Raw genomic sequence first — 288,358 nt, forward strand, 5'->3', positions numbered from 1 at the left:
TTCTGAAAAAATAGTTGGTTTTCATTTAAAAGTATTCAGTCTGTCAAATAAATCTAGTATAAGATAGATTGTTGTACAGTATTCTGAAAAATATGTTTTAAACTAAATGTTATTTCATTTATAATAATTTGAAAATTATTTGATGATACTTCTTTCCCTTCCCCAATTCACCTTTTAGTTCCAATATTCAATGAATTTGCAAGGCATAATCATAGCTAATTATTCTAAGAATAATTGTTTTATTTCTTTTTAGTGAGACAAAAATCATAAAACATTGCCCTAAACCCCTAATACAGGAAAATAGCCTAAATATTTCAGATAAAATTTGTATCTATTTAAATAAGTTTTTGTATGTATACATTGGAAGTTTCATTTGGTTGGTTCTAAGTAGTGTTTCAATTTCTACCTTGATAAATCCACCTCAAGATTCTTTCTGTCCCTTTTTCTATTAAATACATCGTCACCAGAATCTAAATTTTCTGAATCAACCCACCAAAGTTATACTCATAAAAACTGTACTGAAGTCAGAGCTTCCAGGATCCAAGTCTAACTTGGAGAGAGGTTTATCCAGAGTGGCTAGATGCATCATAACTAAAAGAGAACTTGGGTAATAATCAAGGAGGGAATCAAGAGCCTAGCCAAGAACCTGCCAAGGCTGACCTAAAGGGGCAAAGCAAAAGGAAAATGTGAAGTGAGGTCAAAGGCAAGAGGAAGAGAAGGACAAGAAATTCTAGAAGAGCAGGAGGTAAACCCTCCATACGGGACAGGGCAAACCAGTGAAGAAGGGAGAATGAGGATGGGAATGATGAAAAGATGCTGAAGTTCCCATTTCAGCGGAGCCAGATGGCTAAATGTGGCACAAAAGAACCAGTCATGCAGAGCCAAATAGGTCCAAACAAATAACACTGAAAGAAAGAAAGTCAGGTGGAGGTTAATAAAGGTTCACATGAAACTTTAGAAATAAAATATTGCTGCTGATTCTCAATGCAGAATAAAGGTAAAATAAGGACATTTTTAAAATAATAAGAAGAGTTTACCACTCACAGACATTCTTCAAAGGAATTCTGAAGGCAAAAGGAATTGATTCCAAATGAAAAGATACAGGAAGGAATAAAAAAAAAAGAGCATAAAAATGATATGTTGGTTAACCTAAATGATTATTGACTATATAAGAGAATAATGACAATGGTAGGGTTAAGCTCAAACTCAAAAAGCACAGGATGCAGGGAACAGGATAGAACCTAAGGAACTCTCAAGAAGGATGGCAAAGGGAGATCTCAAGATAATAGCTATCCTGGCCGAAACCGGTTTGGCTCAGTGGAAAGAGCATCGGCCTGCGGACTGAAGGGTCCCGGGTTCGATTCCGGTCAAGGCCATGTACCTTGGTTGCAGGCACATCTCCAGTGGGAGGTGTGCAGGAGACAGCTGATCGATGTTTCTAGCTCTCTATCCCTCTCCCTTCCTCTCTGTAAAATATCAATAAAATATATTTTTTTTAAAAAAGATAATAGTTATCCTGGAAGGAGAAAGCAATTAGATTTGGACAATGTGACTCAAGTACAGGCCCATGATGAGGACTTTACAATCATCCCTCTTTATGAGTGGAGAATGCGTAGGTGAGCCAATCCATACTTTTATGTGTACTTGGCCTGTCTTGACTACCTGCTGAGTAAATTACTGCTCTCCACTCCATGCCCTGAAACCTAAATCAGCTGAGAATATTCAGTTCACCCCACAGAAGGGTTCTGCTTTGACCTACTTCTGAGACTTGGATGTAAGCCCTAGAAGGTTATAGCAGCAATCAGCTTAGAGCAAAAATTAAAGAGCAAGTCATTCCCATATCACTTTTCTGCTAGACATCTAGAACTAGTCCACAGCACAGTCCGCTTGCTGGCCCAACTCCAGTATGTCAGCCCAAAGTTTCCCAAGATTCACTTATGATTTTGCCCCAAGACTTCTCCAGGTGAGGGGTCTTATAAACTTTCGGGGAAGCTGAAGCTGAATTGTGACTATACACTTCTGTTCATTATCTTCTCCTAGAAGCCTCTATCACACTGTGGCAGTATTACCTTTCTCTAGCTATGTTTGTGCTTATACAGAGTTTTCCAAAACGAAGCAATGTATTGTGTTGGGATATCACTGGTACATGTATAAAGAAAAATAAGAGAATGTTCAAAACTATGCAGGATTAATGGTTACCTTTTGGAGGCAGAAAAAAATGTATTGGTGCGGGGATCACAAAGGTGTTTAAGGTACTGGCAATATTTTTTTTTAATATTTTTATTTCTTATCCTGGGTGGTGAATAGTCAAGTGTTTATCTTAGCATAAATCTTTAAATCGTTCCTATAAATTCTATACACGATGAAAAATAAAAGAAGAAAAGTGACTTAGTTGTTGTACACCTCCATTTCCCTCTCAGCAATCCAAACTAACAATACTCAGTATTTTCTTGTCCTTCTCTAGAATTCTGCTACCACCATGGTCCTACACAGCACCACCTCTTGCCTGGAATATTAAATAGTGGCCTGATTTGTCTCTCTGCTAGTACTCCTGTCTTCCTATATTGTGTTTTTCACACAAAAGCCAGACTGATCCTTTTAAAGCCTAAGTTGGATCTTGTCACTGCTCTGTTCAAAGCCTCCAAGGTTCCCACCAAACTCATAAGAAAACTGGGAGCTCTTGCCATGGGCTGCAAGGCCTTCAATAACCTGGCCTCTTCCCTCTGCTTTAACCTGCTGGTTCACCTCTTCCATCTCTAGTCATACTGGCCTCCCTGTTGCTCCTTGACTCCACCTGGCACACTCCTCCCTCAAAGGCTTGCATTTTCATCTCAAGGTATCCATCGAGCTCACTTTGCACTTTATTCAGGTTTCAGATCAATGACTTCTTATCAGAAAAATCTTCTCTAATCATATATTCTGTTTAAATATTCTCCCCTTGACCCACTTTATTTTTCTTCTTAGAACTTAAAAGACAGACGAATATATTTGCTTACTTCTTTATTACCTTTCCCCTTTAACTAGATCGTAAACTTTATATACCAGAAACTTTGTCACTTTTGTTCATTGTTGAATGATCCCTGGCAACATAGTAGGAATCCTTTTAATATTTGTTGAACAAATGAAGGGTAATCCTTTATTAATCTATCTTTAATCTCAGCCAAATTCCTCAACAAGTCCTAAGTTTACTGGGCTTTTTTGTCCACTAAGGCTCTTACAAATGAACCCTGGAGGTATAATGATAGAATGTCAAATAAGTTACTTGGGCAAAAATTGTGAGTTCATAAAAACAAGGGAATAGAAAGACACTGGTGAACTTTGAAAAGCCCAATTCTGTATTATGTGCTTAAGAATAAAAATAAGCAGAGTATAAAAATATAATTGGAGAAAATAAATACAATTATGGGCCATGCATGAAATGCCTGACTTACTGTAGTTTAAATCCACACCTCTAAAGAAGAGGACATTTACAGAATAGGAAAAGACACACTGTCAGCTATACCAAACCAATAACTATATTTAAATGACTATAAAAATGAACAGAGAGAAGGGTAGGGAAAGGTATTTGAGATCTAAATAATTACAAGTTTTAATTGAAATCATGGACTATTGGAAACAAATAAAATGAATTTTAAGAAAAAGATTCAGTCACATTGGGAAAGAAAATCAAAGTTAATGCAACTTCAAATGTATTGCTACATCAGAGTTCAACAAGGTTGCAGGATACAAGATCAATATAAAATAACTAGAGGCCCGGTGCATGAAATTTGTGCACTTGGGGCGGGGCGGGGGGGGCGTCCCTCAGCCGGGCCTGTGCCCTCTCACAGTCCGGAAGCCTTAGGAGGATGTCCAACTGTTGCAGAGGCAGGAGAGGCTCCCGTCACTGCCGCTGCACTCACCAGCCATGAGCCTAGATCAGGGCTTCTGGCTGAGTGGCGCTCCCCCTGTGGGAGTGCACTGACCACCAGGGGGCAGCTCATGCATTGAGCATCTGCCCCCTAGTGTTAAGTGTGCATCATAGCCACCATTCGTTCTGCCCTTCAGTCAACTTGCATATTAGCCTGTTATTATATAGGACTAGAGTCCGGTGCACGAAATTCGTGCATGGGGGTGTGTGTCCCTCAGCCCAGCCTGCACCCTCTCCAATCTGGGACCCCCTCAATGTCCGACTGCCCGTTTAGGCCCGATCCAGGTAGGATCGGGCCTAAACGGGCAGTTGGACATCCCTCTCACAATCCAGGACTGCTGGTTCCCAACTGCTCACCTGCCTGCCTTCCTGATGGCCCCTAACCACTTCTGCCTGCCAGCCTGATCACCCTCTAACCCAGCCGTGGGCAAACTACGGCCCGCGGGCCAGATCCGGCTGTTCTATCCGGTTCTCTTGGTCTCCCCTCCGCTCCTTTACTTTGAATTTATATTAGTTCACACAAACACTCCATCCATGCTTTTGTTCCGGCCCTCCGGTCCAGTTTAAGAACCCATTGTGGCCCTCGAGTCAAAAAGTTTGCCCACCCCTGCTCTAACCACTCCCCTGCCAGCCTGATTGATGCCTAACTGCTCTCCTGCCAGCCTGATTGCCTCTAACTGTCCTCCCCTGAATGTCTGGTCACCCCTAACTGCCCTCCCCTGCAGGCCTGGTCACCCCTAACTGCCCTCCCCTGCAGGCTTGGTCCCCCCAAATTGCTCTCCCCTGCAGGCCTGGGTCCCCCTCCAACTGCCCTTCCCTGCAGGCCCGGTCACCCCCAACTTCCCTCCCCTGCTAGCCTGATCACCCACAATTACCCTCCCTTGCAGGCCTGGTCCCTCCCAACTGCCCTCCCCTGCTGGCCATCTTGTGTCCACATGGGGGCATCCATCTTTGACCACATGGGGGCAGCCATCTTGTGTGTTGGAGTGATGATCAATTGCATATTACTCTTTTATTATATAGGATAGAGGCCTGATGCATGGGTGGGGGCCGGCTGGTTTGCTCTGAAGGGTGTCCCAGATCAGGGTGGGGGTTCCCTTGGGGTGTGGGGCGGCCTGGGAGAGGGGCCTGTGGTGGTTTGCAGGCCAGCCACACTCCCTGGCGACCCAAGCAGAGGCTCTGGTATCTGGGATTTATTTATCTTCTATAATTGAAACTTTGTAGCCTTGAGCGAAGGCCAGGGTGGGCGGGAAGCTTGGCTTCCTACATTGCCGGGGAAACCCAAGCCTCCTGCTGGCTCCAGCTTCATGGTCGGCCGCCATCTTGGTTGGGTTAATTTGCATACTCGCTCCTGATTGGCTGGTGGGCATGGCTTGGTGTAGCAGAGTGATGATTAATTAGTATGTTTCTTTTTTATTAGTGTAGATTGTATTTCTATACACTTATAATAAACAATCCAAAAATAAAATTAAGAAAATCATGTCATTTACAAAGGCATTGGAAAGAGTAAAATACTTAGGAATAAATTTAACAAAAGAAGTACAAGACCTACACATTGAAAAATACAAACATTATTGAAAAAATTAAAGAATAGCTATGTAAATGGAAATACATCACATGTTCATGGATTGGAAGATTTAATATTGTTAAGATAACAATACTCCCCCATACAAGAGGAATCCAAAGAGGACCACACCAAGACACATCATAATTAAAATGCCAAGGACAAAAGACAAAGAGAGAATATTGAAAGCAGCAAGAGAAAAACGGTTAGTTACCTACAAGGGAGTACCCATATGACTGTCAGCTGATTTCTCAACAGAAACTATGCAGGCCAGAAGGGAGTGGCAAGAAATATTCAAAGTGATGAACAGCAAGAACCTACAACCAAGATTACTCTACCCAGTAAAGCTATCATTCAGAGTTGAAGGTCAGATAAAGAGCTTCACAGACAAGAAAAAGCTAAAGGAGTTCATCACCACCAAACCAGGATTACATGAAATGCTGAAGGGTATTCTTTAAGAAGAGGAAGAAGAAGAAAAGGGTAAAGATAAAAATTATGAACAACAAAATGACATCAAATACATACCTACCAACAAGTGAATCTAAAAATCAAGTGAATAAAAAATCTGAAGAACAGAATGGACTGGTAAATATAATAGAATCAGGGACATAGAAAGGGAGTGGACTGACAATTCTCAGGGGGGAGGGGGTGTGAGGGGTGCGGGAAGAGACTGGACAAAAAGCTTACACCTATGGATGAAGACAGTGGCGGGGGATAAGGGCATGGGGTCGGGTGGGGAATCAGGTGGAGGGGAGCTATGGGGGGAAAAAAAGAGGAACACCTGTAATAATCTGAACAATAAAGATCTATTTTTAAAAAAGATAACAATACTCCTCAAATTAATCTATAGATTCAACACAGTCTTTAAATCCCAGTTGCCTTTTTTGCAGAAACTAACAGGCTAATCCCAGAATTCATATGAAAATTCAAGAAACTCATAATAGTCAAAACAATCTTGAAAAAGTGTAATAAGTTGGAGAACTTCCATTTCCCAATTTCAAAGTTACAGTACTTGCCATAGAGGTAGAGTAATGAAGACAGTGTGGAACTGGCATAGGATAGATATACAGATCAATGGAACAGAATAGAGAGTCCAGAAATAAACCTATACATTTATGATCAATAGATTTTGACAAGGGTGCCAGATTGTTCAATGGGAGAAACAATAGGCTTTTCAACAAATGGTGCTGGGAAAACTGGATATCCACATTCAAAAAATGAAGTTTGAACCTATCTCACACCATACATAAAAATTCACTCAAAGTGGATCAAAGATCAACACATATGAAAGGATTTAGGGGTAAAAGGGCATGAGGCCTCCAAATTACTAAGTAATGGTCAGAAAACAGTCAATAATGTGTGTGTGTGTTTGTGTGTGTGTGTGTGTGTGTGTGTGTGTGTGTGTGTGTGTGTATGGAAGAGAGAGAAAGAGATAGAGAATAACAAACAAATGGGATAAAATGTTAAAAACATCAGTGAATTTGGTTAACAATTACTTGGAAGTTCCTTGTACCTTGTCTGCAACCAACCCTTAAGTAAGCTTGAAGTTATGTAAATATAAAAATAAAGTTTTGAGCTGTAGCCAGCTTGCTCAGTGGCTAGAGCATTGGTCCATAGACTGAAGGGTCCTGGGTTTGACTCTGATCAGCGGCACCTGTGTTGCAGATTTGATCCCCAGCCCAGATTGGGGCCCGTGTGGGAGGCAACCAATCGATGTGTCTCTCTCACATGGATGTTTGTCTCTGTCTATCCCCTTCTCTTCCACTCTCTAAAAAAAAAAAAAAAAAAAAAAAAATAGAAAAAATATCCTCGAGTGAGGATTAACAACAACAACAAAAAAGCTTTGATAGAAAACTTTTTTAAAAATGAATCAAAGACTTAAATGTAAGAGTTAAAACTATCAAATTCTTAGAAGAAAATATGGGACTAAATCTTCATGATTTTGCAGTAAGTAATAATTTCCTAGATATGACACCAAAAGCATAAACAACCAAAGGAAAAAATAGACAAACTGGACTTCATAAAAATTAAAATATTTTTACATCAAAGAACTCTATCAAAAAGTAAAATGATAAATCACAAGATGGGAGAAAATATTTACAAATCATATATCTGAAATATAGCTTCCAAAATATATAAAAAATTATTATAACTCAGCAATAAAAGATAATTAACCCAATTAATAAATGAGCAAAAGATTTGAGTAGACATTTCTACAAAGAATTTATATAAATGACTAATAGGAACATGAAAAGATGCCCAATATCTTTAGCTACTAGGAAAATGCAAATCAAAACCACAATGAGATACCACTTTATAACCACTAGATCAAGCATGTCAAACTCAAAGGCTAACATGGGCCAAATAAATGAGGCATGTGGCCCATGGGCCGTGAGTTTGACATGCTTGCACTATATGGTTATAATAAAAAAGATATATGATAACGTGTGTTGAGAATGTGGAAAAATTGGACATTCATTCACTACTGGTGGGAATGAATAATGGTACGGCTACTTCAGAAAACAATTTGGCAGTCCCTCAAAAAGTTAAACATAGAGTTACCATATGACCTAGGCATATATACACAAGAGAACTGAAAACATATGTTCACACATAAACTTATACATGAATGTTTATAACAGCATTATTTATCATAGCCAAAAAGTGTAAACAACACAAATGTCCATCAACTGATGAAAGGTTAAACCAAATACGATATATCTATACCGTCATAAAAAGGAATGAAATACTGATATATCCTATAACATTGACGAACCTTTAAAGAAGCCAGTCACAAAAGGCCACAGATCATATAACTCCATTTATATAAAATGTCCATAACAGGCAAATCCTTGGTGACAGAAAGTAGATTAGTGGTTGTTTGGGCTGGGAAGGAAGAGATGTAGGAAATAACTACTAATGGTTATGGGATTTCTTTTCAGGATAATGAAAATGTCGTATAATTAGATAGTGATGATGGTTGTACAACCTTCTGAATATACTACAAACCACTGAATTGTGCACCTTAAGGGGATGAATTTCATGATAGGCAATTTAAATCTCAATTTTAAAACTTCCCTGAATCTGGGAAGTAACAATTTGTATAAAATGAACTATATTCTGGGGTACAGTCTGCTGAGTTACATGCAGAGTGAGGGTAAAAGGAAAGAGTAAAGGCGGAAGTATAGTGCTAGGAAAATGAACAAAATCAAATTTTTTTTTCCTTCAGGCAGAAATATCTAAGCACTAGGCACCCTTGACAAGGAGGTTAGTGACTATTTCCAGAACTGATGCAGACTGTGAAAAATGAAGTGCCTAGTACTTAGGTATGTCATTCGTGCTTTTAAGACAAGAACTAGAGCAAGGTGTTTCAAGTCCTAAATCACACTTTTTTATTAAGCAAACAAAAGTCACGGGAGAGTTATATTTAATGTAAAATCTATGTGCTCTGACATTTTCCCCGGTTCCAGTTAGCGTGGTCTTTGGGGCAGAGAGAAAAGAGCATGCCACCAAAAAAGAAAAAGTTAAAAATGACTTTATATTTGAAAAATCCCTACTTTGATTTTAAAAAATAAACTTCCAATAGTTTTATACTTTCACAATAGAGAAAATACAAGTATATTTCATGATAGTAGTTATTTCCAGAGAGCAAGGGAGAGAGAAGCAATGGGGGAGGGGAGGAAGGAGGAAGGGGACTCTAACATTATGGTTTTATAAAGACAAAGAGCTAAAGCAAAGTATTTACATTTGTTTAATTTTAGTGATAGATATAGCACCCGTTATTTTAGTTTGGGAACTATTTAATATGTTTGAAATGTTTCAAAATTTTAAAACTATTTTTAAATTATTTGATCATTAAAATATTATCTATTTGTCACTATAATATTTTCTCAACATGAACACATTTTATGCTTTATTTTATTTTTTAAAAATTTCTGCTTGTAGTTAATAAGCGTTGCTGTCAGCTGGTCGAAAGTTCTTAAAAATACTTCCAATTAGTCATGAAATGTTTATTCAGGACCTACCATGGCACCATGTGCCCAGAGCTAGGAAAAGATGCTCATGCGACAAAGATACGAGACACAGTCTCTGTCCTGAAAGAGCTCTGTCGTCGTGAGTAATTCAGGCCACTGAATGGATAATCTCAATACAATTCAGTAAGTGCTATGAGAGCTATATACAGAGTATGGACTCAGAAAAGGGAGTGGGGGGTGGGAAATCAGTCTCACGCACTCCCCAATTCTCCCTGAGGAGTTAGCAAACACTGGATACATTAACCCTGGGAGGAAGGGAAGGAGAAGACAACAAGACAGTGTTTATTTTATCTAGCCTAGTGACACCATCAAGAGTAGGACACAAAACCATAATTTTTCCCTCTGTAGTTTTTAAAACTTTAATTTTATACAGTTATTTTAATCAAATGTATCTAGCTGATGATGACATCTCTGCATACTTGTACTAGGGAAAGCTTTATCACTAACATTTATTGTTTACTGCATGGAAGTCATTGGGCATGGATTACTTTATTTAATCTTCATAATGTCTCTGAGAGATAGGTGCTGTTATTATCCCCATTTGACAGGTGAGAAGACTGAGCTGTAGAGTAACTAGAAAATTTGTCCAAGTTTTCATTTTCAGTTAAATAAGCGCTTAACCATCTGTTCATGCTATATCAATGTCAGTTATATAAGGGGAACATAAAACACGCATTGAACCCTCATTAGCACAGAGAATATTTTTATCATGATATTTGAAATTCCATCCAATTTTTAAGATAAAAAAAGGCCCTTGAAATTATTTGGTTTATTAGATCTTAATAACAGAATACTTGTGTGTTTCATCTTGAACTCTGCAATGTGTTTGAAGGGAAACCGATCTAATAGCGTCTGTCTTCCATGATCGAACAATTGCATTGGGTTCTGGTCAGTGAAGATGGTCTGCCCAAGACTCAGCAGGATGGTGATTGATGTTAAGAAAGAGCCCTTATTAAGACCTACTGGCTGCTTTATAAAGAGAACTCACCACATCCTATTCCTCAGTGGTGTTTGGACTCGAAGGACATAGTGGCATTGACAATCGGCAGAGTGTTAGAAGAAAAAAAAAAGAAAGAAAGAAAAGGCATGTATCATTTAATAGAGATCAGCTGCTGAAGAGACACTTATCAGAATGCCTTTGTTCCCCAGGCAGGGCGACTTTGCCACAGACTCACCAAACAAGAGCACAAGCCGCGTTGCACAGGTGAAAAACACCTCAGAAACTGCCCCGGAGCCCTGGAGGCGGGGGAGATAGAGCAGAGGATGATTGTCCCAACGGCTCTTCAACATTGTGCCATGCCTGACTCCTGGGACAGCAGGGGCTGCAGCTTTAGTGCTGCCAAGAGACACAGAACTGTTTCAAGGATGCCTGCAAAAAAGGCCGCAGTGCTGCATTTTCATTCTTTTAATGGGTTTTAGCTCAGGTCTGGGCTAAGTGGGCTCCTGTGTCTCACAGTGACCCAGCCACCTGACAGGCCGCACGCCCACGGGGACCTTCTCCATCCCATTCAGTGTGAGAACAAATTTGGTTGATTCTCCTTCAGAGAGATCTTGGCAATCACACAGCAGGTTGTGCCTCCCACACAAAAGCGGTTCCTTGTACTCCAGTGACCTTTGCTTTGACCCCTTGCTTCCACCTCTACTTGCCTTCCTCAGACACTGTGTTACATGTGACATTGCTTTGTGGGCTCACGAGACCTCTTCCATGCTTCATTTTTTGACCAAGGCTATGGGTCACAATCATAACAGTGACGGCCCTTAAAGCGATCAGGCCGATGCTCAGGGGCCATCCAACTCCCGTGCATGACGCAGGAATTCTCATTGGGTGTCCTGGCTTTGAAGCTTCCTTCATGTCTTCTTTTCCCATTCTTATGAACACACATTAAACAGAAGGCTAATTTTGCTAGAGTTTCAGAAAACGACACTCAAATGGTAAATTTCCTAAACAAACTGACCTATTTATTCATAGAGAGAACTCTGGAATGATGAAAAGCCTAACAGCACATTACATGAAAAGGCATATAACATTATAAGTTAAAAATTGAACTAATATTTAGTTTGAATTCTCTACTTAAAATTCTGAAACCTACCAGGGATAACTAAAGTCGGAATTTTAGGTTCTTTGTTTGTATGGTAAGGCCACAATTCAGAAAATTATGCTTTGTGTGTCCCACAATCTCAGAGAAAATGGGGCCCCCAAATTTGAGGGTTTTTTAAAGACAGCTCTTCTGGATGGCTCAGGATTCCATGTGTTTGTGATATACCCAGAATGAAGGACTAAATCAATCCTGATGAAACTTTGAAAGATGCCACCAAGTCTAAATGTTTCAAAGCCAACACTTTGACTGCTAAATCATTCCCTCTGTTTTAAAGGAGTGATTATTTGACTGGCAACGGGAGGGAGAGAATGCTTCACCAGTCATGCATATGGGCACATCACCTCCATGATTGCATATGAAAAAGGATGGAATCCAGGGAAAACCTCCTGATTCATTCAGACACACAAATCATCCAAAGAAGGAGGTTGGCCCATTTTCTCTTGAACTCTAGTAGGAAATTTCCCATGCCATAATTGTATTTGTTATAGTGCAATGATCAAAGTCAATAAATTCTTCCATCTATTCCCATTCAGGGAAACCATATGGCCTTACTAGAAGTCACATAGCTTGTCATATACATGATCAAATACCCATGGGGGAAAGGAACACTGGGGAGAGCAAAAGCATTTAAAAGAAGAGACTAAAAATATGAACTCCAAGAGACACGTGGATATATTTCTACTTCTGTAAGATCTAAAGTGGTAGGTCTATATGGAAAACATACTGGGATATGATCTTGAAAGAAAAAGAGGACTGATTCCCAAAAACAATAGGTGATTTCGCTCGGCAGCTGTGCACATAGAACCAGCTAGGTCGTCATCACAAGTTAGGGGTTCTGGGAAGCAGATAAGTAGCTTTTTCATCTCATGGCACACATAAACTAATTACAAAATTCTGCTGCACACCAAAAAATATATTATGTTTTTCCCAGTCTGACAAACAAACAGGTATCATTTTCATTCATTCACACCAGACAGCTAATGTTTTGCTGGCTGCTGTCATTTTTTAAATTTGACAATCTAAGGGAAAAGAGGTCAGTGACCCTGACTAAATAGTCCAGTATTGCAGTGTTTTGTTTGTTTTTTAATCCTCAGCCGAGTGTATTTTTCCATTGATTTTTTTTTTTTTTTGAAAGTGGAAGACAGAGGGGAAGACAGAGAAAAATATCAATGTGAGAGAAACATCGATTGGTTGCCTCCTGCACGTGCCCCGACCAGGGGAGGAGCCTGCAACCAAGGCAGGTGCCTTTCACTGGAATCAAACCCAGGACCCTTGGGTACGCAGGCCAATGCTCTATCCACTGAGCCAAGCCAGCTAGGACAGGTATTGCATGTTTTAAAATGTTTTGTGGCACACCAATTGAAAACAGCTGAATTAGAGTAATTCATTCAGTAGAAGAATATGCATCCAGTAAGAAAAAAATAATAAGATAAATCTACCTATTTCAATGTCTAAGGTTTTTTTTAAGTCATAGAATATGAGTCCCCTATGTAGAAGGTAAGGAAGGAGGGAAGGAATGAGGGCAGAAAGAAAGGAGGGAAGGAAAAGAAAAGAAAAAGAAAAACTTTAAATGTTTATTTATAACTAACAATAGAAATAACATAGAAAATTTCTGGAAATTTACATGAGAAACTGTTCTTAGTAATATGCCCCAAGAATTGGGAATTTGAAGGAGAAATTATACTTTTCATTTTATACTCTTGCCTTGTTTGATTTATTTCTTTTAAATAAGCATGTAAAATAAAATTTTTAAAAGCTAACATAAAACATCATGTACAGCTCAAATTATTTCTTTTTTCTAATCAACCTTTAAGAACAATAAAATTCACTGACTATATGTGAACAATTCAATGAGTTATGACAAATGTATATACATGGTCATGTAAACACCATCATAATCATGGTAGAATATTTCCATCACCTTTAAAATTTGCTCCCACCCCTATCCTGACCCAAGCATGTCAAACTCAAAGGCTAACACAGGCCAAATAAACAAGTCATGTGGCCCGCAGGCCGAGAGTTTGACATGCTCGTTGTAACCCTATCCCTGGATCCCGGAAACCACTGATCTGCTTTGTATCACTAGTTTGCTTTTCCTAGAATGTCATATCATGTAATCATATAAAGTGAAATCTTGTGTATGGATTTTTTCACTTTGCATAATGCTTTTATGATTCATCTATGTTGTTGTATGTATCAGTAGTTTGTTCCTTTATAAGGCTGAGTAATATTCTAATGTGAGGGTATACCTCCACTTGTTAATCCATTCACCAAATGATAGACATCTGGGTTCATTCCAATTGACTATTATAAATAAAGCTGCTCTGAGCATGCAAATATAAGTCTTTCTGTGGGCATGTTTTAATTTTTCTTCAATAAGTTCCTAGGAGACAAATTATTATAAAATGTGTTAATTTTCATTGTTTTTTTCCCTCTGTTTTTTCTTTTTCATTAATTTTTGCTCTAAACTTTATTAGTTCCTTCCTCTGTTTACTTTTTATTTTTATCTTCTTTTTCTAGTTTCTTAAGGAGGAGAATTAAATCATGGATTTCAGAACTTCCTGTGTCTCTAGTAGAAATTAATGCTTTAAATTTCCATCTAAGCATTGATTTCACTATATCCCAATATTTTGATGTGCTGTTTTTATTTTAATTTGGTTCAAAATAATTTCTAATTTTCTTTGTAACATTTTCTTTGGCCCATTTTTTAAAAACGTTGCTTATTTACTTTCAAATATTTGATGATTTTTCAAACAGATATCTCTTCATTACTAATTTCTCATTTAAAGTCCAGTGTCATTAGAGAATATGCTGTATATAATTTCAAACAATTTAATTTTATTGGGATTTGGCCCAAAATATGGTCAACTTTGGTGAATATTCCATGTGTACTTGGAAGGAATATTTATTCTGCTGTTGTTGAGTGAATTGTTCTGTAAATGTGAATTAGGTCACTTTGGCTGATAGTATTGTTTAGTCTCCTTTCCTCACTGATTTTTCTGTCTACTGATTCCATCAATGAGGAGTACTATAATTGTGGGCTTGTCTAGTTCATTTCTATCAGATTCATTTCATATATATGTTGAAGTTCTCTAATTACATGGATTAATATTTAGGCTTGCTAAGTCCTCTTAATGCATTTACTACTTCATCATTATAAAATGTCCCTTTTTATTCTCAGTATATTCCTTATTCTGTAATTTACTTTGATATTAATGTAGCAATTCCAGCTTTCCTTTGATAAGTGTTTGCATAAGACATCTTTTTATATCCTTTTATTGTTATCTGTGTATTTATGCTAAAGTGGGTTTCTTATAGATGACATATAAGTTGTCATACTTTTTTAATCCAATATGATTATGTTGGACTTATAATTGGAATAGTTACACCTACACTGCATAATATGGTAGCCACAAGACACATGTGGCTATTGAGCACTTGAAATATGGCTACTATAAATGGAGATTGTTTTAAGTGCAAAATACAATATTTTGAAGACTTAGTTTTATATAAAAACAAAATAAAAATATCTCAATAATATTATTTGATTACATATTGAAGTGATGTTAGTTTAGATATTTGGGGTTAAATAAAACCCCTTAGTGAGTCATTTGTTTTTTGCTGGGGGGCCTCCATAACTTCAGCCACCCTATTAATGCTCTTCCTCTGAAATCATGAACTCAACATCCCAGTCTCTGACCACAACTCTCTATCCTTCCAGTTCCCTATTTTCATGACTCAATCTGTCTGTTCCTTTTCTAATCTTGTGCCCGATCCCTCCCTCCGCTGCTCCTCCCAATCTGTTAGCCTCTTTCTGGCTTTATTTTCTTTCCAATCCAGCCTAGATTCAATAATCATTCATGTCGTCATTAGGTTCCTCCTTTTTAATGATTCTTTCCATTTCCAAGAGTTCTGACTCCTCATCCTGGAGGTCAAATTTTTAAAATGTAGTAAGTTCTCATTTAATGTCATCAATAAGTTTTGCAACTTTAAGCAAAACAACGTAGTATAACAACATCAATTTTACCATAGGCTAATTGATATAAAGAAGAGTTAAGTTTCTACAGCATCTTAGCAACATTATAATAAAACAACATTATTCAAGGATGTTCTGTATTTCTTTGTCTATAAAATGAAGAGTTGGATAATATAATCTAAGTAGGATAATCATGGCCCAACCACATTGCTTTTTAGGGTAAATGGGGGAGCTATTCATCATTACACCAGGTTACCAGGACAGTCCCAATGAAATTGGGCATGTGACCATCTCTCTCTACAGCTTCCTCCAGCTCTAGAATGTAATGATTATATTATACATATTAAAACCAGAAAATAAATCTCAAGGTTTTTTTTCTAGAGTCATCAGCTTACAGCTTACAATATATTGTTTAGTGAACACAGCAAAATATTTGGGAAAAAATAGAGATAAGAAATCAAAGACATAGAGGTGAGGGCTGTGGAGTGTGAAGATGTCTAAGAAAAGATCCACAAGAAAGCATTTCCTTCCAAATCTCAGGCTCATCAGACAGTTGCTCTCAAGGAAAGGCCCTGCTTTTTCTAATAAGCATGTGGAACTGAACCCACAGAATAATCTACCCATTGGGTATAAATGAAAAATCTAATGCCTTCTTGCCTACTTGTCTCTTCTCTTCCATTTTCAGTTTTCAGTTTCAAACTCTACAGAAGCTGATGCTCTTCCCTGTGTGCTGCCTGCTATCCCACAACAAAAAGACTCTTCCGACTGAATAGGCATGGTCGCCATGGTAGCTGAGGGTCATAAACTCCTGAGCGGTGGGTCTTGGCACAATTCCATGCATTATCTGCATCCTGGTGCAAATCAGTCCCTTTATCTAATTAGTAGCCTTACAAATAGCCACCTGCCCCAGAGCTTAACCATTAAAGATGCAATATTACTGAATAGCTTGAGACAAGGGATGAGGATAACAGAAAGCTGAAAGCTGATCTTAGTGAGGCCCCTCTCTGCTGACTGCAGACACCTGCAAGCCCTGGCCACCCACATAGCAGGAGTTCAAAAGGAGACTGAGAACAAATCATTTCTGTATTCTTTTCATGGCTCACCTTGACAGTCTCCTTATCCACTGGCCTCCCAGAGGCTGGGCCTGCTGACCTCTGCCTACCGGATTTTCTCGACCATTCCTGCTCAGGTGCCCAGCTGTTTCCTGCCTCAGAGTTCCCTAACTGAAACACCCAACCCTGTCTCCATCTCTAGAACTTGATCACTTGTCCTGGCCTGCTGTAACCCTGGTCTGGATACTTCTAAACTATCTCCTGGTTCACTTGAAAGACTGAATCCTTTCTAACTTGTTTAAATGCTAAACCTTTCCTGTGCTAATATATATTCCAGACTCCAAATATTCGGATGTTAGTCAGATTCATCTCTTTTCTTCCAATAAATCATTCTGAGGACAACAACAAAAAATATTTTTATTCAATAGTCGCTATACTGAGGCAAATATCTCCCTACATTCATTTTATATATAATGATGAATCTAAACCTTTAAGAAGTTAAAACAATGCATTCCTAAAGTGTACAATGTAGTGAATCTGCCTTTTGCATCCTAGGCTGGATTTCAGAAATGATATCAAGTGCTGGGGATGGATGGGGATAGGTGAATAACGGAGGAGTACAGCTACAATATTACAGTTGATGCTGTGGTGCCACTTTTTGAGTGTTTCTATCTGTTATTAAAGCCAAAGAGGACTCTAATGCATTATGTCCACCATGAGCTTCTAGAATTAAAACAGACTGAAAACTCACCCAGTATTCTCCTTCATTCTGTGAAATATAGTTTTCCATGTGTGCTGGGCAAGTACATATCTTACTGTAATTTTATTGTGATGTAATGATTTCGATTTTTTGTTTTTATTATTGTACTATGTGTTTATGAAACTATATATCCAATAGAAACCTGTTATACTAGGAAATAATTATCCTTCCTATGCTGAAAATGGTCAAGATGAAAACTACATTTAAAAACTAAGAGGTAGAAAATTTTGACTAAGTCTTTTCATCTATGCTTTTGTGATTTCTTTTGTGTGACTATCAGATCAGTCACTCCAGTTTGAAAAGGTATCAAGCAACAGGGCTCCCCATACTTCCTTGGACATGCTATTCCAGAGGCTAGCAGATTTGACTGATACAAGCTTATTGATATTCAGATATAGTCTCTTTTCTTGAAGTGTCCATTGTTCTTATTTATTAATTTACATTTTAAATAAAATATCTTCATGGTTTCTGAAAAGAAGTCAGTGTTTTGAATCTGTGCAAGCAAAAATGAAGCCAGGCTGACATTCCCTCCCTGCTCAGGCCAGGAACAACCAGATTAAATGCTGTGCTCTGAACCAAAGCTGAAAGGCTATTTTTTAGGTTTCTTTTGAGAATAAAAATAAAAACAAAACTACAAACTCACAAACAAGAGCTATCTTTGTGAAAATTCCCACTTTTCTTCTCCAACCTTCTTAGGTAAGGGTGGCCAACCAATTACCACTGTATTCAACAAAGATTGAAATATTCAGTGTGCATTTATCTCTTTGGCCATTTTTAATTATTCTTACCGGATGTTCAATCGTAATCTTATTAAACAACGGTGTTGGGTACTTAAGGAGGTAATGTCTTCCTGGTACATAACTTCCTATTTTAATCTCTGATATCTCTCCAGACTTTAAACTCAAGGAAAGCAGGGACCATTCATTTCTTAATCACCACTCCATTCCTGTGAATGGGTGTTTATAACAAGGAGAAAGTATGAGATGACCTCTTTGTTGTTTAGGAAGTATGAAGAAGAGTAGTTAAAATCCTACGGCTTTAAAGACTTACAAGGTAGTATTTATATTCCCAGTAATCTCTTAATAATATAAATCATGTTATCATCAATTAACGAGGGAAAACTGTGTTTGGGCTTTTTTAAAAAATGGGAAAGATATGTTTGTTGAACCTGTGACTCTAAAAATTAAAAAAAAAAAAATCCCAAACAACCATTACATTGAAAGGATGCCCAATTTGAAACTTGTTTAGTTATTCAAAGGAAGTTGTGTAAGCCTAAAATTCATTGTTCAGAAATACCTGACATAATCTGCAATTTCTCACTTACATGGTCTTTAAGATATAGCCTTTGACTTAAAGATAACCTCCCCAACTTGGCAAATTTATTATTATAATTAATAAATAATCATTTTTCCCTCATCCTCCTCTGCAAATCCCACAGAGGACACAGTAGAGAGGGCAGGAATCCAAGGGAGGTCTGTGGTTTGGAAATGGCCCAAGACAAACCGAATTTTTCTGAATATATATTAAACTGTCAGAAAAGAGCACCCTGACCCAGAGTTTGAACAAAGGGAAAATCCCATAGCCCCCTGAAGTCACTGGTTCTGTGAGTTGTTTTAGGGAGAGGGCAGACAACCAGGGATTATTCACATGATTAAAAGGTGTCCATCCAAGCCCTGAGAAAACTGCCTCATGAGCAGACGACTGGAATTACTTCCTCTTCTCCATCCCTGATTAAGTGTGCACTCCCCTGAGCAGCTCAGCTCTGAGAACACTGGCGGGACCTGTAAATACCCACATCTCCTCTAAGGCTTGCAATATAAGGTCCTGCCCTCATCCCAGAGGAAGGTCCCAGGAAACTAACTTTGAAGATCTGGGATTGCAAGATGGTTGGAACCTGAAGGTAAGCAATTGGCCACAATTCTTGCTGAAGCATCTCATTACGGAGACATCCTAAGTAGTGGTGGGAGAATCCCTGGCAGAAGCATGGGAACAGGGAAGATACAGACAAAAACAGCTTTGTGCTAAAGACCGTCCCAGTTCCTGTTATTCTGAGGTGAATAATGGGGGAAAATAGAAGGTAAATGAAAAAATCTACCCTCACATATTTATTAAGCTCTTAAAGAATAATTCCATGGTGACTATATTGATTCATGTATTTATATCCCTAGGAACATGAATGCTAAGATGGTATTATTGACACATAAAATAAAGAACAGACAAGAGCATAGAGTTAAACAACTTCAATCACCAGGGTTCTAGTGTCTGCTTAACTAGCTGTGTGAATATGAGCAATTTAATTAACTTCTGTAGGAACAATTTCTCCCTCTTCTAAATGAGGCAGATGCCCAAGTTTCTACGATTACTTCTGGCTTTACAATTAAGTGGCTATCTGTCCCTCATAATGAATTTCTATGAATGCTATATGTAAGCCAAATAGAAAACATATGCTGTAGGATATTCAATAATAATAACAAGAGAGTCATGAGGGATGGGAGTCAGCAAGAATTTGCTGCTCTTTTCCAGTCATCCTGGAGAAATTTATGAAAGAATGGAATATTTTAATGTGTAAGACTGTCTGCTGAGTTAAAGGGTACAGGCTTCCTAGACATGTGTTATAGCCAAGGAAATAAAACTTAAGGATTGAGTATAAGCATTAAGAAATAAACAAATAAAGGCAGCAGGAGTGGTGAAAATGGACAGAAATAAACTCATTAGAAGCAAAGAGCTAAAGAGCTTTGAATAGAATGTGAGGATCCAGGCATGTTTCAGAAAATATGTCACGGCCAAAACAAAGGACAGAACAGATGACTCAAGACCACCATGATGGATATACAGAGATATGCAGTGATGGTCAATGGTGGTAGCCAGGAATCCATTAGGATAAGGAGAGTAGTAATAATAGCTGCTATTATTGAGCACTCACTAAGTGTTAGAACTCTTTGTTAGGAAATTTATAAATACCTGTCTAATTTCTAGAACTCTCTCCAAGGAATTTTTTTATATCCATCATACAGATAAGTAAAAAGTGACTTGCCAAGGGCACACCCAGGTCCACCTGTGCTATTTTGAATTCACCATAACTGTTTGCCCATGAACAGGAAAGCCCCTAATCTAGGGATTTCAGCAATCAAAATTATTAAGAAAAGTGACCAGAAGTAACCATTTATAGATCAAAAGCAACTATTTCTCCTTGAGCAAAGGGAATGTGTCTTCTTTATCTACTTGTTCCCTGCACTTAAGCTCTTAAAGAATAGCCCAGGGTCTGGTACCATCCTATCTAATAAAAGAGTAATATGCAAATTGACCATCACTCCAATACACAAGATAGCCGCCCCCATGTGGACACAAGATGGCCACCACAAGATGGCTGGCAGGGGAGGGCAGTTGTGGGTGATCAGGCCAGCAGGGGAGGGCAGTTAGGAGGGAGTAGGCCTGCAAGGGAGGGCAGTTGGGTGCGATCAGGCCTGCAGGGGAGGGCAGTTAGGGGTGACCAGGCCAGCAGGGGAGGACAGTTGGGGGGACCAGGACTGCAGGGGAGGGCAGTTGGGGGCAACCAGGCCAGTAGGGGAGGAGAGTTGGGGGGGGGGACCCAGGCCTGCAGTGGAGGACAGTTTGGGGGGACCAGGACTGCAGGGGAGATAAGTTAGGAGTGACCAGGCCAGCAGGGGAGCAGTTAGACGTCAATCAGGCTGGCAGGGGAGTGGTTAGGGGGTGATCAGGCTGGCAGGCTGAAGTGGTTAGGGGCAATCAGGCAAGCAGGCAGGCAAGCGGTTGGGAGCCAGCATTCCTGGATTGTGAGAGGGATACCAAATTGGAGAGGGTACAGGTTGGGCTGAGGGACATCCCCCCCCCCATGCACAAATTTCATGCACCAGGCCTCTAGTCCTATCTATAATAATATAAGTGTAATATGCTAATTAGACCAAACAGTGAATTAAAAACATCTTTATTGTTCTTTCTGCTAAACTCAGGATAGAAGAGCTATGTTGAACACAGATGGATAGAATAGGGACTACTTAGTTTATCTTCTACAGCTCAACCATTCAGATGTTGAGCAAAGGGAAACCAACACAGAAGCATAAGGAACCATGGAGGTCATTTAAAAAGAAACATGATTTCCCTATTTATGCTATGTTGGTGTTGCTTGCACATGAATTTTCAGTCTCAGACTTTTTTCACTCCTGTGTTGACAGAAAGATTCTATCACACTAGCAAAAAAGCTCAAGTTTTCCAGGAGGTCTGTTTATCATCATCATCATCATCATCATCATTGTTGCAACACACAAACATTATATACCCATTTTAAGTCTTCATGGTGTCAGGATCACCACTGTCACTCTCCAGGCTTACTCTTCCTTTGTATATCATTGTTTTGAATATGTCTTTAAGATGAAATGAAAACAGCACATCTACTTTCATATACAGTGATTCACCTTTCCTTGGTCAACTGAAGGATAATATCTTCTACAACCAAATAGCTAAATAACATTAAGTTGCTTCAAGATACTTTCAGTCTCTTTTTATAAATACCCTGATCTATAGAAGTTTCTTATCTTTCCCTGAATGTCTCTCTTTTTAAGTGTGGCCTTCTAATCTGAACATAGTTTTTCAAAATATAGTGCAATCTAATATAAAACCTGTACAATTTATCTTTATTAGAAAAGAGGTTGGTTATAGTTTACTATTTTATGGGCCATTTTAATCTTTTTTTGAAAAATTATTTATTCAGAAAATTGTACAGATTTTATATTAGACTGTCTTATCTAATGTAATTTTTTATATCTATACTAGTGACCCAGTGCATGTATTTGTGCACATTGAAAGGAAATTAATTAGAAGGTGGCCGACAGGGCGGGACTGGGCAGGACTGGGCAAGATGGCCGGACATGCCCTGGAGCCAACCTCCCGCGGTCCCTCCCCAGCCTGCTGCACCTGGGGTGGCACTGTGGCTCAAAGGGCATCTGTGGAGTAAGCAGGGTCCCTCCGGCAGGTGGGGTCCCTCGGCCTGGCCTGCAGGGATCAGGCCGAAACCGGCTCTCTAACATCCCCCAAGGGGTCCCAGAATGCGAGAGGGCACTCTGCAAAGTTGCTGTCATACAGGCTGTGGAACGAAAAACAAGTGTGCAGTAAACCAGATTCAGGGCCCAACAGTGCCCCAGCAACAACATAACCCACAACTGAAGGTGAAATCGTGCAGCCCTATGAGGAATTGGGCTCCCTCCTCTCTGGTTTTGGGGTGCATCATCCAAGAACTGCTGCTGCCAAGTCACTGCAGCTTAGCAGCTCCTGCATTGAGTATCTGCCCCCTGGTGGTCAGTGCACATCATAGCAACTGGTTGGATGGTCGGGCACTTAAGATATTAGCCTTTTATATATATAGATACAAATTGGAAAAGGAAAAAAATCATGGTAAAGTTTTGTGCACCCCTATAACAGCTTTGTTCTCTGTTAGAACACTGGCTGGTGAGGCTGTCATCTTATTCATCCTTAAACTCTTGTTCAATTAATTTCCTGAATGTATCCTCTACCATGACCACACTGTCACCAACCTCTGCCATTCCCTATCCAACCAATACTCCTTTTTACCAATGTACATGTTTGCTTCCCCCTCTGATACCAAGTTTTGAAAGGATGGAAAAATTATTTCTTTCCTAACTCTGTACTCTTAATTAAAATGTCTCCCCTTTTCCCCTTGTTCTCATCCACTTACCACATCTCCAGCTCACCTCTGACCCCCACACCTCCCCAGTCATTTCATCACTAACTTGGCCTGAGTTAGAGGAATGATTCATGGAATCATAAAACCTAGGGTGGAAGAGACCTTAAAGGTCAGTTAATTCAACCACCCAACTAAGTGGAAAAACCAGCTCTTATTTTTATTCTTTCTTCCATGACTTCCCAAACTTGATTGCAAACATAAAAACACTGTCTCTAGTTGTTGTGAAAGTTCCTGTTTTGAATATCTTCTCTTCAAGATAGCTTAACACATTGCGGATGGATCACAAGAATTCTTGCTTCACATTACACAGTGTTTTACAAAGTATCATACTTTAAAAATATATTAGCTTGTAAGAACATGTAATAAATAACTTCAAATGCAATGGGATTTAATTTTAAAGCATGCCTTTAACATTTATGTAAAATGTTTTTTGTACTCGTTCAATAGAAACTTATCTGGCCACTAGATAAAGCTAGCAATAAAACTACTGGTCCGCAATGTGTTAAGTAGGTAGAGTCCTGTCAACGGTAGACAATGGATAACAGATGAAAAGAACTTATAATCCTCTGAGTATAGAGTTGGTTACTCTATCAAAAAGTGTTTAAAGGTGAGCATATTTATTTTACTTAATCCATTTATTCCATGGGACAACTAAATATTGCTTCCAAGAATAAACAATTCTTCAAAAAAAGATATTAAAATGGTCCATAAAAATAGTAAAATATAACCAACCTCATTTCTAATAGGATAAATAAATGTTTATTAAAATTAAAGTAAGATAATATTTCTCATTTATCGCCTGGCAAATATTTAAAACAGGCCCTCTCATACATTAGTGGTTGGTGTACACAAAACCTTTATGAACAGCGTTTTGTAATAGCTAACAAAACTACATATGCGTCTACCTTACGACTCATCAATCCCACTTCTAGGAAATTACCCTAAAAATATACTTCCAAAAATATGAAAATATATCTATACAATATTACTCAGATTATTTATTATAGTATTGTTTATAATTTTTAAATATTATAAACAACCTAAATGTCCATGTATAGGAGATCAGTTGAGTAAACTATGGTGTAGCCACACAATGGAGTACTATGCAGCTGTAAGAAAGAATAAGATAATGAACCAATAAGTGCTTTTGAGAATATATTGCTAAATTTTAAAAGAAAGGCATATCTATAGTAAGTTATTTTTGTGTAAGAAAGAAGAGAAATTTAGAAAATATACATGTATCTACTCATTTGTGCATAAAGAAACACGGGCAGGATAAAATAGAAACTAATGAGACTGGTGAAGAGAATAAAAGGAATAGTGGGAAATTACACCACTTTTTATACAATTCCAACTTGTGGAACCATGTGAATCCTTCATGTGCTCAAGACAGCAAGAGTGGCTGGTGAGGCTGGACTAGAAATTGGAATAAAAACAGAAATAAACAAATGAACCTGAGGATAAGGTCATTGATTTTAGAGAGAGAGGGAGGGAGAGAGAGACATCATACACACCCAGACCAGGAATCAAACCCACAACCATTTGGTGTATGGCATGACACTCCAACCAACTCAGCCACCTGGCCAGGGCTCAAATAACTTTTAAGTGAAATAGTTGCACTATATACCTTCAGGGTAAAGACAAATAGGAGTGTTAATTATTGAAGTCCACTCAGTAGGGTTTTTTTCTCATAGACATATAGGTTCACGATTCTGAAACTACTTTCTGTATGTTCTAGGATTAAGTAAATACATAAATATACTCTGGTTAGTGAAAGCCAGATTTCTCACTGACAAAGAAGAGTTCCAACTGTGGAAAGGAGGAAGGTCTAAGTGATCCCTGTGCCTTTCCCAGTTCTGTCTGCTGAAAGGCCTAGAAGCAATGACACCTTTCTCCACTTACAAAACAAAACAATTTGTGGCAGGGACAATACAACTTGAGTTTGAAATACCTTTTTGGTGCAGAAAAGAAGGAAGTTCTCAAAGCATGATGGGGAGATACAGATGTAGGACAAAGAAGCCAGCTTGAAGGCCTTTCTACTAGGCAAATCTTGGAAATTTGATCATCAAAATAATATGATAATAACTTATTATAACACTTAGAAAAAATATAAGAATTTATGAGTCTGTAGTGATATACATATGTACATACAACATACATGTATAGATACATGCATATGAAGAGAAAGCTCTTCCTTACAGCACAAAGCCAACTAATAAATATAAAAGAAATGATGAACTTAGAAAGTCATCATTCAGCAACCGTCATTGAAATAATTGATTCAGGCAAGAATCATTAAGGAATGCTAAATTAGTATATATGAATTTGATGAGTAACAGGATATCTACACAGTCTCAAAGTTTCTCCCATATTGATTACAGTGAAAAAAAATAGTGGAGAAATCTGGCAGATACCACCTTAACCAAATGATCAAACATCAACAGTAATGGTATATATCCATACCCATGCCTCCTTGTATGATGGACTGAGAAGGACACAGCATCCCTCCTGTGGAATTTCTGACAAAAATGTATAACCCAAATCTAATCATAAGGAAACATCAGACAAGTTTAAATTGAGGAGCATTCTATAACTAGCAATACATTTCAAAAATGCCAGAGTCAGAAAATACACAGTAAGACTGAAAAGAATGTTTCAGGTTAAAGGAGACTAAACTGAAAGTAATGTGAGAGATTGGGAGGTTTTACATGTTGCTGTTGTTTTTGTTTGTTTTCTATACAGAGAATTACCTATACAATTTGAAAAATCCATCTGTGTATTTGAAGAGTTATGTCTCAATGTCAATTTTCTGATTTTAATGATTACACTTGATTATATTAAAGAATGTCCTTGATTTTAGTATATGCACTCAAAATATTTAGGAGTAAGTGGCATCACATCAATTTTTATCTTTTTGAGAATCTAGGTGAAGGGTATATGGGAATCTTTTGAATTTCTGCAACTTCCCTGTCAGCCTATCTGTCAAAATAAAAACACATAAAAAAATTCTTATCTTCATGTCATTACTTACTGGGCATGTATAATGTGCTATGTACTCTACTGCATTTTGTGTTCCATTCTATGGGGTCTTCCACCCACTCACCCTGGTTTAAAAAAAAATGGAAAGTTCAGGTGGAGTAGGCAGCCTTTTGATTCTTCTAACTCTCAGATGTAAAAAGCAGACATATTTCCATTTTTGCTAAACATTTACCAAATCCATCCTTCACACACAACAGCAGTTGTTATAGGTACATATGCTGCTCTCATTATGTCATCCAGCAAAGGTGGCTGCAAGAATATGATGTGGGACATTTGGGCCAATTCCAACCCTTTCCTATAAATCTGTTCTAAAGCAGAAACACTTAGACACCTATATAGTTAGTTGGTCCAAAGAAGACTGGGAAATACTAAAATAGGTACATTTGTACTTTTTTAAAGTATCTATGTATTTGAAGGTGAGCTTGTGCGCACTATAATTGAGTGGTTGTTCAAATGTGTGTGATTCATTCATTCATTTATTCAGAGGGCCTTTTGAAAAACTAGTAGTACTCTCCAAGTTTTATGGAAAATTTTATAGATTTCAAAGCTAAAGGAAATGGTTCTCTTTGGAATAGTATTTTCAAGAAAGAACAATATGGAAGTCCTGGGGGTTACGGGGTGGGAGCAGGGCAGAGAGTGTCAATGGGGAAAAGGGGGACCTCTGTAATACTTTCTACAATAAAGATAAATTTTAAAAATATAAAATAAAATAAAAAGAAAGAACAATATGGTAAGTGCTGTAATTGAATTATAGTCTAAATACTATAGAAACACGAAGGAGAGCACAACTAACTCCACACCAGTTGATGTTGAATCACAGAAGCAAGAGTCAGAAAGCCATAAAGACGCCTACGCTACTTGCTGTTGCCAGACTGACATCCTAAAAATGTCTGTGGTATTCCTAACCAGTGAGCACGAGGAGGGAGGCGGGACATAATGTCAGCCCTATATCTTGGCACTGACACAGAGGTAGGGTGGGGAAAGGCAGGGCCCTGAGGACAGGAGAGGGTTGACCAGAGCAGCTGAACTCCTAGCCTTTTGCCTCCAACCATTCAGAGTGCTTGCACTTTATTTCTTTAAAATAGAGACTTGCTAGATAACAATATTTCATTTGATAAAAAGATACTAGTGCTAAAAAATGGAAATGATCATGAATTTTAGCATATGATTTCTCATATTGATATGAGGGCAGGGGGTGGGGGAAGGACCGAGGGGGGAGGTTCCAACTGGAATATAATTCTCTCAATACGTGACATCTAGGTACAGGAAAAGATTGTTCAAAGAGGCTGTGCTAACAATGGTTGGTTTATGCAAAAGGATAATTATTGCTGAGTATTCATAACAGTGAAACACTGATACAACTTCAACCTCCAGGGATTGATTAGACAAGTGCTACACTGAGCCAGCAATATTATAAAGGGATTTTTTTAAAGGAGGTAGATTTATATGTGCTCATATATAAGACTATTCCAGATATATTGCCAAGTATACATATAATTTTACTAGCAGACTGGTGCATAAATTCGTGTACCAGTGGGGTCCCTCAGCCTGGCCTGCAGGATCAGGCCAAAACCAGCTCTCCAACTTCCCCCAAGGGGTCCCAAATTGCAAGAGGGCACAGGCCAGGCCGAGGGACCCCACTGGTGCATGATTGGGGCTGGGGAGGGACGCAGGAGGTTGGCCAGCGGGAGAGGGACTGGGGGAGGGCTGCAGGGCATGTTCAGCCTGTCTCGCTCAGTCCCGATTGGCCAGACCCCAGCAGCAAGCTAACTTACCAGTCGGAGCATCTGCCCCCTGGTGGTCAGTGTATGTCATAGCAAGCGGTTGAGCAGCCTTAGCATATCATTAGCATATTACACTTTGATTGGTTGAACGGCCAGCCAGCTGACTGGACACTTAGCATATTAGACTTTTATTATATAGGATTAGCATTACAATGTTAATGAAGTATGAATCTCTCTCTCTCTCTTTTTTTTTTTTTTTGTTGTTGTTGTTGTTAATCCTCATCTGAGGATATTTTTCCATTGATTTTTAGGGAGAGTGGAGGAGAGAGGGAAAGACAGAGAGAAATATCGATGTGAAAGAAATACTTAGATTGGTTGCCTCCTATATGAGCCCCAACCAGAACCAAGGCCCAGGCCAGGAGGAGCCTGCAACCAAGGTACGTGCCCTTGACCAGAATTGAACCTGGGACCCTTTGGTCTCCAGGCCAATGCTCTATCCACTGAGCCAAACTGGCTAAGGCTGAAGCATGAATCTTTTATTTTTAAATATATTTTATTGATTTTTTTTTTTACAGAGAGAAAGGGAGAGACATAGAGAGTTAGAAACATCAATCAGCCGCCTCCTGCACACCCCCTACTGGGGATGTGCCCACAACCAAGATACATGCCCTTGACTGGAATCAAACCTGGGACTCTTCAGTCCACAGGCTGACGCTCTATCCACTGAGCCAAACGGGTTAGGGCTGAAGCATGAATCTTGATTTACAAACTCAAATATGCAAGAAATGTAACTTTTTTTAAAAAATAAATTTATTTTCTGTTTTAAACTTATTTTTAGGTGGTAATAAAAATCCAATTCCTGATGTTGTGTTTGAGTTCCAGGAAGGCCTATCTAGGGCCAGGATGTGGATGAAAAGACCTCTCATCCTTGGTATTATCCTCTATCAGTACTTCTGTCCTAGGATCCACTCTCACCGTCTTGTTACCCATCTTAAGATCATGCAAGTCATTTCTGCATCCTCCCTTCCATGCCCGTCCCAAGAGGCATTCCATTCTTGCTAGGCTATAGGAAATTCTGAGAGACTAACATCCAGTTGGACACACCCCAATGGCATTCCTTCTGTTTCAGGGGCCTCGCCACACCTGCCTGATAGTCTACCAGGAAAGCAGGCACAATCCCTCTACCTTCCAATTCCCTAAACCTTTCTTGAGTCCCATCTCTCCTCTGCCAAGTTCACCTGAACTGGAGAGACAGGACAAAGGACCTTCTTTCTTGGGAACCATCAGTGAAGGATGCCTCAGTTGTGTGGTTTGAACACTACACAGAGATACTTGTTTGGACATGAGAAGGGCTGAAATCTAAAAAGCTGAGACTTCAGCCCCGTGCCGGATAAAGGAGGAGCCTTTGTCTTTGCCAAAGGTGTTGTCAGCTCTCTAAACCGGAGTCCCTAGAAAGGATCTACTCATCAAGGCACCTTACTGTAAATCATTCACCAAAATGTGGCCTTTTTCTAAATTTCAGAGAGAAGCAGCATAAGCTGTCCAAGGTCCTTTCTTCCTCTCTGAGCCTCTCTCTTCTCCCAAGAATTGAAATCTTTTTTTATCTAGTCCTCCAAGCTCTAAGGCATCTTCTGACCTGTCATATATTCTTCCAAATCTCTTTATTCCCACAAGGGCTAGAAACTCTAAAATTTGACACTCTAACGCTATTGACTTCCTTTTTAATGCATTCAGCTGGGTCATCTTTTCCCTGAGGCAATGAATGCAGAATGTGCTAGCTGATGGGATGGGTGAAAGGCCAGGACCACCAGGAAATACAGTGGGGACCAAAAATAACTCAGTTAATATTTCAAAATGTCATTTTCCCATTGTGTGTGCATGGAAGAGCTCTGGAAGGCCACGCACTTGTCTAAACTGTTAGCAATAACCCCCCAAAGGAGTGAAATTTGCAGATGAGACTTCTATTTTTTGCTATATAAAACTCCACATTGAAAATGTTTTTACACAGAGCTTGTATGACTTTTGCAAATTTTTTGAAAGACTATCTTTTTTTAAAACTGGAAGAAATTGCTCCAGTGAACTTTCAGCAGTGCTATTCCGAATAACTTGCTTGTTCTCCCTTCTCGTGAGTATTTGGGGGGAAACCTCTCTATGGTAGAGTTCAATTACTTTTTAAGGTTTTGCTCATTGTTTAAATGACAGGAGTTGTGAAAATGGCAGCACTAACTAGTGGAAATAATATGGATTTAAATGTACATAACTTGCATTAATGTGACTGGATAATATGGATTTAATTGTACATAACTTGCATTAATGTGTTTACTCTTCCACAGATGTTCCCATACTGGAATGCTGATTTCCCACTTCCTTTTGCAGATAAAGAAGGACCAACACTTAACAGATAATAACAGTAAATCCCAGAGGGTGGCCCAAAGGAGTAGAGAGCCTGTAAAAGCTGGGATGAAAGCTCCAGTTCTCTGGATCCCAGTCCAGTGTTCTTTCTATTACAGAACACACTGTCTCAGTTTGGTTTACTTCTCTGCCTTAGTGAATGTGGATAGAATGGTGAACACAGGTGGATTTGAGTGAATGAATTTAAGCTTCAAGGGCCTCATTTGCACAGGCCTTCTCCAAGGCCCTCAGAGGGCTACAGCATGGGGTGCGCATGGGCACATGTAATACTTTTTTTACAGTAATTGATTAAGGCCTCTGTCTCTTTCACTCCAGATTTCCCTCATACTAAGTAGCATTGGGTGGCCATGTGCCTTTTGAGGATATGAGTAAGGAGTGGTCGAAGAAGTTGGGAATACATATAGTGTCCGTACGTTGTCACATACGGTAGTCCCCCCTTATCCACAGAGCATATGTTCCAAGACCCCCAGTGAGTACCTGAAGCTGTGGGTAGTACCAAGGCCTATATAAACTATGCTTTTTCCTGTACATACACAACTATGATAAAGTTTAATTTACACACCATGCACAGTATGATGAACAACAATAACTAATAACAAAATAGAACAATTATAATAATATACTATAATAAAAATTATGTGAATGTATTCTCTTAAAATACTTTGTACTGTACTCACCTTTCTTCTTATGATGATATCTATAATAATAAAAGGGTAATATGCTAATTAGACCGGACGTCTTCCGGATGTCATTCCAGATGTCCTTCCTGACTAAGCCAGGGCAGGAAGGAATCCGGCCCGGGTCCCAGGTGCCTGCTGGCGGCCGGAGGAGGGAAGCCCGGGTCCCAGAAGCCCGAGTCCCGGGTGCCAGAGGGAAGCCGGTGCTGGCAGCCGGGGGAAAGAAGGCCTACTCTTGTACGAATTTTCGTGCATCAGGCCTCTAGTGAGATAATAAAAGCCTTGTTCAGTAGAGAATTCAGCTTTTCACTTAAATGAAGCACTTTACAGCTTCTCTTTGGCATATCTGAATTGCCAGCATCACTACTCTTGTGCTTTGGGGCCATTATTAAGTGCTATTTGAACACATGCCCTGTGAAACCAAGACAGTTGGTTTGGATAATCAAGGTGACTGCTACATGACCAGTGAGCAGAAGCAGGAGGAGCATGTACAGTGTGCAGATGCCAAACAAAGGCATGATTCCTGTCTCAGTTGGGCTAGAGCAAATGTTGCAAGAGTTCATCACACTACTCAGATTGGCACACAGTTTACAACTTAAGAATTGTTTGTTGGCAGTGCCCTCTGTGGTCCCAGATCTGTCTCTTGCTTCAACAGTGTTTGGACAGAACAGACCCAGGGACGCCCCTTCTTCCAGCCTCCAGCCACTCTCCTGCATCTGATCCAGTCACCACCTTCAGAACCACCTCTGAGACCAGCCAACACACCTTTTTGGCTTTTTTCTACCTTAACTACTTATTGACAAACAACCATGAGCTCCCAAATGCGTCAGAATTATTCCACCGAGGTGGAGGCTGCGGTCAACCGCCTGGCCAGCCTGCATTTGCAGACCTCCCACACCCACCTCTCTCTGGGCTTCTATTTTGACCTTGACAATGTGACTCTGGTGGGTGTGGGCCACTTCCTCCATGAGTTGGTGGAGAAGAAGCTGAGGGCACCGAGCATCTTAAAGATGCAAAACCAGCGCGGCGGCCGCATTCTCTTCCAGGACGAGCTGAAGCCTCCCCAAGAGGAGTGGGCAAAACTCAGGGCACCATGGGAGCCGCCTGGCCTTGGGGAAGAACCTGACCCAGGCCCTGGTGGAGCTGCAGGCTCTGGGTTCCACCTCAGCTCTGGGACTTCCGGGAGAACCACTTCCAGGGAGAGGAGGTGAAACTCATCAAGAAGATGGGTGACACCTGACTCACCTCCGCAGGCTGCCGGCCCCCAGGCTGGGTTGGGCAAGTATCTCTTCGAAAGGCTCACCCTATGCACAACTAGGAGCCTGTGGAGCCCAGAGGCCTTTGAGAGACCCCTCTGCATCCCCCTGGTGTCTGGGCTTTACCTGAGCTTCTCCCTGAAAACACTAGCCATTCCTTTAACCACCCTGAAGCCCTCTCCCATGCATTGGACCAAATGAAACAATAAAGCTTTTTGCAGAAAAAAAAAAAAAAAAGAATTGTTTGTTGCTGAAATCTTCCATATAATATTTTCAGACAGCAACTGCCCTTCGGGTAACTGAAACCATGGAAAGCAGAACTGTGAGTAAGAGGGACTATCACATTTATATGGTTCACATTTACTTCCGTGAAAATTATTGCTGCTATCCCAGTGTAGTATAGATTGCAAAAATCCAATTACTGCCTACTGTCTCAGTTCTCTTAGTCTGCACGAAAGTGCAGGGCCAGAGGTTGATTCCTCTGTGGCTTGGTTCTGACAGCATGTGGGGATGCAGAGAGGAGGTTGAAATGTATGGAGCCAGGAGCTAATCTGTAGAAAATTCTTTCAATCATCAAGTGCGTAAAATTTTAACAGAGGATTTGGTTCTCATCAAGATCTAATCAAAACAGATGTTTTCTCCTGTCAGGAATATATTATAGAATGCAGTACCACATACAATTATAAAAGCTCCAGACTCTTCAGTTTATAGTCATTGTGTGAAACAGAATTTATCAGGATGGTTAGGTTTGAAGGGAACAAACCCATAACTACTAGACATACAGAGCAGGTCTATATCAGTTCAACACCATAGTAAGAGGTTTTCCCAATTTGACAACAGCTGTAAAAATTTACATGACACCACTAATAATGATGGTGCTAAACTTTTCTAAACTACCAATATTTTTTAAAATATTCAATCAATGCTAGAGTAATTATCTTTCTATTCTGTCTACAGAACATAAAATTTATTTGTGGAAAGAAGCAATCAAAGAGTATATAGCCAAAATAATGTTAATTTTTAAGTATTTTAAAGATGTAGCAGACAATTAATTTAAAAATTACTCCTTCTAGATCTTTTTGGTATTTGAGGCTTTGTGAGCTTTTATAAATGTGTACTTTGTGAGATCTTTTTGTACCTTATTTTGTATTCTTATTTTAAAAGAGGGCCCCTCAAACTGCATAAGCTTCAGGAAGCCATTAAACCCAGATTCACCCCTGACAATGAGTATAGTTTTAGATTTTCTTGTGATGCTTGCTTCTAGCAGATTCATTAATTCCTGCATTTTACCAAATCCCCATCCCACTTTCCCCTACTTCTTTGCTCCCTTATCCTTGAAGGTAACATACACAGAAGCCTTCACAAGATCCCTAGTCAGAATTAATAATTTTTCCACAAGCCCCCCCCCGCCCCCCGCCCCCCCCGCCAATTTCCACAGTTGCATACTTATCAGAGTCTGCCCTGGATTAATTTACGTACCAAGTATGTATTGAGCACTAGTTATATGCAGGTTCTCGGTACCTTCTATGTTCCTGTACTTTTGAAGGCCCTTCAGCCATGCCCTTCCAAAGGGACTGAGGGTCTTTGAGGCCAAGGGGGCATGCTCATCCAGAGCCCTGGTCTCCTTCCCTGGGGAACATTCTAGATACCTGGGACTCCAGAATTCCTTGCTTAAATCCATACTGAGTCTGCTTCTTTGTGGGCCTTTTCCTCTCGCCTTCCTCCAGAGGGCTGATTTGCCTCTGGTGTGCTCCCTCCTAGGGAGAAGAAGAAGCTGTTACTGCAGTGGGAGAGAGAGGTTTACAGGGTTTGGATATAAAGGTTGGAGTGTCCACATACATGCATGTGACCCCACAAAGGTAGGAGCTGGAGTGGGGAAAGAAAGGAGCAGACTAGTGGCTCCATGTGTATTCAGGTCTGAACCCTACAAGTGTCAGTTATGGGCCTGTTAAGACTATAGATGAATATCTATGTCTTGTTTTTATTCCAGATGTTTCCAAAAGTTTCTCTTTGTAATTTTTTTTATGACATTGCCAGGACAAAAGAAATGCCTAACAGTTACTCTTATTACATAATTAGGTCCAAACAACTTAGTAGTAATTCACATGGTGTGTGACAGATGTCACATTGTTTCCCTCAAAAAATGCAAAATATCCTGCAGCTACACTGTGAGTTTGCCACGGGAACCTGGTTTTATCCATTAGATTCTGAAAAAGATCATGGCAAATTGCATTTTCAAAAGATGACCACATTTCTAGTCTCATGTGCTTTTCTAAAAACTTACCACTCCCTCAATGAGACATGAAATCTAATTCTCCTCCCCTTGAATTTGGAGGGACTGTTGACTCACTTGTAATCAATAGAATGCAGCATCAATGACACTGCATGACTTTCCAGGCTAGGTCATAAAAGGTGCTATAGCTTCTACCTTGTTAGCGGGAACACTTACTCTGAGCTGCCACATAAGATTCCAACTGCCCTGAGGCCACCATATTATAAGGAAGCCCAAACCAACCCACTTAAGGAGATCACAGGGATAGGCCCTGATGCTACCTGGAGGAGGATAGAGTCTTTAGCTCCTTGAGCTCCATGCTTTCCCAGCTCCATCCACTATCTGAGTGCAACCATAGGGAACACTCCATGCTGTAACCACCCAATCGGAGCCCATTCTGAATTCCTGATCACAGAACCTGTGATTATAATAAAACGACTACTGTTATTTTAAGCCAATAGTTTTAAAAGTGATTTCTTGGGCAGCAATAGTAACTGGAAAACTTTTTCTTTTAGCTTCTTGACAGTTAGCATAGTATTTTGAATATTTGGGAAGGTCCAATGACACTCATCAAATTGAATGGAAAATCTCAAAGTACTGGTTAGTAATCTAAACTTCAATAATGACTAAACAACAGTATTACAGCTGTATAACTTGAAAATATGTGAACTTAGATGTATAATGATGGCATAGCAAACCTTGGATACTAGAGTTTGAATTTTTTCAGTTTTAATAAATCGCTTAGATGAGTCTGTTTCCTTGCCTTTTGTTTTTGTCTCCTCATGACAAAGAGCAGGAAAGGACTTCTGAATATTTATTCATTTGCATGCTCACTATATCATGAGGTCACCATAAGAGTCATATATGCTGAATTATCAATCCCAGCTAATTGAGGATTTTAATTAGTTTAGATTAAGCAAGGTACTATTATAATTGGTGGGTTCCAAGGCAGCCATCTGTTCCCTTTGTGAGTAGTAATGTTATGTCACGTAGAGTTGAGCAAGAAGAATTTGTCAAGTAGAACTTTTCTTAACGTTAGCAAAAGGTGAATGCTTAGGAAATAAAAGGGAGCAGCTAGCGAACAAACTAAAGGTGGGAGAAACGAAGAAGCCTAGGAAGAAAGGAAACAGTCCAATTATTTGCTGTGTTAAGAGAGTCAAGCTGAATATAACCTTAGACATCTGTTTGTGCCTGGTGTTGTTTTTCACTGGAGTGGAGGGAGGTAATTAAAATGCCATGTAGCGGCTTGCCTTGTATGCATTTCCAAGCACAATTCAAACTCTTATGAATCTGCCCTCTGAAAGAAATAGCTGATTATAGAAACAGAACAAAACCTCTTTGATCCCTCTTGTGATACAACTAGGTCATGAGAAGTAAAGTTCCAAATGTATTCTCAGTCTTGGATGATTCTTCATGGAAATCTGACTTAGGGAGATTTTGAAATGAACAATGATGGAATCCAAGGCAGAATATAAAGCAAAACATGAAAAAACACCAACTCTGCAAAGGTTACCTAAATGGGACTTTTGTTAACATGATTATTTTTTTGTAACTTCCTTCATAATAGGATTTTTCCTAATGAAAAATGCCAGAAAGTGTTTGTAAAGATGGATGTACTAATTGTGCCATAATACCTTGGATACTCATGAAAATTTCTTAAAAGGGGAGTATTTGTGAGTTTATCATAAACTTCTGTTTCACTAGTGGCTTTGTTATCTAAAATACATAAATGTATCTTTGTCTTCTAGCCAGAGGAAAAAGTTTGTGCTTTTGGAATTAGTTATACCTCTCTCTAAAAGCAAAAACAAAATATTTTGTGGAGAAGCTAGCACTTTTTATCGTTTACATGTAAAGTAATAATATGATTAGAATAAGACTACATATCAAGTAAGATGTTTTTTTCATTACAAAAAGAGAGACAACCACATACAAACTAGTTTTGAAAACAAAAGGGTCGTGATGGTTCATAAGAGTAAAGTTCAGAGTTAGGACTGGCTTCAGATGTAGCTCAGTCAGGGACCTGGCTCTGTTTTTCTACAGTTTTCTTGGTTTTGTCCTTCTCCATAATATCATCTTCAGGCTTTCTTCATGATTCCAAAGCAAGATTCTCGGGAAGATGGGTTTCATGTGTTCTCACTCACATCTTTCAGTCTGCTCACTGTCTGAACTTCCCCTGTGCCAATCCCAGTGGCTTGTGGCTGACATACATGCATATGTGAGCCTATAGCAAGCAGAAGGGGAATGTCTCATTGGTTGATTTATATCAATTCAGGATCCGCCCTTCAACAGTAGTCAATTCAATCCCACCCCAACTAATGGCTACTACACAGTGAGGAGGGTAGCTCTTCAAAGGAAAATCTCAGTCCTGCAAGGAAGGAGAGAAACTGGGTCATGGATACTGGGAAGATAATGTTCACTACAGGTCAGTCCTATTAACTAGCACAGCAGCTGCTATGTGTTCTCAGCAAGTGTAACACTAAGATTTTTGCTAAAAAAAAAAAAAATCCTTCCATTCTAAATTATGTTTTTAAAATGCAGAAATAATCAATGGCTTTGTGAAGAACAAATCAAGGAATCAGATTAGCAAGGATCTCAACCCAGGGAAATGGTTTATGGCACTGGTTCTGATTCAATTAGCAAATATTAACTGAGTAACTTACATGTACCAGGTGCTGTGCTAGGTTTGGACACCAACAATCTCTTTTTTGTTTTTCTACAATTCTACATTGCAAAAAAATTTACCTATCAAAGAAACTCTAAAAATATTAACTTGTTTTCCTATTTTATAGAGTAATCAGAGATATAAATTATAAACAATTCCACTGGTAAAAAGTGGCCAATGCTGAAACTTTGACAACAGTTGACATGTTTATTAGTCTATTCGGTATCATTGTGCTATACGCAAATAGATGTATTATTCCTGGTAGCCTAACAAGCATTATCGAAGATTTAAATAAATAACATGATTTCTTTTAAGATTTCATAAATAATGTCGTTTTCCTCTCAAAATTAGTCATTACTACTGTTGTGAATCACTAGTGATGCAAGGACCCCAGATTAGGATAAATGACAAAAAATGTGGACACTAAATATATTTATAAATCCTATATACTCTTGCTATTAACTTTAAAGCTGAATTCTCCACTAAATCATTATCTAGCAATAAGATATACTCTGTTCAGGGACTCGCAAATGTCTTATTCACCATATAATTACCTATAGGAGGAGTCAGATGGAGCCACACAACTCAATCTGAGCTCAGCCTGGGGTTGTTTCTACATCATATGACACAGAGCAACTAAACCCCAAATTTCAGGATGCCACTGGGTAAGCAGTATGCAGAATTAACCTTAAGACTTAATAACTTTAGTATTCAAGTAGCTCATACCACTCACAAATTTCTTTCTAACAAAGAATAGCCTGTATCTTATACAAAAACCTAGCAGAAATGTACACAGGGCCAGCCAAGCACACAGCTGACTTCGTATCAGCAATGAATGCAGTCTACGCACCCACTTCCCACTTTTCATATTTCCATCCTGCCCCCACACAGCCAACCTCTGTTTAGATTATCATTTTTTACTAAACACTTCACCTCCCACAAAGCAATAGTGTGTAAGATTTATGTAATTAATGTTTGCAAGGGACCGTTAGAGCCTTGTCTGAAAGATGTCTTTTGAAGAGGAAAGAATTGTTGATGCTATGATGTCCTGGATTTCTTATACTCATCAAGACTGCTTCTATGAGGAAAAGCTACAGAAATGATAGATGGGACCACTTTTATTCAGCACCGTTACAGGTGGCAAAACACTGCTGTAGGACTCAGGCAAGAATACGTCCCTGGCGACAATCAACTGTATAAACATGTATCCTGTCCATCACTAAGAATGCAGGTACAATACTTTATAGGCCAAGGATAATGTTAATTCCATCCTGCTTACAGTATGCTTTGTACTGAAAAAGTTCAAGGCACTTTGCAAGAACCATAATTTAGCAAATCATTAAATGAAAGCTACACAGAGGAAAATTGAGGCATTTAAAAAAATTAAGACATTAATTTTATTCAGCCATTAGCCAAGAAGGTCCAACATGCAGTGCTACAGTCACTTTCCCCCATACAGACTACTTTTGCTGTTATTTAGGAAAGGAAGAGAAAGGAAATTGACCTTTTGAGAATATACAATGGACTATATATTGCTAGAAGGTTCATATTATTTATCTTATTTACTCTTTAAAACAACTCAGTGAGGTATATTTTACAGTTGATAAAACTAAAGCTTAGAGGAACAATTAATATGACTGAGAGAACATAGGCTATTAAGTGACTGAACCAGGAACTTAAGCCAGGTCTGCATGATTCCAAAGCCATTGCTCTTTCCACTGCACATGTAACAATACAGGAATAAACAGCACTAGTCTAGAAGTTTCTTTCTTGTAGGAGCCTGTCCTTACCTTTGCAAAAAAAAAAAAGAAGAAAGAAATTATTCTTGGAATACCCATGAAGCTGTCTTATACCGTGCCAGCCCTTGTTTCTCTTTTCCATCCCTAAACTCTGGACTAGAATACACAGGTTAGCATTTGATTATCTACAGGAAGTCTCTATTTTAAAACAGTACCTGATTTACAACTACCCACTGCCAATCAGGCACATGAACCATCTCCAGCACTTCCACCATCACTGGAGATAGCAATGCCATCACTGGGGTAGGAATTCCAAAAGGAAAGAAAATTAATGGGTTCATCAGTGCAAACAGAAAATACATGACAAAACAAGAATGCCTTAAGGTAGCTTGTATGGGCAAGCAGACTCAAGAAACTGGCCCTCAACTAAAAAAAAAAAAATGCTACCATCCTATCAGGTGGGCAACTATCAATCTAGTGTTGTTGATTCTACAGGGAAATGAGTATTCTCACATACTGCTGACACAGATACAACTTAGTCCAACTTATGGAAGGTAATTTGGCAGGAAACATCGAAAGTGTTTATAATGTGAATACCATTTAGTCACCTGATCCATTTCTAATACTTTAGACGGAAAATAAATAAAAACATGCACACATTTTTTTTGCCTACAAGGTTGTTTATTTCAGCGTTGCTCATAATAGAAAAAAATTGTAAAGATTTAAATGCTCAAAGTAAGAAATAGTTAAGTAAGTTTTTTACTAATTTTCCTGCAATGAACATATATTGCTACTATAATATAAGAGCAATAAAAGACAGTTTTCATTTTAATAAAAAAATAAAAATATAACAAGAAAGTTGGTTCTCTGTTCTCAGGACCCATGATTAGTTAATCAGCCATAATATCTGTCTCTTTCCATCTGTCAAAAATGTTACTCAGCATTTAACAGCATTATTCTATTTTATACTTACCCTTTTATTAAATATCATTAACCCCATGGATAAGGCCCTGGTTTCAGAAAAAGGAGTGTACGTAAAGGCATGCACCAAGTGACAGAGCTGGGGTTCACACACACTATGGCTGAAACGAACATTTATGTTCTTTACCACAAACTTTTTTTGGGCTTCTTCTTGTGGAGTATTTAGGCGTTTGGAGGGTAAACCAAAAAAGCTAACCAGCACATATAATAACACAGTTTTGGCAACACACCTACAAATGGTCTTTAGGAAACACTTTTTTTTCTTAAACTTGTGGACGCTGAGAAAGAAGATACCTACTAAGAAGGGCTCCTAGGGGCTAACTGGGATCACATTTAAAAAACAAAGCCTAGCAGTCATTTCTACACGGGGCCTCTCAGGCAAGCTGCACCTCCTAGAGAAGCCTGCACTGAACTACCTTTCGCTGCATTGAACTGCCTGCCTGCACTGTGTTCCTGCCATTGGAGCTCTTCCAAAGGAGTTCCTGGAATCCTCTTCCAACCAATAGGACCAAGGCTTTCCCCATCGATTTGGAGCTGTGCAGTTATATCACCATCAACATCTTCACCAACCAATCAGAGCAGCTCCATTTTAATCAATCAGGAAAGTGCCTTTTGGACCAATCAAGCTTGGAGGATTTGGAGTCCTCATTTGCATGAGGACAGACCAATCAGGGATTAGGGGTAGGGACTTTTCTCTATATAAGCCAGCTCCCCTCTGGCTCTGGGAGTGTACTTTCCCTTTTCACAAAAGACTGAAGATTGCAGTCCCACTGAGAAAACATCTAGACCAGCTCAGGCTAGAGCAGAGCAGACCAGTGAGGAGAGCAGAGCCGGAGGGGCCTGGACCCAGGACTGCCTCACAGCTGAGCTGTTTTCACAGCCATCCTGTATCGCAATTGAGCTGTTTTGCACTGAATAAAGTTTCCTTCTTCGCTGCACATCAAATTTGGGATTCCTGTTGGCATTTAATTGACACCAATGACCATTGGCTTACAAACTATACATGGCTTCTATCTGTTTACACTGTGTCTGTGTCACATGCATCCTTCTTGTAGGTAATATCCAGTAATGGGTCAGAGCACTGTCCCAGAATTACATTTCCTGGGTCAAATCTGACTACCCCTTAAAAACCAGGGGCAGTGATTTAACCTTACTAGGCCTGACTCCACACCAATAAAATTAAGATTTGTCCTACCTCAAGAAGTCGCGGTGAGGATTACATAATCTGCACAGTGCTGTTAGCTAAATGCCTGACATTCGCAAGCATTTGATAAATCATGAAAGTGTTCCGATCATTAAAGTATACTTTTCTGGACAGTAAATTTCCCAAGGGCAGCCCTAACTGGTTTGGCTCAGTGGATAGAGCGTCAGCCTGTGGACTCAAGGGTCCCGGGTTCGATTCTGGTCAAGGGCATGTACCTTGGTTGCCGGCACATATCCGGTAGGGAGTGTGCAGGAGGCAGCTGATCGATGTTTCTCTCATCGATGTTTCTAACTTTCTGTCCCTCTCCCTTCCTCTCTGTAAAAAATCAATAAAATATATTTTAAAAAAAATTTCCCAAGGGCAAAAATCACATGTTACATAGCTTTTGCATTCCCTAAAGAGCTCACGTGATGATGGATCAATGGATTGAAGCTGGACGGAAAGTAGTATCTGATGGAAGCCCCAGCAGTGCATGTCTTCCGCTCTGATTCAACAAGAGCCCTAACCCTGTTAACCTTGTTCACTAATAGGAACCTTGTTTTATTCTTACCAGCCATGCAGTGACGAAAAGAAAATCACTGCTTTAAGGCTGTCTTGCATTTCTTTATTAATCATTACTGTTCTTTACTGATCCCATATTCAATATTTATATGCAAGTTACTTCAGGGAAGCATATAACTTTACCAGTCTAGAAAGAGTTAAATAATACCTGAATTGAAACATCCTTGAATGTTTATTTATGGCACCCTGTAGGAAAGTAACCATAACCTATTTCTCTCTTTTAGCAAGAAAGTCACAGGAAAGACTCACAGCTCAATCTTTCACTAAAAGCATTTCATCTGGATAAATCTGAGGTCGCTAGCAGTGTTCATATACTCTGTGTCACTTTGAAGTCAATGAAGCCGAAAATCTCACTTTAGAAAGTTCTTCTAATCCTTGAGAGTATAGCAGTGTGATTTTAATTATGACATGGCAGATTTTAAAACAAATCTATAAATATTGATGTGCAAGTCCTGGCATAATTCTGCGAATATGCAGCAAAACAGGCAGTGAACATGTACTTTTGTCTAAATCAGGCCACACTAAATAAACCCAAGGAACCCAATTAAAAGCTATGAGTTTCCTAAGGGCTGAGTCAACAGTTCTACCCGACAATGCTCTTCTGGTGGTTACATGACTTGCACTGAGAAACAAAAGAATATCAAAAGTTGGATTTATAAAATAAATTTGTCCTGGGATTTTTTCTTCTACTATAATGTTTTCAATTCAAATTAGTGATGACAACTAAAACAAGGAAAACACTTGACTGTATCAATCTAATGAGTTACAGCTCTGAACATGTCCCTTCTCTTAGAAACATCCAGTGACTCTCAAATGACTTCAAGAAGACACCCAGCTGGGCACACACGCTCCACCATGATTTGGCTACAGCCTAATTCATTTTCCCAGGACAAGTTTCTCCCTTCCACCTCCCTTCCTTTCCTCCATATCCTTCACTCCAGCTAAGGATCACCCATCTTTCCCTCAAAATCACCTGCACTCTCTAGCTTCCCAGTGGCTTTACAAATGCTGGTCTCTCTCCAAGAGAGCATTTTTAAGATTGATGTTTATCAGCAATACAAAGACATCACAATAAACATAACATCTACATTAAAATGGTGTGCTTGTCACAGAAACAGAAATAGAAAAGAAAAATCCTTGGGCCACCCCCACCCTTCCAACTGGATTCTTCCAGGGATGAGATCGCCCTTTTTAAATGGATCTTCTTTCCCTCTGTGCCCATAGCATGCAGTTTTTCTTTTACTTTGGCCTTGAATGCATCCCATCTTGTGTAACACTTGTTTATGTTTGGACTCCTATAATATTTCCCCAGCTGTTTCCTGAGAGCAGAAATTGAGGTGTATTCGCCAGGTACCACCCACACTGCTTAACAGAGAGCATTACCCAAAATAGGTGTTGCATACTTTGGTGGCCTGGCAATGAGAACAGACAAATTAAAAGAGGCACGGTCTGGAAAATCGGCCCATGATTACTTTCAAGTACACACACTAACAGTTCTGTCAGCGGCGATCTCTATCATCTTCTTGGTTTCATTTTTAGATCATTTCCCCCCAGAGTTCTGTTTATTCAGTTCCCACTGTGATTTTCTTAACATATCAGTTCTCAAACTACATTTTTGAATGAGAACAAAGTGTTTCGTGGTTAAAATTAAACTATGGCCATTCTTCTCTCAATTCACACTCAAAACAAAATTATGACTAGAATTTTTCAATTGTAAATTTTGCTTAAATCTTTGTTATCTCAATTAGAATTTATACACACAAGCATTTAATTAGTTAATGTATCAATATTTCATGGGGTCATATAAAAACAACATGATTTTTTAGGTGTTCACCTGAACACCAGAATCACTCTTCCAACCCCTTAATATTCCCATTGCATCAAGAGGTTCCAAATAGTAAAGTCTGTTTTTCTAAGGGGTGACATTTTAAAAATTGTATTTAAAAAACTAATTTAAAAATATAGATATACAGAAGCCAGGTGCACGGATTCACGTACCTGAGAAACAGGTCCCTCAGCCTGGCCTGTGCCCTCTTGCAATCCAGAACGCCTCGGGGGATGTCGGACTGCCGGTTTCGGCCCGATCCCGCAGGCCAGGTCAAGGGATGCCACTGGTGCACGAATCCGTGGATCACCGGCCCTCTAGTATGCATATAAGATCTTTGGTTAATCTCTTCCTGCCCTCCCCCTTCCCTCTGAGATTCATCAGTCTGTTCCATGTTTCTATGCCTGTTCATTGAGCATCTGCCCTCTGGTGGTCAGTGTGCATCATAGCTACTGGTCGAATGGTCAAACGGTCAAATGGTCACTTAGGCTTTTAGATAGATAGATAGATAGATAGATAGATAGATAGATAGATAGATAGATAGATAGATAGATAATAGACAAAAGATAAGGTATTTTAGTATCTAAAATAAAATAAACTGACATACAGTAACTCCAATTTTCACAATAATAGAGAAAACACACAAAAAATATAAATTTTGTTATATTTTACAAATGGTTTAATACAAAATGCAGCATTTTCCTCTCTGACTTGAGCTACTGATCTGTGCCAGATATTACTATAGACTTTTATATACTAACAATCAAGTCAGGTCAATTAAAAACACTTTTATTTTGCCATGGCCAGTGTGAATCAGTTGGGTGAGTTCGCCCCAGGAACCTAAAGGTCTCAGGTTTGATTCCAGTGAGGGCACATGCCTGCATTGTGGGCTCGATCCCTGGTAGGGGGCATGCAGGAGGCAGCCAACTGATGTTTCTCTCCCTTCCTCTCTCTCTAAAACAGGCGTCCTCAAACTACAGCCCATGGGCCACATGCGGCCCGCCGAGGACATTTATCCACCCGCCGGGTGCCGCTGCCTGTCCTGCTTAGCAGCCGACTCGTCCCAGGCCAGCAGTGTGCATAGGAATTTGTTCATAGTTTTTTTTTTTTTAACTATAGTCTGGCCCTCCAATGGTCTGAGGGACAGTGAACTGGCCCCCTGTTTAAAAAGTTTGAGGACCCCTGCTCTAAAATCAATAAAAACATATTTTAAAAAAAAATAAACATTTTTACTTTGTGTTTCTTAATATCTATCCACATATAGATACATCTATTTGTCACTAGATAGGTATACACATATATACTCAAACACATCATTTAAATTTTGTGGGTTTTTTTTTTTCATTTGCTGTGAGTTTTGATAAGTGATTCAATCATGTCCCAGGCAAAAGTGCTATGGAAACACACAGTGCACCTTTCTTACATAGCCTTTCTCCACCCTGCAACTGCTAAGCACCATGACATTTTGTTTTCAAAGAGATTGCATTGCCTTGATGAATATTACAATTCCTCAAAGAATTATTCTTTTCTTTAAAGTATTTATTTCCCAGAAATTGAATGGACTATTTCTTAAGACCCAATTTATCTCTAAAAACTTTTAGTCCAATGTTCCCAATACATTATTATATTATGAAATTATTATGAAGACTAATGCCAGAAAAAACAAATTTCTGGGCTGTGCCTTTCAACCAATAGGTACCAAGAATGTTAAACTCTTATCTGCTAGAAACAAAACAGCCCTGTCTAGGAAAAAGAAACTTGCTATTTTTCTGTTTCTCCTAAAGTACGTACTTCAATAGGTTTGCAAAGCATGATGGTCCAATAATAGTCCGTATTTTTTTCCAGAGAAAGTCTAAAATTGGAAACTTCTTATTTACAATCTGTGAGGGGTCTTTAGAAAATCATCTATCAATTTAAAAATAAAGGCCTAAGTGTGCACATATCCAAAAAGAAGTTCTAATAAAAGTGATAAGAAAATTGAGATGTTCATTTCCATTCCATTCTTTTAGTCTTAAAATCTTCCATAGCACATGATTTTTCAGAAACCTTTCACTTTCATCAAGTACTGTCAACCAACCAGATCCAGGAATCAAGGATTTAAATTTTTTTCAGCTCAAAGCAAAATCTTTTTTAGGGAAAATCCACATTTTTGTAGCTCTGTGAGGCCCTGTTCTATTAATCTCAAGTAATCTTGAGATTTCAACTGTTAGAAGATAAATTATTGTCTTCATTTCTGCATAATATAAATGTTATTATTCATGTTATAATTACTATGCATACTTGGGAAATAATTTTAGACAAAGGAAATAAATGTTTAAATATAATAAAAATTTTAAGGTCTATGAATAAGGCAGTTCTTTTAGAATTCAGCAACTGGATAAAGTTTCTCTTTTTTGAAAAGCAATGTGCTGGATGAAGACACATATGTATACCTTAATCAATAAAGAAATTTTTTTTAAAAAAGAAAAGCAATGTGCTTCATCTTTTCTGAATACAAGAATTAGAAAATGCACTAATAGTGTTTCTCTTTCTCACTTGCCTTCCAGGAAGCTCAGGGTTGAACTAAGAGTTCATTCATAATAAATGCTTTCCTGCTCATACTTAAGCATATTCTCTTCATTTTTACATGATTTTTTTTTTAGTTCATGATTATTTATTTCTATTTTAAATATTCCAATATATCTAAATTTACATATCCTATTGAATAAAAGAGTAATATGCATATTGACCATACCTCTGCTATACCCTCAGGCCACGCCCACCAGCCAATCAGGAACAAGTATGCAAATTTACCCAAACAAGATGGCTGCAGCCACAGAGAGCAGGAGGCTTGGGTTGCCCCCGGCAATGGAGGAAGCCAAGCTTTCAGCACACCCTGGCTGGCCCAGACCTCCACTCAAGGCTACAAAGTTTCAATTATAGAAGATAAATAAATCCCAGATACCAGGGCCTCTGCTTGGGTCACCGGGGGCGTGGCTGACCTGCAAACCACCACAGGCCCCTCACCCAGACCACCCCATGCCCCAAGGGAACCCCCACCCTGATCCGGGACACCTTCAGGGCAAACCAGCCAGCCCCCACCCATGCACCAGGCCTCTATCCTATCTAATCCTATCTAATAAAAGAATAATATGCAAATTGACCATCACTCCAACACACAAGATGACTGCCCCCATGTGGACACAAGATGGCCAGCAGGGCAGGGCAGTTGGGAGGGATCAGGTCTGCAAGGGAGGGCAGTTGTGGGTGATCAGGCCAGCAGGGGAGGGCAGTTGGGATGGACCAGGCCTGCAAGGGAGGGCAGTTAGGGGTGACAAGGCCGGCAGAGGAGGGAAGTTGGGGGAGACCAGGCCTGCAGGGGAGGGCAGTTAGGGGTGACCAGGCCTGCAGGGGAGGGCAGTTAGGGGCAAACAGACTGGCAGGGGAGCAGTTAGGCATCAAAGATGCTGGCAGGGGAGTGGTTAAAGGGTGATCAGGCTGGCAGGCAGAAGTGGTTAGGGGCAATCAGGAAGGCAGGCAGGCGAGCAGTTGGGAGCCAGCAGTCCTGGATTGTAAGAGGGCTGTCCGACTGCCCGTTTAGGATTGGGCCTAAACAGGCAGTCGGACATCCCTCGAAGGGTCCCAGATTGGAGAGGGTGCAGGCTGGATTGAGGGACACACACCCCCGTGCACAAATTTCGTGCACCGGGCCTCTAGTATGTGCATGTGTGTGTGTGTGTGTGTGTGTGTGTGTGTGTGTGTGTGTATGGAAAGATTCAGTGAGCTCATTAATTTCAATAAGAAATTCATTCCAAACCATTTATTGTGCATCCACTATATGTCATTCCCTTCTAGAAGATGGGGATATAGTTCATTTATTTTTTAAATATATTTTTATTGATTTCAGAGAGAAGGGAGAGGGAGAGAGAGATAGAAACATCAATGATGAGAGGGAATCATTGATTGGCTTCCTCCTGCAAGCCCCCTACTGGGGACAGAACCCACAACCCGGGCATGTGCCCTTGACCAGAATTGAACCCGGGACCCTTGAGTCCACAGGCCAACGCTCTATCCACTGAGCAAAACTGGCCAGGGCTGTAGTTCATTTTAAAAGATGATTTTCATGAGAGAAGTGGATAGATCTAACTGTATCCTTGGGGGAAGGGGGTTGTCAATCAAACCAACATGAAGAAAATGGAAGGTTGTTGTGGTTTTTTTTTAATTCCTTAAAAGAAAAGCCTGCAAACATCAATTTAACCCTCACAAGGAGGAAGTTAAAATAGTGAGTGTTTTGACTGCTGCCTATAGGAAAACTGGTTACTTAAGTATTCAATCTTCTTCTCAAGTTCCTGCAATAAAAGCAGCTTCATCCTTGGGCCTGCGCTGAGCACTAAGAACACCACTCATGAAATAAAAGCTCTTACATAAATTGCCCCCTAATAACAGAGATCGATTTAAGCATTCTAACCTTCCATAAAGGGGGCTTTGGGTCTTAGATTTCCTACCTTGGAACTTCTGATGAAACAAATAAGTAGTAGCACCTATTGGAGCAAGCCAAGAAATATGCTGCACTTTGTGTGGCTGACCAGGCAGGAATAACTGTTATCTGGTAAAGCAGTTCCCTTTCGCAGATGACTTCAAGGTTGGAGGGCCTTGTTTTCAGCTGTTTTGCTCTACTGGCTTGAAAATATGTGTCACACAGTGACCTTAGGTTGGCCTGCCTGATGCCAGCCTGATGCTGAGAAAGGTACTGAAATTTACAAGGATTTTGCCCTTGGCCTCCACTCTCAGGGCGCAGTATTCTCATACACACTTGAATGTGTTGCCAGCTCACAACAGCCTCGCGGTTGGGGAAGCAGCCCAACAAGGCTGCCTACAGATGCATGGTGTGTGCCGTCCGCCCCAGCAATTGCAAATAGACTAGTACTTCTCAGGGCAACCTTCTTGTCTTCCCTTTGCACCAGAAACTGTGTAGCAATTATAATATTTCAGAGACGGAAAAATATGGGACTTAATATGAAGTATGTGCATTTAGGTTTCTTAGACTAACAAAGTTCTTAAAATAACAGAGCTGCCTGTGTTTCACTGAGAAACTAACCTAAGACTTCTTTTTTTAAGTGGTGTCATGCCTTGGTGACTTTCTAAAAGAACCCAAACACTGGAGTGACCAGAAACTTTTTAATTAATTGGAAGCTGCGCCTCAAAGGATTCAGAGAAGCCACAAATGAAATGTGACCATTGATCTTGAAAAACCAAAGTGCTCTAATGAAGAAAAAAGCAGATCAAGGAGAATGTTAAAAGACCCCACGTTTGTTCGCAAAATGCTGCAAGGGGAATTTTAGAACTGCAGTAATCACATCATTAATTTGTGCAACAGAACTCAAATTTGTGGGACAAGATAAGCCTAGTCAAGATCGCCAAACTTAAGAATACAGGTGCAAAAACCCACACTTTATTGAATTGAACGGGAGGGGGAAGAGGAGGACCAGGGCCACTGAGAGTCAGATGTTTCCAGATCTTGGCACTCGACACCTTACTCTCACACCCTTGAGTTAAATCACATTAAACTCAAAACACCCGCGAGATGACCAATTTCGGGAAGGCGCCCAAGTCTCCCCTCCTCCATTCCCCTTTAGGGTCCCTAATTCTGGGCTTTCTTTTAATGGCATTTCGTTTCTAGAAAAGTCCCTCGTATCTTTCGGTGTAATTATCTCACTGTACAAATCTTTGAAAAGGAAAGAAGTGGGTTTGCTCTCCGGGCGGACATCTCTTTTCCTGCCCGGGCTCTTAGGAAGCCTTGTCCAACTTTTCGCTGAAAAGGATGTCGCTCAGGGGCGCTGAGGCTGGAAATCCCTCGGTTCTCTCATCTTCTCTATTCTTTCTGTCCGCTTACACCACCCCTACACTCCCTCTCGCAGCCCCCCTACAATCCACGACCCTTCTTACCGCTGGTATGCTGGGCGCTTTAAAGTTTCCTCCCTCCAGTTCTCCCTCTGACCCGGGAGGCACTTTCAGTGGGAGACAGACCAGACAATGAGTCTAACCAGGGGATAGGCGGATGGAATACTTGAGGGGAATAAAAAACCTAATGGATAAATTTCGCGCTGCCTAATCGCGGTTAAGTATTTTGTAGATAAGTGAGCATATTAATCATTTCATGGTGCTCGAAACACCGATGTCTTTTGCCCTATGTGTTCGTCTATTTAACAGACTTACATATCGCTTACCATGTACCAACCAAGAACTGTTCTAAACGCTTGTAGAATATGATCCTCTTTGCTTATAAAATATTGTAAGCGACATCAAATCCACGTGTACTTTTCGAACGTCCCTATATATTTTTTCTAATAACACCGTTAAAGCAGTTAAGACTACAAAGGAAAATATGGGAAAACTATACCCCGTTGCTACTTTATTGCAAGTAAACCTTTTTCCTATTTGCAATTTTTCTCAATTATTGCAATTAAATACACCAGTATGGTGGTGGTGGTTGAGGAGGGGGTGGGGTGGGGAAAACCTCTTTTTCTTTTTTTTTCTTTTTTTCAGCGACGGTCTCAAGTTTTGACCCTGACGTTGGGAAGGGACCGCTAATTTGCTCCCGTGGAGAGCGTTAATTGCACCTGTAGGCATTCGCTTTCAGGAAAACCAGCAGCTGAAAGTTGTGAAGGTCGAGTTCGCGCGTTCCTCTGTGGCCTGTGCGAAGTGGCCACGGGCCCATCCTCCCGCGAGGTGGGGTGGCGGACCCGCGAGCGCCCCGCTCTTCACTCGGTGGGCTGCGCGGGCAGGGAACCAGGTGGCGTCGTGGGAGGTCGTAGCGGGTGGGATGCGGCCGGCTCAGCTCCGCGCCGCGCGCTCAGGACTCGGGTGCTGAGCCGAGCAGAGGCCCGGAGGCCCGCGCCGGCCGGAACCCGCCCTGAAACCCACAGCCGAGCTGGGGGGCGGGGTGGAGGGGGTGTCACCGCCCCCGGCGGCCCCACAGTCCTGAGCTGACCCGGTACAGCCCCGCCAGGCCTCGCCCGGTCCCCGCCGACTGTGTGCTTTGCCCGGGGTTAAGTTTCAGAAGTCAGGATGGAACGTTTCGGGTTTCTGTTCACACGGTGACTGCAGGCACCGCGGTGGAAAGAAGGGGAGGGGGGTGTGGGGAAGGGGTTTTGTGTTTTAAGGAGAGCTTAACACGCCGCTGCACGTCCTTCCCGCGCTCCCCCTGCCCCACTCTCCCCCGCCCCGCCGGCCCGGGCTTTCACCTCGCGTCCTCTCCTCTCCTCCTCCCCGCCCGGCGCGGGTCTGGGGAGGGAGGGGATATGGTCAAAGGGACGCCCCGAGCAGATGCCCAGAAGAAAAAGGCTCGGTCCGCAGCCAAAGGTGGTGGGGACTGACAGATGCCCCTTTCTCGGAGGCTTTTATCCACCAAGCACGGAGCTGTCCCGGCGCAACGAGTGAAGTCTCCGGCTGGACCCCCACCCACCCGCGCCCACCTCCCGGTACCGCGGCTCCCGGGCGAGCAAACCGACCCCGGCTGCCCTCGCGGAGACACATCAGCAGACACACACCGGCGTGGCCGGTTCAGAAATCAGGGCATGGAAAGAGACGCTTGAAAACATGTTTTGAAAGCACATCTAGAGATTTTTTACAACCCGCGGTGTCCAATGCACTAAAAACTGGACACGAATTCGAACTTTAGAAAACAAATTCCGTTTCCAGAGCGGTTTTTCATGTCCGGGATTCTCATGCAATCTACCGCTGCGACCGCACATTATCAGACAGAGTGGAGAATTACAGTTCTCTGAATAATCCAAGCCCGAAAAACTCGAACTTGAAAAACGGCTAAAATTGTGTCCTGAAATACCCGCATTATTGCCCTAGTAGTCCTTCCGGCCACCAAAGTAAACACAGCTCCAGGCATGGTCTACTCAGCGGGACCTACTACCCACAGTCCCAGTGGGGAAAATGGAAATCACTGATTTACAGCAAATCGAAAATGGTGTGGGGCCAACCTCAGACCCTCCGACCGTCAGGGGTTCGGTACCTCGTCGGGGAAACTCGCGTCCTTATCTGTTCACAGCCCCGAGGCCGCAGAAGTAGCCTCGGGAGTGGCCGGGGAGAAAAATAACTTTGATTTAAGGTTTTTCAAAAACCCCAGAGGGCAAATGTGACCGCCAGGGTCAGCCAGTCAGCAGTCTGGGTCCTGACCAGGGACAGCCGAGTGGGGCGGCCGGGTTAAGCCGCGGCGCCGCCCGGCGTCACGCCCGCTCGCGCACACTCAGCCACGCGCTGGGGTCATTCTTTAAACCCGGGGCTGGAACTTCACCGGCGGACGGCGGGGGAGGAGGAGGGCCAAAGCCCGAGGTCCACGAGCCCGCCCCGCACCGGCCCGCCCTCGCGGCGCCCGCGTCCGGGTCTGCGCGCTTCCCTAGCGAGCGACAGCAACTGGGCGCTCCCGCTCGCCGCAGCCTGTCCCCTCCCGCGCGCCGCTCCTGGGCCCCAGGTGTGAAGTCGGGTTCCCACGCTGCAGCCCCAGCCCGGAGGCGGGCGAGGGCACGGGCGGCCCCACCTCTCCACCCCAGCCAATCGCGGGCCACGCCGAGCCCGAGGAGGCGGTGCCCGCCGGGGCGCCGGGGGCCTGCGGGAGGGAGGTGTGCGCGTTGGCCCCGCCCGCTGGGGGGGCGTGTCCGGCGCCGGTCTTGCCGCAGAGCTGGGCTGCGGCGTGGGAAACTGCCCGGAGGAGCCGACAGCGCCGCCGCGGGAGCCGCGCCTGCCGGGCCCAGGGAGGGGGTGAGGAGGCAGGTAGGGAGGTCGCTGTGCCGCGCTTCGCATCCGTGTCCCCGGCCGGGCTGCGCCCCGCGCCGTTTTCGCCGCGATGAAGCGCCCGTGCGAGGAGACGACCTCTGAGAGCGACCTGGACGAGACCATCGACGTGGGAAGCGAGAACAATTACTCGGGGTGAGCGCGCGCTCGGCGGGAGCTGCCCGGAGCCCGAGGCGTCGGGGAGCTTTGTGTAGGACGGCTCCTTGGAAATCTCGAGGCTCCTTTCCGTGGCGTCCTAACGAAGAGGGGAAAGTTTTGCCGGAGAAACTTGGAGTGGTGGGCGCTCGGGAACGTGCGTTGAGTGGGGCGAGGGATGTCGGTTTTCACTCTAGGGGTGGAGCGCAGCGGACGGGGACGCGACTGCAAGTGCGGGAGTTGGCCGGGGATGTTGCCCGGTTGTCAGCACGGGGCCGGCCGACAAACAGGTCCCGGCCACGGGCGACGCCCCCGCCACTGAAACTGTCGAAATGGGCCAAGAGCAAAGAAAAAAAAATGATGTTTTTAAAGAGACTAAAAAGATAAGTTGCTTTATGGAGAAATTAAAGCAACTTGCAATGTTCCGGCTATGTAGGTTGCGCGCTCCAGGTTGACCATGTGTGTCTTGGCTGACAGGAGAGTGAGTGACAGATGTAAGGATCATTTCGGGCATTATTTCTTTGACTACTGGTTCTTAAGTCTGGAAAAGATCGGGGTCGTGATCACAGAAGCCAGACCTCCACTTTCCAGTGACAGGGGGAGATTACCGAGGCATTTTAGTGCCAGGCGGGTCAAATGATAATTGCTTCTAATTGGCATCCCCAGAAGCACCTTAATTATTTATCTGCAACTGTCACTCAAAGAGCAAAATTCTTCCTATCTTTTGGAAAACTTTCAGTACTGTTTTTTTTCTTTCAATGCTGTTCTTCTAATACATACAAACCAAAGCCTGATATCAGCAAGAGCAAAGATATTTACATGAAACATTGTTTACAAAGTATCTTCCAATTATTAAAGTGTTGGTCATCTTAAAAAATAAGAACAGAAAAAACAGAAGATGTCATGTGAAAGGCGAAGCCAGTTGAGAATGGGTGGGAATGAGGAAGACAGTTAATTCAGAAATAAGATCCAGACGTGAGAAAATGAAGTAATAACAACCTGATCTGTGCAACATTTCTAAGATGGAAGAACAAATAACAGGAACCCTGGAAAATCTGAGAACTTAGAGAATTATAGAATCCATGAATTATGAAGAGTAACAGATACAAACTAGAAAGGATGGCAAAAATTCTAAGTGGCAAAATAATGATTTGATTGAACTCTCAGTATAAAATATCTTTTCATTAGGAAACTCAAGACGAGTTGCAGCTCCTAGAGGTTTAAGCTTAGGTTGAAGGCACAAAGGTACAAGTTTCATTTTCAAAGTAAAACCTTTACCTGGTAGTTGATCAGATTTTAATTTTCCTATCAGTGGCATTTTTACTTTGGAGCGTTCTTTTGGAAGATAAGTATACAAAACATGAAACTTGTCATTTTTTTCCCGTTGTGAGATATGACTAATTGAAATAGTAAGATAACTTGTGTTTATTTTAAAGATTGCATCTAGAGACAACAGTGTGACATGTGATGATTGTATATCTGTTTGGTAATGGTGCTAAACATGGCCTTTATTTTAAAATAGCTTTGCTTTGTTCAGTATGTCTGACCGGAAAGAGGAGGAGGATGCTATTAGAGATGAGTTGAGTTTTAAGAAACATTTATGAGTGGCACTAGGAAGGACTAATATCTAATTTCTCACCCTCACTGCCCATAATTATTTTACTAGGAGACTTAACAAAAGTTTAGGGATGTTTTTGCCAATGGATTTGGCATCTAAATTACTCATTAAAACTTTTATTTTTTAAGCCACCATTCATTCCTACCTGAAAAGAGATATAGGCTGAAAGCAAAGTATGTTAAGAGTAAAGCAAGAATTAAGAATAAAGTAACACAGACCTCAACTTCGAAATTATTCTCAATATTTAATGGGTGGCATCAAGTACTCAGAAGAAACTAGTGTTATGTTAATGAAGCACCTGACATACTCTTCCTATTTCATAGGCAAAGTTCTAGCTCTGTGATTAGATCGAATTCTCCAACAACAACATCTCAGATTATGGCAAGAAAAAAAAGGAGAGGGGTATGTGATTTTTTTTTCTTTTTATTTCATGTTATGCAGCCTAATGTGTAACAGTTGTGTTTTTTCATTCTGAGTAATTTTATCATTTTTGTATTCATAAACTTTTGTTTTGCTTTCTTTGGGATAGATAATAGAGAAAAGGCGTCGAGATCGGATAAATAACAGCTTATCCGAGTTGAGGCGACTGGTGCCAACTGCTTTTGAAAAACAAGTAAGCTGTCCTCACCCCTGACCACCCCAACCAAAAAGCTCAAAAAATCCGATTCTCTCATCTGGGAATGTGGGTTCCTGTTAAAGCTTATTAAAATAATGGTGTATGTGCCCTGATCTGGCACAGAGCAGTGATTTCAATAAAATGCTTTGTTGTGGCAAAACTATTAAAAACATAATCCATCGTGAAGTTGAAAAACATTTCCATTCTTGAGCTTATTTTCCCCTTAAGGGTAACAGTGTTCATGCTTTCTCTGTTCTTTCTATGAGGACCAGTGGTGGTTTTGTTTAAAACCAAGATGTATGTAGTATTCTTTTTTTTTTTTTTTTTTAAAAAAAAAAAGGATATTATGTGTGAAATTTCATTTTTATTTCAAACAGTTTAAGAAAAATAAGCTTTTTAATTTAAAAATTACCAAAGCCCAGGAAGTAACATCTCCAGCTCTATTTTCTAAATAATTTATATTAATGTAATTTATTTACCAACCCACATGGTTTCATTTTTAATCCCTGGGTTAACAGAATAATGCTCGATTTGGAGCATCTTTTTGGAAGTTTGGTAAAAATCAAACTAGCCATATGCCCTTTTCAGAATTCAAGTATTCCTTTACAAAAAAAAAAGATTTTTTCACACTTAATAGAGTAGGAAGCCAAATATGTAAATCTTTCTTTGTCGTTTTAGAAAAGTTTCTCCTCCTGCAACCATGGCTAATGGCACACATTTCTAAGAGCATCTTTCAAAGAATGTGGCATCATAACCTTGTTGAAAATACTTTCAATTTAATTCAAATAGGGTATAAGATAGCAATTGTTTGTTTACTTCATTTTGTTGTTTATTTCATGAACCAGACAAACATTACAAAGCGCTCAGAAATTATCCAGAAACTACAATTTTGTTATTAGTCACGTTCACTGAAACTACTGTATATCTTCACAGAAAAACTGAGCACTGACAGAAGTACAAGATGTAATATGCTATTGATTATACAATTTTAAGAGAAACACAGGCACCCATTCTATATGCTGAAACTGCCTTTGATTAGGTAAATGTAATGTGGAAACTGTAGTTTTGATTAGTAGCAGTAGGCTGAAAATGAAAATATCATTATTTAGAGATATTTTTACTTAGAGTACTGAAATATCTAGCTATGAGGAACCATTAGTTTGGTGTGGTTTTTGTTGTTCTTTTTTTCCTTTTTTTTCTTAAATATCAACTTAAAACAAATCTTAAAAGCAAACCTCCAGTTGTTTGGCAGCTAGTTACCATAAACACAGACTTTCCCATTTGCAGAGCTTGGCTATAACCCTTAGTGAGCTGGCCCTGTTACAATATGATTAGAAGGGTATTTATTCAAGCAGTTTAAATAACTGGCATTGAGCTGATAATTTTCACAAAAAAAGTAACGCATAGGAACCTGAAATAAACTTCTATTTCCTTTTCTGGAAAAAAAAAAAAACATATTGATTTAATTATTTAGCTCTTCCAGGAAATTAGAAGCCACCCACAGCACTCTGAGACAGTTTGAGGTGGCAATTTTTTCAATTGGTTTCCAGAAGTTGCCTTATTTTAAAAAGTGGGGACATAAAAATACATTTCAAAGACAATTTTATTAAGAACTATTTTAAAGGGTTTAAATATCCTTACATGTTGCTGATGCTTACTAGATTAGTAAATTATGCTTTCTTATTTATGATCTTGGAATTCACAGTGACACCTGCTGGTAATGATTGGAAAACATATTAAAAGTCTTCCTTTTTTTATTTTTGGTATGAATTAAAGACTTATTAGAATTTTTTATTTTTATTTTATTCTTTTAGCTGGAAAGTCAAAATATTTTATTTTATAATGTTAGAAGAGCATTAAAAGAGATATGTCCATTATATAAACAAGAATGTTAAATATTTGGAAACTAAATCTTCTAAAATGTGGCAGGCACTTTCAGAGAGTTAAATATTGCAAATTTATGTCTTCTTTAATACCAATAATATTTGGTATGGTGAAAAATACCAAGACCAACTAATTATTCAATCAAAGTCACCATGTCAGGGTTCAACAATAATTTGAGATTCTATTTCCTTATCCTCCAGAGTTGTATTCAACTGATCTAGACTTGAGCATTATATAGGACTATTGGATGTTCTATATAATTAGATAATGAAACTAAATATACTTTCATTAACCAAGCAAAGTAAAAATATCAAGTATATATTAACCAAGATACTGATTGGATGCAAAGTTTGAGATTTTCACAATTGTAATTTTGGTGGAATAATACTGGGGAGTATAGTTACTCTTATGATAAAAATATTTATTATACCTTTTAACATTTAAAAGTTGAAATGGTAACTATCTGTCATTAGGTGTGACATGGTAATTAGAGTTTTCATTTAAAGTTTGGAAGGGATTCAGATTTTTCTGTGAAAAAAATTAAACTTAGAATTTTCTAGTGAGAAGGAAAATTGAAAATCCATTATAAAATGTCCCAAATTTGTTTCCATAGAACTTATAAGACTTTATTATTTGTTTATGCAGGGATCTGCAAAGTTAGAAAAAGCTGAAATATTACAAATGACAGTGGATCATTTGAAGATGCTTCAGGCAACAGGGGGTAAAGGTAAGTAGGTGACTTCATTTTCCCCACCCCTTTCCACCTTTCTTTTTTCACCCCTCTTCCCCTCCCCTCCCCTCCCCAAGATTGTAAGGAAGTCATAGTTGAACGGTTCTTTAACAAGCTGAGATAGGAGGTCCCAGATTAAAGCCGTGGAAATCAATGCTAATGGCAGGATTGAACTCGTGGGAAAGAACTTCTGGAACAAAAGAAGCACTTGACCCTGGGCTTGTGTTTGCTTTCATAATACTGTGGGAGTAAAGCTTCATTCACAGCAGCCTGGTCAGAGATTTGTTTGGGACTTCAGAAGCACATGCTGGAATCTGTACAGAAAGACAAAACAAACATACAAACATAAACAGGAGGTTAAAGGCAATCTTTTTCTCTTCTTTCTCTTTCCCCAAAGCCCCCATTAAATCAGAGCTAGAACTCAGTATAATGCAGCTATTCCAAAGGAAGTGACTCTAGAATTACTCTCACTGTTGTTTTCAGATTTTGGTTGGTTTTGGATTCAGACCAGACAGAGCATTTGAAGTGCAGGTAGTGAATCTCTACTGGAAACCGTTAATGGAACAGTCATTCCTAACCAGAGCAAACAGGAGGAGGTTCCCTGGAGAGATGTCCTCTGTATTCCATAGTGATTTGGGGAAGAATTGTTTAGTGGGTCAGGGACAGATCCTTACTTCATGCTATAAGTACACTTGAGATGGGAAAGCTGTAATGCTCATTCAGATTTCATCATCCCAGTTCTCACTTAGTCTGGATTTCACCCTTTTTTATCTTTTTCACCCTTCAAACAAACCTTTGGTATTCATCTTAGCCAAGGGTGTTATCTATATATATAAAAGGCTAATATGCTAAGTGTCCGACCGGTTGCTATGATGCACACTGACCACCAGGGGGCAGACGCTCAACGCAGGAGCTGCTGAGCTGCAGTGACTTGGCAGCAGTGGTTCTTGGATGATGCACCCCGAAACCAGAGAGGAGGGAGCCCGATTCCTCATAGGGCCACGCGATTCCACCTTCGGCTGTGGGTTATGTTGTTGCTGGGGCACTGTCGGGCCCTGAATCTGGTTTATTGCACACTTGCTTTTGCATTCCACGCTCTGTAGGACAGCAACTCTGCAGAGTGCCCTCTCGCACTCCGGGACCCCTCGGGGGATGTCAGAGAACTGGTTTCAGCCTGATCCCCACAGGTCAGGCTGCAGGACCCCACCTGCCAGAAGGACCCGCTCACTCTAAAGACGCAGGGGAGGGACCGCGGGAGGTTGGCTCCAGGACGTGTCCGGCCCATCTCACCCAGGTCCCGCCCTGCCGGCCACCTTCTAATTAATTTTCTTTCAATGTGCACAAATTCGTGCAACAGATCACTAGTTTAATATATTTGACAACTGGATAAGTACAAGACACCACAAGGGGCTAAGTGCTGCTGCACCTATGCTCTGGATGCTTCTCGGTGCTTTTTATCAGCCTTTTGCTATATAGTGTCATAGTTTGCCCTAGATGAAGGCAGGAAAAGGGCATTGGAGACAAGTAACTGTTTACCAGTTGGTATGGAAGTAGTTCAGTATTTAACTCCACTATGGCCATACTGATGAGGACCTGTGGAACACAGCCCTGGCCATCACCTCTAAATCCAAGACCAACCAAAATATGAAAACAACTTGAGAGTAATTCTAGAGCCACTTCCTTTGGAATAGCTGCATTATACTGAGTTCTAGCTCTTATTTAATGGAGGTTTGGGGGAAGGGAAAGAATAACAAAAGGAAAAGATTGCCTCTAACCTCCTGGTTTTGTTTTGATATTTGTGTTCTGGGGAGGTCGATCATTGTACAGGGAAGCCCATGTGGTGTGATTTACCCTTGGTTGCACCTTCTCAAGGAACCATCATGAATGAATGGGCATGGGTTTTTAAATTTCTGTTCATTAAAATGTAACCCTAAGTATAGGATGCAAACATTCTTACATAATGGAGAAGAGAATGGATGAAATCTTAAAAGCCAAGGATCCAGCCCAGGTTGGCCACTGCCTCACCTGTGACCAGACACAGACAAGTGCACTGTTGCACTATGAGGCCTACACTAGTGCTCTGAGCTCTAAGGCCCTTCCAGCCCCACATTTCCATCTGCACCGATTGAGTTAGTGGTGGTGCAAGAAAAGTTGTTTGTTTGCTCTGCCTCCCTGGGCATCGTTAACCACAAGACTGAGAATTCTTATCAACATTTCATATATTCGGCCTGAGCTACATACTTGTAAAGAATAATATTGTTCTTATGCCTTACTATAAAAACCAAGTTCTGTCTTGGTTGCTATTCTTGGCTACCTGAACAGTCCTAAAATTCAAACCAGAATAGTGTATGAACACACATTTCCAAGCAAGCACATACAAGTGGCCTGACTGCCAGGTCATTAAACAGGTCACCAAGCTGGAGAATATGTGGGCCTTGCAGAAGGGGGGCTGGCAGTGTGGGCTTACATTGCCCAAGACTCACAACTGCTGTCAGGGCCTCATAGTGTGCTGATGTCTTAGAGCATGGACTCTGTAGTTGGGTTGCCCGTTTTCAAATCCTGGTACTGTCATGTAGTTGCTCTGTGATGCTTGGTAAATTACTAACCCTCTCTGAGCCCCATTTTCCTCATCTGTAAAGTGAGAACAGTGCTAGTGTCCACTTCACAAGGTTGTGAGTCTGTTCACTTAAATCTGTAGAGCAGTGGTGGCACGGGTGATGTTGTATAGACCTATGTACTGTGCTATAATTTTTGGCCCAAGATTCATTCATAGGAGACAGCTGCTCATCGTCATTTCCCTCTGTATTCACCAACAGGATAGGAGTTAGCATAATTTCTATTCCTTAAGATACAACAGAGAACTCAGTGATATACAGCAACATGTAGCTGGCAAACCACAAATTTCACGTTATTTCATGCCTGTTCATGAAAATTCTTGGAAGCTCTGAGGGTTACAATCCTGTTGGTTCATTTTTTTACAGTCTACCTTGATCTTGCCACGGTTTCTAGAGAGGGTTTAGTAGAGTAACCTAAATTTCTAAATCCCTCTGGATTTCTGAACTCCGTCTACACTGATGATCACCTCCCTCCTCTTCTCTCTTGGGAGACAGAGTCTGCAAAGGCCCACAGAGAACCCTGAGGACGCTCCCATGAAATCTGTTCCATGGAGACGGCTTCTTTAGGGAGAGCTTTTCCTTCTAATCCCAGGGACTTTGTTGCTAACTCTGCCTAAGTCCTCATCTTCCACATTTCATGATGCAGTCTTATATCAGCTTTGTGCTGTTGTTACTGTTTCAATAGGGTATATTTTTGTTCCAGATGTTTTTTTGGGACTTCCAAATTTCAGTTCGAATTCTAGCTTTAGGACTTTTGAATATTAAGACTACTATTTTCCAAAGCGCTTGAGATACAGAATAAGATAGTCTAATAATGAATAGATGATAAATGAAACATTTTGTTTTTATTGGATTTTTTCATACCAAGTAATGACAACATGTTTTCACTTTGTTGATTTAAAAAAAGCCACTGAGAGTCAAGAAGCATTTTTTTAAAATTTAAGATACAGTAAGTGATGGTGCAAGAAAAGTCCTTTATTCAAAAGTCTCCAAGCCGCTAAACTGCATTTTACCTCTCTGTTTACCGCCAAGAGAGTGCAGATGTTTCAGAAAAGCCCTTTAATCTTCAGCTCATGTGACAGAGACAGAGCCTGGAACTCTGTGTCACCATGAAAAATTCGACTAGGGAATTTCACTAGTCCACAATACAGAAGGAGAAACACCACTTTTTTCCTCTGGAAGTATTTGAAACATGCATGTTCTTAATCTCGTCCCCCACCCCCCATACACACACACTGTGAAGTTTCATTGCAAGAACTGTAGTACCTAGCAATGCCATAGTTGTCACACCTGTGAATTGCAGAGTGTACTTTCTACACGCTCTTGACTTCTGCACAAATTGCAACTATAACTAGCTGGCAACGTTGTCAGAAAGGATCGTGGTTCTGCTTCAGTCTTCTGAAGGACAGAGTGGAACCTGCTTGGTAGGCCTCTTAGTAACTGGATCCTTTTCTCCTCTCTCTCTCCTGGCCCCCACTTGGCTCAAACCTCCTTTTAGGCTACTTCGATGCACATGCGCTTGCCATGGACTTCATGAGCATTGGATTCCGAGAGTGCTTGACCGAAGTGGCCAGGTATCTGAGCTCCGTGGAAGGCCTGGACTCCGCGGACCCCCTGCGGGTGCGGCTGGTCTCCCATCTCAGCACATGCGCCTCGCAGCGGGAAGCAGCGGCCATGACCTCCTCCCTGGCCCACCACCACCACCACCCCCTGCACCCGCACCACTGGGCTGCGGCCTTCCACCATCTGCCCGCAGCCCTGCTCCAACCCAACGGACTCCACGCCTCGGAGTCCACGCCCTGTCGCCTCTCCACGACTTCAGACGTGCCTCCTGCCCACGGCTCCGCGCTCCTCACGGCTACATTTGCCCACGCGGATTCTGCGCTTCGGATGCCATCGACGGGCAGTGTGGCCCCCTGCGTGCCGCCCCTCTCCACTTCGCTCTTGTCCCTCTCAGCCACTGTCCACGCGGCTGCCGCAGCCGCCACCGCCGCTGCACACAGCTTCCCCCTGTCCTTCGCTGGGGCCTTCCCCATGCTCCCCCCAAACGCCGCCGCTGCCGCTGTGGCAGCCGCCACAGCCATCAGCCCGCCCCTGTCGGTATCAGCCACATCCAGTCCTCAGCAGACGAGCAGTGGGACAAACAGTAAACCTTACCGACCCTGGGGGACAGAAGTGGGCGCTTTTTAAGTTGTCGTTGAACTTCTTGCGATGGTAACTGAAAGTCCTGCATTTCAGCATCTGCACCCTGAAGGTAGCCATACAGATGTCTACAGATCCACCAAGGAACAATAAAGCTATTTGAGACACACACCTCACAAGTGGAAATGTGGTATTATCCATTTGTTTTCTTTTTTGTGGTTGTTTAAGGCAGCTTGGTAACTGACGTCAGCAACTTTTGAGAACTTCACACTTGCTTCCATGTAGAATTTTCCCGGAAAGTAATCGACTGTACCATCCAGCCTTGCATCGGTATATCTAAATTGGAGAAGAAAGAGGCCCTGACTGAATTCTCTTGAAACTAGATGGAAAAAAAATAGCCGTGTTTCACAAGTGCCTGAGCTAGTGAAGTTTTGTTCTGAGCGTGTAACATTGCACGAGTGACGAGTGTAGAAGTGGGGTTAAGAAGGGAAAGGGACAGAAGTCTTGCGTTAAGCTGCAGACATACAATGCCAGAGAAGAGTACTCTGTTGAAACCAACAGGTTTTTATTGGCCAAAAGGATTGCTGAAAATAATTTTCAAGTTGAAAGACCTAGTTTTATCTTAGTTTTCTTTCTTTGTACAGACTTGCCAAGTGGTGACGTTCAGCAATACACTGGTATAAGCAATTATTCCATCAGTGCTCAGATTAGCAAGCATTCGGCCTTGTCTGCAAACCCCCAGGCACCTTTTTCTTTCATGGCTCAGAATATGGTGCTTCTTATAGAAACCATACGTCTATAGAGTACACCCAGGAGCAGTGACCTACTGTGTGCCCACCAGAGGCTAGTTGATTCATGCCAACTTGAAAACTCCAAGTCTGTAAATGTTTAGCATAATTTATTCAGTTTCATTTGGACTATTTTCTCATATGTATCCTCTTCATTTTGTCCTGATGACGTGTACTATCCTTGTCATCCGTTTGGGAGAAGTAGCATTTCTGGAGGGGATGAGACAGGGAGATAGATAGATAGCATTTGGAACAGAAAAGCCACGATTTTTAAACGCTCTTTGTCAAGCTCAAGATTGCGTTTGACCCCAAATCAAGATGAATGTATGCAATGGGATGTACATAAATTAGTTTGTCCATGCCTAGACTAGTGCTACATAATGGTGTTTTGGTTTCGTTTTGTTTTTTATTTTGTTTAATGACAAAATAATCTCTTACTACATTGAAATTGAGCACATGAGATTTTATGTTTGAAAGATAAAGACACAGCATGTATTATTATGCACTTCATTTCTCTGCTGTGTGGAGAAAGCAATAAAGAAGAATGTTAAACATTATGCAAAATTATACTTTTAAATATTTGTTTTAAAATTACTGTACCTAGTCTTTTTTGCATTACTTTGTAACCTTTTTCTATGCAAAAGTCTACATATCACTAATTAAATGAAGTCCTTTTTGACTATTTTTATGTGGATGAGTTGCTTTGCAGAATGTAAAGTTGATATGAATTTCAAGCAAGGCCTTCCTTCACTAACAAATTAAGCCAGGGCTTTTCTTTTGCTCTTTCACAGCTTTCTTGAAATTAGTTTTTATCTGAGTTTGTAAATCAATTAAGCATAGGTGGGTAAGACATTATTTGGAGGCAGGAAGTGATCAGTTTCCTCTGTCTTTTATTCTTAACCATGGTTCTTGGAAAAGTGCAAATACAAGAACTCTAATACTAGTAGTATACCGGACATAGGGTAATACATTTTATCCCTCAAAAACATTTGTAGTGTTTTTAAAAATCACATGCATACATGAAGGGCGTATAGATGCCTCCTGATGGTGAATCCTCTCTATCTACCTCAATGCCAATTTCTTTTGATGCTGTAGGGATTATGCAGATATCCTCCCTTCAATGAAGCCTGAAAGAGACCATTTCAGAGTTCCCAAAGCTATTGGGCCAAACATATGAAAAATTAAGAAGGAATGCTCTTACTATGCATTTCACTTATGCTCATAGCTAAAGGAACAAGTGGGAGGCTTTTAGTTTTAAAAAATCAAGCGTATAGTTTATCTAATTTCTTCTGTCTGGAAGTGGGTAAAAAAATGAGCAAAAACAGGTCACCATGTTCCTCCTCTGTGAAGCGCTCTGGTTATTAAATTTTCTGTTAGCTCTGATGGAATTAGGTAGCAAATAAGAAAATGGATTTAGTAGCATTTGAAGTTTGCTTTTTAATCACGATTTGTGGGCCGTTGGCATAGAAATGATTTTTATTATCTAATGGTTGATTCTGTGCCTATTGTAATGTCAGCATTTAAAGAATTCTTTTCCTATTTTGGAATGTAAAGTGTTTTAGAGAGCAGAAATTTTTTTTTTTAATTTGGATTAAATATTTTAAGGTAAATCCCCTTCCTCCTTTCTTCTCTTTCTTTTCCTCTTTGTTTTTTTTCTTACATTTTTTTCTTCCCTGTTTCATAGGGATTATTATTTTTCAGTTTACTTGATTGAAATATTTGCAAACCAACTTGCCACCTCGTTGCTAAGGGTTATCAGTGTTTCTAAAGAAAATCATTATCAGTAATTTATTAATTGGTTCTTGATCAATGTTTCACATCATCAGCTTTTAACATTACATTTCACTCATTTCTATTAACTTTACCATTGAGTTTTCCATCTCTGATCAAATGTGTTTTTTTTAAGTATCTTGTTATTGTTTTTTAGAGAGAGAGGAACAGAGAGAGAAAAACATCGACGAGAAAGGAACATCATGGACTGGTATGAACATCATGGCCCTTACTGGGGATAGAGCCACAACCAGGGCCTGTGCCCTGACCAGAAATCAAACTGGAGACCTATTGGTTCCTTGGTCAACCACTGAGCCACACCACTGGGTTGATGAAATGTTTTTTGAAAGTGGTGTTCTACCTGTAGGTGTGGTGATTTTCGTGTTTGCTACCAAAATGGAAAAAAACCAACAAACAGAAGAAAAACCAAAAACACCACTTTTTATATTTCAAGGGAAAAAAGAACATTTAAGGATTTGATTTATTGGTGGCTTTTATTTGTATAAAAGTCCCAAAATTAACTCACAGGATTTTTGGTAGGAAAAAGTGGGGCGGGGGGGGGAGAGAAAAGGAAAAGGGAACATTTTTAGAAAATTGAGTTTTCCCAACGTTAAAAGCTGTATGTATGCCTACCTAGAACAGTTCTGTATTTCACATCAGTGTGCCAGGAGAGGTTTATTGAATAACTGCTGGGTACCCAGCACTGTGCTGTACGTATGTCAGATTTTGAATGGTGTGTTATACCACATGATAATGACAGGTATGGCTGCCACCCTAGCTTTTACAGGGACCCTCAAAAGAAAGAGGTGCCCTAAGAGTGAGGAAAGGGGTTTCTGGAAACTGGCTGGGGAGGCTTTTTCTCTCCTTGGAATCTTGCTATTACAAATATGGCATTTCCTATCATATTTGAAGAAATCTGTGGTACTTTTAAAGCGATGTTGAAACATTAAAAAAGACCAGCTATTAACCAGAGTGATGGCTGCTTGACCTACAAATGCATGTGTACCAAAAATCTTAATGAAGCCTTTGGATTATCTTCCATATATATTAAACTTGTTTCTTTTACCCATAATTAAGTTACCACAAAGGAAGAGCAATGCCACCTTAGGTAATATCCACACAAAGCAAGATGATTTTTGAACTCCATATTTTCCTAAGTCTAAATCTAAGATTCCATCACTCTAAAGATCTTCTATTGGTTTAGGGCAGGGGTGGGCAAACTTTTTGATTCAAGGGCCACAATGGGTTCTTAAACTGGACCGGAGTGCCGGAACAAAAGCATGGATGGAGTGTTTGTGTGAACTAATATAAATTCAAAGTAAAGGAGCGGAGGGGAGAGCAAGAGAACCAGATAGAACAGCCGGATCCGGCCCACGGGCCGTAGTTTGCCCAAGGCTGGTTTAGGGTCATTTTTTATGGAAAAGAACCACCACAACATAACTTTACACATTAATCAAAGGTATCCCAATTTCCAGAGTGGAAAAATGAAAAAACAAACAAACAAAAACACAAGCATTTTGGATTTGAGGCAATATCACTTAATATTGTATTTGAATGCAAATTGAAAAATCCATGGCTAAGATATGACTAGATTAAAATGTTGCTGTTTTAGCTTACTTTAAATATATCAGGATAAGGTCCTAGTCAAATCAAAGAATCTGGATTGACTTGGTAAATTTAATCATCTAAAGATAGATGTGGTTTTCAAACTTTTCATGTTTTTATTGCACAATGGGACTAATCCTAGTTCTGCATTTTACTGGAGAATGGAATTTGACTTCCCTTGTAATTGTTTTAAGATCTAAGCAATAACAGAGGCTGTGAACATTTCAACAACTACAACAAAGCATTACAGCAAATATGACATCATAAACGGTGACTATTGCTCATATTCTTTGGAAGGAGAAGGCTTTGAACTCGGTGGGAGATCCTTAAAAAAAAAGAAAAAAGAAAAGTCCCTTAGCTTCCACAGACACTTGTATGAGGCGTCAGAGGCATATGAGAAATGGTTCCCTAGGGACGGGGTGGCACTTTCTCCCTCATTTCTAACTTCAAAGGAATAGACAGGCGTGGGGTTGGTCAGGGAATCGGGCCCTCTGCTGTAACTGACAGGACCCACTGTAAGTCACAGGTCCAAAAAAAGAAAAGAAAATGTAATACTGTTAATACTGTGTGGTTGTTCTCCATGCGAAGCTCCATGCTAAGTGTCTGAAATCTGTTATTTAAAACCATAACTGTCCTATGGCATAGATGGCATTATTATCTTTACATTACATATTAACTATCGGAGAATAAAAGGTTAACTGTCCGCAATTATACCTAACAGTTTGAGCTATGACCCAAACCAAACCTGTCTGATTCTTAAGCCCATCCCTTTTACCTTAGACAGTGCTTTTTTTTTGGACTCCGATTCATTCAGACTAACCAAAAATATTTCAACTTGCCTGGGATCACTTTGAACTAATGACAAGAGTAAATCTGTCTTATGGTTTTAGCAAAAAAATTTCCACCATATCACCCTTTTATGAAAGGATAAGAAAAGAATAACTCCATTCTATCACATAACATAAAAGAAAATTAGTTTGTCAGTTCCTTAATTTTAACTTTCAACTTTAAGCCAGTCACACCCACCTTAATTTGTGAACTTACTGTAAATATGAGGCAAAATGGTGAAATGTTAAGACTAGATCTCTGAGTAACTTGAGGTTCAAAAAAACCCTATCTTTCACTGGGTGTAAAAGATAAGAGAATGCTGGATTACACTGAATGTTTATACATTCCAAGTCCATCATATCATAAAATAACATTATTCCTTTGGCCTATGAAGACCTGCCCAGCAACCCATTCACTTTAATAATTCTCATTATCAGGAAGGGCTTTTCAACTAACTAAAACTCCAGCCTACAGTTAAGCATGCTTTCTATAGCAGTTAACAGCTTACTATGTGTATTATTTTTCAAAAACCTTATAATCAGAGGCATTTATATGTGCCTCTAACTTCTTATTCTTCTGAGAACTGAATTTTCTGTTTCCTTAACTTCTGTTGTCATTCTATTAGTCTGTGGGACTGGAGAAATTTATGCATATGAAATGGTATATGCATGTAATAGAATGTCTTATAAACTTTTCTTCAAGGGAGAGAATGAGGTTGAATATCTTTGGCAAATTAACGTAAAGTTTCTTGCACTTAAGTTTGCATTGTAATAGTTTTGAGTTTTCATTGCAGCAAAAACAAAGTCACATTTTCTCATGCGTGCGAAAAAGTATTTTGCAAAGAATGGCTATTTTCATAATGTTTCACTTGTACAAGTCAGGTGATAAATTTAAAATTGCTCATAAACTCCTAAAACAACTGAGCAATGGAGTTCACCCCTCTTCGCTAAATACAAACTATCAAACTGAAGATTACTTATCATAGTATAAAACTCTGCTTCCTAGTCTTTCACCACTTCTTTTCAAACCGTTTTCCTTAATTACAGAGAACCTAAAGACCTTTTTTTTTTTTTTTTTCATGAAAACAATACGACGGGAGCTTTGTGTCACTAAGCTTGTGTAGACTTTCCTGTGGGCCAGCAGTGGCTGGCCTCTGCCCTGTCCGAGCCAGTCAGTCCCAGTCCAGCTGCTGTAAATGGGCTTCCCTCAGGCTCTGGCAAGATGATGGAGATGTGTTTGCAGTCAGGAGGGCAAAGCACACAGGCACACAGACCATATTTCACTCTCGTTATATCTGTCACAGTCACAAGCCACCCTCTAAACAGGAACTAAACCAGGCCCCTCCCCTTTTTTTTGGTCTCACAAGCAGTACTTAGATTTACTAAATTATTTTATTATTCCTAAGAGCAGAAGTATATGTGTAGAATACTACAAATGATCAGGTGTGGTATCATCATCAAAACCTTTTTACAGCCTGGTGACTACCAGAGGAGGGTACTGCCAGCTCAGGGGCAAGTGTTGCCTTGGCAACAAACTTCCTTGACTGCCACAGTAGAGGAGACTTGATAGGCCATCGTGCCCTCTTTCAAGGTTCACTAAGCCACCTCCCCTCCAAGAAAGATATTCATGAGTCCATCGCTGCTGAGTCTTTAACAAGCTTGAGGCATATGTGTTGCACCAAGAGAACAGACTTAAATACCAAGGGTCTCCTGACCATAATTATCATGGGAATGGGTCTCAGTAATAACCATGATTTATCTGACCCTCGCTGACCAATTCTTACAACAGAGCTACTCCTTTGATGTGACCATCAAACCCTAAGCACAGGAACCACAGACAAAGCAACACAGGAGCAGTAACTCAATATAAATCTATTTAGCTGCTTCTGCAAACACCAAGTCTGGAGGCAGCTTCCTTGCTCTGGGTATCAGGAGCTTGAGGCAAAAGGAGAAACAGGTCACCATCGCTTGTCTTCAGGATATGACATAGTGAGAGAAGCAGTGAGCGTCATTTGTCTAATAGTTCTTTTAAATGTATTAGCCTAGGAGTTAGAATTCTGTAAGTGTATGGAAGGGGACCAAATGTTTGCCACTGCAAAACTGTGACTTTTGGGATATTGATTTTAAGCTGGTTATTAAGAAACAAAGAACTCAGAAAGAAACCTTTGCCCTGACTGGTTTGGCTCAGTGGATAGAGCATTGGCCTGCAGACTGAAGGGTCCCAGGTTCGATTCAGGTCAAGGGCATGTATCTTGGTTGCAGGCACATCCCCAGTAGGAGGTGTGCAGGAGGCAGCTGATTGATGTTTCTCTCTCATCGATGTTTCTAACTCTCTATTCCTCTCCCTTCCTCTCTAAAAAAATCAATAAAATATATTTTAAAAAGAAAGAAACCTTTGACCCTCATCCTTTCCTTTCTAACTGAAGCAGAAATGGAAAGACCTGCTCCGGGAAGAGAATCCTATATAATAAAGAGGTAATATTCAAATTGACTGTCACACCCTTGCACAAGATGGCTGCCCCCATGTGGTCACAAGATGGCTGGCAGGGGAGGGCAGTGGGGTGGGACCAGGCCTGCAGGAGAGGGCAGTTGGGGGCAACCAGGCCAGCAGGGGAGGGCAGTTGGGGGGGACCAGGCCTACAGGGGAGGGCAATTAGGGGTGACCAGGCCGACAGGGGAGGGCAGTTGGGGGCAACCAGGCCGGCAGGGGAGGGCAGTTGGGGGTGACCAGGCTGGCAGGGGAGGGCAGTTGGGGGCAACCAGGACAGCAGGGGAGGGCAGTTGGGGGGGACCGGGCCTGCAGGGGAGGGCAATTAGGGGTGACCAGGCTGGTAAGGGAGGGCAGTTGGGGGTGACCAGGCCGGCAGGGGAGGGCAGCTGGGGGCAGCCAGGCCTGCAGGGGAGGGCAGTTAGGGGTGATCAGGCCTGCAGGGGAGTGATTAGGGGGTGATCAGGCTGACAGGCAGAGTGGTTAGGGGCAATCAGGCAGGCAGGCAAGCTAGCAGTTGGGAGCCAGCAGTCCCAGATTGTGAGAGGAATGTCCGAGGGGTCCTAGATTGGAGAGGGTGCAGGCTGGGCTGAGGGACACTCCCCCCGCCTCCCCCCCCCCCCCCAGTGCACAAATTTCATGCACTGGGCCTCTAGTCTTAACATATTCACCTTAGCCTTAGAGAGAAAGGTTCCAGGCCCGCCCCATTGTTTCTGGGTTGCCTAGCAATAATTTGCCTGCCCACTTGTATTTTGCTCTTCCTCAGCTCACTGTAAATTCCCTGTTTCCTTCAAAATCTCAGACCCCTGTTTCTTTGTCCTTTGTCCATAATGGCATATAAACCTCAATACCCAATGTGTTCCCTCATGTCTTATGACATCCCCAGCATGCACATCCATAATAAACTTTGTAGATTTTTCCCCACTAGTTTGATAATTAGCCCAGGTAGAATTTAGAAGGTGAGAGGAAAAGTATCTATTTTAGCCCCCACATTATTCTCTCTCTCTCTCTCCTTCCCTCGCCCTCTCTCTTTTATTTTTATTTTTTTATCTCTCTTTTAAAGATACCATGCTTTATGTTTCTTGTTTTCAAAAGCAATAATTTTCAGTCTGATTCAAAATATATACAATGGAGTCATGTTTCTTTAAAAGAAAATCATAAATCTAATGAATATGGCTGAGATTGAAATTACATTATTATGTGTTTAAATAATGTCTTTCACCATAAAAAACAAAACAAAACAAAAAACACACACACACAACTAATCACACATAGGTGAGCAGAGCTGTGCCACTACCGAGCACTTAGGGCAGAATCTTTCATGTATACGAATGAAGCTATTGACTACCAGTGACCCGGCATGGGCTCTGAGATGCTGCTGTACCCACCCTCCTTTCTGTGGCTCCCTCATGCCCTTCATATGAAGACAAATCCTGCACCTCAAGCTACAAGGCTGTATAAGATCAGTCCCTGGACCACTTCTTCGGCTCCTCTTCACCTTTCTTTGCTATCTCTGACTTCCCATCCAGCCATCCTAACTTTCTTTAGTCCCTGGTATTCTCCTTACTCTTTCCTGCCACAACGTATTGCACATGTTTCTTCTATTTAGAATGCTCGTTTCCCTCCTTCATACCTAGGTAACTCATCTTCATTTTTCAGATCTCTACAGATATGACAGCACCAACTAGTTCAAAATCTTATTGTACAATTACCTGAACCACATACATCTCCTTCACAGAAGAATTTTTCAATGGCAACTTAAATGTGTTATTGTATGACTACCATCTGAGTCTCCACCACTACACTGAAGCAAATGATAATGATTAGGTTTTGCTCACCATTAATGCCCAGGGCCTCTTTGCTTTTGTCTCAACTGATTTTAGTGGATATTGCTTAGTGAACGAATACCTGAATGCATGACTGACTGATGAGGAATGAATTAATAAATGTCATTTGCTGGACCTGTGTACTAGTTGCATTAAATTGATTTGAATTTTTCCCCCAAATTTAATCTGATAGCACAGTATATACACAAGTCAAATCAAGCATGATTGATGAAGTGAGAAGAAAGAGGCTTAGAGAGAAAAAAATCTGCTGCTGCTATTTACAACTACAATAAACTAGATTTTAATTCCACCCAACGTTTACAAAGTAAGCATGGGTGATTTGGATTAAATGCGTTTGAATGAGACACATGAGGCTACGATGCCACCTTGTGGTTTATTTTTACATTTATTATTTCTAACCTGACAAGCACCATTATAAATTATTCAATAGACAAGAGTAGAATTTTGCTCAACTAAATATTGCTTGCATGGCATTATCCCAGACAGTTTATTCAAACATTATCATTCATTTCTTTTTGTTTTTATTTTAATTAAATAATGAATTGGTAGAGAAAATAGTGTAACCTATATATAAATTATGACTAATCAAATGAGAATTAACACCTGTGTACCCACCACCCAGATTAGTACTACTGGTACTTTAAAAGACACCTTTATGCTTTTGCAAATTCTTTCTCCATTAACCAGGAATAACTACTATCTTGTTTTCATTTATAGTATAATATCTATGATAAGTCAAAAAACAATATTTTTAATTTAGCATTTTAAAACTTCATATAAAATGGGATTATCCTATTCCGATTTGCTTTTTATTTTTTATTTTTTAGATATATTTTTATTGTTGATAGTATTACAGATAATCTCACATTTCCCATTCCCCTTTACTCCCCTTCTCCCAGCCCATGATGCAAAATAGGTATAATCCCTCCTAAAATAATTTTCCTCCTGTTATTAGTGAAACATAGCTCAAGATTAAACAAAAACTTTTTAAAAATTAATCCAGATTGTCTTCAAAAGCTGGAAAATGCAATTTTAGAAGTGGTTTAGCATGTTTTTGGACAAATGTATTTAGAGTACTTTAGAATCCCGGAAAAGAGCAGGAAGTATGATACAGTGGGCAAGAGCCTGGACTCCAGAGTAGAATCAGGGATCTTTATGGTATTTATTCTAATGCAAATAGTGCCTGTACATAGATGTGACATATTTTAAACCTTAGATTAAATAACACTTAAAAACTAATTGAACTTTTGTGATTAATAAAAATAGCAACAAGCATGAAAAGAAAAACATATCTTCCCTGACCGGGAATCGAACCCGGGCCGCGGCGGTGAGAGCGCCGAATCCTAACCACTAGACCACCAGGGAACCTGTCAGCATGCTTTCCTAAATCATACTTGGTGCTTTAACATGTAAACCTGCCCAATAGAAAACAAGACTGTTGTCTTCAGGCTCCGCCCCACTTCCGTCCTGTTCTAGGTTTCAGTCTGCTAAACTGGGGCATATTCTCCGCCCCAGCAGAGCTCCGCAGCGGCACATAAATAATAATAATAATAATTATTATTATAATAAACGGACCTTCCAACTCTCTTCCGATGCCGGAAAAGACGTGCTGAAATTGCTTTCTAATTACGTAACATGTAAATATCTATACCTACACAAATGTTAAAGTAGGGCTCAGAACCTTGTTTTCTTAATCATCTTCTTGCTCTTTCTAAATGTAACCTCTGTCTGTCTTTCTCTGTACAGCAGATATTAAGTCCCACTAAACAGTTTACTAAGTCTGACGATAGAAAGCCACCGGCGGAGAACATTGCACGTTGTAGAGCTGGGTGCGGTACTGCACTCACCCTCGGCACAATGCATAGGCTCTATGCTCTGTAAATGTGGCTGATAAAGGGCCATGTGGCCTTATAGACGCGTGATTTTATATACGGTATACATTTGGGAGTCAGCTAAGAGACCTGGGTGGTGCCTGGTGCAGAACCAGGGCATCTGCAACCGAATCCAAATAAACCCTCCAAACCCATTGTTTCCATTATCCTCCTATTTTTCAAACAGTGTTAATATCTGGGCAATTGCGTCGCCTCTCCGCGTTTTGTACCAAACTCGGCCAGGAAATGATGTAATTGCCAAATGAGTCAAGAAATCTTACAGCCCACCCTGGATTCAGAAACGCTCCTGAAATACGAGTAGAAGGCAATAGGATGTAACCCAGCTTTGAAAGTGCCAACCGTTACAGTCCAATGTAACCCAAGAGACCCTGCTGCTCTGCAAGATGCAAGGAGGCTTAAGTAAAACAGATATAAATTTGTAATGAACTTGCTCACAACATCCCGCGCCAGTGTAAATAGCTGTCATCCATCACCATAGAAGATAGGTGAGCCTGTGCTGGCATATGGTTTCCTGTTTTCAGCAACTCAGAGATTCTTGATAAAATTTATTTTAAATTATTTAATAGCATGGAAACAGGAAGACTAATAGGACTTATTTGTGTGTGTGTGTTAAGAAATATTAGTTTTATTAAACCAGTTTTCACAGCTGAATATTTATTCTATAAAAACTTTACAGATTGTACCGTTTATATATATTTCAAACTACTGAACGAAAAGGTAGGTCCCACAGATGCAAAAATACTGCACCAACCACTCCCAGGTAAAGGCAGGTTTATACACTGTACAGCTCTCCACGCAGCCAGGAGGCGGTCAGTTCTAGTATAAAATTTAAAACTGTACAAAAATAAGGTTTTGATTTTATTTCACTCTTCATACATTCAATGCGATTGCAAGCGCAGACGCCTACCTGATGACAGGCCTCTGCAATCAGGAATCGGCCCCACTCCCCAGAGCAGTGCACATGTCTGTTTAGGTAGGGCACTCTTGGACACCACACTGAATTCAGTGTATTGTGTAGACATGAACCCGGAGACCAAGAACATTAAACATTGAATATAAGGTAGTTCTTTTCCTTAAAACGGAGTTTCTGCACTTAATAGTGTGCCAAAAGAATTTTAACTTATTAAATAAAATATATTCTAAGTGAACCTAAAAAATACAGTTTATAAACATAAAATACTTTTTTTGGTGTAATACATCAATCATGTCTGCACATAGAAAGCCAAAATTGTATATAAAGTAGCATTTCTCACCCAGCAACAAGAAGCATTGCAGTTATTTTTTCAAAAGGGTCAAAGACACTATTTAAATCCCACTAAGGCTAACTTATAGCTTAGATTCCATACTTAGGCTATTCAGTGAGTCACTAGGACTGCAAAACAAGCTTTCTTCCTGAGACTGTGGTCTCTCCATGTTAACTGGGTGAGAACCAGGCATATTAAAAGAGAAGGAAAAAGCAAAAAAAAAAAAAAATCTGCGTGTCATCCTTGCGCAGGGGCCATGCTAATCTTCTCTGTATCGTTCCAATTTTAGTATATGTGCTGCTGAAGCGAGCACAATAGGACTTATTAATACTAATAAATAAAGATGGTCAAATCGGGAGAAATTTCTAAACTTTATTATATTTTATATGAGACACACATCCTCTACAAGGAAGTTTTAGGAAGTCGAGTTCAGTAGATGGAGCCCTTACCTCTCAGTTGAGTCACCAGAATTTAACATCAGTTTCTGTGTTTAAAACAAAACAAAAACTAGGCGGGGGGGGGGGGGGGGAACCCCTGAGGTAACATTTATTTGTAACACTAGAGGCCTGGTGCACGAATTCATGCACGGGTGGGGTCTTTCAGCCTGGCCGAAATTCAGGCCTATGTGGGGGAGGTCAGTCGGCTGGGGGAGGGACCCTGGGAGGTTGGCTGTGGGAGCACACTGACCACCAGGGGAGCTCCTGCATTGAGCGTCTGTCCCCTGGTGGTCGGTGCACGTCATAGTGACTGGTCGATCAGTCTTCCCGGTCATTCGGGCATAATGGTTGCTTAGGCTTTTATATATATAGATTACATTAAGTTTCAGGTGTAAAACATTATAATTCAATATCTGTATACTCTATAGCAGGGGTGGGCAAACTTTTTGACTCGAGGGCCACAATGGGTTCTTAAACTGGACTGGAGGGCCAGAACAAAAGCATGGATGGAGTGTTTGTGTGAACTAATATAAATTCAAAGTAAAGGAGCGGAGGGGAGAGCAAGAGAACCCTCCACTCTTTCGGCTGTGCAGGCCGATAGAACAGCCGAACAGGCTGGATCCAGCCCGCAGGCCGTAGTTTGCCCACGGCTGCTCTATAGCATATCCAGTCTTGAATAAAAAGATAAAATAGATATTACATTTAGATTAGATTTTAATAGGTTTAGTTACAATATTGTACAAAAGGCATTAAAGGATACAGTGAAAACTACCATCCCTCTCTTATCCCCAATCATTCCTCAGTTTTCCTTCCCAGAGGTAACCAGTGTTAACACTTCTGTATCGTCCTAGACATAGTCCATGCCTATACAATATCTATTTCCCTTTTGCTCTTTTTATCTTAAAACATTTCAAACCTATAGAAAATTATAAGTATAGGGCAATGAACACACATATACCCTTCATCTATACCTGTACTATCCAATTTAGTAGCACCAGAGACACATTATATTGTGAATTGAAATGTGACTAGAACAAATTTATATTCTATAAGTGTTGAATGCATAGTGGCCTTATTTTGGAAAGAAGGTAAAATATCTTAATATTTTCACCTTTATTATATTTTAAAATAATTTAATATATTGAGTTAAAATATTATTACAATTAATTTAATTATTTTTACTTTTTAAAATGTAGCTGCTAGAATACAATATTTAAAATTACATATGTGGCTTGCATTATATTTCTATTTTACAATACTGATATAGTCGCCAATTGTTACTATTTTGCCATATTTGTTTTCTCTGTATCTTTTTTTCTGAAGCAATTGAGGTTAGTTGCAGATATCATAATATTTTACCTCTAAATACTTTATCATATATTTTCTAAAAACAATAAGTTTATAACTTAGGATATTTAAACTTGATATACTATTATTATACAGTTAATCAAATTTTCCCCATTGTCCTGATAACACTTTTTATGGTTTTTCTTTTTATTCAGGATCCACTCAAGGATCATATATTGCATTTATTTTTTAATTTTTTAAATATATCTTTACTGATTTCAGAGAGTAAGGGAGAGGGAAAGAGAAATATCAATGATGAGAGAGAATCATTAACCGGCTGTCTCCTGCACGCCCCACACTGGGGATCAAGCCTGAAACCCAGGCATGTGCCCTAACTGGGAATGGAATAGTGATCTCCTGGTTCATAGGTCAGCACTCAACCACTGAGCCACGCTGGCTGGGCATATATTGCATTCGGTTGTCATGTTTCTGTAGTCTCCTTCCTTTAATCTGAAATAACTCCCCAATCTTCTTCCTTTTTAAAACAACAATAACAGCAACAACATTGACCTTTTTGAATAGTGAAGGACAGTTGTTTCAGAAATTACATCAGTGTGTTACATCAAAATGCACATAATGCTGCTGTATTGTGTTATCTGTCATGTAAATGTGGTAGGGAGAAAAATGGTGCCCATGGAGGTGTCCCTGTCCTCCCAAATGCAAGAATGTTACTTCACCTGGCAGTACAAATTTCACAGATGAGATGAAATTAAGGATTTTGAGACAGAAGAGATTATCCTGCATTCTCTGGATGGGCCCCAAATCGTCACATGGGTCCTTCTAAGTGAAGGAGGGAGTCAGAAGAGTCAGAGTCCCAGTGATGGGATCGGAGGAAGACTCAGCCCGCCTTTGCTGGCTTTGAGGATGGAGGGAAGGGACCACAAGCCAAGGACTGTATGTAGGTGCTCTCTAGCAGCTGGAAAATGCAAGGAAAGCAGAGTCTCGCCTGGAGTTTCCAGAAAGAAACCAGCCCTGCCAACACCTGCTAGTAGATTTCAGCCTGGTGAGATGTGTCAGATTTCTGGACTACGGAACTGTAAGATAATAAATTTGTTGTTTTAAGTCTCTAAGTTTGTGGTAATTTTTCACAACAGCAATAGGAAACTAATACAGGAAGTTTGATCATTTGATTAAGGTGTCTATCATATTTCTCCACTGTAAAGTTACCGTTTATACCTGTAATTAATAAATATTTTAAAAAGCAAATACCACCCAGGGAAGTAATACTTTTGAAAATGTATGAATCTTTTCTGTTCCTAAGGAAACTTTCACGCAATGGTTTTCACATCCACTGATGATCTTGGCCTGAATCAATTATTACTATGGTGATTACAAAATGGTGATATTTTAATTTCATCATTCCATGTAAAGAACTTTCTTTTCTCTCCTTCCTTTTTTTATTCTCCACTTGTTTTAAATATCAGTTTGGACTCATATTCTTTTTCTATTTTGTGTCAGAGAGGAAGAGAGAGGGAGAGAGATGGAAACATCAACGATGGGAGAGAATCATTGAACGGCTGCCTCCAGCATGCCCTACACTGGGGATCGAGCCCCACAATCTGTCATGTGCCCTGACCTCCTGACTCATGAGTCAATGCTCAACCACTGAGTCACTCCAGCTGGGCTTTGTGGGGTTTTTTATCCATTGTGTCGTAATCTATTGCTATCATTGCTCATAATACTTAAATTATCCCCAATTTGGCCAGGAGTCCCTTTAAGCTGTCTCCTGTATTTTTTTGACACGTCCCTATAAATTTTGAGTACTTCTTTAATTTGTGGCATAAGATGGTCCAGGCACACCCTGTACTTTACTGATTGAATTAGGGAAAGTTAACATCTTTATACATATATCTTTTTTTTTTAAATTTCCTTTATTTTCTCACAAAGAATGGTATACTATAATACTCTTCTATAACCTTTTATTACTATCTTTTGAAACATGTCCATTCTTGTAATAGTTTTCTCATTATTTTTTTATAACTGTGTGCTATTTCACTGTATAAATATTTTATTAAAGCAGTTTTTTATCATTGGTCATTTAAATTATTTCCAATCTTTTGCTATTATCAAAGTAGTACAATGAATAACCTTGACCTGACATAATTTAACAATTAGTTTTTACTAATTTTCCCACAAGTGACTGACATTATAGAGTGCCAATACCTGATTTGAAAATGTCATTATATACTGGAGGAAAAACCATGACAACCAATTCAATTTTAGTTATAATTTATTGACAATTTTATTTCCAATATGATTTCAACCTGACTCACCTATTCTTCTGTTCATTAATTTGTTTACTCACTGAATAAATATTTATTGACTATCTAATATGTATTAGGTACTATGTTAGGCACCAAAGACATCAAGATGAACAAAATAGGATCCCTGACCTTGAAGTTTCGTCTGGTGGGCTTCAATTAAACAAGCAATTACAGTAGAGTAGTGGGTAGTAAAAGAAATGTGTGTGTAGTAAAAGGCTATACACTAGTAAGTTTGTTTACCTGATTAAAAACTCATCACTCATCACGCATACTTTGCTGATAGGAATGTAAAATGGTTCAGCCACTCTGGAAAGTAGTTTGGCAGTTTCTTATAAAACTAAACATGCTGGGACCATATGACCCAGCAATCCTATTCTTGGGCATTTCTCCTAGAGAAATGAAAACTTAGGTTCACACAAAAATCTGCACTTGAATGTGTATAGCAGCTTTATCCAAAATATGCCCAAACTGGAAACAATCAAAATGTCCTTCAGTGGGTGCATAAACTGTGGGACATCCATAACATAAATATTTATCCAAAACAGGAACAAACTATTAATATACATAACAACTTGGATGCATTCCATGGGAATTATGCTGAGTGGGGGAAAATAGCCAATCTAAAAGGTTACATACTGGATGATTCCATTTATACAGCATTTTTGAAATTATAGAGATGGGAATAGATAGGTGATTGACAGGAATTAGATGTATTTGGCGGCGGATGGATGTGACTGTAAAGGCTTAGGTTGTGGGTGCTGTGCAGTGACAGACAGTGCTGCATCTTATTGTGGTGGTGGGAGAAGACTATACAGATGAGAAGATTGCATAGAAAACATATGCGTGCGCACACATACACAATGTATTTGCAAAACTGGTGACATCTGAATATGCTCTAAAGATTGTACAGGTGCCAGTTTTCTGGTTTTGACACTGTACTGTAGTGATGCAAGATTGGGAGACAACTGGAGCAGTGCAGGTGGGAAAAAAACTCGGGACTTCCCTATATATTTTTTGCAAATTTTTGTGAATCCCTAATTATTTCCTTCAAAACACTTCCTTTTCAGTTTATTGCACTATAAATTTCTTTTACCCAATCCAAACAATCACTTCCTAATGTCACTTTGAGTTTAGGGATTCATTTCAGAATTTTAAATTATATTTTTGCACCAATGTCTTGGCACCAGCTTATTTGAATAAGTTTTTCAGAAAATGTAAAAAATATGTGATAAATTCTCAAGCTACTGAACAAAAACTATTCTTAGCAAGAAAAAGACAGCAGAAACTGTCCAAGAACAGACATTTTAAATTTATTGTAAATAAGAGAAAAGGGCAAATTTATTGGGCTTAATCCAAATAATCTGCCTGTGTGCTGACAGGCCATTTCTATGTACATCAGTATTTCTTTCTCAATACACTCTGGTAGGCTCCTCCTTTCCAGTGATAAGGAAATTTCTATTTCTTCTTTGGACTTTATAACAAGCCAAGAGAAGCACCAAACCTTGGCCCATTCACCAAAGGACCTAGCTACATTATACTAAAAACGATGATGTGCTGGATCTGTAGTGTACTAAGACTTCCCAAATTATTTTATGCATTATTTCTTATCTCCCAATTAAAATTTCACCTCTATTTGGAACAGTACTATCAGAAGAATTGTCTATAATAATATGTTCTATTTTGTTCTGTCCAAAAGAACAGTCATGAGCCATGTGTGGTTCTTCAGCACTTGAAATATGGCTACTGGCATAAAAAACATATTTAATTTAAATTTAAATAGCCACATGTGACCAGTAAGCACAATATTGAGCGGCACAGATCTAGAAGGAAATGAAATGGTTTTATTTCTTCTGATTTCTGTATAAAGACAAGGCATAGACAAATCAGTAAGTGCTGAGTTAATGAAATAGAATGAGTGAAGAATCTTTAAGAAGGACTTCCCCCACTATCTAAGCTAGGTTGCAGAAATCTTTATTTCACTGGCACTTTCACTGTAATAAAATCCTATATAATAAAAGACTAATATGCAAATTGACCAAATGGTGGAACGACCTGCAGAACAACCTGCGGAAGGACTGGTCACTATGACGTGCACTGACCACCAGGGGGCAGACGTTCAACGCAGGAGCTGCCCCCCTGGTGGTTAGTGTGCTCCCACAGGGGAAGCACCGCTCAGCCAGAAGCTGGGCTCAAGGCTGGCTAGTGCAGCGGCGGTGGCGGGAGCCTCTCCTGCCTCCACAGCAGCGCTAAGGAGCAGTGAGAAGGCTGGTGGTAAGGTGCAAGGGGTCCCAGACTGCGAGAAGGATGTCCGACTGCCCACTTAGGGGTCCCAAACTGCTAGAGGACGCAGGCGGGGCAGAGGAACCATCCCCCCTCCAGTGCACGAGTTTCGTGCACGGGGCCTCTAGAATTATAATAAACATGATACAGCATGCAGTCCTAGAGGTGTTCATGAGGATAGTAAAGAGGATTCTTAACTTATATGCAATGTTTTGGAAAGGCTGACAAACATTTTATAACTGATGGTTACTTCTACTGAAATACAGGGGTGGGCAAAAGTAGTTGCACTGTGACATTCTTTTGAGTTAATAAAACTATTGTAATAATCATAACTTGTATGTCTTTTCCATACAAACCACTGTAAACCTACTTTTGCCCAACTCTGTGGATACTCAGTTATATCTTTGGCTAATAAAAAAGATCACTACTTGACTTGTTTCTTGACAGAACATTGGGTCCATAGGGAGAAAAACAAAAGGGAACTTTTGGTGGGGAAAGGATGGAGTCTAGAATTGCAACTCAATGAACATTTCCTGCAGAAACTATGTTCTAAGGCAGATATCTTTATAAATATTGTTAAACTGCCAAAATCTCACTAAGTGACTTCAGTATATACACACACATTCCTATAACCCAGTTATTCTGATTTGAGAGCAAAACATAATCAATAATAGGTACCTCTTAAAAAAATAAACGGGCTCTAGATCCTGGAGTCCCTGGAAGTGGCCCAGTCATGGGCTCATGTTTCCTGAACCCAGAGGGGTGAGGCGCCTGCCCTGCTCAGCCCAGGACCACCACTTTGCTTAAAGGAACGCACCTCAAAAAGTCTTAGGGATTTTATCACAATTTGTACTGCTATGGAACATGTCTTTTCTTTTGCCTTTTAACAATTTTTTTATTTAAAACCACTGGCCACAGTAAATTCAGCCTTCTGTCCTTCCCAGCCTTTGCATTTCACAAAGCGGCCCATCAGCTCTTCCTCCTCCTGCTCCTGTCCCGGGGCACAGCATCCCGGATGCTGCCAACTTATAATCATTACAGCAATTGGGCCCTCCAGGCTGACTGAGGCAGAGCCGGGGGAGAGCCTGGGCTGGGAAGATTTGCATCAGCAGCTGTGAGCTTCCCATCCCCACTTGGGTGCTGTTCCCTCTGTGGTCCCTTGACCAGCCCTGCAAGGTGATTTTAGATTTTAAAATCATAAAAGCACTCATCAAAGAACTTTGAGAGGTCAGTTTCTCTGGACATCTCAAACCATGATCTTTTTTTTTTTTTTTTTTTTTTTAAATATATTTTATTGGTATTTTACAGAGAGAGAGGGAGAGGTATAGAGAGTTAGAAACATCGATGAGAGAGAAACATCGATCAGCTGCCTCCTGCACACCTCCCACTGGGGATGTGCCCGCAACCAAGGTACATGCCCTTGACCGGAATCGAACCCGGGACCCTTCAGTCCGCAGGCCGACGCTCTATCCACTGAGCCAAACCGGTTTTGGCACAAACCATGATCTTTTGATTCCAAAAAAATCAGCTCCATATTTTAGGAGCTTAATTTCCCCTTGAAAATAATTTGCAAATAACACGTTACCTTAAAAAAAAAGAGGGGGGGGGACCACTTAATTTTTCACATCGAAACCATGAAGATGTAAACGTGAGGTCCACTTTTATACGAGCTGAGTGCAGAATTGGGCAATTGTTCTATAGTTTGCAAGATAGTATAACGACCATTTGTAACTGAAATTCCAAAGCCACCACTGTGAATTGCTTTGCATAAACAGCGTCAGCAACCTCAAGGGGGCCACTATCTGGTGTGTCTCCTGTGCGGCCTCTGACACCCCAGTATTATCAGACCAGCCACAGGCTGTGCTCTGCGGGCTTTTTCTGTGAGTAAGGGTAAACCTCGCGGCCAAACCCTCCTAGTCATCTTGCAGTGCTGGTCATGGGACCACAGAGGGAACAGCAAGTGGGGATGCGAGGTTCACAGGTACTGCCCAGTTGCTGATGCAAATCTTCCCGGCCCGGGCTCTCTCCCAGCTCTCCCGGGTCTCTGCCAAGAGTCGGCCTGGAGGGTCCAATTGCTGTAATGATTGCAACTTGGCAGCATCCGGGATGCTGTACCGGGGACGGGAGCAGGAGGGGGAGGAGATGGTGGGCCCCTTTGCAAAACGCAACGCCGGAAAGGAAAGGACTGAAGGCTGAATTGACTGGTTCCCGAGCTGGAAGGACACCCTGGGCTTTCAAGCTTGAGGGGACTCGCTAACTGCAGCTCTGCTCTCCCAGCCCGGTGGCCACGGCAGCCCCGCTGGAGGGGACGAAGCCCGCGGCGAGGTAAGAAGATCCTCCCAGGCTCTGCCGCTAACGTCGGGCCACGGGGCGGCGACGAGCTCGCTCTCGAGAGGCGTCACAATGGGCCGAGGCCCGCGGAGGCCGCGCGCGCAGCTCTGCGAGGCGGAGCCGCGGGGCCGGAGCTGGGGCTGTGCGTGGGCAGCGGGGGCGGCCGCGGCCGCGGGTGGCGGGGGTACCCAGGCTCCTAGCTCGGAGGTCGCCGGGCGAGGAGGATGCTGCAGCTGCAGCCGGAGCCGCCGAGCTGGGTCTCGGAGCTCCCGGGCCCCCGCCGCTGCGGAGGGGCGCAGAGCGTGGCGCGGGCCGGGCGGAGCTAGAGGCGCGCGTCTCCCGCGTCGAGCCGCCCGCAGCTCCCCGCCCCCGGCCAGGCCCGCGAGCCTGTGGCGGCGGATGCCCTGACCGCGGGCTCAGCTGCAGGGTTGGCCGGGCGCCGCGGCTGGTGGGAAGAGGGCCCAGTTGTCCCGGGGACGGCCGCGTCCACCCGCTCCTGACGCCGGTCCCCGGGGTCGTGCGCCTCGGCGCTCCGCCCTCCTGGCCCAGCTCCTCCTCGGCGCACGTTCCCCCCACGACCCCTCCTCCCATCTACCCTGGAGGATGCGCTCCCCCGCGCGGAGCAGCGGAGGCCACCGTTCCCAGAAATGCGTGCGCCTGATCCCCTTCTCCCGGACCCGATGTGCCGGCGCCCCCGCCCTGTAGGTAGGTGCGCCCGATCCCCTTCTCCGGGACCGAGGAGTCCTCGCCGCCTTCGGCTGCTGATGCTGCCGCTGGGGAGAGGTGGGGGTGGGGGACAGGGCCCGGGACCCGCCAAACTTGCCTCCCGCCTGGGTAGGTGGGGCGCTCCGAGGTGTGCCATGACCCTGGCGCAGCCCCTGGGTAACTAGACAACCTCTGCTTGAGCCCGGGTGGCCGAGAGGAGTTCGACCCTTCCCCGCCCACCCCTGGGCCCGGCCCAGCGCGCTGCGGGCGGGGGTGGGGAGGACACATTGGCTTGCGGCTGTTTTGGGGTTGCCCGGGGGGCGGGGGGGAGACCGCTGGATTTTCAGCAGCTCAGGTAAAAATATGTCATCGTATTTTTCGGCTGCATGAGCAGATGCGCTTTTTCTGTTTCAGCCGAACGTGTAGACATGGAAAGCGTTGTTATTGGCATATAGAAGTCGCTGTGGATTTTTGTGGATTTCAGAGCTGGCTGGCTGTTACATAAAACAGGTGGCTCAAACCCTTACGGCCAACATTTTAGGGCTAGCTAGAAAAGGTGCTTCTAGAAGTCAGATTTACTCCGGGGATACATGAGGCTGGGGGTTCCCGTGCTGCTTCCTTGGGAGCCTCCCGCTCGGGTGAAGGGATGTGTAAGTGGCAAGTTTGTTACAGGTGTCGGGACGCATGCACCGAGTCTCCAGCAGAGGCAGCCTTGGGAGCAGCCTGGCTTCCAACGAGGTGTTACGGTTTGTATTTCTGAGAAACTGGTTGTGCATTCTAACAGGTTATTATTGTTTTATTTTAAATAATAAAGTTTACAGTTTTGGAAAGTGAATCATTGTAAGGCCCAGTTGTGTATTAACGTATTGAGGTTTAGAGCTTTGTAAAACGAACCAGTGTCAACTCCAGGAGGGCTAAACCTTGTTCAATCCCGTAATCCCTTGCATCTAATGCTTATGGTGCGCTTATTAGTTATTTGTAAGAACTGTTTCAAGCTTCATCTAAAGACAATTTAGTGTCAAAGTGTACTAGTATTTGTCTATCCTGTGGCTTTTAAAACTCCTTCTTTGTGTGGATAGTCAAATTCGGTTAACATCTAAGTTTGAATTTTGCCACTTTTAAGACCATATGGGTAATTCTCCCCAACTCTTAATATAAATTTATTTCATGTCCAAGCTTGCAAATTTTCCAGTCCCACTGGTAATCACACTTATTTCAGTTAAACTATGACACGCAATTTTTAAAAGTACGACTCATGTTTAAAAGAAAATTCTAAGTTACTCCAGAGGTAATAGTGGTTTTGGTTAATGAGTGACATATTAACTCACTTCAAAGTTAAGTTGTTATGGTTGATCTAATTATAATGTATTTTGTTACAGGAAAAGGTAAAAATAAAGCATGTAGAAGTGTCTGGGATTCTTAAAAGATTCAAAATATATGTTATAGTTACACATTTTTAACTATATGGGTGTTCCTCAGTATATAAATATATCAATATGTAAGAATATAAGTCTGACAGCCAGGGTGGTTGTGAAATCAGGGGCGTGGAAGAGCCAGGGCCTTTCTGTTTTTAAATTTAACGTGTTCTTGAAAGAAATCAAGGATAACTGCATCACATTTTATTTACTTCATTGTTTGCACTATGATGTTTCCTGTTCTTATTTTTATTTTTATTTTTTGATATCTAAGTTTTCTGAGTCAGTATTGACCTCATTTCAATCGCTTTGTTTAACAAAATTATATGGGTGTGGCTCAGTCATTTGCTTGCTTTTTTCTTTCCTCCTTTTTTTTTTTTTTTTTTTGTCATTTTAATACCTCTTCACCATCCTCACTACATATTACCCAAAAGACTTACGTTCACAAAACTACAGTAAGTTGGAGTTTATTCTTATTGCTTCTCTAGCCTACTTGGATTCTTTCTAGATGGGGAGGAAATAATACTTTTAAGCAAAAGCTGCTAAGATTGGGGGAACCTACACTGGGAGGGCACTTATGAAAAATAAGATTCCTTGAAATAAAGCAAATTTTCCCTCAAGAAATACAGATAATTACATTTTACACATCCTAAATTTGTAATTGAGGATAATGAGCAGTTAATTTACATTGTTCTTCCTTGCACACTTTAAACTTCTCAGAAGAGCCCTCCCATATGGTTTCAGTAAACTCATTTTACTTTGTTGTAGATAATAAATACTTATTTGTTCATTTGACAAGTAGAAGTTGAACCTTTAAGCTGTGCTGGTACACTTGGCCTTGAGATAAGTGAAGTATGAGCCTGTTCCTAATCTCAGAACGGAAGGGGCATTTTTCTGTGTGTACCCTGCATGTGAATGTGCTATGCCTCTGTGAATCCATGGCTCACTACCTGTCTGGCGAGCCCCCAGAACCCCGTTCCAAATGCACCACTGGAATGCAATTCTAAAACCTGGATTTACTCTGTCTTATTTTTCCGTATCTTAAGTTTTTATTACAGAAACCTCTGTCCCTTCCTTGCTAAATGTTATTTACTGTCCTTCTTATCCTGGCATAATTTTTTTATTCCAGTCCATTTTACCCCAGCCCATATATTTGTTGTTGTTTACATCCAGTAGGATTCACTCAATTCATATATATTGAAACTAAAATTGTTACGGTTGCAGAAAAAGTATAGAAAAGAAAAATTTGTATAGCCTTGACTTTCAAATGTGGGGAACTGGTGATTAAAGAGTAATTGTTGTGCATTAATCTCCCCTCAACAGTGGTGTAGAATGCCTTTGTTTCTGCACAAAACAGAGAATATGAGTTCTCTGCTCATAAATTTGATCAGAAGCTTTATCGAGAGAAATAGTGTTTATAGAGGGTTGGCTGAACAAAGGCCATGACATCCACCTTTCCCCCTACAATTCTGGGTATTAGACCAGGAGTTTAGCCTGACCTTCAGAAAGGACATACTTTGGGACACACTTTGGTTACTTTGTTTTGCATCCTTTGCAGCCCTCCCACCCCCCTCCCCTTGTGTTCACACTGAGGGATTCTATTAATAAAGACAGTTACAAGAAACTTACTGTTATGTTAGGAGATGAGGTTATTAAAATCATGGTCCCTTCTGTAGCTCCTGTTTGAAGAGCAATGCATGAAATTCCATTCAGTTCTAAATGCCAAAGAAAAGCTTTATTTTCCCTGAACAATTAGTATGTCTACTTTTCATCATGCAGAACTAGGATCATTTCCCTTTCTGATTTGGCAATGAGTCAAATTTGCAACTCAGTTTTAATAACCCTTTAAAAACCTGTGACCTTAATATTGATATTCTAACTTTCCCTTTGATCTTGAGCTTCTGTTCTACCTTGTTTTTGTTGATTCGGATTTTTATCTAATTATATTTTCCCATTTTAAGCTGATTCACATCCTTTGTGGGACAAGGCAAAATATAAAACATAAAACCAAATAAACGAAAACATTTGCAAAATTGATCCCTGGACACAGTATGTTTTTGATTAACAATTTAATCAGTTCCATTAAATACGCTTTGAACAAGTATTGCAAGTTTAGTATGAATGAGCTTATATAGGCAAATAGGAAACAATGTTATGTAGTTTTGCAAAACTAAATTGCACTTATTTTTTAACTTAAATTTTATGTCCACTTATCACTAATTTAGAATTGGTAAAAGCATTCAATTTTCATCAAGGGCACGTACCTGGGTTGCAGGTTCATCCCTGGCTCAGTTGGGGCATGTGTGGGAGGCTGCCAGCAATGTGTGTCTGGGTGTTTCTTCCTCTCTCTCTCTCTCCCCCCCCCACCCCTCCTCTTCCCTCCCTCCCACTCTCTCTAAAAATCAATGGAAAAAAATGTCCTCAAGTGAGGATTCATGAAAAAAAGAAATAGCCCTGACCGGTTTGGCTTGGTGGATAGAGCGTCGGCCTGCGGACTGAAGGGTCCCAGGTTCGATTCCGGTCAAGGACATGTACCTTGGTTGCGGGCACATCTCCAGTAGGGGTTGTGCAGGAGGCAGCTGATCGATGTTTCTCTCTCATCGATATTTCTAACTCTCTATCCCTCTCCCTTCCTCTCTGTAAAAAAAATCAATAAAATATATTTTTAAAAAAAGAAAAGAAAAAAAGAAATAGAAACTATGAAATGTTGACCCTGATAGATGATATGATCCACCTGGAGAGAGTGGTCCTTAGTATGTGAATGAGGTATTTTTTATTCCAAGTCAAGTAGCCAGTCGGTGTCCACAGTGCTCAGCTTTATTGCAGAGGGCCTGTCATGCGGTAATTTGCTGTTGACTGATTAACAGGATTCACAGAGTAAGAATTTAATAGTGTTTGTTCGGCACAGTTCCCGTGGAATCCTCTGGTGGATGACTCTGATCACTAACCTGCTATGTTGTGCAGAATAGGAAAAACGTGAGATGACGCCATAGGTGTGAGAAACCTCAAGATCTTTCATTTTCTTTCTGTAATTCCGACCTCACTGAGCAAACCAGGCATGTTGGTACCAGGAATTGAGGGTGCCCTGAGTAGCCGTAATGGCTATTCTAGCCATTGGGTGAGTACAGCCCCTACTGTACAGTATAAAGCACGGTTTCAGGCTATTAGTATTAGTCTGTTGGGACAGCCTGCTCAGTCCTTATGGTTCCAGGTGCTTACAGCTGAGCCCTCAGCAGAGGTCCTGGTGATTACCCCCAAGGTACTGCCTTGCCTCTAGGGTCCCACTGAAACAGCATGTTAGCAACCCTCTGTTACTTTGAATCACAGCACCTTCCAAAATAGTTCCAATTTAACATGCCTTAACTCTTTAAAAAGCATTCGAGGAAGAATTTAGTCCAGTTGGGCTGCTGTAGCAAAATACCATAGACGGAGTAGCCTTTAAGCAGCAGAAATTTGTTGCTGACAGTTCTGGAGTCTGGAAGTCCAAGATCAGGGTGCCAGCATGGTGGAGTGTGGTGAGGGCCCTCTTCCGGGTTGCAGACTGCTGACTTCTTTCTCTTTGTGGTCTCACGTGGAGGAAGCAGCTAGTTATCTCTTGGGACCTCTTTTATGAGGGCTGTAATCGCATTCGTGAAGGGACTGCCCTCATGACCGAATCACCTCCCAAGGCCCCACCTTATAGCATCACCTTGAGCATTAGGTTTTCAAAATGTGAATGGGAGAGGGAGGTGCGCAAACAGTCTACACCAGGAATAGAGAATTCACAAAATAGGAACTACATTGCCAAGACATGGGGAAAAAAAAAAAAAGCCAACTTCACCGCATCAGAGAAATGCAAATTATAATTCGATTTTAAAAGTTCATAACAATGCTGGCAAGGTTTAGGTTGGGTCACATTCCCTTTCAGTGGATGGTGAGAGGGTATGTTGGTATACTGTGGATGGAGAGCAGTTTAGCTCACGGAATCCCTTGGCACCAGTGATTCTATTCTAAGAGCACATCCTAAGGAAATCAGAGATGTGGGTGAATTTCAGTGATGTGCAGGTTTTCTATGGGAGGCACGTGGTATGGTAGACAATGTTAAGAGCAGGGACTCTGAGCCAGTTGCCTGGATTGGAGTCCTGTTGCACCATTTACCAGCTTCGTGAACTTAGGCAAGTGAATTTCTCCTTGATTTTCTTGGCTGTAAAATAAAGATAATGTATCCATCTCCCACAAGGTATTGAGAATTAGATAAGCAAATATCCGTAAAGAACTCGAGTAAGCAATTGTATACATATTAGTTATCATCAAGGTTGATATTGTGAACATTTGAGACAAGTCTCGCAATGGAGACTTTTTTAATGATAGTGTACCCAACTGTATGTACAAAAAGATCCTGATTTGATTTTAAACTGCACTTGCATAGAAGAAAGACAGGAAAGTCACACAATGTTAAAGGTCCCCCACCCACCATGGAATCATAGAAATGATGGGATCATTTTCATTTTTCACATTTTCATTGGTTATCCATATGTATTGCAGTAATACTCGTTAGAAATTAAGATGATAGGCGTCTTGCATTCTGTGCTTTTCTTTACCAAATGCATATTCATTTTGACATATTTTACTTTCTCTTCCTCCTTTCAAAGCTACTCATATTTCACTTCCCCATCGTCTTCACCCACATGCCGTCTGCTTGGTATTTTCTTGTGTATAGATCAGCCCCAGGCTAGTTCTTCAAGAATAAGTAGACCAAGAGAAATGATTCATGAGATTTTGTGGGTGGTGGCTTCCTTCCTCTTGGAAGTTTAATCCAGAGAATGCTGCTTAGGTCATCATGGAATTGTGTCCTCTTCACATTTCAGGCACTCAGCCTGGCCTTCCACTCTCCCCCTGCCTGAACTCAGCACTCCAGGAGAGGCAGAATCCTCAGGACCCTTACATACTCTTCTGGTGGAGTACAGAAACTTGCCAGGCCTCTTAGTTGAATCAGGTACACTGTTAATCCTTAGTCTGTTGGTCAAAACAAGCCACATGGTCAAGTGCGGGAAGATATATGCTCTTCGTACTAGTGCAAAGCACCACAAAGTGGCGTAGCCATTGTATTATTCTCTTTCAGGGAAGGAATTCACAATTGAGACGAGCAATCCAGTCTAGCAAAGGGCCATTTTTCTTTTGAATTCTACAAGAACTTTTTTAAAAAAATATATTTTTATTAATTTCAGAGACGAAGGAAAAAGGAAAGAGAGATAGAAACATCAATGATGCGAGAGAATCATTGATTGGCTGCTTCCTACACGCCCCCCACTGGGGATTGAGCCTGCAACCCAGGCATGTGCCCTGACCCAGAATTGAATCTGACCTCCTGGTCCATAGGTCAACGCTCAACCACTGAGCCATGCCGGCCGGCTACAAGAACTTTTATATCAATCAGCTTAATAAACCTTTAAAAGAAAGGCACTTAAACCGTAGACTGGTTTCTTAACCCAGTCTCTGGGAAAATTCTAGTTGAAACTCATACGCATAATTTGTTTTCAAGAAGAGGTCATAGTGTTTCACAGTGCTGACTTCATTTCCTGCTGGGCAGGGCTCCTTGCCCCCTAGCCAGCCGTGGGCAAACTACGGCCTGCAGGCCGGATCCGGCCCGTTCGGCTGTTCTATCCGGCCCACGGAGCCGAAAGAGCGGAGGGTTCTCTTGCTCTCCCCTCCGCTCCTTCACCAGCAGCAGTGTTAACCTGGCAACGTCGGGAAACACGGCCGCAGCTCCTTCTTCTGAGTGGGCGGATTTATATCCCCCATTCAGTAGAAGGAACAACCTCTCAATCTTCCAGAGGCTCCTTGTAATGCCCGCGGACGCGACCCCCGACATCACCCTGGGAATGCGTAGACACGTTATGGTGGTGATGGAGGGAGACACGCCCCTGGAGAGCACAGTATCAGAGCATTAGCTAAAAAGGAGACCAACAACACTGTTCCCACTCAAGTTGATGTTTTAAAAACCAAAAACCTTTCAACCCAGTCTACATTGCCATCTACATCTACGTCTTGGGCATAATTTGGAAGTTGCACTAAAGAAAATGGTTAATTTACTGTTTACACATTTTGTTCTTTTCTATTTGTTTTAGTTTTAAATTATTTTATTATATTTAAGTTTAATTTGAAAGGCTTTTGTACCTTTCCTTTGTTAGGCAATTTTATTTTGCCTTTGCCATCTTCAATATAAGGTATGTTATTGTGCTATGATTCCTCCATTTTTTGAAGTTTCAAATTATAATAATTAGTGTTTACATTCTTCTTGTTAAAATGTTTGAAATGAATAAAACTATTGAAATAAAAAAAAAAAATACCGTACCCTTTTATGTAATGATGTTTACTTTGAATTTGTATTAGTTCACACAAACACTCCATCCATGCTTTTGTTCCGGCCCTCCGGTCCAGGTTAAGAACCCATTGTGGCCCTCGAGTCAAAAAGTTTGCCCACCCCTGCCCTAGACACTTCATTATGCTTGTCCTGAACCCACATTTGTGTATTTACCACATTTTAGACTATACCTGTACTAACCAAAGCACTACGTGCCTCTCTCTCTGTCTTTACCTGACATGTGAGGCAGAACCGGATAGAATTGCTGTCCTCTTGAGCATGCTCTGGGAGAACATTTGCATTAAGGATAAAGCTGTTTCTGGGGTACAGATGATTGTTGGTTGTGTAGCACTATTGAAATGTAACCACGAGTGGTTCCTTTGGGTGTCATCCCACTTCAAACACCTTTCCTAACAACACTGGCCTATGTGACCTTGGCCCTTTTCTTTCCCTTAGTACCTCTCTGTGCGTAACACATTTTATTTGGCATTAATTTTTATTATACCCCTTTTCCTGGTTGCTTTATTTATGTAAACTTTATCTCCCTTGTTAATAATGGAAGTTTCCTTGGAGAATATTGAGTTTCGGAATTACATCCTAAAGGAAAACTGGCCAGAACTTTTGAATGGTGGGTAGTTGAAATGAAAATTCTATGCAGTAACATAGCCAAGCGTTAGAGGCTGTTATTAGTGGTTTTGATGTTGGTATAAGACAAAACTGGCCATTCTGGCTTTAACTCATGGCTCTTTGACCTTGAACACGTTCTTTAACCTTTCTAAACTTCACATTTTTTATCTGAAAAGGATAAGGATATTGACACCTTCATATAGTCATAAAGATTCTTCTGTGTGGAACAGCACTGACCCAAAAATGTGGTGCATATGGTTAATGTTCAATAAATGTTTAATATTGCTACTTGTTGTCATCATTATAGTCACTAGAACTGCCTAACTTGAGTTCGTTCACTATATGATTTTAATGTTTAGGGCAGATTTGAATCTAATGCCACAGGTGTTGTTGAAGGTAGGAATGATTTTCATAAACCCTTGAACATTTGGGTTGATTGGCATCTCAGTGGGCAGAATTCTCTGTTCCATGGACACATTTAATCGCTATTACAGCCCTTTTACAGATAAAGAAATTTTACAGAATTTCCTTATCTGCAGAAGGGCTGGAGAAATTGAGTAACTTGCCCATGGCTACGTATCTTGGAAATACTAGTCTGCAATCCAGCCAAGCTTGTCCTGCTGTACAGGTGCTGTGCTGCCTTACCAACATGGGTCCCTGGGGTCAGTCAGGTGAGGCACAGAGGTCACAGGGGTCAGTCAGGTGAGGCACAGAGCATATCCAAAACAGGCAACTTCTCACGTGCAGTGTTTATAAAACATCAGCCTCAAAGGAAATAAAATATTTCTAATTAAAAAATCATTTAAAGTATTAGTTTCCCCATAGAACTGAACTTTCTTCTGGAATAGTTCTCAGTGAGGGCAGTAGCCCCCCACCAAGGTGCAGTTGGGTTGGCATGATTATTGGGGGAGCACTACTGGCAATGAGATGGGGGGAAGCAGAGTTGCCAAGCGCCCTGCAATGAAGGGGGGATAGTCTTAGACAAAGGAGAATCGTCCCTATATTTGGAAATTTTCTATCTTCTCTAGGACTTACGTGAATATTTAGTGGGACATTCTAAAGAAAAGGAAGATTACATCTAAATTGCCATGCATAGAAATATCACTCTGCTTATTATAGCTCTAGTTTTTATTCTAATGTTCCATGCACACACACCCCCATTACCCATCCTCTCCTTCTCCTTACTTCTGCTCTTTCATTTTCCTGTACCTCTCTGTATAGTGAAATAGTTCCTGATTTCATTTCTCCTATAGCTAAACGTGTCCTATGTGAGTAGGTGTAGGCATCCAAGTGTTTCATTATGTCTTCTAATGAACTTGTGCTTGAAAGTTTACGAATTGAAATCCTGTTATAAATTACTTTTCTTTTTGGCATTACATAGATTATTTTTTTTAACTTGAGAATTTACATTTTGAAGTACCTGTTACCAGTTGCTTTTCTTTGGGCATTATATTATTGATTTCATAAAATGAAGTGTATATGTATGTTATATTATCTGTGAACTTCATTTCAATATTACAAAAGGAATATTAGACAATATTTACATATTTATTTAGATGAGGGGTGTTGATTTTGATAAGGTTGCAAACTGCTGGTCTATAGCAATCTCATGACGGGGTTATTCTGCTTGTGCTCAATCACTGTTGGTGATTCGAAGCCACTCTGTCTGGAGGCAGCTATCTGCATCTGTCTGTAAGACAGTTCTTCCTTACTTGAGCCAAAACCCCTCTCCCTCCATATCTAATGCATGGTTCTAGGTATAGTCCTTGAAAGTCTTTTGTACAAGCCTAAATCCTCTACCAGATAAGATCCTTAACATATTTAAAAATAGCTGTCATTTCATCCCAGCTCTTTCTAGGGTAAACCAGACCAGCACTTTGACTAATATACAGTATACTAGAGGCCTGGTGCACGAAATTCGTGCATGGGGGGGGTGTCCCTCAGCCCAGCCTGCACCCTCTCCAATCTGGGACCCCTCAAGGGATGTCCAAATGCCAGTTTAGGCCCGATCCCACTGGGATCGGGCCTAAACGGGCATTCAAACATCCCTCTTACAATCCAGGACTGCTGGCTCCCAACTGCTCGCCTGCCTGCCTTCCTGATTGCCCCTAACCACTTCTGCCTGCCAGCCTGATCACCCCCTAACCACCCCCCTACCAGCCTGATTGATGCCTAACTGCTCCCCTGCCAGCCTGTTTTCCCCTAACTGCCCTCCCCTGCAGGCCTGGTCACCCCTAACTGCCCTCCCCTGAAGGCCTGGTCACCCCTAACTGCCCTCCCCTGCAGGCCTGGTCCCCCCCCAACTGCTCTCCCCTGCAGGCCTGGGTCCCTCCCAACTGACTTTCCCTGCAGGTCTGGTCACCCACAACTGCTCTCCCTTGCAGGCCTGGTCTCTCCCAACTGCCCTCCCTTGCTGGCCATCTTGTGGTGGCCATCTTGTGTCCACATGGGGGCAGGATCTTTGACCACATGGGGGCAGCCATCTTATGTGTTGGAGTGATTGTCAATCTGCATATTATTCTTTTATTAGATAGGATAGAGGCCTGGTGCATGGGTGGGGGCCAGCTGGTTTGCCCTGAAGGGTGTCCCGGATCAGGGTGGGGGTTCCCTTGGGGTGTGGGGCGGCCTGGGCGAGGGGCCTGTGGTGGTTTGCAGGCCGGCCACGACCCCTGGCGACCCAAGCGGAGGCCCAGGGATCTGGGATTTATTTATCTTCTACAACTGAAACTTTGTAGCCTGGAGCGGAGCCAAGCTTTCTGCTTGCTCCGTGGCGGCAGCCATTTCTGTTGGGATTTATGTATCTTCTATATTTGAAACTTTGTAGCCTTAAGCGGAGGCCTGGGCCAGCCAGGGTGTGCGGAAAGCTTGGCTTCCTCCATTGCTGGGGGCAACCCTACCCTCCTGTTCTTTCCAGCTCCGTGGCTGCTGCCATTTCTGTTTGGATTTATGTATCTTCTATCATTGAAACTTTGTAGCCTTGAGTGGAGGCCTAGGCCGGCAAGGGCAGGCGGAAAGCTTGGCTTCCTCCATTGCCCGGGAAACCCAAGCCTCCCTCCTGCTCTCTGTGGCCGTAGCCATCTTGGTTGGGTTTATTTGCATATTTGCTCCTGATTGGCTGGTGGGCGTGGCTGGTGGGTATAGCGGAGTGATGGTTAATTTGCATATTACTCTTTTATTAAATAGGATAAGTATTTTTTTATTGACTTTTTGTTTTAGAGAAGGAGGGGAGTTGAGAGAGAGAGAGAGAGAACGAGAGAGAAACATTGATGTGAGAGAGAAACAAACCAATTGGTTGCTTCCTGTACACACCCTACCAGGGATCAAATGCAGCCTAGGTCTGTGCCCTGCTTGGAAATTGAACCTGCACCCTTTTTGGTGTACCAGATAATGCTCCAACTAACTGAGCCACCCGACCAGGGCCTGCCTTTGTTATTTTAAATGACAGCGTGGCTTTGAGAAAGACTGAACACCCATTCTATTTCTTTATATGTATTTTCTAAAAGGGAATGTCTGCATAGAAAGAAACATTTTGGCCTGTTCCTTAAATGGCCAAACGTAGTGTGACCAAGCCTCAAAGTATGTGCTTGTCATTTTTTTCATTTGTATAATAAGAAACATGTTTTGGGGAAAACAGTTGATGGACATCATGAGTATACTGTTTATTCCCCAGTCTGGACTGGTTATACCTGAATGTGTTAGCTATGAAGCCCGAGGCCACCTGGAGGGTAGGGTAGAGTTAGGAAGTCCCCAATAGCTCTGTGCTTGAATTCCTTCTGCATAGCAGCACCTCGTCTCAAACAGGGAGCACTTTGCTGGCAATCCAGACGTACTTTGTCTTCAACACGCTCTTATGCGGTAAGGATGGTAGATGTGCCATTTTTATTTGAATAATGAATTAGATTTCGGTTTAAATGGACTATGCTGATTTAAGATCACAAAAGTAAATATTTAGATAGAAGTGCTTCCTCATAAAATTCTTTTGGGTCTGTAATACACCGTAAATGCAAGATACTCTTGTAATTCAGTGCTTGAATGAGTCGAGAGTTTATTGATGTGAGGAAAAGTCAACATTAGGTGGAAGAGGGGCTTTTAAGAAGCCCATTATAACCACTTGTAATGGAAAATGTCGCTCGCATTAGAGATTGATTTAAGGACCTCTGGTTCTTCACTGAAGCATGAAGGCTGCCGTGTGGTGCTCTGTGCAAATCATGTTTATAGCATCCTTTGCTGATTTCTTTCTGGTTAATCTGTTGGTGTCTAGAGTTAAAAGGGCTGCATCTGTCTTGTTTAAGGAATATAAAAATTCCCTGAAATTGAAAAGAAATCAGCGATTAGCATAGTTTAAATTTATCGAATAGACTACATTAGAGGAAAAAGAAAAAGCTTTGCCAGTTCTAGAGAGATACAGCAGCACCAGATGTCAGTTCTTGGATCATTTAATCATTTTTCTCTTGTGCATATTTTTGTCAATATTTTTCCACTGGAACTAAATATGCGTTTCTGGCTCGGCTTGCAATATAAAAATTTTCCAATTAGATTGTTATGACTTCATTTTTATTCATGAGGGGAAATCTAATAAAGAGAAATCATCGCATATGGCAGTGTGCAGGCGCGGAACTTTAAAATAAACCACCTGGCCCAGGGCCGGGCGGAGCGCTGGCATTCTGATGCTTTCTGGAGTCCAAGAGAGGCTGGCTGGAGTCTCCATCCCCCGTCCCCAAGTAATTCTGAGTTTGGGAGGAATCCTTGGATTTATATCAGTTTGCCATATCAGTGCTATCAATGAGGTTGCCATATAATTGACCTTACCCCAAGTCTAGATTAGTTACTTGCGTGGCTTTTATGTGGATTTTCTTCTTCATTCTATGTTACCTAGTCCATATAAAGTATAAAGAAAATATGAAACATGGTGGTTTTTGACTTGAAGGAACTTTCGGTTTGTTGCAGCTGGGGAGGAAGCTAAGCAAGGTAGCCTTGTCCGTTGTCACCCAGTGTAATTAAGTGCCTCCCAGTAAGAGATAAGGGGCATGTGAAACAAGCTTAGTGAAGAGAGAGAAGGGCACACCAGTGGTCAGGGAAGGCTTCAGAGCAGAAGCGGGCCTTGTGCTAGATCTGGTCAGAAGGAAGACGATAGCAAAGTTGCTTCAGAGTTGGGGAGAGAGTAAAAGATCAAGGTTGCAAGCTGGGTAATTCATGCAGGTGTGGCTTTTCCCCACCGATGTGGTCCTGTCAGAGGTCTCAGGGGCCCACTCCCGCAGTGCCAGCTGCATTTGTCTTAACCTGCAGGGTTTATGCTGAGAGCATGGACGCTGCTGATTCCAGATTTCTTATCTAGCTCTATCCACATGCTTTCTGGCTCCACGGTTACTGACAGGCATTGAAGTATACACCAGACTGGATTTGTGCCGATTCCATTGCTGCTGTTGAACTAAGGAAACTAGTACCTCTCAGCCTCATTTTAATGGATACCGAACTCATAATGTGGTTGTAAGGATTAAAAGAGATAACATAGATAATATGTTAAAACAAGTGACTTACAGTAGGCAGGCGTCATGATTTGTTTGCTTTTCCTACCTGGTAGCCACCCTGTTGTCCTTGCCTGAATGCGTCTTGCCCTATTCACATCCTTACCTGTGCTCAGGTGTGTTCCCTTTTTCTGGAATGCTATCTCTTTTTCCTCCTTACTTATTGAAATCGTCACTGCCCTGAAAGATTTTCTTTAACATCTCAATCAGAATTGAGCTTTGGGTCTTTTGGATTCCCAGTGGTAGTCTTTGGGACAGCTCCAAGTTACTAACCCTACATTTTAGTTATTTGCACAACTCTCATTTTCCCTACAGGTTAGTAAACTTGAGGGTGGAGCCCATGTCAGGGGCGAGGAGATAAAGAGTTCAGGCGGTGTCCCCTGACTGTGTTTCCATATAGGGACTTGTGCATAGTTGTCATGGTTGCAGGATATTCTCATCATCATCTTGGCCCCCCTCCTTAACCACAACCATATGCTGATAATTTCCAAATCTTTTTCTTTAGCCCTAACTGCATTCTTGTGCTGTAGATGTAATCACACATCTTGTGAATATCTCTAGCTGACTAGCCTATGGGCCCCTCCAAAACAACATGTCCCGAACCTTCTTTCATCTGTTTATGCTCCCCTGTCTGACCCCTTCATGTAAATTGTATCGTATCTGTGATATCACAGTCTATGCAGACCCTGAAGCAACAACTTGGACATTCTTCATTTCTTCCTTTCCCATGTTGTCTGCATTGAATGAGTCATCAAATCTCAACTAATCTGCCTCCTAAATATTTTTTGAATTTATTTCTCCTCTTTCTGTGTTAAATATTGCTACCCAAATGTGGGCCTTCTGTCTCAAGTAGTTTTACTGTAATTTCTTTCTAATAGATCTGCTTCACCCTATGCTTCATTCTTTTTTTAAAAAATTTAATTGATTTTGAGAGAGAGAGGAAAGGAGAGGGAAGGAGAAAGGGAAGTATGGAGGGAGGGAGAAAGGGGGAGAGAGAGAGAGAGAGAGAGAGAGAGAGAGAGAGAGAGAGACATCTACATGTGAGTGAAACATTGATTGGCTGCCACCTGCACATGCCCCAATCAGGGACCAAACCTACAACCTGGGCATGTGCCCTGACTGGGAGTTGAACCAGTGATCTTTTGGTGCATGGGACAATGCTCAACCAACTGAGCCACACCGTCCAGGGCTATGTTGTATTCTTTTAAGTCCATTTTCTACAATCTGCATATATCACTCCCTCATGTAAAACCCCATGGTGGCTTCCTTTCATATACATCAGAGATATTTAGTTTTGTGAACCATCTCTGGTCAATTTGGTGATGTCTTCTGCAAGGGCTGCCATTGGGTTCAGTGTGACTGCTTGGTGTAGTGAAGGGGGTAGGCAGCACATAATGCATAGCTAGGATGAAGCTCAAGCTTTTTAATGTGGCATAAAGGGTCTTCCATGACCTCATGTTGGCCATGTCTTCATCCTCAGCTCCCACGGTTGCTCTGCTTCACATTTAATCCTGGCATAGGAGGGAAATATTGTCTTCTTGCTTTTGTTCAAGCAGAACCTGCTTCCCTGTACCCTTTAACTAGGACACCCCTACTCATCCTTCAGATCTTGGTGTGTGTGAGGAGTGCATAAGGCTGAGTGTTCTTCCTCTAGGCTCCAGGGGCACCTGTGCCTTCTCCATAGCAGCCCATTGACCGGGAATCCTAGGTGTTTCCCTTGCAAGACAGTACTTTCCATTAGGGCAAATAGCATGTTATATTTATCTGTGGTCTCTGGTACTCATTCCAGCACCTTTCATGTAATACGTATTGTGCATTGTTTATTGAGTTGAAATGAATTAGTAAATAATTTGATTGCTCAACACTCTGCTTTTACTTTGATACCCCTTTAGGGTATAAAGACAGATTTAGGGAAGGTTGGTGCTCTGCAGAAAAGTCAGGTCTGTGAGTCAGGCAGTAAGTAGACACTGGGAATTTTTGAGCATGGCTGTGGGGATGAAAGTGGTATTTAAGGAAGATTGATCTGGAGACAACCTTGTTATTATAGGTTTAAAGTGCTCCTGGGAAGCATAGGTGCAGGGAGCAGGGGTGGAGAGGCAGAGGCAGAGAGGCAAGTGGATGAAGCCATTGGGAACAGCTTCCAGAGGCTTCGCACTTTCATTTCCACATTTGCACAAGTGGGATGGTCTCGCTGGCGTGTTTCCGAAAACATAATAGAACAGTGATGTGATTTTTCTTTTTAAAGAAAGAACATTCTTGTAAAACACCTAGCTGATCCATTTTCCATATGTATGAGACATAGTCATTATTAATTATTTGAAAAGAGTGATTATGAGTTTAAATTTAAAAAAAAATTAGCTTCTGATAGCTGGCCTAAACTCTTCTAAAGCCTGTGGTTTTCATTTCAGCACATTTTGAAATAATTGTTAATTATAGGAAAACACTTCAGTTTCTTTTTCTAGCCGCCTTTTATTTTTTAGTTTTGTTAAAATTAGTCCCCCAGGGGCGTTTGTACTTCATATGACTCATGTGGTTGTGTTGACTGGTAAAGCTTATCTTCCATTTATATGGGCCATGTAGCTCCACTCTGCCTTCTTCTTTTTTTTTTTTTTTTTTTAATCCTTACCTGAGGATATGTTCCCTCTGCCTTATTCTTAATATTGGCCATTGTAAGTGTCTTAATTTATAGTTGTTTTGTTGCTTTTTTTATTACAGGGTTATGACTCATTGATTAAAAAGAAGAACTTCCCCAAATACTTTGCACTTTTAACTTCATATTATGGATACTAAGGAAGAGAAGAAAGAACGGAAACAAAGTTATTTTGCTCGGTAAGCATTTGCTCTGCAAAGTTATATCAGTACTTAAAAAAAATTTTTTTTTTGAGGGGACTTTGTCTGATTTCTTGGCATTTTGTGGCTTCTGGTTGTTCATAAACAGAGTAGGTAACCTATAGAAGTTAAATATACTTTGTTTCCTGTTCTGTAGCTTAATTGGTTGAGCTATAACTAAAAATCTACGGCATATTTAAAGTCTAATACCTTGGGTGTGGGGTATCAATTACTTAAAAAGTATTTTTGGTTGGGGGCTGAGTGGAAAGGCGAAGGATTAAGCAATGAGAACTCACATGCACAGAAAAATAAATAGTGTTTTTGTAGGAAGTTGGAATGGATGAAAATTCTATCAGTTGTATCCATGTCATTTTTAAACATTTTTTATTGACTGATTTTAGAGAGGAAAGGAGAGAGAGAGAGAGAGAGAGAGAGAGAGAGAGAGAGATCAACTTGTTGTTCCACTTATTTATGCATTCATTATTTGATTCTTATATGACCGAGGAAGGGACCCACAGCCATGGCGTATCGGGACGACTCTCTAACCACCTGAGCTGCTGGGCCAGGGGCTTTGTGTCCATGTCATTTTAAGGCTTGAACTCATCCAACATATATACATTTGTTAGTATCTGGGAGAAGTAATCTAGTATATTATCAGTTACTATTTATAGATATAAACATCTATATGGCAGCCACTCACTAATCACAATAAAATGAGTAAGCTAAAACATTTGTAAATCAGATCATTTTGCTAATTAGAAGGTTTTGAAAATCAGAGTGAGAAGATAAGCTTAAAAGGATCATTATTGTCTCCTAAACTGAAATATTACTTAAGAACTGAATTCAGGCTCACCACATTCCCAAACCCCAATTTATGCTCATTAAAAATGCACTTCCTGCCCGGCAGGTGTGGCTCAGTGGTTGAGCATTGACCCATGCACCAGTTCAATTCCCAGTCAGGGCACATGCCCGGGTTGTGGGCTCAATCCCCAGTAGGGGGTGTGCAGGAGCAGCCCATCGATGTTTCTCTCTCTTCAATGTTTCTATCTCTCTCTTCCTCTCCCTTCCTCTCTCTAAAAAAATATCAATAAAGACATATTAAAAAATACATTTCTTGTTTTCCAAATATAAGCCTTGGAAACTAACAGCCAAAGTTATTTGTTGATGTTTTTATCCCGAAATTAAGCTAGGTTTTGGATTATTAATGGAAAAAGGAAGGAAATGAATATTTAAGGAACTGCTTACTGTGTGCCAAGTACTTATACTATTTTTAAAATCTTTATAACAAACTTATGTCTTAGGTTTTCCCCCTGTTTTACCAATGAGGTAATTAAGAAAGTAAGTATTTTGTCCATTTCATGCCAGGTAAGAGTCTGTATTCAAATATAGGGTTGTTTCCAAAGGGTGTGTTACAATTAGTAATAGTAAACCATGAATGAGAGATTTTGGAAAGCAAGAGTAAACTACTAATTGTAGTGAATTAAAATGTTTTTCACTATTAGGACTATAGAAAGTAACGAGATTGTTTGGGCAAGGAAGACATCAGGCATCAAATGGGTGAAACATTAGAAAGGTAGGACACTGAGAATAAATAAGAACTGTACAGTGATTTTTAAAAAATGCTTTATTTTGAGATATAGATTCGTATGTAGTTGTAAGAAATAATACAGAGGTAGCCTATATTTTTCATCCAGTTTCCCACAATGGTAAAACCTTACGTGACTATCCTATAATATCACACCTAGAAAATTGACACTGATACAATTCACTGACCTAATTCAGACTTCACCAGGTTTCATAAGCACTCATTTATGTTGTGTGTGGTTTTTTGTTTTTTTAAAAAATATATTTTTATTGATTTCAGAGAGGGAGAGGGAAAGAGAGATAGAAACATCAATGATAAGAGAATCATTGATTGACTGCCTCCTGCACACCCCTACGTGGGGATCAAGCCCACAGCCTGGGCATGTGGCCTTGGCTGGAATCGAACCCAGGACCCTTCAGTCCGTAGGCTAACGCTTTATCCACTGAGCCAAACCAGCCAGGGCCTTGTGTGTGTTTTTATGTGTACTTAGTTCTGTGCAGTTTTATCACGTGTAGATTTGTATGGCCACCATCACAATTAAGATGCAGAACAATTCTGCCAAAAAGATCCCATGTACCATCCTTTTGTAGCCATATTCACTTCCTTTCCTCTACCTTCCACCCCTCACAACCACTAATCTGTTTTGTTTTAATTATTATTTATTTATTTATTTATTTATTATTTCTTTCAGAAAGGAAGAGAAAGAGAGATAGAGACATCAATGATGAGAGAGAATCATTGATCGGCTGCCTCTTGCACACCCCACACTGAGAGGATCAAGCCCACAACCCAGCCATGTGCTCTGACCTCCTGGTCCATAGATCGATGCTCAACCACTGAGCCATGCTGGCCAGGCCACTAATCTGTTTTCAATCCCTATAATTTGTGATTAAAAAATATTATTAAATGGGATCATGTAGTATAAAACCTTTTGAGATTAGATTTTTTCCCCCCAGTATAATTCTCTTGCTATCTCAGTTTATTCACTCTGTTGTAACAAACTATCACAGACTGAGTGGCCTTTAAACAACAGAAATTTATTTCTCACGCTTCTAGAGGCTGGCTGTCTGAGGTCTGGGTCCCAGCATGATCAGGTTCTGTGTCTGGTAAGAGTCCACTTCTCAGTTCATATTGTTACTGGTGGGGAGACCTCTGTGTCCCCACCTGTTGCCAGTGGAAGTGGGCCTCTTGCGATGTCATGAGATCAGGGATTTTCTGAGACTCGCACAGGAGAATGAGTGATACTTATTTGTGTAGAATTGGACCCCTGAGTTTCCAAGGTGCCCTTTCCCTCCATCCCACCTTGGAAGAAGTTCAGCTGTGTCTTCAGTAGAGCTAGGGTTAAAGCCACCGCCCAGAGCCTCTGTTCCATTTTTGCACAGTCCAGTCCAGCATCAGGCGAACTTAGCTTGTGTTCCAAGCTGGAGTCCATTGTGTGGGGGTTCCATATGGCCATGGGCTATGCAGCTTCTAGGGCCGCATGGCTAGGGAGGGAACATGGGCGAGTGCAAGGCAGCAGGAGCCAGGCCAGAGGAACAAGAGAGAGAATTGCTTTGGGGATTTTTATCCTAAGATTCCATGTGCTTGCAGTGCCTGTACCCCCTGTAGCCAACCCATGGTTCCCCAGGCTAGACTGACAGGCGAGTGTCTTCCCTCTGTCACCCCGACTTCACTGTGCATGCGTCCATCTTCCATTTGTCCAGTCCCCTCCCCGAGTGACCTGCAGGGAATGGATCCGTGGTTCCTTGTGGGGAGGGAGTGTTAAGTGGCAGCTTCCTGGCAAGGCTGCCTGGGTGACCATGAATGTCTGGCCTTCCTGTGCTTTCTTCCTGTTTTTAATATTAGCTAGCTCATTAGAACACTGACAGTATAAGATGGTCCTCTTGTTCTAACCACACATGATGGAAGGGGCAAGGAGCTCTCTCAGGCCTTTTTTTACAAGTGTGCTAATCCCGTTCATGAGGGGACTACCCTCATGACCTAATCACCTCCCAAAGGCCCCCACCTCCTAATGCTACCACATTGGGCATTAAGTTTCAACATGTATTAGTTTTTTCCTTTTATGGATTGTGCTTTCAGTGTCAAGTCTAGCAACACTCTGCCCTGCCATAGGTCTTGAAGATTTTTTTTCTTCTTAAAGTTTAATAATTCTAATTTATATTAAGTTAGTAACCAGCTTGAGTTAATTTTTATAGAAGATGTGAATTTAGGTCAGGATTTTTTTTTTTTTTTGCCTATGGGTACCCTAAATAGTGATTTCAAATGCTATAGTGCCTGCCCTGGCTGATGGGCTCAGTGGTTAGAACCTCGGCCTGTGTACCGAAGGGTCTCAGGTTCGATCCCCAGTCAAGGGCACGTACCTGGGTTGCAGGTTCAATCTTGGCTTTGTTTGGGGCACATGTGGGAGGCAACCAATCAATATCTCTCTTACATTGAGGTTTCTCTCTATCTTATTCTACCCCTCCCTCCCTTCCACTCTCTCTAAATATCAATGGAAAAAATATCCTTGGGTGAGGATTACCACGACAACAAAAAAACCACACAAACAAAAGCAAAAGTTACAGTGCCTTCTCAGTCTGAATCCAAATTGATTCCAGTAGTAGGGTGACTGGTGGGTCATGAACAACCTACTCAAAGTTAACCACTTCTTGTTCCTAAGATGTAGAGTTAGGGAAGTCCCTTAAACTGAGAATGCAAGATGATATGAAAAACAGAATAGTGTTTTCAACTCAGAAATGTCAAGTTATTGTTATGTTTGCTTTGATCTCCTGTGAAAACTATTCTAATAATACCTTAAGAAAAGCATGTAAAAAAATGAAGTGTGACCTTAGAAGCATAGAACAAGAACAAAAATCAGTGGTGCTACTAAGACAGTATGTCAACATAATTATTTACTAGGAATTGAGAGAGAGAAAGAAAGACAGACAAACCCATAGTTTAGCCATTATAATGCAAAATTGGTCAACTTATTAAAAACAAAAAGCAAACAACAACAAAACAAAAAAACCTTCATTATCAGAAAAGAGGCAGCCAAAGTTATAAATCTTTTCAAATACCTTCTGACTAAAACTGTGGCATTCCATAAAATCAGTTACTGATAAGGCCAGTTTCTGACAACACGGGGCTGATTTCTCTGGAGCCGTGTGCATAAGGGCAGTCCAAGCAAGATCTCCAGAGAAGAATGTCAAGTCAGGCAAAGGGCAAGACCAAACTGATGCAATCGCCCATCTTTGGGAGTGTGCAGGGAAGATCAAGAGGAAGATCTCTCCTGGTTTCTGCTGCCACCACCCGCAGTATTGCTTTTAAACTGCTCACCCTCCCCGATCCCTTTTCCCGTAAGAGTAATTATGTAGCCTGTTTTCTTTTCTTTTCTTTCTTTTTTTAAATATTTTTTATTGATTTCAGAGAGGAAGGGAGACAAGAGAGAGAGAGAAACATCAATGATGAAAGAGAATCACGGATCTGCTGCCTCCTACATGCCCCCTACTGGGGATCGAGCCCACAACCCAGGCTTGTGCCCTGACCGGGAATTGAACCTGGGACCCTTCAGTCCTCAGGCTGATGCTCTATCCACTGAGCCAAACTGGTTAAGGCAAGTAGCCAGTTTTCCCGGTGCACTGTTTTACTATGTGTTTTCATAAACATCATGTGATTATGTTTGCTAAATAATCCTTTATTTACCTCCTTTGCTGACATTTCTCTGAATTTAGCATCAAAGAAAGAAAAGCTTAAAAGACTCTCTTTTAAAAATTTTGGTTTGAAATTAGTGATTTGAGGATCACTCAACACTTCCTTTCTTATAATTTATCTTGAAATATACTTTTGTAACTCTAAATGCAGAGAGTGAATTAGCATCACTACTACCGGTAGGTAAGTTTATTCTGGATAAACCCTAAGGAGTTTGAGGCTCTCCTGGCCCTAGCCCACCTAGTTTTCGGGATTCTCAGTGTTGTTTTGTTTGTGTTGTTTATTCCAGATCTAACAACTCATGAGACATTTTCCCATGCATTTCCAAAGAATTTGTATATACAAAATTACTATGTCATATATCTGTGTATCAGTTCCTTGCTACTTGACAGGTCTTGAAACCAAATGAAAAACTGAATTATTAAAACAAATTATACTCCCTGTCCTACCCTCTGGAGTGATCCTTATTCACTATTGCCCCTGTGCCCTCTTCCATCCCCTCTTCCACACTCATTTTGACATTATTTGGCTGTGGTAGAATTTAGAACCCATGTAGTGATTTTTCTGTAGGTCACTTTATGCTCTTTGTATGTGTGTTTGAAAATTCTTTAAGAACATAATTTTCAGCCAAAACCGGTTTGGCTCAGTGGATAGAGTGTCGGCCTGTGGACTGGGGGGTCCCGGGTTCGGTTCCGGTCAAGGGCACGTGGCTTGGTTGCGGGCACATCCCCAGTGGGGGTTGTGCAGGAGGCAGCTGATTGATGTTTCTCTCTCATCGATGTTTCTAACTCTCCCTCTTCCTTCCTCTCTGTAAAAAATCAATAAAATATATTAAAAAAAAAAAAAGAACATAATTTTCAGGATGGAGGATTCACTTATGATATCAAAAATGTATTTTTAGTGAACCCTGCGTGGTGTCTCCCCCGCTCTGATCAGGTCTGAGCGGGCCTGTGAGTAGAAGGCGAGTGGTAGAAACCCCCCAGGAGACTGTGTTGTTCACTTTGGTTCCTCTCCCTGCACTTGCTGGCCTCCCACTCTTCCCTGGTTATCAGGAAAAGCAGAGCTGCCGTGTTTCCCATTCTCTTTGCTCACTCGCCCCCTGCAGAGCCAGTGGTCAGCAGCAAAAAGGGAGATGCTGCTCTTCTTTCCGCCTCACCCCCACCCCCAAGGATGCAGAGCATAGAGCACATCTTCGCGCCCAGCCCCACTCCCTGGACATCTCCCACTTCTGTCTCAGCCTTTGCCCTGCCAGTTCGTTCTTCAGCTAATATTTGAAAATCACTTCAGTGTGTAATCTTGGCCAAGTTTTCTAAACTCCTTCATGCTGTATTGTTAAATGTGGCTAATAATAACCCACTAACAAGAAGTCTTCAAAGAAGGACGCATCCCAGCCGAACCAGGAGAAGAAGCCCAAATGGGACACAGCAAAGGGGGACCGAACCAGTTCTGTCCCTTGTCCACACTGATCGAGGGTTGACCTCTTCTTCAGGGAGAAGGATCTGATATTTGACTAATATTTGACCACTGGACTATTTTTTTATTATTCCGTATACTGCATAGTAAGCTGTGTAGCTCTCTTGTTCACACAAAAGCAAACCAAGATGGCTGTGAAGATTGCTGTAACATACAGAGTGCCTGGCACAGTGAGTTCACTCCTGTAAAAACAAATCATGACCTTAACATGTGTGCCTACCTACACCTTCACCTTCACCCCAAAGAATCCTCATCTTAATACCCCACTCCCATCCCATGAGCTGCTCCCGTTGTTCAGATGAGGGAAGCAGGAGCAATCACAACAATGCCAAGTGGAATCATAGTTTCCCAAAGGCACGTTGTTATGAGCACAGCTAGGTTCTGGACTATCATGAAGTCTAACTGTATAGTCTGAAGGGCTTTCAGAAATCTGAGTCACCCTTAACAGTTGGACCTTAAGCCCCTGAGGGGAAATTGTTAGTGCTGTGTTGCCCCATACCAGGGCACTTTATATATATGTATCAGTTTCACAACGCTTACTGATTCACATATATATATTTATGACAGATAAACTGCTAATCAGAGCCTTACCACTGACATAATCTCATGACTCAGTAGTTGTTCCAGATACCCTGACCCCTCAGTCCTCAGGTGGCCAGAGACACAGGCTGGTCCCTGTAGCCAGGAGCAGCATCTTACTCCAGGGTGCAGTATAAGTATTGCCTTCTTCTGTGATAAAGTTTGGGAGAAGTGGTCCAGATTATCTTCATACCAAGGCTCGGATATATAAAAGTTGTCATCTCCAATTATGTCTTGGCATATTTGGCTTTTTTAGTCCTGGCAGCGTAACATTAATTTACACCAATGTAAATTAATTTGCAGAAATGCATCCTGTGAGACCTAACTTACAAGCAACCTTTTGTAAAATAATTTGTTTATAACATGAAGACATCACATATGACATGTCTTGTCAACTTTATCCATCCATGACATAGTTGATGTCAGAGTATTAACCCACCAAAGCAGTAAGAAGCATGCAGTCTGTATACACCACCTGTGTAAGCCAGGGTTTTGATCCACTTTACTCTCTAGGCTTGTGTCTTGTCTAAAAATACTTGTTACCTAGCCCGGCTGGCGTGGCTCAGTGATTGAGCATCGACCTTCCACCTATTAACCAGGAGGTTGGGGTTTGATTCCCAGTAAGGGCACATGCTCAGGTTTCAGGCTTGATTTCTAGTAGGGGGCATGCATGAGGCAGCCGATCAATGATTCTCTCTCCTCATTGATGTTTCTATCCCTCCCTTACTCTCTGAAATCAATAAGATAAATACATAAAAAGACTTGTTGCCTTTAATGGAAATGATTGCACAAATACATTTGGACAGAAAACCTCAGCTTGCCCTCTTGGTCAAGTATAGAGTCTAAGATTCAGTGGCAGAAGTCAACTGCATGGGTGTGGCTGGTTGATCTGCAATGAGGCTGAGGATACAGGGAGTGTTCCCCCTTTCCAGCCCCACAGAGGCAGTCTTTGAACCCTAGGAAGGAACTGTGACAGTGTGATATGTCTTGCTAACAATTAATACACCACATATTCAAGAAGAACCTTAGTATGTCCAAGATTTGAGGAGAAACTATTATTACCAGTTGTTGGATTAGATATTTAGCCAGATTGCAGGTTTCAACTGAATCATTGCATGAAAAGCAAATAGAACCATTTGCAGTGCTTAGCAGTTGTTAACTCTCAATATTTGATTAATACTTTATTTTCTCAGTTTCACAATGCCAACTGATTCTACTAAAACTTAATAATAGCCTTTGTTAGGACTTTACCGTGTGCTTTCACATGCTTTCTGTCCCTTTGTCCCCACAGTGAGCTTATGAGTAGATATCAATGCAGATGACGAATAAATAGTTCAGGGGGTTAAATAACTTGCCTCAAATCACTTAGCCTTTAAATGGAGGGTCTGAGCCCTGAATCCCAATCCACTTTGTCAGTATCTCTGATTATTTTTTCATTCCATGTCATGTCAGTTTAAATTACATTAAGCATTAATTTTTACTTAGTCTGAGAGGGGGGATTAGTACATCATAGTGTGATAAGTAGAAAACATTGAACCTGGGCCTGGAAGTAGAATGTTTTAGTTGACTTGACTGGAAACCGTGTTTGATTTCGATTTCTGAGAAGCATCCCAGAGAACTCCGGTGGCTACTAGGGATACACGCCTCAGTGACCGCAGCACTGCCCAGCACACTTTCCTGTCTCATTGTCCTCGCTCTTGTTTGTTTACATGTTCACAGATGGGCCATCCGGAGGGCGGAGACCCTGTAATAGTTCAGTAACTCCTTCCTGTGCCTTGTTAAATGTGGTTGGCATGTAATGTGTTACACATTTTTTTTTGCTAACTGGCAGACTGAGAATATCTAAAACAGCTTCTTTAATGTAGATTATAAATAGTCTGTGAGCCTTCAGGTTTATCACTGCAGACTTTTCAGGATTCAGCAGTATTATTAATCTTAACAAAGATTAAGAATATTTTAAAACCATTTCCTGTGAAAAAGCTGTTTGTGCCTCACTTGAAAATATTACCAATTAAACTCTTGAATGAGCTATAATGTTGTTATGGTTGATGTTTCCTATTTTCTTGGTTGAGTTCAGATTAGGCAGCTCCTCAGGAAACATTTACATATTGTTTGTCATACGTTTATGGGAAAAACATCCATGGATAAGTTTGATCTGATAACGTTTTCAGGAAATCATTAACTTTTTTCTACAGATTAAAAAAAGGCTTATAAACATTTACACATTCTTAGTCGAATTCATACTTTTTGCTACACTTTTCATGAACAGGAAGAGTTACTTGATTTAATTCATGTGGAATACTGCTTATCAATCTGTAGATTACAAACTCATTGGAGCATCATGAAATCTATTGAATGGGTAGGAACCAGCACTTTTTTCAGTGGAATGGAACAGAAGAGATTACTCTGGATTAAGCTAGAAAGATTAGAAAATATCAGAGTGTGTTGTAAGTGGTCACATGAAATTTCTGTTTTAAATAAATACTTACATTTAAATATGATAAGAAAATGACTCATTGATTTAGAGCAGTCTTTGGTGGTTAGTACACTGGAAGTGAGGTGATTTCTCACTTGAAAATGAAGTTCTTTGAAAATTGTCGCTCTAATACACGTTAACCAGTGGTTCAAAGATAGCTGTACTTAAAGTACATGTTATCTACACTAATAAAAGAGAAACATGCAAATTGACCGTACCTCCACTATGCCCACAATTTTATCAGGAGCGAGTATGCAAAATAACCCAACCAAGATGGCTGCGGCCACGGAGCGAGCAGGAGGCTTGGGTTTCCCCAGCGATGGAGGAAGCCAAGCTTCCTGGCCTGCCCTGGCCTCTGCTCAAGGCTACAAAGTTTCAATTATAGAACATAAATAAATCCGAGATACCAGGGCCTCTGTGTGGGTCACGGAGGGACATGGCTGGCCTGCAAACCACCACAGGCCCCTCACCCAGGCTGCCCCACACCCCAAGGGAACCCCCTCCCTGATCCGGGACACCCTTCAGGGCAAACCAGCTGGCCCTCACCCGTGCACAAGGCCTCTATCCTGTCTAATAAAAGAGTAATATGCAAATTGACCATCACTCCAACACACAAGATGGCTGCCCCCATGTGGACACAAGATGGCTGCCACAAGATGGCCAGCAAGGGAGGGCAGTTGGGAGGAACCAGGCCTGCAAGGGAGGGCAGTTGTGGGCGATTAGGCCAGCAGGGGAGGGTAGTTGGGAGGGACCCAGGCCTGCAGGGGAGAGCAGTTGGGGGGGACCAGGCCTACAGGGGAGGGCAGTTGGGGGTGACCAGGCCTGCAGGGGAGGGCAGTTAGGGGCAATCAGGCTGGTAGGGGAGCAGTTAGGCATCAATCTGGCTGGTAGGCAGAAGCGGTTAGGGGCAATCAGGAAGGCAGGCAGGCGAGAAGTTGGGAGCCAGCAGTCCTGGATTGTGATAGGGATGTTTGACTGCCCGTTTAGGCCCGATCCCGGTAAGATTGGGCCTAAACGGGCAGTCGGACATCCCTCGAGGGGTCCCAGATTAGAGAGGGTGCAGGCTGGGCTGAGGGACACCCCCCCCCTCATGCATGAATTTCATGCACCGGGCCTCTAGTATAAATATACTTTCCCACAGTGCAGGGTATTGGGACCTTATAAAATTAATTTCAAGTGATAAATCAATGCCAGTGATAAGCATGTCTTCATTTAACCTGAAATCCCAGGCTGATCTGGACTGTCCCAGAGACATCCAATGAGACTGTCACCTAATAAAAGCACCGGATGGAACTATTGTGGTCACAAAGCGTGAGCAGCTTTTGTTTGGGTGCGTCCTGCAGGTTTCTCCTCTGTAGAACTACTTCCTAACTGTGGGGCCTGGTTACAGTCTTCATGTCTCTGAAATGAGAATAATAATGGTGCCTACCTTATCCGGTTGTTGAGAGGACTGACAATCAAAATACATAAAGTCTTTAGAATTGGCACTAATGAAAAATAACTATAAGGAATTCCAATGTAAAAGCACACTGCCTAAATGAGGAACACAAGAATAAATGAGAAAAAGTAAGAATAAATAGATAGGCACAAATTTTATGTAAATTTTCAGGGAGTGTATTTTTCCCTTGAAATACGTCCATAGATATGTTCTAGTCACAAGCTTGCAGTGAAAGACCCAAGACTCCAGACTACATACACAGAAAGGATCAGAATCTGTGAAAAGTAAATGATTTAAGCTGTCCTCCTCCTTTTTAATGTTGTTGCTGACAGTTGAGGAAGGCTTCAGCTGGATTGACTCCTGAATTTGGACTTACATTTGGCATTGTCGGCTTGAGATATTTTTGTTACATGCATTTGAAACCTTTCGTTATTGCTGGTACAACGACTCTTCAGCAAGAGAAAACTGAGTTCTGAACCAGAAAATGCTTTGTGCACACAGATCTAGAAACTACAGCTCATGCTTGTAGTCCAACTGTTGGTGCTTTTAGTAGAAATCCTCCCCCCGAAAATTCATATCTGAAAATTCCCCCTCTGCCATCATAAGTCAAATGCTAATTGCATATCCTCCCACTTATCTTCCCATATTAGTCTTCCTGAGCCTCAGTTCAAATATGTCACTTCTGCACCCCAAATTCTTCTCTCAAAGTTAAGGTCCTGCATTTCTACCTCTCTGTCTTTATCTCCTACTTTTCTGTAACTGTCTTATGCCCCCTCAGAACTTTGCTTTCATTATACAAAGAACTGCTCTTCACTGTCCTGGCCTTATAAACCATGTCAAACCCATCACTCTGGCAAAGCCATCTTTAATTGTGACACTGTCTCCTTGAGGCCTTTCCCATTTCATTTAATCCTTCATATACCCAGTAACAACACTCGCATCTTCTCCGCATTATTTGATGGTTGTTATTTACTAGTATTGTTAGTTCTTTTTCATTGTTCTATTCCTCATAAGGTCTAGCTAGCTTTATGTCCTGCAATAACAGTCATTTACAATGAGTAGTAGCTTCCATTATTTGAATGTTTACCATGCAACAGAGGCTGATTTGCATAGTCATGTAATCTCATAATTTCCTCATGAGGTAGGTAGGTCTTGTTAGCATCCTAACTACAAATAAAGATGCTAAGCCTTATGATGGATGATAGGGCTTTGTCCAGGGTCACACACTATGAAGTGCAAGGTCTAGGACTCAGCCGCAGTATGCCTGATCTGACAGCCCATGTTCTTAATTATTGTAAACGTTGAGTTGAATTTTATAGAACCTTATTATTAATACAAGGATAAGTGAGACTCCCTGATCTAAATGATGAAACGTTTTAAAGTACTAAACATGTTTTCTGATTTTCAGTGTAAAAGTATTCTAAGGAACTTTAGAACAAACTAGGGAATTGCTGCTCTTTCAAGGAAACTTTGAATGTCTCTACATACCAACAAAAATGTCATTCATCTCCTGACCTTTGTTTATATTTTTGGGATGTGGCAAGAATTCCCCTAATATTTCCTTTCCTAGATTCAGAGTTGGAGGTTCTAACAGCCGAAATTTTCTTAGCTTTGACACTTCTGTCATAAAGGTGATGACCTGGTGCTTGGGCCAAGGGGCATAGTTTCATGCATTTACCCCTCCCCCCTTTTTTTCATTTACTATTCCAAATAAAGTTCGCAGAAACAAAATGGTTAATGTCCCATTTTTTCCTGTACTCATTTTATGGTATATGACATCGGGAAAAGTGTAGCAGCCCTGCCTACTTGTTTTAGCTTTTTGCTTCTTCACACATCAAAACGGGAGTGAGAAGGATAACAGGCCAGGTTGAAGAAGACTGAGCAATACTCAGGGTAGTCTGTGGTTTGCAAATGTGATTCAGTGCCAAATAAAGCCACTGATGTATCAGTACCGTAGAGCATGAATCTGAGGGACAAGAAGTAAGATGAGTAAATTGGATTTAGGGCCTCCTGGGTCTCTTTCCAAAGCATGACAGGATCTAACATCTGCTGAGGCAGAGGGTGGTGGGTAGCAAGGAGGTCTTCCCTCAAGAATTCTGTGCAAGTGAGTTCATGTGAAGAAAAATCAAAGATGACTGTGAGGTGGGGATATCATGGACTGAAATGAGAAATACAACTCGATGGTTGTGAGCTAAGAATTGTTTAGGTATGAATGGAGAGTATGAAGGAAATTTAAATGTAGACAAATCAGAGAAGAAAAATATGGATTACATCAAAACTTTTAAATGGTACTAGCGTATTTAGGAAACAGTTAAATTAGAGGCCAATTATTCATGCTTTAAATATTAATTTCTATATTAAATAAATGAAACCTAATTGTATTTCTATATCATTCTGTGGCATTTAAAAATCCAGCTTGTGTATATATTTTTAATAACACATCTGTTGTACAAATCACTATGTGGATGATTTGAATTAAATTATTAGTCATTCCATTTTTTTTTTTCTCTGCATGTCAGACTATGTTATTGTTGATTATGGTACATGTTCTTCACACTTTACAACTAGAAGAGCTTTTGGTTTTAGAAGTTGCATAATTTAAAGCAGATGAAGTTTGATATTTCAGATTAATTTTGTTAGCACAGCAGAAAGCTGAACAGTAATTTGGTTATTTCATTTTCAGAAGGTAATTGAAGCAGATGCTGGTGGTGAGGTCATTGGGGATGGAGCCATCCCCATTTCAATGGCTGTATTATTATTTTTTTAAGTGGGGGGCGGGTATTACCTTTTACTCTGCTAAATCAACTGTTTTTACTTGATAATGAAAGAAATTAAAAAATTTTTTAACTGCAACTCTGAGCTTATATAATCAGAATTTTGGGGTTTCTTTTTTCTTTCTTTTTCTTTCTTTTTTTTTATATTTTATTGATTTTTAACAGAGAGGAAGAGAGAGGGATAGAGAGTTAGAAACATCGATGAGAGAGAGACATCGATCAGCTGCCTCCTGCACGCCCCCTACTGGGGATGTGCCCGCAACCCAGGTACATGCCCTTGACCAGAATCGAACCTGGGACCCTTGAGTCCGCAGGCCGACGCTCTATCCACTGAGCCAAACGGTTTCGGCATTTCTTTTTCTTTTTTAATAAGCATGGATGTATTTTAAATGGAAAAATGAGTTATTTGCACATATACAAATATATGCAAATACTTTAGGCCTGGTGTACGAATTCGAACACAGGCCGGGCCAGCTGGGGGGAGGGGCCGTGGGTGGTTGGCTGGCTGGCCCCACCCAAATTGGGGGTGGGACTAGTGGGGGAGGGGCCACAGGCAGTTGGTGGGCTGGCCCCACCCCCAACCAGGGTGGGGGGAGATCAGGGATGGGGCCAGCCAGGGGGAGGGGCTGTGGGCGGTTGGTCATCTGGCCCCACCCCCGATTGAGGGAGGGGGGTGACTGGGAGGAGGGTCTGCGGGCAGTTGTCTGGTCGGCCCTGCCCCCTGGTCGAATGCCCAGTTGAACTCCCAGTCAAACTCCCCATTGAGGGGACAATTTGCATATTAGCCTTTTATTATATAGGATAATTTTTGTTTTAAAAAAGTGTGGATTTTTAAATAATAATTAGATATACACACATATATCTTTTATCTTTAAGTGCAATTTGTACTTTCTTAACAAGTTGTTAAAAACTTAAAATTATAAAATAACTGACTTATGAACCTAATATACATAATGTTTACCTTTTCCTGTTTATTTTTAATACAGAGGAAAACTTACCTCTAATTTTGAATAAATGACCACTTTGGTTTTTATATTATCTGATGCAAGTAGATACTTAGGACATCTCCAGTTTTTTTTGACTTAACCAAGTGTGAGACTCTGTTAGAGTCCTATAATGTTTGTCCTTGGATTTGAAGTAAATTACTGTGTTATGGGAATAAACGTATACATTGCTTATATCTCAGACAGACCTTATGTGCCTGTACCTGTTAAGCCCAGATGGTAGAGTAGTAAACACTACAAATATGGGCCTTGCTCTTACGGAGATTACTTTTCACAAAGACATTAAACAAGTAAACACATAAATGCATATGTCTTTAGAAATTGCTGTGCTTGTTATGAGGGAAAATAACAGGATGTTATGAAATAATTGCAAGGGTAGTATCTACTTTAGATAGGAGTGATGTTCAAGGAAAAGTGACACTTAAGCTGATCTTGGGTAGGAGCAGGAGTTTGCCAGATGACATATGTGTTTAAGAGAAGGGCTGGGAGAAAGGATAGGCAGGGACTGTTCTAAGCAGGGGAGACACTTAGACGGAAAGATTTTAAAGTGGGGGAAAAGCTGGGCAGATTCCTGGAGCTGCAGGTAGGCCAGTGTGGCTGCAACAGAGTGCTTTTAGGGAGGATAGCACAGAAGGGTGGAGAGGTCGGCTGGGGTAGGGCATGCAGGGCCTTGCTGACCATTGTTTAGGAATTTGGATTAAGCAACTAGAGAGACAGAGGTCCATTAAATGAAATAGGAAAACAAGAAATTAACAATTTTGAGAAGGAATTTCAAGAATTTCAGTTTGGATGTGTTGAATTTGAGATGCATATGAGACATCCCAGTGGATATCTGCACAGCTGGGTATGTGAATCTGGAGTGATAACAGGGTGGTCTGGGCTGAGATAGAAATTGAAGAGTTGTTGGGCCAGCCAATGGGAATGGATGAGATCATATAGGGAAAGAGTGTTAACTAAAAAGAGACCAGGACAAAGGAATGGGAGCACAATTGGGCAACTCCCAACATTTAATGTTCTAGTACAGTGGTCGGCAAACTGTGGCTCGTGAGCCACATGCAGCTCTTTGGCCCCTTTAGTGTGGCTCTTCCACAAAATACCACGGCCTGGGCGAATCTATTTTGAAGAAGTGGCGTTAGAAGAAGTTTAAGTTTAAAAAATTTGGCTCTCGAAAGAAATTTCAGTCGTTGTACTGTTGATATTTGGTTCTGTTGACTAATGAGTTTGCCGACCACTGTTCTAGTAGGATGAAATCTAGAAGTGGTAGACTCACAGCAGCCAAGAGGAGAGAGCATTTCAAGGAGGAGAGAATGACCAGCAATTTTCATAGCAGTGAGAGGTAAATTAAGATGAGGACAGAAAAGTATCCATTAAGTGTGACCAGTGGACATCACTGATAATTGAATAAAAGCTGTTTCAGTGCAGTGGTAGGAGCAGCCAGTTTAATGTAAATGTGAAGTAAAGGAATGGAGACAGAGCTTTTGGCAGTTCTTCTGGGAACTTGGCTGGGAAGGGAAGCCAAAACTTAGGGCCATGGTAGGAAGGAGATGTGGAGGTCAAGGAAGGGTAGGTTTTTAAAGCGGAAGGCAAAAGGGGAGGTATTAGAGCATGCTTGTTAGCTGATGCAGATGATCCATCAGCGATGGGTCCACAGAGAGGTCAGCTTGAAGACTGACTGTTATAAAAAGTCAAGAGGACATCAACAAGGTGATAAAGCAGAAGATGGGAGATGAATCACACTAGGTTGCCTGCACTCTGTCCACCCAGGGCCTAGAACACATTATAAAATGTTACTTGTGTATATTCATGGTACCATTTTATCTGTTAAAAATATATTTTTTTTATTGATTTCACAGAGGAAGAAAGAGGGCGAGAGAGATAGAAACATCAATGATGAGAGAGAATCATTGGTCGGCTGCCTCCTGCACACCCCACACTGGGGATCAAGCCTACAACCCAGGCATGTGCCCTGACTGGGAATCGAACCGTGACCTCCTGGTTCATAGGTCAGTGCTCAACCAGTGAGCCACACTGGCGGGGCTATTCTCTTTTTATGATTGCTTACTCTGTGCCAGTTGCTTTACAAATTTGACCTCATTTAATCCTCAGAACAACCCATAATGTAGGTGGTGGTATCTTCCTCATTTTGACAGGCCAGGAAACAGGGTTGGAGTCGTTTAGTAACTTCTCAAGTTACACAGCTGGCCAGTAATGGTGTCAGGATTTCTTCCTATTTGTGGCTAACCCCAAAGCCTTTATTCGAAACTACCTCCATAGTATCCTCCAAAGATATATCAAGTTAATTAGAATAAATCTGTTCCATAGTAGAAATTTTTAGTTTTACTATCTTCAATGAAAACTAGAAATTTTAAATAATAAATTTTATAACAATTAGTAAAAGATTTATTATAATGTGACCTCTCTGTAATATGTATTCAATGGTAGTTGGAGAATTTCCAATTGTTTTTTACTGAGTAGAACTTTTGGATATTGTTTTAAGAAACGGATGTACAGTGCTAGGAATTAGAGTACCTTGTTGGTATTAACTATTTTCCTTACTAATATGAACTTTTAAATTAAACTGTAAGTGACTGGATTTTTTTTTTTTTTAGATCTAACTGACATATAACATTATATTCAACGTAATGATTTATGTACATATTGTGAACTGATCAATGACTTGCTAGCTGTTTTAGCAAATTAATTGAACCCGAACGGGGTGTGGGAAACTGGTTTATAGCCAGTTGGTCAGAAGAACAGTTAGCAACCTAGACTTGCAGTTGGCATTCTGAGTTGGAGGGGGGTCGTTGGAGACTCCTATCTGTAGGCAGTCAGCCAGAAGCCCAGGGCTTGCTTTTGGCTCTGAAATGTTGTTTGGAGGAGTGGGGAAAGGGGGCAGAATTGTAGGAAAAAAACTTCAAAGAGTAGGCATGACACTAAGAATGAACTTGGGGTTCATATATCAACTCCATCTCCTCTCGACTCTGTTTCCCCTTCAATCTCAGGCCCCATAGCTAGCTCCTGGGGTGGCTCTAGACTCTCATTGTGTGGAGACAGGAAGATTGGTGCAGCTTCAGCCTCATATTTTCCTGGGTAGGTAAAACCAAGAGTGTTATCTGGTATCTCATTCAGTCCAACTCAGAGTCGCCCTCATCGGACTGCAGTGAAAACTCTGATTTGGGAAAAGGAGCTCCGAGAAGCACCCCCTGGCCAGTGGTAGCTGCACTTAACCGGATATGGCTGACCAGGACCAGCAAGGTTTCCCTGCTCTGGCTATGGAGTGGTTCCCTGGTCAGCTTTGTGGCAGCCACCAGTGCTGCTCAGAGTGCCTTGTTCTTGTCCGTTGTCCTGGCAACATCGAGGAGGAGCCCTTCTGGGTGCTGACTTCTCTAGCAGCCCATTTTCTGATGGCATAGATTTGGGGACCTAGTGATGATGTTTGGAGTTGAGTGATTAAATGTATATTTTATTTGACAAATCAGAGGGCTCTCTAGCGGCAATACAATCCCATTTTAAAATTTTGCACACTGTCATTCTGTTTTCATTGGCCAAACACCACGGACTAGTAGCAAGAACATAGATTTGACTGAGTCATGGTCTTTGGATGGAGATAGAATTTGGCTTGGAAATTTTGGTCTCTCAGCAGTGAACTGGTGCTCAGCCCATCACCTGGCCTTCTGAGTAGTACTACCCTCTGGGTCTCTGCATCAGGGCAGTAAAAACGAATGCGGTGAGATGGGGAGACACTATTTATTTGCTTCTTAGGAGCCCTGGACTGTATTGGCATCAGTACAGTGGTGCCATTATTCTATGAGTCTGGCAGGAGGAATAACTGGAGGTGGGTTTTTTGGGGGGGAGGGCAGGAGGGTCTGAAGAAGTTTAGGTCTTCATGATCCTCATCTGTGCACAGTAACGTTCCATACTTTTCCTGAACCACTTTAGTTTTGGGCAAATACTTTGGCTTTTCCACCTCTGTAAGACTCCAGGTCACCAGACTCTCAGCTGTGGTAAGCCACAAACAAAGGTTCTCTCCTAGCAGAGCTTGTCTATTTTTTGTAAGACCTTATGGAAGGCTAAAACAGAAATGCTTTAGGATTTCCAGAATTCCCCCAAATTCTCTTAAGTTCCCTGATAATACAGTACTGATACACACATGATCTAGTTTTAAGATCAGCAATCATCCATTTTATTGTCACGTGATAACGATGGCTAACTTTCCAGCTGCCATCCAACCCCAGTTCAGCCAATCCGCATTTTGTGGTCATGCACATATACATTTCCATAATAGGCAGGGCTCTCTACCTCCCTTGGGGGAGGAGGGTACCAAGTAACAGGAAACAGATCAAACTAGCTTAGGGGGAAAATGGAGTTTGGGATTTATTGGAACACATAAGTTAAAAGGCCCGGGTTAGGTTTAGATTTCACTAGAGAAATAATTTGGGCCCAAATAATGTCATCATGACTCAGTTTTTCTGTATCTAAGCTCTTTCATTCTTTTGTAGTCCTTCTTAGATTTTACTAAACTGCCAACTCAGGAACCCCTTGAGTTGGCAACAGCAGGCAAAGCGAGTGTGTTAACAAGCCAGTAGTTGATACCGTCCTGAGATTCACCCTGATTGGACCAACTTAGAACATGTGCCGGTTCTTGGCATAATCACTGCCGTTGGGCAGCTGTAGAGAAGGGCCTCAGTCCTTTGATTGGACAGTCTGGGTCAAGGATTTCATTCCTAGAGGTGGGGTGGAGTCCTTCCCAGATGTGCTAGTAAAAGTTGGAGAAGGGTTTCTGATGTCAGAACAAGGAGTAAAAGATTGTAAGGAGGCCAACCACAGCCTATTCCAGTTATCTAGAGTGTGTCAGACACTGAACTAGGCGCTGGAGTTAGCGTGTTAGAAAGAAGGATGATGTATGTTGAGTCTCAGTGAGTTTCTAGAAAGATCGGCAAATATAGTAGTTAATTCCCTCATTGGATGATTCCATGAGATGATTTTTAAGGAGCTTTCCTCCCTGGGATTTTATGATGTATGCTTCTTGGAAAACAAAATGGAAAAGATAATTTTTATTAGCTTAGGTAATTATTGTAGCATCTTAAATTATTTTACCACTTTAGAATTTTTGATATTGTAACAGCTTTATTTAGAATTCTGAAAACTCAATTCATTGCTCTCTTTAACATCACATGTCCCTCAAAACAATATCTGAAAATACAAAAATTAATATGTTGATGAAGAGCACCTTATTTTTAGTGTGTATAGTAGTATTACTAAGGATATAACAGTTGATAAATGCTGAATTTTAGATTTTACCTATGCAAATTGTAATGTATACGTGGGTTTCATATTGACTGGAGCTTCTTTGTCCTACCAGTGGTCGGCAAACTCATTAGTCAACAGAGCCAAATATCAACAGTACAACGATTGAAATTTCTTTCAAGAGCCAAATTTTTTAAACTTAAACTTTTTCTAACGCCACTTCTTCAAAATAGACTCGCCCAGGCCGTGGTATTTTGTGGAAGAGCCACACTCAAGGGGCCAAAGAGCCGCATGTGGTTCGTGAGCTGCAGTTTGCCGACCACGGTCCTAACCCATATAAACAGCAATGAAACTTTTTAAATTTGACTTTCATTTGAACTATAGCTATTATACTCTTTGCAGAGAGTCTCAGTAATAGTTAAAAACATATTTATTTTCCCTCATCTTATGAAATATTATAATCATTACATTTTGTTTTTCTTCAGAAGTTTTCTTTAATCTCAGCCAAAATAAAGTCCAGCTGAGTTTTCCTGTGGATTAAAGTGGGGACATGGAAATCCACAGGAAATTTGGAAGACTATTATTCCAGTATTGTAAAGGTTTGAAAGAGTCTCATAATGCGTATGAAAATTGAAAAGAATTTCGGAGACCAGAACATTTAAAACTATACAAACAAATATTTAAGAGAAATTACCTTGCCTTTTATCAACAACTATTAAAACATCAGGAAGAAAGTACAGTAGGGTCCAAGTGAAAGTTTCTCGGTAAGGAGTGCTGTTAGAGAGGGTGGTCTAATCACTCCGTTTATGGCATGTAATGTACTTTGTTAACCTCAGTGTGCCAAGTGAGGTATTAGTTAGGAAGAAGAGTTAATGAACCCAAAGTCCACTTTTTTGTTTTTGTTTTTCTGGGGGACATGGGCAGGTGTTCGAGTGGTAGGGGAATTGTTAGGTCTCAGGGTAATTAATTGTTCACCTACAAAACCTTATATTATTATTTATATTAGTAGATTGGTGTTGGGTGCAGTTTGATTTCTACTATTGAAAGGGTGTCGAACAACTTTACTTGCAACATTGGTCCCCGTGAGCCCATGTGACATGGTCAGATTCAAGGGTTTTATTAATTTGCAAAATTTGACATAGATAACTCAACTTATAATTAGCCTGCTTTATTATTCCAGGACCAAAGATTATTTCTTTCTTTTTTATATGTTCATTCACTCATTCACTCATTCATTCATTCACACCCTACCTTATTCCACAACATTGGAAGCATTATATAAAAACTACACATATGGCCCAGCCGGTGCGGCTCAGTGGTTGAGTTTCAACCCATGAACCGAGTTTGATTCCTAGTCAGGGCACATGCCCAGGTTGGGGACTCAGTCCCTAGTGGGGACTGTGCAGGAGGCAGCCGACCGAAATTTCTATCCTTCTCCCTCTCTCTAATATCAATAAAAAAACATTAAAAAAAAAACTACACATATGTCACCCATGTATACCCAGTCCCAGCACTGAGTCACATTCAAAAATAAGGATGACAGAAAATAATTGAAAACAATTCAAATATTAGCTTCACCTCTCAGAAAATATCCAAGAGGAGAGCAAATGTGTTATATACATATAGTAGAACTTAAAAAAAAAAATCCTCTTTTTCCATCTCTCTTACTGTTTACAGCTCTCAGCTATTTGCCCAAACTCAGTCTCCTTCTTCTTGAATCTTATACGCAAGCTGTTCCCAAATCTAGGCAGCGCTTTCCTTTCCCCTTCTTGCCCCCATCTTTTTAAGGTACTTTTTCTTCTATTTCCTCTCTGACTATATGTCCTTTCCCACTTCCCTCCTAATTCGTTTCTCACATTTGTGTTAATAAGCCCAGAAGAAGGGAAAAGGAAAAGAGCTTAGAATCAAACCTAGAGTTTCCCTTAGGAGGTCACACAGGAACAAGACTGCAATTATCCGTTTATAAAAATACTCTCTCTTTGTTGCCCTTATGAAGAAATTATACAATGCTAATTAAAAATCGGAAGTCCAGACCGGGGAACATGTAAATTGGGATGAAAAGTAGGACACCAAGCTGCATGCTACTGGTTCGGTAGTTGACTCAGAATTACTTCATGGTCAGTGATAAATTAAAAGGACTCCTTTCCATAGTTCTCCCCCTTCATGAGTACAGCACATAACAGTTCCCCAGGTGACAAAGCCTTTCCTGGCCCTTACCTCTAAAATTATCACGTCCTTTGTAAAAGAACACTAAAAAATGGAGTGGTAGCGAATTTAACTACATCAATGAAAGCAATTTATTGCAGTGACATGAGAGGACATGGTGCCAATGGAATGCTCAGTAGAAGACATTTGGCAATGGGCCAGCACAATGTGGTCCAAGACTGCAGCTTTCTGATGATCTGAACTGACCCAAGAATAAAACTTTATGCTTCTGGAGCAAAAAATGCAAACAATGACGTTCAGGGACCAAAGTGATGTGAAAGAATGACTAAGGTGTAACTGCCAGCCTCTGGTGCCGGGGCCGTGTAGGGAACGGCAAGGTGGGACTGGGCCGCCCATGCCCTTTGGGAGGAGGGCAGCTGCTTTTGCTCAGCTCCATCCTGCTCTGCCACGGGCAGTTCTAGAGCATGCTGTGCTGTCTTCTGATTCTTCAAGGTGAGCCTGAAGTCCCGTTTTATGTGAAATGTCCCCACTTAAATGTTCATCATTCAGTCATTTGGATTTTTAAGAAGTGCTTGTGGGCCAAGTAGAACATACCAGCAGGCATTCAGTCATCCACCTCTGAACAGAGAAAAGGTTAGCGTGCATGTTTTTTGTAAAAGTTATCAGTCTCACTTCCATCTTCTCTGCTGTACTCAAGATTGGTCCTCTGGCAAAGTCTAGAATCTGGTGTTCTCTGATTCTCCACAACCAACGGGGTGTCCAACCATTCAATTCAATTCTGACACCAACTGGTTCAAACTCCACAGGTTTAAAGGCTCAGTCCCTCAAGACTGCCCTCACTTTCAGACGCCAGTCCTAATTTCCAGGTCCCCAGTTAAGCCATTTTTCTGTCTGATTTGGCTACAAATTTGGAAGCTCCCATGATTCCCTCCTCAGGTTGAAATTCGCTGGAATGACTCACAGGACCCAGGAAAACACTACATCGGTGCACCATGTTTTGTGAAGGTCATAACTGAGGACAGCCCAATGAAAGAGATGCATAGCACAGTGTGGGGGTGGGAGTGTACAGAGCGTCCATGCTCTCTCAGGGCACGTCACCCGCCTGTACCTCAATGTGTTCACCAGTCCAGAAGCTCTCCACGCCTTGTCATGTAAGGGTTTTTATGAAGGTTTTATTATATAGGCATGATGAATTCATTGGCCATTTGTGATTGAACTAAATCTCCAGCCTCTCTCCATACCTCTTTCAAGATATGGGGGTAGGACTGTAAGTCCTAAACTTATAATCAAGACTTGACTCCAATAAATTAAATTTAAAAAATTGACCATTTTCACCCCTATAAATTTAATTAAAAAAAAAGACTTGAGTCCTAGCCAGCTTGGTTCAGTGGATAGAGGTTCAGTGGATAGAGCATCGGCCTGCAGATTGAAGGGTCCTGGGTTCGATTCCGGTCAAGCACACATACCTGGGTTGCAAGCTCCCAGCCCTTGTCGGAGGCCTGCGGGAGGCAACCAATGGATGTGTGTGTCTCACCTCGGTGTTTCTCTCTGTCTCTCCCTCTCCCTTCCACTCTCTCTAAAAATCAATGGAAAAAAAAAAAAAAAGTCCTTGAGGATTAAAAAAAAAAGACTTGGTGTTTCTGGTAATCAGCCCCTTTCCTGAAGTTATCTGTCTCCCTCCACACCCAAAGGTACTGGGAGTCACCTTATTAGCACACAAAAGACATTCTTACCATTTTGGAGATGACCAGTGTTCCAGGAACTCTGTGCCAGGGACATGGAGGGACAAAGAAAATTTGTACTTTTTATTATACCACAGGTGTTCTTTTTGGTTGGTGAGGAGCAAACTAATATACTTGAGCACTGATCACTGATGAGGCTTTTTTAGAGCCGGACCAAGACTGCCATGTGGTTGGGTGGTCATCACCCTAGAGATGGGCCCTCAGATATATGAAAGCAAGGCCAGGGTTTTTCTTCAAAAATCTGTTTTGGTGCACCCTTACACCCGAGTGAGTCCCCCCAGAATTCTACACTGATTTAAAAGGGAACATTTTCAAGGTAGGTATCACCAGTCTCCCATCCCCTGAATCCTATTTTTGAGCAATGTCACTTGCCAAGGATACAGCCAGGATCTATCACTTGGAAAAATACCTCTAAGAAATTGAATGGACATATTGGATGTAAACCAACTAAATTGTGGGCATCTGCCAAAATAATTTTAAAATTTTTATACCAGATGTTAGATTCTTCTTTCTGAAAGTGCCCATAATGACAGGACAAGTTATGAAGCCACTTCTAACTTATGACATTGAAATAACATCATAAAAGGATAAGTATACGGTATGTCTAATATTGTTCAAAAGCAGTTACAAATTATTAGACTGTATTTTAAAAGTGGGAGGGAGGGAGATAAGTTGAGTTAGAACATATTCTAATTTTATGCCAGTCATCATTGTTTTCTCTCAAGAGGCCATTTTTGCTGGTCGCCCATATTATGTTTCACTACACTTTCAGGAGAACATTTATTTATATACTAAACTGATTATTTTTCAGGATTTTTTTTTTTTTTTTTTAGCCATTATTTTTCTCCATTCTTCTATAGGTTAAGCAGTTAACAAGGAATTAGGTAAAAATCTGAGACTAGAATCCCTGACATTAGTGTATTTATGCAGGAAAATTTTTAAGGTAGCTATGCTTTAGTTTGCTGAAATGGCTTCAAGAAATCAAAACCTTTCTGTTTCTCCAGAAGAATTGTGTCCCTGAAGTATATTGCTGTGGTGCTGTGATATTAATGTCATTTTGAAATAATTCCAATGCTGTTTTCTCTAAAGGTCATTGGGGAGTCTGAGCATATGATTCCTTTTGAGTAAAACATATGTTTTTTAAAAATTAACTGACAGCCCTAACCCGTTTGGCTCAGTGGATAGAGCGTCCGCCTGCGGACTGAAAGGTCCCAGGTTCGATTCCGGTCAAGGGCATGTACCTTGGTTGCGGGCATGTCCCCAGTTGGGGGTGTGCAGGAGGCAGCTGATTGATGTTTCTCTCTCATCAATGTTTCTAACTCTCCCTCTCCCTTCCTCTCTGTAAAAAATCAATAAAGTATATATTAAAAAAAAAAAATTAACTGACAAAAAGATTTCTAGGCACATTAATTAGCTCTAATAAAAGAAAAAATATTTGGAAGATTTCCTTGGCTTTGTAAGTGATTGCAGACACTGAATGACAGATTTAAGGGAAGAGTGAAGTAAACAGATATAAAAACGATATATAACCTTTTAGAAATCCTATTAAAAATTCTTACACTATCCCCACTCCCAAGAGGCTGATTTGGAGTCACCCAACATAAAATGAAAGCAGAGTATCTATAATATTGCACCTTGAGATTTTAGGAGAGTCCTGAGTAAACTTTTTTGCGCTTTTCCTTAGAATCATGTGCTAACTCCAGTCACTGCCAGCAGTGAACTTCTTAAAGTAACACAGTGCGTTGTGTAGACGTAGTAATGATTTGGACATGGAGGACTAAGATCCTACAGTTACAGGATGCTCAGTATACAATTATGTCTAACACAAAAGCTAATTTACTCAGTGTGGTAGACTGAATAATGGCCCTCTGAGGTAGCCAGGCCCGAATTCCTGGGCCTGCGAATGCTACCTTATATGGCAAAAGAGAACTTGAAAATATGATTAAATTAAGGATCTTAAAATGAGATTATCTCAGATCTTCCATGTGGGCCTCTAAATGCAATGTCAGAGGCCGTTTAAGGAGGCAGAGGGAGAGGTGACTACAGAGAAGACAGCGTGACATCGAAGACAGACACTATGTTGCTGACTTTCAAGGTGGAGGAAGGGACCACAAGGAATGCAGTTCTGGGAGCTGGAAAAGGCAAGAAAAGAGCCTTTTCTGTGGGTGGTGTGGACTTGCAACTGATTTCAGACAACTGACCTCCAGACTAAGCATAAATGCGTGTTGTTTTAAGCGTTTTGTTTAACTATATTAAGTTAAATAAACCACATAAAGAATAACATTGTAAAGCTAAAGAGAATTTTAAAACTCCCAAATACGTTTTCACTTCTTAACGTTACTATTGGCAGATTTTTTAATGAACTTCTGTGTTGCTAGCTTATCAGTTTGTTCTTGATTGATAAAATTCCTGCTATTTAAATGCCATATTTACTGGACTTTGCTCCTTCCTCTTAGGACAACACAATTCTATTATCACTGGGAGCAAGTTCCTCTTTCTGGCTCCCTTCCTCAGTTTATAGGGAGGTATGTGTGATCATTGTCTGTGCCCCAGACTTCTCTATAGCAAGCGTTTTCAGGTTGAGACTCAGCATCCTGGTTTTTAGAAAAGGCAACCAGATTCCCTCCCACACAGGCAATCTGTATATGCAACAAAAGCCTGTCTTGTTTCATAAACACAAGGCAAATGTTCTACACACTCTGCCACTCTGCATCCTTTTAGTGACAGTGCCATTGTCATCCCGGTACTAGGGAGGGGGGGTGGGGGGGGAGGCATGTAAGGTTCTCTGAATGTTCTTTATGAACCCACCCAAGGCTCCCCTGGAAGGGTGACAGTTTGCACCCATTCCTGGCACCTGCCCTTTGATGAACAGAGTATCTATGATTGCTGACCCCATCACTGTCTTAATAGCACAAAGAACTCCTTAAAAAGGGAAATTTTTGGCCTTTGCTGGGTGGCTTTGTTGGTTGGAGCATCGTCCCATGCACCCAAGGGTTGTGGGTTCTATTCCAGGTCGGGGCACATTCCTGGGTTGTGGTTAGATCTGGGCAGGTGGGGGGTGGGCAGCCGATCAATGGGGCAGCCTGTCGATGTTTCTCTGTCTTCCTCTCTCTCCAAAAATCATTAATAACACACACACACACACATACACTCTCTCTCTCTCTCTCTCTAACACACACACTCAAGCATGTCCTGGGGTGAGGATTTTTAAAATGGGAATTTTTGTGGTTTGTCCCTGATCATATTGAACTTAGGGGTCTTTGTTAGAAGGCATTGTTTCCTGAGGTCAGGGGAAGTTCTATTATGTGTCTTTATTTGTTCACCTGGATGGATATATCGCTAGTTATTGAACCTGAAGCCAAAGGATCTCTTATTTTAACTGCATTGGTTCTTTGGAACCAGGGTGTTTCCAGTTTAACTGATGAATTCTCTTGGGGGTGGGGGATCTTATCAAAGTTAGACAAAGTAGAAAAAAAAGAATGCATAAAGGGTGGCCCTAGAATCAGGAGCATCTGAAGATTTTTTCAATGATTACTCCTAAACTGTTTGGTTTTATTTGGTCATAGTTTCAAGAGAGAATTTTCAACAGTGATTTACCTTTGAAAAATGATTTTTCCACCTCTGGCTTTAAGGGTGATTTTATTTGGCATGTATCACCCTTGGGGATTTGCACTGGAGACTGCAAGCTGACCTTCTGTTTGTGAAATCACCAAGTGAAGTGGAATACTAGAAGTGATGTTCTCTTATAAATAATCAGTGGCTTTGGTCTGGCCAATGTTCCTCAGTGGTTGAGCATTGACCTAGGAACCAGAAGGTCACAGGTTCGATTCCCGGTCGGGGCATATGCCTGGGGTGCAGGAGGCAGCCGATGAATGACTCTCTCTCATCATTGATGTTCCTATCTCTCTCTGCCTCTCCCTTCCTCTCTGAAAGCAATAAAAAATACATATTTAAGAAATGGCTTTGTACTGGTGACTAAATTCCTAGCAGAGTTAAATAAAATTATTTATATACACTGAGAAAAATAGTGTGAACACATAATTTTAACATCTAGAATCTATCAGATACCTTCTTTGTTGTGTTCTTACTGCTTTATGTGCCACTTCATTTACTTAGATGCTGAGAAGTTCCCACGTAATGACAGCAGCTGCCGGACAACAGAGGCATAACTCCTGGCTATTGGGCTGAGCTCTTTCGAGAACCAGGAACAGACTGTTGTTGGTAGTTAAAGTCAGCTTTCTGTGTGCTGTTTAGTTTAGTCATCACAGACCATTATTTTCCTTTCAAGGATAGGAACTTGAGGCTTAGATTTAGTGACTTGCCCAAGGATGCATACCTACGAAGGAACAATGAGGTCCCTGGCTATGGCTGCACCTCATTTTTTTTTTTTAAATATATTTTTATTGATTTTTTACAGAGAGAAAGGAAGAGTGATAGATAGTCAGAAACATCGATGAGAGAGAAACATCGATCAGCTGCCTCCTGCACACCCCCCACTGGGGATGTGCCCGCAACCAAGTTACATGCCCTTGACCGGAATCGAACCTGGGACCCTTCAGTCCGCAGGCTGACGCTCTATCCACTGAGCCAAACCGGTTTTGGCATGCACCTCATTTTTATGAATCCCAAAATGGCAAGAGTCACTTTTAGGCAACCAGGAAAAGAACAGCCTACACCCTGAAGGTCAGAACAGTCCATTGACACGGTTGCAGCGGAACAGGCATGAGCAAGAACCTAGGAAAGGTCCCCTGAGGGAGACAGACCAGCGCCGCCCAATAAGGAAGGAAGCGGGGCTGCAGTTCAGCAATTCACTGCGATAGCTGGACTGGGGAGAATAAATACAGAGATTTACAGACATGTTGCCATAGCTGCAGATATTTAACTTTTACACATGTATTGATGTTATGATTACAAAAGGAATCTATGCTTGCTGTGCAAAATATTCAACAATAACAAATTATATAAATTTAAATAAAATTGCCCCCCTCCCTCTCCTTCCCTATTGACCATTCAGCCATTTTTCCATAGCTATACAGGAGTGGCCCAAGTAGATTTTCTTTTCCTCCATTCATTAGCATACTCTCCAGAGTTAGACAGATCAAATCTCTCCTCTTCACCTGTAATAATAAAATGAGACACCGTAGTGGTTGGCATGCTTAAGGAAATTAAAAAACAAAAAACTGAGCCCGGCCGGTGTGGCTCAGCGGTTGAGCATTGACCTCTGAACAAAGAAGTCACAGGTTCGATTCCCAGTCTGGCACATGCCCAGGTTGAGGGCTTGATCCCCGCAGGAGGCAGCTGATCAATGTTACTTTCTCTTATCCCTCTCTCTTCAAAAAAAAATCAGTAAAAACATTTCAAAATGAAATACAAAAAACTGAAACCAACAAAATACTATATTGCCCTCAGGGTTGGTCATTTTTGACATTTTCTACTTATATTCATGGGCCATTAGCTCCAAATCAAAGAGCAGTGCTTTTTATTTTTTTACTAGAGGCACAGTGCATGACATTCGTGCACTGGGGGAGGGGAGGGGGGTTCCTCAGCCCGGCCTGAGCCCTCTTGCAGTCTGCGCCCTAAGCTGGCAGTTGGACATCCCCCAAGGGGTCCTTAACGCTGCCGCGGAAGCAGGAGAGGCTCCTGTTACTGCCGCTGCACATGCAGGACCTAAAATGGAAAAAATATAGAAAGCAACAACAAACTACAAAAAATAAAGGAAGGAAAATTATAACGAATAGCTCAACCCCGCAAAAGCCTTCACATTGCTTTGTCTTGGAGATGGTCTCGTTGACTTGCTGAGTGTCATGTTCTGTCAGCTGAGAATTGTCAGAAAGGTTAAAACAACATAATCCTTTGAAGTGATCACACCCACGATTATGTCGTAATAGTATGTAGTCAAGTGCCGCTCGGTGTTCTAGGACTGCCTCCCCAGCCTGACCTAGTTCTAGGTTTATGGCACTTACAGCCCCGGCAGTGGTGTTAAGGGCCTTGACGATGCTGCAAGCCAGCCGACCTTTTTCTACTTGGGGAGAAGTTACCATGACCGACGTGACAAAAAAGGTAAAAGAAACATATTCAGCAGGGCTCCACCAGTGAAGGTTGTCATTGCAGGCTGCAGGCAGGGTCAGCGACAGGTATTGTTCATCTCGGATGATGGGGTGTTTCTGAGGCATAGGAACAGTCAGTCGTCCTAAAGAGCATGGCCCCCCTGTGCTGTTAGCGGGGATATAGGTATAAACAGTGAGACCACATATGAGGAACCAACCGGCTGGCAATCTGGTATGTCCACTTCCGTAAGAGATAGATGAATTATCAGAACAGCTCATGTTATAATTATGAAACAAGGAGAGACAGTACCTAGTACATCCAGTGAAATACAGACATTCTCCGCTGGGGACTACTGCTGCAATCTTCAGAGAAAACATGTCCTTGTCTTTTTGTTGGACACTTGGTCCTACCGCATAAAGGTCCCAATAGGTTATCTCTTTTCTAAAATGCCTAAAGTGAGTATAGTTTTTTATATTAGCAATAGGTGCCCCAACTCCGATTAGGCCGGACGTGAAAGTCTGTTTTACAGAAATTCCACCCGAAAGGCAAAAGTCAGAGACATTAAGAACATTCCTTGCCAAATAGACCCAGATATTCTCATCTCTCTTCACAGGGATTCTCTCTCCTGATGCTGGGATGGTAAGATGCAAAACCAGGATTAGGACAAGGGCTGTCTTTGGAGGACGACTTTTAGGTCCTCCTAGGGTTTGACGGTCCACTCTTCCTCTGGTGCCCTTTTGACTCTGGTGTGATGGATGTAGGCTTTTTTTCCTGCCAGCTTCCAAGCAGTTGGGGTGGTGAGGAGGACATCCCCTGGCCTGGTCCATCTTTCTCCCAGTGGATCTTCTGGTGATCCAGTTTTCCATGTCTTGAGTAAGACGTTGTCTCTTGCTTCAAAGTACTGAGTGGACCTGTGACAGAAAGATCTCTAGTACATGCCAAATCATCAATTGTAGTTAATGTTTGAATAAGATGTTGGACATAATTTTTATTTTTAACCTTCATATCATGATCTATATATACACCTCCTGTTGCTATAGTGGCCTGAAAGGGTCACCCGTATATTATTTCCTAGGGACTTAAGCCAATCCTGCTTCAGGGAGCTATTCGCATCCTGAGCAGGGCAGTTGGCAAACACCTGATCTCAATGTAGGTGAGATTCTTGACACAGCTATATTTTTCTTTAAGGCATGCTTCATCTTCTCAACTATTCCTGTGGCCTGTGGTCTCCGTGCAGTATGTAATTTACAAGTTAAACCGAGGAATTTACTGACCTTCTGTGTTACTTGAGAAACAAGGGCAGGTCCGTTATCACTTGGCAGGCTGTTAGGGAATCCAAATCGAGGAATAATCTCCTTCAGAAGGGCTTTGACCCATCCTGAAAATGTGTGAATAGAAACAAGTAAGTATCTTCAACCCCCAGACTTTGGCATCTAGGTAAAGTCTCTCTGCCAGTCCTCGAAGGGACTGCTTTGGCACTGCCCCCTTCCTTCCTTTGATGGGGATCTGCCTTGAGATTATTTGTCTGGCATGGGAGGCACCAGCCTGTGACTTGACGAACTGCCTGAGCAATTCCTGGACCTGTGACCCAGGGGTTGATCTAGGCAGACAAGGTATCTCTTCCATAATGGGTTGCCTCATGAATATGCTTCAGGTCATATGCTTCTCTTAACTGTTCAGGCGGAAGGATAACCCCTTGTTCATTTATTTGCCAGTCATCGTTAATTTCCTTGAACTTCCATTTCTCGGCTCTTTTCTGATCTGAAATTGAATATTCTGGCTGAAACGTGAATAAATCTAATGCGGGTATTAGTGGCAGTAAATATTCTCCTTTTGCTGCTTCCTTTGCCATTTTTTACCTGGTTTCAGTTCAGGCTTGACTAGTAAATGGGCTTCCTTTGCCAATTTCCTTTTGCTTCTCTGTTTCTCTCTCTCTCTCTCTCTTTTTTTTTTATTGATTAAGGTATTACAAATGTGTGGTTATCCCCCCATTGACCCTCCCACCCCCACCCCCAATCCTGCCCTCACTCTCACCCTCTGTTGTCTGTGTCCATTGGTTATGCTTATATGCATGCACGCAAGTCTCTTGGTTGATCTCTCCCCCTTGCCCCCGTTGTCTGTTTTTGATGTGTAGGGCAGTGTATTATCGCCACTTGGGTAGGGCCGAGAATGGCTTGTACCACGCAAAATTTCTGGCGCATGTTTCATGTCCTTTCTGCTGGCTGGTAACAGCCGCCTCTCTCTTCACCATGCATATTCAGGACTACGAAGGCATATTTAGAGTCAGCGTACATGTTTACACGTTTTCCTTTAGATAATTCTAGTGCTCTAGTAAGAGCAATGAATTCAGCTTTCTGTGCTAAAGTTCCTGGAGCCAGTGCCTTAGCCTCCATTGTTTTGTCCAGCGTGACCACTGCATATCCCACTTCCCTCCCCTTGTTCTATATAGCTCCTCCTATCTTTGAATGAAGTCCAGTCAGCCCCTTCTAGTGGGTAGTCCTGGAGATCTGACCAGCTAGAATACACCTTGTCCATGATCTCCACACAGTCATGAGACAAAGTGGTACTGTCAGGGTAGGGAGCTGTGTGGCAGGAGTAAGAGTACTACTCACAGTTTTGAGAGAGACATTGGGGTTGTCTAGTAGGAGTACCACCTGGCATCTTCCCATCCTTCCTGCTGTCAGCCAGCAATTTCCTCACTGTTCCAGTAGACTAAGAACTTGGTGAGGCACAAAGTAGTAACTGGTTGACCAAGAGAGAATTTTTCTGGTTCTTGTAGGCGCTCACAAGTGGCCACTACCGCTCTTAAGCATGTTGGCCAACCTTGACCAGTATGGTCCAATTTCACAGACAAGTAAGCAACTGGAATGGGGTGGCCCCCAAAAGTCTGAGTGAGGACCCCAGTTCCAACTCCTTTCCTTTCATGCTCCAAAGCTGGAAAAGGTTCAACAGGTTTGAGAGTCCCAGAGCAGATGCCACTGCCAGTCGGGCCTTCAAGGCCTCAAAGGCCCATTCACATTCTTTGACTCATTCAAGGGGACTGTCCTCTGGCCCTTCCAGGGCCTAATCCAGAGTCCAAAGTTGGGAATCCCAATATGACAGTACCCAGCCATTCCCCCAAATTCTCTCAATTGTATCTTTGTTTTAGGGGACTGTATTTGAATAATTGTTTCCCTGTGGTCCCCTATTAAACTCCTTTCCCAGATTCTAGGAGGAATTCCAGAAATGTAACAGCTTGTGTGCAAATCTGGGCTTTTGAAGCTGAAACTTTATAGCCACCGTCTGCTAAATGATTGAGGGCATCAATGGTATTCTTCAAACAGTCCTCATACATGGGTCCAGTGATGAGGAGAGCCCGCATGTTGTAACAGTGTGCCTTTCTGGAGCTGTAGCTCATCCAGGTCCTGGCTTAGTGTTTCCCAGAAAACAGTGGGAGAATTTTTAACGCCCTGGGGGAGGACTGTCCAGCAGTACTGAGTCTTGACCAGAGTCTCTGGGTCTTTCCATTCAGAGGCAAAAAGTGGTTGAGTCTGGGTAAACCAGCACACAGAAGAAAGCATCTTTAACCATTCACCGTCCCCAGGTATCCCATTAATCCAAGTATAGGGTTGGGTACAGTGAGATGTATGTCCTGGGGAATCCCATTTATGGTCCATAAGTCCTGGACAAACTGGTACTCCTCTGTTTTAAGGTTTCTTTACTGGCAACATAGGGATGTTGTATGGGGAGCGATGGTCAAATCAAACTAAATTTAAGAAATTTCTGAATAAGTGGACGAATCCCCTCAAGTGCCTCCTTCAAGGGTATTGCTTTTTGTGGGGAACCTTTGTCCCTGGTTTCCAGTCAGTCTTGACTGGTAAAGCCCGTTTTGCCCTCCCCAGTTCTCCTGAACCCATTCGAATGGTTGTGCCTGGGCCTCTAGTTCAGCTGGCTTTGGGGCAGGTTCGGGCTTTCCTTGATCCTGTACAAGACATTGCCAGACATGCTCCTGTCAGACCTGTAGATGGAGCTATTGCTCATCCGGGAGAAAGGTGATCTAGGTCCCGCCCTACAAGAGGGATGGGGCACTCGGGATGCATAGAAATGTATGAGTTAGACTTGTGTCACCAGTGGCACATTCCAACAGGTTCAAAAAGGCAGAGATTCCAGTTACCGCCACTGTTTGAGATGAAGGTTTAGTTAGAGGGGCATGGAGGACAGAAGAGGTGGCTCCTGTATTGGCTCCTGTATCAATCAGAGGCGCCCCCTCCCCCCCCCCCCCCCCCCGCCCCCGCTAGTTTTGCACGAGGCTCCTGGGGAAGGATAGAGATCAACAGCTGAAGCCGCTGAGCCTCTGGGCCTGTCCGACCTCCTCAGAGTCCATTCCCTTGTTTAACATCACAGTGAACACCTTCCTTTTTTGGGCATTTATTTTTCCAGTGGCCTTTACCCTTGTAGTTCGCACATTGATCTGGGCCTAAGGGGTTTCTTCTCCCCCCGCCCCCCCTCTTTCCTGTTGGCCCTCTGGCCTTCGGCCTTTGGTTTCTAGCCATCTGGGCCTTTTTACTTTACCTGTTCTAACAGACTTAAAAGGCAATGTCAACTAGTTGAGAAGGATTCATCCCCAGAAGCCCCTTCATCTTTCTGTAGCTTTTTCCTAGAATCTGGAGCACTTTGGCTAATAAAAGCCCAGTTAACAATGCAAATGTTTTTTTGGTTGGGAAGGAGGGGGGGAGGTCTGTGTGTGTCTATATTTCCAGTAGGCCTGATAGAGTCCTTCCTGACGAGCAGAAGGATCCTCGTCCATTTTTTGTTGGACTGTTTGTACCATATTCAAGTTCTTCTGCTTGGGGACCCCTTTCTTGAACCCTCCTATAATGCATCTCTGATGATGCTCCACCCGGGGCAGTCCCCAGTCATTAGGATCCCAGTTGGGTTTGACTAATGGGATAGCTCCTGCCGGCACTGGAGCATGGCCGGATCTTCCTGACAGAGCTGGGGTGCTTCCTCTCTAGTCTGTCACAAACTATCCCCTCTTATTCCCAGTTAGAAGGACGTTAAACAGAGCCTGGATATCAGCCCAACTGGGATTATGAGTAGCAAAGTAGAAACTGTCAGGTCCGTAACTTTGATGGGATCATCCTGATAAGAGGGATTGGAATTCTTCCAAGGAAGCAAATCTGAGGTAGAGAAGGGGTGTGGGCCCAGTAGAGTCTTGTGGGTTGTCCAGTTTCAGTGGCTCCTGATGGCAGAGTGGAAATTGCCCTGCCAGGGAAATAGCTTTGTCCTCTCCAGATTGAGTGCCTTGCTTCGTCCTCGAGGGAGATGGGGCAAGCATCTCAAGCCTATTTCCCCTAAGAGTCCAGGGTGGGGGGAAGCTCTTATGTTCTTGGAGCACTCGGAGAAGGTGCCTTAATAGTAGACCGCAAGGCAGCCTCTTGTTCATCCCTCTCCTTCCATTCCTGATCCTTACTTTCCTGATCCTTACGGTATCCTCTCTCTGAAACATTAACTTGGTCCCTTCTTCATTTTCATCAGAATCAGAATTATGCACTGACATAAAAGCCTTTACATATGGTGTCTCTCCCCACTTTCCCGATCTTTGACAAAACAATTCCAGTTGTAATATGGTATAATAATTCAAAGACGCATTCAACAGCCACCTCTCTCCAGAATCTAAATTATGCATAGGCCAAGCAGTATTCCAGTAAAATACCGTTTTCCCTTTTGTCATAGGTAGACATGGATTAGTCCTAGTGGGCTGTCCTTTGGGACTGAACCACTGCACCCATTTTCCAAGCAAATTAAACCAAACAAACAGTGAAAAAAAAGACATCAACAAACAACAGAAACACTTCTTTATACAATAATTACACTATGCCCAACAGACAGACGAAGGCTTTCCCTTTTGTCTGTACAGCCAGACAGGGTGCCCTGTAACTCGGAGCCATTCAGGCTCAAGAAGAAACCAACAGCCGCGTCTCTATGACCACCTGGAGCCTGTCGGGGGCAGAGACCAGGCAAGGACCATTGAAGCCGCTTGCAACCAGGAGCTGACCAGGCTCAATCCAGCTGCGAGGCAGCAGATGCCTCCCCTGAAAACACAGGAGGTTGCAGGCGCTGAAGGTGGAAAATTCCTAGCCTTGGTTTCAGCCCCCCCGAACCCCCTGGGCCGGCAGCCAGTGGGACCTCTGGTACTTACCCAAGCAAAGGTCCTACTCGCAGTCCCAGCGGATTTTGAAACTGGACACTACTGGGCCAATAAGCAAGAGGCGGGCTGGAGTCTTTTATGTTCACTTATTCAATTTGCTGGCCATCGGAGAGAGCAGCAGGGATGATACCTTGAAAAACTGCTCTTAACATCTCCTGCCAGTTGGCCCGAATATAAGGAGTGGGGGGAAAGGAGGCTGCGTGCAGCTGAGGAATGCGGCAAGGGAGGGGAAGAGGGTATGTGCTTAGCGCATCTTTCCCAGGATCTTCAACTGCATGTCACAACAGCCATCCTGTTCCTGGAACTGGAAAAAGGACAACGTTCCTGAGGCAAACTCCCGGAGGGCTCAGCATCTGGGCCCAGTGACCAGGTCAAAGTGTAATCTTGGGAGGAACTGAGATGATTTAGAATAGCTGTGAAATTACTAGTGCCCCTGTTCCCTCCCTGCCCGATCAAGTACTCTCTAGTCCAAAAAGATGTAGCTGATTGTAAAATTAGTGAGGTATTAACTTATAGCCTGGGGTGGGGGTGGGCTGGAGGGGGTCCCTGGGGAAAAAGGGGGACATAAATACTTTCAACAACAAAGAATTATTTTTTTAAGTACTAAATTGTACTTTACTTTCTGTTAAATAAGTTTGGTATTGTTGTTGTCTAGCATTTTTCCCCCCTGAAATAATGATATTTGGCTATATGCATTGACAATAATGGTCTGTGTGGAAAAGGGAGAAAATGAATAAAACAATGTGTCTCATTTTCTTATTTCCAAGTGTGAAATTCAGTCCCTAATGAGATGTCCTCAAACAGTGCTGCTGATCATCAAAATATATGCCCTAGATATGAGTGAGGACATTGAAGTGAGGACATTTAAATCAACGTAAAGTGGAAAAATTCAGAAGATTAAAAAGCAACATATCTCAGGCCACATGGAACTAATTTTTGATGTCTCTTTCCTCTCCTCCTAGAAGGAATAATTTTTGGAAGTGGGCAGTAAGGTTCATCACGAGCATTTTAAAAATTTTTTATTTTCAATTACAGTTACATTCAATACTATTTTGTATTAGTTTCAGGTGTAAAGCATAGTGGTTAGATAATCATATACTTTACAAAGTTTTCTTCCTGATATTTCCAGTACCCCCCTGGCACCATACATATGTAATAAAATTCAGCTTGTTTTGATAAGCTAGTATATCAGAACAAGATCAGTACATCCTTTTGGATACAGAGATCAGTTCACCTTAGCTCCTAAGCAAAGAGCTGATCTTTGATCTGTATGTCTAAGTTACTGCATATTAACTTCAACTCACACAGAAATCTTGATGAGAGAGAAATTGTTTTATTAGGAGTGATACCTGACTTGATTTTGCAAAGACCCATCTACTGTTTTACCAGAAAAAGAACAGTTTAAAATCCGAGGATAGAAAATAAAATGTGTTTAGTGAATGTAATTCCTTTCTACGAGTCTACAATTTTGTTTGATTTGTGGTTTTGTTTGTTTGGTTTTAAAGAAGTAAACATAGAAAGATAGCTAAATTAGAGATGGGAAATATATTCATCCATGATTTTTCCCCCAGCTTTCCTTTCTTCTAGGCTATAATTTCATTTATTAGCCAGTGAAAGTGTAAGGACTTGGCTGCTCAGTGTTCCATGAATAACAGCCTAGTTGAAATATTTTGTTAGATTATGAGACCTTTATCTCAAAGGCTGAATTTGTTATATACCTTACCATGCTTAGTTCTCATCCTATCTAATAAAGAGACAATATGCAAATTGACCATCACTCCCAACACACAAGATGGCTGCCCCCATGTGGACACAAGATGGCCGGCAAGGGAGGACAGTTGTGGGCGATCAGGCCAGCAGAGGAGGACAATTGGGGATGATCAGGCCTGCAGGGGAGGGCAGTTGGAGGCAACCAGGCTGGCAGGGGAGGGCAGTTAGGGGCGACCAGGCTGGCATGGGAGGGCAGTTAGGGGCAATCAGGCCGGCAGGGGAGGGCAGTTAGGGGCAACCAGGTTGGCAAGGGAGGGAAGTTAGGGGTGACTGGGCCAGCAGGGGAGGGCAGTTGGGGGCAACCAGGCCTGCAGGGGAGGACAGTTAGGGGCAATCAGGCTGGCAGGGAAGCAGTTAGGCATCGATCAGGCTGGCAGGGGAATGGTTAGGGGGTGATCAGGCTGGCAGGCAGAAGTGGTTAGGGGCAGTCAGGCAGGCAGGCAGGAGAGTGGTTGGGAGCCAGCAGTCCTGGATTGTGAGAGGGCTGTCCGACTGCCCATTTAGGCCCGATCCCGTTTAGGCAGTAGGACATCCCTCGAGGGGTCCCAGATTGGAGAGGGTTCAGGCTGGGCTGAGGGGACCCTCCCCACCCCCATGCATGAATTTCATGCACCAGACCTCTAGTGTTATATGATTGTGTTAAGAGACATTTTACTCTTTCTGTTTGTGTTATATGTTGACACATATTTCAGTTGATCCTAATAAAAGACCCTGTTCAATAGCTGTGCCTCATTGGGGGGCCTCTCCCCATGGATTTGCCCAGTATCACAGAGCAAAGCAGCATAAAATCAAACCTTAGTTCCTGTTTTATCTTACAGTTGTTTTTCTCCCCAAACATTTCCTTATCCATGTCCAACAACGAATGGTACGGATGCTCAAGAGAACAAAGGAAATAGCCATGTGTCAGAGAAAGCGGACTGTGACTGAGCTGTACATCTGTGACTCAGGAGCGTGGAATTGAAAACATCAAATATGCTAATTAATGTGTCAGCTATTAGTAATCATAATGATAACTATATATTGTCATTATGGCATTTTCCATCTCAGGAAATGCAGCTCTTTCTTCAGTACACTATCATAGGTATCAAGGAAAAGAATTATTAGCCCTGAACCTGCTTGACCCTGCCAAATCTTTATACTCAGCGTGTGAGCCATAATAAAGGGATATTTTTATAGATGTGCTTGCCTATTAGTCCATTGAAAACCAGAAACACTTTAAAAAATATAACACTGCAAATGTGGCAATATATTTGGGTAATTGTATATCTTGACAAAAAATACTCACCATTTAATAGCCTATTGAACAATCTAGTTTTTTCTCAGATCTGGAGCACTTTCCATTAATTTTCTGAGACATTAATATTAAGGATATAAAATTGAGAAAAGGCCACGAGTCTCTATGTAAGAATTTTTAAGTGTTTAGGAATGGAAAAAATATAACCAGAATGTGTAATTAACAATTACATAAATGTTTTTTATATCAATTAGTTTCTCAAATCCCAATAGCATGAAATTAATATAATTCCTCCTAACAAATCATTCTCCAATGTTTTTCCACTCATTTTTTTCCTAGATTGAAAAAGAAAAAACAAGCCAAACAAAATGCAGAGACAGCCTCAGCTTTGGCTACAAGGACTCATACTGGGAAAGAAGATGTTAATACAGCCATTTTAGAGCAAGACAAGTGCAACATTGCTGTGGAAGAGGAATATATCACTGACGAGAAAAAAAAGAGAAAAAATAATCAGTTAAAAGAGATGAGACGTACAGAACTAAAGAGGTATTATAGTACTGGTAAGTATTGGTGGCAATATTGCAGAATTTTTATTTTAAAAATACGTAGTAATTTTAAAGACTATAATTTGTAAGTGATTATAATAATAGTAACAGTGTATTGAGCAGCTACTATGTGCCAATGTCCCTTGCTTTCTATATGTAACCTTTTGTAAAGGGATGAGAATGAAATAACGTTTCTGTGTCTCCTTCAACTTTGTGTTCCCATTATCTAGCTCAGTGCCTAGTAGATAGTGTGTGCTAATAAATATTTGTCAAATGAATGGTCACTTCCCCTGTATGAGAAATATTTTTCATTATACACACACACACACACACACACACACACACACACACACACACACACACACATATATATATCCTATACAATAAGAGCTAATATGCTAATTAGACCGAACAGCAGAACGACCGTCTAGACGACCTTCTGGACAAAGCCGGAGCTGCGAGGGCCAGCTGGTGCTGCGAGGGCCGAGCCCCTTGCATGAATTTTGTGCATCGGGCCTCTAGTATGTGTGTGTGTGCGTGTGTGTGTGCATATATATATATATATATGCACACACACACGCACACACACACAGCCTAAAAGTGTTGGTAGAAATGGGTGCACCTTTGGCATCAGCTAGGCAACAGAAAATAGATGGAGACGTGGCTTAGCATCTGTCAGTTTAAAAAACACACACACACACAAAAACGAATTGGGAGTTTTTAGTTAAGGGGAATCACAGTGTTCAGCGGTTTCTCAGAATAGCCATTGCATCTGAAACTGCATTAGGAAAAGGGGCATATCCGGCGTGATGAGAGTGGTAATCCTGCTTTACTTGGATCATCCATCTCATACCTGCTAGTACTGCCACTGTCACATGCAGGCCTGGAGTATGTTGAAAAGAGAAGGAAGGAGCCCTGAGTCCAAACCTGTGTGGCATACACATTGCAGTGCTCAAGACTGTGAGGTGGAGAGAAGACGGGTCTCTGAGAGCCTGCTGCAGGACAGTATGGGAAACATGGTCTTAGAGCAGAGACTTATTCCAGAGGCCCTCAAAGTGGGCTCATGGTTAATGCCAGTGTGACCAGGAGACAGGTCTTGTCTCCATGCTTAATGCAACTTTCTAATGGTGCTCATCAAGATAAAATGGGCCGCCACTGGGTTGGTAGTAAGTGAGGCTGTGCTGACATTGCTCCAACAGAGGCAGATGAGGTATCTATAGCAGAAAGCCTGTGGTCTCCAGCATTCCGGTGGGCTAATGTGAGATTATATCATGTATTACACAGCTTAAAGGATGCTCTTAATCTCAAGCCTTTCAGGACTTAATAAAAAACTATAACTGCCAACCTACTGAAAGACACTTCTGTGTGATCAGTAAACGTCCTCTTAAAAGTTAAAGTGTTGTATATTATCCCTTATTTCCAAAAAGAGGAAGAGGATTAAGGAAAATTTCATTTTACATCTTCATTTACATATGATTTACACTTTGGACATTTGTGGTTTTTATTATAGTGCAGTTTAAAATACAGGGGTGGACAAAAGTAGGTTTATAGTTGTTCGTATGGAAATCAATGCAACAACTAATAACAGTACAAAAACAAACTGTGTTTTGAGTACTTACAACTGTGTACTTACAACTGTTAACTTACTTTTGCTCACCCTGTGTGATCTTTTTCCATCCTTACTTTAAATGCTGTTGCTTAAGAGGTAGAGACATCTAGCTCTGTAGGGTTTCCCTGAAGGAGGCTGATAGTCCTACCCATTGGGGTTTCTTTTTAGTGATGATACTAGTCTAACTGTGGATGCTGCATTAGATAGCTTTTCAACGTGGTGCCTTCTGTTGCATGTGTAACTCTATGAGTCTGAAACAATATACTTCACTCTACCTAACACCACTTGACTTCACAAAATTAGCTCAGTCATCATTTCTTCCAGGAAGTCCTCCCTGCTCCTGTTCAGGTTAGACTTCCCTTCTGTGGATTTATTTATCTGCTTCCCTCTTTATAGGCAGCCATGACTCAGACCCTGTATTTTTTGCTTTGTGCAGTATCTAAGGCATCATAGGTGGTCTTTAAATGTGCATGAGTGAGTGGATGAATTAATCTGTAGATGTATGAATACTCCTTTTGATTTGCTTGAGTTTCGATGAAAATTCTGGAGGGATATATATCCAGACAATATATTCAATACAATAGTTGGGTCAGAATTATTCTGTGATCTTATTTGGTAGCAATAAGTAGAGATGCCATTGTAGTTTTTCATCCTTTCTCAGGAATGGCAGTGGTAACAGTGCTTGGAGGCTGGGGCATTTCCCTAGGAGAATCCAGTGCTTAGATGAAACTACTAGGTGGGCCTTTGAATTCCAGGCTTTCTGTTCCTTTTCATGTCTGACTCTAGCTGACAAACCCATCTTGGCAGGTTTGCTTGATCTTGCAGGCCTGACCTGCATGTTCCCTAGATCCCTATCCCAGGATGTGGTTCTGTACCACTAGGTGGAGCGTGAGGCTGCAAGTGAATGCTGATCCCAGTTCCAGGTCACTGCTTTCAGTGGCTCTAGTCTAAGAAGTCTCTAAAATGGGAGGATCTTGTCTGTCACACTAAGGATTTGGACTTTATTCCTTGGGGGAACTCCATCAACTCTTTGTTTTGAGATAACAAATCTAAGGGTAATGGTGGAAGTGAGCTGCCCAGGTGGTAGGAGCCTGGGTCAGGTAAGATAGGCACCCTGAAGAGAGATTTTGCTCTTAGGAGCAGCGGTATTTGGTTATTCATATAGTGTGTGAGAGAGTAAAAGAACAGTCAAGAATTTTCAAACTAGAAAACTCGGGAAGAAGGAAAAGAAGATAATAAATGGAAGCATACTTTGACAACATAATTGAAAGGTTAACATGGGTGGTGCACTCGGGCAGACTAAATAGCCATCTCAGACTGTGGATAAAGAAAAATGGAATTCATTTAAGGGAAGCGGGTGGGGAATGGGATAACCAAAGGGAAGGGCTACACAGAGAAAAGGGGACAGGTTAGCCCAGGATGAGCTGCTGCTGCCTATTGCTCCCCTTGTTGCAAGTCTCATAGGGTCCCTAGAGGTTGGGGGATACGTGCCTGTTGGGAATGGCATGGGCGTGCTCCTCGGAGGGAGAGCACTCCCTGGGTCCTTTGTCCTGAGTGTATTTCTCTCTCTCTTGCAGGTAGAAAGCTTAGGGCAGGTCTCAAGGGAGGGTCTTAATAGAATATTCATCAGCTTCCCAGGTGTGCTCTTTCAGGGTCCTGGTCTCACTGATTGGTTGGTGCCCAGGACAGGGGGTCATTAGTCAATGTCCTGAGACAACCACAGGGTCACTTGTCTGGTTTTGCTACTTTTCTGGAGCTGAAATACAACTGAGGCCTAGATGTTATCTTTAGGGAGGAAAAGGTCAGGTGGTCTATACCGCCTGACCGGTGATACGAAAGATCCAGGGTTCAAACTGCATGACCAGGGATATGCTAGGGGAGGATAGGTTACCCTGGGGGTGAAGTTCTTGTTTTCCCAGTTCTGCCCCTTGCTAGACATCCGGGGCTTTTTGCCCTGGTGAGTTTCTGTATCTGGCCCATCCATCATCCTTGCTCTAGGTGGGGAGGAGGGGGTGTCTAACAATAATATTTTTACTTTTTAAATTAGGTTTATCTGTACCTCATGTAAGCCTTGAATTGAATTTATTTAAGGGAAGGGGGTGGGGAATGGGATATCCCCCACTCATTGCTACTTCCTGACATGTTGAAGAATAGAACAGTTAAAATACTGATAAAATGTTATGGAAAGATGGTGTCACTAGAATTGCCTTTTATAACAAAACTAGAGGCCCGGTGCACAAAAATTCATGCACTGGAGGGGGGTCCCTCAGCCCGGCCTGTCCTCTCTCACCGTCTGGGAGCCCTCAGGGGATGTCCTACTGATGGCTTAGGCCCACTCCCCAGGCCTAAGCCGCTGTCTGGCCTCCCGCTGTGGGAGGCGACCAGACCGATCAGGGGAAGGTGCCGCCCCCATCACCCCAATGCTGCTGCCACTGCCGGCCACCATGGCTGCCAGCCCTCCTTGGCCCTCGCAGCTGCCATGGCTTTGTCCAGAAGGACGTCTGGAAGATGTCCAGTCTATCTGGTCTAATTAGCATATTACCCTTTTATTAGTATAGATGATGCTAATTCTAAAAATTTGTGACCAACTAGCTATAAATCAGAGGTTCTCACTTAACCTCCTTGAGTTCAATTAATTTGCTGAAATAGTTCATAGAACTCAGAGAAGCATGTTACTAGATCACTGGTTTATTATAGAAAGAACAGCCAGGTGGAAGTGATGCATAGGGCAAGGTACACAGAGCTTCCAAGCCGTCACTCTCCCATCTCCAGGTGTTCACCAGCCTGGAAGCTCTCTGAACCCCAACCTCTTGGTGTTTATGGAGGGTGGTGATTGACTAAATCATTGGCCATTGGGGATTGACTCAACCTCTAACTCCTTTCCCCTCCCTGGAAATCAGGAGTTGGGACTTGGAAGTTCAGCCCTCTACTCACAGATTGGTTCCACTGGCTACCATCTCTAGGTACTTTCTGAAGGTCACATCGTTAACATGACAAAGGACAGCTTTACTTTCAACACTTAGGAAATTCCAAAGGTTTTGGGAGCTGTGAGTCAGAAATGGTGGCTGAAGACCAAATATGTATTTATTATAAATCACAAAATTGCAACTCCCTATCATTTTCTTTGTTTCACATAGCAAGTTCAGAAAGCCAAAGCTTTGTTATCTTGATAAATTAACTCCCAAACATATAAGCAGGTCAAGCTATTTCAGGCAACCCAGAGGCCCCAGAAAAGGTGCTATAGAACAGTCTCCCTGAGTTGGAGGGAGAGGGCTGTCCCCTCCCCGGTTCTTGTTTTTCATAGAAATGAATTTAAATGAATGACCCTAATTGCATTATGATAAAGCTAATTTATTAAAGCAATTAAAGCAAGCACATTTATTAAAGAAGCAAGGTAAGCGCATCTCTTCATCCAGCCAGAGTGCATATGGGTTTTCCCGGCTAGTGCCGAGAAAGTAAGTGTGGTGGGGGTTTGAGGAGTTATATACCCTTCTGTCTATTGGTTTCAAAATTCCTCTGCTGAATATTTTGGTACAGATTAATTCTCAGGGTCCCTTTTACTTTGTTGTGGCCTTCCTGGAATTCATGAGAAGCACGTGGCAATTTTATCTTGCCAAGCCTTGAGAGATTGCTGGCTTTCTGTTTAGGGAGTAAAAGAAAATAAAACTGTCTTTTTTTTTTTTTTTTTAACCCCCCCACCTCCACCCCTTTCTGTTGTCTTTAGCAACTCCAGGGTGATTTATGCTATGTATTCTTTGGTTACATTGAGAATCCTCTTCTCCTCCCCTTTTCCTTTCCCCTCCTTCCTGCATATTTTTTTATTAGCTGGGAGAGGGGTATCAGCCATTTGCTCTCAAGTGTCCTTGGTTGGGGAAGATAAAGGGCTTGCAGTTTACCATCTGGCTGCAAAAAGCCCACACTGTTTGGCCTTGTTTGATCTTCTTGTCTCAGTTTCCCTATTCCACTTGCTCTGGAATTTTCAGTCTTTCACTGTCCTATAACAAAGCCACAGACATATAATAGCACTGTTCTTCTATTAAAAAATGATCGTTCTGGTACTTTAGACCTCTAATCACAGAATACAGGATTAAAATGGACTCATGGAAAAAATAAAATAAAATGGACTCATGGAAAGAGAATATCAAGAATCCACTTTACTAGTATATATATACTAGAGGCCCGGTGCATGGGATTCGTGCACTGGTGGGGGGGCGTGGCCTGCGGGGATAGGCCCGCTGCGGGAGCAGCTGCTCATCATGCTCATCATGGTCAGTCAAGTGCCTGTGGACCCACCCTCTTGCATTGAGCATCTGCCCCCTGGTGGTCAGTGCTCATCATAGCGACTGGTCGACCAGTCGTTCTGATCATTCTGCCGTTTGGGCACTGGGCTTTTATTATATAGGATATATACATATACAGACAGTCCTCGGGTTACGTCGGACTCAACATACATTGTTTTGTGGTTACGTCGCCATCTCCCATTTATTTATAAAAAAAAGATCCTTCATTTCAACATATGTACATATGTGCTTTATGTTTTTTATTATTTACCACAAGTAAAGATCAGGAATTGTTATCTTTCTTCTAAAATTTTTTTACTGTTTCACTTCATTACTGCTATGTATGTACTCCATGTGAGTGACATAGGTGCTTATGTAGGGGGGTTCTGACTTATGGCAAAAATTGCATTACGTTGTGCTATAAGAACAGATCTCTGCCATAACCTGAGGACCTACTGTGTATATGTATATATAGATATATAGATATAGATATAGATATAGATATAGCTATAGATACATATCCTATATAATGAAAGGCTAATATGCAAATCGACCAAACGGTGGAACAACTAGTTGCTATGACGTGCACTGACCACCAGTGGACAGATGCTCAATGCAGGAGCTGCCCCCTGGTGGTCATTGCACTCCCACAGGGGAGCACCGCTCAGCCAGAAGCCGGGCTCACAGCTGGCGAGCGCAGCAGCGATGGCGGGAGCCTCTCCTGCCTCCGCGGCAGTGCTAAGGACCCCTTAGGGGGTGTCCAACTGCTGGCTTAGGCAGTCAGACATCCTCCAAGGGGTCCCAGACTGCAAGAGGGTGCAAGCTGGGCTGAGGGACACCCCCCCCCCCAGTGTACGAATGTTGTGCACCAGGCCTCTAGTAGATAGATATAAATATATATAAATATATTTTTATTGATTTCAGAGAGAAAGGGAGACAGAGAGATAGAAACATCAATGATGAGAGAGAATCATTGATCAGCTGCCTCCTGCATGCCCCCCCTTGGGGATTGAGCCCACAACCTGGGCATGTGCCCTGACTGGGAATCAAACTACGACCTCCTGGTTCATAGGTCGACGCTCTATGAGCCACACTGGCCAGGCATTAATATATATTTCAATCAAATAGAATCTAAAGACTTGAGGGACTTGGGTATAAAATAAATTGAAATTACTAGGATGGAAATAATTAGGCTTATGCTTCTTGGGGCCATCTAGGAAGTCAGAGTAATGTTTAAGTGAAGTCATCCTGTGAAAATCTAGGTGGTAACTAGGACAAATTTGGTGAGACAGGATGTACAGGAATGTTGCAGAAGGAATGCAGTTGATAAGGGAGAAGATGACAGATATGGGGGCTTGAATGAAGAGTCTACAATCAGAGGTGTTCTTGGTGAACAGGTCAAAACAATGGGAATGGAAGCAGCAATCAAACATAAGAAGAATGTTTTCATGAGCTGAATGAAGCTCATACCTGACTTTACAAATCAAAAGAGTTCACCTCACATTTAGACTGCATTAAGGGGGAAATTCAGCACTTCGATAAACTGGGACAAATGTTTACAGGTCATGGATAAGTGGTAAAAAAAAGTCTTGTGAAGGAGCAAAGAAGGCATTTTGAATGAGTTGTGAGACTGGGAGAGAGAGCAGGAAAAAGGAGAAGCAATGTCAGGCCTGAGGAAGAAGAGAAAGATCCTATTTTGGATGAGTGTCTCCTGTGAGCTAGTTGCACTGTTTCATTATTTAATTGATTACTCACCGTGATACACAGTGGGGAAGTAGTAGCCTTTTTACAAATGAAAAAACCTAGAAGCCCAGTGACTCAGGAAGGCATCACTGCTGGTCAGCAAGCCCCACTCTCTGGCATCACAGCCCCAGGGGAACCTTGTACATCATGCTTTCCCGGTATCAACTGGAGAGAAAAATAAGGCAAAAGTTAAATAAAATGTTAGTGTCTGCCCCAGGAACATTGTTGTTTCTTAGGGAGAAAAAGATGACCATACATGGTGTTTCATTTCACCTGAGCTATGATTTAAATGGTGATAAGGTTGACATTTATCTCTAGGCTTAACTACTTGACCTGGTCATAGATGTTGTTACATTTAAAGCTCTCAGTGGTTTTATACTAATACTAGAAGCTCAGTGCACAGATTCGTGCACCAGTGGGGTCCCTCGGCCTGGCCGGTGGGGATCGGGCTGAAATCAGCTCTTTAACATCCCCCAAGGGGTCCCGGATTGCAAGAGGGCGCAGGCCAGGCCAAGGGACCCCACCGGTGCATAATCAGGGCCAGGGAGGGACTGTGGGAGGGCTCTAGAGTGTGTCTGGCCCTTCTCGCCCAGTCCCTATCGGCCAGACCCCAGCAGCAAGCTAATCTACCAGTCAGAGCATCTGCTCCCTGGTGGTCAGTGCGTGTCATAGCGACTGGTCATACGGTTGGACACAGCATATTAGACTTTTATTATATAGGATAAGTCAGAGGCTTACAGAACAGCTAAGATAATCTGTTTCCTCAGATACAGAGTGAGAAGAGTTCATTTATTTCGCAAATGCTGGAGGGCTTGCTCAGAGCTGAGGGCATTACTGAGCTCTGAGGTAAAGCAACCAATGGGAGACAACTCCCTGCCCTTCTCAAATCTAGATTTTACTGCAGTGTGACTCATTTTAGTCACTGTGTCGCCTGTGATGTGCTTGAAGGAAGGCCAATTTGCTGCATTCCTTTTGTGTCAACAGATGATAAAACATGGCATTCTTATAGAGTACAGCATTAATTCTTCTCCACGTCCCTGCCCTCTCCACACTTAGGGGAGGAAGGCTCCTCATGACACATTTAAAAAATTTTATTGTGCCCTGGCTGGGTGTTACTCAGTGGTTAGAGCATTGGCCTGTGCACTGGAGGGCATGGGCTCAATTCCTGGCCAAGGGCACATACCTGGGTTGCAGGTTCAATCCCTAGCCCCATTTGGGGCATGTACAGGAGGAAACCAATTGATGTGTGTCTCTCACATTGATGTTTCTCTCTCCTTCCCCCCTGCCTTCTACTCTCTCTAAAAATCAGTGGAGCTGGCTGGTATAACTCAGTGGTTGAGCATCAATCGACCTATGAACCAAACCAGGAGGTCATGCTTTGATTCCCGGTCAAGACACATGCCTGGCCCTAACTGGTTTGGCTCAGTGGATAGAGCATCGGCCTGCGGACTGAAGGGTCCCAGGTTCGATTACAGTCAAGGGCATGTACCTTGGTTGCGGGCACATCTCCAGTAGGGGATGTGCAGGAGGCAGCTGATCAATGTTTCTCTCTCATCGATGTTTCTCATTCTCTAACCCTCTCCCTTCCTCTCTGTAGAAAATCAATGAAATATATTTAAAAAAAAAAAAAGACACATGCCTGGGTTGTGGACTGGATCCCCAGTAGGGGGTGGGCAGGAGGCAGCGATCAGTGATTCTCTCTCATCACTGATGTTTCTATCTCTCCCTCTCCCTTCCTCTCTGAAATCAATAAAAATATATAAAAATAATAAAAATGAAAACCAATGGAAAAAAGATCCTCACTCCTTGGGTAAGGATTAAAACTATATATATATTTATATATATCCTTTAAAAAACAATCTCTTCCAAACAGAATTGTCTCAAAATCAAATAAAAAGAACATTAAAAAAATTTTTTTATTGTAACATTTTATGATTCCAATATTCCAGAAGTTACCCTTAAAATGCTAAATAATACCATTGGATATTTTTAAAATATATTTTTATTGATTTCAGAGAGGAAGGGAGAGGGAGAGACAGAAACATCAATGATGAAAAAGAATCATTGATCTGCTGCCTCCTGCATGCCCCCTGCTGGGGATCGAGCCACAACCTGGGCATGTGCCCTGACTGGGAATCGAGCTGTGACCTCCTGATTCATAGACTGATGCTCAGCCACTGAGCCACACCGTCTGGGCTAACATTGAATATTTTAATTGCAGAATCAGACCAGTAATTTGAGATGTGTGCCTCACCAATAAAGAAGATGGTATTTCTTTAAGGAAATACAAGTCCAATATTTTCTTCGAAGACATTTTTTACTCTATTTTTTACCATTTGTGCTGATTTGAGAGTGATCTAGATTTTTCTCCAGATCTTAACAATATTTACCCAACATCATTTAATAATAATCCTCAAGGTTTCCTGAGCCCTTAGTTCTCACATTGTGGAGTGCCCTACTTGAAAAGAATTGCCTTATGTAATCCTTACAGTATCTCTTTGGGAGTGCAGTTGGCATCCCCATTTTACACACTGGGAAACTGTTCTTGAAAAAGTAAATTTTCCTGTCCAACGTCACTCAGTGAGTCCGGGGCAGCCCAGGACTCTTCATTTAGTTTGTCTGATGCCAGAGTCTCCCCTCTAACATGAAGCTACATGACATTTATGGGAAACACCAGCCTTTTCTTACTGGTTTATTAAGGCATTTTTATTTTACGCTAAATTTCTTCAGTTCTGATACTTAGTTATTTGACCACAGTGTTTTAATTGCTATGCCTCTATCTTGTGTTTTAACGTCCATACAGAATTCCTACCCTCATTTCTCTTTTAAAAATAATTTGTGGATACTTTTATGTATTTACTAGAGGCTCAGTGCACGAAATTTGTGCATGGGGGGGGTGTGTTCCTCAGCCCAGCCTGCACCCTCTCCAATCTGGGACCCCTTGAGGGATGTCCAACTGCCCGTTTAGGCCCGATCCCACTGGGATATTTCATTTTTTATAAATATTTAGGCCCGATCCCACTGGGATCGGGCCTAAACGGGCAGTTGGACAGCCCTCTCACAATACAAGACTGCTGGCTCCCAACTGCTCGCCTGCCTCTGCCTGATTGCCCCTAACCGCTTCTGCCTGCCAGCCTGATCACCCCCTAACTACTCCCCTGCCAGCCTTATTGACGCCTAACTGCTCCCTGGCCGGCCCGATTGCCCCTAACTGCCCTCCCCTGCCAGCCTGGTCACCCCTAACTGTCCTCCCCTGCAGGCCTGGGTCCCTCCCAACTGCCTTCCCTTGCTGGCCTGGTCACCCCAACTGCCCTCCTCTGCTGGCCTGGTCACCCCTAACTGCCCACAACTGCCCTCTCCTGCAGGCCATCTTGTGGTGGCCATCTTGTGTCTACGTGAGGGCAGCCTTCTTTGACCACATGGGGGTGGCCATCGTGTGTCTTGGAGTGACGGTCAATTTGCATATTACTCTTTTATTAGATAGGATGTTTCTAGAGAAGCTTGGTTACCAGTTTGGCATTTTTCCCTTTTCCAAATGTTTTTAATCATTTGGACTTAAATTGCATTTAATTTAAACATTATTTGAAGAGAAAGTGAAATATTTATAAAAAATGAAATATCCTATTTAGGAACATTATATGTACCTCCTTTTATTCAGGCTTCCATTTATCTACTTCAGTAAATCTTTAAAATTTTCTTTACATGTATCTTGCCATTATCTTGCTATATTTATTCTTAGATATTTTCTTTTTTGTGTGTGCGTGTCATCCTTGCACATGGGCCATGCTAGTCTTCTCTGTATTGTTTCAACTTTAGTATATACTAGAGGCCTGGCGCACAAAATTTGTGCGCAGGCATGGTCCCTAGGTCCCATCTTCCCTGGCTGCCTGCAGCCGGCTTCGCCCTCCCACCACCACCCACCTCCAGTTCCCTGTTCCCTGTTTGCCATCAGGTGACTGGAGCCTGCCAGCCAGGGGGAGGAACTGAGAGGTCGGCTGTTTCCGCCCACTTGGTGGCCCTACCCCCGATGCGGGTTGCCCTCTGTGTGTGGGGCAACTGGTGGGGTGGGGGCCTTGGCCTGGCACCACCCATGTTCCCCACCACCATTCCCGGTTCCCTGTTTGCCATCGGGCGATCGGAGCCTGCCAGCCGAGGAAAGGGACCGAGAGGTGGTCAATGCACCTCATAGTGACTGGTCAAGCGGTTGTTCTGGTCATTCTGCCGTTAGGGTCGTTCCACTGTTAGGGTCAATTTGCATATTACCCTTTTATTATATAGGATGTGCTGCCTAAGTGAGCACCCTAGATATTTTCTAGTTTGATAACACTATACCTGGGACTCTTTCAAATACATTTATATCATAAGTGTAAAAGATTGTTATATCTAGCCATCTTACTGAATGAACAATGTTATTTCTGTATTTTTTATGATATTGGTTTTTCAGGTAGACAGTTCACCTGCTAATAATCAAATTTTCATTTCATTATTTAAAACTTCTTTTTAAAATACAGCTTTTACTTATTATTTTATCATTTTTTAAAAATCCTCACCTGAGGATATTTTTACATTGATTTTTAGAGAGAGTGGAAAAGAGAGGGAAAGACAGAGAGAGAAATGCCAATGTGAGAGAAACACATTGACTGGTTGCCTCCTACTGGAGCCCTGACCAGGGCCCCGGCCGGGGAGGAGCCCGCCACCAAGGTACGTGCCCTTAACCCAGTGGTCCGCAAACTCATCAGTCAACAGAGCCAAATACCAACAGTGCAACGATTGAAATTTCTTTTGAGAGCCAAATTTTTTAAACTTCTTCTAACGCCACTTCTTCAAAATAGACTCGCCCAGGCCGTGGTATTTTGTGGAAGAGCCACAGGCAAGGGGCCAAAGAGCCACATGTGGCTCGCGAGCCGCGGTTTGCCAACCACTGCCTTAACTGGAATCGAACCTGGGACTCTTTGTTCTGCATGCTGGCACCAAATCAGCTAGGGCTATTTTAAACTTCTTTATCCATGTCTTTGACTAGAGATTCTAGAACAAAGTTGACTATAAACCACGATAGTAGGAATTCTTGTATTTGTATTGGTTAGTGTTTCACTTTCAATATTTGCTTTTGGTTTCTAAAATAAGGACTCATCTCAGTTTATACAGGTATGCTTTAGGAGAGTTTAGAGTAGAACTTCATTTCTTAAGAGACCATTGATGAACAGGCAGTTACCTGGAGTACATTCTGCCCATTGTTGCCTTGCCCTGCTATGACAGTTGGCCTCCAATGAATGGCAGGGATTTCTTCTTCATGCTTGGGGTTTCCAAACTGTTTCCATTATGTTTGTTGTGTTTTTGCTCTCAACGCCACTTCAGCGTTTATTTTTATGACCTTAAGTACTTATGGTTTAGCCTTGCATCACATTCAGTTAGCTTCTTTGTTGTCATTCAGTGGAGTGGAAGATACTATGCTCAGAAGCCTTAAGAGCTTTGCTGGCATTGCTCTCAGGCACTTGTCTGCCACAGAAGTAGGAACGAAGGGATTGGGGTGGAGCTTGTGCAGTGCCTGTGGGTATCTCTCCCCCCTCCGCACACGCAGCCATCTTTCTTCTGTAAAGCTGGGTGGGGGCCTTACTAGGGCCTTAATTCAGGCTGCATTTGGGTAATTAATGAGCTACTGCACCCATGGAAGTGACATCATGAAGTCATTCTGTTTTCATTCTTGTGGTAAATTGCTTTCCACACCCTTTAGGATTCCATTCCTTTTTTTTTTTTTTTTTTTTTTTTTTTTTTTTTTTTTTAGTTTTAGTTTGTTTCTTTTTTGGGGGGGGGGTGTCTATTTTATTTCATTTTCTTTCACTTAAATTTTTATTCATTGCTATATGTCTCTCTGGTTTTCAGTATCTGGATTATGTTAAGACGTATTTAATCATAGCATTGAGGTTGATTAAGCTGATAGGTTGGCCACTTCTGATCTATAAAAACAGCAAAATCTGTGATCCAACTTAATATATTATTGGACAGATAGGTCTTTCCAAGTTTTCATTATCCTATATAATAAAGATGTAATATGCAAATGGTCTTTACGCCGTGAAGTGTAATGACCAACCATAACAACCGGATCACAGATCAGCAGGAGGGTGGGGCAGCGAGCTACAAGCGGGCAGCAGAGAGCTACAGGAGGGGGCAGGGCAGCAAGCTATGGGGGGCGTGGAGGGAGCTACAGGAGGGGGCAGGGCAGCAAGCTATGAGGAGGGAAGGGGGCAGCGGGTGGAGAGCTACTGGAGGGAATCAGTGAGCTATTGGTGAGCTACTGGTGTATGGATTCATGTGCAGGGCTACTAGTTAGAAATAATATTGCAGTAACCATATACTGTGACATACAGCATTTTCTTCTTTTGAATTTTTCCTTAGGATAAATTCGTAAGGGAAGGAATGTCAAAGAATGGACATTTTTATGGCTATTGTTACATGTTGACAAATCACTTTCTAAAAGGGCTGTATTTGTTTACATTATACATCACTATACATTAGCATGACTGTACTAGTTTTACTCTAACTTCACCATTAGACATTATCATTTAAACTTTTATTTTAATAACAATAAAACATTTGCTTGTTATTTGTGCCATTTTATTACAGTTAACAATCATTTATTCAAGTGTTCATTGATGAGTGGTATGTTTTTTTAGAAGTACGGTCTATCTGCACCCTTAGCCCATTTTATTTTGGTGTCATTTTTTTAAATAGTCAATTTGAAAGTGGTTTTAATATACTATACATTACCCTGTACTCTATTCCCTGGATTAAATTCTTCATTTATATACATTTTATTCTTCAGATGACAATCAAAACAAAACACATGATAAAAAAGAGAAGAAGATGGTGGTTCAGAAGCCCCATGGTACTGTGGAGTACACTGTAAGTATAAACAGGAAGTATGAATGTTTAATGCTACTAGATTTATTTTTCCCAAATATATTTTTATTGATTTCAGAGAGGAACTGAGAGGGAGGGAAAGAGAGAAACATCAATGATGAGAGAGAATCAATGATTGGCTGCCTACTACATGCCCTACTGGGGATTGAGCCCGCAACTTGGTCATGTGCCCTTGACGGGAATCAAACCCGGGACCCTTCAGTCCACAGCTCAGCGCTCTCCACTGAGCAAAACCAGCTAGGGCAAACAATGAAGCTTCTTAAGACCTGTTCTAAGCTATTCTCTTCTCTCCATATTTTCCCCCTGGACAATCTCATGTAAACCTGTGACTTGAATTACCTGTGATATACCAATGACAGCCAGTTTTAGGACTCCTTCCCAGAAATGCTTAATGAGTTCTAGAACCGTAGATTCAGTTGACTTCTCAACATATCTACTTAGACCTTCATACTGGGTCTTTTTTTAAAGCAGCAATGGCTCCATCATCCATACCTTTCTACAAGCCAGAACCTTATCCTTGACATTTTCCCATTACTCTCCATGTTTATTCTTGCTTTTTGTAATCACCCAGCAAGTCTAGGCCAGATCTTTCTTCATTTTATTCTCTCATAGAATCATGTTCCTCTACATAGTTTATCACACTTTAACATTATTGGTTCACAAGTATGATTATCATTTTAATGTCTATCTTGTGCCTTAATTCATATATCCACTAGACACTAGGGGATAGACACGAGACCCCTTTTTGGCCACCATTGTATTGCAGCTGCTTGCAGGGTGCAGACCTCCGTTCTGCGGAATCAGTCGCTGAATAGTGCTGTGCATGTGTTCATTACTGCGCCTCCACGTTATGTGGCGCATGCTCATCGCTCTCCCTGCACCATGAGCTCCTGGAAGCCAGGAGATGTTTCTGTTTATCCTAGGCCTGGCATAATGTGAGCCACTGAATTACAGATCTGTTTTAATTCACATGGAAATAGCATTGTTGAGGAGTGTGCTGACTTCTAAGAAGAAATTAAGTGCTATTGCCATTGCCTGGTTGTATTTTCATGATGTTTCTTTAGTTTCCACCAATTATTTGTGTGCATGCCAGGCTTGCTCTAAGGCAAGCAGCAGGACCAGATCCCTCCCTGGTGGTTCTTTGGGAGTGGTACACCTTCTCCAACCTTCCACAGAGTCTCACAGAGAAGAGCCCTGGCACAGGTGTTTCTTGCTCAGTGCTCTGTGACCATCTCTAAACATCTTTCTGTGGTTTACAGGCTTAGTCCTTTCCAGGAAGGATTTGGGGTGATTATATAGCTCACATCACCACTGTGTTTACAGTATGTCATTGATCCCACAACGCCTAGCACAGTGCTCAAAAGTGCTGGAGTATTTGTCATTGATAACAATTGTCTAAAGCCGTCCGTGCATCCGCAGGCCCCTCCACAGAAATGATGTGTTGTTTGCTAGGAGATGCTTCACATAGCATCACTGAACAATGCAGTGAGAGTCCAGATAAACTCCAAATTAATTCATAGCAACAGGTGGTCGAATTAGTAATGCAGAGATGCCTACCTGTTTGGTTTATGTTACGGATATTAGTTTTACTTGGCAAGTTATTTTGTGTACTTTATTGGAAATAAAAAGCCATTTATAACTTCGTATTTAGAGAACCATGCTACTTCTTACTAGATTGCTTATATTGCTCTTGAGCTGTAGATATTCAAGCATTCTGGTAAGTTTCAAATATTTAATGATAATCAGAATCCCTGCAAGGATCTGTGACTTGGTTCTCTATGTATGTTTTATCCCTGTGTCATAACTCTAGATTGTTAAAGTCTCTCCTTTCCTTAACTCTCTATACACAGTATCTTCTACAGGTTTTTCATAAAAATATGAAGTGCTGTCAAGCAGAAATTATGATTATCTCTATTTGGTGGATGAAGAACCTGAGACCCAGAGAGGTTAAGCAAATGACCCAAGGCCGCACAGCTAGCACGTGGAAGATCTGGAATTCAGGGCCAACAGTTTGGGCTGTAGTCTGTATTCTCAGTCTGGAGAAGATGTACCACTCCCAAAGGACCACCAGGGAGGGATCTGGTCCTGCTGCTTGCCTTATAGCAAGCCTGGCATGCACACAAGCCTGGCATGTTTAGACTCTAAATTCTGAAAATCCCTGGATTTACATGTACAGGGGTGGGCAAAAGTAGGTTTCCGGTTGTAAGACAAATAAATAATACAGTCTATAATAATAAAAGGGTAATATGCTAATTAGATTGAACGTCCTTCTGGGCGTCCTTCCGAACGAAAAGCCCAGGTCCCAGGTGCCTGGCGGCGGTGGCTGGAGGGAAGCAGCCTGGGTGCCGGGTGTCTGGTGGCAGCAGCCAGAATGAAGCAGCCGGGGTCCCAGGTGCTGGGGGGAAGCCATTGCTGGCAGCCAGGGGAAGGAGGCCTACTCTTGCACGAATTTTCATGCGTCATGCCTCTAGTTAATAAATAATAAATACAAAAATAAACTCTTTCACATACAACTATAAACTACTTTTGCCTACCTTGAATTATATAAATATCTAATATTGGGAAAATATATCTATTTAAACTTTTTTTTTCATTTTTAGTACAGACAATTTTGCTCAGGGTAGAAGTTAGAGCATATATTGTTAAGTTTTCAGTGATTTAAAAATATGTATTTGTATCCTAACTTTTTCTAGGAATGCTTTCAAGTAATTTTAGTGTCACCTGTAACTATGAATTGATTGGCCTGAGACAGTTTATCTGGTTGGTGGGGTTTTGATGGAGGGCAGTGGTGAGTTTAATTCTTTGCATCATTTCACAATCTCCTGCAGCCATATCAAATCCCCACCTAACCCAAGGCTCCCCTGGTGGAGACAGCTCTGCGCACAGTGCTGTAGGTGGGAGCGTCTCCGCGATGGTCCCCAGTGTGACCTCCCACTAACAAGGTCCGTCCCATGGTCCTGGAAGGGATACTGAACTGACCAGAGGCAGTGACTTCCTTTTCTTGGGCGGGGCTTTTTTTACTGTGAAGTTTCACATCTTATCACTGCCCTCTTTATTCCTGTTCTCTCTGTGTTAGAGAGAAAAGAACACCATCTATCACAGTTTATAGGTTTATGGATTAACACTAATTTGTCTGACGGGGAAGTTGTCTGTCATTTTCAATGACAGTGAACAGTTATTGGTAGCTAACCTAGATTTCTTTCAGCTTTTGACTGTATTCATGCGTCAAATGTCTGAGTACCTTTTACGTGTCAGGCACTGTGGTGGGAAATGGCCATTAACAGGCCCCCGTGCAGTAGCCTATAGTACAGTGAAGAGACCGGCAAGTGGTCAGAAAACTGAGAAAGTGAGTAGTCCCATTTCCCCGATGGGAGGTACTGTGTGCATGTTTTATTTCTTTTCTTCTTCCAGTTTTGTATTGTACCTCATGGACCTCTGCTCCATACACCAAAGTTGTGCCACAGTAAGTTTAGCTATCTTTCAGTGAACAGTGCAATTGAAGATAAAGGAGCCCAGAAATGAATAACATATAAAAAACATTTTTCCTTAAGACTTGAGAATGAGCCCTAGCTGGTTGCTAAGTGGTTAGAGCATCAGCCCGCAGACTGAAGGGTTGTGGGTTTGATTCTGGTCAAGGGCACATACCTCAGCTGTAGGTTCAATCTCCAGCCCTGGTGGGGGCGAATGTGGGAGGCAACCAACCAATGTGTCTCTTTCACACCGATGTTTCTCTCTCTGGGTCTTTCCCCCTCCCTCCCACTCTCTAAAATTCAGTGGAAAAAATATCCTTGGGTGAGGATTAACAAAAATAAATAAATAAATAAATAAATAAATAAATAAATAAATAAGAATTGAGAATGTATTCATTCTTTTTCGTAATATGTCTAGATGTATTTATTAATTTTTATTCATTCTTATCACAAATAGATTGTTGTCTATCAAAAGGAAGTATTTCTGTTTTGCTGTATATATTGAATCTTGTCTGTTGGATTATTCTAGGCTGGAAGCCAGGACACCCTAAACTCCATAGCACTGAAATTTAACATCACTCCCAATAAACTAGTGGAAATGAATAAACTTTTCACACATACTATTGTTCCAGGCCAGGTAATGATTTTCTTGTTGCATATTACTTTCAAAATTTTACATTTATCTTTTATTGCCATTTTTAATGCCTGCCTATTAGTGTCACAGGGTTATCATCAATGATAATGAGAATTTGGTTGAGTCTTTCCTTTAGGTCCAAGAATTCTGAAAGCAGTACTTATGAACTGTTCAGAGACGAATGCTTTGCAAATAATTAACACAGTTTCCTTAACTATTACTAGTTTATATTATAGATTTCCCCCTCCTAGAGCATCAAAAAAAGTTTTTCCTGTAGAATATCACACAGATATTCTTAGAATGTTTAATTTAGAATTGCAAGTTTTAGTTTAGTCCACTCCTGGGATATATTATGGCCATCATTTTATTTTAAATTAGGCATAATTTTTTGTCATTTTTGTTTTGATTTAATACCCTTTTGACAAAAATAGTCAATCTAGCCAAAGGCAGAGACATTCATTCAGCAGGACCATCAAGAAAAGGCCACAGAAAATTTTTTCAGAATGTTAGTACTCTCTTTGTTAAACTAGATGAAACTGACAAATTGTACAATTGTGCCATTCTTGATTAATCCCGCAAAATTTTAAAAATATTTTCTACGTGATAAGATATTCTTGTATTTCTATTTGAAAACTCTATTTAGACAGTAAGTGTAATTGACCCAGTCATTGGCAGATCCGAGCTGAGGCCAGGTTTTCAGTCCCATCCATAGACCTGCTTGGTTGCCATGAGCACATTCTGGTTTCATTGCTGACTTACTAGAGCATCTTCCCGCATCTCTGCGTTATAGTGACATTTTGTTCTTTCAGGACAGATTTAAGTAGAACTTCATTCAGGCAATGGCGGAAGCACATGAAGCCAACAGGCCATCGTTGGCCAATTTGAACTGTTGTGCTTTTGGTATTTATGTCCTTGTCAAAAGGGAAATTAGGGTACTGCCAGTACCAGCTAGTTGAGTGGAAATATGCATTAGAACTTTTAAAAACTTAATAAATTTACACCTCTAGGAAAATTAATGGGTTATTGCTACATAGTGTGTACATTATTGTAGTTTATAAGAATGACCAAAAAATATATATATTTCTCATATATACAGGGCAATTGTGAGTTTACTTTTTTGTTATTTACTTATTATTGTATTTATTATTATTATTATCCTTATTATTATTAACCTACCTTTGCCCACCTCTGTATTTGGTCTTCCACAATTCCTGGTTCACAGCTCCTAAAATCCTTGGAATTTCCCAAGTGTTTTGAGTGATGAGGGTGTCTTTTGTTTTGTTTTGAGGTGACTTTTGGAAGCACCTAAGGATGGCAGCTGGTTGCCAGGAGACAATCATGTTATTAGAGGGTTGAAACTTTCAATTGATTGTTCCCCCCATACCCCCACCCCTACCTCCAGGGAGAGGAGAGGTGCTGGCCATTGAATCAATCACCAATAGACAGTGAGTGATCTGGTCAATCATGAATGACTGTGTAATGAAGCCTCCATAACAACCCAAGATGACAGGCTTAGGAGAGCTTCCAGGGTGATGAACATGTGGAGATTTGGGGAGAGTGGTGAGCTTATAGAGGGTATGGAAGCTTCCTTCCCTTCCCCCCTACCTTGCCCTATGCATCTCTTCCAGGTGGCTGTTCCCGAGTCACAACTTCCATGAATTGTCTCCTTAAACTAGTGACCTAGTAAGTTACATGTTTCTGTGAGTTCTGTGAGCTGTTTTGGCAGAATAATGGAACCCAAGGAGGGGTTGTAGGAACCTCTGATTTATAGCCAGTTGCTCAGAAGTATAGATGACAACCTGGATTTGCAATTGGCAACCTGAGTCGGAGGGGCTCATTGGAACCTCCAGTTGGTCAGAAGCATGCGGCTGGTATCTGAAGTGTGTGTGTGTGTGTGTGTGTGTGTGAGGAGGGTGTGCAGTCTTGCAGGGCTGAACCCGTAACCTGATGCTATTTCTGGGTAGATAGTGTCAGAATTGAGTTGAATTCTTGGAACTCTGATGGTGTCTGAAAATTGTTGGTGGAGACCCCTGCCCTCCACATTGAATTGGGTCCAGGAACCCTTTTCCTTATATAACTGACCCATAGGAGAGACCCTCGGGGCATGTATTTACTAATTCAAGGCTAGAGTTTACTAGAGCACAGTAAAAAACTCAGGCTGAGTCACTATTCTTTTACTCTGTCCATAAACAGATAGTTTATTGGTACTTGATTAAGGTCCAGTAGGCAACAAGGGGTATAAGGACTATTGAAATATGCCTACTGTAAGGATGACAATACCAGGAATAGGCACTCTACTAGTATTAACCCACCCGCCGTATTCACCAGACCTTGCTCCTTCAGATTATCACTTGTTCCGATCGATGGCACATGCACTTTCTGAGCAGCACTTCAAAATGTAGGAAGAAGTGGAAAATTGGGTCTCTGAATGGTTTGCCTCAAAACAAGAAAAGTTCTATTGGGACGGTATCCACAAATTACCTGAAAGATGGGGGAAATGTGTAGTTAGCGATGGACATTACTTTGAAGAAAGCACTTTTGATGTTTCTCTTGAAATTATCGTGTTTTCATTGGTTACAAAATCCACATTATTAACCGGTACACCTGGTAGACCAAAAGGTACCATGTCTCATTAAAAGAGTTTTGAATGACAAGATCATAATAACATTTCGGAACCAGATTTTTATTTTTGTTTCTAGGTAATCGAGACAGTGATGGAAGGGAAAGTATTGAGATTATTGATAACACATGGTATAGTTTATCATAAAAGGACCTCACTACATTATCACTCAGGGCCTGCTTGGACTTAGCAAATCTGGACTTGTTTTCATCTCTTCCTAACACAGGTGTTATGTTTAGAAGCATACCGTGTTCTGCTATGTACTGTGTTTTCCAGGCTTCATTGGACCCGCTTGCTTCACATGGCTTGTGCAGAAAACTCACCCACGTTGCTCTCCACCATGTGAGCTTCCGTAGTGTCTGTAGGCGTGTTCGGTACTCTTTGCACTGCACACGTTCATATTGCTGCATACTGTTTCACGGGTTAGTCTGAAGACCTCAAGCTGCTTATGAGTTCGGTGAAAGCCAGCTAGGTCTTAGTCGTGCACTTCACAGGATACTGTGTGGCGAGTACCTGCTCTAAACGTCGCCTGGGGTTTGCCTGATTCTCGGTACTCACCTTGGTTTTCTTTCCCATTCTCAGGTTCTCTTTGTGCCAGATGCCGACTTTCCCTCTAGGACCTTAAAGTTATCCTCATCCAGTCCTGGTGCTACTATCTCTCCTTCATCATCAGATGCAGAATACGACAAACTACCTGTATGTATGTCATTCATGTACTGAAGTGCATATTTGTGTATGAACTTATAAATATAGACTATACAGGGTGTCCCCAAAAATGTAAACACACTTTGTATTATTATAAAGTCAGTGTTTATTAACATACAGTTCATTTTCAAAATTTAAAAGAATCTGCAGAAATGAATACTTTATTTTGTCAATGCCTGTTTTCAAATTGAAGACCGTTCTGGTCCACGCACTGCTGATAACGCGAAGCAATGGAATTGCAAATTATCAAGAATCATTTCGTTCGGTATTTGTGCACCTGCAATTTATTGACTGTTGCTGGTTTTGTACCGTAAACTTTAATTTTTATGTGTCCCCATTAAAAAAAAAGTCTAGTGGCACTTTAGGATAAAATTTTCTTTGTTCAAAGCTTAGACGGGCTTCACGCATTATTTCAAATCATTTAAACCTGAAAAGGAGCGAAAATGAAGTGAGTTAGCGGCCGTTAAAGAGTGTATACATTTTTGGGGGACACCCTATATGTTCCATATTCTTTTTCTCAAGATTTCAACTTAAATTTTCCCCAGAGGAGTGGAGTTAAGTGTAACTTGTTCTTAATTGAGAGAATGCATTTTATCCAGAAGAAACCTGTTCACATTTAAAGTCTCAAAGGCAAAACGCAGGCCTTGTTTACATAGTTATGAAGTTAAAGTCTCACCAAAACCGGTAGTTTGTACTACTTTTATTCCTTTTTCTAAAGAGATTGAACCATGAGTCAAATGTGAATTCTTTTATTTAGGTTATTTTCTAAGATATTGGACGAGTCATTTTTTAGGGGTTCATAGATAAGCACTTTTTACAAATTTTCAGTTTGATTTGCATACTTGTTATATTTTTGAATGACAAAAGACATTTGCCTTATTTATGTTTAAGTTAAATAGAAGCAGGTTACTTACAGGGAAGTTATGTTGATTTATATAAGTAATCTGTTTTGAGAAATGGCTTCTATTTGATTTTGGAAATTTTTGCTTTCTAAAGGATGCTGACTTAGCAAGAAAGGCCATAAAACCCATTGAAAGAGTCTTATCTTCTACTTCTGAAGAAGATGAGCCTGGTGTGGTAAAGTTTTTAAAAATGAATTGTCGATACTTCACCGATGGAAAGGTATGTGGCAGTGTAACTTGTTTCCTTTTCTTGGAATCTATGGAAAACTAAGCTAGCTGTTAAATTACTGAAGGCAGGCTGCCTTAAGCTATCTCACCCGTTTCAGCATAAGATTTCACAAATGCCCATTAGTTTTCCCCAGTTGAATGCCTGGCCTTTTACTTGTTGAGGGAAATGTAATCAGTGAATGGAAATATGCTTCTTTGTGACCCTGGATTCAGCATTTTATTTTCAGTTCTTGGCCTAGGAATTGTTAGGGAGATAGTGTGGTATATGTTTAACAGCAAATGATGGAGTCAGACCCATTGAATGTAAGTTCCAACTCTGCCACCCATTAGCTCTGAGACCATGGGCACAGTGTTTAAATTTCTTGAGCTTCCATTTTCCTCATTTATAAAATAGGAACAGTAATAAAATTTAATTAGTGGGGTATTGCAATTAAAAGGGAAAATTCATGTGAAGAGTTTAGTGTCTAACCTGGAAAATGGTGAGTTCTCCACCCTTCTGCTGGAGATGCTGGTATTAAAATGTCTGCTGTCGTGTGTTTAGTTTTTTGGTGTTTGGGGTTTTTTTTATATACAAAGAGCAAATCTAACTTCAGTAAGCCTCTGAAAAAACGGTTATGTTGATAAAATGGAATTCTTATCCTCATGGTAGAGATGTTATGGTAGGTTCCACACAACAGGAAAATGCGGTATTGATATAGACTTACAACCTTTTCAGTCAAGAACAAGTAATGCTTGAGATGCACAACTTTTTGCAAAGATTATTACTGCAGTCATTAAGAGTACAAAGTAAGTTATTTTCCTAAAGGGAGTCATCTGTATCCTCCTCTCTTTGGTGGATAATATCCCTGTGGCCATCCAGGTCTATAATATAAACTGACCAAGCTTCAGACTTTTAGGTTCCCACAAAACTGTTGGTTTTTGCTTTGAATTTCCATAGTTCAGCTATATGCACTTCTGCAAAACTTTTATATTCCTGTTTGTGTCAAATTTTCCTGGATGTAGGCTTTCTAAACATTTTAGAGAGAAAAACTAGGACTGTTCTTGGCACCGTGACTCGGAGACAGCTGCTCCTTTAGCACAGTACCATACACTTGTTGGACACATGGCGAATACGTGCTGAGTGAATTGTAAAGCACCCGGTTCCCCATCGGGAACGCATCTGGGACAGCCCCTCTCATTTTACAGACAGGAATTGGGGAACCTGAAACTTATATGTGTAACCCAAGATCCCACCACAATTATACTACTGTAGCAGCTGCACCAGAACCAGGCTCGGTTGGTTGCCACAGGTTTTCTCTGCCTCACCACACAGGACCCAACACTGCATTTCTCCAGCCTGTTTCTCCAGCCCTCTTAAAGGGGACATGATTGTCATGTAGGATTCTGTGGTTCACCAAAGTCAATGAAATGACAGCATGAGTTCATTAAAGCTCCTGTGACGGTTGCATTTATGCCTGTAATGATTCTGTCCTGTTCATTTGTCCTGCAGGGTGTGGTCGGAGGTGTCATGATTGTCACTCCTAACAACATCATGTTTGATCCTCACAAGTCCGACCCCCTGGTCATTGAAAATGGGTGTGAGGAGTATGGCCTCATTTGCCCCATGGAAGAGGTGGTTTCCATTGCTCTCTACAATGACATTTCCCACATGAAGATCAAAGATGCCTTGCCATCGTAAGAGACATTTCTTGTTTATCAGGAAAAAACAGGGGGCAGAGGTTCTTGGGAGAATTAAATGCAATTAAAAGGTGAGAGCATTGGCAGGAGCAAGAGATTGTGTGGAGGTGAATTTGAAGGTGGAGATTTGTGCACTAATAATAGAAAGGGAAGGTACATCGTTACAGAAAGATTTCTCTCCTTGTGAGATTGTGTTTGATGATCCAGGATACAGGGCTAATGCCATAGCTGGGGAGAGAGAAGAGTTAAGAATTGGCTGCTAATGTGCTGAAATTATTTCCGAGTTGTACATTGATTCCTGCCTTGGAGGCAGTTATATAAAGACATTTCAGTCTAATGAACAATGAGCAAAATAGGTTGTATGAGTGGAATCAGTGTGAAATGAACTTAGTATTATTGGCTCAGAATTCCATCACTTGTTTAAAAGTTTAAAATAGCTTAAAATTTTATTATTGCTAAAAATTGCCTGGTAAAACAACTATAAATTAGCTGCAGTGTGCAAATAGTTTTTAAGTGTGTGTGTGTAAAATCTCTCCATCCTCACCTTTAGGGCTTTGTATTTTTTGTGTAGGACATTTTGCAACTCCAGCTGCCACCGAAAATAGGAACAACTGAAAGGATTATTGATCATCATTAGGTTCCTGGCTGAGTCTAGAAAACATTAATCAAAAGCAGATTTGGTTGACACAACTATGTACTTTGCCCCAGCAGTGCTTGGCAGCTGCAGTGCAAAAAAAACCAAAAAACACAAACAAAACAAAAAAAAAAGAGATGCCTAAATTAATCTCAGCTTGGAATAGGTAGAAGAACAAGAAGGGAGGGGTAGACAAAAAAGGTAGTACTGGAGGCTGATTAGAGTGCAGTCAAACGTATTCTTTCTGGGGGTCAAGCTAGGTAAATAAGGAAGCGATGAGAAAGCGGTTTGGATGATAATGGAGGAAAGTTTTGCTTATACACCAAGTATGTGAAGAGGTGGGTTTCTTTGTTGTAGGACTTCCTGTAGCCTTTAATATGAAAAATTAAATTTTGGTCCTAATATGGAAAGGGTACCACATTACACATTTGTTTGACTCGAGGATTGAAGCATCTTTAACATCTGAATGCTAGTGTTGGCGGCACATTTCTGTGTATGCAGGTTCCTGCGGAACAGACATTGTCAGTCATTTTTTAGAATGTGGCACTTAGGAACTCAGCGAATGCTTATTGAATTGAAGTGAATTAGAGAGGCTCTTTAAAGCATTTGTCAGAGTCTAGCAATTATATAGGCTCTTATTTTCTATTGGAAAAAGCATGGATGTTCCGTGCAAGTGATTTATTAAATAACTGGGGAGACAGTCTTGTAACTTGAGAACTTCGTGGTCCTTGGTTGTTTTATTGTTACAATTATTTCAAAGCCAGAATAATAAAGAATTACCTGAATGTGATCTAGCCTTTTTAGAAAATAAAATGATTTCCGAAATCTGAAAATGTTATTTTTAGAAAAGGTTTTTATATCTCTGTGTTTTAACACTAAGGTAAGTGAAAACCTACTTGAGACACATAGGTTACTCAATATATTTCCAGTCATAGATTAACGTGTGGGTTTTTTTTAAACAATTATTTTAAATTTTGGAAAACATATTTAATCAATATTTTTGTATAACTCAAACTGGGTAGTAAGGAAAAATAAATTGACTGCAGCCCAGGACAGTAAGTTTCAGCTCATAAACCAACTGCCCATTACCATAAAATAGGATGCTAACGGTTATAAAATAAGAGTTAAGAAATTCAAGCTTAGCTAAGAAATGTAAACTAAGTATTCTAAGTAAGAGTTTATTTGGTTTATTTACTTTTCTATAAAATTTTAAGTTATAAAATGGAACAGGTACTATATATTCACGCTAATAGTGGAAGCTTCCTCTTGTTCCCTTGGGAATAGAAGGATGTCTGTTTTTGGAAGCATTAGATCCTAAGCCATGAAACCCAAAATTAGGGTTCAGGGTCAGCCACTTTATAGGATGGTTAAATGTATAGCTACTCAAAAGGAACCATTCAGAATTAATGTAGTTGGTTTATGTACTATTTTATAAAAAGGAAAAGTTTTAAATATTTAAGGAAGTTTAGTCATAGTTCTAAAACCTTTCCTCTCCTTCATGAAAATCAGAAGCATTATTTCACCATTGGAAGTCTGGTGGGAGACATCTCCATGCTTATTATTGACTCCAAAACCCTCCATGTCTGCTAGCAGGATATGCAGCTTCCATGGTTCTTTGTTTTGCTACTTCTTATGTTTCATTTTGAAGTTAATTTTTAAATTTCATTTTCTTATTCTGAAATCATTTAAACATATTTAAGTTGCCGTCTATTTATGTTTTGGTTTTCAGCTGGGGTTTTGTTTTGGTTTTTGCTTTTCCTCCATTTTGTTTTTGTTTTGCTTTTAACATTCCATGTGCACCCACCATTTTTCCCTCAACAGTGACCTACCTCAGGATCTTTGTCCTCTGTACAGGCCTGGAGAATGGGAAGACCTGGCTTCGGAAAAGGATATCAACCCCTTTAGTAAGTTTAAATCCCTCAGCAAGGAAAAACGGCCGCACAGTGGAGAGAGAACCATTACTTCAGATTCCAAATCCACAAGGCCTTTGGAGAAACCAACAGAATACACACACACGAAGCCCTCAGACAGCTCTGGGCCAGGACAGCTAAAGAACCTGGAATCCTCTGTGGTGGCAACCAAGGGATCTCCCACAGCAACTCAAGTCAGCAAGCAGCCTCCTGACCCTCCTACTGAATTTAAGTCTATCGCCAAAGAAAATTCCCCTTTAGGAGAAGAAGATGACTTCGTTGACTTGGATGAACTGCCTTCGCAAAATGATAGTGGGATGGACAAAAGAGATACCCCAAAGGAGTGCCTTTCTCTCGACCCAGAGGAGCAGGGGAAGGCGGAGTCACAGGTCATCAGTTCTGCTACGGACATGCAGGCGCAGTCAGCCCTGAGCTTTTCAAGAACAGAGAGTGATGCTGAACTGAAGAGGGCCCTAGATTTAGAAACCTGTGAGAAACAAGATAAAATGCCCGAGGTGGACAAGCAGTCTGGTTCTCCTGAAAGCCAGGTGGAGAACACATTGAACATACATGAAGATCTAGATAAAGTTAAACTCATCGAATACTACCTTAATAAGAACAAAGAAGGGTCACCTGATAACTTGCAGAAGGCAGAATTAAGTGATGGCAAAAGGACTGAGCCAGGGGGAATAGACATCACTCTCAGTAGGTCTCTTCCCCAGGCCGGTGAGCCCCCAACGGAGGGCAATAAAGAGCCAGATAAAAACTGGGTGAAGGAGCAAGCGCCCCATCCCCTACAGCTGGGCTCTTCTACAGAAGAAGATAGGAGTAAAGAGTCTCTAGGAAACTCTTTGGAGTCTACCCTGGACAAAAGCTGCCAGGGCGCACAAATGGATAATAAGTCTGAAATCGAGTTATGGCTGTTAAAGAGGATTCAGGTACCTATTGAAGGTAAGCCACTTCCGTTTGCTGTCTTTCTGTTCTGTTGTGGAGTCGGCCTTCCTTAAATAAGCACATGCACAAGTAGTACAATCATTTGAGAGCAGTGTTTTCTCAATAGAGCATATCTTTACTGATAAATTAATACTTGGGAAAATTAGCAATATATGCTGTCTAATTTGGAACTTTAAATAGGGCAGATTTCTGTTTCAAAAGTAGTTTGCTTTTTTTTTAATCTTTCAAATAAATTTCCTTCTTGACATTGAATTTCTAAATCTAAAGGAGTTTAAAATATTTTTGAAGATAGTTCTAAACTGTTGCATTATGGTGTGACTGGGTCCTCAGTATCATTCTTGTGTTTTTGCCTGGCCGGCATGGCTCAGTGGTTGAGTGACGAACTGTGAACCAGGAGGTCACAGTTCGATTCCCGTTCAGGGCACATGCCCGGGTTGTGGGTTGGGGGCTCGATCTCCAGTGGGGGGCATGCAGGAGGCAGCCAATCAGTGGTTCTCTCTCATCATTGATGTTTCTATCTCTTTCTCCCTCTCCTTTCCTCTCTGAAATCAATAAAAAATATATATTTTAAAAAAAGTATTGTGTCTTGTCACAGTTGTCCACTGGTTGGTGTTATGTTGGTTTTTATGCTTATTCACAGTACATAGCATCTCATGCGATGTAGACCGAGCTGAAATGTCCAAAGCTTTCTCCTTTCGTGCTCAAGAAGCTCCTTTTGTCCTCTGACAATTTAATTAGTCCCAATGTGATGATGACCTGTGATGTCTCCGCCATATGTTTTGACTTTTCATCACTGTGAGGGGATTAAACGCTATTCTTTGTAAGTTGAAAGGTTTTGCTGCCACCAATGTTGTCAGTATTGAGGAAGATATTTTGCATGTGTGATTCAGATATACTTCCTTCAAAAGAAGAGAAAAGCAAGACTCCACCCATGTTTCTGTGCATTAAAGTGGGAAAACCGATGAGGAAATCTTTTGCCACACACACGGCAGCCATGGTCCAGCAGTACGGCAAGCGAAGGAAGCAGCCCGAGTACTGGTTCGCTGTTCCTCGGGAGAGGTGAGTGTGGGCAGCATGGAAAATCTGCTGGTCGGTCAGATCCTGATTGCATCGTAAGGTGTTTTTTATTTAACTTAATCTTAAAATACTTCATTTTTATTCTTAAATAAGAGCTTTCTCTTGTACATTTTAGAATTTCCAGAATATTATTTGAGTGTAGCTTTCTGCTACAGGCCTTCATAGAACTGCGTGCAGAACCACTTTCATAACTTTCTAAGCAGTTGAATTTTAAATGAAGGAAGAGTTACTAGTAGATATTCTCAAGTGCTGGTAATTGGAAGCGTTCTTCCGCTGAGAAGAAAGGAATTCCATGGAGCAGATCCACACCCCTCTAAGTGCTGTAGAGAGGCCTGAGTGTAATTTTTAAAGTGCTCGTTATTCTGGGGAACTGAGGATTGCTTTGGCCTGTGGAGGGCGTGTCTGTGACTCAGCAGCTGGAGAAATGTGACATGAAATCGCGTGGATGGGTCGAGGGAATGCACCCTCCATAGAGGTTTATATTATAAATTGCCAAAGAAGAAATGTTATTGATTGTGTCACAGTCCAGAATGGCAGGTAGTGGCATAGGAATTCTTCAGCGGTGCATCGCCGAACATATTTTTATAATAAAAATAGGAAACATTATTTTTAGAAAAAACGATTCTCCCTTTGTATATGTGGTAGAATAAAAATGTCTTTATAAAGGCCTTGCAGTTGGTTTTTAAAACTGTTAAACCCGCACATATTTCTTTTTCCTAATTATTCATCCAACCTCATCATCTGGGCAGACATTTTGGCACACACCTGCCAAGAACACACATACTCGGCAGGCTTCCTTGAGCCTGAATTGCTCATAAAGCAAAATTAATTTCCAAGCAAGGGTACACTTTCGAGCTGATTAGAACTCAGAATGAGAATTCTCATCAGGAATTGCCTCATTTTAATAAGTTATAATTTAATCTGGAAAATAAATAGGATTAAAGTGTTTGGAAAAATTGATAGGATTTTAATTAATGAATTCTGGAATATCTTCTTGCTGTCTTAGACACAAACCCACATTAACATGAACATTAAACAATTTGTTTTATATTTATATAATATACTCCTCTACCTATGCCTGCAGTTCCCACAGTATCTCATTGAAACTATTAAACAGGGATACTGTGAAGATAAAAAGAAAATGTGTCCTTTGTTGTTATTTTAAATGTTTCAACAGAAGCAGTGTAAATGTGTGAAGCCCTGTTAAAATCAGTGTTTGAAAATCAAGTGTCACAGCTAGATAGTACCTTAGAGATTTAAGCCAATTCCTGATTTTTTAGGTCTAGAAAACAGAGCACTGAAACTCTCAGCCACGTGAACTTCCGGGGTCTATCAGAGAAACTACGTATCATATATGCCACTTTCTCTCTGGGAAAATGTATTATAGGAAGGGGACTCTTCTAGAATAATTAGAGCAATCTCACACATGTAGTTAATTCTATGGTCATTCCTTAACCCAGAAGTCTGTAATGCTGAAGTAGTATTTCTCTTTGACCTTTCATGCAAGTGGTTTTGGTGAGCTTTTTAAAGTAGGTCACTTGTTAAATTCTATTATACCGTATTTTATCCTGTCCTTGACTTATTTGGCTAGCAAATGACTTGGCAACACTTCATTTTCTTTCTTGAACCAACTATTAATTAACCAAAGATTGTCTGGGGGGCATTATATCTCACTGTGTTAATGATGGGTTCTTTGTGTAGATGTTTGGAAATTTTTGTTTTAATTGCTCCTTTATGAATTTCCAATTCTACCTACCCTAAAGGAAGCCACATTGTAATTTAAGACTGGAAAAGATGGAGAAATCCTGTAGTTAATTCCCACCCAGAACTCCAAGTACATAGTAAGAAGATTATTTTTATTTTTGATTTATGAACTTCTTCAGGACTTAAGACTTAACAAAGTCCTTAAGGAGCCAAGAAGTGGCATGCAGTGATTTTCTTACTCTGATGATGATTTCTGGATTCCCTTGCTACTTGAAACTGAGTGTTTCTCCTTGCCTTCCTACTTAATGGATCCTTGCATGCACTGGAGTGTTAGTAGCAGAGTGAAGAAGAATCACCCTAGTAGTGGCTCTGGAGAAAGCCCCTATATTGGCTGTGGAACAGCACCAGGTGTTGGACATGGGTTCTGCAACCTCAGTACTTGGGTTCTGGCTAAGAAATAATTCAGATCCAAGACTCAAACCATAAGAGAAAGTTTATTTAGAAAGTCATAGAGGCAGAAGAAGTAAGCCGAAGAAGAAATGGGCTTAGGAAATGAGTTATAGAGGCAAAAGAAGAGACCTTGGAGCTTGCTTGGGGGCGGGGGGGGGGGGGGCGCAGGGGAGAGAGAGAGAGAGAGAAAGAAGAAGAAGGAAGAGGAGGAGAAGGGGAGGGAGGGAAAGAGAGAACATGTAGGATCTCTGTCTTAAGGGCTTTTATCTGGATACATTTTGGGGGGGATACCCTGTATATATTTAATTCTTAAAAATTCTAAAATGCCATGTTTCTCTAATCATCTTCTAATTAAGATCATCAAGCCCTTTGATTTATAAAGGATAGTTATATTTTTTACCTGTCCACATTTAGAATAAATATATGTTAAATTTATTGTTTTAGCAAGCATGATATTTCTTTACATGTCAAGAATAATTGAAGTTGCCAAGCACTTTTAAATAGTTGGGTTTTTTTATGCTTTCCCAAAATTAAAATGAGTAATGTACCCATGAGCCCACAAGTATCTATCCTTTTGAAAGGTGCTGTCCATATTGTATATATATACAGGGGTAGGCAAAAGTAGGTTTACAGTTGTATAATAATAAATTATACAAGAATACATTGTTTTATTGTAATGACTTATTAATCCCCCAATGTAACCATTTCTAGAGATTCTAGCCATTTATCTGTACTTTAAACATAAATTAGATATATATTTTTTAATTTGAAATAATTTTCCTCATTGCCTAGTATTCAAAATATGGATAGGTCTAGAAAGAAATAATTATAGAGATACACATTTGTAAAATCTGTAAATATGTAAAAATAATGTCATATTTTTTTTAATATCTAAAGCATTCCTTTCATACTCAGAAACATCTTTGGCATGAGATTTCAATGTTCTTATAAAATCTTGATTTTGTACCTATTATGAGAAAACTGAAGAGCCTTTGCATTTATTGCCTTCCCCTACCTACAGTGCTCATATTCCATAAAACTTTTTTAAAAGTTAAATATTCTTTAAACTGCCTATAATTTCAACTTTCTTTTAAATGTTCTTGGTTTGTCAAAATTTATAATAATTGCACAAATTTGAAAAAAAAAAAAAAAGAATACATTGTTTTGTGTATTCACAGGGTAAACCTCTTTTTTGCCAAACCCTGTATTTTTTCAGATCCAATTTGTGAGCAGTAGCAGTACTTCCTGCAGTGTGTATGCGCAGGCAGTTGAAGCTGTTAATTACACTTTTTATTTAGGCTGACAATGGAGTGGGAAAGGGATTCTTCATACACTCAAAGTCATTTTCTTGGTTAATGAGGGAATGGAAATTTGCAGTATCCCCAAACTTATTCATCTCCTTGGATTTTTCTCGCTAAGTGTGTTTCAGGGATTATGGGCAGAGGAAGTGACTGACATTTGATGGGTGACACCCCATGTATGCTCATTAATTGAATGGAGAGTGATCTACTCAGAATCATATGGAAACAAAGAGCTTGACTAAAATGTCCTTTTTCTGATAGCAGATTTTTAACTTAGTTGCAGGCTGGTTCTAGCATGGGCTCGTTATTAGAATGAACTTTTATGTGCTTTACAGCGGTTATCTGGCCAAAATTTTGTTCTCTGGAGCTAGTATCACAAGATCCAGTTACCTTATTTTACATGACTCTTATGAACACAGCACCATGTACCTGAAATGCAGTTTCCTATTCATTAGTTCCTCCACTTAAAATCTGTTTTGTACCTTATGGCCGCAAAAACCTTGTAGAAAGGTATTTTGATCTTGTCACATTGCCACAAAAAAATATCTTCAGCCTTCAGGATTAAAGTTTAAACCCCTCGTTTGCTCTTACAGCCCTTTGCACACTGGCCTACATTTCTAGCCTTTTCTTGATTTGCCTGAATCTGCAGTTTTATTGAGATTAGTCACTTTATGAGTTTTACCCAACAAGTGTAGGACCTTTGTAGACGGGCACATTTTTCAAATACTATTTCCTAAAGTCCAGTGGTTCCTCTCTCTTCTCTACCGGTGTAGATTCTTGTTTCCCAAAACAATACCCTCTGCAATGATCTCTCCCTACACTGGCAATTACAGTCTTCTCCCAACCTGTACTTGTCTGGTGAGCAACCCACAGGCACAGAGGCACTGGGGGAGGCGTCAAAGTCTGGCACTTTCCCCCCCTCATAGTCGCAATTGATCTCAGTTTCTAAATTCTGAAACATGTGGACTAACTCCTGTGGAGAAATCTGTTCTGTTTCACAAATATGAAAATGTATGGAGTTAACAAAGAATTCATGGCTTAAATCAATGGAATGCAAACTTAGCTTCGTAATAAAGTCATATTAGGAGCCTGTAAACATACAGAGTCCTCAGGTCCTTCAAACATCCTGCTGCTTTGGATGTGGGTTATAATCTCTTAGTCATTCTCCATAAGGTGATACACAAAGGGGCATTATTTTGTTCTTGTTTTACATGAACCCTCTGTAGCATTTGACATCATTGACCATCCCCCAATTGACATCCTCTTTCCTTCTAACATCCCTTCCCCGTCTTTTCTTCCTCTGTTTCTTCATTAAATGTTACCCTTTACATGGCCCTCTCTCTTTCTCAATATACACAGTTGCCTGCACCTAATTAATTCTTATATGCCCATTATTTAAAACTATCTTAGAACTTTGTACTGTGCTCCAAACACATATATATCTAGTAGCCTTCAATTTGGGGATCATCCACAGATGGAACAAACACAAGACAGATCATGCCCCAAATTGGGTTCCTAATTTCCATCTCTGTCCCTGCCACTGGCCCCAGAACTCCTGCCTCCTGTGTTCTCCGTCATAGAGCCATTCAGTCCCCAGGGCCAGAATGTGGGCATGAGCTTGCTTCGCAGTCATCTCCCCACATCGGTCATTCACCTCATCTAGCTAATTTTATCCATTTAACATCTCTAGGATCTCTTGCTCCCATTTTGGCCCTTCCGTGGATAACTAGCTATGTGTTGACGTTAAGAAATGTGAATCAGACTTATTGATGTTTGCTTGAAATGCCTGACTCCCTTCTTTCCCCACCTCACTTAATGGCACATGTTCAAATATCTCCTCTAAGAAGCTTTCCCAGTCTGGGTTAGATGTCCCTCTACTGTACCACCTCTGTCATAGCACTTACTAAGCTCTTTTACAATGTGGACTTCTTGTGGCTTTTTCCTACTGGACCTTAACCTTCTGAGGGCAGGGACCAAGTCCTAGGACATTTGTGTCCTAGAAACAGCATAGGGTTTACTGTGTAATATACTCTTAAATGTTAGTTGGATGGATGCATGAATAAATTAGCCTAAAGTCCAAATAGAAAAAGATGTTTAAATAACTTAGCTTATAATTAAAATAACGCATAGACTTTAAATAATATTTAGAAAAATATAGAAAAGCAAAAGGGAAATTAAAAGCTCATACTTTCGTTACTCAAAGCTAACTATATTTTTATTTTTGTATCCTCTTGGCCTTTTTTCTATGCATGGATTAATGCAATAATTAAGCATACATACATACACACTATTTTATAAATTTCTTTTAGTTAAGAGTGTCTTTCTCTGTTATTATTCTATCTGTATGCATTTAGTGAGCATATATTACTTTTGTAACAGGAAGTAAAAAAGAAAATTGAGCCCTAAACCGTTTGGCCCAGTGGCTAGAGCGTTGGCCTGCGGACTGAAGGGTCCCAGGTTTAATTCCGGTCAAGAGCATGTATCTTGGTTGCAGGCACATACCCAGTAGGGAGTGTGCAGGAGGCAGATGATCGATTTTTCTCTCCCATCGATGTTTCTAACTCTCTATCCCTCTCCCTTCCTCTCTGTAAAAAATCAATAAAATATATTAAAAAAAAGAAAATTGATTATCCTGTGAAACTCACTTTACAATTGGCAGATATCTGAGTCTTAAGGACCCTCATAAAGACTAAGCAAAATGCTCTTAAGAATATTATCCTTAGAGGAAAAAAAATGAATTAAAGGAATCACAAAGTGGTCTAATTTCCTAGTATGAAAAATTTAACCATAGTTAATTCTAAATTTGCTGATCAAAAGTCACCTGACTTTTAATGGGATCAGGGCTAAGTTGAAATCTTTGATGACTGTCATTGCTGAAAAGACCATAGTGTTCAATAGTCTTTAAAACAGTATACTTTCTAGTTCAGCTGGTGTGGCTCAGTGGCTCATCAACATAAGAACCAGGCAGTCATGGTTCGATTCCCAGTCGGGGCACATGCCCGGGTTGCAGGCTCCATCCCCAGTGGGCAGTGTGCAGGAGGCAGCTGATTAATGATTCTCTCTCATCATTGATGTTTCTCTTTCTCTCCCACTCCCTTTCTCTCTGAAATAAATAAAAATATATTAAAAAAACAACAACAAACCCAAACCAGTATACTTTCTGGAACAACGAAGGCCTAATTAGCCAAACTTAGTATACCTCAGAATACAAACTGTATTCTGAAAACCTATTTTTAAGTGTCACACGTTATGTCATGCTATAATTTTATAATGATATTGTAAGGCATGTCACTAAAAAAGGAAAAAATAAAACAAAAGGCCTTCAAAGTAACCCCTAAAGGAATTATCTTTCTGTCCTTGTATTTAACATAATTTACAAGTTTTGGAAAACTACTGAACAAATATAAGGTATAGGATTATTAGTCACTTATGTAAATAGCCACACTTCTTTTTTATTTAAATACTTTAAAACGTTTTGACATGATACTGCTTTTTTTCATGCTTTTCCTGGTCGTTTTACATTTTTCCCATCAACCTAAAGTTCTAGAAATGCATCGTTACCTTCCAGAAGGACCTCATTAGGCAGCCACTCTTCCGTAACTTCACTAACCAGCGTTGGCAGGTGCCTTGAGTTAATCAGTGACTCTGTGGCTGGAGGGACCTCAGTTCGTGAAAAAATCACCCTTTATAAGTGAGCTCTTCGCTGTGGTGGCTGTACCTTCCGATGGAGGAGTGAGCGCCAGCACTTGTCAGCCTTGCCTAGTGCAGGACCATTCATCCTGGCCAATGGGTGCTGCACACAGTGTTTGGGAGTAAGTATGCAGAAACGGTGCTTTTTGAAAGCCTAGATGCCTGCGGGAGCCAGACAAGGACTGGAGGGAGGGAAGCTCCGAGGCCAGTGTTCATTACGGGCTCTGGGGGACAGCTGCTGAGAACCTCTGCGCTAGCTCCAGCCGATGGTTGCTAGGTGGGAAGGTGAGCCTGGTGTTGCTAGGTCTTCCCATCTTTTTTTTTTTTTAAAAAAAAAGCTAAAATATGAATTATGTGTGTCATATCTCCCCAATTTTTAAGTAGTATTCAGTCCAAAAAGAATGCATCTGCTGCTGAGTCCAAGCTCTGGGCTACCAGCCAAAGGGTCTCCGGTGTCGGTGTTAAATAAAAAGGTTTAGTTTTTACTTATTTTTGAGTGAGCCTTTTTATAACTGTAACTGGTGGTTTTGATCAGTGATTCTCAAAGAACTTCCCAGTTATTTTTGGTGAACCAGACGAAGAAGCATATTTAGTTAGTTCTATGTAAATAAAGCTTTCTTTTATAGGCACACTGAGCCCCTTTAAGAATGGAAATTATACCTGGGCATCAGTACCAACCATTTGTTTCATTTGGAGTTGCAGAATATTGCATTCAGAAGGGACTGTTCAGGGCAAGGAAAGTGACCTTTTTCATAAAAGGATCTCAAGTCAGGCCATGGAGGTGGGTTTTAAAAGGTGGTAGTTTTCTAGTAACAACCTCAGTAGTGAAGAGTGCTTTGCCCTGTTGGGCTTCTGTGTCTGTGTTCAGAATGGAGCCTGAGGAGGCTTTGGACTGAAATGCATGGAACTACCTTTAATGTATAATCAACAAAGTAAGTGACGGTGGGGCTGCATACATATATATGCCAGCACTCGCCAGGTCGTATTCTTTCTTCTGCTCTTGTTTCATTATTTCTCATTCTCTGTGCCATAGTGTATTCTGAAGTTTGTTTTTCTAATGTAATAGCTGATGGATTGATTAATGGTTCCTGCTCATACTTTCTACATCAGGTGGGTGGTTTGGAGGTTATCTCTTGCTCTGTGTAGATAGCCGCAATTGTTTTCTTACCAATCAAGTGACTTTTGATAAAACAAGAATTGCTTTCTGAGTCATTTTGGTCAAGTTTGTTGGTTCTTACGGTAGCAAGTTTTAGATCATCTCACACGGAAGGGACTTTCTAAAGGATCTGTGTGAAAGTAGAATGAACTTCTTATACATTTGATACTTCAGACGCCTATATATGTTTTCTCATCTTCATTTCAGAAGCTCAGGGAGATTAACTATTAGTTACTGCAAGCCTGAATGCCTGCAGGAGCAGACGGAGGGCTGGAGGGAGGGCAGCTCTGAGGCTAGTGTTAACTGCTCTAAGGAACAGCTGCGGAGAGCCCTGCACTACCTCCAGCCAGGCCTTCCAGCTAGTAGCAAGTGGAACCAATTTGGGAATTCAGGTCTTTAACTTAGAAAGGTGTACTTTTTAAAAAACTTTACCTAACAGCTAGAATTTAAAAAAAAAAAAGGGTAAAAAAGCAACAGTAAATTAAATACTACCATAATTGGTAGCCTTGTTTGATAAGATAGATTGTCATTATACCTAAAGCTCATACACCTGAAGTATGAACAATAGAATAATGTTTTGTTCCAAGCATCAACTCAGATTTTTTTTCTACCAGGTTTTATATCCCACAACCCTACAGCTTTGTCATCGACCTGCTTTTCTTAACTAGTGAAACCAGGGCCGTGGGACTCGCCATAAAGGAAGTGGTGAAGCAGGTTGAGACCACGAGCTGATCTGAGGTTGAGGCCTGGTTCACCTCTAACATAACATACTGTGTGGCCTTGGGCAAGTTAACCTGTGTAAGCACCTGTGTCTCCCTCTATTGAATAGGAGCGACCATTGGAGTGGCCACCTCGTGGGGTTACTGCCCAGGCACTGAATGAAGTTAGTTGCTACTGCTATGACCTCTCCCACAATCGGCAGGGCTTTGCTGCCTCCCAAGAACCTGTGCATTTCTTTTTTCAGAGATGGCAGCTTCATCTGGTAAACAGAGATCTGTAACTTGAATTAGGAGCTTCTCTTGGGGTGAATCCTGAGACGGGCCTGTGTTGATGATAAAGACCTTTGAGTTTAGGAAGAAATCTGATTCAGCCCAAATTTATAATTTGAAGGAAAATGTGCACAAAGCCTGAGTGCCAGGTGTCGCTAGTAACTGTCACTAGATGGGTTCGAACTAATTCTGTGCCTGGAGGAGTATGTACGGCAAGCTTCTCCACCATGCCCCCTGCACGCCTGCGCTCTGGCCTTGATCCTCTCCTGGCTGGATCACCGCTGTAGCCTTCTCAACAAAGCCTGTGTTTCCAGTCAGTTTTATCGTTCCCTGACCTTCCCTGCGTGGCTCCACAGCTATCTTTCTACACCACAGATCTGGCCAGGCCTCCTCCCTGCTGGAGCCCTGGCTGTCGCCTCCCCAGTGCGGCTCAGGCTTCGGGCATTCACACCCTTCCTTCACAGATATCCCCACATCTGCCCTGTCTGTACTGCTCTTCACTCCACAGCTGTCTTTAAATCGACTGGAATTGTTCTTTAAAGGATTTAAATCGTTCTCTTTTTTCTCAGCCTTTTCCTGCGCAGTAATATCTGTGAAATCAGAAGTTCAATATGCTCGTTGTATTTACTGCTGATACTCTTTAAATAAATATGTACCTATCTAAATATGTTTCTCTGTGTATCCTCCGAAGTCATTGGAGCCGCCCCGGCCACGTTTTGGGAAACAGTAGCTTTAGGGTAAGGTCCAAGCCTTTGGTCTTGTGCCAGGACTTTCTGTGACCCAGGGACCCAGCCCCTCTGGCTTTTTCTTTCTCATCTCCTGCCACTCCATTAAGTAAAGAATAAATCTGGCCCTTTCATTCCTCCTGTTAGGAATTCCTCCCCTGTCTGATGTGTTCTGTTCAACACCCACTGGCTTCGGTCGGGTGTCGCTGGAATCATGTAAGGAGGTTTTGTTTATGCCCCTCAACCTGAGGACTGGGGCTTCCCCTCTTTGCTGTCTGTCAGAAGTCGCCAGTGCCCTGTTGCATTGCCCCTCTCCCTCTCCGCCATGTCTAGGGTGACCTCCTCCAGCATCACCCTGTTGTAACATGCCATGTCTGTTTGCACATGTTCCCTGCGGTGGAATGCTGTTTCCCCTTCTTCCTGTAACTGACTGGTCCTCCGTCAACACCGAGCTTAACCATGACCCCTGGGGAACCTTACTGGGGCTAAGATGATTCTCCCCCGGACTTAACCTTTGTCATCACTCTTCTTAAAAAAAATGAAGAAACCCCAGCTGGTTTGGCTCAGTGGATAAAGTGTCAGCCTGCGGACTAAAGGGTCCAGGGCACACGCCCAGGTTGTGGGCTCGATCCCCAGTAGGAGGTGTGCAGGAGGCAGTCAATCAATGATCCTCTCTCATCATTGATGTTTCTCTCTTCCTCCCTCTCCCTTCCTCTCTGAAATCAATAAAAATCTATTTTTAAAAAAAATAAGAAAGAAAAGAAGGAAGGGAGGAAGGAGAAAAAGAAGGAAAGAAAGAAGGAAAGAAAGAAAGAAAGAAAGAAAAGAGAAAAAAGGAAGAAAGAAAGAAAGGAAAAGAAAAGAGGAAAGAAAAGGAAAGAAAGAAAAGAAAAGAAAAGAAAGAAGAAAAAAGAAAAGAAAAGAAAAGAAAAAAGAAAAAAGGAAAGGAAAGAAAAGAAAGCAGTTTGGGCACAGGGGCCAGAATGGATGTTGGAGCAAACATATAATAGCATATGGCAGGAACCAGGAGTACATTTGGGGATTGACACAGAGCAAAGCTCTCTGGCAGCACCAAGGAGTTTGCATTTATCATAAACCTATGGGGAGTCCTTAGAAGGATTGTACATAGCTGGGTGAAGTGATCAGACTTGCATTTTATAAAATCGCTTCTGCTTCTCTGCCATTTCTTCCTGGCTTCCTTCCAGACCACTTCTGCTGCTTCCTCCTCAAACATTAGCATTTGTCGGGACCCAGTTCTTGACCCATTTTCCTGCTCACGTGTTCTTACCACATCCACAGCTTAATGACCAGTGGAGTGGCAATTACGGGTAGTGGCCTGGGCTAACTGAGGCTGAGAAATATGCTCAATGATGCATCGAGACCACAGGATGAGTCGCTGAGTGAGCTTCGAAAAAGCCAGCAACAGGTCAAGACAAACGATGCCCAAGATACTGTTTGGTTTGATAATAGGTCACTTGGAGAAAAGGAGCTTCACTTAAGCAATGAGGGAGGGAACAAGATTTAAAAATGTTTACCTCTTTTTAGACAGTATCGGAAGCAGATTTAACAGAGCATATATGAAAAGGTTAATAAAATCAGAATGGGAAAAATTCAGGAATGAATAGAAGGTGGAAAATAGGCTAAGCCAAATGTTAATAATGAACTCTAAAGGAAAGATGAGTTATGGGAAGGGAGCTTTAGAGAAAAACAAAATGTAGAGGTTTTTATATTTTTAGGATGGGGAAATGCAAACAGGTTTGTGGATTAAGATGAAGGAGCTAAAGGGGTGGAGAGGACCGGGACGTGAGGTGGAAGACATGAGGAAATTCACCAGGGAGGGGCCTGTTGGAAATACCGAGGGGAGGGTTAAAGCTGGAGAGGAGTTCATTCTTCTGAAGAGAAAGATCGCTAAGAGGGACAGTGGAGGGGAGGGCATCATGAGGATGGTATAATGGAGGGAACTGTGCTCAGAGAGGGAGGCGGGTACGAGGTTAAGGGTGAGAGCTTGAGAAGACAGAGGTCTGAATAGCTGTGTGTGGAGTAGCCAAGGAAGAGAGCTGGAGGGAGGTGTTTCCTACCCAAGGTTAGCGTCCTTTGATTTATAGTGGATTCCTTAAGCATGAATAAGCAAACCCAGCAATCTCCATGGAAAGGGAGGAGTTAGAAAGATGAGTGTTTCTCTCTCTGTGGGCAGGTGTTTGGAAGGGCAGGTGCTGTGGAAGGCTCAGTGGAGCGCCTCTAGGGGACAGCAGCGAGGGGAGATGGAAAGATTGTCCTGCAAGTATGTGCACCCAGGAGGGTCTAAGGGCTGGGGAAAGAGGAAGGATGGGGGTCACGGTGAGAGGCTAACTGATACAGTCTTGAGGGAAGGAGTGGGTGAGGGGGAGGCTGAGGGCCAGGAGGGGAATTTTCAGAACTTGAGACCTGTTTCCAGAGGGGAGGCTTGAGTTCTGGGAACTCACCACCAGGAAAACCCAGTAAGCCAAAAAGAGCCATTCCAAGAATTAGATTAAATAAACTTCAATACATTTCTACTCTAATCTGGAAAGAAAAATGATGAAGTCATATCCTTTTCCTCTCCTCCCCAATTAATTAGTAAAAATAACATAAACAAAGGATGGAGAATTGAGCAAAAGTGGAGCTGGGGAGAGGGGCATGGATTCTTCCATTTGGTTTCCAGGGGTCTAAGAATTAAGTAATCAATTTGGTCCTAAATGAACTCTAATTTTCTCCTGTGGAACAGGCCTTGCTAATTCCCCATTCCCCTGCTTTTCCATTAGAAACTTGGTATGAGGGCCCTCTCTACATGAGAGAATGAGTAAATGTTCTGAGCAAGGCTATTATTGAGGGAAACCAGGGTGTGACAGTGTCCTGAATGTCTGAGCAGAGACTTGAACCTTTCCCCTTGGGGTGCCCAATTGCAGAACATACTCATATTACCTGGGGCCTCCCAGGCCAGGATGACTGTTGGCTGTAAGGTAGAACCCACCAACTGAGAGAAGAGGGATGCCATTCAGGGCTGCTGCCCTCCCTGCCACAGCCAGTGGAGAACAATCCCCATGAACATGCCTGAGGTGAGGTGGCTGCCCCACGGTGCTCTCCCAGGAACAGAGCACAGAGCTAGCAGTGCTGTGAGCCTGTTGATGAAGGTGGAGGAGGAGGGACAGGAAGTAGGCAGCCCTAAGAGGTCGCCCAGGGCTTCTCACTAATGGTACTTATGCTTCATTAATAAAACCAAAGCCAAAGAAGTAGTTGCCCATACTGTGAGACATCTCACTGGCCAGGTACAGAAATGTACTTGTCCCCCTTGGAGTTCAGCATTCATAAAAGAAGAGCCAGTTCGCTTAGATTGGCTGGGACATTTTCAGGAATGGGGAGTTTGGGCACATTATTAAGTCTACTGAACCTCAGTTTTTTAATCTTTAAACTGGGCATAGCAACACTTGCCTCTTAGAGTTATTGTGCAACGTAGGGTCCCTGAGTAAGGGAATCACATCTTTTCTTTTTAGGTAGCAGGTATATTTCATCAGCATTGATAAAAACTGTAAGGTTGCTTCTGTGTTTAATATTAAAAATGTTTATGGCCCAACTGGCATGGCTCAGTGGTTGAGCTTCGACCTATGAACCAGGAGGTCATGGTTTGATTCCTGGTCAGGGCACATGCCTGGGTTGAGGGCTTGGTCCCCAGTAGGGGGCGTGCTGGAGGCAGCTGATGGATGAGTCTCTGTCGTCATTGATGTTTCTATCTCTCTCCCTCTCCTTTCCTCTCTGAAATCAATAAAATATATATATTTAAAAATGTTTATGTCTCTGATATTTTGAGGATGCCTTTTCCCTCCTTTCTAGAGACTTCCTCCTGTGGTTAGTCTTAAGAAGCCCAGTGCTTACTCAGTGTAAAGGGCTGGCCCGGCCTGCTGCAGAAGAGGCCACTCACTCCAGTGACAAACCCAGCAGACCCAAGAGGAGAGGCTTGGGAGAAGCCCACTTACCTGGTCACCCCAGGTTCCTACTCGGGTTGAGGTATTTCTTATAGAGAGGATGGCATATGCAAGCAAGAATGTTTTATACCAAAATTGACACCCCCCCTGACACACACACACACACACACACACACACACACACACACACACACACTATTGCAGGTGCTGGGACTGGGAGCTCTCATTCTCTGCTTGGAAACAAGCCATCTTTCTATTGATTAAGCCTGGAGAGATGCTTCAGAACCTTCAGATGTTAAATCTGTATATGAGAACAGAGAAATTGGAAGCAAACGACATTCCCATGTCCATATAATTAGCTCTGTTTCTAATATTAAACAATATCTTTTATTATTCACTCTGTAGTTATTAAAGGTGTTTCATTAAAATTATAATAGTGCTTCACTCTACAAAAAGACCCATTAGAGTGTTTATCTTGGTTCCCTTCTTAAGCTTCAGATTATTTTTTTCCAGTGAATACAGGTGTAATATAATTGAAGACCCAGTGAGGAAAACATTGATATATTTCATTGTGTTTTTTAGTCTTATGTCCCATCGCTTGATCTTTTCCTCAGATTGAAAGAGTTTCTCCATGTCTGTGGACTTCTGCTTTCATTTGTTGACTTATTTTCTGAGTTTGGAATGCACTAATAGCAATAATCTTCACAGTGAGAAATTTCCCAATTAGCAAAGTGGCTTTGCCAAGCAGGAACAAGATGGTTGTACGTGCCAAAGTCCCTACCAACTGCCTGCCAGGAAAGTGGATTTGGTGTTAATTCCTATGATGAACATGTTTTTCAGGGTGGATCACTTGTACACATTCTTTGTTCAGTGGTCTCCTGACGTCTATGGGAAGGATGCCAAAGAGCAAGGCTTTGTGGTGGTGGAAAAGGAAGAACTGAATATGATTGACAACTTCTTCAGTGAGCCGACCACCAAGAGCTGGGAGGTGAGCACTCAAGTAGGAGCTAGACTGTCGTGGTCCTTAAACTGCAGCATTCAGTCAGAATGTTCTTGTGTCCAGATTCCAAGAGCTTCTTGGCTTATAAGAAGTTAAGTTCCCTGTGCGGCTTTGAAGTTACAGTGGGATATAACCTTATTCCTGCTTGAAGCTAGTTATACAGGAAGACCCCATCATCACCACCACCACCACCACCACTACTGGGTCATTTCACTTTTCCTTGAAAAATTTTCTGCTGTGTCCTTTTTACATACAGGTTGAAAATCAAGCTCCTTAATTTGGCTTGAAAAGCCCTTCATAGTTTTTTTGAGCACATACCAAACCTTTCCCCTGTTAGGGGCACAGCGGGTGAGATAAGTAGAAGTTAGCATTAAGGAGTATAGATAAATCTTTACATTATGACAAGATAATTGTCATTGTAGATGAAGTGCCAATCTCTACAGCAGGCTGTAGCCAGCCATCTGAAAGGAGCTAGGGGAGCAGAGAAAGCTGCCCAGAAGAAGTGATCTGAACTGAGATCAGACGTGAGAATACAGGCAGCTTTGGTGGGACTGGGATATGGAACATGGTCTGGCCAGAGAGAAAAGTCTGTGCAGAGGAATGACCCATGGGAGAAAGAAAGAGCATTTGGTGAGCTAACAGAAATTCGGTGTGGCTGGAGCATAGAGTGCAAAGCTGAGGGAATAGCAGGAAATGAAGCTGGAGAAGTAAGCAAGGGCAGATCACAAAGGATCCATGTACGATGGGTAGGAGTTTGGTTATTTTCCTAAGGGCAGTAGGAAGGCGTTGAGCTGTTTTGAGCCTGGAGAAGTATACACAGATATGCATTTTGGAGAGCTCTCTGGCTGACAGATGTTCAGTAGACTGGAGATGAGCAACACTTGAGGCTTGAAGACCCAAATAAGGGATCAAGCAAGTGATCCCAAGTGTGGTCTGTACGCCCATGTTTAAAGCACTGAATGGTTCTGTTGCCTGTAGCAATCATTACCCATCTGGCCAATCTTCCAAACCACCACGTGGCAAATTATTTTTTTTTTTAACTGAATCCTAGACCCTCCTCACTAGAGACATTAGTTCAGTGGGTCTGGGGGAGGAACGCTGGAATCTGTGTTTTTAAAAGTTCCTGGATGATTTTTGAAGAACAGCCAGTTTTTAGAAATACTGCCCGATAAGTTCCAAGTCCCTTCATGGCATCAAGATTCTTCTTTTCTTCATTTCTGCTCCCTCCCCAGCCTCCTCTCTACTTCCCTTGCTCTCTGTCCTCAAGCCGTAGTGAACACAGGACACAGCTGTGTGTTCCTGCTGTGCCCTTTACCTGGACATCTCCCCATACCCCACCTCTGCTCTCAGAATTCTCTAGATGGCTCCAACCTCCTTGGAGCTGCTGTTAGCATTCGTATCACATGGAATGGCATTCATGTATTTGTAAATGTGTCTCTGCTGTCTCCTCACCCACTGGAAACTGTGCCTGACAAAGCACCTGGCACTCGCCAGCAGGTAGAAAGCACTCAGTCATTGTTAACTGTCACGAAGTGCCAGGTACTTAAAGGAATGCCATCTCCCTGGCACAGAATCCCAGTGCTTCTGCCCCAGATTGTGCCTGGGCTCTTGCCCTGAGGAGAAGGTCTGGCGAACCTGGGACTGATCACAGGTACCTGCCAGGGTCCTCAGTAGAACTGACCCCAGGATGAGCTACATAAGAGCACGCCCATCCCCTCAGCAGGACCAAAAGGCCGTTTGGGATCTGGAACAGGCACAGAAAGATCGCTGAAAACTGATCCAGGGTGTTCTGCATTTCTTTCCACGCCTCTGACCTCAGATCTGAGGAATAGAGCACGTCTCATCATGCTTTTTAGTCATAAAGATTAATATCCTAAATATGTGGTACACACACAAGGCCATATACAGAGGATGTATTCTAGAACTGTACTCTTAAAACTATATACTTTTATTAAGCAATGTCACCCCAATCGATTTAATACATGTTTTTTAAAAAAGATTAATAACCTAAAAAGTAAAAAGTTTTGCCTTTTTTAAAATTACTTCACCAGCTGTTCTGAAAAACTGAATCTAAAGTGACATTCTCCCCAGCCTCACATAAAGCAGATGTTTTCCCATTCTTTTAAGTTGCGCACACTTGACACACACGGAACCGAAGTGAGATGCCATTGTTCTAAGTACAGTGAACCTCGCTCGGGTAAAGGCTCCCTTTCATCCTTCCCCTGAGATTCAAGCTGATGTCAGGGAAATTACATAAAGTTTAAAATGGAGGTTTAGCTTTAGAGAAGGTGCTGAAAAAAGCCTGGGAAGGCGGGGTCAGGAACGCTGGCTTAGCCAAAGGACGATTAGGAAAACGCGTATAAGAAGAAAAAGAAAAAAGAAGAAAACAATGCGGTTTGTTGTACCACCGTTAGGAAACCACCGTTTCAAAGGTGAAAGTGTCATTTTACAGCCTCACCGCTCTGCCTGACAGGAAGTGTGTGTTTGTTCTCAATCCTAATTTGGGTGTGTTCCTGTAGAAATGTTGAACCGTCTCCTAAGGGAAACAGAAACCCAATCATGCAGGAAACGAGATACTGCAAAAACAGTTGTAGCTCAGCGTGGTTACAAGGAACCCTGGCGTGGAGGCAGGCAGAGAAAAAACCTGTTCCTCCTTAGAAAGCAAGCAGGCAGTTCTCACCCTCAGGATGAGGGTCCGAAGATTGCCCTTGGACATTCAGATTTTCTATTGTGCCAGACCCAACCAAGAACCTTTTGTGAAGGTATGTTGGAGTCCCCGAGAGCTAATGAGGTGCCTGTGAATCCTCAGAGGTCTGCCATGCTGTGTTTTGAAATGCTTCCTTGATTAGAAAAGATTGTGCAGGCATTTCAACCCCAGCAGGTATTTTATTCGTTTTAAAGATGGGTATGGTGTGGTTTGCCCCCCCTCTTTAGAGTAAAAATGTTCATATTTGATTTTTGCTTTCCACAGCTTCCTTTTGAACCCATGTTAAATGTAGAGTTCACACAAAAAATATTTGCTTCATTTAATGCATTGAACATGCTGGGTTTGAAGTTCTTTGATAGTGTTTCCTTTAAGAATTTCCCCTTGAGAAGATGGTAGCCTGTGTAAGCTAATTTCCTTACCTGTAAATCTGGCTCAGGCAACAGCAGGTCCTTTATATCCATGACCATGCATTTTGGAAATCAAGTAGTGCGTTGTCTGACAACTTTTACTATATATAACTTAAATGTTTTTCTCTATAATGCAAAAGTCATTAATGCTGGTACCCAGGCATTTTAGTGAATTAGTCACTTTATATGTGTCTTTAATTTAAAAATAATTCAGTGATTTATCCAGACTTTCGGAGGGGCAAACAAAAAAATAGATCTTAAGGTGAAATTGATTTTGGTAGTTCATAAGCATAGTTATAATGAAATAATGTTTTATGTATCACCTTTCTCAGTTCTGAAGGAGAGACTACTTTTACAGCTCCAGAACTGTACATAAAGAATCATAACCTAATTGTCATTTAGACTAAATTTGTGTTTCTTTGGATTGTTGCTGGTAGCTGTTACCATTTGTCATTTCTATCAGGGTTGGTTGTTATGTGCACAATCTTAAGAGAAAACATTAGGAGTCTTAATTTTAAAGAAGTATCTTATCTTCCCAATATCCCTATTTATAGAAGACTTACTCATAGAATGATCTCTGATTGGTTCCTTAATTCAAATTTAGATGCAAGTCAAAGGAGAATAACTAGGGGCATTTCAAGGGCATAAGTTGCTTGTGGAGTTACACGTAATTCTTGTTCAAGGACTGAGCAATCGACAGCAATGATAAAAGGGAAAACTTGCAACTTTAATTTGTACATATTAAGTGCCTCAGCTGTACCATGTTAAATTCTGCATTTGTTCTGAAATTGAAAAATTAGCCATTTCCCAAAGTCCCGATTCAATTTCTGTCCTGCTGCTAAAACTCCATATGTTGCAGGATATTGTGTACCTGAGGTTGAGTTTAGCTGGCTAAAGTAAAGCAGACATCAGGGTTTTTGTGTTTTTTTTTTTAACTTGTCTTCTGCATTTCAGATCATCACTGTCGAGGAGGCGAAGCGCAGGAAGAGCACGTGCAGCTACTATGAAGATGATGACGAGACAGCCCTGCCGATTCTGCAGCCCCACAGCGCGCTCCTGGAGAACATGCACATCGAGCAGGTGGTCCTCCCTGGGGGCTTAGGATGGGGGGCTTCCAGCCTTAAGAAGCATTTTGCAACCCTGACCACATTGCTCTCCTTCCGGGTGAAGGATGAGCCAGGTTTTAAATGAAGACCAGCAACTTAACCAAGGCCAGTGTCCCTTTCTCTGCTTCCGAAAGGTTATGTATGGCAGCCTTCCCTGCTGCCTTCTCAGGAGTGTGTGGTCTTGGCCAGACACTACAGCCATCTCTCAAACTTGAACAAAATGCCATTTCTTGTTTTCAAAACAATTTTTAATTGATTTTAGAGAGAGAGAGGAAGGGAAGAGAAAGAGAGTGAGATATTGATTTGTTGTTTCACTTACGCATTTATTGGTTGATTCTTCATGTACCCTGACCAGGATCGAGCCCACAACCTTGGTGTAGTGGGACAACACTCTAAACAACTGAGCTACCCAGGCAGGGCCTCAAACCAATATTTAAAGTGTTCTAAACCAACACACGTAGGATCCAAATTTATCCCAGTGATTACTGCATTACCAGTGTTTGTTTTTAATTTATCAGGCTCAATAAAAATCATTTAGCAAATATATTTCATTTGCTTTATGAAAACTACCTATCCCTAGGAAAAAATTTCCTTTTTCTGTAGTTTTACTTGTGTACTTTATGTTTTCTGAAAATGCTACTTCCTTTTTATGAAATGCTATAGAATGTGCTTGCATTTGACCTTAGGAACCTCTAAGTGTCAGGAACCTCTTCCACTTCCCCCATCAGTCAGCATAGACCTGAATCTCAGAGACCTTAATCCTTAAGTGTAACTCCCTCAATTTACAAATGAGTCTGAAAAGGCCCAGGAAAGCCAAGAGATTTGACCAAGCAGTTGCAGAAATGGGTTTTTTTCTGATACTAGAATGATGTGCAGCATTCTGAAGACTTCAGCACTTCTTAGTCTCCTTCGTTGCTATTTTTGAAGAGATGTGCACCATTGGTATTCATGGCCGTCAGGTTGAAGTGAAATGTTAATGTAGTGAGAGATTCGGATGGATTGAGGACAGACTGCATCTGACTGCTGGCATAAAACAGTTTCCTTGTTGTCACTCTGTGGGAAACTGCAGTTGCCAGTAGCAGCTCCGAGCCCGAGAGGGTTTACTAGGAGAAAGAACAGTGGAGAAACATGAACTGTTTGATGAAAGCCAGGCTGAAGAGTAAGACGGAGAGCATATGTCTAATAATTCATGCTTCGCTCTCAAGCTAGTTGCTCTGCCTCCCAGTGTGTGGCATAGTAACCCCACAGTCGGGCCCCTGAGAGAAATAGTGTGCTCTGGGAGGCGTCCTGCCAAGGTCAACACCACCAACGAATAACTTCCCCTTCTCTCCCTTGGTTTATGGTGGCAAATATTTGCCCAGAGTAAAGGGGAACAGTAAGTAAATCAGTGTAATTTTAAGTTTGATCCACAGGCATATCCTTTGTGCCTCAAGCTCATGAGTGGTTTGTGGGGTGAATTGCCTATTTACATGTCCATCTTTGGATTCGTAGCTGGCCCGCCGCCTTCCAGCCAGGGTACAAGGGTATCCATGGAGACTCGCATATAGCACATTGGAGCACGGGACCAGCTTGAAAACTCTCTATCGGAAATCAGCATCGCTAGACAGTCCTGTCCTGCTGGTTATCAAAGACATGGATAATCAGGTGAGGCTTGTTTCTCTCTCAGAAAACATTTTTTTAAATAAAGATTTTCAAACCTACACAACAGTAGAGACGAGTGCCAGGAACTCCCATCACCCAGATCCCACAAGTTAGCAGGATTTTGCCACATAAGCTTCATCTGCCTTCTATTGGTTTTTCTTTGCTGGAGTGTTTTGGAGTAAATCCCAATTATTATGTCACACTTCACAATGCATTTCTAAAAAAAGAAAATGGAGCATATCTCCAAATATAGTCACATTCTGAGGAATTTTTGATATATACTTAGCATAAAGTAGAAAACTATAATGATACTAGAGGCCCGGTGCACGAATTTCATGCATGGGGAGGGGAGGTGGTGTCCCTCAGCCCAGCCTGCACCCTCTCCAATCTAGGACCCCTTGAGGGATGTCCGACCACCCGTTTAGGGATGTCAGACCACCGGGATCGGGCCTAAATGGGCAGTTGGACATCCCTCTCACAATTCAGGACTGCTGGCTCCCAACTGCTTGCCTGCCTCTGCCTGATTGCCCCTAACTGCTTCTGCCTGCCAGCCTGATCACCCCCTAACCACTCCCCTGCCAGCCTGATTGACACCTAACTGCTCCCCGGCTGGCCCGATTGCCCCTAACTGCCCTCCCCTGCAGGCCTGGTCACCCCTATCTGCCCTCCCCTGCCAGGCTGGTCACCCCTAACTGTCCCCCCCTGCAGTCCTGGTTGCCCCCAACTGCCCTCCCCTGCTGACCCAGTCACCCCTAACTGCCCTCCCCTGCTGGCCTGGGTCCCCCCCAACTGTCCTCCACTGCAGGCCTGGTCCCCACCAACTGCCCTCTCCTGCTGACCTGGTCTCCCCTAACTGCCCTCCTCTGCCGGCCTGGTCACCCCTAACTGCCCTCCCTGCTTTCCTGATCACCCACAACTGCCCTCCCCTGCAGGCCTGGGTCCCCCCTTGCTGGCCTGGTCTCCACCAACTGCCCTCCTCTGCTGGCCTGGTCACCCCTAGCTGCCCACAACTGCCCTCCCCTGCAGGCCATCTTGGTCCACATGGGGGCAGCCATTTTTGACCACATGGGGGCGGCCATCTTGTGTCTTGGAGTGATGGTCAATTTACATATAACTCTTTTATTAGATAGGATTCTACAACCTAAAGCTGGAGAAGTTGGAGAAAGTCAAGTCTGGATTTGGTGGTAACTGCAGAAAGAAATTCTAGTGCCTTACCAGAACTTTTTCAAGGTGGCTAAAGTAGTACCCACAAACCTTGCCTGTATGGTTGCTGAGATGGAGAGCTAGACAAGGCCATGGTGTGTTGTACCGGAAGAGCCCAATTGTTATGAAACAGCAGGGAGAATGCTCATTGCACTTTTACCTCTGTTGTGGTTGGTCTTGGAGGCACTGGTGAAAAGCAGATATTTCCCATCTGCCTGATACTAGTACTCCTCACCTCAATCAGCTTGGCATGCAAGTAGAATCCCTGGAATCTTTTATATACCACCCAGTCAGGCTCCTGCTTCACAAAAGGAAGGTCTCTTTCAAGTCTGTTCTTTCTTTATTTCTGTTTTGTGTGTATTGTATCAAGAAGAAATTCCTTTACATTTTTTTAGGCTATAGATGCTATTCTTTTCTCTTTCTGGTATTGAAGCAGGTTTTACTCAACAGCCATTCATTCATTCATTCATTCAGAAAATGTATAATGAATGCCTATTACATGTGGGACACTATTAAGCATTGGAGAGCTTGCTGTGAAGCCATATAATTGTGATCATTTTAGAGGAAATAGATCTTTACTGTCATAATTTGCCTTGGGGAAAATTAACAGAGAAATGGGTATTGAGGCATTCTTTCTCAACTGGGGTTTGTTCCGGTGACTCTTGCAGCTTAAGAGTTCTGGAGGAGTTAAGATGTTATCATTGTTACTATTATTGTTTCCTGATTAATACATTTAACCATGATCCAGCTGAATAGTGGGTAGAGTCAAGTCAAAAATTAAAATAGTAAAAACAGAGGTTTAAAGTAGAATTACTTAGGGATTTAGTGAAATGTTTGAGAAGTTGGGTGCAGTGTTTTAGATGTGATATGGCTAGATGGTTTTAGACTACATACATAAATGCTCACCATAAGATAACACACTTGTTGGGGAATGTCTTGGTTGCCTAGGACAAGCATTGATGAATCACATCTCCACCCAGCTTTCTCTCCACCCAGCTTCCTGTTAGCAGATTATGTAAAGAAGGCTTCTACCCGAAGGTTGCACTGCTTGTTAGGGGTGGATCTTAAAGAATCTGGTACTCTCAAGCCACTGGTACTGTTTGAAGACACCTAAACACTAACGTTCTTACCCCATCCCATCTACCCCCAAGGCAAGATTGTGGCTTCGCTGTGTTTGAGGACATGGTAGAACAATAGTTATACGTTTCTCTGGAAATGAAAAATTTAATATAAAAATATTACCTATGCAGAATGAGTTTGCCAACCACTGGTCTAGCCCCCAGCTCTGGAGAGCCCCAACTCCACCTCCAGGGGAAAAGACAGACCAGACCCTAAGACACAGAGCTCTGAAGCTCTCCTCAAAGAAGTTGCCTTTATTAGGAGAGTCAGGGGAAGTTCAAGCCCAAGGGCACTCTAAAAACAGTGCACATGTTGGTGATAAACAATGATGAGGCTGGCAGGCCCAGAAAGGCAGCAAGCTAACCTTAGACCAGCTGGTGTTCCGGAGAGAAGCAGGGAAGGAGACTGCTAAGGAGAGCCTTTCTGGAGTCACGATAGATGGACCAAAGGAACTACCCTGCAAAGGGGCCCAGATTTAATCGAATCAGACTGTAGAGTAATTTATACCACAAGGCGTTGTGGAAAAGGACAGAGCAATTACCATGCAATTAATAGTCTGATTTATACTAACTTAACTCCAGTGAGGTATAAAATGTTAATCCTATATTGCTCTATTATATCATTCCACTTTCTGTTGTAATTTTTATACATATTACACTGATATATATCACAAACCCATCAATAAATTGTTATGATGACTACTTTATATAATTTTTGTATCTACTAAAGAAGCTGAAAGAAGAAAGGAGAGCAAATATACATTTATCAGTTTTGTTATATTAATCTTCCTTTTACTACTTCTGGCTGTCTTCAGTTATTCTCATGGATTCCTTTGTTCTGACATTGCCTAATATATTAAGTTTTTATGTGTTATAGATCCAACAATACTATTATGTGCATATTATTTTATATAATTTTATAAAAACTTAATAGAAAAAATAAAATGGACATTTTCTTATATAACCACAATGCTTTATACTAGTACCTAACAAAATCAATAATAATTCCCTAGTATCATCCAATCCTGGTCCTTACACAGATTTCCATGTTGCTAAGAAAATTTCAGCAAAGAAAGAATGTAATTATTTAGACTCTTGTGGAGGATAAAAGAGTAAGGATGCCTTTTTCTGTTCATAGGTCAGGAGGGGGCCCACTCTCTTCCATGGATGGCCATTGCCCTTCTTGTTATATCTTAGCACATGCTTTTAAAAATAGATGCCTAGCTCAATTGAATTTTCACTCTTTTACTGGAAGATCCCCAGAAGAAGGGAAATGGATTTTTGACCTTTGTGTTAGTTTTGCTTTTGATTATTCTTAGCAGCAATATGGGAAGGTTTGGTAGCAGGAAGTATGAAGAACATTGGTTGGAAAGGGTTTCTAGACTTCTACCTAATTTTTAGCATTTCAAGGAGCCAGGAACTGAGATTCCACAATGATTATAATTCAATTAAAATAATTTTAAAAAATTACGTTTTCCAGATAACCCCCATTTAAGGCAGCATTTCTCAATAAGGGTCTGGAATAGAAGCTATATCAGAATGACCTACCTTTTTGTAAACACATAGGCTCACTCTTGCCAACGCTCACTCCTGCGCTGCTGACCAGGATCCGAGCAGAAGCAGAGGATGCTGAGGCTGCAGACATGCTTATTCTGAAAACGCTGCTCCTTCCAACCCCCAACAAGAATAGAAGAACCATTGATTCCAATACATCAAAATCACCTTTAAAGCCCATAGTCTATGGAGCTGTTTGCTTTTTCTTAAAAGCCAATTTGAACCAAGATATATTGGATCAGTCATGTTAAGGATAGAGTTTTAATAAGCATGTTGAGAACTCATTTTTACAAATCAAAAGAGAGAAAAATTGATTTTCTCTGGGAAAATGTCTGGCTACAGTTCCACTTGTAAAACAACAAAGAAGATTTGACTTTGTTCTCTCAACCACTCATTTCTGTGTGCAAGATGCTTCTTGTTGTTTAATGGTTCCATTGTGTTGTCTGCAGTCACTAAAGGAAACTTGTCTGCCTAGTGCACTTTGGAAGTCTTTTAACATGGGAACAATTGCTGGCCTTTGACAAATAAGTTCTCACAGCCCCTTGGATTCTAGTTAGAGCTGGGACATTTGCTGTATCTCTTTGTTGGTGGTCCTTATTTAAGAGCTCCAATTTAATAATGATCTTTGCCGAAAGAGGTATATGAGATCTCAGGATTGTGTTAAAACATTTTGGAAAGTCTTTCTTTGGGAGGTTTAGGTTTGAAAGTAGATAACATTTCTTTCTTTTTTTCTTTTTTTTAACAGATTTTCGGAGCATATGCCACTCATCCTTTCAAGTTCAGTGACCACTATTACGGCACAGGCGAAACTTTTCTCTACACATTTAGCCCCAATTTCAAGGTACCTAGATAGGAGGATATCCGATTTCCCAGTGTCACAGTGTCAGGGTGTGGGTGAGGTTGGAGCAGCAGCTGTCCCATGACCCCATCTGGACTCCCTCCAGCCTGGGCCAGCAGGATGACTGTAGTACTCAAACTGCTCAGGGTCCCTCCAGGGACCTTGGGAACTGCTCTTCTGCCTGGTCTGGAGTCTAGGGAGGGATCGCAGGTCAGAGTGAACATGGGCCTGGGAGATCTCTCTGACTTCATAACCCCTTAGGAGGTCTCATCCTGGGGTAGAGAAGGCCTGGCAATCAGGTGCTTCTTCAGCCAATGGGTAGTCCAGAGGAAATAGTCTGTTTTGTGTGTTTGTTTGTTTTTTGCTAAGACTCAGATTAAAAAATCTGTTCTCTGTCTTGTGTTTCTATCCTAAGGTCTTTAAGTGGAGTGGAGAAAACTCATACTTTATCAATGGAGACATAAGTTCCTTAGAACTTGGTGGTGGAGGGTAAGGTTTTCATTGTTGTACTAATTTACCACCTGACTCGAGTGGGTCTCTTTTGACCCAGGTAACCAAAACCTTGGTGCCAGCTGATGGTTAGCTAGTCCCTGTGCTCACGTTAATTAGGATAGGACAGTGGCCTACCATGACATTAAGAATGAGAGGTGAAATGGTTTATTTGTGTCTAAATGAGGCCCTGCTACCACTTGCCCTTTAGGAAAGACAGATCACTTAAATGAAATAAAGGAAATGTACCCTTTGTTTTATACGCAGTTTAGGGTTTTTGTCACTCTGTAGCATAAATGAAAGAAGTACGGGGCAGGGGAGGACAGAAAGTGTGCCACCTAAGATTGAAATGAGTTCACCCCCCGCCTTTTTTTTAACCTTTTCAGGGGACGATTTGGTTTATGGCTAGATGCTGATTTATACCATGGCCGAAGCAATTCCTGTAGCACTTTCAATAATGATATTCTTTCCAAAAAGGAAGACTTCATAGTTCAGGACCTCGAGGTATGGACATTCGAGTGAAATTCAGGCTGCCTTAAAATATAGCATTAAAAGGAATGGGTTTGGACAGCTCTCCTAAAGCTGGCTGGAAGACAAGCCCCAGCCCAGACTGCCTCCTCCCACCCCCATGCTTTCTTTCTGCCATCATCTCAGAGCATGATCACATTGCAGAGCGACCCTGGGAGGTGCATGTGGCGGGCAGGCACTGATGAGAGCGACTGGAAGGCCAGATTGTTGAAAGACTTGTACTCCCACTTTCATCAAATCCATACATTGAGGAATCCGAGTATTTATAGATGTATGAGTTGAATGCAATTTTTATTTTTGGTAACTGTGAAAAAAAAAAGATACTGTGGAAATATATACATGCCTTGTGTATTTATCAACATGATTTTCATTACCAAAATGTACAGCATACTATTGTTTGCCATGGGAAAGGTTAGTCTCATTTAGAAAAATTGAAAGTGTACAGCACTTCAAAAGAATTTGTATATGATTTTTTTTAAAAGAAACTTTTATTTATTATTTCTAGTATATTGTCTGAAATGTGTTGCCAGTTTATTTCTTTTAATGTGTCAAATCTTGAAATAAAGAAATGTGCTATGTTTTGGCAACAATTCTACTTGATTTATATAGTTTTATATTGAGCTTTTTTTGCCCTGATTGTTTAGGGTGATAGATCTTAAACAGTATATAGATGGATATAAATGCTTAATTGTGAACTTTCAAAAACTCATCACCAATGTTCATTGATTTGACTGTTATAGGCCAGCTTTCCATGTAGTCATTAAAAGGTATATTTTTAGTTACTTACTCTGAACATAGTTGTGTAAAGAAGAATAAGCCATTTCTCACAGTTATGACTTGATATTTACAGGAGTAGATACCTTTAAGAACCTAGAGTAGAACAAACCCTGCTTTTGAATAGAAAATGGTTTGTTTCTTATAAAATCATTTGTGGCTAGTAACAAAAACTTTATTTTCATAGTGTTTTCACATAATTTCCCCCAAGTTTTTACACTAACAAACAGGCCTCTGTTTTTAAAGGGACTGAGTGTTTTAATTTTTGCATATTTTATATCAAATGGAAAATATCAAATTAGCCCAATTGTCTTGGTTTCTAGACTCTTTTGTTTGAGAAAAAACAATGCAAAGAAATGCATTCATACCAAAATTGGAACAAAAAGTAAAACCTATTTTTTAACATCAACCCATTTTTAACATCATACAACACTGTTTTGTTAACTATAATAATAAAACCTTGTTAAAGTTTAGCCAGTATTATTGATTGCCAGACTTTTATGAAAGCCAAAGACTGCTAATGTAAAACATTTTCAAATAATAGCCAAAGCTGAGAAGTGGTCTGTCATAAATTACACCCCAGTAATCTCGAAAAGAAAAAATTAATAACAAAAGTAGTATTTATATAACTGCATTTAGAAAAATAAAACAGTTCTTAGAATGTAAGCCTTAAGTTGGCAGAATATTTCCTTTAGATTATTCTCTTATTTTAGACTATTTACGAAAGAGAACAAATTGCCAAGTGGCCTTTTGTCAGATCAACAGTTACTTAACTCCACGTACATTCCATACCAGTTTAAACGAACGCTGTGAAATCTTAAGTCTGTAGCCTGGGTGTGCTTTCTCCTGAGTTCTTCTATTGAGAATTCTTGATGAAAAAATATACTGGCAGTTTAACCTTAATCTGCTCATTAAATAATGTGTTGGTGTGAGATATCAGGAATGTCTCATGATGATCACGTTTACCATTTATGCCATTTGCAACCATATGCTATTAACAAACAAAACAGTCATTTTGCATATAATTCACTCTTACCTAGGTTAGTCCATGATATTACATGTACTTGTGAGAGCATATCCAGATGCTGTGTTCTCTACTTAAAACAGTGTTGTCCAATCAGAAATGTGTGGCCCTTCATTTATGAATATTGAATATATGTAATGCAGTGCTAGCCCAGTATTTTCAATAAAGGAATTTATGCATTCAGTCTGATTTCTTTCCCAAGGATTCATTCAACCGGTATTTATTGGACACTAGGGTTTTCACTTGTGTGAGAGGATGATGAAATAGCCAAGACTAAATAAGGTCCAGCACTCATGTTTTTATTTTTATTATTTGTAATGCCACCCTGCAAATGCCCTCTTCAATCCCTGTAGCCATCCTCCTCTCACCAATTCATGAAAACTGCTTCTGTTGTAGTTACTAGGGACAATCTTGGCTCAAATTCTACCACTTTCCCTGTTTTTTATCCTTCTAGCTGTTCTTTGAATAGTTTTCTTCTCCTTTTAACATTATCTTTTAACCTACTTTCTAATTTCAATGGACACATTATCCTCTGATAAGCTTTCCTTGGCATCCTGTCCGCCATCCCAAAAGATGAAGACCTCGGGAAGTCATTGATTCTCACTTCCTCAGTTTATTAGTCTACATCCAAAGACTTGGGTGGGAGAGGGCAATCAAACGTCTCACCAGACTCTGTTCAAAAGGATTTAGATATATTCCCATGCTACAAGCCACTAGGGATACCCTGAACTCATGTGAGAAGTATTACTGCCCTTCATTTGATTTCCCTTGCCTTAATTCCTTCTAAAGTTTAGAGGCATGTGGAACAAGACTAATAAAACAACTACTTTCCCCTGGAGAAAGGCATTGAGAATCTCTTAAACCAGAAATGGAAGCTAAGATGTGTGTTCTCAAGATGCCTAACCGATTTTTACCAATATAATCAGATAAAGAAAGGTAAGGAGACCAGAAACCAAAGCAAGTTCCAGAAACAAGGTCAGCCGTATGTGCCCCTTGTCTAAGTGTCAGAAGTACCTTTAACCACTTCCTTCAGCCTAATCGGGTCACACACTCCTTCTCATTCAGGGAAAACCCTAACCTCAGAGCATTCATCCTCCGCTCCCACCTCCTTTTCTATGACCATTATCCATAGTGACCCCCTGAAAGAAGGTGCCTTCACTGAGTAAATTAGGCTTTATAATTCACACCAAAATCTAAGTTCTTACTGTCATCTCTTCTATTTAAAATCTGCAGCGGTTGAAAATAAAAACTAGATAGGGCCTCTCTGGTGTGGTCAATTAAGCCATCAAAATGGTGTTTCTTGATAGAATATCTTTGGTGACATATTGTTTATCTTCTAGATCAATGCTGCTCAATAGAACATTCTACAATAATGGAAATATTCCAGAATTTGCACTGTCCTTTATGGTAGCAACTAGCTCCCATATTAGTCTTGAACACTTGAAATGGGACCTGGTGATTGAGGAGCTGAATTTTTTATTTATTTCACTTTAATTCATTTAAATTTAGCTGCCTGTGGCCAGTGACTGCTGTATTAAACAGCACAGCTCTAGATCCAGATCAAGAGATGGGCTCAGCGTATTTCATCAGCAATGAACTTAGACTGTTACTCCCTCACCAAAAGAAAACCTTTAGTTCTGAGTATTTTGATTTGTCTCTGTTATTATAGAGCTTCACACCATCTAACATAATGGTGTGTGTCTCACTGTTTATGTAGTCAGTTAATAAAGTGACCAGAAGGCTACATTCCCTGAGAGTCTTTTCAAACTGAAAACTTGACGCTCTATAGGATTACTGATTCTCATCACTAACCAACGGTAATAAAAACCTCTCCCAGTGCCCAGGCCTGGTCTCGAAAATTTCATGCCTTGGCCATTGGCAATGTGTTTTGTTCTTACACTGAACAGTTTACTGCCCATGGCGGCCCTGTAGGATGTCATATCCCTCAGTAGGCACAACCCGTCCACAATGCATGAGGGACCACGGAAGATTAAACAATTTAATTCCTTAAATAGAATTGTGCATCCGGTCTCTGAACCACTAAGGAACCACCAAGAATGCCTCAGACAACAGTTCTGCACACCCAGACAACCTGCTTTCATGTGGAGAAAGTTTCAACATCAACCTGTTAACAGTGATCAGCAAACTCATTAGTCAACAGAGCCAAATATCAACAGCACAACGATTGAAATTTTTTTTGAGAGCCGAAAACCGACTTCTGCACATGGGCCACAAAGTTTCAATCACACTGTACGTGCGCGCCCGCACGTGGTATTTTGTGGAAGAGCCACACTCAAGGGACCAAAGGGTCGCATGTGGCTCGCGAGCCGCAGGTTGCCGACCACTGTGTTAGAATGAAGGGTGATCAAAAGGCATAAGAGGCCCTGACCGGTTTGGCTCAGTGGATAGAGTGTCGGCCTGTAGACTGAAGGGTCCCAGGTTCGATTCCAGTCAAGGGCATGTACCTTGGTGTGGGCACATCTCCGGTAGGAGGTGTGCAGGAGGCAGCTGATTGATGTTTCTCTCTCATGGATGTTTCTAACACTCTCTCCCTCTCCCTTCCTCTCTGTAAAAAAATCAATAAAATATATTTTTTTTAAAAAAGGCATAAGAGAAGAGAACCTGGTTAAGTAATTGAACCTCTATGTGCCTCATTTTCCTTCTCTACAATGTGAGGATAAGAATAATAGCAACCACCCATGACTGTATGATGATTAAAGCACTTAAAATAGTACCTGCCATAAAATAAGCACTACTAATTATTAGATAAAATAATGGATAAATTCCTTCTTCAAATTGAGGAATCAACTAATGTGAAAGTTGCAAAGAAAAGTTCATCTTCCAAGACAGCAACATAGTTTCTAACAACTTGTTTTCAGACATATTGCAATGACTCCCATTTGCTCTTTAGATATTTTTAACTGAAGCTTTCTTTTTTAAATTATAGAACTAATATATGTTCCTGGTAGTTTTCAAACAGTACAGAAGGGAATTTAATGAAAAGCAAACATTTTCCTCCCTACATTCCCAGAGGTAACAACCACAAGAAGTTCCTTGTGTTTCCTTTTAGAGTATTTTTATGCATATATACTTACCTATATCTTCTTCATATAAATAAGCATACTATACATACTGTTCTTCAGTTTGCCTTTTTAATTTAACAATATATTGTGAACAATATTTTGTATCGGTATTTGTAGATGTATCCCATTCTTTATTGCATTGGACATCATTGTTGAAATAGTTCTTCATTACTGGACTTTGTTTTTTGCTATTACAAAGAATTCTTCATGAACACTCATATATGAAGCTTTGTGCTTTTATGATTGTATTTTTCTGAGATAACTTTTAGCAGTGAGTCAAAGAGTGTACTTTTTATTTCAAAAGATACTATTAATTTTTCCTCCATAAAAGTTATACTAGTTTATACCAACAGTGTATGAGTATGCCAGTTAGTTACCTCACAGCCTCACCAAATACTGGTTATATTAATATCTTTTTAATTTTTGCCAAAATGATATCTTATTTTAATTTTCTAATTATGAATGATGTTGAACATCTTTCCATGTGTTGGCTATGTTTATATCTCTTTTTCTGAAAATTCTGTCCAAGTTCTTTGCCCATTTTCCTACTGAGTTATTCATTATTTTACTGATTTGTAAGCTTTCTTTATATATTCACAAAATTAGCCATATGTCATATGTGTGTGTAATTTGCACTATATATATATTAATCCTCACCCAAGGATATGTTTCCTTATTGATTTTGAGAAAGAGAGAGAGAGAGAGAGAGAAACATTGGTAAGCTGCCTCCTCCACATGCCCTGACAGGATATCAAACCTGCAACCTTTTGGTGTATGGGGCGATGCTCCAACCAGCTGAGCCACCTGGCCAGGGCTGCTTAGCTTATATTTTTAAATACATGCAACAAACAAAGACAAGTCTTTACTATCTATTAACGTCTTTGAATACGTTTCTTAGCCATTCACGTTTTCTTGTTTGGGAGATGTCTGTTCATGTCTTCTGCCTGTTTCTCCTAGTCTGTCTTCTGGGAAGAGGTCACATGAAATCCTTGCTGTTCCTGCTTTAAGAATAATAGACATTAGTCAGTCTGTTAATCCTATCTACTTCTGACGAGGAGGACAAATAGTTAACGTGTTGATAATCACAGGGTCTGAGGCCCTACAAAGGTATTTTCTAAAGAGTCGTCCTCAAATTGGCAGTATCTAGAGAGAGGGGTGAACGGGGGAGATGTTTGTTGGTTTGAGTTTCGTTTTATAGATTTGGGCATGTGTTGGTACTTACTAATTTGGTTATGTGGTTTTTTTAATAGAAGCAGCATCAAGCAGTTCAGTTGTAATTACAGTAGACATTTATTGAATACTTGTGTGCTAGGTACTCTTCTCAGCCGTTGACATATAGTATCTCAATTAAGCTTCATAATAACCTGTGGTGATCATGAGATAGGCACAACCATTATTATTTCCAAATGGAAGAAATGGAGGACCTGAAAAAGTAATGACTTGTTCAAGGTGTAATCACTACTAAATAGTAGAAATGGGCTTCAAATTGAGGGAGCCTGACTCCCCAGCTCATGGCAAGGTAGACAAAGAATGGAAGAAAGATCCAGAACAGATAGTACTAAGAAGTTGGGAGAGTTTGAAAGTTGCTGGGATGAGTGCCAGCAGAGGTTTGTAAGAGACATTGAAGTTCAGGTTTTCAGGGACTCTGGGTAAACATAAGGTTAGGATTTTGCCACAGGAATGAGCTATGTTAAAGAGGAATGGAGGCAAAGGGCGCTGGAACCCAGGTGCTTGAGAAGCTGTGACTCCAGGATGCCAAGGCTGTTGCCCGGGATAACAGCTGGAGTTTGGCAGCATCTGTGGGTCCGGTGCTGAAGCTTTCTGTGCATCGGAGGCAGTGGCCTAGAAACCAGCGGATGATGGTGATTATGCTTCATGCTATAGCATGCAATTCAAAAGGGGGCAGAAAGTGGGAAGTTGCATACCGGTAGAAATGGAGCCACCGGGAACTGGCAGTTAGAAGCCCAGAGAATGCCAGCAGAGTTTCCAAATCTCTTAGCATGTTGGAAGGTGGGGAGAAAAGACATTTTTGTTTGTCAGGTCTCAAGGGAAGTGACGTCATGGTGGAATGCCAGGGTTCAGTTAAAAGAGGTGAAAGTATGGTTCGGTGAAGAGGTTGAGGTTATAGATTTAGAATACTTACAGTGAAATTGTGCTGTTATAGTGGAAAGAGTTTTGAAGACACAGTGGTGGAAAAAAGTCGGGGGGGAAAGTAGCATAGGATAGTTTGGGTATGACTAAAGAGATTAATTTTTTATTTGAGGGTAGCTAATAAGAACCAGAATGAATGGTGTAGATGTGATTTATTGGCTTTGAGATTATGAAGACATACAGGTGTGAATTTGACATTAATTTGAAGATGGTGGAGGTGCACTCATTTGCACAGTAGCTGTGTTCTGTTGATTTCAGGGAAACAGGACATGCCTCTGGTGCTCCTAAAAGGGCTGCAAGATGGACCCCTCAATCATCCACCAACTGAAATGATCCTGAGTAGGCTGATCCATCTTTCTGTGTCCCATGTTCTCCATTTCTAAAATAGGGTTAATAATATCTACTACCTGAGACGTCAAGAGAATAAAATGCATGTATATGAAAGTGCTCTCAAAAATGGTAAAAGCCAGACAAAGGTAAGTTAGGACTATTATGGTGTTAGGCATATCAAACTTAGTTTTGCTGAATTCTTTATCAGAAACACAAAGTTCAAGTGTAACCTTGTTCTTGATTTAAAAAGTAGGAATTGCCTTCAATGATTTGTTTGAAAACATGGCTTTTAGGAAAGCATTATGAAAAAAAAAAAAAAACAGAAGTGTCTGCATTATATCCTGTAGACAAGTAAAATCATTTGTCAGGGAAATAACAGGAATAAGAAAGTCGTTATAAGGGAAGGGTTTTTTTTCTTTTGTCATTCTTTCCATTACAAATGATTTACAGTTTCCATTTCTACAACAACAGACTTCCCTTAAAGTCCTTTAGCAAAGTTCAAACAGCCACAAGTTGGGACTCTGGGCTACTTGCCAATATTTGTTCAAAGAGAGCTCTAAGAAAGGCAGTTTAATAATCAGAAACTGGAAATTTCTCTCCTCAACTACACACACACACACACACACTCTTCTCTTCTTCCCTTGCCTAGACAGTCACTTGTTCCAATAGTGGAGGCCAGCATACATGCAATAGTTAGTAGCAGGCAACAGCCTCGTTAGCCTTAAGTGTTTCCTTTTAAGGAGGGAGAAGTTTTTTTTCTTAAGGAGGGAGAAATGTGGACATGTTTGTTTTTCTTTTGCCTTCAGAAAAACTAATATTCTTGAGACACTGGTGAAATAGCAAACACTTGTTTCTATTTACTAAGTATAAGCCAGGGGAGGTCTTTGTAATTATGCTCAGAAAACTTCTATTTAGCATGTGGAACAAGGTGTGTCCAAATGCTGAGATGATACTTTATGAGATTAAGACAAACCCAACAACGTGCTTCCTATAGCCTCACTGTAAAATGGAAACACTACACTGTGTCAACATGTGGTTGTAGCAGCTCTATAGTTCGTCTCAGCCAGGGATGGCCAGAAATCTGCCTGAGAATGCCCTGTGAACTTCTGACATCAGGGCTGAACAACTAAAAAATTTATGGAAGGGAGGGTGGGAAGAGATTAACCAATGAATTTATATGCATATAAACAGAGCCCGTGGACAGAGACAATAAATAGGAAGGCCAGGAGTGGGGGACAGGAGTGGGGACAGGAGTGGGGGAGAGTGGGTCAATGGTGGGGGAAAAAAGAAGACATCTGCAATACTTTCAACAATAAAGATAAATTTTTAAAAAATTTATAGAATGAGATTACTTATGACAGAGAATAATTAAAGGAAATTAAATCCATCTGGAATCCTGAATTTAAAAAAAAATTGTTAGGATGTTTTCCTTATGACAAATGTAATATATTTTCATTGTTGTAGATGTATAATATACATACAAATACGAAAAAAAAATCCTTAATTTATGGATCCAGAGATTACATTGCAAATATATTTGGTATATATCCTCTTAGGCATTTTCTTACAAATCCAGATGTATATTTAACAAACATGGACTGTTCTGCCCTGACCAGATAGCTCAGTTGATTAGAGCATAGTTCTGATATGCTAAGGTTGTAGGTTCAATCCCTGGTCAGGGCACATACAAGAAGATCCAATGAATGCATAGGTAAGTGGAACAACAAAATCAATATTTCTCTCTCTCTCTCTTATCTCTCTCTAAAAATCAATTTAAAAAAATTTTAGAAGACTGTTCTAGACATATCCTTGTGCAACCTTGCCAAAGCACCATAGTTAAGAGTACAGGTTCCATCAGACTGCTTGAGTTTGGGTAGCAGCTTTGTAAACGCCTAATAGGATAACACTGGGAAAGTTTCTCCTGCTGATGGGAATGGAGGTTTTGAGCAGAATGGAAGTCTTGACAGGATCTAGTCCTGGATGGCTTATGTTGCCATCAGCCACGATCAGAAGTCTGTGAATAAAAGGGGTTTGTAGTGAGATCAGCAGTTCAATCTATTGGACAGCTGAGTGGAAATATCCAGTATGCAACTGGATTTTGATTTGGAGAAAGGTATGAATACAGTTAGAAATGTGGAAGTCATGGGCATATACATATTTAGAGCTTTGAGACTAGATGAGATCAAGGGAGTAGATGTAGATAAGAAGAGCGAGGAGTCAGCCCTGGGGTACTCTAACACTAAGAGTTTAGAGAAGAGATACAAGGAAAGGGAATTTAAAATGTGATAAGAGGCCCTAGCTGGTTTGGTTCAGTGGATAGAGCATCAGCCTGCAGACTAAAGGGTCCCAGGTTTGATTCCGATCAAGAGCATATGCCAGGGTTGTGGGCTCAGTCCCCAGTAGGGGCTTGCAAGAGGCAGCCAATCAATGATTCACATTGATGTTTCTATCTCCCTCTCTGAAATCAATACAAATCCTATCTAATAAAAGAGTAATATGCAAATTAACCATCACTCCGATACACCCACAAGCCACGCCCGCAAGCCATTCAGGAGCAAATATGCAAATAAACCCAACCAAGATGGCTAAGGCCACAGAGAGCAGGAGGGAGGCATGGGTTTCCCCGGCAATGGAGGAAGCCAAGCTTTCTGCCTGCCCATGCCCGCCCAGGCCTCCACTCAAGGCTACAAAGTTTCAATGATAGAAGATACATAAACCCAAACAGAAATGGCGGCAGCCACAGAGCTGGAAAGAGCAGGAGGCTAGGGTTGCCCTGGGTAATGGAGGAAGCCAAGCTTTCCACACACCCTGGCTGGCCCAGGCCTCGCTTAAGGCTACAAAGTTTCAATTATAGAAGATACATAAATCCCAATAGAAATGGCTGCCGCCACGGAGCAAGCAGAAGGCTTGGCTCTGCTCCAGGCTACAAAGTTTCAATTGTAGAATATAAATAAATCCCAGATCCCAGGGCCTCTGCTTGGGTCGCCAACGGGCATGGTCGGCCTGCAAACCACCACAGGCCCCTCGCCCAGGCCGCCCCACACCCCAAGGGGACCCCCACCCTGATCCGGGACACCCTTCAGGGCAAACCAGCTGGTCCCCACCCATGCACCAGGCCTCTATCCTATCTAATAAAAGAGTAATATGCATATTGACCATCACTCCAACACACAAGATGGCTGCCCCCATGTGGTCAAAGATCTGCCCCCATGTGGACACAAGATGGCCACCACAAGATGGCCAGCAAGGGAGGGCAGTTGGGAGGGACCAGGCCTGCAAGGGAGGGCAGTTGGGGGGGACCAGGCCTGCAGGGGAGGGCAGTTAGGGATGACCAAGCTGGCAGAGGAGGGAAGTTGGGGGCAACCAGGCCTGCAGGAAAGGCAGTTGGGAGGGACCCAGGCCTGCAGTGGAGGGCAGTTAGGGGCAAACAGGCTGGCAGGGGAGCAGTTAGGCATCAATCAATCAGGCTGGCAGGGGAGTGGTTAGGGGGTGATCAGGCTGGCAGGCAGAAGTGGTTAGGGGCAATCAGGAAGGCAGGCAGGTGAGCAGTTGGGAGCCAGCAGTCCTGGATTGTGAGAGGGATGTCCGACTGCCCGTTTAGATCAGGCCTAAACAGGCAGTCGGACATCCCTCGAGGGGTCCCAGATTGGAGAGGGTTCAGGCTGGGCTGAGGGACACACACCCCCGTGCACAAATTTCACGCACCAGGCCTCTAGTAGATTTATAAAAAATAAATAAAATGTGATAAAGGTGGTGTTAATTCGTGTGGAAAGTATAATGAGTTAACGCAGCTTCCTCAGGTTGGGAGGAACAGAAACACCAGAGCAGATGAACTTGAATGACACGTGTTTACTTGGAGTTGGCAGCAGTCATTCTGCTCCTGTGCTCAGAAATTCCAGTATCTCTGCCTCTCCTGATCGTTATCAGTGTGGCTTATGGTTTCCGGTATTCTTTGTGTGTGTGTGTACCTCCTTTTTTCCTGTGAATAATGTTTGCTCTGTTCAGACTTGCTGCCTTTAATGTATTTACTACCATTCTCTCTTAAACCCACTAGAAAGAATCAGGCTTCTTCCCCAACCCCAACAGTAAAAGCACTTTTATCAGCTGATCTCCACTCAATTCTCGGATCTCTTCTTCTCATCCTGTCAGTAGCCTTTGACAGATGGCTCTCTCCTACCTGAAACAACCTTTGCTTTTACTCCAGCCCACCATCTTCTCCTGTTCTCCTGGTTCTCACAGGCCACTTTTTTTTTTTTTTTCAGTTGCTTGACCATTTCTCATTTTTCTAATTTCTAGATGCTGGGGTGCCCCAAACTCAGTCTTTGGAACTTTCCTCTTTTCTATCTATTCTTACTCCATTGGTGATTTCTTTTAATTTCATGAATGTAAATGCTATATTCTGAAGCTTTCTCTCTTGAACTTCAGGCTCATATATCTAACTACCTACTGACATTGCCATCTATGTGTCAAATTGGCATCTGTAGTATATTGTATTATCATTGTTCAAAATATTTTTTGCCTTTTCCAGACCTAGGATTACATGTAACCCTGTTCTGTTGATGTCAGGATTGGCATGTGTCTTGCTTTGGTCAATGACATGTGATCTGAAGTGACATGTGCCAATTCTGAGAAGCCTTAAGGGTCATCATGTGGCTCTGTGTGCTCTCTCTTCCCTCTGTTCTAACACCAGAAACATCCCTGATCCTTCAGCCTGAGTCATGGGGTGAAGTCTGCATGGCCAGAGCCAACTTGCTGTGGATACAAATATGAACAAGAAATAACCCTTTTGTTTCAAAGCATTAAGATTTTTGGAGTTGCCCTAGCCCAGTGGTCGGCAAACTTACTAGTGAACAGAGCCAAATATCAACAGTACAACGATTGAAATTCCTTTTGAGAGCCGAAAACCGACTTCTGCACATGGGCCGTGAAGTTTCAATCGCACTGTACGTGCGCGCCTGCATGTGGTATTTTGTGGAAGAGCCACACTCAAGGGGCCAAAGAGCCGCATGTGGCGAGCCGCAGTTTGCCGACCACTGACCTAGTCGGTTCGGCTTGGTGGATAGAGCATCGGCCTGCGGACTGAAGGGTCCTGGGTTTGATTCCTGTCAAGGGTACATGCCTGGGTTGTAGGCTTGATCTCCAGTGTGGGGCATGCAGAGGGAAGCCAATCAATGATTCGCTCTCATCATTGATGTTTCTATCTCTCTCTCCCTATCCCTTCCTCTCTAAAATAAATAAACATATATTTTAAAAAAAATGTTGGAGTTATTTACTGCAAAAATACTTGTTCTAAACAGACTGATATAGCATCTCAACTTAATATACCCACAACTAAATGCCTGGTCCTCCCTGCCCCAAGCCTCCTCTTTGAAGAGTTCCCCATTGTAGCAAATATTAGCTTCAACCTTCCAGTTATTAGACCAAGAACCTTTGCATTGCTCTTGATTATATTCAGTATCTCACACTACATGAATGAATAATAGACAAAAGTGATGAAAATTCTTGTTGAGATTACAGTCAGTGAGGATGAAACAGACAATAATAATCATAGTAAGTTGAATATTAAGCATTTAGCCAAAACCGGTTTGGCTCAGTGGATAGAGCGTCAGCCTGCGGACTGAAGGGTCCCGGGTTCGGTTCCGGTCAGGGGCACATACCTTGGTTGTGGGCACATCCCCAGTAGGAGGTGTGCAGGAGGCAGCTGATCGATGTTTCTCTCTCATCGATGTTTCTAACTCCCTATCCCTCTCCCTTCCTCTCTGTAAAATATCAAGAAAATATTTTTAAAAAATTAAGCATTTATAAATACTTATATACTAGAGGCACAGTGCACGGATTTCATGCAAGGGTAGGGTCCCTAGGCCTGGCCAGTGATCGGGGCCTTCCGGCTGCCAGCTAGGGCCTTCCTTCATTCTGTGCCGCCCCTGGTGGTCAGCACACATCATAGCGAGCGATTGAACTCCTAAGGGGACACTTTGCATATTAGCCTTTTATATAGAGAGACTAGAGGCCCAGTGCATGAAATTCGTGCAAGGGGGGGGGGTGTCCCTCAGCCCAGCCTGCACTATCTCCAATCTGGGACCCCTTGAGGGATGTCCACTGGGATTTGGCCTAAACGGGCAGCCAGACATCCCTCTCACAATCCAGGACTGCTGGCTCCCAACTGCTCGCCTGCCTGCCTTCCTGATTGCCCCTAACCGCTTCTGCCTGCCAGCCTGATCACCCCCTAACCACTCCCCTGCCAGCCTGTTTGCCCCTAACTGCCTTCTCCTGCAGGCCTGGTCACCCCTAACTGCCCTCCCCTGCAGGCTGGTACCCCCAACTGCTCTCCCCTGCAGGCTTGGGTCCCCCCCAAATTCCCTTCACTGCAGACCCAGTCACCCCCAACTTCCCTCCTCTGCTGGCCGGGTCACCCCTAACTGCCCTTCCCAGCAGGCTTGATCGCCCCCAACTGCCCTCCCTTGCAGGCCTGGTTCCTCCCAACTGCCCTCCTCTGCTGGCCATCTTGTGGTGGCCATCTTGTGTCCACATGGGGGCAGGATCTTTGACCACATGGGGGCAGCCATCTTGTGTGTTGGAGTGATGGTCAATCTGCATATTACTCTTTTATTAGATAGGATAGAGGCCTGGTGCACAGGTGGGGGCCGGCTGGTTTGCCCTGAAGAATGTCCCGGATCAGGGTGTGGGTTCCCTTGGGGCATGGGGCGGCCTGGGCGAGGGGCCAGTTGTGGTTTGCAGGCCGGCCATGCCCCCGGTGACCCAAGCAGAGGCCCTGATATCTGGGATTTATTTATATTCTACAATTGAAACTTTGTAGCCTGGAGTGGAGCCAAGCCTTTTGCTCACTCCGTGGCGGCAGCCATTTCTGTTGGGATTTATGTATCTTCTATAATTGAAACTTTGTAGCCTTAAGTGGAGGCCAAAGCAGGCCAGGGCTGCAGAAGCTTGGCTTCCTCCATCGCTGCGGCAACCCTAGCCTCCTGCTCTCTCCAGCTCCGTGGCTGCCACCATTTCTGTTGGGATTTATTTAGCTTCTATAATTGAAACTTTGTAGCATTGAATGGAGGCCTGGGCCAGTAAGGGCAGGCAGAAAGCTTGGCTTCCTCCATTGCCAGGGAAACCCAAGCCTCCCTCCTGCTCTCTGGGGCTGCAGCCATCTTGGTTGGGTTTATTTGCATATTCCTTCCTGATTGGCTGGTGGGCGTGGCTAGTGGGTGTAGCAGAGGTACGGTCAATTTGCATATTACTCTTTTATTAGATAGGATAATACTATTACTATATAATATTTAAATTTAAATATCTAGAAGGCAATGGGTACAATGGAGATAATAAAACAAAGTAAAGGGAAAGGGAGAGTTGAAGGTACAAGTAAGCAGGTAGGTTACCAGGGTGGTCAGAGTTGATCCCATTGGGGAACCACATTTGGGTAAAGACTTGATGGATGTCAGAGGCATACTCTCCATGACTAATAGAAAGTGTGTTCCAGGCAGAGGGACAGCCAGTGCAGAGGCCCAAATGTTGGACCATGCCTGGCTGGCTCAAGAAACAACAAGGAATCTAGTGTGGCTGGAGCAGAGAAAGGGATGAAAATATTGGTGGTAGCTGATGTCAAAATGTACGGAGATGGCATATAATGTAGAAACTTCTGGATCCTCATAGGTAAGTACTTGACCTTTTATTCTCAGTGGGATAAGGAACCCTTGGAGAATGTTGAGCAGAGGAGTGACACTATTTGACTTAAATTTTAAAAGCATCACTCTGATTGTCGAGTTGAGACTAGACAGTATTGAGAGTGGGAGGAAGGTTGGAAGTAGAGAGACCAGTTAGGTTATGGAATAATTTGCATGAGAGCTAATGGTGACTCAGTCAAGATTGATAGTAGTGATAACATCAGATTCTGGGTGTACTCTATAGAAATCCCTGAAGGACTAGATATGGAGTTAAAGAAAAGCATCAAATGTGATTTCAATTTTTTTTTTGAGTAGATGCACAATGGAGTTTCCCTCAACTAGGATGGTAGCAGATTTTTAAAGGAAAAGAGGAGCTCTCCCCATAAGAGCCATAAGAGCTGTTTCAGACATGTTTTTAACATATTTATGGGGTGGTTTAATAGGCATTTGATATTCAAGTCTGGAGTTCAAGGAAGATGGCTATTCTAGAGATTTATATTGGGGAGTCATTGGCATGTACAGGCATTCCTCAAAGATATTCTGGGTTCAGTTCAAGGCCCCCTCAATAAAGTGAATATTGCAATAAAGTGAGTCACAGAATTTTGTATTTCCCAGTGCATATGAAATTATGTTTATACTATACTGTAATCTATTAAGTGTGCAATAGCATTATGTCTAAAAATGTATATACCTTAATTTAAAAATACTTGACTGCTAAAAAATGTTAACCATCAACAGAACCTTCAGTGAGTTGTAATCTTTTTGCTGGTGGAGAGTCTATCTTCGATTTATAAAAAACAAATTGTTTGTGACATACAGTAAAGCAAATGCAATAAAACAAGGTATCACATATATGGTGTTTAAAACCACAGACTGTGAGATCACCAAGAGATTGAGTGTAGCTAAAGAGAAGAGTCTCATCAAGTTGTATATATTAAACTAGAGGTCTGGTGCATGAAATTTGTGCATGGGGGGAGTCCTCTCAGCCCAGCCTGCACTCTCTCCAATCCAGGACCCTTGGACATCCCTCTCACAATTCAGGACCACTGGCTCCTAACTGCTCACCTGTCTGCCTGCCTGATTGCCCCTAATTGCCCCCATGCTGGCCTGTTCACCCCCAATTGCCCCCCCCCCACCAGCCTGGTCACCCCCAACTGCCCCCCTGCCAGCCTGGTCACCCCCAACTGCCCCCCCGCCAGCCTGGTTGCCACTTACTGCCCCCCCCTGCTGGCCTGGTCACCCCTAACTGCCCCCTTGCCAGCCTGGTCACCCCCTACTGCCCCCCCCCCTCCCCGCCAGCCTGGTCGCCCCATGCAGCCTGCTGTTCAGTCATTTGGTCGTCCCTCACTAACCTGCCAGCCTTGTTGCCACACACAGCCTGCTGTTCAGTCATTTGGTCATCCCTCACTAACCCCCCTGCCAGCCTTGTCACCCCACACAGCCTGCTGTTCAGTCATTACTGTTACTGTGACAGTGTCCCGGACAATTTGCATATTCCTCTATTATTAGTATAGATATGCACAGCTTTTTGTATTAGAGAGAGAGAGAGAAAGAGTATTGGTAATGAGGGAGGTTTGGAAGAGGGGGAGGCAGCCAAGGAGACTAAGAAGGAAAGCCAAAGAAGTGTGGTATCCTGGACCAAGAGAATAAAAGTTTATCAAGGGGAGAGAATGATCAACTTACTGAAAAGATAACCACTGAGAAGTGACCATTAGATTTGGCAACATAGAGGTCATTGGTCACCTTAACAGAATAGTTGGGTGGAATGTTGGCAGTGAAAACCTGTTAGGAGAGTGTGAGAGGAGAGACAGGGAGGGGTTGTGAAGAGTATAGACAACTATTTGGGGGAATCAGGTTGCAAAGGAGAGCAGAGAAATGGTCAGTAAGTGATGGGGAAAGCGAGGACGAATAAAGCTTTAATTATGGTATGATGTTTAAAGGTGACTTTTAATAAATGCTTGCTACTGAAAATGGTAATGTGATTTACATCCATATCCTAAGTTGTTTTTAAATAAGATGATATCCTGATGCATCAGAGTACATGAAACATATTTGTGTTTTTAACCAAAAAAGTAGCCAAAGAAATTAGAATGATGGTCAAAACCCCCATTAATTACGTTTATAAGTTGTTCATAGTAACTATGTAGTAAATACTAGCAAATAAGAAACTTGACCTCTAAAATTGAAAACATTATTTTCTAAGCTAATAACCAGATCGTTAACTGCTTCATGTTTATTCTGGTTAGCAACATACAGGATAAATGTCATTGCAAAAGCACAATCCAGCCCAGCTGGTGTGGCTCAGTGGTTGAGCGTCAACCTATGAACCAGGAGGTCACGGTTCAATTCCCGGAGAGGGCACATCCCTGAGGTGCGGGCTCGATCCCCAGTGTGGGGTGTGTAGGAGGAAGCTGATCAATGATTCTCTCTCATCATTAATGTTTCTCTCTCCTTTTTCCTTCCTTTCTAAGTCAACATATATATTTAAAGCACAACCCAGTCTCTGTCTTAGGAACATTAAAGCTCTGTATTTAAATGAAAGTGAACCATCGGATCACTTAAATTGTTTTACATACTATCACTACCCATCCTATCTAATAAAAGAGTAATATGCAAATTGACCATCACTCCAACACACAAGATGGCTGCCCCCATGTGGACACAAGATGGCCGCCACAAGATGGCCAGCAGGGAAGGGCAGTGGGGAGGGACCAGGCCTGCAAGGGAGGGCAGTAAGGGATGATCAAGCCTGCAAGGGAGGGCAGTTAGGGGTGACCAGGCCGGCAGAGGAGGGAAGTTGGGGGCTACTGGGCCTGCAGGGAAGGGCAGTTGGGGGGAACCCAGGCCTGCAGGGGAGAGCAGTTGGGGGGGACCAGGCCTGCAGGGGAGGGCAGTTAGGGGTGACCAGGCCTATGGGGAAGGGCAGTTAAGGGCAAACAGGCTGGCAGGGGAGCAGTTAGGCATCAATCAGGCTGGCAGGGGAGTGTTTAGGGTGTGATCAGGCTGGCAGGCAGAAGCAGTTAGGGGCAATCAGGAAGGCAGGCAGGCGAGCAGTTGAGAGCCAGCAGTCCTGGATTGTGAGAGGGATGTCCGACTGCCCTACTGGTAGAATCGGGCCTAAACGGGCAGTCCGACATCCCTCAAGGGGTCCCAGATTGGAGAGGGTGCAGGCTGGGCTGAGGGACACACCTGCCCTGTGCACGAATTTCATACACCGGGCCTCTAGTTGGTAATCATTAAGCTTTATTGAGAGCTTTGTGCTAGGCTTCCAGGCTTTAGTTCTCACAACAGTGTTTGCATTAAGCATTAGTATTATCATTTTATAGATGAAGAAACAAATTCTCAGCACAGAAAGAGAAATAACTTAGCTCAAGTCTTCACAGATGGTAAGTTGTAGAGTTCTCTGACTCCATAAGCTGCTCTGAAGCAGGGCTGCTGCCAGCCCATAGGGTGCTCTTATACAATTAGAAAACAGCACTCCATTTTGCCAGTAAAATTTAATTTGTTGTCACGCAACCCGAGTGGCTGTTTCCCAGCAGAGCTATCCGGAGCACCACTTATGGCAGCTCTGTCTGTGCGAACACAGCTGCCTGTACTTTCGCCTTTTCCCACATACTCCAGACCATTTCCAAATCTTTTGTGTTGCTCCTCCCACTGCATGGTAGGCAATTATATCCATTTCAAAGCTGGGGAATGGGAAGCAAGTCTTTGAAAGTGCCCGGTGAGTGAGAGAAGCAATTGTAGGTTTTGTAAGAAATGAAGTCAGGACAGGTATAACTTGTGTAGGTGAGGTGTGTGTGATGGGATGTAGGTGAATGTTCTCCTGAGTGTGTGTGTGTGTGTGTGTGTGTGTGTGTGTGTGTGGCCATATACATCTAAGGTGGGTTTTTGTAGGAGTCAGCTCATCCCTTCTCCAGAACTTGACTAGGAGGCTGGAATCTCCAGGCTTGTTGGTGCTTTTATAAAAGTTAATGTTTGCCAATGATGTCAAGTAGCACATTCTTTTATTTATTTATTTATTTATTTATTTATTTATTTATTTATTTATTTTATCTTCTTTTTCTTCTTTTCCAAGTAGCACATTCTTATATGTGCTGTTCTTCTACAATGTGCAAACTGAACACTCCTATGCAGTAACCTTATTCCTAATCAGTCTTTTGTTCATTAGACAATGGTTAAGTGTCCACCTCCATGCAAAGCTCTGTACCGGGCACCATGGGAGATTCAAAGACACTTGTTCTTTTTATTAAGGAACATAACTTACAATAGGAAAGTATGTACATAAATCGTTTGTAATACAAAGTGATAAGTTCTACCAGACAAGAATTAAAAATTGCTGTGTGAATTCATAAGAGGAAGTACTTTTTTTTCAGTTTGGATAAAGAAATCTTCAGGAAGGAGGTAGCATTGGAGGAGTGGCTTTGAAGGTGGAATTTGGATGTACAGAGATGGAAACAATATCTCAAACAGAGGGAACAGCATGGATAAAAGCATGCATGAAGGTGTACTCCATGCGTGGAAATAGTGAATACTTACATTGAGCAAAGTAATGCACTGATTCTGAACCCTGCCTTGGGCTCCTGAGGGGCTATGAAGTTATTATTGTCCCCCAAACCACTGGCAAACTGCAAAAGGAAGGAAATTGTCTTGAACCTACAACTACTTTCAATATATAAGTGCTTTTGATTAATATAACATACATTCATTCAGAAACATTGCTAACTTTACTAATAGGACTTTATTTTCTTTCTTTTTTTAAAAAATATATTTTATTGATTTTTTACAGAGAGGAAGGAAGAGGGATAGAGAGTTAGAAACATCGATGAGAGAGAAACATCGATCAGCTGCCTCCTGCACACCCCCCACTTGGGATGCGCCCACAACCAAGGTACATGCCCTTGACCGGAATAGAACCTGGGACCTTCAGTCCGCAGGCCGACGCTCTATCCACTGAGCCAAACCGGTTTTGGCAGGACTTTATTTTCTAAATCAACAAATCCCCAGGGAAAACTACTATAAGGAGCCTAAGAAAAACTTCAGTGTTAAAAAAAAAAAAAGTTGTGTTCAGAACCCCGGTGGGTTCTGGGGTTGGATAAACCTTTATTTGAACCCTGTCATATCAGTGACTAGCTGCGTTCAGTGCTGGACAAGTCTGAGTTTGTTTCATCTCTGTAGCGCGAATGATAAAGCCAACCTTGTTTGTTTTAAGGATTAGAGATACATGCCACACTTTGTGTTCAGCAAAAAGCCAAGTATTATGAAATGAAAAGTTGAGGTCCAATCAGATCCACCTTGAATACCAAGTTAAGGAATTGATTTTTTTTTTTTTTGGGGGGGGGGTGGTGCGATAGTTACTGAAGGGTTTTTGTTTGAGTAACAGGAGAAACACGGAGAGAAACTATGATTTCGGAAGGTTATTGCAGAAGTCGAGGTGAGGCATCATGAGGCATCGGCAGTGAGTCTGATATTTCAGACGATAAACTACAGGTCTCCGCATTGCCCGTGAATGAGGACTGTGGGACCTGGACCGCTCTCTGAGTGAGCGGGTGCTGTTAATAACCGAACAGAAAGGGGTGAAGTCCCGTTTCGGACAGTTTCATCTTACGCACCGACGATGACTGGGCTGAATATGCATGCAAAAGCATCAGAGGTGATCTGTGTTGAAAAGAGAGCTCTAGGGATTTTGTTCATCCTCTTAAGACCTACGGACTTTTGAAGCCTTTGTTTTTAAGACAGGGTAACACACTCCGGGGTCTTTTCTGGTGGAGGGTTTGTGGAAAGAAGGTCTAGGACACCCACAGGTCTCATTGGGCGGGGCGTTAGGACGCCGGGGTGAGTCACCACGACGCGAGACGGGCTCCTGCGTCTGAGCGGACGTCGTGCGTCATTACCAAGGAGACGCAGGGGGCGGGGCCACTCCCGCTGCCGCCGCCGCCGCCGCCGCCGCCGCCGGCTCCTCCCTGTAGAGCCCTGGTCATACTCGCGCGCCCCCTCGTGGCCGCGGATTCGAGGCCGGCCGCTGACTTCGAGGCCCAGCACCGGGCCGCCCTCCCGCGGGCGTGCGCCCGGGATCCGCGCGTGCGCCCAACGCAGCTCCGCCCAGCGCCAGGCCAGAGGCGACGCCTGGAGGTAAAACCGAGCAGGTGCCGGAGGCGGGCTCGGTCGAGGCCCCGTGGTCCCGGAGAAGGCGAGGCGCTGGGCCGCGGGGGGCAGGTGCGATGGCCGACGCGCCAAGTGGCTCCAGCGGTGAGACAGGGGCCGCCGCAAAACCTACGGGGTCTTCCTTGGCAACCGCCGAGGTCGCCTCAAAGTCATCGGCCTCCAACAGCCAGTGCGTGTTCTGCCGGATTGTGGGGCAGCAGGAACCCGGCACCGAACTCCTGTATTGTGAGGTGGGCGGGGACGAGCGACCGGCGTGGGTGGGGGGGGCCGCCCCTGGGAGCGGCGGGAGCGGGGCCTCGGGTCGTGTGCCTGGCGCCAGGGGCCCTGGGTGTCCTAGTGCTGACTGCAGACTCGCTTCTCGGAGGGCGGGGAGCTGCTTCATTGGCCTCCTGGCGGTGCGGGGGAGGGGATGTGATAAAGCCCCGCACTTGGGCCTGTCTTTGCGGGGACCGAAGTTTTGGGCAGAAAATCGCACTTACGGCTGCCGCTCCAGGCACCCCTCACCCCCGCCTTCCTAAGCACCGCGTTTAAGTTCTGCACACTCTTAATACGGACCCTGAGGCCAGGACGAGTACCACAGGGGCCCTAGTAACTGGGGAGAGTTTGTTGTTAGGTCGACTGGAAGCAGGCGCGGGGGGGGGGGGGGGGAGGTCGGAGGTCAGATGGCCACGGGAGGCTCGGTTCCTGGAAGCGCCGTGGGTTGGAAGGTGTGCACATTTAAGAGCGCCCGTTTCTGCCCAGGTCTTTCAAAACAGGTATCTGGTGCACACTTCTTCTGTCCGTTCTACCTGCCTTTAAAGATACAACCTCTTGAAAATCCAAAAGAGAATCCAAAGATTGTGGGTGTTTTTGGTTTTGTTTTTTGTTTTTGTAGTTAATTATACATTCACTTGTTAAAGTGAAATGGAATTCCTTCTAAGTACTTAGTGTTGGAGATTCGGCGGTGAGATGAAGGACAGGTCCTGTCCAGATTCACGCCCTGACGGTGGGGTGGGGTGCATGCAGCCCATGGAGGAGGCGGCTGGTGACCAGGCCCGAGCTGAGGGGAGAGGCCTCAGGCACCTGCAGGGCTTGGCAAGCCTGTGGGCGGGGCACCGCGCCCAGATTGAAGGCTCAGGGGAGCGCTTTCCAGAGGAAGTGGGTAGAAATAAGGAGGAGTTGGCCAGGATGTTCGCTTTGTGCCCTGGGAGAACTACCAGAAACCGGGCTGGTGAGAGTATGGCGTTTGAGGTGGAAGATGAGGCTGGCGAGGTTCCCGGGGGCCTCGATGACTAGGGGTGTTGTGTTGCATTTTGAGGAGTTTTATGTTCATCTGAACTGTGATGGGAAGCTCCGCATTGTTTAATACTGGGTTGGAGGGAGGGGTTGAGGAGTTACCCTCAAGGGGTTTGACCTTGGAAAGGTCATTCTGGCACCAGCCTGGAGGCATGGAGACCTGTGAGGAGGCTCTTGGAGGAATCCAGCCCGATGATGGCCTGAAATGATGAAGAAAAGTGGATCAATTTAAGGATATTTAGGAGGTAAAACAGGCAGGACTTGTTGATGGATGGAGATCAGTGGTTCTTAACTCCGGGCTCTAGGTCCCCGGGGGACTTCTGGCAATGCCTCCCGACACTTTTTGTTGTAACAACTGTGGGGTCAGCGCGGACTATTTGCACCTGATGGGTAGAGGCCAAGGTTGCCTATATTATACAATGCACAAGACAGCTCTCTGCAACAAAGAGTTATCTAGCCTCGAAATAGCAGCAGAGCCTAGGTTGAGAAACCCTGATTTTGATGTGGGAAAACGAGGAAGGGGGAAGTCAAGGATCATTTCCAGATTTCTGGCGAGGGTACTCTGGTAGCGCTGGTACCATGTCCTTAAGATTAGCAATACAGGAGGAGAGCAGATGGCCAGGAGAGTGGTGGGAGTATGGAAGTGATGAGATCGGTTTTGGAATTGTGGAGTTTGGGGTGAGTGTGAGGCATCTAAGTAGAGATGTGCAGTAAGTGGTTAGTCTGGTTGTGGAGAGATTGGGATTTCTAGCCCAGATTATAGGAACTGCCAGTTGATAGGTGGAAATTGAAAAGAGGTGGAATGAGGAGATGACTTAGGAACTGTATGTGGAGTAAGAAATGAGGGGGGCCTACAGAGAGTCTAAAGATAACTGATATCATACGGGAAAAGCAGAGGAAAAGGACCTGACATGGGAACAGAGAAGGAGCCGTCAAACAGAAGGAAAACTAGGAAAGCTCAGAAAAGGGAGTATGTCAGGAGGAAAGAATTGGCGGCAATATCAGCCTTCCCCAATCCTCAAGTCTGGGTTAGGTGACTCTCCTGCTTGCTTGTGGAAAGGTCAAGTTATATCAGAACTGGTTTTGCCCCAAAATGAATTTACCTCTAGGACCCCAGTTGCAGCAGTGGTGTGGCAGAAGGCAGACTGTAGTGGACTGAGAGGAATCGGGATGAAAAATTGAAGAGAGCAAATATAGACAACATTTGACGGAAGTTTGGCAATCTTGAGGAGGAGGGAAAGGGAGTGGTGACTACAGGAGGAGTTGGGGGTTGAGAGAATGCTTCTGAAAAGCAGTGAAGACTTTGGTGAGTTCAAATCCTGATGGGAAGATTCCAGTGGCCCAGGGAGTTAGAGCTTTGTCCGTGGGAAAGAGGGAACTCATTCACTTAGTCATCACTCAGTATTTGAGTACCTTCTCTACTCCACGTACTGTTGGAGGCAGTAAACAAAACATACAAAAATTCCTGTCTTCATGAGCATAGGCCAGTGGTCGGCAAACGCATTAGTCAACGGAGCCAAATATCAACAGTACAATGATTGAAATTTCTTCTGAGAGCCGAAAAACGACTTCTGCACATGGGCCACGAAGTTTCAATCGCACTGTACGTGCGCGCCCGCACTTGGTATTTTGTGGAAGAGCCACACTCAAGGGGCCAAAGAGCCGCATGTGGCTCACGAGCTGCAGTTTGCCGACCACTGGACTAGGCCCTAGGGGGAAGGAAGAGGCAGGGAGCACCAGACAGGGAGAAAGAATAAGTTGTCTCCCTGCAAAGTAGGGGTAAAAAAAATAGAGTCAGAAGGGACCCAGCTCTACCTTTTCATTCACTCTTTATTGTACTAAATATAAAATTATGTTAGCAAGAGGTAAAGTGAGTTTCTTAACTTTGCAGAATTCAATATTTCTTATTTTTAATCCTCACCTGAGAATATGTTTTTACTGATTTTAGAGAGGGAGGGAGGGAGAGAAACATTGATGTGATAGTTGGAACATAAGTACCATTTTCCTATTAGACTGAGATTTATAAAGTTTAAGACATGCCAGAACATTAATAGGTCATTCTTTTTTTTTTTTTAAAGGATATTTTTCCAATGGTGTTTAGAGAGAGTGGAAGGGAGGGAGGAGTTGGGGGGTGGGGAGAGAGAGAGAGAGAGAGAGAGAGAGAGAGAGAGAGAGAGGCAGAGAGGCACACATTGATTAGTTGTCTCCTGACTGGGACTGGGGATTGAACCTGCAAACCAGTATGTGCCCTTTACTGGGAATCGGATCCATGACCCTTCAGTGACTAACCACTGTCCCACACTTGCCAGGACACATTAGTTAATTCTTTTAAAAAACTCACTAGCAAATGATACGTTTTTGCTTTAGGATGAAGACCTAGTTTGCTTTAAAGATGTCAAACCAGCAGCATCTCATCATTATCTTGTGGTGCCAAAGCAGCATATTGGAAACTGCACAGAACTAAAGAAAGAGCAAATAGGGCTTGGTAAGATGATAGCAGTGTTCTTCATGATTCTATAATCTTGATCCCTCTATTCCCACTTTGCTGAGAGTTTTTATCAAAAATGGGTGCTGGATTTTGTCCAATGCTTTTTCTGCATCTGTTGATATGATCATGTGATTTTTGTCTTACAGTCGGTTAATGTGCTGTATCACATTTATTGATTTGCAGATATTGTACCAGTCTTGCACTCTTAGAATTAATCCCACCCCCTTGGAATAAGTAAATTTGACTAGGACCCCAAAGTTAAGATTAATAACACTTTAGTGAACTTAATGTCTTCTATAATGTAATGTAGTTTCTTTCCTGTTTTATAGTTGAGAGCATGGTTACTGCTGGAAAAACCATTCTTAAAAAGAATAATTTCACTGACTTCAAAAATGTGAGGTATGTATACTTCCATATAGAAACCAATATTCACAGTTGTTTTTTCTGAAATGTTATTTCCTCATGGGAAAGGAAAGCAGAGCTGGCCGAGTTTATAATTTAAATGCAGTTTTCCTGAAAGTGAATGTATAGTTCATTGATAATGTAAATTTAATGAAAAAAAACTTCTTCCTCTCATGTCTCAACATCTTCTAATAATCACCACTTGTAGTTTGGACAGACAAGTATATTTAATCAATGGGTAGGTGGAATAGTTACGAGTCCACTTTTCTTTCTTCAATATGTGCATTTCTATAAAATTGTGTATAAATCGAATTTCCTTAGAAAATATTTTATGTGGTTTAAAAATAATTATACTTTTAGCATGAAATTAACTTGAATTCATTGCCTGCTGAACTCTGGCATTTGTCAAAGTTTGAGCAAAAGCACAAAATGTTCAATTTGGCAACTGTTTTTTTGTTTTTAAATATTTCTGACTTTCCTGTGTGACCAAAGCAGTACCAAGGTGTGTATAGTGGAGATGGCCTCTGACACCTCTGAACTGGAATTCAGAGAGACCTGAATTCTAATGCTACCCATGCTGCTTTCTGTGTACTGAGCTTGTACTGGCTGTGTCATTTTAGACAAGTCTTTTAATCTCTCCAGGATAATACCTGCTCTGCCTACTTGTAGGCTCAGGTGAGACTGTGTGTGAAAATCCTCTGAAAATGGTTAAGCAATACCTAAGAATGATAATGACAAAGAACAAATGGTATTTTGATGTCCTTTTGCCAAAATCAGTACATTCCCCTCCTAGTCACAGGAGTGCTTGCTTATTATAGGAACAGACATTGGACTGGGAGTTAAGAGCCTGGAGTCTAAATCCTAACTCTATCACTCCCTAACACTGTGATTTTAGGAAGTTTATTAAACTTTTTGGATCTTAGCTTCCCCATATTTAAAATAAAAAGGCCGAGTCTCTTCTGGCTTTTAGATTACTTGATTCTACATTATATAACTTGTATTCCACAGAGAGAAAACCTAGTCTCCTTTTCTAGGTAGTAGTGAAAGCTTTTCAGTATGTGTGGTATATCTGACTTACATTGTCCTATATTGATACAATATAGCACTTCTCCTGTGCCTTCTTCCACTTAGAATAAGTGGACTTGCAAAACTGTAAATTAATTTTTAAAAGGTTAAATCATATTTTAAAAAATTTTTATTAGTCAAAAGAATTGTTATGTATTTTAAAACAAATGAATATGAATAATTGTCATCTAAATTTTTATTGTTAAACAAGAAACAGGTGATGATAAATTTTTTTTTAATGATAATATAATTAATTTCACTACTAAAATCCTGGTTCATAAGGAAATGATTTACCACTTTTATTAAAGGAGAACGCTCGCCATCTACTGGCTGTGTCTTGGAATAATGGAACCATACTTGAGTGTCCTGTATTTATTTATTTATTTATCTTCATTGAAGAGGCATATCTTAGGAGAATTAAGGCTTAATATGATAAAGGCTGAAAGTGATAGGATGGAATGCCGTCTCCGAATTCATGAAGGTTATACTAAGGCATGATATACTGTAAGACCTTCTTGATGAAGAGTTTATGTTACTGTGCATTTAAACATGAAAAGAGGAGGAACTTTGTGAATACTCTAAAGTGTATAAAGAAAAACTGTAAAAGCAATGTTTGAGTGAAGATCTACCTTAGGTAACCTGTGTTGGATCTCTTTGACATTTATGCGTTTTAACATGAAAAAATAGCTTTAAACCATTGTAGAACTGATTTGTCTATCTCTTACCTTTCTGTTTTAGAATGGGTTTCCATATGCCACCATTCTGTTCCATTTCCCACTTGCATCTTCATGTCATAGCACCAGTCGATCAGTTTGGCTACATATCAAAATTGGTTTATAGACCGAATTCCTATTGGTTCATCACAGTAAGTGTTATTGTTACACTAGCAGCATACAAAAGTATATAAAATATTTGTCCTTTTTTAATGTAGCTTTTCTTTTCTTGGAGACAGCTTTTATAGGCTTGATCATCTGTTTTTACATACTGCTTGCACGTATCCAAAATAATATTTTTAATTTGGGGGGTTTTCCAGGTCATCAGATCTGTAGGAAGAGAAGCTAAGGCTGAGTCCATCGTAGGTAGAGGATGTGATATAGAAGAATCATGGCATTTATAGTTCAGAATCCAGAATCAAATCTGGATTCAAATTCTGGCTTCATTAATTACTTGAGGGACCCTGTGCAAGTTACTTAAGAGTTTTAAGGTCCAAGTTCTTTATTACCTGCATATAGGTAATAGTACCTATTTCTGTAGAATTTATAATTTACATGTAAAGCACTTAAAACTGTACCTTACAAATAGTAAGTACTCAATAAATATTACATGCAGCCTCTGTCTTCATTAGCAACATTATTGTAGAAATTGAGATTTTGTAATTTTTGATATTTAAACTCCTTAAAAAAGGGCTGTAGTAGTAGCATCAGCTACCAGATGTGAGGTTGAAGCTTTGAGCCTAAAAAAATTGTAAAATTCTGCTTTGCTAGGACAAAAGTAGAATAGAATTCAGCTGCTTATAGACCTGTGGCCTGACAGTCAAGGTTAAAAAATGACTCGATCCTTCCAGGGCCTCTTGGTTAGTAATTTACCAGTCTCTTATTTTATGTGTCCATGATGATAAGGTGACCTACAGTTGCTATATCTGAGTAATTATAAAATTGTAAATTAAATAATTACCATTAATTAATGCATATTATTATTATAGTCATAAGTAAATAAGAAATTCAAAAGCACCCGATTTCTAGAAACTTCATATTTCAAACTTATTTTTCCTTTCTTCAACTTGCTTAAATGATTTTATTTAATTAAAATATATTTAAGGAATGTGTGTGTATTTGAAATGAAATAGTGTGATATTCTGCAGGATAGTTGGTGTGGTCTCTAAAATATCAGTGTAATTCAAAACAAGATTTTCTTGTATTTGTATTTCTAATTTTCTACATGAGCCATGCTTCCATAATAAAAACTAAATAAAAATACATTTTTTGTAAAATAGTCATGGGGATATAAAGTACAGTATAAGGGATATAGTCAATAATATTGTAATAACTCTGTATGATGTCAGAAAGTTACCAGACTTATTGGGGTGAACACTTCCTAAGGTATATAAATATCTAATCACTATGTTGTACACTTGAAACTAATATTATTATATGTCCACTGTATTTGAAAAATGATTTTTTTTACAGGAAGGGAATTCTGACCCATGCTACAACATGGATAAACCATGAGGACATTTTGCTCAAGGAAATAAACCAAATAGTATATGATTCCACTTATGTTTAGGTTTTTTGTAAGATATTTTTAGGAAAGAATATGTATTATCCAGCTAGTCTGCTGTGTTTTATTCTAATAGGGATGCCAGTAGAATTTTTCACACCAGCTACCATATTTGTAATAAAAAATATGTTGTGTTTTTAAAATTACAGGCTGACTATTTGATTGAAAAACTAAGAGCATGAAAATGACAGCAGTGGAAGATTTTCATATTCTTGGCTCAACAGAAACTAATATTTTGGTCCCTTTTAAATCAAATTACAATGGTAAGGTTTGTTGGGTTTTATAAGAGGCTATTACTGGGTAGCCTTAAGTCTTTTCTGAATGTCTGTTTCCTGAGATCTGTAATATAGTTATATGAATACTCTGGCATTGACTTCTTTATTTTAATGGTTCCTTGTCTAAGGTATAAGATACTATAGATAAAATTTCATTAGAACAAATTCTGTTAATCAAGAAGGGCTCTGTATTTTTTAAAAGTTCAAGTATTTTCCTTTCTCATTATTGTCAGTTATAATAGTGATTTATTATGAAGAATGAACGGGTATAGAAAGTACTTTGTTGGGGTTTTATTATTATGAAAGAGAAAAAGAAATTAACTATCTCTTGACAGTTTCATAATTTTATACATAATATTTCAAAGTAAAGAGTACTGTATTACACAGTGATCTCTGATCTTGATAGAAAGAATTCATATATATGTCACTTTTTACTCAGATTTCAGATGCTGGCTTTTACTTCTTGAAGCCTAGCATTTGTGTAATAAATTAGTCCTGAAATCTGTATAATATCTACACTAATAAAAGAGAAACATGCAAATTGATCGTTCCTCCGCTACGCCCACCAGCCAATCAGAGCAAGTGTGCAAATTAACCCAACAAAGATGGTGGTTAATTTGCATACACAGGCACGGAGCGAAGACTGAAGACAGCGTAGAAGGAAGCCAAGCACTGCAGAAAGGAGTGAAGCTGCGGAGAAGCAAGCAGGGCGGCGGAGACGGGAGCGAAGCTCTCCCTTCTCTGCTTTGCTCCGGCTGCAGGAAGCCCTATTCTTGCAGGAATAGGCCCGAGGAAGCCCTATTCTTGCAGGAATCTTCCTGCAACGGGCCTCTAGTCCTATCTGATAAAAGGGTAACATGCAAATTGACCAAACGGCAGAACAACTGATCGCTATTATGTACACTGACCACCAGGGGGCAGACGCTCAATGCAGGAGCTGCCCCCTGGTGGTCAGTGTGCTCCCACGGGGAGCACAGCTCAGCCAGAAGCCACCGGGTTCACGGCTGGTGAGCGCAGCGAGGGTGGCAGGAGCCTCTCCCGCTTCTGCAACAGTGCTAAGGATGTCCCACTGATGGACATCCCCCAAGTGCTCCCGGACTGCAAGAGGGCGCAGGCCAGGCTGAGGAACAACCACCCCCCACCCCGGGAAGTGCATGAATTTCATGCACTGGGCCTCTAGTCCTATCTAATAATAGAGTAGTATGCAAATTAACCATCACTCCACTACACCCACCAGCCATGCCCACCAGCCAATCAGGAGCGAATATGCAAATAAACCCAACCAAGATGGCTATGGCCACAGAGAGCAGGAGGGAGGCTTGGGTTTCCCCAGCAATGGAGGAAGCCAAGCTTTCCACCTGCCCTTGCCAGCCTTGGCCTCCACTCAAGGTTACAAAGTTTCAATGATAGAAGATACATAAATCCAAACAGAAATGGCGGCAGCCACGGAGCTGGAAAGAGCAGGAGGCTAGGGTTGCCCGTGGCGATGGAGGAAGCCAAGCTACTGCAGCCTTGGCCGGCCCAGGCCTCCGCTTAAGGCTACAAAGTTTCAATTATAGAAGATACATAAATCCCAACAGAAATGGCGGCCGCCACGGAGCAAGCAGAAGGCTTGGCTCTGCTCCAGGCTACAAAGTTTTGTTGTAGAAGATAAATAAACCCCAGATACCAGGGCCTCCGCTTGGGTTGCCGGGGGGCGTGGCCGGCCTGCAAACCACCATGGCTCCTCGCCCAGGCCACCCCATGCTCCAAAGGAACCCCCACCCTGATCCGGGACACCCTTCAGGGCAAACCAGCTGGCCCCCACCTGTGCACCAGGCCTCTATCCTATCTAATAAAAGAGTAATATGCAGATTGACCATCACTCCAACACACAAGATGGCTGCCCCCATGTGGTCAAAGATCCTGCCCCCATGTGGACACAAGATGGCCACCACAAGATGGCCAGCAAGGGATGGCAGTTGGGAGGGACCAGGCCTGCAAGGGAGGGCAGTTGTGGGCGATCAAGCCTGCAGGGGAGGGCAGTTAGGGGTGACCAAGCCAGCAGAGGAGGTAAGTTGGGGGCGACCAGGTCTGTAGGGAAAGGCAGTTGGGAGGGACCCAGGCCTGCAGGGAAGAGCAGTTGGGAGGGACCAGGCCTGCAGGGGAGGACAGTTAGGGGTGACCAGGCCTGCAGGGGAGGGCAGTTAGGGGTGAGCAGGCCTGCAGGGGAGGGCAGTTAGGGGTGAGCAGGCCTGCAGGGGAGGGCAGTTAGGGGAAAACAGGCTGGCAGGGGAGCAGTTAGGCATCAATCAGGCTGGCAGGGGAGTGGTTAGGGGGTGATCAGGTTGGCAGGCAGAAGTGGTTAGGGGCAATCAGGAAGGCAGGCAGGTGAGCAGTTGGGAGTCAGCAGTCCTGGATTGTGAGAGGGATGTCCGACTGCCCGTTTAGGCCCGATCCCGGTGGGACATCCCTCGAGGGGTTCCAGATTGGAGTGGGTGCAGGCTGGGCTGAGGGACCCCCCCCCCCCCCGTGCACAAATTTCATGCACCGGGCCTCTAGTATATAATAATTTCTAACAGTGACTTTGCAATAACAATCAATTTGGCTATCTAAGAGAATTCACTCTAATGTAATTTTACCTGTAAGAACATATGTGGGAAATAAACATAAAATAGTTACATTAATTTATTAAAACTGGCAGAAACTGCTGTTTTATGGTTTGCTGTACCAAAGGAAAATTAAAATTAAAAAGTGATTAGATCTAGTTTTTATCATGAAAACATCCTGGTTTGAAAGTAGAGATAGATGGTCTCAGATGAGAAAATGTATGTTAATAACAATGTTAATTTTATTGATGTATTATTTTATGAGATATTTCCTTATGAACTGCCTTTTGTTGCTAATCTAGATTAATAATATCACTATGTGAATGAAGAATAGTAGGTACCGAAAGCTAATCCTACATTGTGCCAGTGTATATTAGTACTATGTACTTGAATATAAGTGAACATAAGGATTAAAGTATTGATGTTAGGAATGTAAGGATTAAAGAATTGGAAATGGCTAAGATGACTAGTTTTCTCATTTTTTTGCATGATATTAAACATAGTTTTAAGTGATGAATACTAATTATGTTTAATTACAATGCCTGAAATCAATATTGTTTAGTTCACTCATTTATTCATTCAGCAAACATTTACTGAACATTTAATGTGTATCAGCCATTGCCAGGATCAGGAAATATAAAAGTGAGAAAGAACTGCCTTTAATTGCTAATACAAGGGTCAGTCAAAACCAGTGATTACAATTAAATGTGTTAAGTGCTATAATGTCTACAGAAGAGGCTGTGGAGAGGGAAACACTTTTGATAGCAGGTGGCAGTAGAATGGAGTATTTAAGACTCAATGTTAGGCAGGAAGACAGTGGAACTTTAGGTTGAGACCCAAATGTACTTTTTCTTGTGTTCTGCTTCCATTATAATTTACTTTACAATTGACATGAATGCCCAAATTCCATTTTAATTCACCAGAGCTGGAGAGAGGAATTCAGGAGTAAGGGTTATACACTCTCAAAATTAGAGTAACAGGTTTTTGAGCACTGCTTTGTTAAGTAGCTTGCTGAGCACCTACACAGATTAGCAGCTACAAGTTTATATAAATCAGTTCAAATATGACCAGATACAGAAAAGGAATATTCAGCATGTGCTTTATGTTGTACTATGTGAACTTGCAATGACATAACTGACAATATTATGATAATAACATGTAGTACTTATGGAATTTTCAATGACTTATGAATCTTTTTTTTTTTTAAATATATTTTATTGATATTTTACAGAGAGGAAGGGAGAGGGATAGAGAGCCAGAAACATCGATGAGAGAGAAACATCGATCAGCTGCCTCCTGCACACCCCCCACTGGGGATGTGCCCACAACCAAGGTACATGCCCTTGACCGGAATCGAACCTGGGACCTTTCAGTCCGCAGGCTGACGCTCTATCCACTGAGCCAAACCGGTTTTGGCTAAAATAATTCTTTAAAAAAGTGTGCTAATTTTTATGAATTAGCTTTTTTTCTAGCAATATAAATACAGGATGGGTCAAAAGTAGGTTTACTTTTACAAGTTGTTCATATGGTAAATAGTACAATAATTAATAAATAATATAAGAATAAATTGTGTTTCATGTACTCACAACTATAAACCTACTTTTGCCCCACCCTGTATAAAAAACATCTCTGATTCAGCTTAAATAAACTTGGTATCTTGCAATCTCAGTCTCATTGTAAACAAAAGAATCAAATTAAGTCAGATTAAGGACTGGCCCAAAGAGGAGAGGCATCCCTAATTTTGGCAGGCCCTAGGTTAGGCATCTTTTGGGAAACTTTATATTTCAGCCAGCAGCTGGACAGTGCTAGCTTCACTCAGTCAGGCTGAATCTTACATTTGCCTGGAAATGTATGGCCCTTGATTATTTCAATTGTGGCAGCACTAGAGTTTAATGAGGACTATGAGCGAAGACTGAATCTCCAGCCCATTGTCATTCACATTTTTTCTGTGTCGGAACCTGTTTCACAGGTAACAAATTAGTGGGCTGAAATTGCAATTAGGGCTTCAGATTTGCTCTGGAGAGTCTTTTGACCAGAGGACAAGATCTACTTTGCTCCACTTCTGGATATCTTGCTAGTTGGGAATTTAACCTCAAGGAGCCGAGTCACACTTAAATCAACTGCAGCTGCTTAAGTTTGAGTTGGTGCCTCAGAGTCCCAGCTTGTTCAGGTCTGCTTCCAGAGAGCACCTGGTGTTCTCTCTTCTCTTCCTGAATCATCTCCATTAAGCTTGTCGATGCAGAAGACTCTTCTGTTCCATAATTTCTTCCAATAAAATTTTATTCTCTAAACTGTTCAAAAGCTCTCTTGTTTTTTACTCATTGCAAAAATCTTCTATTTTAATAACTAATACGAAGATACATTTTCTCCCTCTCATTGGCGCACAAATCCCTATGGTTCTGTGATACCCAATCCCTTTTCAGGTGTTAGATGCTCCATCTGATACAGATGCCTGAGCAGTTTTGACATTACACATGACACCTGCTGTTGGAAACTTTGGTCCTTTCCTTTCTTCACTAACTGTGTGTGCTAGTCTCAACACTGTAGTGGTTTGTTATAATCATAACACGATACACTTCTCCAATTCCTGGTCCGTCCTTCCCAGCAACATCTCTGGTTTTTTAAATAATGAACAGTCTGTATCAGAGGCTTCATTGCTTGTACAACAGTAATTCTCATGGGAGGAGCCAAGTCTCTTAGAGTTCTGCCCTGGTAGATGAACCAGGGATCCAGCTTTGGGTAAGTTCCCAGAAGACAGACAATGAACCTCCTTGCCTCATTCAGTACAAAAAAAAAAAAAAAGGAAGTTTCTAGATTCTAGTTTGAACACCAGCTTCCAAAGTCCATACTCTGCTGTGGTTCCTTAACTACTCTAGTAAACTCAAGAAACATTCAACAGGTCTGGCTATGAGTCCCTTAAAGGTAGTTTAATTGATCTTAGAGTAGTTTCACACTAACCCTAATGGCCTGCCTGTGCAGGGTTATTTATTTATTTTTTTTTAAGATTAGAAAAATCTCCTTAAATGCCATTTATCAGCCCCATACAATATGCCAGGTATTAAACACTTTATGTACATTACTAGAACTTTGCTTGGTCCTAACAATCCCTTGAAGGAGGCAGTATTTTTACATTTTAGATAAGAGAGGCTAAGAAGTTTGTTTACAAACATATAGTTGTAAATAGTGGAACCGAGGTTTGGACCTAAGATTAACACCACAGCATATGTCCTTAATCACTACCGCTAAGCATCAGCTACATTCTTGGCACATGATGCTCAGATGTAGGATACCTACTCTTTTGTACTTTGCACATTATTACAGTGGAGTGCAAAAAGCTCTCAATAAAGGATTCAGTACTCTCAAAAGCAACAACACGTATACATATAACATGCAAATTATTACAATTTATGATATGTACTTACTGCTATGCCATCTGTGCTAGAGTGAACAGTTAGAAGCAGCTTCCATCATTGTTTTAATATACAGTTGGCTGTGGTTATGGCGGTCTAACATCACAACCGTAGTTATTGGTACTTACACTGAGGAGGACATTGTTTTGTTTGCTGAGGTAAAGAATGAACCATAAGAGATGTTCTTGGCCCTCAAGAGTTTGTTATAATTGGCTTACAAAGCATGCATCCTTAAAAGGTTATTGAAAAAATGCAAAAAGTATACGAAATGTTAAGTGGTTCAGATAAATCAGTCCCCAAAGCCTGGAGTGGTCAGAGAAGTCTGCACGAAAAGGGGACATTTCAGCGCAGTTTCCAAGAACTGGGGTTTGAAAAAGTTGTAGAGCATGTTGGAAGTACCTCCCAGGTGGGAGGCCCACTGGGCACTGCCCTGCCTCATCGTGACCAGCTCAGAGCACAACGCGCCCTCCCACTGGCTACTCCTGCTTGGGGACCTCAACCCGAGAGCGCCCAGCAGCAGCGACAGCCCCTCCCGGAGCCGCGGGCTCTAACTCCCGGGTGAGGATTCTGGGACTGCGCCCGCCTCTCCGAGTTTCCGTTTCCGGCCCTCCAAGCTTTGATTCAGCGGAAACGACTCTGAGGGGAGGAAGGGAGAGGGGGAACACCGCGCGGGGCTGCGCATGCGCACCATTGGCGGCCGCAATGGCGCTGCCGTGCTCCCTGAATAGGTATCTGCTGCTCATGGCGCAAGAGCACCTGGAGTTCCGCCTGCCGGTGAGCCTGCGGGACCCTCCACAACTTCCGACCCGAGAGGACGGCGCGGTGGGGGGTGGTGTGCGGGTGGCGGTAAGCCGCGCAGCCCGAACACGCGGGGACCCAGGGGGGCGTGCGAGTCGGGGCATCACGCTTCCCCAGTCCCGCGGTGAAGGGTGTGCGTGAGAGAGAAGCCCGAGGCGGACTTTCCCAGCCTCGCTAGCATTTTCATTCCTTACCCTCCCGCGTGCCAGGGACCGGAGGTAGGCAGGTGAACACGGCGGGTCCCAACTCCAGGAGCTCCCGTCTGGCGGGGGACAGCCAGCGACAGCAGTGCTCAGTGCAGTGTCTTAGTATCAGATATGCCGCTCACACTGCGGGGAGAGTGGGTGGTGGCGGTGGGTGGTAAAGCTTAGTTGATGGAGAAGTTGGGGAAAGTGTTTTATTTTTTCATTCAGGAAACACTTTCAGAGTACCTGTAATTGAAGATGCAGGGCGCTGGGGATGTAATGGTGACAAAGGTAGTTTCCATCTGCAAGGAGATTACGGTTTAGGTAAGGGCTGAACAGGTGCATAAACAGTATTTTGAAGTAACGTTTGTAAGTGCAGTGCTAGAGAGACGCGCAGGGAAATATATGAGAACATACAGAAAGGGAATCAAATCACCTGAGGCGGGGGTGGGGTGGGGTTGGCCTTTGAGATGGTTTCCATGAATAGCAACTTAGGGACGAGTAGCGGTTAACCAGGCCAAGAAGAGAAATAAGTAAATTAGAATTACAAGCTATTCTTATTACTGGATTACAAAATATGCAGCCGAGAGTGATAAGAAGAGGACAGGAGATGTAGAAAGGGACTAGAGACCCAAAGCCTTCAATATTCGGGAGCTTGGAAGGGGGATTTATTGAAGAACGTTAAGTAAGGAAGTGAGAGAATCAGATTTTTCTTTTAAAGGCACTTTGGCAGCAACGCAGAGGATAGGTCTGAGGGGAATAAGTCTAGAATCAGACCAGTTAGGAGTCTGTTGTAATAGTCTTGTTAATAGAGTAAGAAGGCCTTAACTAGGGCAAGGAGTAAGAGGATGGAATAGACTGGCAACATAGGTGATAAAATGATCAGGGCTTGATAGTCAATTGAGTGGGGGTGAGGGGGAGGAAGGATCAATCAAGGATGACTCTTGGGGTGGATATAAGGGTGTCCTTATTTAAAATAGAAAGCATAGCCAGATGTAAGCTTTAAATTCTGGCTGTGCTGAATTTAATCTGCTTGTATAACATCAAGTGAAGATGACCAGAAGGCAGTGAATACATACATGAGTATGCACAGAGCATGATAGAATGGTCTGGACTGGTAATAAATATTTGGGAGTGTTCTGCATATGAATACTAGGAGAGAAAATGAAATTTTTCAGAGAAAGCATAGCATCAAGAATGGTGAGCCAAATACAGGTGCTTGGAAATATTGATATTAAGGAGAAGTGAGAAGAGAAGGCCATGAAGATAGGCAAGTGTCATAACAGGAAGTGTGTGAGGCCACAGAAAACTGGAGGGTAAAGTTTTAGGAATTTTGCTCTAGCTGTTGTGTAGAGCTTATTTTTTGGGGTGGGGTGGGGCTAGATTACTTGGTTTAATGGTCACGAAAGAGGAGGAAGGGAAGATAGAATAGTGCTCTTAACTAGAGCATGATAGAGCATAAGAAGGGAAAGTAAGATTGGTTAATAGCTTGAGGGACCTTGGGTCAAGGGAGGACCCCTTCCCCCAGAGATTGGCTTGTTAATAGGCTGAAGAGATGGGGAAATGGATGTAAAGTCACAGTTGGAAGTGGTGTTGGTCTTTCAATGGGAATGAAGAGTGGGCAAAGGATGGGGGTGGGGTAGCTGCCCAAGTCCTGTTTTCCAGGTAATGAGTGAGTCAAGGTTATTGAGAAATGGGGAACAAAGCAGTTTTATGGAGAAACGGAGAAAAATAGTAAACTTTGAAATAATCTTTGAGAGCAAAACAGGGAGCTGACAAGTTAAACAATTGAGTAGAGAATACCGGTGTCAGAGCATGCTGACACCTCAGCTGAGGGCGAAGATCCTGTACTTGTAATTTTGCCAGATTCTGTGATTTTCTTTGGTTGTGCTCAACTTACTAGCCTTAGGACTTAGAAAGACAGATTGTGTCATTCAGAATTAATGTCCCGCTGGGAGGATATATAGGTGAGATAGGGGTGCAAGGGCATAGAATTTCATTGAGGGAGTAATACTTTACAGGCAGTCTTCGGATTACGTCGCCATCTTCCATCCTATCTAATAAAAGAGTAATATGCAAATTGACCATCATTCCAACACATAAGATGGCTGCCCCCATGTGGTCAAAGATGGTCCCAGATTGGAGAGGGTGCAGGCTGGGCTGAGGGATACACACCGCTGTGCACGAATTTCGTGCACCGGGCCTCTAGTTTATTAAAAAAAAAAAAGTTCTGTCATTTCGACGTATGTACATATGTGCTTTATGTTTTTTATTATTTATTTACCACAAGTAAAGGTCAGGGATTGTTATCTTTCTTTTAAATATTTGTTGCTGTGCCACTTCATTACTGCTGTGTATGAGCTCCATGTGAGTGACGTATGTGCTTATGTAGGTGGGCTCCGACTTATGGCGAAAATCGCGTTACGTTGCGCCGTAGGAACGGATCTCTGACGTAACCGAGGACCTACTGTAATTAGATCTTAATTGATAAAGGAGATGTTCTGTGGGTGAAGAGAACTGGAAAGCCCACTTCAGTGAGAAACAATAGCAAGTATGCAGATGCAAGATAGTTGATTATGGTGACATGGCATGTGGGAGGTGTGGGGAGGGAGGATGAAGCAGTAGGCAATGAGGATAGAGATGAGGGTAGGAACCGGATTTTGGAGTGTTTTGTAACCTTTGGATTTAATTTTAAGTTAAATGGGAGCCATTGACTCTTTTTTCCTTTTCAAGTCAGGAAGTGACAAAGTGTTTTTTTTTTCTTTTTAAACCAGGAAGTGACTAGTAATTATCCTAATAGATAAAAACCCAGGGCCTGTAACGTCCAAAACAACCAAAGCCTCGACTGACTGGAAGTCAGTCCTGCAGTCAGTGCTGGGTTGCTGTGGCGACCCAGCACTGACTGCTGAGGGGGCTGCGGATCAGGCCTGGAGAGAGGCCTGAAGAGAGAGGCAGGGTCTGATTTGTAGCCTCCGTGGCAGCTGTTGATCAGCCCTTGCCTTTCTCTTTCTCTCCAGGCCTGGCCAGCAGCTGCGCCTCTCTTTCTCTTCGGGCCTCTGCAGGGGTTGCTGATCCTCCCTGCCCCTCTGATCAGGCCCAGAGATAGGCCCGGAGATGCTGACTGGCATAGAAACCAACCAATCAGAACCAAATCTGGGTGAACTGTGAGGAGCCAATGACTGCCTAGGAGGCGGAGCTTTTGACGCTGACTGGCATAGAAACAGACCAATCAGAACCTAATCTGGGTGAACTGCAAAGGCAGAACCTAAGGTGAGGGCTGAGGAGGGGTTTTAAGGGGAACAGCTGTTTGGTGTAAGGTGTAAGAAAGCGGTTCAATTTTTTAATGACCGGTTTGGCAGTATAGGGCATATGGCTGGTTATCAGTCCAGATATAGGGATTATGTATTTTTGTCTGCCAAGAGCAACTCCTGCTGAAAAAGGATTCTGCCCCCCCCCCCCCCCCCCCCGTTTAAGCAATCCTATCCTATATAATCTATCTATACTAATAAAAGTGTAATATGCTAATTAGACCGGTTTGACCGGCCATCTTCAACATAGAAAGTACAATTCTGTTAAAGTATGTGACTGCCAAAAGGGGTCCTGTAGGTCTGTTTCTATTATGTATGGTTTTTTCCCCCTGGGTTCTTTTTTATATGTGTACTGGGTATTTTTTAAATATGTGCCAAATATTGTATCTGTAAATTTATTTGAAGAAGTAAAATATGAGGCCTAGGATGATGTAAGTCCCACACAGGGTCATAACAATCTAGGATCACTTGAGCTCCTTTTCAGGCGTTAAGTTTTGTTTCTGTTCTGATTCACATGTACTCCTGGGATTTGTAGGTTTTTGGGATTCCAGTTTAAACTGGGTGGTTTATTAGCCTCCTTTCCTCCCCATTGGGTGGCCATGCTCTCTTTTTGTCCCTCTTTCTTCATTAAGCTGTCAAAAGGGCTACCTACCTTCACAGCTGATGTGAAAGTAGGTAAATCTCCCGGGGAGCCTGTGGCTGCACCTAGGATGTTCGTCCTCTCCGGGATCTTGGTTTGAGGATTCTTGTAATCTCTCCATGTCTCTAGCAGATGCCAGGTTTTTCTAGTTCTCAGCAGAAGACTTAATCTGAATTATCCAGTTTTCCATCTCGGGAAGTCAGCCACCATTGAAACTTTTCTTCTAAAACCGAAGTAATCTTTTCCTCCCTTGTACTCTAATGTAACTTATATATATTTTGCTTTGCTTTTTTAAGAACACTCAATATTTACACCTCACATTTCAGTTACTAGGTTAAACAGTAACTTATCATAATTTGTGCTTAATAAATTCACAGTGATGCTCCCTAGTTAATGATTTATTTCTTTTTCTTAACATATATATTCACCTAATTAACTGATCAAGACAGCAAAGTTAATTTGCAATGGGACTCTTGTCACTCTTGCCTGTTATTTGGTAAAATTGTTGGTCTTTTAACCACAAATTAATACATCACTAGTTATTTTAGTTTCTAGAGAAAGTATGGTTCCAAATATGCTTGCAAACAAATATAGTAATAATACTATGCTAGTAATAAAAAAATTAAAATAAATTAAAAGTACCTTTTTTTAATCAATTGACAAAGTAATGGTACAACAGCCAGTTGAGAAGTAGTAAAGAGAAATCAGTACTTTCTTACCTTATAATTTAGGCCAACCCTTTAAGAAAGTATTTTGGCCATATAAACTGTAAGAAGCCATAAAAATGTCATTTCTCTGGATATAGTAACCCTACTTATTGTGACTCATAAAGAAACCCAAAATATGGAAAAAGCCATTATTCATAAAATGTATATGTTAGCCTTATTTTAAACTGATAGAATTGAAAACCACCTAAATACTCAGCCTAAAGTATATTGTTTCCTACTGAAAAGTTTGCAATACTGATGCCAAAGAGGAAAATCTTTATGATATTACGATTCAAAGAGAAGAAAAGAGAATCTTAAACATGCTTGCAAACATGTTATTTTCTGGACGTTCTCAAATCATCGATGTAATTTATTTTTATTGCTCTAGTATCAGATTTACTAATCTATAGTTCTTGTAATCTGTGCTTTTTTTTTTTTCCAAAATTAGGACATTTTCTGATCAAATCTTTTAGCAATTCTATTGTATAAAATTTCTCAGAAATTACTATTTGTGACTAAATTTTTTTAGAACCTGGAGATGTAATTTGTGTGGTATTGAATTTTAAATGCTTTAGGTAGGTCTTCAACCCACTCTTCATTTTTATTTTTTTAAATCCTCACCTGAGAATATTTTTTCCATTGATTTCTAGAGAGAGTGGAAGGGAGGAGGAAGTGGGGGAGAGAGAGAGAGAGAGAAACATCCACATGAGAGAGACACATTAATTGGTTGCCTCCCACATTCACCACTACAGGGGGTGGGGGGGGGTTGGGGAACCTGCAACCAAGATACCTACCCTTGCCTGGGAAATAAACTCATGATCCTTCCATTTGAGGGCCGATACTAACCACTGAGCAAACCAGCCAGGGCCCACTCTTTTCATTTTTAAATGTATTATACCTATGTCTTTTAATACACTTTGCATTCTCTGTGTTAAAATGTGTTCTCTCTGTAATATTTTCAATATAGGAAATACAGTCTTTGCTTTCACTTTTTGGAGGACAGTTCACCAATAATAAGGAAACTTATGGAAAGGTAAGTTGAATTTATATTTTTCAGTAAATCATATATAATATAAATAGAACCTTGGATTTGAAGATAAGAACTGCATATGTTCAAGTTATAAAATTAAAAAAATTTCAAGATTATACTTTGGGATTTTATATGCATTAATTATTTTGGTCCAACTACGTAAGAGCAACTACAAAATTAATCTGAAGTTTAAATAACCTTAAATTTGCTAGTATTGTCATTTATAAAGTCACTTATAAAAGTATTTTTGTTATCTGTGGAAGGAGGATATCCCTTTCTCCACTGAGTGTTGGGGTGGAATCCTTATGATATCTCGAGAAAAAGAATTTTCTGAGACTTGCACGAGAGGATGAATGAATTATATTTGCGTGGAATTATGTCTCTGTGTTTCCCAAGTCCCATTTCCCTTAGTGTAGCTGGGGATTCAGTAGAGCTGAAAGCAAAGCCAATGTCTAGAGTTTCTTTTCCATGTTGTAGTCGGGTCCAGTTTAGCATCAGGCTGGTTGCAGTCCATTAGTCTATTGTGTGTGGGGTCCACATGGGCCATGGGCGCAAATACAAGAAGCAGGATTCGAGAGAGTCCCACAAGCCAGGAGTCAACCAAGAATAAAACCAAGAGAGCAAACTCCTTTGTTTAGGGGATTAAATATCTCAAAAATCTTCCTGAGTTTACAGTGGCCACGCCTACTCTGGCCAATGACCTGTCCCAGTTTTGACTGACAGGCAAGTACCTTCCTAATGCCACCGCAGGCACCTATTCTCCCTCCTGTCCAGTTCCTTCCCCAGCAATCTGTGGGGAACAGACTGGTGGCTCCCTGAGGAGTGTTAAACTGCAGCTTCCTGACAGAGCTGCCCAAATGACATGCCTATAATATTGGGCCTTCCCTTTTGCTCCTTTCCTGTTATTAATAACTAGGTTAACTACAACTGTATCATTCTGATATTATACAATAATATTTTATTAAAATAATTTCTTTTTGCTGTTAGAACAATTTTAATTTTGGTTAGAGTCAGATCACATATTATCTAAAAGTAGCAAATAGGAATATCTCCTTATTGACTTTTTGAATAAAAGCATATGAGACCATAGAGCCTATTTGAAGTAAGTTGCACGTTACTTTTTTTCTTTCAGTCTCCTTTTTGGATTCTTACTATTCCCTCTGAAGATATTGCCAGAAACTTAATGAAACGGACAGTGTGTGCCAAGTAAGAAAAACTTAACAATGTTCTTCTGCATCAGTGTATACAATACTTCTCATAATTACTCTGTCCTACTTTTTGCTATATTGGCAGAAAGTAGAAGGGGTTGGTTGTTGGGGAGGTCAATTTAGCCTGCAGTTACTGGAATTTGCCACTGGATGGGGTTGGGGGGACAGGAGAGTTACCTGCTGAAACAGTGAATCTCAGTGTGAAATGCAGAAACACTTATTTCAGAATAATTTTTTAAAACTTGTATGTTAAGCGGAAGTATGGTATAAGATGTAAATGCTATGCTGTTACATAGGATAAATGCCACAGTTAATTATAACCAAAAATCTAAACTGTTTTTCTTGTAGATGGTTTTTAGTTGGATGAGCAGATTGGTGAATGTAAGATGACAAAAAGTGAGGACCGCCATGAAATAAGTTTTTCTGGTTTAGTTTTTAGAGGAGTTCTGATTATCGTAATATGGTATGAATTAATGTAATTATGTTGTTCACTGTTTATCCTACTTGAGTGTTTTCTAGAATTTATCATTGGCATTTTCTGTTTTTCCCTTTTTCTTTTTTTATTACTGGAAAATTTTCTATTTTGGGGTTTGAAAGTTAAACTGTATTTTCAACATTCATCTTAAAATTGGACCAACTTATGTTTGAGTTGTTTTGTTTTCTGAACATTTTGGCAGATTACTGAATGCCTTCTTTCCTTAAAAATAACATTTAATAATGCAGTGCAAATAAGAATTTACGTATACCTAGTTTTATTAACATGGTTGGTAATATTGAGTAGACTATAAACCAATATTCAGTTAATTTCATCTTATTAAAACTATCACAGTAATACATCTAATCTCTTAAACTGAAGCTTGTTAATGGGTCTAACGCCGTGCTTGGCAAACTGCGGCTCTCGAGCCACATGCGGCTCTTTGGCCCCTTGAGTGTGGCTCTTCCACAAACTACCACGGTCTGGGCGAGTCTACTTTGAAGAAGTGGCTTTAGAAGAGGTTTAAGTTTAAAAAATTTGGCTCTCAAAAGAAATTTCAGTCGTTGTACTGTTGATATTTGGCTCTGTTGACTAATGAGTTTGCTGACCACTGGTCTAACGTATTTAATAAAAATGACTAGACAATGGAAGCATAACTAAGAAACGTATCCTTAATTAATTACTTCTTTAGATAAGCATATTAAAAGTTATAGCTTTCAAAGGTGTTTGATTTCCAAAGATGTGGTTTATTAGGTTTAAAGTAGCTGCTTGAGGACCAAGAACTTGTACACTTCCTTCAAAGCTCATATCTTCTGATGCATATATTTGATAAATGGTATAATTAACAATTGTGTAATGATTATATAATAGTATATAATAATTTCCATGGCTGTTTTTTATTTTCTGTGTGTTTCGTATAGCTGAGGTCACTCCTTAAGTGATAGCTGTGTAAGCGTAGAATTACTATAGAGGCCCTCTTTCTATAAATTCAATACAAAGGAAAGGAGGAATTCATTTTCAAAAGATAATCTCAATTTTAATGGCATTGTTAATTACAATTATAAAGTAGTTTAAATTTAGATGCACAGAACTGTGCTAATATGTAGATTGAGTTCTATTTCAACTAATTCTAAGAACTATTTCACTGGTTGCAATGAAAGCTTGCTTGTAATTGTTTAAATGTTCCTAGAGATATATGGAAGCTTGAGTATATTTTTTAATGTAAGAATTTCTGTAATAGTTATAAAAGTAATTGTTAGTTACTAAATGTTACTAAGTAATAGCTAAATATTAATAGTAACATTTTTATCTGATCATTTTTTCTTTTTGTTTTATGGAGAAAGCACTGGGAAAAATTGGATGTCCTGCAGCTTTTCACCCATTTACTAAAATAACTTAAGTGATTTTACTACATCATTTGTGATTTATGATAAATTTATCTCCTTATGTGTAAAGTGCAATTTCTATGTGTGATTTGGACATAAGCTATATTTGTTTCCAGGATACATATTTCTCATTTATAGCTTAGAAAACAGGCAATACTTGTTTTAGTGGAATGAGCATAAAGAACTAGTGAAATCATCGTGACACATTACTGTGTGAACTGATTTCTTAACTGAGGTTAGTACTGATCATTTATTTCCTAGGTCCATATTTGAACTATGGGGTCATGGGAAATCTCCAGAAGAGCTGTATAGTTCTCTCAGAAACTACCCTGTGGAGAAGATGGTGCGTAGTGAAGTGTGGTTTCATGTAGTATGTCTGCAGATACTGTGGAATTACTAAGCCTAAAGAACTTACCTGCTTTTATTTTAGGTTCCATTTCTACATTCAGATTCTACATATAAAATAAAGATTCACACATTCAATAAAACATTGACACAAGAAGAAAAAGTCAAACGAATAGATGTAAGTGAATTTAGCAAAACCTAAAAACCTGTGAGATTAATATAGTCTAACCCCTGTTGATATATAATAATTCTAATGTTTGTTAAGTGTTTATTTTGTAGCACAGTGTGTACTAAATATGTTTCATGTTTTGTCTAATTAAATCCTAATACCAAACTTATAAGATAGGCATTATTAAATAAGCACTATTTTTAATTTTTATATAGGACATTGGAATTACTTTTATTTTGTAGGCTCTTGAGTTTCTGCCATTTGGAGGAAAAGTAAATTTAAAGAAGCCACAGCATATATTCTCTGTTTTGGAGGATTATGGTTTGGACCCCAATTGCATTCCTGAGAATCCACATAATATTTATTTTGGTAGATGGGTAAGGAAATGTTCTTTTTACCTATTTAAGTTTATTTTCTTTCAAAGCTATATTCTGGGCCTTTTTATTTAACTAAAGATGTAGAACTTGATAGCAGCTGAAGAGTCAGAACTGTATGAATTAAAGTCAGTGAAAAAATATGTGGTTATGTGGTTGGTTGGTTGTTTTTTTTTTCTTGGTTTGTTTGTTTTTCTAGAGATTTAGGGCCTACATAGGAGGGTGTGTACCTGTTAACACGAGACTTGTCAGAAAGTCTGAACTGCTTTTTCAGTATAGCCGAGCGAGGGCCGAGTGCTCTGGTAGCTGAGGGACCTCATTTGCGGAGGTCTCCAGTGTAGGTTTCCATCCTGAAAAGAAATGAAATTCCTGTAGAGTAGTTCTGTCCACTTCCCTGAGGCCCTAGGTGGGTGAGTGGAAGCTGTGGCTTATGTTACAGAATATAATTTAGAAGAAAAAAAAAGATGGATAAAGCTTACTCACCACGAGCCCCTGCAATAATCGCATTCAAATTCAATTCAGATTTGGTTTGAAAAGTCAAAGTAAGTGACAACACACTAAGAACTAAAGGTATTTGTCCACATTTTTTTTTTAAAGGAACAAATTTAGAGCAGTAGTAAGTGGAAAAGAAGTTTTCATTATCGAGATATATGGTAGTTTTATTGTGAATGATTAGCTTAAATCTGTTCTGTACAGTTATACTAATTTGAAAAACATCTCTGATCTAGATTGCAGATGGACAAAGAGAGCTTATAGAGTCATATAGTGTCAAAAAGAGACACTACATTGGAAATACAAGCATGGATGCTGGTTTATCATTCATCATGGCCAATCATGGAAAAGTAAAGAAAAATGATATTGTCTTTGATCCATTTGTTGGAACAGGTATTTTGATTTAACTGTTAAAGCTAGCTTAGAGATGTTGCTTGTTTATATAAATCAGAGTCATAGTAATATATATTTTTTCATAGTAATAATTTTGCTAAAAGGTTAAATGGACAGAATAATCTTTTAATTATTATTAGTCCTAAGAGATAACCACATATTTGTGTAATAGCCCATATTTAACACTTTTGCCACTTCAAAGATGAATTGTGTATTTTTTTCCAAGTAAACCACTAGGGGGAAGCATACCATGCATTGCAATATCACATTGGTTATGAAGCTATCTAGTTTATTTAAATAGGAAAATTCTTGGGGGGAAGAAAGATTTAAGTGCCAAAAAAGCGTGTCCATCTTTTAAAATTGACAACCATATACTTTCCCATCCCTTGTGAGTAACCACCTTTTTTTGTTTGCTAGTTGATTCTTCCTGTGTTGTTGGTTTCTATTTTTACTTTTGGTAGTGATTAGCAGATATATGTACATTTTATTTCTACTTCTTTCTAACATAAAAGATAGTATACTATATATGTTGTTCTTAAATTTTCTTTTTTTAGTACTTAACAGTATTTCCTGGAAATCACTTTCTATTTGTTCATAGAGATTTTCTTCATTTTCTTTTCCCCTACCCATCCCCACCTTCCCCTTTCCAACCATCAGTTTGTTCTCTGTATCTTTCGTTCTTTTTTATAATTATACTCCATGGATGTATATACTGTAATTTAGTCAGACAGTTTCCTATACTTGGGTGTGGGTAGTTTCCAGTATTTTGCAGTTACAAATAAGGTTTGCAATGAATAATCTTGTACACGTATATCTTCATAATGTTATACACACACACACACACACACACACACACACACACATATGCACTAGTATATCTAGGGTAAAACCCTAGAAGCTGGATTGCTGGGTTGAAGAGCATATGCATATGTAGTTTTGTTAAATGTTACCAAATTCCTCTCAATTATATAATTTTACATTCTTGACAGCAATATATGAGAGTCCCTGTTCTACAGCCTCACCAGCGGAGTGTATTATGAAGCTTTTGAAATTTTGCTATTCCATTGGATGAAAATGTATCTTAATGTAGTGTCAATTTGTATTTCTCTCATTATGAGTGAAGTGTAATAAGTTTTTACATTTTAAGGGTCATTTTTAGAACTTTTTGAAAATTATCTTTCATGTCTTTTGCCCATTTTTCTGTAGACTTTTTGGTCTCCTCAGTTTTAAAAGTACTTTTCACATTAGGGATTTTAGTCCCCTCTTTCCCCATTCATGTATATAAAATATTTTCTTCCAGTTTTCCATTTATCCTTTGATTTAGCATAGAATAGCTTTTTACCATGCAAAAATTTTCCCTACATCCAATTTATAGAGGAATTAAACTGTGCATTTGGCTGGTACTTTGGTAGTCTTAATTTTTTCCTTTTAGATCTCTGGTCCATTTTGAGTTTATTTTCTTATACGATGTGAAGAATGAATCTAATTTATCTTTTTCCAAATGCTAAGTCCTTTATTAATCCCTAAACTTGTTCTTAGACGTTAAAACATTTTTTTCTGTGAAGTGAGAATAATTCTTTGAGATACATATATGTATATAAAGCTTACTATGCACACACACACACACACACACACACACACACACACACACACACATAGACCAGACCATAGTTTAAAAATAAGAGTTACCAGTAGAGGTAAAACTTTCTTCCCTTCATGCAGATTAGGGTGGGTATATTATGAAATGCTTATTTCCACAGCAAATGAGGTTTTCACTACTTTTATTTTGGTGAGGAGTGGGGAGACCTGCCCCTAAATTACTTTATGGCAGCTCCTGAAAGTGGGTAGCATAGCTTGGTCATTTTATTGTTTATGTATATATGGTACAGTTAATGGAAAATTGCAAGAAGCCCTTTACAAAGATGTTGCTTAAGTATCCTATATAATAAAAGCCTAATATGCAAATCGACCGAATGGCAGAACCATCAGTCGGTGGGGGGTGGGGCCGGTGAGCAGGCAGCACCGGGCCAGCCAAGGCAGGTGCCAGTGGGCAGAGGGAGTGGACGGCAATTGGTGGGTGGCGGTGGCGACTGGCGGCTGTGGGGCAATGGGGGGGCGGGGCTGGCTGGTGCGGTCCCTCGGTCCCTCGATCGTCCTGCTGGTCACCTCCCGCAGAGGGAGGCCATCTGTGGCAGTGATGGGGGGCGGGGCCAGCCACTCGCTGGCCGGTGCCATTCCTGATCGGCCCACCAGTGGCTTCCTGCAGAGGGAGGCCAGATTGCAGCTTAGGCCCGCTCCCCTCGGGCCATCAGTTGGACATCCCCCGAGGGCTCCCAGACTGCGAGAGGGTGCAGGCCGGGCTGAGTGACCACCCCCAAGTGCGCTGGGCCTCTAGTATTTTGTAGTTTGTGTTTGTAGTTTAAGCGTAGAATTAGGACTTGAGCTAGTTTTGTTGCTTTTGTTTTGAAATAGCCAATAGTTGTGATTAGACACAGTTCTTAAGCACAACCTGTCCTCTTTCTAGGCCCTTCTGTCTCATTGATGGGTAGTACCTTCTGAAGGACTGGAGAAATAAGAAGCTCAGTGCCCTCCTCCATGGCCATATGCTTTTCTCAGGGTTATAGACTAGGGTAGAAAGCTTCTGGGAGACTGAAAGGAGAGATATAATCTTTTCCTGCCCAAATACCTTTCCTTTTTCTGTGAGGTAGTCTGCTACGTTATCTAAAAGGACATTATGAGCTCTAGAAACACACTTTTCTTTCCATCTTAGCAAATATATTGATTCTTATTTTAGTAAGATTTTTTAAAAAGGTGTGTCTCTCTTTTCCTCAGGGGGAAGATACATGTCATTGGGTCGATTCTCAATAGTTAGGAAGCACTACTGTTCTAATATGAGCATGACTAAAGGAGTGATCAGCATGAGTGTGTTGAATACATACAATGGCCTAGGCCTGCCTGTTGTATGGTATACAGCTCTTAATGAGTGTGCAAATTTTACTTCATTTAACTTACTTTGTCTAATAACAAATTTTACTTTTGTTTTTCTAATTGGTAAGCTAATGTATATTTACTTTAGTTGCTGTTGACCCCAAAGGGGACAGTATGGCATAGACTACCATAAGAGCAAATAGAGTTAGTTTTAAATCCTTACTCTGTCAGTTACTATGTGATCTTGGGCAACATTCTTAACTTGTCTGGGCCTCACTTCCATCATTTGTAATATGGTAATAAGTAATATATTGTGAGGATTAAGTGAGGTAATATATGTCTATGAAATTCTTAGGAAGTTGCATGATGCATGGTAGACATTCAGTGAACTGTATTGATTATCATTATTTTAAATTATTACTTTATTAAGAACTTAAGTGCCTTTTTGGTGAAAGATGTTAGATATAGCCAATATGGAATGGTGATGATGAACAGTTGGGCCATGAACTTATTTTATAGTCTCTTACTTTGGCTAATTTTTCAAAATATTCATAATTTGCAACCATTGGCAAATTATATCAGCAAGCAGGGAAATTGAGGATTAAAATGTAAGCTTTCATTCTCTGAACGTGATGAAAATAATTGGTCCAAGTGTCTGCCAGTGTAGGTGTGATTTTATGATGGACTCTGCAGCTGTAGCTCTGATCCTTCTCACCTTCCCTCACAAGGGAATCGGCTCCTTTGGCAGCTGAGAATACTCCCGGGAGACTGCTCTGCTCCTTTGGCTTCTGCCTTCAGATGGCCCAGAGGTGTAAGGGAAGGAGTGTGGCTCCTTTTGAAATGTTATCATTGCAAAATGATAGACACAGCTGTTGGGAAACTGACTGTCCTGGTTGTGGGGGGACTAGAGGGAAAAAGGTGAGGAGAGAGGTAATTGATCTCTGTGGGTCTGGGGCATAGTCTCTGCTTCCCGTTGTGTCCACAGTTCTCTGTATTTTCCTTTTCCTGAGTTTTATAGTTGATCTGTGAAAATTCCTCTATTCTAGCAGTATCCTTTTGCTTAGGTTGCTAGTTTAATTTATTTGAGGTTTTTTAAAGGATAAAATAGATGTTAATAGTATCTCCATTTTTCTCCTTTTTCCTTTTCTTTCAGCAAAACCAAAGCCAGTCTCTCATTTTCACACTTTGTGAAGCTTTCCACATAAATCTCTAAAGATGGAAATCAGGCATTAATTTCTTTGTCATAAGTAAATTTCATTTATTGGATCCTTTTGCTTATATGATATTACCCTAACCTTAAAGTGGTTGCTATTTAGGTAATGAGAAATCAAAACAGTGAGTCTGTGGTATTTTTACACTTGAAAGCATGTAATAAGATATCAGGTGAGTCATGTTACCTGCCCCTCAACACTTCATCCCTGCATTTTATCACCCCTTTATCCACCAGAAAGCTTCCAGGAAACTCCAGCTGAGGTATAGCTAAATGCAAACAAATGCTTCAATTTAACAGAAAAAAAAAAACAACTAGATGATTGACAGTGGTTATTCAGTGACTAGATCAGAGAAGCTACTTTATAATGATTTTATTTAAAACTTTAAAAGCTTAAAGGGCACAGAGTTAACTAACAGATTATTCATCTCCTTGCAGCAGTGTACTCTAAATTGGGTCTGCTCAAAACTCACTAACCAAATGGATAAGGTTCTGTTTAAGGAAGCACAGGAAAGCTTTTCTGTTCCCTTGACAACTAGCTCTTCTAGGTGAGTATCTGCCTTAATTGGCAGACTTGTAGTAATTCCTCATAATTTGGGTGAAGTGATTTTGTGAGTATTCCACATCATCACATACAGTAACTTTCCCAAATAGGGACTGTTCCATTTATAGAGTAAGAGTTATGAGGTCCTACTTACCTTACCTCTCACACAAATTCTTTTGTAGTTAGTATGAGGGGACCTAGGTTTTGCCTTGTGCTGTGCTTTTAGTCCTCATTTCTCTTCTTCAGAGACTCCAATAGGAAGTAGCCAGTTATAATATTTTTCATGGGAAAAGTATTTGTACGTACATGCTACCAGACTGTGTTTTAAATGGCTATGGGGGAACACTATTCATTTATAGATCTTGACCCTCTGGAGGCACTACCCATCTTAATTTTAGAGATTACATTTCAAAGTATATTAAGGAAATAGCCTAGTTATTTTCCCCTGGCCAAGTCTGTGCACAGTCTAGAATGTATTTCTGTTTTCAGTTTGACTGACCTTTCTATAGAATAGTAAACAGAAAAATTGTATTAATTGTATGTTTCATAGTAGTTATTTGGAACTTAATATTTATAATTTTAAAATGAGATCATTGCTTTACTAGTTATAGAAATAACTATTTCTTATCCTAATATTTTAATTATTGCAAGGATTAATGTCTTACATATTAATTATGTCCTCTTGAGTTATTTGAAACTCTGACTTCAGTGCAGTTGAGCCCAGTGGTCAGAATTTATTTATTGCCAGCTCTTTGTGTAGCAGTCATCTGCTCATTTGTAAAAAAGGAGCAAGATGCTTTGCATGGATCTCTCAGAATGAGATGAAAATAATGTCTAAATATACATTATTTTGAACCCCTCAAATACATAATTTTCTATAAGTATTGCTGTTTAAAGTAATGATGCCAAGTCATACATTAATTACCTGCTTTGTGACCACTGTAGTGAGCATAGCTTAGGGGTTTGTTTCTTTTGGTTTGGAGGCCAGGACCATTGTCCTTCTAGGATACTCTGCCTGCAGCTAGTTTGTAAGAATCTGGGTCAGATTAAAAAGTGGAAGAAATAAAAGTCTGGGACTTTCTGGTTAACAGATCATAACTGTGGTTTTTTTCAGGTGGCCTTCTGATAGCATCTGCTCATTTTGGAGCGTATGTATACGGGACAGACATAGACTACAACACAGTTCATGGCTTGGGTGAGTATGGTTCTAGACCAGGGGTGGGCAAACTTTTTGACTCGAGGGCCACAATGGGTTCTTAAACTGGACCGGAGGGCCGGAACAAAAGCATGGATGGAGTGTTTGTGTGAACTAATATAAATTCAAAGTAAAGGAGCGGAGGGGAGAGCAAGAGAACCCTCCGCTCTTTCAGCTCTGCGGGCTGGATAGAACAGCCGGATGGGCCGGATCCGGCCCGCGGGCCATAGTTTGCCCACGGCTGTTCTAGACAGTGTTGCAGTCTTTGCTCTTGTACCAAATATGCCTTGAAAATAAATATTTTTATATAGTATTATACATCTACTTTTAATGTTAAAAATGAAGAGTTGTGGTATAATATAGTTTTTCTTATTTTTACAACAATAACGCTTCCTTGGATATCTGCTTTTTACGAAGTGATCCTGTGGGAACACAGTGATGCATAAGAAAAAGCCCTCCCTCAGGGGTATTGTGGTCTTAGTAAGAGAGATTTTTTTAAAAGGAGGCGGACTATAAGGTAGCGAACTTTAGGGTTGGGAGAGAAGGACTAGGAGAGAGCCATTTTGTAATCAGCATGTCCATGTTAATAAAACATACAGTTTGTATTTGAAGATTGCTTGCTTTTGAGGGGATTTTGGAAAGTAGTTTAAAATCTGGAAGCTTTGCTGATGATGTATTATTCAATGAAATTGAATCAAACTGAAAAAGTAATTCCTTATAGCTGAATGGTATTAGAAATGTCAGGTTTCATTGATTTTAAAGTTGTTTGTATATACTAGTTAAATTATTGCAGCTAGAATCAGCCCTTAAAATACTCTTTTCTTTTTTCCTATTCAGTGTAAATTATTATATAGGTGAAAATTTATTATACGTTCTTTTCTTTTGCTGAAGCAATATACACTAATAAAAGAGAAACATGCAAATTGACCATCACTCCACTATGCCCACCAGCCAATCAGAGCGAGTATGCAAATTAACCCAACAAAATGGCGGTTAATTTGCATACGCAGATGCGGAGTGAAGACTGAAGATAGCATAGAAGGAAGAAGGAGGGAAAGCAGAAAGCAAAGCCGGGCAGTGGTGGCAGCGGGAGGGAAAGCACGGGGCAGCAGCAGTGGCGGCAGCGGCAGCAGGAGGGAAAGTGTGGGGTGGGGGGGCGGCAGCAGTGGGAGGAAAAGCCCTGGGTGGCGGGAGGAAAAGCACTGGGTGGCGGGAGGAAAAGCACTGGGTGGCGGGAGGAAAAGCCCTGGGTGGCGGGAGGAAAAGCGCTGGGTGGCAGCGGGAGGGAAAGTGTGTGTGTGGGGGGGCAGTGGTGGCGGGAGGGAAGGGAAAGTATAGGGCCGCGGAGGGAAGCCCGCGGGAAGCCCTGTTCTTTCAGGAATCTTCCTGCAACGGGCCTCTAGTTTAATATATTGTACTTGATGACCTGTCTTTTTTCCTGTCTGACTATAAGGAATTTAGTAATGTTTATCATAAGGAAAATGAGATGTATTTAATCAAGTTCACCTCAGTAAGCTAACAAGAAAAAATATTCTTTGTCTGCAATATGTTAGAGTAGACAAAGTACTAAGCAGAATGGTTTCAGCTTGCTTTTAGTAGAAGTGGTATGTTTGCTTTAAGGAAATTGTCATATGTAATTTATTTGAATTTTTACTTATGAAAGTTGTGTTTAAAACTCATTACAACCTTTCAGTGTACTTGGGTAGAATTCTGATGGACATAGCATTTCCTCAGAGCTCATCCAAGATGCTGTTAGATATGTCCATTCTGATCTCTTACTGTACTCAAATATCCTCAAATTTCTACAAAACCTTTTCTGTCAATCCTGTAGACACCTTCTAGTTGCCATTTTGTTTTCCTCTTATTCTGCCCAAGTACTTCTTGAAAAACTAGTACTTACTTGCTATCTTCCCATTCTTCATCTCATTTTCTGGTGCCCATTTTCATGCCTACTGGGACTCTAAGGCCACAGATTCACAGCATGTGGCAGTGTGACATCTATAAGGCCTCCTTTGGTTCCCGAGACAGGAGTCTCAGCAGGTCGTACTTTATGTCCTTGACTTCCATTGCAGCCTCCGTAAGGCCCTGCAGTGTTCTTTGTTCTGTGTTTACACATGGCTTTTCTCCGGCATCTCTCTGCCCCCTTCTCGTGTCAACACAACATTGTGCAGTCATGTCATTCTCCTTTTGACATTTAAGTTTTATTTTTATTGTGAAGTAGATCATTTTACAGAAGAGTGTATAAAAATAGAATAAATATAAAACAAACACATATGTAACTGCCACCTAGGTTAAAAATGTCATTCATTATTATGGATTTAAGTTAAGTTTATATACTGGTGACTCCTATGTGTGTATATTCTGACCTCCGACTACCTGCTGAATAGCTCTTCCTGAATGTTGTGTAGGTAGCTCACAAGCAAGATTTTGATGTATCTCAAGTGAATCGCATCTTTTTTCCTCTTGGTTTCTCTCATCTTAATTGATGGTATCCCATCATCCACTTTTTTCTCCTAAACTAGTACTTTTGAACAACTTCAATCCTCCTGTAATTTTTCATCTGTAATGTCTTCATTTTGTCCCTCCCCACCCCCCCTTCATGATCACATGCATTTCCCAAATTAGCTTTCTTAGTTTCTGTTTCATTGATCTGATTCATCACTATTTCTATATTGGACTGTTTGCTGTTAGAGGAAAGGAACCATATTTTATTCAACTCTGTAACTTACTAGTTTATGCTTTGAACTCAGTAAGTACTGAATTAGTGTTTTAAGGCAGTTCTACTTGAAAAGTGACAGAACAATACCAGGTATCAGTACATTTTACTGTTCAAAATATATTTTTATAATAAGTTGAAATAAACATTTATTTGTATAATAAAATGAAGATTTTTTTAAGTGAAAGCAAGTTTTATTTGAATATATGTAGGTTTAGATGAGTTAAATATTACTTTGATTTAGTACTTCCTGTCTTCCTTTTTCTCTCACCTCAGGAAAGGCTAGTAGGAAAAACCAGAAATGGAGAGGACCAGATGAAAACATTAGGGCAAATCTCCGTCAGTATGGGTTAGAGAAGTATTACCTTGATGTCCTGGTTTCTGATGCATCCAAACCTTCCTGGAAGAAGGGCACATATTTTGATGCAATCATCACTGATCGTAAGTTTGCTTTTATACAAAAGTAGGAGTAGGATTCGTTTCCTGAAGTCATTCACGTTTAAAATACAGACTTTACACACACACACACACACACACACACACACACACACACACACCCGGGATGCCAGCTTGTACTGGTATTCTCCCCACCCCCATCTTCACATAGTGAGAAGGAAAAAAATTTGTGCATATAGATAGGGTACCCATTTAACTAAGTAGTAAAGAGTTTACTGTTTAGTTTTCTTAAACTATGTATATTAACTTGTCATCCCTTTATTTCTTCAGCTTATTTTTTTGAGGCATATATTTGTTTTCATGTTTGTTTTATATTTGGCTATAGTTGGTTATTAGTGTACCCACTGGATCCAAAATGTCATTTGCAATTATGGTATCAGATTTCGAAGAAGAGAGTTTCATATATCACACATTTTTCCATGTGTAAGTTCTTGTGTTTTTTTGTAGTGCCTGTTTGCACTGACATCTCCTTTCTAGAGTTACAGTTACAAGAAATTCTGTGGACACTGGGCTTGCGTACGCACTGAGCTCCAGGAATACACAGGAGAACTGTGTTCTGTGCCTCATGAGTTAGTTCTTGGGCTTTTCTGGAATCCTATATAAGAACAGAGCTGCCTTTTCTAAAGTATTTGGCAGTAAATCTGTAAATAGTGGCAAGTGTATCTCAACCCTTCCATCTCAGCTCACTTTAGTTCTTTGGTAACTAATCTAACAAAAGAAAAATTACCAAGGCATTATAATGTCAGCATGAAGATACTTTATGAAAACTGGGTAACTTTTTAACAATCTACTTTATTGTTGCTTTCAGTATATATTTACATAAAATATAGTTTTTTCTCTGATGAATTGAGAATAAATTGTATATATTGTGGCCCTTTACCCCCTGTACTTCAGTGTGTCATTTCCTAAGAATAGCGATAGACTCTTAGATAGCAAAAGTACAGCTACCAATGCAATCGTTTAATCTGCAGTTTGCCATCAGTTTGGTCAAATGACCTAGTATCATTTATAGCATATTTCCCCCTCTAGTACAGTATCTATTCTAGTGTTAGGTATTGCATTAGTAATCATATCTTTTAAGTTCCCTTTAATTTGTAATACTTTCAAAGCCTTTCTCTGTCTTTATGACACTGACATTTTTGAAGAACACATGTCCTGCCCGTCCTCCCAAATCTTTTAAATCAAATGTTCTTTGTGTTACACATTCTCAGCTGGAATATTGCAGAGGTGACGTGTACCCTTCTCAGTGTCACAAATGGAGGCACATGAGTCCATCTGCCCCTCATTGGGGAGTAGGTGACTTTTGACTACCTGTATTACCTGTGTTTTCTGTCTAGCTCCATATGGTATCAGAGAATCTACAAGAAGAACAGGTTCACAGAAGGAAATCCAAAAGGGGATAGAAAAATGGTAAGTGAAAGCTAAATATGATGTGTTACTACTTTGAGAACAAGCATGTTGCTTCTTGCTAATTAACTCAGTTTTTAACAACCTTAAAGATTTTTACTCATTTTTATTTATTTATTTTTTTGTCTAGTCCAGAAAGCCATGTTCCTGTTTCCTTGAATTATCATCTGAGTGATATGTTTTTTGACCTGTTAAACTTTGCAGCTGAGACCCTCACATTAGGTGGAAGACTAGTCTATTGGTTACCAGTATACACACCAGAGTATGTAACATTAAACTATTTCATTTTTATTTTTCTATGATGTTTGTATATATAGCATATTTTTTTCACTATCTAATTGTCTTTAGGATAAATATCTTTCTACTTAATATATATGGTAGTCTTTGTTTACCTACATATGTATATAAAACTGGCCCCTTTCTCTTATTGATGGAATTACTTTGACCTTTTTATTTTATGTCAAGGGTTAATAAACTATGGCCAGTGGGCCAAATATGGTCCTTAGCCTACTTCTGTAAGGTTTTTGAGCTAAGACTGGTTTTATATTTTTAAAGGGTTAAAAAAAAACAAAAAGAGCAATATGTGACAGAAACATACATGGCCCACAAAGGCTAAACAATTTACTCTCTAGTCCTTTAGAGAAAAAATTTGCCAATTCCTGTTGTACCCACATTTGGCTCAGAGCCTGATATAGCTGCTGTTCAGTGGCTGTTTTTCCAGGCCACAAAGAGATAATTTCTAACAACTTCACTGAGTGATTCATGTACCTACTACTAGCTAGCTTTAATAGATATTGGCCAGAATGATCACATTAAATGCAATGCATCTTTTTAAAAAGCTAACACCAATATAAGAGCTATGCATATGCTTAAGGTCCTGATTATGTTTAACATTATTGGTTTGGGTTTTATTATTCAGTAATTATTAATTATAAATAGAGCTGTGTATATCAGTAATGAAAGACAAGATTTCTTGAACAAGATGAGATCCTTAGATTGGAAAGATAGTAGCAAGCTCAAAATTGGGCTATTTCTTCAATTTGCCCTAGAAATCTTAAAAAAAAAATTACTTTAAGCAAGTAAGCTTGCTATTGGAATTTAGCTTATCTAAGGCAAGAGCCATTTTTGCACAGACATAAATAAATGTTCTCCTCTCTGAAAATATTAATAAAACCCCATCTATCAGTTCACATACCAGATACCTGGGATTTGGTAGGATGTTGAATTATGTGAACATAGTACTGGGAATAAAGAAACCAACAAGCTAGCTTGCTTTTTACTTTAGAGAAGTCATTTCACTCTTTAGAATTAATTTTCCTTATTTCTAAAATGAAGAGGTTAAATGTGGTTAACACTGGTAACAACAACATAAGCCCGTGTTAGGGAGTCGACATGAATGTGTAGTCCTGTCAGCAAATAAACAAATGCATGGCTGGTTAGGCCAGGCCTTTGTAACTTCCAATGCAATGTTTATGAAACAAACAGTAGAAAACAGCGCAGCTTTCAGCTGCCATTAAGACAAGACAGACAACGTTAACACCTTTCTAAAATGCTTTTGGTATAGTTATGTACAGTGAATGTAAGAAAAAGAAGAATTACATGCTATAATCAAGTTCTGGTATTATTCCTTAAACCCAGGACATTTTGAAAAGTATAAGACATAATAAAAAAAAATACTACCTAAAAGCTTAGTTATTTGTGAAGAATTGTTAGAGCTGATGATTGAAAATGGATTTTCTCACTGTCTGGTTTTAAAGTGAAGTCAACAAACTTCTGTTTTTCTTCCTTGAGTCTAGATTCTCCCCACTCTAGTATATCAGATTTTTTACCAGTATCTACATGCTCTGTATGCTCTGTATCTTTTCTCCTTTGTTTATTCTGTCCCCATCGCTTATTATACCCTTCTTCCCTCTGGTAAAATCTAGTCCTCTTTCAAAGCCTTACTTAATTGTCACTACTTCTGTGAACTTTTCCCAGTCCTTCTCAGCAGAATTGTCAATTCTTCATCTGAGCACTCACAGTTTATTCTTGCCACTCACAGAGACTTGCAACATAAAATTACTATAGTGTAGACCATTGGTATTTGTGGGTTTATTATTCACAATCATAACTACTTGCGAATGATCCTGAAGAGCTGTGTAATATTCCTTTGGATAGGGCATGAATTCCACTCCTGTGTGACTGATGTTATAGGAGTTGCTAAGTTATTTGCCCAGGTTCCACATGTCCATAAACTGTTTCTTTGTGAACGATGTCCTTTAATAGAGATCCAATTGGTAGTGCTCATGATAAAAATGCTGACAAAGAAGCTTAATAAAGTGCCTCAAAGTAGGATTGGGGGATAAAACTCAATTGTAATAAAATTAATTTTGTGGCTCAGAACAGTGAACAGAACATGTTTTTCATGTCTCATCTAGGAAACAGAAAAAAGTAATTTCTTAAACTGTTTTCAGTAAGTGCTCCAATCAATAACAAATCTGTTTCTCAAACGGGAGGTGAAACTGTAGTAACATTTCAAAATAGCCCGAGACATGAAGATTCACAAGAAAATAAGTGATTTTCAAAATTGATTCATGGGAAAGCCAGGGCCTATATACATAGTCTTTTTTGGCTTTTATAAAAATGTTAAAATATAATTTGTATACCATGCAAGTCACCTTTTAAAGTCCTTGGTGTTTAGTAGCTCCACAAAGTTACGCAACCATCACCATTATCTAATTACAGAGCATTTTTACTATCCCCAAAGAAGCCCTGTACACATAAGAAATACCTGTCCCTTCAGTTCCTGGCAGCTGCTTACCTGTATCTGTGGATTTGCCTGTTCTGGCTGATTTAGGTTTTAAATAGATGCTTGGATTGTAGGGGAAAGTAACCAAATGGAATTAAGATAGGATGCTGCAGTATCATTATAGTCCAGGCATTTATAGCTTCCATTAATAGTTTGCACACAGTTCATTACTATGAAATATATTAGTAAATATGTAGTAAAGAACTTTTACTTTACTGCTGTTTTTTTAGATGGTATTTTGGGAATATATTGTTAAATTGATTGGCTTGTTAACATAATAGAGTACTGGTTAAAAACAAATTTGTTAATGATAATGATGACCCAAATGATGTACCTTCCTGCTTAAACTTACAGATCAAGTCAGAAAGAGAACCTAAAACATGTAAATATTTTTTTCTACTGTTAAGCCAAACACTGGTGATTTACCATTGTTGATGTCTTAAGTTTTAACTAAAATTGTATTGGTTTTGTACTTCTGGTTTGATTTAGAAATTTATTTTTTATTTTATAATTATATAGGGGATATAAACATAAGGAATTTATCTCTAATTTATGTTTGCATATATTTAAGTAATGTTTTAATAAAGACACTTTGTCAACTCCACCAGGAAATAAAAGATTTTTTTTCCTTTGAAAAGGGTGCATTACTAAGTTTGACAAACAGTATTAGACATCTGTAAACCCTGCAGCTCGCAAGTGTAAGGTCAAGGCTCTATCTTCTCTCTCATCACTTTTTATTTTAGACTGTCAATCATGGTGCTGAAGGTATTCCTTCATATCATAAATGCTTTGTATGAAGACTCCAAATTGATTTTAACTAATGTTGTAGAAGTACAACCTTTCTAACAATTTAGTAAACGTTAGAGAATTATTAGATGAGGTAAAATCTGAAATGGTCATTATTTGTTGGGAAGCCTTAAGGAAGTAGTCAGAGAAAGACTTCAAGAGAATTCCTCCCACTGATAATAAAATGAAGTGCATTATAGATGTTGCTTGGTAAGTGGGTGATGAAGGTTTTGAGCATGTGGCTGAGGTAATGGGGAGAGCGCCTTGAAGGTCAGAGAGACCTAGAGAAGTCAGAAAAGGGGTGGTGAAGACGATGGTGACGTGTTAGAACAGGCTAGCTGAGAGGCTAGTCCTTTAGGTCAGTGGTCGGCAAACCGCGGCTTGCGAGCCACATGCGGCTCTTTGGCCCCTTGAGTGTGGCTCTTCCACAAAATACCACGGCCTGGGTGAGTCTATTTTGAAGAAGTGGCGTTAGAAGAAGTTTAAGTTTAAAAAATTTGGCTCTCAGAAGAAATTTCAATCGTTGTACTGTTGATATTTGGCTCTGTTGACTAATGAGTTTGCCGACCACTGCTTTAGATGAAGTGCAGTCAGCATCTTCACCATTTGGGATCAGAGCTTTAAATGTCCCCATTGATAAGTGTTTCCAGAGACTATCGAGAAAGGTATAAAGCTTTACAAAGGAAAAGTAAAAACTGGCAATCACAGTGTTATTAATGGTACCCATACCTAGTGAACCCCTTCCCCCATTGTTCTACATTCTGCTCTATAGCTGTTTTCCCCACGTCTGTCACCTGCTTTTTCTGCCAATATTGATTCCAATAACCTGTCCGATGTCAGGTTCTGAACTCCTGCAGCCTGACTGTCCTAGGTGTCATCATCTCCATTCACAGGGTTACCACTGCTCATTATCGTGGCTCCCTTCAGTTTTATTCCATGGTTAAGGTGGCCAGAGAGCTGGTGTCATCTGCAGTGTTTATTTTAGTGGTAGCCTATTTGAATTATCTTATAAATAACTTTAGTCTGGTATTTTTACAAAGTTCCTGGAGGTCCCAGGATGCCATTAAAATTTTGCAGGGGCAAAATTTCATTAGGGAAAGTATATGCCGTAGTGGACTTTATACTTTAGGAAATTATAAATCTCCTGATGAATCAGTCTCATGAATGTCAAGTTGTAGAATGTATTTGTCTGTTTTAGGTGTTCTTGTGGGATCCTTTAGGGTAGAGTAGTTGTCATCTTGTATTTTTGTGGTTTAATTTCTTGTAATTCTTCAATAAAATATACTTGTATTCTCTTATTCCCATTCTACAGGTAAAACAAACTACTTTTCTCAGATGTGGTAATATTAAAATACCTAGATTTTTTATGGGTTATGTAAGCAGTGAATATGAAATAAAATGGTACCATATCGCTGTAGTGGGAGGGGGTCTCATACACACTGGGTAACCCCAGTGACCATCCTGTGTGGGGTGTACATGCGAAGTGTTTGTAACAGTCAGTTGTTCCTCCAGATACACTGAAGAGATGGTACCCTGGCATCCTTGCCTGAAACTTATTAGCAACTGTGAGCAGAAGCTTTCTAGTCACACAGCAAGGCGCTTGATAACAATGGAAAAGGTGAAGAAATTTGAGGTAAGTTATCCAAATACTTTTGGCATAAATTCTGGAAGGATCACAAGTTGATCTTTTAGTTTTCTCTAATGGAATTTGGAAATGTTAGTCCTTGATTAAAAAAAAAATTATTGATGAATTCAGAAAAAAAAATTATCAGTGAATTCAGGAAAAGTCAGAAGGTGAAGAGGTATGTGGCATTTGGTGGGGTTAGCAGGGGTGAGGAACATCTGGCCGGTGGGCATATAAGGCCTGGGAAAATCATTTGGTCAGGCCCTGCCAAAGCATTAGGGGTGAGTTAATTAGATTAACCAAATACAGCAGGCCAGTTTTTAAGTTGATAATTTTATGTGGCCTGTGAATGATGTTACAGATATTCAAATGGCTCTTGGCAGGTTCCCCACCCCTGGGTTAGAGGGTTGAAGTAGAATATAGAAATTGAATAGAAGCACAGAATTAAAGTTGACCTTAACTTCTCAGACTTTATTTGACATCCTTGTTGCTAACTCGGTTATAAAACAGCACTCTTAATAGAACTCTCATTTAGCAAACTGCTAGTTAACCATTTTTCTCCAAAAGCATAACCTACTTGATTGTAGACTCTACTGAATAGGAAATATCACTTTATATAAGGGAGAAAGTAGTCTTTTAGGGCCCAACACATCTTCTTTCTTCTTTCCTCCTCCTCTCCCTCCCCGCCCCCCCCCCCCAACACACGTATGCTTGAGAAGAAAGAACAAAACATCTGTCTAGATCAGAACAGAATTGATATGAGAAACACCTTATAATGGAGCTTGACTAAATGCAAAGAATGCTCTTTGGACTGTACTTAACCTGGTTTGACAACAGAAGCCCTCCCAAATTTACTAGAAACTTGGGCAAGCCTCATCTTTGCTTTGGGTCTATAGAGTGAACAGAAAAGAACAGTGTTACTGCCTTAGAATTTAGCGATGTGGGCATCTTTTCATGTGCCTGTTGACCATCTATCTATATGTTTTCTGTGGAAAAATTTTTATTTAGATCCTCTTCCCATTTTTTAATCAGATTTTTTTTTTCTATTGAGTTGTGTGTGTACTTTATATATTTTGTATATTAACCCTGTATCTGACATAGGGTTTTTCCTTGTGATGTCTTTGTCTAGTTTTGGTACCAGGGTAATGCTGACCTTTGAGCTTAATTCTTCTTTGAATGGTTGTTAAACTCACCAATGAAGCCATCTGGTCCTGGACTTTTGTTGCGAGGTTTTTGATTACTGATTTAATCTCCTTACTAGTAATCTGCCTATTCAGATTTTCTGTTTTCTTCATGACTCAGTCTTAGAAGGTCATATGTTTCTAGGAATTTATTTATTTCTACTACGTTGCCCAGTTTGTTGGTGTATAATTGTTTAAAATAGTCTCTTACAATCTTTGTATTTCTGTGGTATCATTTATAATGCCTCCTTTTTCTTCTGATTTTATTTCATTTCTATTTTAATTGTGGACAATTTCACATTTTCATTCCCTTGAGTTTAATTTAAGAAAGTCTAGTATTTTTTCTAGATTTATAGTATTTTTCTAAGCAAATTAATTTGATACTGAGAAGAAGAACTAGAGAATGATATAAGGATGCTTCTGAGAATTTTTCTTCTGCATGAAAATGATAAGGGCACTCACCTTAGGTATTTTTAAAGCTTTAATAGCAGTATTAATTTTTGTTTGGTTGCTTTTTATCATTTTCCTTTTAAAATTTATTTTTTTAAAGGATAAAGACTAATGCTTAAGTAATTTTTGAGATGTCTTTATAAGCTCAAATTTGATCAGTGAGTTTTAACTAGTATGGGATTTACTATAACTTAAAATACTGTCTTGTTAAATTCATCATGTTTGGTTTTCGATTAATTACTTCATTTCTACCTTCTGTTTGTATGGCGAGAAGTGTTTATAATTGCAGTAAGATCCCAGTCCTTTATAATGCAAGTGATGACATAAAATTGTCAAACAGTTCTCACACGCGTCTAACAAATTATTCTTGGACTTGTTCAGTGTTGTTGATTTTGGCAATGGAAGACTATTAATTTTAGATTTTTACACTTTTGTATACGTATCTCTTCATTTTTGATTTGTCACTTGTTAGGTTTAACTTCAGAATAACTTTTGGCCCACTTGCTAGGTTGTTATAAAGTGTTCTTCCTTTCCCCCTTTTAAAATGTAAACAAACGCAAGAACTGTCTAAAGAATGTGGATTTTTCATAAAATGTTGTATCTTTAGATTATTGGCAATAGTTTTTAGATTTATTGAACATTAGTAGTAAAGAAGAACATTCTTGCCAACCATGTTGAAATTATGAAGATGCCTGATAAGAAAAGCTAGTTTTTTGGTCAGTATTCCATGTTTATATAGTCTGAAAGCTAGGTGAATGATAAATAACACTTTAATAATGCTTTATTGTTTACAAAGCTTTTAGATCCATTGACCTTATTATTTTGTACATTTTAGAGACTAGGAAGTGGCTGAGTTGAGACCAAAACTCTTCTTTGTACTTGAAATTCTGTACCCTATTTTAGGCGTCATGTCGCCTCTTTACCAAAACACATTTCTAGCTTTAGAATATGCCAAGATTAAAAGTCAGATATTCTTGAGGGGCATATTACTAGGTACTTTTTTAAATTTCTTTATTAAGGTATTACAAATGTGTCCTTATTCTCCCATTACTCCTCACCTTCCATTCATGCCCCCACCCCCCTGTTGTCTGTGTCCATTGATTAGGCTTATATGCATGCATATAACTCCTTTGGTTGATCTCTCCCCCTTACCCCCACTGTCTCCTACCTTCCCTGAGGTTTGACGTTCTGATTGATGTTTCTCTGTCTCTGGATCTATTTTTGTTCATCAGTTTATGTTGTTCATTATATTCCACAAATGAGTGAGATCATGTGATATTTATCTTTCTCTGCCTGGCTTATTTCACTTAGCATAATGCTCTCCATCTCCATCCATGTTGTTGCAAATGGTAAGAACTCCTTTTTTACCGCAGCGTAGTATTCCATTGTGTAGATGTACCACAGTTTTTTAATCCACTCATCTGCTGATGGGCACTTAGGCTGTTTCCAAATCTTAGCTATGGTGAATTGTGCTGCTATGAACATAGGGGTGCATATATCCTTTCTGATTCGTGTTTCTGGTTTCTTGGGATATATTCCTAGAAGTGGGATCACTGGGTCAAATGGCAGTTCCATTTTTAGTTTTTTGAGAAAAGTCCATACTGTTTTCCACAGTGGCTGCACCAGTCTGCATTCCCACCAACAGTGCACGAGGGTTCCTTTTTCTCCGGATCCTCGCCAACATTTGTCTTTTATTGATTTGTTGATGATAGCCATTCTGACAGGTGTGAGATGGTACCGCATTGTCATTTTGATTTGCATCTCTGATGATTAGTGACTTTGAGCAGGTTTTCATATGTCTCTTGGCCTTCCTTCTGTCTTCTTTTGAAAAGTGTCTATTTAGATCAGTTGCCCATTTTTTGATTGGGTTGTTTATCTTCTTTTTGTTAAGCTGCATGAGTTCCCTGTAAATATTGAAGATTAAACCCTTATCGTTGATATCATTGGCAAATATGTTCTCCCATGCAGTGGGCTTTCTTGTTGTTTTATTGATGGTCTCCTTTGCTGTGCAAAAGCTTTTTATTTCGATGTAGTCCCATTTGTTTATTTTCTTTTTAGTTTCCATTGCCCTAGGAGCAGTATCAGTGAAGAAATTGCTTTGGCATATGTCAGAGATTTTTCTGCCTATGGATTCCTCTAGTATTTTTATGGTTTCCCGTCGTATGTTTAAGTCCTTGATCCATTTTGAGTTTATTTTTGTGTATGGTGTAAGTTGGTGGTCTAGTTTAATTTTTTTGCATGCATCTGTCCAATTTTCCCAGCACCATTTATTGAACAGACTGTCTTGACTCCATTGTATGTTCATGCCTCCTTTGTCAAATATTAATTGAGCATAGTGATTTGGGTCGATTTCTGGGTTCTCTATTCTATTCCATTGATCTATATGTCTGTTCTTGTGCCAATACCAGGCAGTTTTGAGAACAGTGGCTTTGTAATACAGCTTGATACCTGGTATTGAGATCCCACCTACTTTGTTCTACTTTCTCAGGATTGCTGTGGCTATTTGGGGTCTTTTTTTATTCCAGATGAATTTTTGGAAAGTTCCTTCTAGGTATGTGAAATATGCTGTTGGTATTTTAATGGGAAGTGCATTGAATTTATAGATTGCTTTGGGTAGTATGGACATTTTGATGATGTTGATTCTACCAGTCCATGAACATGGTATGTTCTTCCATCTGTTTATGTCTTCCTGTATCTCTTTTTTCAGTGTCGTGCAGTTTTCTGCGTATAGGTCTTTTACCTCCTTAGTTAAGTTTATTCCTAGGTATCTTAATTTTTTTGGTGTGATGGTGAATGGGATTGCTTTTTTAGTCTCTCTTTCTGTAAGTTCATTATTGGTGTATAGAAATGCCATAGGTTTCTTGGCATTAGTTTTGTATCCTGCTACATTGCCGAATTCATTTATTAAATCTAATAATTTTTTGATGGAGTCTTTAGGGTTTTCTATGTACAGTATTATGTCACCTGCAAATAAGGACAGTTTTACTTCTTCTTTTCCAATTTGGATGCCTTTTATTTCTTCTTCTTGTTTGATTGCAATGGCTAGTACTTCTAGTACTATGTTGAACAGGAGTGGTGAGAGTGGGCATCTCTGTCTTGTTCCTGTTCTTAGGGGAAATGGTTTTAGTTTTTGCCCATTGAGTATGATGTTGGCTGTGGGTTTGTCATATATGGCTTTTATTATGTTGAGGTATGATTCTTCTAGTCCCACCTTGCTGAGAGTTTTTATCAAGAAAGGGTGTTGGATTTTGTCAAATGCTTTTTCTGTATCAATTGATATGACTGTGATTTTTATCTCTCAATTTGTTAATGTGATGTATCATGTTTATTGATTTGCGAATATTGTACCATCCTTGCATCCCCAGGATAAATCCTACTTTGTCATGGTGTATGATCTTTCTGATGTACTGCTGGATTCAATTTGCTAGAATTTTGTTGAGGATTTTGGCATCTATGTTCATGAGGGATATTGGCCTGTAATTCTCTTTCATTGTCTTTATCTGGTTTCGTTGTCTTTATCTGGTTTTGTTATTAGGGTGATGCTGGCTTCATAGAAGGAGCTTGGAAGTGTCCTTCCTCTTGAATTTTCTGTAATAGTCTGAGGAGGATAGGTTTTAGTTCTTCCTTGAATGTTTGGTAAAACTCCCCTGTGAAGCCATCTGGCCCCGGGCTTTTGTTTGCTGGAAGCTTTTTCATGACTGCTTCAATTTTTTCCATAGTTATTAGCCTATTGAGATTTTTAGTATCTTCCTGAGTAAGTTTTGGAAGGTTGTATTTTTCTAGGAATATGTCCATTTCCTCCAGGTTGTCTAATTTGTTAGAATAGAGTTGTTCATAGTATTTTTAAATAATCCTTTGTATTTCTGTGGGGTCTGTTGTTATTTCTCCTCTTTCATTTCTGATTTTGTTTATTTGGGTCCTCTCTCTTTGCTTCTTGGTGAGCCTGGCTAGAGGTTCATCAATCTTGTTTATCCTTTCAAAGAACCAGCTCTTGGTTTCATTGATCTTTTGTATTGTTTTTTTGGTCTCTATGTCATTCATTTCTGCTCTGAACTTTAATATTTCCTTTCTTCTGCTCACTGTGGGCTTTTCTTGTTACTCTCTTTCTAATTCTTTGAGTTGTTGAGTTAGATGATTTATTACCATTTTTTCTTGTTTTTTGAGGTAGGCCTGTGGAACTATAAACTTCCCTCTCAGGACTGCTTTCATTGTGTCCCATAGTATTTGCATTGTTGTGTTTTTATTGTCATTAGTCTCCAGGATGATTTTAATTTCTTCTTTGATCTCATTGATAACCGAATCATTGTTTAATAGCATGCTATTCAGCTTCCAAGTGTTTGAATTTTTTAGAATGTTTTTGTTGTAGTTTATTTCTAATATTATGCCATTGTCTGAGAAAATGCTTGATATAATTTCAATCTTTTTCAATTTGGGGAGACTTTGTGACCCATTATGTGGTCTATTTTTTAATGAAAAATTAAAAATAGCAAATAAAAAATTGTGATGGAAAAGTAATGCGAAAAGAAATAGAAAAAAAAAGCAACAAACAAAAACAGGAAAACAAAGAAGAAAAGAAGAAAAAAAGAAAACAGAAAAAAGGGATAAGAATAAATAAATAAATAAATAAATAAATGCAAAAAAAGTGGAGTGTCATTCCTTTGGCTGGCTTATGATTCCAGTTGTCTGTACTATACTGTTTCTTAGTTTCTGGTTGCTGGGGCTAATCTCTTTAGACCAGTTCCTATGACCTCAGGGAGTATTCAGATTCCTTTGTATTATTCAGGGTGGGATCTGGGTGTGGCTATATTGGTTGCCTGGAGACTGGAGGGAGGGGCTATCTCTCAGGAGAAAATGGCGACTGGGGCTTAGGTATGACTCAGCACCAGACTCGCTACCACCTCTCCTGGACCACCGCCTACTCTCCCCAGATTCCACAAGTCCACACCTTCTCCCGCACCTCAGCCACGGGTAAGTGTCTGTATCCGAAAGGTCCTACGAACTAGTTCAGTGGAAAAAGGCACAGGCCCGAGTGTGAGGAGGGACTGTGTCTCTGCAAGCTCCTCTCTTGTCGGCACTGCGCGGTCTGGCCAGCCCTTCAGGGCTCCCTCTGAGGTCAGATCCAAAATCCAGACTCCAAGGTCCAAAATCCCCTACCTCCTGCAGTCCCGTGTTCCCTTTTTTTTCACAGTCAGACACTTTGCCTGTCCTCAGGGACGCGGCTTGGCGCCCTGTAGTTTTTCCCTGACCCTCTGGGCACAGAGGTCCGGCAGACTCTCTTGCCTAGATCCTTGATTTCACCTTTATCCAGGGGACCTCTGCCCTTCCCGATTGCAAACTGTCTCAGCAGCTGCGTCTCCTTCGCCAATTCGGGCTGAATTCCACTGGTTTCAGCCGCTCACTCTATTTGCTCCAGGACAAGGCTTAGGACACGTCCGTCTATTCCGCCGCCATTTTGTCTTACTAGTTTCTTTTAAAGATAGTCTTTCCTCATCATTCATGGGACCATGGTAGAATGTGATTTGTTTTACCAGGACTCATTTCTCCTGTTGATACAACATGTAGCTGATGCTGCTATATATAGTTTTGGTCAGAGTGGTTACTCCTATAGAGTATTTTTCTCTTATGAAAATCATAGGAGAGAAATACTGATCTCCAGAGTTGTGCACAACAGATTGGAATATGAGTGTAATAGTTACGTCTCCAGTGAAAGTCACCTCACACAATACTCTCTCCACCTTTTCTACCAGTATACTTGGACAGATGAAAAAGGTCCCATAGAAGCCATTTTCAAGACTTCCTTGAAGTCTTTTTTATACGTCTGTGCCACTATTACACTCTATAGTACTTGTTTAAATATAAAAATTTATTTAAAATTGTCATTGCACTAAATGGGCCATCCTGTGCACTCTTTGTTTTGTGGCTTGTTTACCTGACTTTCTAGCTTATACTCCTAGTTATTTTGAGAAGGATTAAAGTGTTGGTAAGTTTTAGTGTAGGTATTATATGGACATTAATTTAGATTAGTGTTATAATATTGTGTAGATTAGTTGTCATTATTTTTTATAGCTAGCCAGAGTAGTTCAGATTATCCTGTATAATAAAAGCATAGTATGCAAATTGTCCCCTTGACCAGGAGGTTGTCTGGGAGCTCGACCAGGGGGCGGGGCCAGCCGAGGGAAGGGAGGGAGGCCCCCGCAGCGGCAGACGGCTGGGGGAAGGGAGGGAGTACCTGGCCAGCAGCTGCTAGGGACCCTACCAGTGCATGAATTTTGTGCACTGGGCCTCTAGTTTATAATAAAGACTAGTGGACGATCATAGTGGCAGGTAATGAAAGTTAATGTAATTTTTTATTTTGAACTGAATGAAAGTGTCTAGTAACATGAAGCGATGAATTCTTCATTAATCAGAATACAAGGTGGCCAAAACTGAGGGCTTTGAATAAAGGACTGAAAGATTTTGAAGCTGTGGAGAAAGAACAATTAGCATTATAATATGTTTTAAATGAGGAAGGGAGAGAAGAGATACTGAGGTCACTTGTTTTGAGTCAATGACTTATTAGTGGAAGAAATTTGTCTTTGTGATAGGTAGTTTATATAGTAGAATGGTAGTAAAGTTATATTGCTAATCATAAACTGGTATTTTGTTGAAATAATGCTAGTTCCTGATTCCATTATGCATTATGCTTTCTGACTTATTGATGGCTTGAAGTGGAAGAAATTTGTCTTTTTGATAGGTAGTTTATATAGTAGAATGGTAGTAAAGTTATATTGCTAATCATAAACTGGTGTTTTGCTGAAATAATGCTAGTTCCTGATTCCATTATGCATTATTCTTTCTTTTTTTTAAAATTTAATAAATCTTTATTGTTCAGATTATTACAATTGGTCCTCTTTTTTTTCCCCATAGCTCCCCTCCACCCGGTTCCCACCCCACCCTCTGCCCTTACCTCCCCCCACTGTCCTCATCCATAGGTGTACGATTTTTGTCCAGTCTCTTCCCGCACTCCCCATACCCCTTTTCCCCCAAGAATTGTCAGTCCACTCCCTTTCTATGCCTCTGATTCTATTATATTCACCAGTTTATTCTGTTCATCAGATTTTTTATTCACTTGATTTTCAGATTCACTTGTTAATAGACATGTATTTGTTGTTCATAATTTTTATCTTTACCTTTTTCTTCTTCTTCCTCTTAAAGAATACCTTTCAGCATTTCATATAATACTGGTTTGGCGGTGATGAACTCCTTCAGCTTTTTCTTATCTGTGAAGCTCTTTATCTGCCCTTCAGTTCTGAATGATAACTTTGCTGGGTAGAGTAATCTTGGTTGTAGGTTCTTGTTATTCATCACTTTGAAAATTTCTTGCCACTCTCATCTGGCCTGTATAGTTTCTGTTGAGAAATCAGCGGACAGTTGTATGGGTGCTCCCTTGTAGGTAATTAACTGTTTTTCTCTTGCTGCTTTTAATATTCTCTCTTTGTCTTTTGCTCTTGGCATTTTAATTATGATGTGTCTTGGTGTGGTCCTCTTTGGGTTCCTTTTGTTTGGGGTTCTGTGTGCTTCCTGGACTTGTAAATCTATTTCTTTCACCAGGTGGGGGAAGTTTTCAGTCATTATTTCTTCAAATAGGTTTTCAGTATCTTGCTCTCTTCTTCTGGCACCCCCATAATTCGGATGTTGGTATGCTTGAGGTTGTCCCAGAGGCTCCTTACACTATCTTCAAATTTTTGGATTCTTTTTTCTTTTCCGGTTGAGTGTTTTTTGCTTCTTTGTATTTCAAATCTTTGACTTGATTCTTGCGGTCCTCTAGTCTGCTATTAGGTCTCTGTATAATATTTTTTATTTCACTCAGTGTATGTTTAATTTCTAGTTGGTCCTTTTTCATATCCTCAAGGGTCTCACTATATTTATCGGCCTTTTCTGGGAAATTCTTGAAAAATCTTATAACCATGGTTTTGAACTCTATATCCAGTCGTTTGTTTTCCTCCATTTCTTTCATTTGTGATTTGTTTCTTTGTCTCCGCATTTTGGCTGCTTCCCTGAGTTGATAGAGTGGCTTTGTGTGCTAGGTGTCCTATAGGGCCCAGTGGCTCAGCCTCCCCAGTTACCTGAGGTGGACACTGTTGGTGCACCCCTTTGTGGGCTGTGTGCACAGTCTTGTTATAGTTAAGTCTTGATTGTTGTTGGTATCACTGGGAGGAATTGACCTCCAGGCCAATTGGCTGTGAGGATCAGCTGTGTCTACGCTGGGAGAACTTCTGTGCTGGAGACACCCTTATGAGCTAAGACTTGCAAAATTGCAAAAGCCTCTGTGCTCAGCTTGCATGGGGCGGAGTCTCAGGGCGGAGCAGACAGCATTGGTGTTTTGTCAGCCCTGCCCTATGAGGCCCCTGGGTCTCAGTGTCCCTCGGTAATCGCTGCAAGCACCTCTGAGAGAAAGCCGCCCTCGAGTTTCGCCCGCTGCCAGACAGTCCAGTTTCTCCCTGAATTAGTCTGGGTTCCCAGAGTCTCGCCCGTAACTGGAGTTCAGTGCATTCGGGAGCTTCCGTCTCCCTCCCGCTTGAGAAAACCAGCAGCGCACTCAGCAATCAGTCCTCTCCGTGTGTGTGCGCTTCCGGACCTCTACCTTCCGCAGCTCCCCTGAGTCTCATTGTGCTTTTCTCTTTTCCTGACAGTCCAGATTCCCCCCGAATGAGTCTGGGTTCCCAGAGTCTATCCTGGAACTGGAGTTCAGTGCAGTCGGGGGCTTCCGTCTACCTCCCGCTTGAGAAAGCCAGCCACGCACTCTGCCGCCAGTCCTCTCCACGCTCGTGTCTCCCTACCTCAGCCTTTTGCAGCTCCTCTGAGTCTCAATATGCTTTTCTCTTTTCTTCTAGTTGTAGCATTTCCACTCAGCCAGCTTTCCTGTGGTTCTGGATGGTGTCCGTTTTGTCTTTTAGTTGTAGTTTTGAAATTGTGTGCGAGGCAGCAGTTTAGGTGTTTACCTATGCCGCCATCTTGGTTTCTCCTTCATTATCTTTCTTACTAGTAGAATTAATATCAGTAGTTGTTTTTTCTTTAGCAGCTGTTGGAATTAAAGGTGTTTCCTTCTGGTTGTCTTTTTTGCTGAAATGTTTTTGCCTCTCCATTGTATGATGGTGGCCAATTTCCTTATGATTAGAGCTATGAAAGATTAGAGATTAGGTATGACGTATTTTAATCATACAGCATGCTAGTAGGAAATAGATGCTACTTCATTTATCAGTAAGAAAAATAAGATAAGTAAGAACATTGGTAATTGGATATGAACTTAGTCTAGGTCTTAATACAGTACCATATTCATTATCATCAAAGTGTGAAAGTGTGTGTGTGTGCGTGTGTGTGTGTGTGTGTGTGTGTGTGTGTGTGTGAGAGAGAGAGAGAGAGAGAGGACCTTTCTAAAATTTATTTTGCAAAACAGGTCAGAAGGAAAGTCCTTGCGTTATCTGTAAATCATACATTGAGATGTTTGAGAAAGGCTTATAAAAGCAGGACCCTGGAGATGCTGCGTATTGTGTTGCAGAGTTCAGTTTTAGGGAACATGCCACCTACTTCTGAATGAATTGCTTTGCTGTTAAAGGTGCTTTTCCTTGAATTTAAATTTTAGTGGATTATCATTTTACTTTTTTTTTTATACTTCTGCAACTAAATAATCTTGCCAAACAAACTGGATTTTTTGTTAAGTTAATGGTCTTGTGATAGTTTTAAGTTATTGTTTATGGCAAATCAAGAAGAAGCAAAAGTCTGTCCCCTCCCTCCAGGAAGGCAATTATTTAAGATCTCTGGTGCCACTTATGGTGCTCTTTGGATACGACTCTTTATTTGGATAAAGCTTGGGGCAAAGCTGTTCCCTCAAGGCAGAGCACCTGTTTTTACGTTCCAGCTCTAATGCTCATATTTTCAAGCTTGACAGTAAAATAGTCTTTAATATACTGATGCTGTAGAATCTTAGGCAGATGTCAGTTGCAAAATATAAAGTACAATCTGGGAGTCCAAGGTATGACTGGTTTAGATAAATGGAAGTTTATGTGTTCAATTAGCATAATCCCCTGGATCTTCCTTTATAATTCTCATATGACAAAACTTCTACTTTGTATTTTTTTCTTATTTATCATGTTATTTAACTTAGAATGATCTTTCTAGTGCTCTTCAAATTCAAACATGAACTTGTGTCTTCTTCCGTTTCCATAACCCACCAAGAATGCAACCCTGAGATTTTAACTTTTATTTTTTTGTTCACAATGTAAGTGTACCGTTTAATGAATAGTTAGTTATAAAGTGAACATCTATGTAACCACCACCATGGTCAAGATTACTGAGTCACGCAGCACCCTAGAAGCACCCCCTGTTGTGGCTATTTCTGATCATAAACAACTCTCCTAGAGCAGGTGTAACCACTAATCTGACTATTATGGTAATTACTTTCTTGTTTTCCTTTGTAATATTTTCACTACCGAATTCATCCCTAAGCAAAGTAATTTTGCTTGTTTTTGTTCTTTATATAAATGTATGTGTGTTTTATTAATTTTTAAATGAATTGTGACAATTTTAAAAAGTTGCCTCGGAGATAAAGTTTGCAAATTAAAGCGAGAGAGTATGTATATGTGTGCCTGCACATGTTTTGGCCTATTACTCATCTTTTCTGCTTAGTTAGGGTCAGTACAGTTCTTCTTAATTTTAATTAAATATTAGATATAATAACTAATAAGTTGTCATTACATTTTTATCTGGTGTGTTGAACATGTATTCTTTTAATAATTGAGGTTTTAAGTTTTGAGTTTTATAAAGGTACAGATTTTAGTGGAGAGCATGTAGAAAATACTCATGTTCTAGTTCATCATGATAGCAGGACTATCCATGATGTTCTTTTCACAGTTAGAAATTATGTGCTGAGTGCCAGATGTCAAAGTTCAGTTGTTAAATGTCAACTCATTTTCAGAACTCTAGATAGGAAGATTTTAATATAAAAATATCTTAGTAGACTTTAAGTAATTTAATATCTTGAAGAGTAATGGAATTTTTTAAAAGGTACAAACCATATGTAAATACCTAATTTTGGGATGAAGATTTTCAGCCTTACCTTGTTCCCATTAAGCATAGTGCTAGAGGTTTCTCTTAATAGTATTAGACGCCAGACTTCTGACCTCCTTGTCCTTGGTTTGGAAATGGCCGAGTGTTGTTTATAGTTGTATAACTTTAGCACAAGTGGTTTCTATAGCTACTGTCCAGTACCAGATGTAGAACAGTGGGGAGCTTTGATAAGGGGAGCAGGATTTTTAAACAAAAGCAGGACGTGGGTAATTACCCTGAAGCTGAACTGAGGCCCATTATATTCAGCACTGTCATTTACATTTCATTTCTCTCTCGGCTGATTACAAGAAAGAAAAGCTACGCACTGTTTTTCTCTTCCATCTCTTTGCCTTCTTTCTCTGACCTACTTAAGAATATATATATCATAGCTTTAACATTTTATGAATCCAAAGTCTTTCTTGACACAATTCGATACGCATTGCCTGTTTGGTGGCTTTTACTGTGATGACAGCATCATTGGTTTTCACTTATCCTAGAATAAGTCTCCTAAGCCATTTGTATTCAAGTGTTTGCAATGAAACTGCTGTTCTATATAAACCACTGTCACTTTGAGAATATGAATGACTTAAGGTCAGGACTAGTGAGGTAGAAGAAATCATTATCTCATTATCAGGAACTGTCAGTAAGTAACAGGACAATTTAAACCTGACCTATAGTTAATGTAGAAGCCATTTGGTTTTCTTCTTCATCCCCAAAGTGACACCTTTCTAGGGCAAATCTCTTGTTTTTAAACAGTAATTTTAGTTAAACTGATGATTATCCTTAAGTATTTTCACCGAAGTTTAGGGGAATTATATAAAAGTAACTCCTGGCTGTAAAAGGGACATGAGAGAGCATTTTGACTTTAGTCAGAATGTGAGTGGGGACTGGGGTGAGAGATGAAGCCGTAGAGGTAAGCAAGGGATCCAGCTTGTAGTAGAGGATGGGGTGGCAGCAAGGAAGGTGAGTCACCTGATGACTCCTTTTTTTTCCTGTAAAAACGGAGGTAAGATTTTGCTGGGAGTGAATAAATGGTTATTAATATAAGGTCTTCCAGGCAGGTGAAATTTTGGAAAAGATGCTATGAAAAATGAGAAAGAAAAATTTTTAATAATTTTTACATTGAAGTATTTTTCATATTTTTGTATGTTTTCTTTCCCTGCCTTGATCACATGTTCCCTGAGGGAAAAGCCATGGCTTGCATCACTCAGCATTTATGGAACCATTTGTGTGAGTTGTTGAGGCTAAACAGACTCATAAGGTGTAGTCTTTATCCTTAGAAAACTTGCCCAGTGAGAGAAATGGTCACCCAGCCTGTTTCACCTTACTGTGCTGAGGCCTGTAAGTGACCTGTGCAAGGTGTAAGCACCGGAGAGCACCTACCTGAGGAGATGGTGCCTGAGCCAAGGGAGGAAGCCAGTATTTTAAGCAAAGGTGCCAAGATGAGAGGGGTTGTGGTGCATTCAGGGAACCCTAGACATTTTAACATGCGTGAAATCTATGTATTTGGGGGAGGAATTGATGGAGATGAAGTGGAAAACCAAAGGAATTCCTAGAGTTGAGTGAAGGTCTTTACAGACAGAAGAGTTCCAAGTTTATCCTGTTGGTGATGGCAGGCCCATGAGGGATGTTACTTAGGTAGGAGAGGGGCAGAAGTTTTATGAGGTCACCGATGCCTTAATATGCAGGCAGGCTTGAGTTGTGGAAAGATAACCGGTGATACCAGCGCCGAGGCTCCTGGCACGGTCATTCAGTGATGAGGCTGTAACCTAAGAAAGGTAGGGTTGGAGATTGTGGAGGATAACAGACTTGGCAGGCTTGATGACTGATTGGATACTTAGGGGAGGGAGACAGGAGTTAAGGGTAACTTTGAAAGTCTGGAGGGCATAACGGAGTGGATGGTAGTTTTGCATATATTTTTATCCACCCCCTGCCCTGAAGGACATGGCACAGTGCTGCTTCCCTGGGCTAGTGCAATAGTCTTCCAGCTCGTTCCCCTGCTTCTGTGATTGATTCTTACACAGTAGCCAGAGTGTCTTTGAGCATGTAAATAAGCACAGAAATTCCCCTGCTTAAAAGTCATCGATGACTTTCTATGGGATTTAGAATAAAATTTAAAATCCTTCAGTTAACCTTCAAAGCTAACCCAATCTACTCCTGACGCGTCTCTCCGATTTCGATTTGTGCCACTTTCCCTTTTGTTTACCAAGCCCTAGCCACACTGGTGTGCTTTTAGTTCCCAGAATGTCCTCACCTCTTTCTAGTCTCAGTCTTCTCCATTGTGTTTCCTCTCTTGCTGCTTCCTGGAATGTTTTTTACCCTCTCATTCTGAGAGTAAGTTTAACCCATCCTTTAGGTCTCAGATAAACACCACTTCCTTAGGGGAAGCCTTTCTTGTCCATTTTCTTCACTCCATCTAACTAGGTGTGTCTCTATATTCGTACTGGAGGCCCAGTACACGCCCAGTACACGGATTCGTGCGGGGGGGGGGGGGGGGGGAGGGGGACGGTGTTTTCCCTCAGCCTGGACTCTCGCAGTCTGGGACCCCTTGGGGGATGTAGCAGTGCGCTAAGCAGCAGGCAGCCAGGGAGGAGCCTGAGCCGGCACCACACCGCTTGTGCTCATCCTGGCCCACTGCGCCTGCTGCCACTGCTTGGTAGCGCTGCTGCAGAGTCGTGAGAGGCTCCTGCCACCACAGCTGCACTCACCAGCCGTGAGCCGGGCTTCTGGCTGAGCAGCGCTCCCCCTGTGGGAGCTCCCTGACCACTAGGGGGCAGCTCCTGTGTTGAGCATCTGCCCCCTGGTGGTCAGTGCATATCACAGCGACTGGTCGACCGGTCGTCTGGTCGTAACATTCTCTTAGGCTTTTATATATGTAGATGAGGGGCCTGGTGCACGAATTTTTGCATGGGTGGTGTCCCTCTGGGTGGCCTGCAGGGATCGGACTGAAACCCGCAGTCCAACGCTGCCTGCAGCTCCTGCCTGCTGCTTCTGCTCATCCCAACCTCACTGTGCTTGCCACAGGCTTGCACCCAATCAGTCCCGATTGGGATAGGCTCACGTTGCCACAGCAGCGCTTGCCAGCCATGAGCCCTGCATCTGGCGCCCTCCCAAGGGGAGTGGCCTGCAGGATTGGGCTGAAACTGACATTCCCTGAGGGGTCCTGGATTGTGAGAGGGTGCAGGGCAGGCTGAGGGACCCCACTGGTGCACGATCGGGCTGGGGAGGGGCCATGGGAGGGTTTCAGGGTGTTTCCAGCCCATCTCGCTCAGGCCTGATAGGCCGGACCGCAGCAAGCTAACATACCGGTTGGAGCATCTGCCCCCGGGTGGTCAGTGCACATCATAGCAATTGGCCGATTGGTCGACTGTCTGCCCCCTGGTGGTCAGTGTATGTCATAGCAAGCTGTTGAGCAGCCTTAGCATATCATTAGCATATTATGCTTTGGTTGTTCGGTTGTTCTGCCGTTTGGTCTATTTGTATATTACCCTTTTATTATATAGGACTAGAGGCCTGGCGCACAAAAATTTGTGCACTCGGAGAGGGGGGGCGTCCCTCAACCGGCCTGCACCCTCTTGCAGTCTGGGACCCTTTGTGGGATGTCCACCTGCTGGCTTAGGCCCATTCCTGGGGGGATCAGGCCTAAGCCGGCAGTCAGAAATCCCTCTGGCAGCCTGGGAGCCCTCGGGGGATATCTGACTAATGGCTTAGGCCTGCTGGGAGTGGGGCCTACGCCGTTAGTTGTACATCCTTAGCGCTGCTGCAGAGGTGGGAGAGGCTCCCGCCACCACCGCTGCGCTGCCCAGCCATGAGCTGGCTTCTGGCTGAGCAGCGCTCCCCCTGTGGAAGTGCACTGACCACCAGGGGGAGCTCCTGCATTGAGCATCTGCCCCCTGGTGGTCAGTGCGCATCATATCAACCGGTCGTTCCCTGTCTTTCCGCCTTTAGGGTCAATTTGCATATTACCCTTTTATTATATAGGATAGTGCCCTTTCTTCCCACTGTTTAATCACAGTTTGCAAGTATATATTTGGGGATACATTGTTGAACGTTTGTCTCCCACTAGTATATAAGCTCTCAACTCACAGACCTTGACTGTTTTGCCCACCACTCAGTAAATGTTTAGGAAAAGAATAGTAACTGTTCACTAATTATTTTGGGCCTTTCCTGAAAAAAAGACAATCAAACTTAACAGTATTTAAACTACCCATTTGAAGGAAGTGTGGGAACAGATAGTTATAGCTAGCTAAAATTTTCTGTTTGAAAATGTACTGAATTTTATTATTCTGACAGCACTCTTCAAAAATCAGCATTACAGCCTTAGCTGGTTTGGCTCAATGGATAGAGCATCAGCCTGCGGACTGAAGGGTCCCAGGTTCAATTCCAGTCAAGAGCACATGCCCGGGTTGCGGGCCCAATCCCCAGTGGGGGCATGCAGGAGGCAACCGATCAATGATTCTCTCTCATCTTTGATGTTTCTAGGCAACCGATCAATGATTCTCATCTTTGATGTTTCTATCTCTCTCTCTCCCTTCCTCTCTGAAATCAATAAAAATATTTATTTTTTAAAAATCAGCATTACAAAACATTCTAATCCTGTGGTACCTAAACCTCATTTTTCATGAGAAGCAAACCAGAACGCAGCTGAATCACCATACTGTGGAAAATCCTAAATCCTAAAACCTTTCCTCTATTCAAGGAGACGATGATAACAAAGAATGGCAAATTTCTGGGAGAAGGCAGTAATTGGAAGGATTGCTTTACTGAAGTGGAGTTCTCAATGTAGTCGTCTTGAGTATGACACTCCATTTGGGAAACACTCTTACATACTTATCTCATAGTATAATCCATTGTCATTAGTTCCATTTAAAGTGTCAGTTTCAAATGTTACTACAGCACATATAGTTTCTTTCTTGAGAATTTGTTTCCCTTTAGATTATTAAGTTATAAGTGGCTGAAGTGCTTTCCTTTTAATGTCTTATTTTGTTTTTTTGTGATGCTCTATTTTGATGTAGGGTTAGTTGTAAAAATAATTAAGGAATAGCTTGAATAAAGTCTTTCTTATTTTAGAGAATACTTTGTAATTCTAGGTTGGACATAGATGACAATTTTATACTTTTGAGTCACCAAGGTGAATATGTAATGTGTATTTCCACATCATTCTTTTAAAAATGGAATGCTGATGCTCCCTGGAGAAAAATAGCCATCCTGGTCATGTTGGTTCTCTATAACTAGTGACTAGATGTTTACAGTAGTCAGGACTCATACAGAGAGGGAAAGCTCATGTCTGATGAATGGTCAGCTCTGTTTCAAACTATCTTTATCCACAGCAGGAAATGCTATCTGCTTCTGCCAGCAGAGGGCAGTGCACACATATAAGTATACTACAATTTGTAAGGCTTTGGTTTCTTTGGCAAGTGTGTTAAAATTCCTCGAGTGGTTTATGTTTAGAATTAGCAGTACTGATAGGACAGGAAATTGGCTGGGTGGGACAGTGGTTAAAGGGGTTCTGTCTAAAAGTTTAGATCTGAAATATGTGCTACCATAATGTTGCTGTTCAGTGAGGAATGTCCTCTAAATGTCAAACTCCATTTTGAACTACTCACTAGTCTACCATGTGGGAAGCTAACTGTTTAACCATTGTTTTGATATAATTTTTACTAAAAAAAGAAAAAAAAAGTGTTGGGAAAAGTATAAGCTTTGAAGTCTCATCTAGGCTACAGTTCTACCAGTGCTACTCAACTAGCTGTGTGACCAGTGGCAGATTATTTAAACTCCTTTAGTCTTCCTTTTCCTTAGCTGAAAAGTTTAGATGATAACCTGCTGTGAAGAGATGCAGAAAATTTAATAGTGGATTTATATAAAACACATAGTTGTAAATATATACTTACTGCTTTCTTGACTCAGAACTTATATATTTCTTGTCATATTTACAATTGCTGTTTGTCTTACAAGGTTAAGTGATAGGTCTGAAAGCTGTATATTTCCATTAGGAAGCCATCTGTAGCTAGCACAGACTTTCCTACAGAAACACTTAATTTCTGGTTATAAAAAGATGATAAACCATAGACAGTGTAATCAACAACCGTAATATTTTATTCACATCTCTTTAACTCCTACCATGCTCCAAAATTTAACCAGTAATGAATGAAATTTGAGAAAGGTGGTCTGTAATTTTTCAGTGCCAGAGCTTTCTTTTTTGGCATTTCCCAATTCTCTCTGTGTTTTTATTTTTCATGAAGTATTTCTTGTTTATTAAAAATTGGTAGAACTCAAGGATTATGACACATAGATATACTGGGAGACAGATTTGGAAGTGTTAGGAAAACCAGAATTTAAACACTGGGACTGGGACGAGATCTAGTTAATGGAGACATCAAGGGTTGTGTTGCCTGAGGATAATCTTGTCCTTTTAAGTAAACACTTTGGCCTTTGAGATAGTGAGCTGAAAAAAAAAATCTGCAGATATTCTTGTTTGAGATGGGCAGGGAATTCAAATAGAGAAGAGGCATGAAAAGGTGGTGAAAAATATGTGCAGTTGACTATCATCTCAAGTGTGAGCCCTGGTAAACTGAACTAAAGATAGGATGAGAGGGAAGAAAAAAGCGTGCCATCTTCTTTGGCATTGAGGTAACAAATTATGAGTGTTGCAAATAGTGTATTTCATATAGGCCAGGTTATGTTTGAAATGTTTATTGTTCATAGGTATATGATATTGACATGAATATATGTGATAATATCTGTTAGCCCAGTGGTCGGCAAACTGCGGCTCGCGAGCCACATGCGGCTCGCGAGCTGCGGTTTGCCGCTCTGTTGACTAATGAGTTTGCCAACCACTGACCTAGACTCTCGATTCCAATAATTACAGGCTGTTGTTCCTTGTGATTGAGCCCCTATCCAGTGGTTGGCAAACTCATTAGTCAACAGAGCGGCAAACATTTTAGGAACCAGGACTTTCCATTTAGATGAAAATGGTAGCCAAAATCCCTGGAGTGTCTGGCTTACCTGGAAGCAGGACTTATGCTGCTAAGTAATAATAGAATGGCTACATACATAGGGGATTTGGAGATACTGGGTTATCCAGTAGTTTTTGTTATAATGACTTATTTTACATTCAGGGGCAGTCAATCTTGCAGAAAGAATCTTTCCAGCGTATATCTCATGGGGTTTTTCTCTACTCCCTGGGAAAGACAGAAAAGAGGTCCCCCGCTCCGCCGCCTACCCGAGGTTGCATTTCTAAGGTTGCTAGTCTTTCCAACTTTCCCAGGAGTGTGTGTTTCTCTGCCACTGGATCTCCGTAGAACTCAACCCATGGTCTGTTAGGGTATTAGGGGGTAGTCCCTACATGTTGTCTAGATAGCCATTAATTAGCACATGTTTTAAAAATTACTTTTGGGTTTTCCATGCTTCTTCTGTTTATTCCCCGTCTCTGACTCTAATCTTCATAATTCTCTGTTCTTTATGATCAGTTTGCCCATTTACATCCTCCTGGTCAAAGGCAAGCTGTTTTGTTAAGCGTTCTCTTTGGTCCAAGGGGAAGCCTATCTTCCATAGTGCTTCAACTTCTGCCTTCTGCCTCCTCAGGTGAGCTGCACAATTGGCAGCTTTGGCCGGCTAGGCACGCAAGCACCTGAGCCCGAGTCAGTTCCCAGCCTGTCCGTCATGCCTCTGCCTTCTAAGCTTGCGGCTGCGGGCGTCGCACATTTCTGTCCTGTCTTACCCTCCTCACCACGGCAGCTCCAGGACAGCCCACAGGATTTCCGTAGTGGTGATTTTGCATAGCCTGGGGGAGTCCCAGGGAGACAGTACAGAATGGCAGAGCGGGGGCGGACTTCATTGCTGGACAGTGTGCTGATCCCTCTTGTACGGGAGAGGAAAGCGAGAGGACATTCAGCCACCTGATGTGCAATTGAATCTACCTCCCAAACATTAAGGGAAAGCTTCAGAATTGGGGAAAGTTTAAACCCATTTTGATTTTAGCCATAAATGCTGGCATATTAGATTTGCATTTAGCAAGTTGAGTTTGGTCTCAATATGAGGAATGGACTGGAGCAGGAGCATGGAAGACAGGGCCACTGACCATTTTGGAAAAAAAACAAGGAGAGGTGGGGGAAGGCTTAAACTACAGAACTGAAGTTATGGTGAAAAGGATACTTAGGATGCAGAGTCTAAGAGCTTAAGATGGACTGAATGAATTCTATCTAGTGTGCTCAGTGGTCAGCTGCATTCCAAAGGGTTGCAGGTTCAATTCCCAGTCAAGGGCATGTACCTGGGTTGCAGGTTCGATCCTGGCCCCAGTTGGGGCATGTGCAGGAGGCAACCAATCGATGTGTCTCTCTCCCGTTGATGTTTCTTTCTCTTCCCATCCCTCCCTTCCACTCTCTCTAAAAATCAATGGAAAAAAATATTCTCAGGTGAGGATTAACAAAAGAAAAAGAAAAGACTGTGAATGTGAGAAGAAAAGGGACAGGGATTTGGCCCAGGTTTCTGATTTTACTGACGAGGTGGAGAAGGAGGGAGAGAGCTTTTAAATATAACCAAGTGAAGGTATTTCTTCTAAGAGTAGTTCAGGAAGTTACCAGGTATAGTTTATTTTATTTTTTATTTATTTTTTTAAAATATATTTTATTGATATTTTACAGAAAGTAAGGGAGAGGGATAGAGAGCCAGAAACATTGATGAGAGAGAAACATCGATCAGCTGCCTCCTGCACACCCCCCACTGGGGATGTGCCCGCAACCAAGATACATGCCCTTGACCGGAATCGAACCTGGGACCCTTCAGTCCGCAGGCCGACGCTCTATCCACTGAGCCAAACCGGTTTCGGCTAGTTTATTTTATTAACTGAATATAGATGTACCCGCAAACAGTTTGATTTATCTGTATGACATTATACAAATGCAGTAATTTGTTGTTAGATGCCGTTGGAGTAGACGCTTCCTTGTTTGATAGTTTTTGTAGTCATAGATGATTTCAGTTTGTGCTCAACTAGGAACCAGAAGAATCATGTCATTGGCTCAATTTATGTTGCCTGGATGGTTCTCTTTGCCCTCTCTGGTCTCTGTGCAGAGAGGGTTATTTGGATCAAATGAGGTAAAGTAGGTGAAAACACTGGATACTCAAGCAAGTATAAAGTGGGTGATATGTTTTTCATTTAGGTAATTAAAAAAACAATAGGAACACAGATATGCACCACAGAGGGAGATTTTGCTTACAGTAAATGACTGCTTTGGTTACAAGCTAACTAAAGAAATTAACTCAAACTCTTTATTTTCTATTTACCAACCAACCAGAACCAGGACCAGTATTCACATCTGCTAAGTGATCAGTTTCTGCCGTACCAAGGTCATAATTCCTTCCGTGAGAAATATTTCAGTGGGATAACAAAAAGAATTGCCAAGGAAGAAAAATCTAGCCAGGAGTGAAAATTAAGATTTTGACAATGAAGAAAGAATAAGGATTTCATAAAAAGGACATCTGGATGTGAACTTCCATGTGTGATACAGAAAACATGTACTGTTTTAAATAATTTTATATAAACAAAAAAATGCTACAAAGTAAATTGAACAATTCTTTTAAAATCAGCTTTGTTTTATGGACTATTTTGTTGTATGTGGTCTTTTGAACCTTATTTAATTTATATTTGTACTTTCAAGTATTATGGAAATGAAAAACAGTTATATTTTTGGTAATTAATTTACAACGGGAACTACTATTGTTGACTTTTTAAATAGTTATCTTCAGACTATATTATAGGCAGTTAATAGTGGTTGAGAGTTTAGTCATTAGAGTTAATTGTTTTTTTATTGTAATTGATGTACATTGCCACTAATAAACCTTACTGAGGATTTCTAAAATTGTAGTATTCAGTGCTTTTAAGGGGGAATATGATGAAGGAAATGAAAATTTTTTTATCAGTGCCAGACAAGTAAGTCATAACGGTGGTAGTAGTGCTGATGAGAAAGGCTAGGACCTGACAACCTAAAAAGCTTACAAACTCCTTGAGGCCTGTCCACATCTGCATCTCCTCCATACCTTGGATTTGCTCCTGCAATCCTAAACCTTGACCTAGGTTAGGGTCATGGCCAAGGCTAGGTTACGGTTAGGGTTAGGTTTAGTTTATTATACCTTTTGTTGCAAAAGCCACTCAACCATGAGCTGATAGTCAAGGTATTTGATAGACTTTTCATGCTCCATACCATCCACAGGCATTTGGCATTTTTGAGCTTTGGGAAATTTTTCTACATTTGTTGTGTATTTTCTCTGGCTGTCCTTTACCATGTCTTGTCAGAGGCTCAGAACATTGCTCCAGAGTTAGCTCTGAATGGTGCAGCGTTTTGTCCTTTGTCAGACACCTGAGTCCTTTCATGAGTTTGCTTCAACTCAGTGACAATTAGTGATTATTTCCTTGAGCCTCAAGCTGGGAGTATTTTCTAAAACCAGAACTAACAAGGGTGCTGTGACAATTTAGACCAAAAGGACTCCTCTACCTGGTATGCTTTATTATCATTGTTGAAGCAGGGCTAGAGCTAGGCTTAGGGCTAGGGTTTGGACTAGGATTAGGGCTAGGGCTAGAGGTAAGTTTAGGGTTAGGGCTAGGGCTAGGGCTAGGGTTAGAGTTAAGAGGTAGGGTTAGGGCTAGGGTTAGAGTTAGGACAATCTGTCTCACTTCTCAGGTCCCATCCTCCCTTGGCCTGAGTCAGCGTTCACCCACATTCCAGTGCCCTGGTGGAGGTGACCTGGAGCCTCCCCCAGCCGCTCCAGCCTTCCCAGGTCCCGGTGTTTTCAATGATTCCTGGTGACGTCCTCCTCACCTACCTCAAAACCACCTGGGTAGGTATTTAAAATGCACTTTCTAGGGCACCACCCGGGATCTTCTGGAGGTCAGCATGGAGCCTGCCCACCAGGTGGGGACCAGATCCCCAGGCCAGGCTCAGCTGACCCCAGTCCTGCGCCCCCTCAAAACAGTTACAGCCTTCACCCTCTTTACCAGCATCTCCCATGCCCGGCCATCTCTGTGCTCCTCTGCCAAGAGGCTTGTGCCTTAACCATCCCGCTAATCGTAACCCAAGCTCTCGGGTTAGGGCTGGGGTTAGGGTTAGGGCACCAGTTTAGGGTTAGGGGTAGGACTAGAGTTAGGGTTACGACTAGGGCGTCAAGAACTATCTCGGAACTTCAGTGGGAACGTGATATTTTCGGGCTTGGTCCATCACCAGCTAAAATGCTAGTCAGAAGGTTAGAGATGTCAGGGTGACAACCAGAGCAGTGGTGGTAGAGATTGATTGGAGAATATTTAGAAGATAAGCAGGTCCTGGTAATTGGCTGGGAACAGGGATGAGGGGGGAGTATGGGATGATGTCTGGGGTTCCAATGGGGTGACTGGGTGGATGGCATGACACAAACTGGAATAGAAAGGTGGGAAAAAGATTTGTTTAGGTTTGGACATCCTGAACATGAGGCATCTATGGAATGGCCACGGAGAACTGCGTAGCAGCTTGTTGAGTATGCAAGACCAAGTGGACAGTGACTGCGTAGGTGGGGAGCAGAGGTCTCTGTATGGGACACATAACCACTGAGTTAAGACACACTGTACAGCGCTGAGGTTCATTCTGTCGAATTTCTCTCCTTCACAATATGTTTGTTTAGCAAAGAGAATTGGCACAACCTAATGCTCATGAGATTGGGTCAGGCAATTACACATTTTTATTACAAGAAATTTATACTTCAATTACTAACGAGATGAAATTACTTTTGAGCTACTTGGAGCTACAGAGAATAACTCTGGCTTTGGGCCTCTGGGCCTCTGACTGAAGTGGGTGGGTGTGCTCCATTTGTTGTATGTAATACACCATGGAGACTGACTTAAACTGATAAGCTGTTGTTAGTGTCTCTAAGAAAAACCTGCTAAAGAAACCCACAGGCCACCACAGCTTGGACTCAAGACGTGGAAAAAAGAAACACTCAGAGAACTTTTTCTCTCTTCTCCTTATCCTTTAAAATTAAAAATGCTTCCTTTCCTTTCTCTTATTTAAGTAACTACATAATAGCTTTTGGGCAGAGACATAAAAATTATGGGTAGGCAAGAATATGGGGAAAATTTTAATTAAATTGGGGTTTCATTTGCTTTTTTTCATTTATTAAAAAATGTTGGGCCAAAAATCCCAATTTTCCCCACCCCCTTTTTAAATATCCTATGCATTTGGCAGAGTGCATGACAAAACCTCTTTCCAGCTGTGGGCCAGCCAAAACCCTTTTCTGAAGCTCCTACTCATTTGGATTAGACTGACTGGTTGACAGCATCACAGAGAAATTCCGTCAGGAAATGTCCTGAGGTCCCTTGACAGTTCTACAAATAGCCTTATCTTTTGGAGCAAAACAAATGAGTAAAAGTCTATTCTTTCATGTTGCCTTTGTTAGCTTGTTTTCTTTCTTAGTTTTGGAGAAGCAGATCAGGAACCTGAAGACAACCAAACTTTTGGCCTCCAGCCTGGCTCTCTGAACCCCAGGAAAGGAAATTTAACAGTGCTAAGTGGGTTCCCCAAGAAGAAGGGCATGCTGCTGCTGTGTGATGAACAAGGCTCCTGGTGAAGACACGACCCATTTCCCCCAGCTGTAAGTGGTCCAGAAGACAATCCTACAGGGGATGGCGCTTAGTGTGTCAGAACCAGGTGCCACGCCTGGAAGCCTGTCGAGTTGGTCTCTGTGTACCTGGTTGCCATTATCAGCAATGAAGAAAACACAGCCCTGTTCTCAATGATCTTCTAGTCAGTCTGGGGGCTGGGGATGGTGTTAAACAAAGAGGTAAATAGTAAGCCCGGCTGGTGTTGCTCAGTGTTTGAGCATCGACCTATGAACCAGGAGGTCATGGTTTGATTCCCGCTCAGGGCACATGCGTGGGTTGTGAGCTCGATCCCCAGTGTGGGGTGTGCAGGAGGCAGCGGACCAGTGATTCTCATCATTGATGTTTCTATCTCTCGCTCCCTCTTCCTTCCTCTCGGAAATCAATAAAAATATATTTAAAAAAAAAAGATGTAAGTAGTTGATTAAATTAATGATCAGTCTTTCCAGAGGGTAAGCCCAGGGTAAGTGTAAAAGGAGCGCATAGCCACTTCTAACAGTGGTGGGGGTACTACCAGGTGTTTCTCGTATTTTGACATTTGGGGCCATGCTGACTCTGGAGAGACAGCTTCTCCCAGGGTCAACCGATTCCTAGAGGTGGTAAAAGACTCATCGGCAAGGGTAGGTTTCATATATGCAAACTGTGGTCCAGAGCCCACAGGTGCCACCACCCTCTCTTTGGCTTTAGTGCTCTGGGCCCCTATTCCCCCTGTCTGATCCCTCCAGGGCCTGCCCCAGGCAACTAGGGAGGAACCCTGCATCCCAGAGCCCACTGAAACTTTTCACACTAGCCCATCCCAAACCTGCTTACCCAGCCTTACTTGTTCCTTCCCATCAGACCCCAACAAAGAATGTTGTCCACATGTTTCTCATTACCTCTGCCTCCTGACACCCCTGTGAGCCCTGCGTGGCTCAGCATGCCCTCTTCTCTTGGGATCTGCAAGGAGTAAACTATCTTTTCAATGGCAATTGTCTTCTGGCCTGTTGGTCTCATGAAACCTGAATAATCATAAAATACACATTTTGAAACATAGGGGTGGGAGGAGATTGGGGCCAGGAAAACTTCTGAGAGGTGGTGAGATCTAAGTAGACTCCTGAAGGAATAGAAGTTGCCAGGTGATGTCAGGTGGTGAGGAGGGAGGGGGATTCCAGCACATGGATCAGCATCTGGAAAAGCAGATTTGGACAACAATTCAAGTACTAGTTCCCGTGCCTGGAGCTAAACTAAATGTGTTGTTGGATGAAGGGAGGAAATGAAGCTGGAGCAGAAATGAGGGCCAGATCATAAAGGATTTTCACGCCTTGCTACCCAGTCTGGACTGGATCCTGGTGGAAGCTCCCTCCTGTGATGTTCGCTCTTATGATGATGTCAGGCTCTTTGGGGAGTTTTAGCTTCTTATAAAATGGTACCCTGACCTCCCTGACAAAGGGGTCCTTCCTGTAGTAGGTCTGTGGCTTTGCCACTGCTCCAGGGGCTATTTCTCCCTTGGTTCTGGGTCTCAGGTAACATATATACATAAGGCTGCCTGAAGTGTTACCTCGGAGCCTCAGTCTCTTCCTCTAAGCCATGTTAGGTTCCCAGGTCCACCGTGTAAGAGATTCCTCAAATAAGTGCAGCAGAAACCTCCCTGACCCTGGTTGACAGATACTTGCTCCAGAGCCAAGAAACAGTCTCCAGTTGGCCTCCTGCAAGGAGGGAGACGCCTTTTATTGATTTTGCTCTTCACGCAGTGCTGACGGTGTAGGCCTGCAGAAGAGCGAGCTGATGAAAATCAAGGTGGTGGGCTGCCAGCTCATGTGTGTCCTCAGCTCCGAGGACAATCACAAGCCCTGTCTCCGGGAGCTGCCTCTCTGCCCCAAGACAGATGAGCTGTTGAAGTGTCATGGTTTTGAAATCCTAGAAACACACATAAAGGACATTTTTCTGATCAACCTCAAGGAATCTGTCATAAATAAAAAACAGTTCATGATTCAAACACTGTTGCTTATTTCAGAACTTTTCCTTGGGGTCCATTGTTCTGTCCTCTAACATACGGAGTGTTCCCTGAAGGAAAATGGCTCAGAAGCCCCAGCAATTGTCTTTCTCATCTCATTGAAGCAGCCAACCAAGGACATCTACCCTTATTATTATTATTTTTAGTCATTTTATTTATTTACCTATATATATGTTTACTAGAGGCCCGATGCATGGAATTCATGCAAGGGGCTCGGCCCTCGCAGCCCTGCTTCATCCGGAAGGTCGTTCGGCTTTCCAGTCTAATTAGCATATTATGCTTTTATTATTATAGACTGTTTTAAGAGAGGAAGGGTGAGAGATAGAGAGATAGAAACATTAATATGAGACAGACTCATTGATTGTCTGCCTCCTGCACACCCCACACCAGGGATGGAGCCTCAACCTGGGTGAGTGCCCTAACCGGGAATTGAACCATGACCTCCTGGTTCATATATGGATGCTCAACCACTGAGCTATGCTGGCTGGGCCATTATATTCTTTTAAAAACCTATCAGTGAGAATGAGAGGGAGGGCAGGATGGAAACCCCCCAAGCCCTTGTTTGTCATCCTTTCCTCTCTGGCCCCTTCCCTGTCATTCCCTGCTGGCTGCTCCTTCAGCCTTGACGTGTGCTTGAAACCAAACACTCAGGACACAAAGATGATAAAAGGTGTGTTTCTTAGGCTAAAAAGCTATACATAGTCTTTGGTTAAGCTAGTTTTTATTAAATTATTAAAACATCTTTTTATCCTGAGTCCCACACTCTGGTACTTTAAAAAAAAAAAAAAAAGACAAGCAAAAATACCAAACGAAAACAAGACTGTACCACTTTCCATATACTATTCTCTGGGTGAGATAGCAGGGAGGTTGGGAATGGTGGGGAGGCAGGGTGGCTGGGAGGATATATTCAATCATAAAGCAATTGAACATTTTTCTCATTTAGTGTATATATTTCTTTTCATGTTTTAACCATTGTCTTTACATGTTCATATTTGCTCCTATAAAGTTCTACAGCCAGCTTTTCCATGTTCCTCAGTGTTCTAGAAAGTTCTACAGTTATTTAATTTTTTTTAAATTAAAATTTTGTGAATTGGCAATACATTTACACAGTTTAAAATTCAAAACAATCCAAAAAGCTATACCCAATAAGAAGTTTCCCCCTCCCTCTCTTTCCCTCCTAGTGGGTCCCTCAGCCATTCAGCTCCCAGCCCTGGAGACAACCACTGTTCACTGATGGCTTAGCTCAGTATCCAACAACATAGGATAGTCATAACTGCAACACATGTGTGGAACAGTGGCAAGAACAGAGAATTAGGAGTTAGGGGGTTTATCCCAGCCCTATCAGGGCAGCTTTAATTAATCTATTTCTCATTGTTGACATAATAATAATAATAATGTTGCCTTAGCTATCTCCCTTGGACTGAGAATCTATTGAGATGATGTGTTTGAAAAATTGTTCTATAAGGGAAGAGAAAGCCCAGAGTCTAAAGCTAAACCCATCAGTCATGTCCTTTCATAGGAAGGAGTTGACTTGTCCAGGATATTGCCCAAGAAACTCTTTTATTTGCTTCCAATGAAGAGATGTGGAGAGGCTATTGGGCCCAATAGGGAAGGACAAAAGGTAGATTTATTTCCTGTCAGTTTTCAAATCCTCTCTTGAGTTCTCCCATCACCTACGGGAAGGGGTGGCCTCTCTTAGATGCTTAACTAAGCAAAGAATGCAACTCCTTTTGTAGTTGCCGCCGTTGGGGTCAGCTGAGGCTTATTTCCTGAGCTCCTAGATTCCTTTCTGGTTTGTAGAGTGGTTTTCAATCAAAGAGAGATATGGTCAAGGCTACTTTGAAAAATGTGTGATTTGGGAGAAAATACAGACTGCTGTAGGGCTATTACTTCAGGATTGATACCATTTCTTCCCCGAGGCAAAGCTTGCCATGGACTTCAGAGGAAGTTGTACTTGGGATAGGAATGCAGACTCTGATGTCCCGTGAAATGTGCATGTGTGCCGGGGAACTGGCCTGATAATCTGGGGCTGGAGCCCTTGTTTATCCACAGAAGATAGGAAGCAAGGAGCGGAGATAAGGCGGGCTTTCACTTGTGTGTCCCTGCACCTGGCCCCGGAAAGCCTGTGTCTAGTGCAGATAGGAGCCCTGGGTCAGCCCTCTGAGTCTTGTGTGGTGTCAAATAGAGAGAGAAGGACCGGTGTCCTCTGGCTGGTGAACTCGGGTGCAGTTTTATCAAAGGAATCCTACGCTGATGCCCTCTGTAGGTTTATTTCTTCTTTAAGAGACAATGATTGATTTTCAGAGACTGAATAAATGATAAGCTTCTTTTGAGCATTGCGTTTCCTTTACAAAGCAGCCTAAGCAAAGCCCCAGGATGCCTGGAAGAATATCCAAGGTTGGCAAGTCTTTGCTGCCTCCTCTCTCCCTCTGTCTTCTTCTCTTTTCCTCTGCAGCCAGAAGGAAAGGTTATTCCACAG

General features: G+C 41.3%; 4 protein-coding genes across 13 annotated transcripts; all 4 read left to right on the top strand.

The window, feature by feature from the left end:
* Positions 1–52,092: 52,092 nt before the first annotated feature.
* Positions 52,093–64,382, top strand: HEY2 (hes related family bHLH transcription factor with YRPW motif 2). 2 transcript variants are annotated; one of them, XM_080663787.1, is made up of 5 exons: positions 52,093–52,382; positions 54,324–54,402; positions 54,530–54,613; positions 57,146–57,227; positions 61,344–64,382. In XM_080663787.1, exons 1-5 carry the CDS (start codon positions 52,300–52,302, stop codon positions 62,033–62,035), a joined length of 1,020 nt encoding a protein of 339 aa, XP_080519913.1. In that variant the 5' UTR covers positions 52,093–52,299; the 3' UTR covers positions 62,036–64,382. The 2 variants fall into 2 exon arrangements, with proteins under 2 accessions (XP_080519913.1, XP_080519914.1); XM_080663788.1 differs by lacking the exon at positions 52,093–52,382 and adding an exon at positions 53,066–53,627.
* Positions 64,383–82,558: 18,176 nt separating this feature from the next.
* NCOA7 (nuclear receptor coactivator 7) lies at positions 82,559–198,396 on the top strand (the record flags this gene model as incomplete). 5 transcript variants are annotated; one of them, XM_080666966.1, is made up of 16 exons in its annotated part: positions 82,559–83,101; positions 100,438–100,551; positions 140,304–140,524; positions 154,962–155,041; positions 159,059–159,166; positions 162,366–162,479; positions 163,485–163,610; positions 165,108–165,292; positions 167,751–168,790; positions 169,684–169,852; positions 184,664–184,811; positions 188,892–189,017; positions 190,535–190,687; positions 195,305–195,400; positions 195,813–195,886; positions 196,273–198,396. In XM_080666966.1, the coding sequence occupies 15 exons, from the start codon at positions 100,502–100,504 to the stop codon at positions 196,406–196,408; spliced, it is 2,826 nt and encodes a 941-aa protein (XP_080523092.1). In that variant the 3' UTR covers positions 196,409–198,396. The 5 variants fall into 5 exon arrangements, with proteins under 5 accessions (XP_080523092.1, XP_080523094.1, XP_080523091.1 ...); XM_080666968.1 differs by having other exon boundaries at positions 167,784–168,790; XM_080666965.1 differs by lacking the exon at positions 82,559–83,101 and adding an exon at positions 83,256–83,812.
* Positions 198,397–217,332: 18,936 nt separating this feature from the next.
* On the top strand, positions 217,333–230,275 carry HINT3 (histidine triad nucleotide binding protein 3). Of its 2 annotated transcripts, XR_013960506.1 has the most exons (6): positions 217,528–217,838; positions 221,251–221,368; positions 221,701–221,770; positions 223,577–223,703; positions 225,265–225,378; positions 229,948–230,275. XR_013960506.1 is itself a non-coding variant. In XM_080666619.1 (5 exons), exons 1-5 carry the CDS (start codon positions 217,665–217,667, stop codon positions 225,295–225,297), a joined length of 522 nt encoding a protein of 173 aa, XP_080522745.1. In that variant the 5' UTR covers positions 217,333–217,664; the 3' UTR covers positions 225,298–225,934. The 2 variants fall into 2 exon arrangements, 1 of the variants encoding a protein (XP_080522745.1); XM_080666619.1 differs by lacking the exon at positions 229,948–230,275 and having other exon boundaries at positions 217,333–217,838; positions 225,265–225,934.
* A 1,725-nt stretch (positions 230,276–232,000) lies between these two features.
* Positions 232,001–281,121, top strand: TRMT11 (tRNA methyltransferase 11 homolog). Of its 4 annotated transcripts, none has more exons than XM_080666622.1 (13): positions 232,001–232,162; positions 237,994–238,059; positions 239,189–239,262; positions 241,386–241,467; positions 241,555–241,647; positions 241,881–242,015; positions 242,741–242,897; positions 248,694–248,774; positions 251,767–251,931; positions 253,284–253,356; positions 253,484–253,615; positions 258,440–258,560; positions 280,561–281,121. In XM_080666622.1, the coding sequence occupies exons 1-13, from the start codon at positions 232,091–232,093 to the stop codon at positions 280,690–280,692; spliced, it is 1,383 nt and encodes a 460-aa protein (XP_080522748.1). In that variant the 5' UTR covers positions 232,001–232,090; the 3' UTR covers positions 280,693–281,121. The 4 variants fall into 4 exon arrangements, with proteins under 4 accessions (XP_080522748.1, XP_080522751.1, XP_080522750.1 ...); XM_080666624.1 differs by lacking the exon at positions 232,001–232,162 and adding an exon at positions 235,569–235,641; XM_080666623.1 differs by lacking the exon at positions 232,001–232,162 and adding an exon at positions 236,449–236,553.
* The last annotated feature ends 7,237 nt before the right edge of the window (positions 281,122–288,358 follow it).

Source organism: Plecotus auritus (genome assembly GCF_963455305.1).
Source record: "Plecotus auritus genome assembly, chromosome: 4".
Classification (NCBI taxonomy): Eukaryota; Metazoa; Chordata; class Mammalia; order Chiroptera; family Vespertilionidae; genus Plecotus; species Plecotus auritus.

What these genes read in the sequence shown, in the direction of transcription:
- HEY2 (XM_080663787.1), top strand. Translation starts at nt 52,300, where the DNA reads ATGAAGCGCCCGTGCGAGGAGACGACCTCTGAGAGCGACCTGGACGAG. An exon ending in CAAGAAAAAAAAGGAGAGGG is followed by an intron (nt 54,403 to 54,529) that starts GTATGTGATTTT and finishes TCTTTGGGATAG; the next exon opens with ATAATAGAGAAAAGGCGTCG. An exon ending in CAACTGCTTTTGAAAAACAA is followed by an intron (nt 54,614 to 57,145) that starts GTAAGCTGTCCT and finishes TTGTTTATGCAG; the next exon opens with GGATCTGCAAAGTTAGAAAA.
- HINT3 (XM_080666619.1), top strand. Translation starts at nt 217,665, where the DNA reads ATGGCCGACGCGCCAAGTGGCTCCAGCGGTGAGACAGGGGCCGCCGCA. An exon ending in CCGAACTCCTGTATTGTGAG is followed by an intron (nt 217,839 to 221,250) that starts GTGGGCGGGGAC and finishes TTTTTGCTTTAG; the next exon opens with GATGAAGACCTAGTTTGCTT. An exon ending in ACTGACTTCAAAAATGTGAG is followed by an intron (nt 221,771 to 223,576) that starts GTATGTATACTT and finishes TTTCTGTTTTAG; the next exon opens with AATGGGTTTCCATATGCCAC.
- TRMT11 (XM_080666622.1), top strand. Translation starts at nt 232,091, where the DNA reads ATGGCGCTGCCGTGCTCCCTGAATAGGTATCTGCTGCTCATGGCGCAA. An exon ending in ATATTTATTTTGGTAGATGG is followed by an intron (nt 242,016 to 242,740) that starts GTAAGGAAATGT and finishes TCTCTGATCTAG; the next exon opens with ATTGCAGATGGACAAAGAGA. An exon ending in TTACCAGTATACACACCAGA is followed by an intron (nt 253,616 to 258,439) that starts GTATGTAACATT and finishes TTGTTCCTCCAG; the next exon opens with ATACACTGAAGAGATGGTAC.